This window comes from Buteo buteo, chromosome Z, assembly GCF_964188355.1.
Source record: "Buteo buteo chromosome Z, bButBut1.hap1.1, whole genome shotgun sequence".
Lineage (NCBI taxonomy): Eukaryota > Metazoa > Chordata > Aves > Accipitriformes > Accipitridae > Buteo > Buteo buteo.
Genome location: NC_134204.1, coordinates 88,092,174 through 88,324,365, shown reverse-complemented (window position 1 = coordinate 88,324,365; position 232,192 = coordinate 88,092,174). Strand labels below are relative to the sequence as shown.

Genomic DNA, 232,192 nt, shown 5'->3' with positions numbered 1-232,192 from the left:
GCTGAAAATCCAACTCCTGCTTTCACAACTCAGTTCAGGGTCATCTGAAATCGATGCATACTAGTAAGCATCAGCCCCAGAGCTTAAGAAATCCCTTTCAGAGAGGACAATCACAATCCTTTTCACAAAGTAAGCTGCTTCTCTAAGAAAATACCTCTATTTTGACATCAGTGTAAGCAGTACAAGGTAAGAATATTGTGGGCGGCCTCCAAGTAAAGTAACACTCCTGAACTACTAGAATACAGCAATTTGTCACGGTAGAAAGAGCTGTGCTGTGACCAAAATTCAGTTACTAGCTCAGAGAAGAAATACGGCATTGTTCCTGCTTTACTTTGTGTAAATTCAAGATCCAGGAGGTTCCAATTGAAGGGGAAAGTGGCATAGGCCTGCTGGATAAAGCTGAGCTGCCCTTCCCTCCTTCACTTCTCTGGGTCTTGACTACATGTTCATGTTTCACAGCTGACTTGCTATACATTTAGCAATCTGAAAAACACATCATTGCCTTGTCTTTTTCACTCTCCTTTGCTTTTCCTCAATACAAGATGACTTTAAAGGTGGAGGAGAGAGCAAGCGTAAGACAAGAGCCAGGAAAATACCAGATGACCTCTAGTTTAAGTGATGATTATTAAAAAATCACTACCAGAATTGACACAACTGCTCTTCCATTTATTTGAAATCAAACTGCTTATGAACTGGATTCCTTAAAGATTTCATTTTTCATACAGACAGATTCAGTAAGGTTGACAGCCATAGCGCGTGGCGGTTTAGAGGTAGCTGCATAACAAAGCAACTTGCTAGCACTTAACACTTCATACAAAATGGAGATAGACTTTTTTTTAAACAGTACAAGAAATATTCCACCACAAGTCATTGCTTGATGATGCTAGGGAGTATTCTGTGACCAGAATTCACCCGCAGGAACAACAGACATCTTCCCCATAATCACAACTAGGCTATCATTCTCAGGTCAGATACGCTTAAGTGAAACATTTTAGAACCATTTAGTATTGGGTGTCTGCCTCTGGCACAACGTTTACTTAACAAACAGAAGAAAGCAGCTACAGTCCATTTTATGTTTTCATATACTGAGCCTTCTTGAGTGTTCATATACTGTCCAACTTCTTCAGGATGAAAGGAGCTGAAAAGAAAATGAAGCAGCATGAATGTGACTGAAGACAACAAGAAGTCTGCAGTGAGTCTGTGATGAAACTGCAGCACATTTATATGGCATTTAAAACATTCAGACTCTGGGTGAGATACCACCCTCCGCCTCCCACACGGTCCCTTCTCTCCCTGCATGATTGCTTTAACAGGTGAGACAGCACGATTCAAGGGGGGAATCAGGTACGCCTGCTTGTGCTGCAGGTCAGAGGCTTGGGCGCGTTCTCGATACCACCGGGTGGTGGTGGGGAAGAATCACCCAAACGTCATTTTTTGTTGGCTAAACAGAAGGGCATCCTGAAAGGAAAGCTGCAAGCCTCTGATGCAACGCACTAAAGCACTGCCTGTGAGACAGACAGCATGGCCCTTTTTCTTTCCTGCGCTAGAAAAGTATAGAAGCACTGTTGTTGCAAATAATCTGGTAAAGAAATCAGGATTTAATCACATAGAAGAGTTAGGTTTGATTAAGAAGTAAGATAGCATAATGTATAGGATTGTTAAGTTTGAAATGTGGCCATAGAAACTTTAGGAACTGTGTTATGTGTAACTATAGGAACCTTAACATTGTTAAAGCTTGAAATAGCTAACCCTAGAAACCTCTCCAGGAAGTTACTGTTTTTTCTATGTTTTGTTTCAAGAAACTAAGGAAACCGTCATGGACACCAGTTTGCTGCTTGGAAACCCCCTTACCCTTCCCATCTTAATTTGAGTATCGAAGATTCCAGTCAGTAGAGCTAAGTGTAACTGACCAATGATTATTTTTTAAATAAGACTATTGATACGGTTATATAATCAAAGGACCAATCATTATAAAGGTTAAGTTTAAGAGCGAGCATAGTATGCATTTTAATGTAAAGAGCTTATGTAACAATGACCTGACAGAAAAAGTCTGTAAAAACTGATTGATTTTGATACTAAGTTGGACACGCTTTTGGAGGAGCGACCCCCGTGTCCCCAGCGCTGCAATAAAAGAACTGCCTGCTTCTTAACTTCTCACTGCTGTTAAGGAGTTTTATTCCGGATTTCGGTAACACTGTTGCTCGCCCAAACCCAGCACTTCAGCCGCCTCAGGCCCCCCCCGGCGCTCTGGAAGCCCCACTGGGATGCCGAACCTCACCCGCTCCCCCCGGGGCCGCGTTCAGCCACCTGGGAAAAGGAAGCCCAGCGGCGATCAGCGGAGACTCTCCCCCGCAGCCCCACGGACAGTCACCAGGCTGCCCGAAGCAAACACATCCCTACGAAACGCCAACGGGCGACCCCCGGCCGGGCCTCCCCGGTGAGCAGGCGCAGGCCCCGGGCCAGCACCGGAGGCCACTTCTCTACGCGCAGGCGGCCCGCTCCGCTCCGAACACTTACTGATCCGCAGCAGCGCGACGTAGATGAGGAAGTTGCGGACAGAGGTGAGGACGTCGCGGCGCATCTTCCGCTTCAGTTCCTCTGGGTCCATCTTGGGCCCCAGGCCCTCGATGCGGAACATGCCGCCGGCCGCCCGCGGAAAGGCCGCACCGGCGCTGCTACGGCTGCCGAGGAGGGACACACGTGGCGGCGGGAGGGGAGGCCGCGTCACGTGACGGGGGAAGGCGGGCGGGGTCTACGGTGGCCGCGCATGAGCAAGGAGGGGCGGCGGAACGGCGGCCTGCAGGGGGGAGGCGGGGTCCGCCTCGGTCCCGGTCTGGAATGAGTTGGGTGGGATGGAAATTGCTCCCGCTCCCGAGGGTCGGCTGGCCGAGGGGTCCTCGGGGAAGGGGAGTGCTCCATCGGCTTAGCAGGCGCAGGGAGGTTAGCTGCGGTGGGGCCTGCGGCGCCGGTGGGGCCTGCGGCGCCGGTGGGGCCTGCGGCGCCGGTGGGGCCTGCGGCGCCGGTGGGGCCTGCGGCGCCGGTGGGGCCTGCGGCGCCGGTGGGGCCTGCGGCGCCGGTGGGGCCTGCGGCGCCGGTGGGGCCTGCGGCGCCGGTGGGGCGAGGCAGCTTCTCAGAAACGTGGCCCGCGATTTGAACTGCGGCTTGCCCCGAGCCGCCTTCCCTCCTCCCGGAGGGGACGTGGCGGCGGCTTTACCCGCCAACAGCAGGGCCGGCCTGGCCTCAGAGAGGGCAGAGCTGTGGCAAGGGGGTCTGGGGTTTGCAGCTTGCCTTTTCCGAGGGTTGCTGGCCGTGGTTGCACCGGCTTGTGCCAGGCTGAAAGCACGGACGGGTCTGACCGGGGGGGTGGGGAGCTCAGACCAGGGTCCCCGCAGACAGACTTTCTCTGTGATACCGAAAAGCCGGTCGAAGAAACTCTTAAGACTTGTTTTGGAGTTTTAGAAAGCAGGCATTCTTTACTGCAGCACTGGGTGCGCATGGGATAATTCCACCTTGCGTGCATGCTACAGCTTTAGCACTAACAGGTTATATAGAATAACTAATTGCATATTAATCAGATCAGTATATATATACATAAAAATGATTGCAACTGATTATCATAGTGCTGCCTACATCCAATCATGCACAATAAAGGATCCATTTGAGTCGAAGGGCTGCTTTTGTGACCACCAACCCATGCTGGCTGTCCTTGAAGTCTTTATTCTTGTCCTTGTTCTTTGATCTTGAAGCTTAACGCGGTTTCAATCACACGTGGTCGGTTTCAACATTGTTCTCATCTAGCGTACAGGAACATCTAGTCATAAGCACAAGGAACTGCAAAACTTATGAATAATTACTAGTTAATCACTTGACTAGACTTTGTAATTATCTCCCTGGTTACCCTTTGTCTATTGTTTCAACCATAATGTTAATATATGATCATTGATCAAATCTCACTTTTACAGTCACCTAGCAGCAAACCAGTTTTCATAGAAGGTACAAAATATTAAAACCATAAAAGTTTGAAGAAATCACATGAAATGTATAGACATATGCTATCATCTGGTCTTGGCAACAGCAGTGTGTGCCTCTTTTGCTCCTGCTGGGTTGCAGACAGTAGTGTGCTGTTTCTCATGGCAAAGAGGGCAGAGATGGGTCTGTGATGGGGAGCTGTGCCACCTGAGTCGCCGCTCCTCCAGGGCTGGAAGGCAGCTCTCTTCACTCTGGGGTTAAGACTACAGCAGAGCAGCCTAGAAGCTGCCTGCTCCGGTTGCCCCGTGGGTCAGGGAGCCTTTGTGCAGGAGTGCATGGAACAGGAGTTCTCCTGCTTAAGCATAGCTGTCATATAGGGGAGTCATGCAGACTACCAGGAACCTCTCTCCTCAGCCCAGTGCCTTCCTTTAGAAGGTAGATAGTAGGGAGCAGATGTAGAACAGACCTGCATAGTAAGGCACAGAGAAACAGTACAATGCCTGTCAACTTTGTTGCAAGTAATAGTGCTTGGAAGGTGTTACTGACAAGGTCTGTGACTAATGATGGTCCTGAGGAGCTGGAGTTATGTCTGAGCAATGGCTACTAGATGCGCGTCTTGGGGATGGGAACGCATCATATGGCTTGGTCTAGGGGAGATGGACACAGATGAAGCAGAGCCTGCTTTTGCGGATTACGCCTCATGACACTTCAAAGCATGTAACAGCACAACAGCCTCAAACTCAGCAGCTCTGGCTGTGCCATCACATCCTCTGCTGCAAACCCTGCTGGCTTCCCAATCTGTGTGGTACTACTGTGTGAGGTGTGCATGAGAATGTAGTCCTGAAGAGCAAGCTAGTCTCAGTGTGCTTGATCACTGGGGAGAGAGGGTTATAGCTGCACCAGACAGGAGCAGAGGTTGCCTTGCTGGCCCCTCTGAACTCTTCCAAGTGCCTTCATTCTGGATAATCTATTCACAACGGGACTTAATAGAGGCCTGTTTTTCTCTAATTGCAGTAAAGAATTCATGTGACTGTGAATCAATGTGCATCTGGCTCTGCTAGCTTTCCTGAATCATGCACTGTCTCCTAAACTACACACCATTGCCTTTGGTACCACTGCTGATCTGCAGTTTGTTACTGATTTATCTGTGCTGCTTTGTTTACTACACAGGAGCCTTCACCCCAATGCAGAACCCATTGTGCGGGGCCTTGTACAAAGGCAACTTGTACTTGACTTGTTCCCAAACAAGTCCAGGGATACCGTCAGAGGCCAGTAATATTTAACAGGTACAAAGAGACTGAGACGGCCAGTGATCCTGGCTTTGGAGAGGCCCCTTGCCAACCACAAAGCCCCCTTTCAGGAGTTGGAGGTCATGGGCAGCTGAGCTGTGGATGAGTTTCACTCAGGGTAATGGATGACTATGAATGGTGACTTGAATTTTCCCCTTTTTTAGGGATAGGAGCTGGTTCAGGCCTGAGACCAGGCTTACCCAGAGAACTGTGTACACAGCCCTCAGTCCTCACCCTTGAGCTCCGTCTGCACCATACAGGCTTCAGCCAGCCAAGCCCTACGTTTCCTGCCCGTGGCCTGCAGCCAGCAGTGCTTTCAGATGCACTCCTGAAATGCCAGGAATACTGGCAGAGGTGGACACAGGCGCTAGTGATGCCTGGAGAGGACCAAGCAAGCAGCAGTGTCTTGTGGCTCTCCCCACCACCCCAAGACATCTGGGTTCTGCAGCCCACCCTGCTCTGCCTATGCTCCTTGGGATCAGGCAATGCACAGTAGGCAGATAATTTAAAAAAACGGATTTCTCTCAGCTAAGCTGTCTATGACCTGAGGCAAAGCCAATTACAGAGCAGCTGCTTTCATCATGCCAGTGATTAACGGGGCTAATTGCATCTCTCACTGGCTGGGGGAGCTTTTCTGCTTTTCTGTGCTACCTCAAAGGCCCTCCCTAACTTTAGAAAGGATGGCCAAGGAGGAGTGTTCCCAAACCACCCTGCTCCCAGCACATTTGCAGGACATTCGATCCCAATCCCCAGTGCAAATGAAGGGGCAACCTCTTCTGGTCACAGAAGTTGTAAGACTGCCTTCCTGACAGCAAGGGCCTGCAGAAAAATACAATAGAGCTGCCCAGATCTGCAGCTGATATAAACTAGCTTTGTTCTGCTGGCTTCCAGGAAATCTCATTGATTTAGTCGAGGTTTCATTCTGATTGGTGGGTTCCTCTGGTCGTTGGTAGCAGAAACAAATTGGCAGGTCTCAATCCCATCTTGGCAGAAAAGCAAGGAGTCCCATCCTACATTTCAAGCCTGTTGGTCCTTCCAGTCTTGGTTTGTATTTGAAAAGCAGAAGTGATGCAGTTTTCCCAAGCGTTGCTCTGGAGAAGATAAAGGAACGTGGGCAAAGCTGAATCAAACATGACACAATATTGAAAAGAGACTGGAGCAAGGAGAAGGAAAAAAAAAATGCTATTAAGGAGCAGCGTGAGGACTTTGGCAGGACATTGACTGGCAAGTTGTTGCCACAAGTTGTTTCACTGGAGCCACCCCATTCTCCTTGTCATTTTGTGAGAGGGGATAAGAAACATTTCCTTTGGGAGACATCCACATTGGATAGGCAGGAGACGTCAGTTGTGGAATGACTGGCAAGGAACAGAAGGCATTGGCTTTGGGTTTTGATGGCAGCATGAACAGCTTCCTGAGCTGTCCTTGAAATGTTTGTGGCAATTTTCCAAAATTCCCTCAAACCTCCAAATTTCGCAGTTTTTAGAGCTCATAACATGTTCTTGGTTTTACTCAGTCCTGTAATTACATGAGAATTTTACTTTTCATTTCCTGGAGCTACAGGCAGAGATTACTAGCCATTGACTGGGCACTGGCTTGAGGTTAAGGTCTCTGAACACAATGTGGACAACTGCACAACATGGTATGTGAAATGGCTGCATATGGCAGGTTATGGTGTGAAAAGCCGACAAAAGTTGCAGGTAATGCCACAAGGGACAGTTGGATCTCCCAAGTGGTTATGGAGCAGTCATATGAGGAAAGGCCAGACTTCAGAGATATCTGGAGAGAAGCACCGGGGTCCTTCTGGGGCAAGACCAGCAGTTCCTCAGTAACTGTGTCAGTAACAGCACATAATGCCAAGATTACCTAGGTAACAGCATCAGAAATACCAAACTGGACACAGATGTTAAAAAAACCCCCACAATACCAATGGGTAAAAAATAGTGAGCAGCCACTTGTTCCTTGGGAGGAGACTGGGACAGACAAAGGAAGTACAAGGATTGCAAAAAGGAAGGTCAAGAAACAGGAAAAGCGAGGTACCAAGGTGCACAAATTTTGTGACCAGTGCTGCATGGAGAGAGTAGGCAAGCAGCCCCTTGTGTGATCACCTTTACTAGTGCAGAATCTTAAACCAAACCTGTTGTTTTGCCCCATAGGATGCATATCATACCTACTGTCCTGGTCAGGAGGATGAAGGGGAGAGCACGTTGTTCATCCTAACAGACTTGAGAACACCCAGGTGAATGGATTGAACTTCCCGGTATTACCATGTAGATGCATCTTCTAGGTGTGTTGGCTTTGGCAGCTACCTATCGTTTCCCAATGTTGTTTAAAAACAGGTTCAGCTTTTTCTAGCCTTGCTGAGAAAAGATTGACAAGGTGACACAGAATATGAATTTGCCTTGGTTTACATACCAATCTGGCAAGGAAACCAGTTCTCTGGTTATAGTAGGGATAGCTATGGTCTGGCTGCCTCTTTACCCCAATGGCAAAATCACCAAGGAGCAGACCCAGGTCCAGGCATCCCCTGCATGCACAATAAATAAGCAACATTCCCTTGTGCCTGGGATTTGGATGACTTGTTTGTGCCTGAAAGAGGAGTTTTGGTTCTGGCTTCTTCCTGCCATTGCTGTGGGTGGGTGGGTGGAAGCTGTCAAGAAAACTGCAGGATCTGAGTGCACACAAGCTCTACAGGCCAAGGAATGGAGACTCCAGGTGAAAGTGACAGGGCTGCATGCTGGGTGGGAATGCAGAGAAGATGGGCTGGCTGGGCAGGACTGCCCAGGGACCTGAGCTAGGACACGCTAGTGAAAACTCAGACTTCTTGCCCCAGGGATTCTCCCTCTCCTCTGAAGTGCTGGCACTGGCACTGGGGTAGGACACAGCTATTGCAGAGGGCAGGCAAGAAATAGTGCTCAGAAATTGTCTGCCCTGACTGCCCTTTTTGAGACCTCAGGCAGGTTTGTGGGGGAAAGGAACTTACCAAGATGGCTTGATCCTCCTCAATGAACATGTTTTGTGAAGTAGCCCTCCATGCACTGTTATGGGGTGTTTCTCCATGGCTGCTAACACATCATGGAGATGGCTCATCCATCTGATGATGATCTGGCCAGCTGAAAGGACAGCATGCCTTTCCTTTAGGCAAGGCAGCATCAGCCTGCCCTGGCCCCTTGAGCATCTACCAGTAAGATTCAGAGAAGTGCCAGAAACCTTCTCTTCTGGAGCTGGATCAGGACATTTATCACTGATGCATATCAAGGGCATTTTAGAGCCCCAGGGGAAGCCTTGCAGAAGCACTAGGGGGAGGCAAAGTAGACAGTGCCGGAGCCTTTGTGCTACCTACCACGTTGACCCTTTCACCCCCTCAAAAGAATCAATATTGATATATACACTAATGGCAGCATTTGCCTTTGTGCAAAAAAAAGACTTTGTCTTTGTCTGGCCAGTAAATTTCAGCTTGCCATTCTGTAGTCTCTTTCTATGGGCTCCACACAATCGGTCAGACTGTACAAAGATACATTTTCTGGGCTTCATCAAACCAGCCTGAAAAGCAAATTAATGTGACTGCCAATTCAAGCTGAAAGGAGAGTTCCCACCCACCCCACTGATGCCTTCCAGCTTCTCAGGCATGGTGTAGAGGGTGATGCCATCTTTCCTAGTGCATGGGTGCACAAATAGTGTGCGTGGCCCTTGCTGCTGGAGTCTGATGCTCAGTGCATTGGTTCCCCAGTGCCTTGCAGCTGGAGCATTCATACTCACTGCTTTCAGTTCAGCTGGTCTAAAACCAGATGTGGCTAAAGACCGATGTATGTTGAGTCTAGGACTCACACATCTACTGCAGGCAGTGTTGTACAAGCACATGAGAAGATACAGGTATCTAACCCAGGCTTAACTGGGGCAAAGAGTGTCAGTTAGTCTGGCTTAGACTGGTTCATTTAATGAAAGGCAGGTCTCCGACATAAAGGAGAATGCTCTGGCAGACCCTCCCAAACAGGACTGCCCTGGCAGTATTGCTTGTGAAGCATGGTCTGCCATTTCAGTCCACAGGTTGTTTTCTTTTGGGACATTCACTAGTGAACAGCTTTCCTCATTATTTCCTGTGTTTTCCAGCCTGAATCTGCAGCCTCTGCTGTGAAGGTCAGAAAAGAAAACAAGGGCTGTTATTTAGGATTCTGCAGGTTTCCAGCAAGTTTGTCTACTCAAATGGTGCACAGCTAAATGCAGCTATTGTACATGGTGTCTGGGGCAGCTGTACAGCAAGATGAGTGCCTATTGCTCACTCATTAGTCATACTGTTCAGGGCTATGGTAACAGACACCCAGAGATGGCGTGGTCTTCTGTCCATTCATCCCCTCTCTTCAGTTCTGAGGCAGGTAATATCATCCCCATCTCATTGGAGAGAAAAAGTCTGCGAGATAAGCACCTGACTGTAGAGTTAGAGCTCTGCCTCTGACTTCAGACAGCAGGTCTGAAGTCTTTTCCTTTCAACTAATTCCAGCCAGAAGCTCTGGCATGGATTGCAGCTAATGGCAGCTACTTAGGCCAGGAAAGCCAGTAGTGCCAATCACACCTTTCCAGCAGGACTCTTGGCGACTGTACAAGGGGGAAGACTCTCTGGCACAGATAACTTCATTGAATGACAGACTCAAAAATGGAAACTGCATCTACTCCTTCTAACACTGCTGTAGCAGAGCTGTCGACTGGATGGCTAATCAAAAGGGGAAGCAAAGGAGCAAAACCACAGCAGAGCAGACACTCCAACCATGTAAAGACACATAGTGCTGCTAAAACACAGCAGAACAGCTCCAGGGCAGGAGGACTCATGCCCTTACATCACCTCTGCATTGCTGTGGGCAGAGTGAAAAGCCACAGCGAAAAGGCACAGCGGGGCCCAGAGAGATGGAGTGTGAAGAGTCGGTGCCAACCATACGAATGGCTGAGTTCTTAGAGCACCTTGGGCTCAAAGTCTCCCACTTCACAGCAGCATCGTGCTTTTACCCAGCTCCCTGATCCCCTTTGCTCTGGGTCATATCTCCCAGGAGCCTCACCAGCTACATCTTGCTTGGTGGGGACCTGGGGCAGGAGGATGGTCCCTGATGTGTAGCAGGAAGAGAAGGAGCAGCAGGACAGTGCTTACTCAGGTCTGGCCTCTGCCCTGGGACCCTGGCATGCTCGCCACATGTCTGGATGCCCAGGGCTCAGCCCCTCAGGGACCAGACTGTGACACAGAAAAGCAGCCTGTGGTTTTCTGTGACAGGATTTCCTCTACTGTCAGAGGTCACCATCCCACCATGCATCCCCAGACCAGCAGCCTGCCAGCCCTGTCCCGGTGATGGCAGCTCAGTGTACGACAATGTGGCTTTAGTCCACCCCTTTCCTCACTGCCTGCATTGGCAGACAGTTTAGCGCTCAGGCAGCAGAGCTCAGTTTGCTCCTCCCAGAGGTAGCACACCCATGACAAGGGGTTCTTCTGCTTCTTCTGTCACCTCCACATGCAATATTCAGGCTCCCTCTGGCTCTTCTGTGGAAGCCTGAAGCTGTACCTGCGGTGGTTGCTCCCCAGGACTGGAAGGAGACCGGCACAGCAGCCTCAAGCTGCAGCATGGAGGGGACTAGTGGCAATGCTCCAGCCTCCCCTGTCTGCTTCTGCCAGACTGCTGGAACTGGCTCACCAGGCTCCTGCACACACATACACACCCTTACAGTACACAGGTACACATATATACACAGCTGACCACATACATCAACACAGACGGACACCCTAAGCACTCACTCAAACGCAGACAGAACAAGCAGCCTCAACCTGCTCCCCTTTCTGGCCTGAGACCACCATGAAAACACATTCTTATGCTTTAACCCCAGCCAGCAGCTAAGCAGCCAGCAGCCGCTCGCTCACTCGACCCACCCGCCGCCCAGTGGGATGAGGGAGAGAATCAGGGGAAAAAAAGTAAAACGCGAGGGTTGAGATAAAGACAGTTTACTAGGACAGAAAGGGAAGGGAAAATAATGTTACTAATAAGAAGAGAATATACAAAACAAGTGATGCACAATACAATTGCTCACTACATGCTGACCGGCGCCAAGCCCATCCTCGAGCCATGGTGCCCCCAGGCCAACTCCCTTCAGTTTATATACTGGGCATGACGTATTGTGGTTTGGAATACCCCTTTGGCTTGTTTGGGTCAGCTGCCCTTGCTGTGTCCCCTCCCAGTTTCTTGTGCACTCCCAGCCTCTGCTGGCAGGGTAGTATGAAAAGCTGAAAAGTCCTTGACTCTAGGATAAACACTGCTTAGCAACAACTGAAAACATCGGGGTGTGTGTTATCAATATTATTCTCATTCTAAATCCAAACCACAGCACTATACCAGCTACTAAGAAGAAAATTAACTTTATTCCAGCCAAAACCAGGACATGCATGCACACTGTAGAGAGTACCTCAGGAAAACCACTAGAAGTGGAGTTGAGTAAGGTGGCAGGACAGACTGCGCTGACCCAGCAGGGCACAGCCAGACAAACATCCTGATCAGAAAACCATTTATATGCTGCCAGCCCTTTTTATCCCTCTGTTTTGCCACGTTTGTTCTCCCCAAACCATGTCAATGCCTGCATTTCCCCACATTTGGTTCCTCCCCTGGGCATCCTGTAATAAGCCACCCCAGAATGCCTAAGTGCAATCCCGGAATGCTCTTCCTCTGCACCCTGTAGTATCTCCTGTACCCCTGGGTCTGTGAGGAGCTCGGGAGAGGGTGGGTGTCCACCAGCCCATGGGGCTGAGCTCCACTGGCACTGGGAGGAACTGGGCAGGGGCTCATGGCTCTGAGGGTGTCACTGGGGATCTCCTGTGGCTCAGGGCTCTTCTTGTGTCTGCAGATGAGATTTTCGTCACCAAAGTTACCATTCCTGAGCTGTGATCTTTCTTCTCTGAGAGAGACAATACTGAAAGCAGTGTTATTTGACCAGTCATACTGGAATCTGCCTCCGTCAGCTCACGTGAGGCCAGATAGTTTAAAATCACTCACCAGTTCTCAATTCAGGCATCCCAGGGATGTCCCCAGCACTCCAGGTCTGTTTTATCACCTTTCAGCCAGTCCTGTTGTTCTGCTGTGGTCTGGGACTACAGCACAAAGGGCTCAGGGTACCCTGGCACTCCTGGCTCTCCAAGGGAAGATTTCTTTTCCTGCTGTTTCCCCTTAACCTTGGGAGGAGCAGAATGTGGTCCTGCCAACAAATGGCCCTGACACTCGTGGAGCTGCACAAGCTGCTGCCTGACCCCCTGTGCTGCTTTGCACCCTCAAGTGGTGAAACCAGGTCTAAAAGCGAATTCAGAAGCAAAAAAAAAAACCTAAAAAGCAACACCAGAGGCAAGTATTTCAGACTTGCCATCCACTTACTTGTGATCTGGGATAGGGAGAGACGGAGCTAACAGGAAAAGTCATTCCCCACAAAACTGTGACACACAACCACACTGTGTTCTGCCCATGCACCAGGTGGTTGAACATGGTTTCTGATGTCTTCAGAAGGTTTAATGCACTGACCTTTATGATGAAGAGAACCAGAAAGGAGACATCATTTGTATCATTTTTCTGTATCACTTTAAGAAGCAATTGCTACTCTAAGTAGAATTAGAGCATATAGCAGATTATTATGCTACCTGTCTGCACTATTTGAGTGAATTTGAACTGTCAGGAGAAACGTTTTCTGGTCACTTACATAATTAACAGAAGTATTTCTCTTGTCACACTCTCTCCTTTTTGCCTTCTAGCACAGACAAAAAAATTGTGGGTTCCTTTTTGAGCTCTTTGTTGTTGAAACACATTGTCAAAGATGTAAGAAGGAAAGACAGAAGTTTCAAGGGGTGTATAGTTTGGCTCTCATGTATATGGGCTTTTTTGCTTCATAGGTTCATTTGTCTATTCCTTGCTAAGGGATCTGAAAGTGTTTCCTTAGGAGCCGCTTGGTGAGTGGTGCCTGCGCATCAGGCTTTAGAGCTTCTCAGCACTGGCTCTTGGCCTGGGTTGCTGTCCACAGTTAAGAAGCCGGCTATTAGCAAGAGCATCAGGGTGAGTAGTAAACAGGCAGGACATGCCCTTCTTAAGCACACAGAGGCAGGCACTCTGCACGAGAGATTTAGAGAGATGCCCTGCCTCAACCTACAGCCTGTCCTGCCAGACAGGTCTTCCCACTGGGGAAAGAAAGTTGGTGCACACAGGAAGGCTTGGACAGACACATGCCTTCCTCACGCGTGCCATTTCTCTGGATAGACTCCAGTACAACCACCTCTGCAACACATCTTTCTCACCTCTTTTGTCTTCTGAGCTGCTCTGTCTTCCTCTGGTCACACAAGCCATGTTGTGTTTTAAGAGAGTATCCTGGGCGGCAGAAAAAGAAGCATGGCCAGCAGGTCGAGAGACGTGATTCTCCCTGTCTGCTCCACTCTGGTGAGATCCCATCTGGAGTGTCCAGCTCTGGGGTCCCCAGTACAGGAAAGGCATGGACCTGTTGGAGCAGGTCTGGAGGAGGGCCACCAAAATGATCAGAGGGATGGAACACCTCTCCTGTGAGGAAAGGCTGAGAGAGTTGTGGTTGTTCAGCCTGGAGAAGAGAAGGCTCTGGGGAGACCTTACTGAAGCATTTCAGAACTTAAAGGGGGCTGTCATGGTTTAAGCCTAGCCAGCAACAAAGCACCATGAAACTGCTCACTCATTCCTCCCACCCCAGCCCAAGTGGGATGATGAGGAGAAAATATAAGGAAATGCTCATGGATCATGACAAGGACAGGGAGGGATCACTCACCACTTATAGTCACGGGCAAAAGACAGACTCAACCTGGGGAAAAACAAAATCAATTTAATTTGCTGCCAATAAAATCAAACCAAGGGTAATAAGAAGTAAAACCAAACCTTAAAACACCTTCCCCCCGCTCCTCCCTCCTTCCCAGCTCAACCCCACTCCCGATGTCTCCACCTCCTCCCCCTCAGCAGCACAGGGGGACAGGGAATGGAGGTTGGGGTCAGTTCATCACACGTTGTCTCTGCCACTCCTTCCTCCTCAGAGGGAGGACTCCTCACTCTTCCCCTGCTCCAACGAGGGGTCCCTCCCGTGGGAGGCAGTTCTTCACAGACTTCTCCGGCATGGGTCCTTCCCACGGGCTGCAGTCCTTCAGGCACAGCCTGCTCCAGCGCGGGCTTTCCCATGGAGTCCCAGCCATCTTGGGGGGCATTCCCCTGCTCCGGCATGGGGTCCTCCATGGACTGCAGGTGGGCATCTGCTCACCCGCTCCCCTCCATGGGCTGGGGGGGACAGCCTGCCGCCTCAACACAGGCTGTGGGGGCATCCCCTCCTCCCCTCCTTCTTCACTGACCTTGGTGTCTGCAGAGGGGTTCCTCTCCCATCCCAATCTCCTCCTCCGCTGCAGGTTCCCCTTCTTAAATATGTTATCCCAGAAGCACTACCATTGTTGCTGATTGGGTTGCACTTGGCCAGAGGTGGGTCCAACTTGGAACCAGGGAAGCTTCTAGCAGCTTCTCACAGTAGCCACCCCTGCAACCCCCTCCCAAAACCCCAAACCAAAACCCCACCACACAAACCCAAATCAGGGTCTTATAAGAAAGATGGGGACAGACCTTTTAATAGGGCCTGTAGTGATAGGACAAGGGGTAATGGTTTTAAACTAAAGGAGAGTAGATTCAGACTAGAAATTTTTTACAATGAGGGTGGTGAGGCACTGGAGCAGGTTGCCCAGAGAGGTTGTGGATGCCCCATCCCTGGAAACATTCAAGGTCAGGTTGGACGGGGCTCTGAGCAAACTGGTCTAGTGGAAGGTGTCCCTGCTCATTGCAGGAGGGTTGGACTAGATGACCTTTAAAGGTCCCTTCCAACCCAAACCATTCTATAATTCTATGATTCTAAGGTAGTTTGGGTCACTCACATAATGCTCAATGACTTTTGATGGGTGAAACGTCATCAGACAACTGGGCTGGGTGGCAGCAGCATAATGGCATGGCCAACCACACAGAGAGGGCTGATGGATAAAGGTGTGCCTTGTCTGTAGCAGGCAGAATGTCAGGGAACTCGAGCTGTTACTGCACTGCTCATGGAACCCAAAACCTGCAGCACACAGGCACTCAATCATGGCTGGGAAGCCCTGCCACATCCAGACTAAGGAACTCTGAGAGCAGGGCTGACTAATCTGCTAAGTGCAATTTTTTCAGATATGTGAAATGGGAAGGTTTTTGCTCCTTCATGAAATCTTAGTCATTCTTCTTCAGCAGGCGCAGCTTTCTGGATTCTTAAGCCCAGCAATTCCAGAGCAATTATCTGGATCGTGGGACATGGAGATGGGTTCACAGGTTCAGCTTATGGCTAGGATGAGCTCCCAGAGGTTTGATATTCTTGCATTCTTCATAGAAACAGCTTGGCAGGCAAGCAGCAACTTGTCTCCAAATAGTTTTGAATGTTTCCCCAGACAAGAGGCTTTTATAGGTCAGCTGTGACATGATCAAAACATAAGCAGTGAAGAACGCTGTTTAGAAACAGAATGTCTTATAACTTTCCGTAGAAATGTTCCCCAGGCTTCTGAAGCTTAGAATAATTAGAGAGAAGAAAAACACATCTTCAGTTCCACCATACACAGGTACAAATCTAATACATTTGGTACCTTGGTATGAAGCTCTGATTTCTCGTGTTAGTGGATACCACTTTTCATCTCCAGAAAACAGAACTATGGCTTAATTTATTTTTTAATTAAGCTTCTGCTTCCTGTGTGGATAGCTTTGAAAAGACCATCCGGGGCACTGGTAGGAAGGGAAATGTGATGTAGATTGTCCGGGAAAGCTGCATGAATCAGCAGTTGATGCAAAAGCTTTTCCTGGGCACTGTTTAATGTTATATTAATTACAGATGTCAGGCCCCAACTTCATTTTTGGTTAAGTTCAGTGACCACAGAGTAGTACTGATCATGAAAGGTGCCAGACAAACTCAGCTTTTAGATCTGCAGAAAAGAAAAATAACGATGTTTTCTGTGGGTGATTTGATCTGGGAGAAGGGCAGTCCCTGAAAAAGGAGCAGAAAGAGCAGCAAAGGTAAAGGCAGAAGGACCCGCAGTGCAGAAATACTCTGGCTAATTGGGGAGTATGAAAGAGCAAAACCAGAAAGGCACAAAACAGAAAAAATCAATACCTTTCAGTAGGTGAGTCTTCATTTCCTGACCAGCCTTGTGCTAAATAAAGAGCTGCAGACAGTTGCAGCGGAGTTTAAACACAGAGCAGGGCATTTTTACAGCAAAAGCTGATGTCAGAGAAGGAAAGGAAGAGCTGACACAGTGGATGTGGGTTCCTGTGTCCCCATTTGCGCAGTGCCTAATGAAAGTCACACAGTGTCAGGCAATCTCCAAGCAGCCTTGCACCCACTTTCTTTGTCCTTAGCACCACCAAGACCTTTATGCCCAGACTACCTGGAGTGAGAGCATTGCACACTGTGTTTATGTGGTAAAAGCGGCTCTGCACACACACAGAGGAGCATAGAGAGGCAACAGCAGGGTGGGAAACTCAAATAATACCCTGCTCTGTCTACTCCCTGGCCCATACAGAAGTCATCAGCCCATCAGAAGCCATCAGCCCATCAGAAGCCCACCTCCACAAGCCCAGAGGAGCAAAGGGGCACAAAGGCAGTTGGGAAAACAAATTAGGGACTCAGAGGAAGGCAAATTCTGCCCGGGGCTCTCCCAGGGCTGTCCCAGGAAAGGCTCAGCCCCACAGTCCAGGCACAAAACCTATCAAAAAGAATCAATATCTGAGCACCCTTGGGACCAAGGGAGGTCCCTGCCATCAACATGGGACACTTTATGGGGTGCAGGACGAGCATTCCGGGATTGCACAAGGCTTATTACAGGATGCCCAGGGGAGGAACCAAACGTGGAGAAACCTAGATATTGACATGGTCTGGGGAGAACAAATGTGGGAAAACAGAGGGATAAGGGAATAAAAAGGGCTGGCAGCATATAAATGGTTTTCTGATCAGGATGCTTGTCTGGCTGTGCCCTGCTGGGTCAGCACAGTCTGTCCTGCCACCTTATTCAACTCCACATCTAGTATTTTTTCTGAGTGAGGCACTCTCTATCTGGTGTGCGTGTGTGTGTCAGAGCAGCCCATGTGTCAGTGGTGCAGCACCGGGAGCGGTGTGAGTGTGCAACCGAGTGTGCAAGTGCTGGTGACGTTCCAGCCAAACAAGCAGCGAGGAGGCGATGTGGCCAGGGAGTCGGGGGTGTGGGTGTCTAGGGGCAAGACCACCAGAGGGGCTGGCTATTGGGGGGACCAGGGCAATCCTTGGCAGCTCTGTATGTCTGTGTGTCCATGCTGGTGTGTGCAAGAGGGTTGGATCCAGCAGTTGGAGGGGGGCCATGGACTCGGAGATTTGTATGTGCTTGTTTGTGCCAGCACCTGGGGAGACTGGGGCCCAGGGGCAGCTACCAGGCTGACAGGATCTGTGCCTGGCTGCCGGAGGGACCCATATTGTACACACACACGTACACGTATGTATATACATATTTCCTACTAAGGGAACTTTATGCTGGTCAGCTAGAGAGGAGAACAATTTGAGGCTGCTGGTGCTGTTTCTGTTCATGTGGTCACTGTGTGCATGTCAGTGTTGCTCTGCGTGGACGACCATGTAGGTATGTGCTGTAGGTGTGTGTTTCTATACATGCCTTTGGGGAATACATTCTGAATCTTGCAGCTGGTTGGACCTGGGGGCAAGGAGGTGCAGCAACTCCACCTCTTACCAGGCTGCTGGATTTGGCCTCTCCGAAACATCACAGAGGCTGGGAAAACCTGGGACTTCCTTGGAAATGTGAAGTCAGGAAGAGCTGCTCAAAGCCAGTGCACGTGCAGCAGGTGGTGTCAGGTCGTCTGCGGGAAACCTGTGGGGCAAGAGGCGGGCAGGCCGGCATCGCTCGACTGCTCAATTTTCTGTTGAAACGGGACCACCTTAATTGTTGTTATTGGCAGGATTGTGGTGGGTCAAATGTGAGTTCTCTTTGGGGACATGCCGCTGGGATTGTGGTGGGTCCAAATGCAAGCTCTCTTTGGGGACATGCTGCTGGGATTGTGGTGGGTCCAAACTCTTTGGGGACATGCTGCCGGGACTGTGGTGGGCCCAAACTCTTTGGGGACATGCCGCCAGGATTGTGGTGGGTCCAAACGCGGGCTGTCTTTGGGGACATGCCGCTGGGATTGTGGTGGGTCCAAACTTTTTGGGGACAAGGTGCTGGGATTGTGGTGGGTCCACCTCTTTGGGGACATGCCGCTGGGATTGTGGTGGGTCCAAATGCAAGCTCTCTTTGGGGACATGCTGCTGGGATTGTGGTGGGTCCAAACTCTTTGGGGACATGCTGCCGGGACTGTGGTGGGCCCAAACTCTTTGGGGACATGCCGCCAGGATTGTGGTGGGTCCAAACTTTTTGGGGACAAGGTGCTGGGATTGTGGTGGGTCCACCTCTTTGGGGACATGCCGCTGGGATTGTGGTGGGTCCAAACGCGGGCTGTCTTTGGGGACATGCCGCTGGGATTGTGGTGGGTCCAAACTTTTTGGGGACAAGGTGCTGGGATTGTGGTGGGTCCACCTCTTTGGGGACATGCCGCTGGGATTGTGGTGGGTCCAAACTTTTTGGGGACAAGGTGCTGGGGTTGTGGTGGGTCCACCTCTTTGGGGACGTGTCGCTGGGATTGTGGTGGGTCCAAACTCTTTGGGGACATGCCACCGGGACTGTGGTGGGCCCAAACTCTTTGGGGACATGCCACCGGGACTGTGGTGGGCCCAAACTCTTTGGGGACATGCCGCCAGGATTGTGGTGGGTCCAAACGCGGGCTGTCTTTGGGGACATGCCGCTGGGATTGTGGTGGGTCCAAACTTTTTGGGGACAAGGTGCTGGGATTGTGGTGGGTCCACCTCTTTGGGGACATGCTGCTGGGATTGTGGTGGGTCCAAATGCAAGCTCTCTTTGGGGACATGCTGCTGGGATTGTGGTGGGCCCAAACTCTTTGGGGACATGCCACCGGGACTGTGGTGGGCCCAAACGCTTTGGGGACATGCTGCCGGGACTGTGGTGGGCCCAAACTCTTTGGGACAAGGTGCCGGGACTGTGGTGGGTCCACACTCTTTAGGGACAAGCCGCCCATAGCGACAGAGCCTCAAAACAGTGGCGCGGAGGAAGGCAGACGTGAAAGCGGGCCGAAGGGGTAGGGGTCGCCCGGCTGGCGGGCGTGGCGTGGCTGGGCGTGGCGGGGGCGTGGCCCGGGGGGAGGCGTGGCGCCACGCCCCACTGCCCCGGTCCCGCCTTCCCGGGCAGAGGCCGCACCTGCCGTAGCGCAGCCGGTTCGGCGCTCCGTTCCCGGCAGCAGGTAACGGGGGGCTCTTTCTCGGCAGCGGCGGCGGGGTGGGGTGGGGATCCCTTCCCGTCCCAGGAATATCGGAGCTGCGGGATCACCCCCCCCTCTCCCCGGTCCCGGGTGAAGGCGGCCGAGGCAGCCCACGAAGGGGCCACGGGATGGGTGGAGGCGGCCGTGGAGCTTGGCTGCGGGAACGGACGGGCTCGGTCCGGTCCGGTCCTCGGTCCGGTCCGGTCCTCGGTCCGCGGTGCTGCGATCCCTGAGCCTTGTCCGGTGTTGCCGCCGCCGTTCCCCTGCGGTCGTACCCCCGGGGAGGGGTCCGTGGACGGGGCCGGGCTGGGTCCCGCTGCCGGTGGTACCGGTGGAGATGCAGAGCAGGGCTTGTTAGGCGAGACGGTCAAAACTGGCGGTTTTGGCCGAAAAGAGGTGTTGCAGTAAGTAGTACTGCTGGATTCACTCGGCATCGACTGTTTCTCAAAAGCCGGGTGGAAAATTGCTTTGCCGCTGGAGTTTATAGCCAGCTCCAGGGATGTCTGCCCCAAACCGGGCTGTCGTCGAAGAAGTGTTGGTGGACCGGCTTGGCTGGTGGTGGCCAGGCTGATACAGTGAGAGAGATTGTGCCACACCAACCCAGGAGTCTTGTAGAAAGCTGGTGGCTCTGAGTTTTGGTCTAATGTCCTGCTGTTATCTTTTACCCAGAAATGCCTGCCTCGCTGGGTGGCAGCTGTTTCTGCTATGTCTGTGTGAATGTAATGTTCATGACCTTGAATTTTGTGTGCCTCTCTTTTCATTTAGGTGACTTGTTTAGTGGTTTCTGGCCTACTCTTGCATCAAACGCTGTAAGCTAATTTTCTTTTTCATGGGAGGAAGATATACATGTGGCCCCACCCCCCAAACAACAAAACAAGCAAACAAAAAAATGCTAACACCTCTCTGTTGTGGAATTCACAGTCAATGATTTTGGCTTTTTAACTACAGTGGAAAAATATTGAGAGAAATTTCACCTGAGCTTGAGGGGGCAGAAGTCAGAGTGGCTTTAACATGCAAGCATCAGGTGCAGCGTGCTGGAGAGCTGCTTCATCACCAAAGGCAGTGGTCTTGCTGGGCAGAGGCAGGATCTAGGATCTCTGCAGGGCAGCTGGAGCACAGAGATCAGAACTCTGTGAAGGACAGCAGATAAGGTCAGGGCAGCAGCGTGTGTTCATCTGGTAGGCGTTACAGATTTGTGTTGCTGGTCAAAGTGACCAGATTTTCTCCATTTGTATGTGCTCACGACGGCTATCTAACCACTGAAAACACACCTTCCAGCTTCCGCCTGGGTAACCTGTTCTGGATGTGCATGCTGATCTCCATTGTACGTTTTTGCTAACACTCTGCAACAGCTTGTCTGTGGCTCCCTTGCTGAAGAGATGTTTACTACAGTAGTGGGAAGCTATCTGAAGTTTCTACTTCCTGGCAGATTTGGCTGAGACTTAACCCACCAGTGAGATGTGGCTGAATGGTCTAAAGGGGTTATAAGACAAGAAATGTTAGAAAGCCCATTAGTCATGGGGGTCTTGTCCAGAGGAGCAGTCCTCCTGGCCTAGAAGAACTTGCAGAATTGGAGATGGAAATTATAGTCATGTTAGATAGAAAGCCCTCAGAGAACCATTTCCTCCGCTTTATGTCTTTCTGTGGTGCTGTTCCCACTCCCATATGGGGTTCTCTGAAGCAAGACAGAGAGAAATGTTCAGGGGGCTATCTATTGTGGTTTAACCCCAGCCAGCAACTAAGCACCATGCAGCTGCTCTCTCACTCCTCCCCGCTCCCTCCCCAGTGGGATGGGGAGGGGAAGCAGGAAAAAAAAAGTGAAACTTGTGCGTTGAGATAAGAACAGTTTAATAACTAAAATAAAATATAATAACAACAACAACAATAATAATAAACTATAACAATAATAATAATTGTAATGAAAAGGAATATAACAAAGAGAGAAATTAGACCCAAGAAAAGACAAGTGATGCACAATGCAGTTGCTCACCACCTGATCACTGATGCCCGAGCAGTGACCCACCCCTCTCGGCCAACTCCCCCCAGTTTATATACTGAGCGTGATGTTCTATGGTATGGAATATCCATCTGGCTAGTTCAGGTCATCTGTCCTGGGTATGCTCCCTCCCAGCTTCTTGTACACCTGCTCACTGGCAGGGCATGGGAAACTGAAAAATCTTTACCTTAGGATAAGCACGACTTAGCAACAGCTAAAACATCAGTGTGTTATCAACATTGTTTTCACACTAAATCCAAAACACACTGTACCATCTACTAGGAAGAAAACTAACTCTATCCCAGCTGAAGCCAGGACACTATCATACAACCTGATAAAAGTCCAAGCTGGAGAAGAAAAAAAAATTCTGGAAGTCTGCAAGGCAACATTTCATTCTCCCTGCATAAATTCCAGCTGATGTCAGCTAGAGAGGCATCTAACCCTTGCTCCATCCCCCCATTTGTGAATCAGCGTGTGCAGCTCTGGCAAGACTGATGAGTAAGCTCTGGGACCAAACTGGGTGGGAAGGCCAAAAGCGAGGGTGCACTGGAATGATTGCAAGGACACAGCACAACTCAAAGGAAGAGGCTGGCCCTCTGTCCAGCCCCATGATACTAAAGAGGTCATAGAGACAGTGATGTGGAGACAGGTCTCTCTCAGACAACAGTAGAGTGGTAGGAGGGCTCTGGACGGGCAGGGGGCTTGAAAGAAGCCAGTGAAGCCTTCCTGGAAATGGCAGGTGAAGTTCTTTCCCACCAAAGCGTCTTGGTCATGTCCTGTACCAACTGCAACTGTTGTAGGAAAGAGTGGCTCAGCAGCAGAAATGGCAGCGTTTGAGTGCAGCTGGGCTTGTGGCCAAGTGTGGAACCTGCTGTGGTGGAGACTCCTTTGCTTCTCTAATTTAGCTCTTGGTAGCAGGCATATGGCACACATTTCCCAGTGTAGCACTATCTAATTTATCCTGAGTTTCACTCCTCTATAAGTTTTAGTAAATTACCCTTTAAATTCTTGCTAAGCAAGCTGCTAGCAAATAGAGCAGTGAGTTTAATGCTATTTAGTTATCTGGGCTGTAATATTTGCAAAGAGCCTGGCATTTTTAAAGCTGAAGAGAAGCTCTTATGCTTTTGTGAAATGGCTCTGTATGCAGCATGAAATTCCCAAATTAGTCTTTTTCAAGTGCATATATTTTCCCTTTCTTTATTCTTCCTTTCTTGGCATTTGCCAAAAGGCTATGCAGAAGTTATTTCCCGGCATATAGTCTTAATGCTCAGTGAAATCTGAGGCACATGTAAAGATTGTCTTTATCAACAGGTATGGAGGAACCTGTTGCATTGTCTGCCCTAAACTTGTGTATGCTGTGGTGAGTTTTCTTCTGCATGAACAATTCCAGGAAGACATGGGAAATACTCCAGAGTGCTGAACTTTACAGGCATGTTTCTTTGTTCAAGGTCTGCACCAGGACATGGAGATCAGTGCCAATATGTGGAGTTCTGCGCAGAATCTTCTCCCCCCCCCTCCGCATTGTGCAAATTGCAGGTGGCATGAAAGTGTTGCTAATGGGGCGAGCTGCTTGATTTCATGGTATTTTGCATACAGGGGCTGGGGAAGAGGATCCAACTATACACTTAGAGGTAGTTCTTTTCATCACTGTGAAAAGAAGTTGCTCTTGGAAAGCTAAGTTAGGAAATTAGAGGGGAACATTTCTTCTGTGCTGGCAGTTCTTGTCCAGAGAGATATAGCTGAAGGGATGAAGATCTTCGCACACTTCCAACAAGTCTATTTTTGGAAGTGAAAGCTATTCAGGAGTGGAAGTATTGATTTTTCTCCTTTCCACCTTGAACATTCTGTTTATCATTTTGTTCAGTTTATGTGTAATGGACCATACACAAAGCTATTCTTACTTGTCCCCTTCTGCTCTAAATATATGAGCCAGGCAAGGATGTAGGGCCTTTGCTAAAATGATTTTTATTTGGCGCCTGAAGTCTTTGCATGCTATATCCAGAACCTCTTATTTTAAAACTAATTCAGATATGAAGCCTGTTATGTCTGCAGGAAGCCAGAGCACAGTGAGGGTGTAATGGTGCAGGCCAGACTTGCAAATGACTTCAGAAAGCAAGCTAGCAGCTGGCACTGCCTCGCAGATTGGCTGGGGAGAGCAGCAGTGAATGGCTAACTTGTGCTCATGGTCACTAATGGCTTCTGGCCACCAGTAGTATGTCTGGTCAAGCTAAAAGAGACAAAGGGACCATCTTCATGAGGATCTGGCAGCAGTAAGCATAATGCGGCAACACCAGTCACCCTGCTCCTCTGCTGTTTGTATCTGTTCTCAGGCAAACTACAGGAGGTGCTCTTGGCTCCCTGGGTCTGGCCAGGTGTTACTTGGCTTTTGCTTAAAAATGCCACATGACAGATTCCTCTGGGCTTCTTGGAAGATGGCTGTGCTAGGTGATTGCTGTGCAGATTGTAGCTCATTTGGGGCTTCAGGTTCATCCTTCAGCTGGTGAGCAGCCACGGGTCTCTTCGTCTGTTGTTCTGCTGCAACTGTTACCCCATCAGAAAGTAACACCCGAAATACACAAATTGTTTAGAGAGGAGACATTGCTTTATTCTGCTCAGGGTGCAAGGTGGAAGATTTCCACAAATTGAGCACGCCCGCTGAGGTTTTCAGTCCATACTTATACACTACAGTTAAAACACCATGCCTGTCTGATACACATGTTCCACCTAACTATTGCATATTCATTATATTCATTATGTTGAGCAAGCATGACATGTTGTTCTCTTGAGCAATCGTCCCAGAGTCTTCTATGCCTGCACGTCTCTGGTGGTCTTTGGTGGTCGTTTGGGGAAGAATAACCCTACTCCTTTTGTCCTTTTATGGTCACGTGTCATCTGAGGACACCAGGGTCTTTGTTTCTCTTGCCAACCCGAAGGAGGACGTATGTCCTTAATTAGCAGATCTGTGACTCTTTAAGCATCCTCTGTTGTGAGTAGAATCTTAAACTAGGTAAGCTTTACTTTGAGTACACATAATCTAAACAGTCCTTGAATAGCAAACATACCACACTTCTCATGTTTTAGTTTTTTTTTCCTTTAACCTGTCACTGCCTTCTTATTTGTTAATCGGTCTTTTGAAAGCTTGAGGCAACACAAGACCCTGGCACAGGGCTGGACGTGGAACCACCTTGCCAGCAGTGCTGAGTCTGTGCCCTCACCAGTAAACTGTGTGTCCGGAGGTGGCACGGGGTCTCATGGCATTCCTCTCCTCCGTGGGCACCTCAACCTCAGACCGTGCCAGTGCAGGGAAACATCTGCTGCATGGCAGGTTCCCCTGTGAAAAGCACCAGAAAACTGTGGCTGGGGCTCTGAGAAGCTTTGTCCCAAGTGACATGGACCTGTGAAGATACTGTGATCTTTCACAGCCAGAGTGCATCCATGTAAAACCTGACCAGTGCTGTGGGGAAGAGAAGGTTGGAGGACTCGGGTAGTTGGAATGTGCAAGTACAGGCTGTATCTCTGGGGGTGTCCCTGCTGTTCCTGGGAAGCATCATCTGTGTGCAGAAATTGCATCAGGCAGAGTTCAGCAGCACCACGGCCTGAAGCAGAACCTCTCCAGTCTTCCCTGGGTTGCCAAGTGCTCAAAATTCTCCTGCTGACTGTTTTTGACTTACAGCAGGTGGAAAGTTTCCTTTTTTTTTTTTTTTTGTTTGTTTGGTTTTTTTTGTTTTCTTTGTTTGTTTTGTTTCCTGGCAGCAACTGTTTGTTGGTGAAGACCTATTTCCAGTAACATTAACAAGCAAAAGTGGTTTTTTTTTATTTTTTCTGGGGGAAGCTGGTAGTGGTGGTAATTATTTTCCTGACATTACAAACAAGTGCGGAGTATCAAAGGTTTTTCCATTTTGGATGAGAAGGAAATAATGCTATGACCTGGCAGCACTTTGTGGGAACTGCTGCTTGGGCACATGATGTTTCTGACAGGGATTGCACCTCCTGAAACGCTTCATGGCTTTTTTACCACATGATGTGCTGTTTTCCTCCTTTAAGACTGGAGGATATAGTGCATCGTGGGAGGAGTCCAGTCAAGGACTGTGACTTCTTAAGTAGCTGCAGGGGACATCAGAAATGACAGTCCCTCAGACTGCTGCAGTCTGTCCCGTTACACAGCGTGGGTCCATTTTCCTGGGGTCAGAAGCTGCCCTGGCTCTGAGGGTGGGCTGATGAGTGGGCATAGTGGGGCTGTCACTTTGTTGTTCAAGCTGTGATGAGCCACTCAAGTGCAAAGTACTTTCATTCTGTAGAAACAAGAGCCTAAAACCCAAGATGCACTGATGGCTCGATGAAAAACTAATTAAGTCAGATTGGTGCGCTTGCCTAAGGTAGTTGGTGACAACATCTGACAAGCCAGAACTTGCTCGTCTGCTTGCTGAAATCATGGCAATCCGAAGTGGTGACTGCTTGCTTGGAGGGCTGGAGAAGGGTTGTGCACAGCAGTGCTGTAATCGGATGGTGCTGGACTTGCCTGGTCTTGCTTAGCACACGAGGTCGTATGTTTCTAGCACAGCACAGGTTCTCTTTCTGGCTGCCAATGGCAGTAGATGAATCAGAGAATGTACACAAGAGTCTTGGGTTGTGGTGGTTTGCTGACCAGCCTGGAGGATACGTGGCCCATACTTCTGCACAGCACTAGGTCATAAGCTTGCCGACCCACTGGCTTGTGCTGTAGGGTTCCTTCCCCTTTTAATCAAGCCAAAGCTGCTCATTTTCTGCGTCCTAGCTCAGCTTCCTCAACATGGAGAGGCCAAGCTGAAGAGCTCAGGACCTTCACCTGGTCAGAGGGACATCAGCTCAGCTGTGAAGTCCTTGTTAAGAAAGCAGGCCATCCTGTGGTACCAAAGCAGTTATAAGCAGAGGTGATCAGACAAGCAGCTGACATAAGAATATGGAGGATAACAGACCTCAATCCTATTAGTGACAGCTGGCAATACTGAGTGGTGTCATGGGGCTGTTTTCCTTGTGAGGAGAAGCAGTGCTGCTGTAATGGGTGAGGGGACTGGCATCATGACACACAAGGATGTTTGTAGCCATGGGGAGGATCCTGCTCTGGACCATCCTCCTTGGGCAGCAGGATGAGGCCTAGATGGGTCCATGACTCTCACATGGCAGAAACTTTTGTGTGGACAATTTGGGCTGGCCTTTGATCTGGGCAAGACCCATGGGAATGCAGCTTGTCTCCGCAAAAGCTAGGGAAACATCACAGATTTGCTTATATTGTGTTGACTTATGAGACAGGATGACATAGTGATTTTTTTCTTTTTGTGTTCCCCCCTCCCCCCCCTTTTTGCAAGGGTTATGTTATTTAATTGTGTGATTGTGGAAGCTGTAACAGAAGCAGCTCAATCACAGCCAAATAATGACAGCAGCATGGCCCACCCCAGCCCACGTATTCATGTTCCTTTTTCCTTAACTGTTCACCTGCCTTGCTGCAGGGGCTGGAGATGGGAGCCGTGACAGGGGCCTGTAACAATCCTCAATTTCTGTAAAAAAATCCTTGGCTGTTGGAAGAGAAAGGAGGCCCGCTCTGACAGCATCCGCTGTGTTTGCATGGAGATGAGCCTGGGCAGAGTCCTGAGGGATGCTGAAGCTGGGAGGTAATGGGTGAATGCTGGCTGCTGGGCTGTACTTGTGGATGTGGGCTCTGCCTCCATGACCACATGCCATCCAGCTGCTCCTGCTTCTGGGCAGAACTCAAATCATGAGTACTGGGCAGTCTCAGTAGCATTTCAGGGTTGGTGTCTTGGGTAAAATGTCTGCTAAGAAGAGGGGTGCCCTTGTGGGCCAGGTGCTACACAGGCAGAAACATTGGAGGGGTTTTTGGTATCGTCTTCCCAGTTGGGGTTTGCTTGCATTCTGGTGGGAGTCCAGGTTGCCATGGAAGCTTGAATTCTGTTCCTCTGGCGCAGCTGTTTCCCCTGACCATATCTCAGAGAACATCTTTAGAAGCTACTATGTGGAAAATCTGTAAATTACTGTTCTGTCCCAGTGTCTTGCCAGGGCTGGCTGACCTTCAAAAGCTTTCGTGCAGACATGCCCAGTCCTGCCAAAAGTGTCTTCTGATGCAGCCCAGGCTCACAATGAGCTATGTTCATCAAGAATGAGCTCAGTTTTCTGCTGCCTGCCTAGGAAGCAAAGAACGTGCTTACTCTGTAGTGGTACTTGGACAAGAGCAGCAGCTGAAGGAGCAGACATTGCCAGTTGTATCAATAGCTTCCTACCCCGCAGCTGACCCATTACATGACCCAGATCCCCTGGCTGGTCAGCAGAGATGCGCGTTTGGCTGTGTGAGAACCTGCCTGTTCTCCTGAACCTGCATCTGCCTGAATCAAGCAGCTTCACACCTGATTCTGCTGTTGAGGGTGAAGACTCCCTCCTTGGTTGAGGGACCACAGACTGTGTCTCTTGTCCCACAGGAGCCCAGGCTTTCTCCAGAGTCAGGGGTGTTTATTGGCTGGTGAGGACTTCAACAAGAACCTGGGATGAAGCTTTCTTTTGCTGTCCCTGTGATCTCTGGAAGCAGCTGGAAAAAAAAATAATGTGGCTTTCTGACAGCAGAGAGGCTGAGCATGAGCTGAAGGGCTTCTTTGTGCTGTTCTCCAAACCAAGGAGACAGGCCATGTGGCAAAATAGAACACCTTGCTGCTGCAGTTCCTGCTTTTCAGAGTTTGTGAGGGCAACATATGGTAGATAACTGGTCTCCAGGGAAGACCATGCCTGATGAGTTGTGGGTAGCCCAGCCAGGGACCAGTCCTGCTTTGTCTCTGAACTGCACAGGGTAAGGACGTATCACCAGCTACATGGGAGGTAAAAATCATAGAATCATAGAAGGCTTTGGGTTGGAAGCGACCTTAAAGATCATCTAGTTCCAACCCCCCTGCCATGGGCAGGGACACCTTCCACTAGATCAGGTTGCTCAAAGTCCCATCTAACCTGGCCTGAATCTTTCCAGGGATGGGGCATCCACAACCTCTCTGGGCAACCTGTTCCAGTGTTTCATGACCCTCATTGTAAAAAAAAGTGTTCCTTATATCTAGTCTGAATCTACTCTCTTCTAGTTTAAAACCATTACCCCTTCTCCTTTTGCTACAGACCCTACTAAAAAGTCTGTCCCCACCCTTTAAATTCTGAAAAGCTGCAATAAGGTCTCCCCAGAGCCTTCTCTTCTCCAGGCTGAACAACCGCAAGTCTCTCAGCTTTCCTTACAGGAGAGGTGTTCCATCCCTCTGATCATTTTGGTGGCCCTCCTCTGGACCCACTCCAACAGGTCCATGTCTTTCTTGTACTGAGGACTCCAGAGCTGGATGCAGTACTCCAGGTGGGGTCTCACCAGAGTGGAGTAGAGGGGCAGAATCACCTCCCTCCACCCGCTTGTCACACTTCTTTTGATGCAGCCCAGGATGCAATTGGCTTTCTTGGCTGCGAGCACACATTGCCATGTCATACTGAGGTTTTCATCCACTAATACCCCCAAGTCCTTCTCCTCAGGGCTGTTCTCAATCCACTCATGGCCCAGCCTGTATTTGTGCTTGGGATTGCCCTGACCCATGTGCAGAACCTTGCACTTGGCCTTGTTGAACTTCATGAGGTTTTCACAGGCCCACCTCTCAAGCCTGTCAGGGTCCCTCTGGATGGCATCCCATTCCTCAGGTATGTCAACCGCACCACTCAGCTTGGTATTGTCTGCAAACTTGCTGAGGATACACTCAATCCCACTGTCTATGTTATTGATGAAGATATTAAATGATGCTTGTCCCAGTATAGACCCTGAGGGACACCACTCATCACTGATCTCCATCTGGACACACAACCATCCAGCCAATTCCTTACCCATTGAGTAGTCCACCTGTCAAATCCATCTCTCTCCAGTTTAGAAAGAAGGATGTTGTGGTGGACTGTGTGAATGGCCTTACAGAAGTCCAGATAGATGACATCAGTAGCTCTTCCTTCATCCACTGATGTAGTTGCTCCATTGTAGAAGGCTGCTAGGTTGGTCAGGCAAGAATTGCCCTTGGTGAAGCCAGGCCAGCTGTCTTGAATCACCTCCCTGTCCTCCATGTGCCTTAACATAGCATCTAGGAGGATCTGTTCCGTGGTCTTCCCAGGCACAGAGGTGAGGTTGACAGGTTTGTTGTTCCCAGGGTCCTTCTTTCCAGCCTTTTTAAAAATGGGTGCAGTGTTTCCCTTTTTCCAGTCACTGGGGACTTCACCTGACTACCATCACTTCAAATATCACGAAGAGTGGCTTGGTAACTACATGAGCCAATTTCCTCAGGACTCTGGGATGCATCTCATCAGGTCCCATAGACTTACGTATGTTCAGGTTCCTCAGGTGGTCTTGAACCTGCTTACAGTGCTCCCCCAGTCCCTGCCTTGAGGTCCATCCTCTTCAGAGGTGTGGGAGGAGAGATTGCCAGTGAAAACTGAGGCAAAAAAATTTGAGTACCTCAGCCTTCTCCTCATCCATTGTTATCAGTTTGCCAGTCATGTTCATTGGGGTGGTACACTTTCTTTGACCTTCCTTTTCTGGCTGACATACCTATAGAAGCCCTTATTATTCTTTATGTCCCTTGCCAAGTTCAGCTCCAGCTGCACCTTGGCCTTCCCTACACAATCAGGCAACACCCCTGTGCTCTTTCCAGTATACCTGTCCCTGTTTCCACTGCCTGTGCATTTCCTTCTTGCCCTGTAGTTTGACCAGGAGGTGTAGATGCACCATTGTCCACGTTATCAGTTGACTGACCTTCCAAATCCAGACCCTCATACCTGTTGTATAAAGGCTCCTGGGAAGGCAAGGGAGTCAAGGAGGGGGGTCGCCTGCCACCCTGAGCATAGACTTGCCTCCATTCACTCCTTTCCTTTTACTGCCTTCTCCCTAGTGGTGGGAGGATACAGGATGGCTTTCATCTTGTGTTTTTTCTGGTGGATGTTTCTGTCTCAGGGACCAGAGCGTGGTTCCACCAGCACCTTCAGCCTTTTTGGCAAGAATAGCTACAGTCTGAATACTGGCAGGACTGTGGACTTGTTTATATTCCTCTACTCTGCTATGAAAAGGCAAAAGGAAAGGATGACAAAATGCACAGCCCGGTCATGTATTTTTCACAGCTTGTTCTGGAAGGTGGCTTTCACAGCTGTAGTGTGCAGCATCCTCATAGCACTACATGCATGGCACAGACACCTCTGCTTTTTCTCCCGGGGAACTGCTGAAGTTCAGCATCACTGTGATTGCTTTGAAGCCCAAGAGCTCTGGTCTGGAACTAACCATCTGTCAAAGGACAAGAGGAAAGATAAGACACTGAGGCTGCATTAACAGCAATGAATGATGTTAGGACCAGCAATCTTGCTGCTTTTGGGAGGCTCATCGGCCCCAGGGGGAGGCTCCTTCCAAAGGAGCAATTTGGACGAGGACAAGAGGCCATTTTTGGAGATGGGAGCCCCTCCTGAGGAACAGCAGACTGCTTTTTAAAGATCTAACAGAGTGCGCAGGTTTTGACCATGTGTCGAAAGAGAGATTTGATTTCGATGAAAAACAGAGGGGACTAGCACAAAGCACTGTATTTACACTTCGGGCCATGGCACTCACTGCCATTGAATCTTACTGCCTGTATTTTCAACACCATGGATTTTGACGGAGCCCTAAGGCTTTTGTAGTTAAGGGAAACAGATGTTTAGAACTTGTAGACACATCTGCAAAAGGAATGGTCTCCCCCACAGCTGCTGCGGAGCTTGCTGCTAGTGTTGAGAGCCCTGGCATGTTAGGGTGGCCAGGGGAAGGGTTTGTGATCAGACAACCTTGTTGCACGTGGTGAGGCTTCCTCTGAGGGCTGCGTAGGATTAGCTGGAGCTTAGAGGCTGGACCTGGCAGCTCTCCTGATTATTTCTGCTGTAAGCATTATTGCAGAGTGTCTGGAAGGCTTACTTGAAGATGGGAGGTGGAAGAAGCCTTAAAGGCCCTTTACTCCCTTAGTAACTTCACATGTGAGGCTGGAGTACTTCATTAATGTTTGTGTAGCTGCACAGGCTCCTGATATGTGATCCCTAAACCCCACAGAGAGCAAGTTACAGTAATTGGGTACCTGCTGCCAAGGCTGGCTTCATCTTCCACTGGCATCAGCAGCAGCGCTGGCAGCAACAGTGGTAAGGCAAATGTTGATCATTTGCTTTTCAGGTAGAAAACTGTATTTTGTAAAGAAGAAAATGTAATTGTTCTGCATCTGCTATAAATACATGTATTCTCACAGTAATATTTGTGTCATAGCTGCTGATTCCCACTATTTAGAACAAATCAGGCCCCAAACTTCAGGAAATTTAAAACAAACAAAAAAACTTGAATTACTCTCCATTTGCCTTGTGGGGATGTACCTGGGATCATGTACCAAGGGTGATCAAGGGTGTTTTTATTGTCAGATTCTTCACCCTCATGGTAAAAATCAAACTGAATCTGAAACTTCCAGCCGGCAGTAGAACTCTAGAGCAGGGGCTCTCGGAACGTCAGTATGAGGGTGGCTGGGCTGTAATGAGCTGTCAGTGCTGACGTGAAGATGGAGTGCTGCAGAAAGATCTTGTACGTGCACCCTCTGTGTTGCCAGCAGCTGGGTGTGCTGCGCTGCCCTGCTGAGTCCAGCGAGTCACTAATGTCGACAGGAAGTTTTGGGAGCTTTGCAGGGAGGTGCAGGTGCAAGGGAGCCCTTAAAAGCAGAAGAAAGGAATTTTCCTCGGCTGGCTTTACCACCTCTGACAATGCCTATGGGAGAGGGCAGAAGATGGGTCATCTTTTTCGCTGTGTCCCAGGTCTCAGAGCTCAGCACAGACAGCTGGAGTCAGACCTGCCCATGATCTCCTCCCATCTGCTTACCTGCAGGCTGCCTGTTGTTCTGGTTGCTCTTAGGTGGCCTGCCTGATGTCTCTAGCAGAATCAAAAAGCTGTATAAGAAAAGCCACCATGCTGAATATCCTGAAGAGAGCCAGAGGTCATTTAACCTAGGTTGTCCTTGTTCTCTCTGCTGGTTATTCTGAGGAAGTCTGGATTTTGGACTGGTGCTGTCTCAGCAATGTGTGCTGGTGCAAGGTGCTGATGGGGAAAGAATTGCAGCAGCAGAGCAAAGACTGTGTCCCCACAAACCATTACACTCTTCTTAGCCTTACAGGGCTGCTTGCCATGTACACAGGGGTCCGTGTGTTGAAGGGTTGCTGTGTGGGCAATGAACAAGTGAATCACAAGCAGCAGACCTCTGTTCACCTAGAGCAACACTGACGTGCCACAGTTCTTTGTTGGTACCCATTATTGTGCTGTGCATTGAGGGCTGGAGGGGGACAGGGCACATTGTACACTATTTGGATTTTATTATTGCCTTTCTTGAGATTGCACTCTTCTGACAGGCATCCATTACAAGAAGTACTTGGAAAGATGCTCCCAAATGAGTGAAGATATGGATGGACCATATCCAGAGCTGTTTTATGGCAGCTTATTGCAACTATTTCTCTTCATGCAGTCCTCTGCCATCAGTGAGTGGAGGAGACCTGCTGATTCTGACTGCTGCTCCTGCTGCTACATTTTGATGGTAGTGAACACTTTAAAACAAAGATGTAATTTCAAAAACACCAGTAAAAGTTTTGTCCATCAGAAAATTTCAGTTTGATGAACTAATACTTTCCATGTAATGACATGAGAAAAATTGAGGTATTCTCCTTGAAAGTTGTTTTGTTTTCTTTTTTTCTTGACAGTCAAATCTGGGCTAGCTGGCTGAATACTCCTCCATCTGGTGCTGCCTGCCTGATTGTGCATTCAGCACCCATTTCTTCACAGCTTCCTCTCCTTGTACGGCAGGCTGCCACCAACTTTCTGCTCCACTTTGAGCAGATGAGAACTGGGTGATGTGAGATCAGATCTATGTTGTCCTTGTTTGCAGCAGGGGTGGAATATATGAAGCTGCTGTGCCACTGCAGTGGCTGAAAGGGAGGGTATAGAAAAAAAAGGCTAGTGGGGAAGCAGTATTCTCGCTGCTGTGGCAGAGTTGGATGACATACAGTGAAGGCTGGCAGTTCTCCTTGTGTCCTCTGTTCCTCCATGCAGATGACAATGCACTTCCCGACACTGCTCTCTGCTGTACCGCCCTGTGGCTGCATGCTCTGAGATTTGCTAAGGCCCTGATGTTGTTCCCTGAAGACCCAGAATCACCCACCCAGGTTTCCTCTGAGACACCAGGCAATGGCTGTCTGGATGGGTCAGTTAGCCATGCAAATACCTGGCAAGTCTTAATTTCCTCTGACAGAGTTTAAGGATCTTTGTGTATTAGGATCCTAGCCCACTCAAGCTGCTTAGTGACGTGCTCAAGGGCTTGGCTCAAAAATAGTTGCAGAAGGGCAAGTGGAAGAAGGACTCAGGTCAGAGCTTTTGTAGGACATCTTTCAAGTAAGGAGGAGGTGCCAACTGCACACGCATGATGGGTCTGTGCAAAAGGCTGGGTAATCCTGTCCCACTCGGCACACCTGCAGGTGCCTGTGTACCCTGGGGACACCACGAGAAAGAAGGCTGCTACTTTGTGTTTTGCACTATTGTTCTCACCAACAAGGAGGGGCTGGTGGAGAATGTGAAGCTCAAGGGCAGCCTTGGCTGCAGTGACCATGAAATGGTGGAATTCAAGATCCTTACGGCAGCAAGGAGGATGCATGGCAAGCTCGCTACCCTGGACTTCAGGAGAACAGACTTTAGCCTCTTCAGGGATCTGGTTGATAGAGGACCATGGAATAAAGCCCTGGAGGAAAGAGAGGCACAAGAGAGCTGGTTAATATTCAAGGATCACCTCTTCCAAGCTCAGGAGTGATGCATCCCAACAAAGAATAAGTCAGGCAAAAACTCCAGGAGGCCTGCGTGGATGAACAAGAAGCTCCTGGACAAACTCAAACACAAAAACGAAGCCTACAGAAGGTGGAAGCAAGGACAAGTAGCCTGGGAGGAATACAAAGAAATTGTCTGAGCAGCCAGGGATCAGGTTAGGAAAGCTAAAGTGCTGATAGAATTAAATCTGGCTAGGGACGTCAAGGGCAACAGGTAAAAGCTTCTGTAGGTACATCGGTGATAAAAGGAAGACTAGGGAAAATGTGGGCCCTCTCTGGAAGGAAACAGGAGACCTCGTTACCTGGGACATAGAGAAGGCTGAGGTGCTCAATGACTTTTTTGCCTCAGTCTTCACCAGCAAGTGCTCCAGCCCTACCGCCCAAGTTGTAGAAAGCAAAGGCAGGGACTGGGAGAATGAAGAACCGCCCACAGTAGGAGAAGATCAGGTTCGAGACCGTCTAAGGAACCTGAAGGTGCACAAGTCCATGGGACCTGATGAGATGCATCCGCAGGTCCTGAGGGAACTGGCGGATGAAGTGGCTGAGCCACTATCCATCATATTTGAGAAGTCATGGAAGTCCACTGAAAGTTCCACTGACTGGAAAAGGAGAAATGTAAACCCTGTTTTTAAAAAGGGAAAAAAGGAAGACCTGGGGAACTACAGGCCAGTCAGTCTCACCTCTGTTCCTGGCAAGTTCATGGAGCATATCCTCCTGGAAACTATGCTAAGGCACATGGAAAACAAGGAGGTGATTAGTGACAGCCAACATGGCTTCACTAGGAGCAAATTGTGCTTGACAAATTTGGTGGCCTTCTACAATGGGGTTCCAGCGTTGGTGGATAAGGGAAGAACAATGGACGTCATCTACCTGGACTTGTGCAAAGCATTTGACACTGTCCACGTGACATCCTTGTCTCTAAATTGGAGAGACATGGATTTGACAGATGGACGACTCAGTGGATGAGGGATTGGCTGGATGGTTGCACTCAAAGAGTTGAGGTCAACAGCTCAATGTCTGAATATAGACCAGTGACAAGTGGCATTCCTCAGGGGTCACTGTTGGGACCGGTGCTGTTTAACATCTTTGTCGGTGACATGGACAGTGGGACTGAGTGTACCCTCAGCAAGTTTGCCAACGACACCAAGCCATGCGGTGCGGTCGACATACTGGAGGGAAGGGATGCCATCCAGAGGGACCCTGACAGGCTTGAGAGGTGGGCCTGTGCAAACCTCATGAAGTTCAACAAGGCCAAGTGCAAGGTTCTGCACCTGAGTCAGGGCAATCCCAAGCACAGATACAGGCTGGGCCATGAGTGGATTGAGAGCAGCCCTGAGGAGAAGGACTTCGGGGGTATTAGTGGATGAAAAACTGAGTATGACATGGCAATGTGTGCTTGCAGCCAAGAAAGCCAATTGCATCCTGGGCTGCATCAAAAGAAGTGTGACAAGCGGGTCTTTAGAGGTCCCTTCCAACCCAAACCCTTCTATGATGCTATGATTTTATGGAAATATCTGCCAGACCTGCCTCTTCTAAGACACCTATTGTTTGGCTCAAACACTCTGGTTTACTGAAAAGACAATGTGGGTTTTTTTTCTCTTTTAGTATTCCATATGGGTTTTTTTAAGCATTTATGTTTGTTTTTCAAGCTTCTCCTCCTTGTCCTGCAGGTTAAGAGACTTTCTCCAGAAATTCTGTTCTGTGAAGCACAGCAGAAGCACAGGAAGGAAAGGCTGTCCTTTCTGCAAAGTAAAAGATATGGGGCAGGGGTAGAGGGTGGAGCTGCACATGGAGGTAATGAGAAATCACCAGAGAACAATTGATCTCAGTGCAGCAGTAGCTGAAGCAGGTGACTTCTAGGCATCCAAACAGAGAGCCTCTTGGGAGGAAGGACCAGCTGCAAGCAGGACTTTCCCTGTGGTTCAGAGGGGAATGCTAGAACATTTGGAGGGATGTAGGAAAGCCAAAGCACTTTATGCTACTGAGAAGAGAGATAAGGTCAAAGTCAGAAGATGGATGCAGCCACACTGTTGCATGAGCGTTACAGTGTCTATGGAGCTGACTGTCAGAAGCAGTGAAATATTGAGGCTGAAAAGAAACATATTAAGCATAGACAATGACTGCTCAGGCTTTGGTTTGACATGTCCTATGTATGTCTTTCAGGCTGCAGAACTGCTATGCTTCTACTTGTTCTGTGGGTACTTCCCAGTCACCCTCTGGAAAGGTAGCAGGTTTCTCATCCTACAAGCTCTAGTTTCCTTCAGAAAACGCCACTTGGTTGCAAGGGTACTCATTTTCTGTTCAGAGATGCTGCTCAGAGGCAGACACAGAAGCAGTGTGGCTGAAGGAGCAGTTCTGAATTGTGTTGCATAAGAAAGAGCAGCCAAGAGGATGCTCAGTGAAAGAACTCCTGAAGGGTTGAATTTTATGGCCCTCTTGTTTGTCCATTGCTACACAGGCAGGTAGTGAAATAGGCCAGAATGGCTTCCTGGGAAGGAAAGACACATCAGCAAATGTTGGTCCTGTCCTCTCATCCTTGTTAGAAAAGATGAGTTTGGGGGAGTGTTGTGAGTTCAGAGGGTGCTGAGGGGAAGAGGTCCAGTTTGTGTTGAGACAAAATGCGTTGTGCCTTATTTCTGTCAGCTTCCAACCATCTCTTTTATATCTTGTTATTCTGAAGTTAACTCACTGATATTTCTGCTACAGCAGAGCTCCTACTATGGACCAGCAACCCGCTGTCCTGTGCACTGTCCCAGCATAACAGACAATGTCCCTGAGGTGCAGAACTTACTGTCGGAGCAGAGGACACAAGAGAGGAGCTCGGGACATACAAATCTTGCAAGCTGACCAGAAGACACAGTGTGAAAGGTGGATATAATAATTCTGTTTCCTTGCAGAAATACAACTGAAAAACAAAGAGTTGGTATTCCTCATGACTTCTTGTAGATGCAGACATATTTTCTGTTTCATTTGGTGTTTGGTTCACTTGCACCCCACCGTTCTTTCCAGTGTTTCAATGAGTAATGAAAATGGTATGTGGCTACAGGCTTTCTGTATGTTGGAAGGTACAATGTTAAAGTGGGAAATTATCTGGTTTGATAGAGGAATTGTGAACTAGCAGGTTCAGTTTGGGGTCTGGAAGCTGACCTAGACTTTGCATCTTCAAAAGAAGGAACATTTTTAGGTGCAATTAAAGTCACAATGAGTTAAGCAGGTCTGAGCCAAACCTTCTAATGCTGCAGTTCTTCAGTTCTGTAGGACTAAAACCATCCTATCAACAGCAGAGGGTAAACACAGAAGGAGCAAGTTGGGTGAGTGACCATTTCGTATTGTTGAACTAGAGCTTTTAAATGGAAGGTCCAGGATGAACCACTCACTTTACTGATTTCTGGAACCACATATGCTTGCAGAGCTCCAGGATTAGTAGACATCAGTACACTGGAACAATTTTATCAGAGACAAATTTGAGCTTATGACCTTGGTTTAGAGACTGCTTCTGCTAGTGCAAACAACAGCGTGCTGCAACTTGCACTGGCCACAAGTTTCTTCCCGCATTACTGCTCTCTTTAGAATTAATGTGGCTGCATTAATCCGAGAAGAAATCTGTCACAGGGAGGGAATACACCAGCTCTCTGCCTGAGGCTGAAGTTTGTGTACTTGTCCCTGAAATAATGGTCAATGGAAGAATCGTGTCTAGTTTGGATCAGTGTACAGGCGGGTGTTACCAAACTTACCATTCAGAGATCCCAGACTAAAATAGAGAAGGGCTTTGCTATGACTAGGCACGGCAACTTTCTTCTGTTGAGAAAAGAGATCACTGGATCCAGAAACCTTGAGAAAGGAATTCAGAGGTTACTGGTTTATTCTCTGTCATGAGAAGTTAATGCAGTATGACCACCAACATGGACTAACCAAAAGCACCAGGCAGAGGAGACTGGATGCGCAGGAAGAATTATAGTAAGCATTACAGATGTTAACATCCTCTGTTAAAGCACATAGTCTTCCCAAGGTGCCAATGAATCTCTTCATTACAAAAGAGTTGTGAATTGGTGTTGGTAACTCTGAACAGTGTCTAGGTTTCCTCAATCTTTTATCATTCTGTTTTCCTGTGATTTCTGTCACTTTCAGGTAGATGGAAGATTTGGAGACTAACTTAATCCAAACACGCAAAGCATGTAGAATAGAACAAATGGTAGCAAAATGGCTTCATCGCTCTCGGGATGGTGCATCCAGGTAAAGATGTTTTTTTGTGAAAGGAATATCTGTTCATCACCTTTGATTAAAGAGAGCACAAGCTTGTTTGCAACAAACAGAGGCAGTCACAGGTTGCAGATCTTACTCATTGTTTCAGTTGTTCTTAGGAAATTTCCATACAGTGGTCCCTAGAAAAAACTGTTTTTAAGCACCCCCCTTTGTTTCCAGGGACCAGTGTTCCTCCTTTCACCCATTCTGGTTTTGTGAGCCACATATGCAGAAATACAATACTGCTCAATGTGAAATGTGCTTTTCTTGAAGATGGGGTTGTACTTCTCTTTGTGTCTTGCTATTTGCCCATCTTTTTAGTGCAAGACTGGGTTGCATTTACAAGGGATCCTGGCCCACAGCTGTTTTACTTTCCTAAGGTCTGTGAATCAAAATTAAGCTGGACTGGATCCTGGCTGAAGCAGAGAGCTGTAAATTCTCTCATGGCCTTGCTTGATAAAGGTGTTGCTGAGACCTGTGGAGGTCAGGGCTTGCTGTGGGGCACACCTGGAGTTCTCTCCCCCTGTGACTGCTGGGCTGGGGTGGCTGAAAGAGTTGTGGTTACAACCAGCTGGTGCCACTGGTCTGATATCTTCAGCTTTCTGCGCAGCCTGGTGGATCCCTACTGCCTGCACAGTGCAGAGCCACCCATGGGTACACAGAGAAGTGCTGGCCTCTCTGTGTATTGGTGCAGCACACTGAATGTGGAAGTGTGTGTATGTGTGTGATTCTATGCCCCTTTGATAAAGTATCTTCCAGCTATATCTTAATCACCAGCTTCTTGTCTCACAGGGGCAGAGTGTCTGTGACAGACAGCACCAGTGATGGCAGTGGCCAGCCTCCCAGCCGTGTCAAACTTACTGTCACAGTATACAAAGATTTGGTCCTCCATCACTACGGCTTTGAGATTTGTCCAAACCTTCCTCTTACGATTGCATCTGTCACTGCAGGTAAGCACTGTTTCCTTCTCCCTACAATCACAGGTGTGAGAAGCCTGAACTGTCCCAGATGGCCTTAGTGATAAACTCCTGCCAGGTATTTATGAGTTCCTCACGTACCTCTGGTTGGCACATGATCCTTGAATACGGAGGGCAAAAGCCTGTGTGCCTGTGGCGTGCAGAGTGCTTGAACTTCCACCTGATTCTGATGGCATGGAAGAAATCTAAGCCAATGGCAGCTTCACCGCTAATCCTTTGCCTGCACTTGGACACAGCTGACCTTCAGGGATGCAAAGAGCTGCTTCAAAGCAAAGTTCTTTCTGGTGTTTTATCTGAAATGCAAAGGAAGAACTTCATCTAATCTTAGAGTTCTTATTCTGCAGTAGCCCTGGTGATCTGTTGTTGAAAATGCTCTCTGGGCTTACAGCCCTGTAATGCAGAGAGGATCACTGCTAGTAGTTACATGCAGCCCAGGTGAAATTCTGCTTCAGTCAAGCAGATCAACTCTTCCAGTTATAAAAGGGGGGTATAACTCTGTTTTTAAGGTGGCGTGGGGTTTTTGAATAAAAAACTGTGAATCTTTTTTTATTTACCTTTTATTTTTTTAATGGGTACACAAACATGCCTGCTTTTTACCTGTTGGTGTGAGTGTGACAGCCAGAGAAAGACTATGCCCAGGCAGGGCAAGTAGGTATTGTGGGGAGGGTGCCTGGAGGGCTGGCCTGGGCTCTGCCTCTGGCCACCTATATGGGCTTTGGCATCCCCCATCTGCCTGAGGGAACGGCCTGTCCAAGTGCTCTTGCTTGTGGGATGTTTGGCATAAAGGCACTGAAGTATGGTCTCTGTCCTTTTACAGTGCTTTTGAGTGAAATTTTCTCTATGCCCCTTCCCATGTGAAACGTGGCTAAATTAGCTGAGTCTTGGGGTCTAAGAAGTGGGGAAGGAGTTTTTCTGTTACCTAGCTTTTCTTTTTTTCCTAATCAGAGAGAATCAACATTTTATTAAAACTGAGGCACAAAGAAACCTGTCCCCTTAATTCCTGTCCTTTGCTGTGGGAGCCCGTGGCTAAAAGCCCCGTGTTTAATTTCAAATGATTGTCTTTGTTTTTGCCTTTCACGTATGCTACCTGACACCAGGGTCTCCCTTGAGGGACAGGCGGCAGGTGCTAGGTGGGTGCATGGGCAAACCTGTCTGGCAGAGAAATTCAGTAGTGTGCCTCGGCCAGCAGGCTGGCTGTGGTGGAGCTGGGGGCTGCATGCACGCTCCTCCTTCTCAGACCAGAGGTCCCCCTGCTTCTTAGCCCCTTGGATCCTGCGGCTGCTACTCTCCTGGGAAGCAAAGCTCAGAAACCATCTTCTTCCCTTGTTGTGGGTCCTCCCAGCAGACGGCGTGGTTAAGGAGACCTTCTCCGTGCTCTCCTGGGTTGCAGAGGGGGACTCACCATGCTGGGAATCCATCCCACGTCTCCCAGGGACAGCTGCAGCACCTTGGTCTGCATGCGGGGAGTGCCAAGCCCTGGCTTGCGCGCTGTATATTCTCAGCCGCTGGGATGTAACCCACTGGGTGCAGACCCCTCAGAGAGGGAATGCCGTGCCGTAGCAGCTAACCGGAGGCCTTTGCGGGGTTGCAGGCAGGTGAAGGGCAAGGCTAGCCCGCAGTCCTCCTGTGGTTTTGCGAGACCCTGCGAGCCCTTCTGCTGCACCCCAGGAAGGCGGTTGTCCAAGGACCGTGTGGTGGGCCGTGACGAGGGAGAAGACATGCACAGGAGTGATTTTTCCGTGGTGCGGGAGCAGCTTGTGGGGCTGGAGGATGGCCCGGGCGAGGTGGCATGGACACGGGCAGTGGTAGCCCAGCTGGCATCGGCACCCCACATCCTTCGGCCCCTTTTTATTTTGCCATCCAGACGCAGCTGCTGAGGCAAAAGGGGTGCTGGGTGGGAAGAGCAGCTCGCAGTGTGTGTCAGGTCTGCCGTCGCGGTGCTGTCGTGACTAACAACGTGCCGGTTGCCCGCAGGGAGCACCGCTGAAGGGAAGCTGCAGCCGGGCGACCAGCTCCTCCTGATAAACTCCACAGCGGTGGACGACATGTCTGTCAGACGAGCAGCTGATATCATCAGGTGTGGTCCCGCATGGCCTGTGGGGATGAGAGGTGGCAGAGGGCTGAGAGGAGAGGCACGGGGACTGGGGGTCTCAACAAGGGTTGCATGGCTGTGTGGGGCTGGCCCCCCCAAACAGAGGAGGACGACCTTGCTGCGCCCGGTGGGGGCCTGCCCCACGGGGACGAATCCGCCCCGCAGCTGAAGGGCGCAGCAGCCCAGGAGAGCGGGGTTTCCCTGGCTTGTGTCGGCGCTTGGTGGGCTGCGCCCTGCCTGGCTGAGACCCCTTCCCTCACAGGGGAGGTGGAGGGGCCGAAGGGCCGTTGCTGGTGCTGCCTGCTGCGACGCCGGGGAGGAAGGCGCAGGCGGCTGCTGACCCTGGCTGACTGCCTGTCTCTGTTACAGGGAGGCCGGCGACGAGCTCCTCCTAACCGTCCTGCGCTGCACGTCGGTAAATGGCCTTTCTTCAGCACTCTCGGCACTCCCAGCACCACTGCCCCAAGATGGCCGTGGCCGGCAGTGTGGCCCGCAAGGGAAGGTTGGGGCGGCTGGGCTGGCACGCAGGACGCGAGGGCCTGACTGAAGCGACGAGGGGAGCTGCCAGGGTCCTCTGCTTTCACGCGCGGCCTTTTGGGGAGATTTTTGGGGAGAATCGGTGGTAGCTCCTCACAGCTGCGCCGGGTGCAGGGTCGGGGCAGCTTGCAGAGCCTGCCACGCGGAGACGCTCGCTGGGTGGTTTCAGCCCATGGCCCCCGGAGCTGGAGGCTCTGTCAGGAGCTGTGAGGGTCCATCGGGCTCCACAGGGGCCAGGAGGCCACGATGACTGGAATGCAGGCAGGTCTCCTCAGCCCGCCAAGAAAAGCCTGGAGTGCTCCCCACGTGCTGGGGCTGTCTGGGCCATGGGGACCCCCCCGGACATGGTGCCAAGGCTGCAGGCCCAGCATCTGCCCTAGGTGCTCCTTGGAAACTCTTAAGGTTTTCTTTTCTGAGTGCTGGAAAAACATTTCCCTTTTTCTCCAGGCTCCATCTGGTTAAGGGCTGGGACCTGGGTGTGGGTCATACTTTGGGAACAGAAGCGAAGTTTTAGTATGAAACTTTGGTGCTGATTGCCCATTCCTGTAGCATAAAATTCCCCAGAAGGCATGTACTGCCAGCATGATGTGTTTATCCACTTGGATTTCAGTGTGTGTAAAAGCTGAGCTGCAAAGCAAGGACAAAATTGGGTTTGTGTGCTTTTTGGCTTCTTGTGATGTGTGAAAGTGGCCTGAGGGGGATTTCTCCACCACCCCCCACCCTGGAAAGCACTTTGGGAGTGTTTTTCATTTGTTGGGAGGTTTTTTTTTATTTTTATTTATTCTTAGAAACAAGAATGATGATTCCTTCAGAAGAGTTACTGGAGTTCTCAGGCTTAAGGTCATGAGGTTTCTTGGCCATTCAGTGAAGGTACATTAAAGAGAAAATCTCTTAAATATATTTTTCCTGCCCAAAGTTTCCCAGGTGTTGGCATTCAACATATGTGCACAAAGACAAAGTAACTAGAAAGACTTTAAGCAAAGCCACTGAACAGTAGCTTCCTTCTTGTTAATCTGATCTCCCTTGCCTAGTACATTGGCTGTCAATCTTGCCAGTGCTTGATTGGGCTCTGGAGATCAAGTCAAAAATGAGAGTTAGTTATGCAAGACTTGAATGCCTGCCAAAAGGGGAAAAATGCAATGGCTTTTCAGAGAGAAAAGGATTTGGAAAACCCTTCATGGGATTTGGAACATCCTTCACAGGCCTTCATGCATCGTTGAGAAGCAAATGGGGCACGAACCCATTTTTGTTTTTTCCTTTGCAGGTCACTTTAAGGACACCTCCAAATACAGCCAAGGCTGATCTTGGGTTTGGGGTTGGCTCTTGCCCCACTCTGAAGGCAGCTGTGCTTAGAGCTGAGAGGTAACGCCTCCCATCGACGGATACCAGACCCTCTGCCGGGGCTGCTCTGGCCACACTAAAAGGGATGTGGGAGGCCTTGGCCCTCCTCAGGACAGTTGCGGGGCGTGATGCTCCATACAGGCCGGCAGACTCTGGGAGGGCTTGCTGCCTGGGCACAGACTCCAGCCTGCTTCCCTTCCTCCATCCTTGCCAAATGTCCTTGTGGCAAGATGGGATGTGGCAGGTTGGGAGGCACCTGCGCCTCTGGCAAGAGTGTAGGACTTGCTCTACCTCGAAGTTGTGTAGGAGGATAGAGGGATACTGCTCTGTTCTTCTTAGGGAATATCATGCTCTACAAGAGCAGGACATTTGGGCATGAGAACTCAGTGCTTCCTAGGCTCATGTGGTGTCTTGTGAGCTTGGTAGGACCCTGTCACGGTGCAGGCATGGTTATGCAATGAAGTCAAGTTGGCAGTTTTGTTCAACTTTTGCAATATGAGAGTATGCTCTAGAAACCCCAGCTGAGCTGGGAAGTGCTGCATACACAGCTGTGTTCTTGTGATAGACTGACAGGGGGGTTTGTCCATCACTGCAAGGCACTCTGCATGTGTTGGCTTATGGTACTGTGTAGCCCCACTACAAGCCAGCTGGTGGTAGACTAACAGTTGTTCTGCAGGATCCTGGCTTCATTGCAGGAGTTGGGGAGATGCCTAAACAGAGTAACTGGTTAAAGTAACTGATAAAGTGAAATTAGGAGTGTGTACAGCATGTGTTGGACGTGTGTCCACTTGTTGGACAGCCAGGTTTGGGTTGAGAAGGCAGCAACACCCCAGGTAGGTCAAAAAGGCCTGTAGCAAACCTGGAGGCTGAGAGAGTCCCAACAGCACTTGTTCCTGTAAGTGCGGGCAGCGTGGTGTGAGCAGCTTCAGCATGGGCTGTGATTGCACCCCTGCCTGCACTGTGGGCCTCTGCCTCTTGTATGCAACTGCAACAGGCTAAGCTGCCAACCGAGTCCTGCTATCTTTTCAGGGTGGGCCTAAGTCATCGTTTCTTACTGCAGAGAAGAGGGCAAGGCTAAAAACAAATCCCGTGAAAGTACGGTTCGCAGAGGAAGTGCTGGTGAATGGACACACACAGGTCAGTGGGGCATGGCTGCAGATGGGCACCGTGGGCACTGCATGCTGGGAAGAAATGAGTCTCTCCTGCGGACAGATGCGGGGCTGGGTTAGCATGGCTAGGACCTACAGAGTGGCTGCATCCTCACTGTCCTAGTCTGCCCTGGATAGGCATCCAGGCCTCTGGTCCCAGCTTGTTTTCTACGCTCACTGGTGATCGGGGGGAAGCGCTGGCATCTCCAGAGGGTTTTATCTTTGATTTACTGACTTAGACTAATGGAAAATACCTGCATGTACTACTTTTGTCCTTTTACCATCAGGTAAACTTTAAACCAGCATTACACGGCTGTGGGATGTAGTAGGCATCTCCTGAGGTGCTGATCTCTCCATAGTAAACCTAGACTTAAGTTTGGGCACGACACTAACCTAGCCCTAAAGATGATGGGTGAATCCTACCGTCCATGCCAAGGTTATTTGCTGCCAAAGCAGCTTGGGTATCTCTTCCTGCCCTTCAGCAGTGTTCAGGTAGCATTGTGTTCAGAGAGTTTGGTACTGGTGACTTAGCTGTTAAATTTGATGTAAGTTCTCTAGCTGATAGGGTGACAGCTTGTTGTGTTTCATATCCTTGCAGAGGGTTTCCATAGAGCATTCACAGCTGCCTCCATAATAGACAGTCTGTAAGCTGAGCCAATCTGTTCTTATGTGAAACAAGATCACAGTTTAATGGAGGAATGCTGCGAATTTATCACAGGGTTTCTAGCACTGATGACAAATGAGCTGGGTAGATATGGGTCTGCCAGAAAATGACAAGCAGTGAGAACACTTGTAGCTTCCCTGAAGTGCGAACAGCTCTTAAATGTTTTCTTTTTCTTCCTGCGTAACTTACTAAGCTCAGTGTGGTTGGGATGGACTGGGGTCAGTTGGGAGTCTTTAACTCTGTCAAGTTTTCCTTTTTCCCTTTGGAATGAAAAATTATAGTGGTCAAAATCCCCCTGACCTGTCCCCTGCTCATTAGTGCTGTTCAGGTGTTGAGGTCTGACCAAATCTTGCTTCTTTGCACTTTGCAGTGGTGATAAACCAGCCACTAGGCCCTTTTCTTCTTCTCTTCTAGGCTGTCTCTTGTTTCCCATCTCTGGTGGTAGGGAGCTTTCCTGACCCAGCTCAGGCAGAGCCTTCCCTGTGGCAGGCATTTCCTCTTTCCTTCTGCACCAGGGCAGAGGTGCAGCCAGAGGTGCCATGGATGTCACCAGCCTATTAGACAAGGACAGTGCAAATGCTTTGGCACCTGTGCCTGACTCCAGGCTTATCGGCATTCCTTCTCCTTCTCTGGCCTGCTCTCCAGAGCAGGAGAGGGTCAGATGTGACTGCTGACATGTTTGCCAGTAAGTCTCTCTAGACTCAGGGATCCTTTCCTTCCTGCTGAGTTGTTGCCAGATGTGCGGGAGCTGCTAAAAGGCTCATCTCTGCTCTACCGAGGGCTGTGTTCACATCCCTCAGATCTTAATGACAGGTCTGCATGGGATCCTGCCTGAGAATTACGGCAGCTGGGCCACCCTTCCTGACACAGAAGCCAGGTACTGGACACCTCATGTGGTGGGGAGACGTGACACACAGGCCACAGAGCTCACAAGGCAGGGAATAGGGAAGAGGAGGATATGCTCTGGAAGTAGTCCCAGGCAGAGGTGACTGAGAGGCCTTGGGCAAGGCTGGTTGCGTGATACAGCCAGACTTGAAAATGCCAGCAGTCTCTGCTTTTTCTTATAGCTGGAGGTTCACACAAGTATCTGCTTGGGAGCTTCCATGGCACTGTTTCAGCCAGAGACTGGGCACTGGTGTTGCAGTGCATGAAGGTCTCAGATCTGTGCCATTCACTTACTGATTGCAAGGTAGGTTTTGAGAGGTCTGAAGGCGGACTCCTGGAGGGGATGCTGTACTCTGCACTTCGTACAAAGCCTCTATCAATATTCTGCCAAACTAGGTTAATCATACCTTTGCGAGTGCAGAGGAGGGACACAATTAATATATAGTTTGCCATTCATTTAATGAGAACATAAAGGTGAGAGAAATTCATTTGGGTATTGAGGTCCCACTGGTGTTAGCTTCCCTTATCACCAGTTGCATACGGACCCTGTTTTGAGCAGTAAAATATTAGCACAAAGGAAGAGCAAATAAATTTGTTGTATATTTATGACTTCTTTCTGGAAAAGCACTATTCACCATAGAGAGTAGCTGCTTTGCTTGAGTGTTTTAGAGCTGCTCTTCTTTCATCGGATTGATGTATTAAGACAGCCAAAATGGGCATTACTCCCTGGAAAACTGCAAAGCCTCCTGTTTCAGTAAATGTACTACTCTCGTCATCTTAATGGAGCATTGCTAAATGATCTTTGTGGCAACTGGAAGGAACCCAGAGGCTGCCTTCTGCAGCTGAAACCTGAAACTCCAGTTTGGGAACATAAATTGTTAATAAGCCTCAATGCTATCCAGCCTCCATTTTCTGTTGTGAACTTCTTATGGGTTTCCATATAACTGAATGATATGCGAGAGATAGGTCCCTCAGGATCCTCAGGTCGGCATCAGTCTGTGTATTATTAGACCGTGGGCCTAGCTGTAACATGGAGTAAATCAACCTTGCACCAGACAAAACAGGAGGGGTGCAACTACTTAAGCCACAGCAGAAGCTTTCAGAATTAATTCATAGTGGTCTGTTAGAGCCTGCATAAAAGGAGAGAAATCTCATATGGGTGTTCTGGCCAGCTCATTGGATCTGACTAGGAGAGTGGTGATACTTAACTTGTATATGACTTTCTATATATAGATTTCAAGTTCTGCTGTGTGCAGGCTGTGCAAGGCCCCATTCATGTGATAACCTGCGCCTGCAGGAGCTACCAGAGAAAAAGTGCAGTTGGTGTAAACCAACATTGCTTTTCTGAAATTGATGGAGGACGCAAAGCCCGTCAAAGATGTGATGTGTTTGTGCTACTTAGCACAAAGGAGTTAGAGCTTGGGCTCAGGAATAGTGGCAGTGTTCACTCTTTTTTCTCAGTGATGACTGTAGGCAGCTTGAACCCCACAAAACAGGGAGTGGAGGAACAAGGAACAAGATTCAGAAGTGTTTGTTCTGGTAGTACTTCCAGGGTATATGGGCTCTCTATTAAGAGGGACCAAGGTTCTGAGATTTATAAGGTGTTGCACAGCAAATGAAACAGGGGAGATCATCTTAGAAATGCCATTCTCAACCTTAAGACTGTCATGACAAGTAGATAAAGTCTAAGATTGGAGGAACACGCTGACCCAAGAACATAAGAAAAAAAATGCTGAATGGGAAGTTGAAGGGTGAAGGAGTAAACCTCAGCACTGAACAAGAAGAATAAGGCTGAAAAGAAGGAAGGTGCAAATGAGCTCTACTAAAGGAGTAAGGTAGAAGGCTGAAAGGTGCAGCTCGAGACAGCCCCAGAGGACAGAGGCCAAGTTCCCAAACCCTTCTCAGAGCACCCAATGGAGGTGCTTTTGCTATGAGAGTCATTGCCTTATCTAATGCATTTGAGACATATCTCATCAAACTCTGGTGGCATCATCTCCTGTTTGGGAAGCCCCAGAGTCACAAATTTTAGGGGAATGCTCAATAAAAGTACCACTGCATGTTTAGCTGAATCCTACAGCCTTCCCATGGTGTGCAAGATCTATTCATGGTAGTATGGAAGATTTGGGTAGCTCTTGAAGTCATGGCTGCTGCCAGTGGGGAAGTGTCAGTGTGGGGGTTAGTGCTGCCTGGTGCTCGGTAATGGGAAGATGTCTTTTCCAGCAGACATCACTGCTTTTCTGGTAATGAGCAAGGAGGATGACTCTCAGCTTTCAGTACCTGCCAGATCTTCCGGTGCCATGTGGGAACTGAACAGTGGGCATAACTGGGCCACATGCCACTCTTCCACTGGCTGGAGTTTATGGTAAAGGCATTTGTTATGCTCTCTTTCCCTTCTGTGCCAGAAGCATAATCAGGGAATAAAGCTTGGTGCCGCAGAAGAGGATTGCAGAAGCAGAGAAAAATTTTGATTTATACGAGGATGTGCTGTGTCAGGCAGAGCAGCCTAGTGCCCAGAGGCTTAATGTCCAACGATTAGTGCTGTTGCTTTTGTTCTGCAGGGGAATTCTCTTCTTTGTATGCCCAACGTTCTCAAGGTGTACTTGGAAAATGGACAGACGAAGGCTTTCAGGTTTGAGATGAGCACTACTGTGAAGGTAACGATGCTTGTTTGTCTGTCTTCGTTCCCACCACCTGAATTCAATCCAGTAGCAAACGTGCATGCAGTGGAACTTGCAACTTCTTGGTTGTTTTGGCCAGCTAGTGGGAACTGGATTGCTGACTGATGTTGAGCATGTGGATTTTCCATGCCCTTCCTGCAGAGGAGGCGTTGCTTTGATTCATCTCTGTTTTCTTCTCAGCAGCTGGTTTTCACAGAACTTGTGGAAACTTGATGATGAGGCCACTACAGCTTCGTGAAGTGTGATTGAAGTAGGGCAAGAGGGCAGGTTGGTGGGGGACTAGCAGATCAGCAGCTGTCTGCACAAACGTTGCTTTCCTTGGAAACCACGTGGCAGAATACAGAGGAGGTTGTTTAATGTAGCAGTGACAATGTGCATCCCTGAGAGGGAGAACAAGACTTCCTGGCTTGGGACCTGGACAGCAGAGTCCAGGTTTGGATATCATGTGAACTCAGCAAGTGCAATTGTGCCAGTTGTTACTTAAAGTGCCTGTCCATGTTCCAGCCTCACTTCTGCACTGGTGAAAATGTTTCCCTGTGGAGACATGAAAACTGATTAACCCCTTGAGATGGAAAAGCAGTAGCACCTCCCTAGGATCACTTGTGTTTGGAGGCATTATAGACAAGTTACTATCATTCTCATCATACAAGGTGCCGCTCTCCAGAGCCATTAATCTAGCACTTCCTGTAATTGCTGTGTTTAGACGTAGGCTTACAAACTTTTAAGTTTTTCTAGCCTGATCTTTAGAGCTGCTCAGTATTTATGTGGGAGTTAATAAGACTTGCCTGTGCACAGTGATTGGAGGCCATAATTTCTTTAAAGGATATATGAAGACCTGCAGCAGTGCAGTTACTGTGGAAAAGATGCATGACAGACAGACATTCTGGAGTTATCAGGCTGAAAAAATATTAAGGGGAAAAGCAAGGAGATTTTATTTATAATGCACTGAAAGTGTTCCTCAAAAAGGAGTTTATTGTCTAGTTCATCCAAACTTCACAAAACTGTTGTGGTCTCTCATGCAAGTAAGTCTCTGCAAGTCTTGTGACTTGCAGATCAGAGAAAAAGAAAATTATGAAATAAATCAAGGAGGTAGTAAGGAAAGGGGAGTTAAGTTGTAAAGAGAGATATGAATGCCCACCTGCAAGGAATTAACTTCTAAAAGATGGATTAGCTAGCTCTTCATGTTTGACTTGAGTTGCTCACCTCTGACCTGGAACAAATTTTTCCCTGCTGGAGTTGAGTGCAACCCTTAACCAGCATCTTCACAGAAACACTCAGATGGGTAAAAAGCCTCCTAACTTAGCTGTTTTCAAAAGTTCCTGTTGTTTGAGAGATCTTTGCTTAAAACTGAGATCAGTCAAACATTTATGCTTACTTCAAGAGGATTGAGTGAGTCAAAGGAGTTGTCTTTCCATTTGTACTGTCAAGGCTTTTTTTTTCTGTTTGCCAAAAATAAACCTAGCTATTTCCATGACACTTAGCATTCCAACAGAATTCTCCATACAACTGAAACATTAGTTTCAGTCAAATTTGGTAAGATTTTCACAGTTATGCTTTCAAATTCTTGTTTATTGGTGGGGAGAAGTGTTTTTCACCAGTTCTTTCTAGTTTCTTCAAAAAGTGTCATAGAGTTCTAGAAAGCTAGAATGGGTAACAGCAAACATTTGGATCAAGGGTGACAGAAAGTGTTCCAACACCACCAAACTAAAAACTGTAAGGCCAAAACTTTCAGCATGAAGCAGCCCAGGACATGCAACTCTAGGAAAAGGATTTGATGCCTATTAAACCTTGAAGTTTGCATCTTACTGCACTCTTACCACAGCGAGCTGCAGTTTCCCTACCTTGTCCTCCTGATCTACTGAAATGTGTTGTCCTCCCTTTATCTGTGCTTCCCCTGCAGTTCTCTTGGCTCCCTTCCGTACCAGCTGGCTGGCATCAGTGGACACGGGTGGCTCTGACCACTGTCCTGCTGTCTGCCTGGCTGGCATATTCTTTTATTGCTCAGATCCAGCTGGGACAGCACAGCAGCTAACTGCCAAGCTTGTGCTTGGTGTCCCAAAGAGGTTGCCATCTAATGTACCTCCACTTCTGATGAACTTGCAGGTTTTCTCTAACCTTGAGACCTCTGTGGTCTGTCTAGGTCAATGTGTTCAGAAGCTGTCACTGAAGAGGGAAAGGCAGTACATCGTATAGGCACTGGTTTCCTCTGAAACAGCACTAAAAAGTTCATTCTGTGTTGCAGCACCAAGTGTGTTCTTGGCTGCAGAGAATTTTGTGTCTGGCCACTGCCTTTTCAGTGCTGTCCCACACGGCTGCCAGCAGCAGGCTAGAATCATCCACATTCATGCGGTGTGCTAGCAGTGCTCAGCAACTGTGTCTAAATTCTGCTTGACCATCTATGTGCCTTCCCTTCCCAGGACATTGTTCTCACCTTGAAGGAGAAGCTCTCCATCCGGAGCATCGCATACTTTGCCCTCGCTCTAGAGGAGCAGTACAACGTGGCAAAGATCCACTTGCTGCATGAGGAGGAGCTCATTGAGCAGGTGGGAAGAGCCCCTCACATGCCCCTGCAGATGTGCTGGAGTGGGGCACCAGCACCAATGAATTGTGGCCAGGGAGGTGCAGGGAGAGCTTAGTTCTGCAGGTGTCACAACAGGGAGTGAGCTGGGCCCCATCTTCAGAGATGCTGTCCTCTTCTCTCTGCCTGTCGTATGTGTTACCACTGCATTAATCAGAGCCCCTGGAGAAGTGGTGCTTTCAGAAGTGTCTTGTTCCATTTAGAGAGCCCACAGAGCAATACCCATGGGCTGTTATTGCTTGAACCGTGTAGAGCAATCGCACATGAGCATGCTTTTTGCCAGCTGATATCTACAGATGACTATTTGAGACCTTCTTAAAATAGCTGCATACCCAGCTATTTACAGTTCGCTAGGTAGAGAGTTAACCCAGCCAGGTGCCACTTTGATTAAATTCTAAATCAAAAGTTGTGTCCTGCAAACATGAGGTTAGCTCTGTTAGTAATTCTGTTGCTCTGCTAGTAATTCTCGATTAATCTAATTTGTGAGAATGTGCCTACTTGGGAGTCTTATCTCCATGCTGTTGACTTGTTGGTGATCCACTGTGATGCAGAGAGGTTCGGTAGCTAACACCGTCCAACCACTGACCACATGTGCCTGAGAATTTCTGCTTTGTTTCGCTCGGTGAGCTTGTATGGCATTCACCCAGAATAAAATATGCTAATGTACAACCCAGGGATCTTAACATTGTACTGACATTATGATGATGATCCAGGTGACTGTTTAGGGCTGCTGTATCTTATGACTGAACTTAAAAGCAGAGAAGCTTGCCCCTTCCTCTGCCTTGAAGCCTCTGTCCTGGTAATACTGCAAGTATATGAGATCAACAGATATTTATCAAAGTTTTGCTGTCAAAGGACTTCCAAGCTACCACAGGGAGAAGGAAAAACCAGAAGAAGAATCAAAGATAAAATTACAAACACTAGCAATGTCTCCTTGTATTTGCTAAGGACAATGGTTAATCTGCAGCCATCCCACTTGGCAGTAGCTTTAGAAGATTTATGTGAGTTTGTACAAGCCAGAGGCCTACTATGCATTCATGAAGGGGGAGACTACAGCAGTAGTTGTGCCATGATGCTGTTTGTCTGTTGCAGGTGGTCCAAAAAAGAGAATCTCACGACTACCGGTGCCTCTTCAGAGTTTGCTTTGTCCCAAAGGATCCCTTAGACCTCCTGCAGGAAGACCCAATAGCCTTCGAATATCTCTACCTGCAGGTGAAATTGAGGCATTCCATGCTTCAGGATCTCTTCTCACCCAATTCTCATTTCTGCTTTAAACCAAAGCATACTTCAGACCAGCTCTGCGAAATGCAGAGCACTTAAGAACAGAGCATTTGGATTCATTTTGCCTTAAATTCTTAAATCAACTTATATGCTTGGCTTTTTACCAGAATGAGATTGAAATGAGCTGGGTGACTCCCTTTATTTGACACACAGTAGTCATATCAGAGGTCTTATCCTGATGACTTCTTGACCTCCCATCATCATGCTAACTCAGCTCTGTTTGTTCCAGAGCTGCAGTGATGTGCTTCAGGAAAGATTTGCTGTGGAAATGAAATGCAGTGTGGCATTACGCCTGGCTGCTCTGCACATACAGGAGAGGATCTATGCTTGTGCTCAGCCACAGAAAGTATCCTTGAAATATATTGAGTAAGTTCACAGATTTCTGTGTTATGTTGTGACTAAGCCTGGCAAAATAAGGAGCCAACTAAAAGTGGCATCAGCTCTATGTTTGCCCAGTCTTTAGGTCTGGATAGAAGACTGTCTCTGACCCAAAGAGAGTCTCCTAGTTGTGCCAGTCATTGTAGGGCAAGGTGGCTTCACAAGCCTCCCTGTCTTTAACTTGCTGAGCTGCCTGAATGATGTGGACAGTATAACATCTGGGCACATCCCTAAGCAGAGGGAGGTTCTGATCTGTAGCTAGAGCAGGGACATGAAATTCCAAATCTCTCACATAGTTATGGTTACCCAGGCTGCTCTTGCCAGTATACTAAGATTTGCATGCACTAGTTGAGAGTACTTTGCACAGCCAGCACTTTACATCTCTTAATCCACCACAACTATATCAGAAATATCTAATTTCAGTATAAGTGATAGGTCCTGTGAAGTAATGGGATATGCAAAAAAAATCCTGAAAAATGCTTTTGGAAGAAGCAGGTGTGTTGTGCTGTATGTCAGTGCACCTCCCGTAAAGAACAACCCTGCTTTAAGAACTTGTGATGAGCCAATCATTAAATAACAGATATTTGTGTGGTAACTGCACCACTCAGGCTCTGCCAGCCCATGCAAACACCACTGGTTCCTTGTGTACAGCCAGACATACCCAACCATGTGCAGTTAGTGGAGAGTGAGAAGCAACTACAGGCAACTGCAGCATTCTTAATTCCTGGATATTTAATGCTTGGGCTGAATAAACTCTTCAGCAGAACAGATGGCCCACATTTTTGGGCCTAGGTAACTGGAGATCTTAAAAAGTAGTAATCCTGTAACCAAAGTAAAGTGAATATAAAGACAGAATCTTCATCCTCTGGGTGGCAAGGACAGATTGGGACCATTATGCTGACTAAGCTTGTAGATTGTCTCCTGTATAACCATGTAAAAATATGTACTCTGCATGGAAGTGTGTGTTCGTCCAAACCTATCTCCTGACCCAGTAGCAGATGCAAACAGAAGTGAATTTGAGTGAGGCAGTCATGTTGCATGAGCCATCTGGACATGTTACAGCACCCTGTAACACCAGCACCTGGACTGGCACGGTGCCTTTGCCCTTCTCTGCCTCTGGCCAGCTGCCCTTCTGTGCATTCCTGTGTTGCTGGCGGACAGCACAGCTGGGACTCCCTTTGATCCCTTCCCATCTTTCTGGCAGGAAGGACTGGGGAATTGAAAACTTCATCTCACCAACTTTGCTTCGAAACATGAGAGGGAAGGATATCAAGAAAGCTATCAGCTACCACATGAAGCGGAACCAGGTGCTACTGGACCCTCGGCAGAAGGTAGTATGCGTCCCCTGGGTTCAAGGTGCCTCCCAGGATGGCAGCAGTATCTCTCAGGGCCAAAGAGGCAATGTCTTTCCTCCATGGGTCTCCTCTCTATGGGACCACTTGGGGCTTTTCTCCTATCTTTTCCTCTTGTAACTTCCTGTGCTGTGCATGCACTCCAATTTCCCTGCATAGTGTGTTCTGTTGCAGTTTGCTTGTGGGGTTGCCAGATGGCAAATGTGGAAGTGTGGGATGGTCCTGTACAAATCTATTGCCTATCCAGAGCAAGCTAGATGTGTTGGTCAAATACTAAGTCATGTGTGAAAAGAACATCTTCTGGCCTACAGGCTACCTGGCAAACCTTATTCATGTCATGTTTCTAAACAGTATTTCTTCTCTTGCAAAATGAAGCATATGCTCGCAGCAGTCCAAGTGCGCCTGAGCTACTTGCAAATACTGGGAGACCTGAAGATGTACAATGGGAAGATCTTTAATGCCACCCTGATGGTATGAGTGCTGTTTACTTATGTAATTTGGTTTTGACATACTGTCTTATTGCCTTGCTTTGTGCATCTCTTATGGCAGTGTACGTGGACAATAACTGCAAAGATAGGGCACAAGAAGCTTTTTTAACCCCTTTTCTTTACCAGTGGGTAGATAATGTCTTAACCAAAGCAAACCTTATCTAAAGCAGAAATGTTTAAATATTTTTCTGAACTGACTGTTGATGTGAGACTAGCAACCTCTTACTGAGTCTCCTTCCCTGTCTTTGCTTTGATGCTCATAGAAAATGTAGCATTAGGTCTGGTGATGCCGTTTCAGCCAGCTCTGGTCACACCACTTTTCCCTGTTCTGGGACATCATGATAAATATGGGTAAGGCACTCTGCTGGGGTAACTCAGCATAGTTCCATTGAAGTGAATAACATACCAGCCTACACAATAATTATGCATATTTTTTCCAATTGAAAGCTGTGGCTCTTACTCTTCAGATGAGCTCTGTCTACATTTTGTATGTCATAAAGTACTTAAGAGATCTGGGGAGGTTTCAAAAACTCTTGAAAAGATACTGGCCACGCTTAAACCTTACTGTAAAAGAGAACACTGCTCTTTTCACAAGAGGTTTCTTGGGCTTTTTTTTTTCTCTGTTCCCACTTGGATCTGTACTGAACTGTGGACCACAAGCTGTTTTGTGCAGAGAGCTGAGCAGAGTGCAAGTAAGTCTGTACCAGAGGAGGACCTTACTGATGGGTTGCAGTAATGCCTAGGTTTATACTTGTGTGCAAATTGAAGTGTTTCTGCCAAATTATGTGGGCATTAATTAATTTTTTTAAGTGTCTGATCCTAACAAAGTGTTGATATTTCTTCCAAAACCAAAAATGCCTTCCTGAAGTTTCTAGCCAGCTCCAGTAGGTCTCACTAGGTCCATCTGGTGCAGCGTGCTAGGTGACACTTCTGATAGCAACCTGCTGCTGACCACCTCTTTGGATCTGCTAGATGGCTGGTGCATCTCTGGGGCCACCTGCCTTGAGGGCACAGGGGAACTGGCAGTCCCCAAGCCAGAGAAGAGAATGGCCAGGAGCAGGTGACTTGACAACCTGTAAGTAACGAGGGGCTCCCTTTGCAGCTGGTTGCAGCCCAGCTGTAAAGAGAGTCCAGTGTTAAAAGATACCACACAAGATTGGGTGGCTGAAGAGTCCCTGCCCAGCACAGGTAAATGGGTTCCTGCTCAGATTTTGGCTACAGATTTAACCTTTCCCCCTACAGCTACAGGACAGAGAATCGTACGTTGCCTTGCTGGTGGGTGCCAAGTATGGGGTGAGCCAGATTATCAATAATAAGCTCAACATCATAACAAGTCTGGCAGAGTTTGCAAACATCAGCAGGGTGGAGCTTACGGAGGAGTCTGAAAAAGTGAGCATGGTGAAAATCTACCTGCAGGATCTGAAGGTAAGCGAATGCTTTCTTGATGGCCAACGTGTGGCTGTGTCAGGGCCAGAGAACAAGGCAGGGAGTCATTCACACCATCTCTTCTTCTCAAAATCTGACATTTAGCTGGTGGTGTCATCAGTGCAAAAGGCTTAGAACAGAGTGAGAAGGGAAAGCTTGTAGGAAGAATACAAAATGACTGAAGAAAAGTGATTCTTCCTGCAGTCCTCCATCAGTGAGACACATCAAAGAAACAAAAAGCGAGAAAAACAATTTCTCTTCTTTCTCTGTGCCTCATGCAAAAACAGAGTGCTCTGCAATGATGGCAGTATGGGAGAGAGGGAGTGTCTTTTCTGTGTGCAGCATGTTCCTGCAGATTGTGGTACAAGCAATATTTGTTTATTCTAACATTTTTTACTGTTTTCTCCCCCCTGCTCCCTGCCCCCCCCCCCAAAAAAAAAAAGCTGCTGACTCTACTGCTGGAATCAAACAGTGCAAAAGATCTTGTCTGCCTCATCATTGGCTATTACAGACTGTTCGTGGATGCAAATGTCTCCATATTTACCTGGGGAGAGAAAAAACAGCAACTGCACCGTGTCTCAGCTGAAGAAGGTTTAAAAAAACCCAGCCATTTTTTTGCCAAGGGGTGGGGAGAAAGTGGGTGGATCCTCCAGCATTAGAGGTGTTATTCCCTCTTGGGAATAGCATCACGCTAGAACAGTAGCCCAGGGGTGTGCAGTGGCCAATTATTAAAACTGTTGGCCATGGTGCAGGCAGTGCCAGGTTTCCATCAAGCCCAGGCATGTCGGGCAGGGGAAGAGCAGCAGTAATTGTCAGCTTTTCCCAAGAAGTGAAGGCTGAGGGCCTGTCGGTGAAATGGCAAACCTGTCACTGAGCGCTTGTGCTCTTTTACCAACTTCCTGAACAACTTCCCCTCTGCTGGCATCCGTCAGTGAGGAGGGAGAGGATCTGTTTGCCATGCTGTCCTCCCCCTTGTCAAGGTAACTCCAGCCTCATAGGGGTTGCAGGCTGAGGCTTTCGGCAACGAGTTAGCGGGCTGCTGTTCTGCAGCTCCCTTGGGTACTGCCCTGCAGTAAAACTAGGCAAAGCAGGCAGGAGGGACCAAACCTCCGCTGACAGGTTATGGCCCTGCAGGTCAGATTGCATCTTCACCTTGTTTGCTGATGAGCAAGTGAGGGCAGAGCTCTCTGGGATTTTTGAGTCCCTGCTGTGCAGACAAGTTCATAACTCTTGTCTGGCTGTTCTTCCTTGCCACTCCAAAGGACAGGCTGATGGATGTGTTTAAATCCCAGGGTATGAATCTCGAACCTGCAGTGACTCTGAAGACTCCTGGGAGCTGGATTCCTCCTCAGAGCATTGCTTGGACACTCCTATAGCATACAGCAGTGCCCATCCTGTGTGCAACAAGGAGGAGCTCGGAGAGCTCCACAGCCTGGAGAAGGACAGAACAAAGCCCCAAGCTGGAGGGAGTGACCAATGCGATGGGGGTGGCAATGCAACAGACAGCACATCTGAGGCTTCAGATTCAGCCAACACTGAGAGTCGAGGATTTAAGACAAGTGGCTCCAGTGACTCTATGGATGCACTAGAGGAAGATGAGTTGGAAGCTTGCTCTTCCTCCAGGCCAGAGTTCTTCCACTTCTACACACCAACAGTGCAGGAGATGAGCAACTCAGACAAGAGCTTCTTCCCCATTAGTGCTGAAGGAGGCTCCAGCAGGGCAGAAAACAGAGACTACTTCTGTTTCTTGCAGGTACCACATGTAGAGGAGCCTGGGTGTGAAGACAGCCCCTCTGAGCAGAGAGGGGAGGATGTTGGTGCGCCCATGCTGGAGACCAAGCTGTCTGAGAGAAACACCATGGGCTATTACAGCCTGTGCTACAGCACATCCCCCGGCGGCAGCGTGGAGAGGAGCAACATCAGTCACAGCCCTCCAAGAAGTCCTTGGAAAGATGGGTCTGCCCAGGAAAAGGCACCATGTGGAACAGAGCAGATGGCAGAGGGGAGCGACCTCATTTTGGAGCCGCCCCCGGGCTTTGGTGACACCAGCTCTGAGGAGGAGTTCTATGATGCTGCAGACAGGCTCAGCCCTCCGGATGCCCTGGCAGGTAAAGCCTCACCCACTCACCGCAGGTCACCTTCCCTCCACCCTCTGGGCTGGGGTGTTGCTTGTTTCCTGTGTCAGTCTTCCTGGAGGGATCATCTTTCACCTCTTCATAGTTTTCCTAAGATTTTTGAAGGACCTTTGAACACCCATTCTTCATAAGCCACTCTTCAGCAGAATTACAGTGGATGTGCACACGTGGGTCAGAGCTGCAACTTTGCAGGGAGATTTGTCATGACATCCAAGCATTGGATCCCAGAAAAAGTCAGTCTTCAAATGAGTTTGGCATTCTGGAAAGTTCCCAGGTTTCTGCGGGAATTCCAGAATACTATTGTATGGCTCTGCCTGATCCTGAAGCCAACATGCTGCATGAGGAAGTTCTGTGCATTCTTCTGTGTAGGCTGAATCTTCAGTGATGAAAAAAGTGATGAGTCCCAGAAACAGAATACAGGAAAGATGTATGTCCTTGCACTGACAGGGAGCTTTACGGCAAATATTCCCACTCTCGGGCAGTACCTTCACTCTGCTATCTTCCCTCAAGCTGAGGAAAGCTCAAAGCTGTAAAACATTATTGTTCCATGCACCCTAAGATGAAAATTTTTGGGTCAGGGAAATGTCACATAACTGAGTCAAGGAGTCCTGTGGCTGAGCAGCTCCCTGGTATTTGTGTTTTCTCAGAAAGGAGAGGATTCTTGTTTCTGAAATGAACAGCTCTTTCAACATTAACTGAACTTCTTAAGAATTTGTTTTGTGTAGTTAGAACAATTTTGGCTTTTGCATTCATGCACGGTAACAACACCATGTTCAGGCACAAAATTGTAATCTGAAATTTTTATCATCTAAATATCCAGGCTGGGAATCTCTGATAATATTTGTATTCAACATTAATAAATTTACAGCTGCAGGCAGTGCTCTCTGTAGCTGCTGCTAATTCCACCAAATTTAACTTGAGAATTATAGCTGCTGTGCCTGCAGTCAGATCAACTGACTCCAGTAAACAAGGTGAGAGACTATCCAGTGCCCTTCATCACTAATCGTGGACTTCAGTCTTTGTAGCCACAGGCCCAGACTCTATATTTTTCTTGACATAGCTGATTCCAAGTAGGTGCTTGATCATAACATAAGAGACAATTTCCTTTGGTACTTGGGAGCCAGGCTTTGCTGCCAAACATTTATGTCTGCAGTTGTAGGACCTGTGTTAAGAGCTTTTTGGCCCACTGTGTAGATGTGTGGATATTCTGCTGTCTGGCGCTATTATTTCTTGACTTGCATGTTTTTTTCTTGCCAGCAGGCTACAGTATGACGTCCTGGGAGGGTACAGACAACTCCTCCTGCATCCTAAAGAAACCAAGGTGTTACAGCTTGGGGGAAAACCTGATGATAAGGCAGACAGCAAGGGAGAAACACAGAAAGGAGAAGGAGCTGACATACGCCAAGAGCCTGAGGAAGAGGAGATCTTTCCTGAAAACCGATTACACCTCGCAGGTCACTTTCCCCTTGGCTCTGCCAGGCTCTTTGCAGAGTTGCTGCTCTTGGCCACCACCAGCCCCACTCCTTGCTCAGCCCCCCACTCCACCCTCTTCAGAGGACATCAAGAAGGATGCAGAGCTGGGATTTCCTACCGCCCAGGCCCAAAAAGACACTGCTAGCACAAACCCACCCTCAGACCTGATGGAAATGGAGCCTGACACCATGGAAACAAAATCAGTGACTGACTCAGTGGTTTCTTCCATTTCAGCTGTTCGTCTGCAGGGTGACCAGCATAGGGAGGAAAGTGCAGGCATTGACATATATGTGGACGGTGGCCTCCAACCTGCACGTGCTGTACATCCACCTTTCCTATTCCTGGAGGAAGCAGTGCCCCTTCCTGGGGGACAAAGCAGAGCTGCCCAGGAAAGTTCCTCCATGAAGACAAATAGTGGGTGGCTGAGTGAGGAGAGCTGTGTGGCCACTGAAGGCTGGCTGGCCCGAGTGGCACTGGAGGAGGTGGGTGAGGTGATGGCAGCCCAGCAAAAGGCTGGTGATGTATCCCCATTCCTGGGCCAAGAGGTGACCTGCCCTGCTAACGAACACACACTGCCGCCATCAGAACATGGCCCCTGTATGGCCTCTCCCCATGAGGTGGCCCAGGACCAGGAACTCCCCATGGCTGGGAGGCAAGCACTGCGTGAGGAACCTCTGCCAGCTCCCTGTGAAGAAAGAAAAGCTAATCGTGACAACTGTGCTGAAAACAGCAGTGACAATGCCTTGTCACAAGCAAAAAGCAGACCAGTGATAAACAAGGAGGCCTTAAGGAAAGTGCACAATAAAAATCACATGGGTTTTCCAGATGCAACTCAGCTCTTAACAGACTGCAGCAGCACTTCAGGGGTTGTAACTCGCCTCTCCTGGCTCTCATTTGGAGTGAGGACAGACCTCACATCACCCAGCCCATCTCAGGAAAGGGCAGATATCCCACTAGAGCTTTTGGCCTCTCAGAATACCAGTGGGTGCCTGGGGGCTGACGCTCTCAGAAGGGAGATGCAAACATCCCCAGCTGGACCACCCTTTGAGAAAGAGTTGGTAAGCAGCCAGTGGCTGGATGAAGGAAAGGCCAGAAAAGATACAGGAAATGTGGCTCTCAAACAGCCACGGCCTGTTCAGACTCCTCTTCCCAGAGAGCAGGCTGCTGACGTGGGGAAAGACTCTCCTCTGACTCTAGGGCTTTCTGTCTCCTCATGCCCAGTTCCCTTGGGCTCGTTGGGGAAAACTGCAGGAGACCATGGGGCTTCAAAACACTCCTTCCTCTGCTTTAACCACAAGAAGGATGGGCAGACCCCTTCTGACCCCATCATGACCAGGTCCTTGGGTTTTTCCACAATGAAGAAGACATCTCCGCCACAGCTTAGGACGGACAAGTGCAGCTGTCAGCTGTCCTATATCAGCTGCTTCCACAGGCCTGATGACAAGGGGGAACGTGAAACCACCATCCCCATTTGCAACACATTTCTGGGGCCCCTCACCACCCCACCATCCAGCAGCTGCAGTCTTCCTGGGACCCCTGTGAGCAGTTACCCAGTCTCCATTGCTAGGGATGTGGCATGGTGGGACCCTCATGTCCAAGCCCTCAGCCAGCTGAAGGACCAAGCATGGATGAGCCCTGCAGATTTTTCCCGCTTCCTAGCCTACACCACAGAGCTTCAGGAGGTTGTGGGGAAGCTCTCTGGGAACGAAGCAACCCACCTGCAAGATCAATGTGCAGAGCAGGGTGCTGAGAGCAAGGGTGCCCTTGGCTTAGCCTCCCGGGACCTGCTCTCCAGTTGCCAGGAGCTCCTGAGAACAGAACAGCCCCTCAAAGAGCTGCAGGCTGCGCTGAGGGTGACATTTGACCACCTCGTTCAGCTGGCAGTGGCCTGCTTCCAGGTGACACACTGCCAGCTCTGCAGGCAGAGGCAGCAGGAGCTCGGGGCTGCGCTCATGGACGTGGTGGGCACCTACCACCAGCTTGTGCAGGCTGTACACCAGCAGCTTCGCAGGCAAGGCTGCCCAGATCTGGGTGCCAAGCTCCTCGCCCGCCAACACACAGCCCTTACAGCTGCCATGTTTTGTCTCCTGCAGCAGGTCAGGGTACCCCCGTTGGTGTGACGGGGCTGTTTGATGGCACAGGAGTGCACTGGGTGGGGAAGAGCCCAGCTATGTTCCCTGTGTCCACTACCAGGCTCTCCCCCACAGGATGTTTAGCCCCACAGCTCTAGAATGGTCATGGAAGGATGTGGCCATGTCTGTTGGCTTAGTTTCACCAAGAGCTGCCCTGTCCGGGGAATGGTCATGAGGCAGGGCATACCGCCCTCCAAGCCTAGCTTTGTCTAATTCTGCATACACAATCTGTATGTAATATGCAAACTCGTAGAGTACTTAAATGGCTTATGTATCTTGCCTAGGGCTTGTCCCTCACTCCCAAAGGCCCTGCAGGTGGCCAGTCCCAAGGTGTTGTCTTAGCCTTCTTCTGTGGAGAAAGACGGGAGCCTTTTGGCCTTCATTTCCTCTCACTCCTTACTCTACAGGCAGACTCTGAAGTAGTCACGTCAAATCCCACCCTGGCCCGACACGAAGGAACCCAGGCTGCTTTGTCTACCTTCTGTGGCTGAGGATACTTCTGGAGTTGTAATGGAAACCTCTCTGGGAACAAAGCTATGCTGTATTTAACTGCTTTTCCTTGCAAGGACAGAAGAGAAGGTTGTCCCAGGCAAGGGAGGCAACACCATATGCTGCTCTTCTGATATGGTCTCTTTGTGTCAGCTAGCTCTTCTGTTTGCTGATGCTTAAGTCCCTGATTAACCCCTCCCTGCTACTTATGAATCCACAGCTTCCAGAAGGAACAAGTAAGCCCAGAGACTGAAATGTCACCTTCACAGCTGTGGAGATGACCAATTATGCTGGCCTCCCTAGGAGAGGGCAAGCCCCTTCTCCCAGTCTCATCGGTAGCTCGTCTTCCATTGTGTGCAGTATATCCCTAGCTAGGCATGAGCTGTTTGTCATTAAAGGTCATCTAGCTGTGCATCCCTGGTGAGTTGGCACTCCAGTGCTGGAGGCATGACCTTGGCACCCTCTGATGAAGAGGGCAGAGGCAGGTCCCTGATTGCTGGTGTCTAAATTAGGGGCTTGTTTGGGAGCAGCTGGCTTTCTCTGAGTGGTGTCTGCAGCAGGCGTGCTGCCTGACAACCTCTCTCTGCCTCTGAGCGTACTCAGGATGGAGGGGTCTGCACAAGGCAGCAGAGGAGCACGTGCAGGCCACAAGAGGTGGCCAGCTCTGCCCACACACACCACGTCTTCAAGCACCAGGGCAGCGTGGGGACAGGATTGTCCTGTGGCTCTGTAACAGGGAGGCCACTTCCACTTTTGCTCATTCTTTAATGCTTCTGGAGGGAGTAAAGGGCAAGTCCTTGCAGCTGAACTCTGATGTGGAAGAAGATGGCAGCTGGGGCAGAACGAGTGCTGCAGCACTGCTAGGAGACCTCCCTAACCAGGCAGCCTCCAACAGCCAGGCACACAAACAGCCACAGAAATTCAGCAACCTTTAGCAGCCCTATGCCAAATCCCCTACAGCCGCTACTCTCACAGTGTGCCTGCAGGCAGCAAGCAACCAAGGGCAGTCTGCTTTCCTGGCAGCACAGGGACAGAGTGGCCAAAGTACCTTCAGCCACTGGGGAGGGTACCACTGCCAGGTGGTTTGGGTTAGTGTACGCTACTGCCTAGCAAACTCAGGGCTCAGTTAGAAAGTTAAAAGTCTCTTACGCAAAAGCCCAAGTGCAGACCTCTAACAACACACCAACGGCTGGTGAGCAGGGGGACACGAAAAGTAGGAACTGGAAGAGTGCACGGGCACAGCAAAGCAAGAGGCACTGGCAAACACAAATTCAGCCTATGTGGGGAGCAACACCCTGTATCCACCAACAGCTGCTCTGGCAGGCCCTACCAACGCTGTCTCATGGGCACAGAATTCCAGGTGTTGGAAAAGGCTCTTGATGTGAAGGAGAAATGAAAACACGCAAGCAAATGAGTAATTTACCTCAGAAGACTAACCTGGTGGTTAGACATAGTCATTGTCGGTGAGGTTTTGTTGTGGGGGGTTTTTTTAGCAACAGTGGCTGAGGTAACATACTGACTTAGATGCATCAAAAATGCATTCTCCTGTGGCTGTAAAATATGTCACTGCTCTATGTGCAGGGCACAGTCAAATCCCAGATACCTTTCCAGGACAAACATCAGGGCTAGTGAACTTTACACATCAGCGTGTGACAACATACTGTGCATCAGTAACTGTAAGGATGCAATGGGAGTTTAAGAGTAAACATTTTATTTTAGATTAGATGCACAGGATTAGCTACAGGCTTCAACAAGTCTTCCAACTGGTTTAAAGTTGTTAGGACATGGTGCACCTGGGAACTGTTTCTCCACGGGGGAATCACTTCCCATCTTGTGTTCTCCAACTGGAACAGCACTGTCCTTTTCTGTGGGAAGGAATTTTCCTCGCCAGTGAGCTTTGCAATTCTAACTTCACCTTAATTGTCGTTTCATCAAGATGAAAGAAATACCTTAAAGCTCTCCTCCCTGTTCCAGAACAAGTGTAGATGCAAGAGTCAGGAACACTCTAGCAAGCACCCACAGAGAAGCAAAACTGAATTCCTGTCCATTTTTTACTTGATCCCAGGACTCCATCAGCTTTTGTTTTCTGTTCCAAGGGAAAAAGCCATTTCCAGCATTGTACAGCTGAGGTAGAATGTGTCACGCTCAACAAGGTCCTTAAACAAGATTTACGCAGAACTGTTTTCTCCATGCACATGCTGGTGCCTCTGCTTGAAATTTGGAGTCTGCCTCTCTTGTCTGCACGGCTCCATAACATCACAAAATAAAGAGTTTTCTTGTGCATTGTCATGCTGAGTTATTTCCACTTATTTCACTGCATCTGGTAGTGCATAGCCTTTTCCAGAAGAAACTCCAGCTTTCAAGGCTGCTGGCCAACTTCGGGTTTCATAGTAAGTTGATAAGACATCAAAGACTGTCAGGAATAGAGACATACCATGCTATGATACCAGTATCACTAGGAAGCTCTGTAATACACACCCAACGGCTGCAAAACGTCAGGAAATTGTAACAACTGATGCCAGGGGTTAGCATGGGATTTGCATTCCCTCTCATTTAAAATCTGATGGGCAAGTGTTTGAGGCAGCTCATCCAGGAGCAGACAACTATTTTCAAGATGACTTTGGGGAGCTCTGGCTAGGAAAAGCAGAGCCTGTGTCAGCTGAAGCAAGGTGCTGCTGGTCACCATTTTGACTAACCTAACCTGTACTGCCCGTCTGTGCTGCTGACAGTACACCCATGGTGGGTCATACCTACTGTGCTTCCACCATCGCTTCTCAGGTGCTGTGTCTCCAGATCAAGGCTCCCATGGGACACACAGTGGTCTCTAGCAGCTATGCTTCGTGGTCTGCAGAGCCCTCCAACACCTCCTCTGCCTCGTGCAGACTGAGATGGCAACAACATCCTCATGCCAGAGGTAGGAACTTACTAGAGCCAGCCTAGGACATGAACGCCTCTGTAGTCCTTAGAGGTGTTCACATTACAAAGCCACAGACTGCCAGCAGAGGTGGAAGAGCATGAGCACATCCACTGATATGACGAGGTGGCCTAGATCATGGTCATGATATGGAGCCATCACAGTGGTATAGCACATGAACACCCCACCCTGGTATTGTAAGCCTTGCCTTGACTGAGCCTGACACAGGCCTGTCAACTTCTGTCCTCCCTTGCCTGGGACTTTGTGTGACTTGTAGCAACAGCATCCTCCTCACATCTCCCCACACTGTTTGTTGCTTTGTGCAAAGCAGGGATGATGCAAGTCCTGCTCCCCTGAGAACGGGCTGATGCAGAGAAGCACACAAGACCTTCAACATGGGGGCAGCACAGATAAAACGTAGTAAGAGAAACCTCTGCTCCCTGTTTTCCCCCATTACTCAGCACTGGGCCTCCATTTTGAAAACACGGCTGCTTCAGCACTTGATAGCCTCTCTCCTCCTCCAGCCCAGGCCAGTGACAGGACATGGCTCAGCCTCTCACCTTGATTAACTGCCAGTGTCTCCGAGTGGTAGTTCTTGGTGTTAGTGGTTTTCACCATGTACTCACGAATGGGGAGGCGGGCTGTTTGTAAGGACTGCTCTCGTGCCCTTTGCAGAGTCAGCTTCTGCAAGGGAAACAAGAACAAGATGCACAAACCTGCACATGCATAGCATGCACATCATTTTGGGCACAAGCAGCTACAAAGCTGAAAACTGTCGTGTTTCACCCAGACTGCTGCAGTCTCTCTCAGTCTGGTGCTGGATCCAGGCAGAACCTTGAGGAAAAACAGGTGGTGGCACAACAGTGATGTCTCAAATCAAGGCAGCAGCAGCGCTGGGTGCTACCAATGGGATGTCTCTGCTCTCATGAGAGAATGGGGCAGACAACACCTTCTGGTTCTGACAGGCTACTACCCACCTTGTGAATACTTTCATCCACCAGGCCTCCGAGGACGTACACTTTATTTGGATCAATATCTTCAAGGACTAGAAACAAGATAAGCACTTGCTCACTACCATACAACAGTAAAATCCTGCACTACACCATTTTCCAAGCAAGACCCCACTTCCATGAGAAAGCTGTGGCCAAAGTCACCCTTTATCCTGGAGCCTCAGGCCGTGCAGGAGGCTGAAGCTTCAGAGACAGAAGCATCTGCCTGAACCCACATGCACATTGAAAGGGTTAGATCAGATGCAGGCTGAAAGCACAGAGTGCCAGAGACACCATACGTTTCTGCTCCCTTTAACTGTTGTCTGTTCCGAGATCTGGCTGATCTGGTCAGTCTGATCCCAATCTGCTCCGCAGACACCTCCCCACTGTCAAGGTCACCTACTAAAACGTTCCCCCACCCTTATCAGGTTCTTTATCAGAGTAAGGCACTTGCATAAAACAAGAAAGGGATCTAAGTCCCCAGAAACATGTGGCTGCTTAGAAATAGAGGAAGAGGAGAAAAATATATGCAGCAGCAAATTAAGCAATGTAGCTGCTGCATTATTTCAGAGAAAGATGTAATTTAGACTGTATCCAAAACTGCCACAGCATGTCTACTTCGCTGCTTCATAGTATTACGAACTGCAGGGGGTCTAGACCCAGGTTTTAAGTGAAGTCTGCTGCAGATCACACACAGCACTGAGTCAAAACCTTACCCCCCGTCAAAACAGATTGAGATAGGAACAGATTTAGCATCAGAACTAAGTACACAGTACATCTCATCCAATTTGAGACAGTGAATGCTTGGCATTTCATCACATTAAGTATGAAATAGTCTCAAAAAGAAAAGCTTAAAAAAAAAATCAACGTTTTGCCCTAGTTCCCCTGTGCCTAAAGCATGTACAATATTTACCATTCTCAGAGTCAGGAGTGAGATAAACAATTGCATCTAAAGGAAACAGGTCCAGGTAACTTTCTTCAGTTGTATCCATCTGAAAAATGCAAGACGGGGAGAAGCAGCCCATTAGCCCAAAGTCCATCTGCCAGAGCAAAACCCACTCCCAGACACAGAAATAAACTGGAAATGACACTAGTGCCTCAGGTGTTTAAAATCCTACAGATAGAGTGCTTTTTTTTTTTAATTGGAAAATGTTTCTGTATGAGCACTGAACAATACATATCTCAAAATCCATTAAATTCTCTTCTCATCAAAATCCATAGACATGGTTTGAGGAAGGGAGATCAGCAATAATTACCTAATCTTAAATGCTATTCTAATTCTTTAGAGATTCAGGAATCTCTACTTCAGGTGGTTTTCTCTCCTCACCGCTACCAGATGCTGCCCCACATGTGCGGTAGAACACATGGCTAAATGTCACTGCCATAACCCGTATGTGTAGGTCTCATGCTTGAGTCAGATCGAACTCGGTCCAAAAACTCAGGACAGGAATACGTGACCTGCCCAGAGCCTGACCAAGCTTATATGTGTGGCTGTCCCCAGTATTACAGGTCTCTCTGCAGAAGTAGCATCCGGAGAAGGAATTCTCCTCCTGCAGGTAGGAAGGACACAAGCTCTAACCTGAACGCCTTGCACATCACCCCATTATATGTTAGTTCTTGTCTCCTGCCAAAGGGCAAGAAGATCTGACCTTAAGCACTGTCACTGAACAGCATTCCCACACCACTCACAGCACTCATCCCAGCACACCTCAGCCTGTCCTTGGGTCAACACTGAGGGCCAGCATTGTGGCTGCAGGGTGCTACGAGCCTTGAAAGCACTGTGGTCAGAGACCCTTACCAAATAATTGGAGAAGCCGTCGTTCATGCGAAAACACTCTTTGTAGATCAACGAGCCCACCACAAACTCCGTCAGACAGAGCCAAAACGGCTTCTTGGCCCGCCTGTTTGCCCCGTAGAGTCTCCTGATCTGGGAGGCGAGGCGGCTTGTTTCCTTCCAACAAATAACAAGCACAGTGACCCACAAGTCCAGGGGCAGGGGGTAACACGGCTCCATTCAGGGCCTGCAGACTTCCACGACGCCCGTGTCACCGGCTGGTTGCTGAGGCTTTGGAAAGGCTGTTCCTGGGGAGCACAGCTCAACTGCGTCTGGCTCTCAAGGAAACCCAGAGAGCTGGGTGTGCAGCCAGCCAGTGCTGGAGACCAGGCAGCCATGGGCAAGCCTGGGGGGTGAAGGGACAGGCAGAGACAGGAGGGGCCAGCACGACCCCAGAGGCTGAGCCCAGGAGAGCTGCTGCGTGCAGCCTCACACATCCCAGCTCTAGCTGAGCTGGAGGGTTTCTTAGTTTCCCAGCACAGCTACAACAAACCAGTGACCTGCCCCAGCCACCTCTCCCTCTGATGCTTTCCAGAGCAGAAGCAGAGAGGGACAGACAGGTTAAGTAGAGCAGCTATCAGGCCGTGTCGAGCCTATGTCAGGGCACATCCCCAGGATCTCCAAGAAGTTTCCAGACCCTACAGAAGGACTGTGCCGGCAGGCAGTGATAGCATATTTCCATACATTCTATATGGTATGTCTAAATATTTTGATGGTTTTAATATTTTGTACCTTCTATGGAAACTGGTTTGCTGCTAGGTGACTGTAAAAGTGAGATTTGGTAAATAATTATTAGAAATCTTATACTAACACTATGATTGAAACAATAGACAAAAGTATAGCCAAGCAATTAACTAGTAGAGGTAGTTACTCATAAGTTTTGCAGTTCTTTGTGCTTATGACGAGATGTTCCTGTACGCCAGATGAGAACAATGTTGAAACTGGCCACGTGTGATTGAAACTGCGTTAAGCTTCAAGATCAAAGAACAAGGACAGGAATAAAGACTTCAAGGACAGCCAGCAAGAACTTCAAACGGGTCGGTGGTCGCAAAAGCAGCCCTTCGACTCAGACGGATCCTTCATTGCGCATGATCCGATGTAGGCAGTACTAAGATAATCAGTTGCAATCGTTTTTTATGTATATGTATACTAATCTGGTTAATACGCAATTAGTTATTCTATGTAACCTGTTAGTGCTAAAGCAGTAGCATGCGCGCGAGGTGGAATTATCCCCCGCGCACCCAGCGGTGCAGTAAAGAACGCCTGCTTCCTAAAGCTCCAAAACGAGCCTTCGAGAGTTTCTTCGACCGGCTTTTTCGCTATCAGCAGCCCCGGCGCAGGAGGGCAGAAGCAAGCCGGGGACCCCCGCCGCCCCCGTACCTTCTCCGTCATGCAGTCGGCCACGCCGAGGTCCACGCAGAGCCGGGGCCCCGAAGCCTTGGCCTCCAGCAGACGTTCCTGCATGAGGGCGGCCGAGACCCTCCCGCCATCCCGGCTGGCAGCCCCTGGGAGGCGAAGCAGAGGAGATGGCGGACCGAGCCCCCGGCTGGGCCCCCTCCCCACCCCCGCACCCCCTTCCACCGGTGGCTCCGCGTCCCTCACCCGGTCCCTCGGCCCGCCGGGCCCTGCTCTTCTCCCGTTCCTGCCGCCGCTTCCACCTCTTCGCCGCCAACACCCGCTCCCAGCGCCTCCGCTTCCGCAGCACGTTCCTCTGTGGGAGCACCGGGGTGGGGGGCTTCAGGGCCGCCGACCCTCCGCCCGGCCGAGCACCGCGTGAGGAACCGGAGCGGAGCCGAGGGGAGCTCGGCCCGTCCCCGTCCCGTCGCAAACCTACCGAGCACTGCGCCGCTCCTCCCTCCCGCTCCGCACCGGCGCCGACGGCCGAAGGTTCGATCCGCAGCAGCCGCAGGGCCTCGCAGGCTACCGCCGCCTCCTCCTCCTCCGACGAACAACCGCCCTCAGCGGCCCCGCCGCCCGCCATCGCCGCCCGATCGATCCCTTCCAGGGCGGAGCGGGGCGGGGGCGGAGACGTGAGGCCGGTTTCCCCCGGCAGCTACAGCGCGGCCGTGGAGGAGGAGGAGGAGGAGGAGGAAGGCGGGACGGATCCTACCCACCCCCCCCGGCCTGTACCGGCCACACCGACCCTGCTCCGGAGGCCGGCGGAGGGGACGACGAGCCATGATGAGCGGGTCCCTGCTGCGCGGCCTGCGGCTGCTGCCCGCCCGCCCGACCGTGAGTAAGGGGGGGACGGGGACCTCGGCCCGGGGTCGGGGCAGGGAACCGGGAGGGACGGCAAGCGGCCCAGCGGGACCGGGGGACGGACAGCGGGTCCGATCCGGCGCGGTGAGGGTGGCTCCGGGCCGAACGCGGCGGGTGGAGGTCGGTGATGGCCCACCCGGAGGCCCCCGGGAACTGTCGGCTGACCGCCCCGTTCCCCCCGCCCCGGACCGGGGTGTGTGTGTGTGTTTTTGGGGGTTGTTGGTCTCGGTACCGGCTGATGGAGGAGCGAGGTCCGGCCGGGACCCTCCGCAGGAGGAGCGGGGTAAGGGAAAAAAGGTCACTGGCCACCCTGGCTCATGGCCTCCACGGGTGACATGGAGGCCAGCGGCTCCCACCCCTGTGACGGTTTCTCCTTTTCACTCGGGGCCTGTCACACACTTGCACAACGTCCCTCCGTGAAGCTGCTGAACCCGCTGCATCAGCCAGTCCCTGACGCTTTTTCTTCTAGCGATAGGGAGGAAGACCCGCTGGACCGTTGCACAGATGTGTACGGGTTCGCTCTGGTTTTGAACTGGCTGACCTTTATGGGATGGGAATCCTTCCTTTCAATGGCCTTAAAAGCTACCTGTTGCACGCCGGTGTATTTTTGCACTTTTCCTCAGAAGTTTAATTTCTGAGATGGCCTTCCTGTTTGTAATTGCTTTAGTGTTTTTCTCATCGTTTTCCTAGGTGGTGCCTGGATACGTTCTGGTACAGCATGTACAGCTGTTCCACCGTCTCCCTTCCTCATAGCAGTGAGCCGAGGTGTCTCTGCCCCAGTTATCGTTGTTACTCGTTTACGCTGCAGTAGCCTGTTGGCGTTCGGGGCCAGAACTCAAGTATATGCCAAGCAAAACCACTTGAAGAATGTGTGATCCAACAGGTTTAGTTTTCACCCCAAAGTTGTGGGGGACACCATGCGGTGGTAGGATCACTGGGGATTGTGCAGTGTTCTTGGGAACATTCAGAACTGCTGTGGTGCACGTTGGAGAGCTGGGAAGACGCTCAAGGAGCCCTCTGAGCAGGGTGCTGGGACACCCCGGGCTCTGCTCGCACACCTGCACCGATGCTCAACACTGAGTCACTCCGCTCTCCGGCCCAGCCCGCCCGTCTGTAAGATGCAACTGCTTTTGTAAAGCCCTTTACTACACAGCTGAAGAGCTAACAAGGCCTGTAGCCTTGACACTGCAAGACCACCACTTCTTCCAGTAATGGAGCATTACGAAGGGTGATACAGTCTTGTCAGTACCAAACCCTTTCCAGTGGTTCTGGTGTAACGATGCTGTTTACTTCAGGCCTCCAGAAGGCCCGGTTCTGGTGCCACTGATTGTTCTGCAGGAGGGAAGGTGGCTTTGCCTGGAGGGAAGCTGATGGGCAGAAAAAAAAGGCCTTGAATTGATTCTTCATGCTCCTTTGTTGAAGGAGATCTGTTAGGGTCGCTGCCAGACGTCCGTGTGACATTGCTGTGTGGAGATTGGTGGGAAACACCTTTTAAGCTTGGAAGATGCCGCAGGTTCAGCATTGGTGCAGACGGGCTGATCCGTGGCGGGCGAGGACTGCAAGGAGCAGCAGCTGTGCCCTGCAGCTGAGATGGTGCATAGGAGGGGGGCAAGGGGAGGTGATCCTTGTCGGATGCCCACACAGCAGTGTAGGGCTACAGCCAGGAGTGGGGCTTGGGTTTCCCTTCCCAGACCACTGACTGCCCTGCTAGTGGAGCAGCGAGTGGCTCACAGTGACAGAGGTGCCCCTAAGTCGTGTCAGAAGAGCAGGAGTAGCTGCGGAAAAGCTCTCCCTCCCAGGCTGCCGAGATGATACGTGTCCTTCTGAATAACAAACTTTCCTCCTTCCTCTCTCCCCAGCTTCTGCCTCTCCTAGACTCAGGGGGACTCCGGAGGCGGCCCCAGGTGGGATACAGCACGCCTGTTGGGCGGTACCCGGTACCCAATAAGAAGGACATGCCGTACGACATCGTGGAGCTCATGGAGGAAGTAGAAATGAAGGTAAAGGAGTTCTGCTGCAAGACTCTGTCAATGGAAAGGGTCCGAAGTCAGAGTATGTCATACACCCTAAGAGAGCAGTTCTGGTCCAGTTAGGTCTAACACAAACCCGATAGGAGACTGAGGTGAGCAGCACTTCTTGCAAAGTTCCTTCCCGTCTACAGGATGGGGATTTTACTGGAAATCCTGCAGTGTGTTGACATTGTTTGTAAGTCTGCCTGGTTCTGTGAGACTAGTGCGTTGTTTTGTTACCAAAAAAGCTGGTTAAAGAAACTCTAAGACTCAATTTTGGAGTTTTAAAAAGCAGGCAATCTTTATTGCAGTGGTGGGTGCGCAGGGGATCGCTTCACCTATCGTGCACACCATTACCTACAACAAGCAGAAATTTATATTATTCCAGTCATACATATTCATATTACCATTTACATAGTGTCCCCCCTTTGGTCACACGTGGTGTGGGTCATCTTTTTCTCCTAGTTAACTGGCCTTGGCAAGTTTTAATTACAAAAACTCAGCAGAACTCAAAGTTTATCATCAGGGCCCAAGACACATCAAGCCTGAGGCCTCCTGTCTGTTGGTGCCTTTAGTGCATACCATTGACAAAGCTGAAGGTTTTTCTTATCTAATTAGTTCATACCAAAATTTTGAATTTTTCAAGAAAGCAAAAGTTCATTAGTACAGCGATACAGTAAAATTTTCCTCCTTCTGCCTTTGTTCAAGGCATCAGCTTCAGATGGCGTCTCATGCATGGGGTTAGCTGGAACACTGACATGTATCTGTTTTTCTGGGAGAGCATCTGTGTTTATTTGAGACACTTTTAGGAGTATATTTAACACTTCCAATGGAGGAAAAACAAAGGAGGAGCTGTTTTGATGACAGTATTAAAAGGCTTAGGGGGTATTTCTGCTTTTGCGCTTTGATGTTTTTCCTCCAAAGCCAAATGGGCTGTGCAGCGGCAGAACAGTAAGCCTAATGCATAACTGTGTATAAGGGGAAAAAAAGAGGGAACTGGACAAGAGTGTCTTTCCCTACTGTTGCGAAGAAGGCATGCCACACAGTCCTTCCTGATGGCTAAAATACTTCACCAGCCACAGCTCCGTGGAGACTTCTCTCTTCCAAGAGCTTCCTCTCAGGGGAGTGCCCATCCCTCCCTCCCTATCCTTCCTGCCAGCCTGTTGAATCTGTGCTCTGCTGCCATTGCAGTGGCCCCGGTGAATTTTTCCTAATAATGAAAGGAGACATCAGACCTGAGGCTAAATACTATGTTCAGAGGAAGAGTCAGCTCAAATTTCACATGCTGTGATGCAGACCCCTGTTTGTCAGTGCACTGAAAGAGTCAGCAAATACCTAGGTATAGGATCCAACCAACGTAGCAGACTTGGATATCCAAACAGTGCTGCCAACCTCTGTTGCCAGAGGTTCCTAGGTAAACTAATGGGTTGTGGATGAAAAGGGAAGAGCCTTCCCTTGGTTAACTAACAGTAAACGACGGGTGAGACAGGAGGGTGGCACAGGCAATTGTGTGGCAGTGGAGGGAGGTTGCCAGAGGGGTCTGTGACACCTGGGCTACTCTCCTTTTCCATAAACTCCCTGAAGAACAGCAGCTGGTAAGCTGATGGAGCCCACGGGCAGTTACCACAATCACAGCGAACCTAGCCTATTTAGAACTGCAGTGGGCAGCCAGGCACTGAGGCTGAACCCCTGCTGATAAATGCTGACTGCTGGGACCCGGGCATGGGTGGGTGCTGCATCGGCTGATCCTGCACGTCAGAGGCAGCAAGTGATTCTCTGGGAAAGGCAGCCTTGCACACCGTCACAGAGGTGGACTGGGCACTGGCAGTTATCAGGAGCAGAACAGGGAGAGAAGGACGAGCAGCACTGTTGTGCCAGCATATGCATCCACGGTGTGCCAACACCTCAGACGGCATGCTGTTTGGATTGCGCCAGCCCTATCTTGCATCCTGTAAGCTCGGAGGGAAGAGGAGAGTTACAGAAGGTTTAGGATGGTCAAATGGGTGTAGCAGCATCTGTGCAGGGAGACCAAGTGGAGACAGCCTCTCTGGAAGAGAGCTCGCCGATGTGCCTGTGGTCATTACTGCTGTGGCTGAAGTGAGCAGGGCAATCAGACCTGCTATCAAACTGCAGCAACACCTAATTAAGAACCACCTCATTACATGTTCGGTCATACATATAAATAGGCTGAAAGGGCAAGAGAATGGGTCTGCAGAGATTGCCCAGTACTCCTGTGCTAACAAATTGTTCTCTAAGCCTACTGCATTAATGTTGCCCTCTGTGCTCTGTGTTAAGTTACAGTTCTTGTTTTTCTTTTTCCTTGAACAGACTGGATTTCTGCCCAATGTGTTCAAAGCCATGTCTCACCGACCTGCTGAATTCAGAGCTTTTTTTGCTTATTACAATGCCATTATGAACAAAGACACAGGTAAACCATCCAACCACCTCAAAACTTCCCTTCCCGGTACAGATGCGAAAAGCTGCTAGAAGCGACATTTCTGACATCCTCAGATGTATTGCCTCACCGTGCCTTCTCCCAGCCCATAATAACAGCTGGCAGAGGCTGGCACTGTGCAGCTGCTTCTGGCTTCGCTCATATTGCATACAGCTTCATACTCTTTAGCTTGTGGCTGAAAAGCAGCTCTCAAGCCAAACTCTGCTGCCTTGCCGCGCCACGCTCTGTGTCACGACAAAGAAAGGATGGGCTGCTGCCTAAGGGAAGATGAGCTGGGAGCCGAGTGTGCTGGAAGGGCACAGGCAGAGGCAGTGGTTTCACGGGCAAGGCTGCAGCCCCACGCTACCAGAGCAAGACGAGCAGGGCAGGTCTGGCAGTGGTAACCAGGGCCAGCCAGGAGTCCAGATTTCTGAGACAAGTCCATGGGGACGAGGCGGACCCAAGATCGATCCAGAAAGGCGTCCTGGGAGTCAGTCGGGTTCCAGACCAGCAGGGTTATGCAGCCAGGCACCACAGCTGCAGTATGGCTCAGATGTGGTCACAGCCAAGGGCCCAGCATAAAATAGTTCCCAAGGGAAGGGCTGCTCCTTGTTGAGCCTGCCTGCAGCAATTCCTTCACAACAGTTCTTGGCTATGAGCTGCCTGTTAGCAGTGCCCAAAATTTGTGTGAGGGAGGCTGTGCCCTCTGGCACCTGATGTGCTGCACTGGAGACTTTAAACCCGGAGGTGTCCATACCCTGCAGCAGCAGGGAGAGGAATGAGGTGCTTGCCGTGTGCTGGAATGCCTGTGCCACAGGCGGCTTTTGCATGCCGTGGCATGGAGATGAGGGAGGGCTGGCTGCAGCAGTGCTGCTGGGCAGGGCTGTGGTGAATTCTGCACGGCCGTCCACCCTTTGAGGAAATGCAGTTTGAGGACTGCCTGTTCCTCCCTCATACTTGCCATGGTACAGAGCACCAAGGGGCCTGTTCTCATTGCTTTTGCTCTGAAGGTACATTAGTAAACCCCAGAGATTTTGTAAAATAAGCTGGTGTGTGTAGACTGCTCCTCCTGTTTATGGGAGATCAGGGCTCAGGAGGAGCGTCTCGCCAAGTTCTGGGAGCAGTGAGGAGTGCAGCCTTATGCCTCTCCCACATGGTACCTGCAGCCTCTGTGTTAAGTTTTCTGCTCTGCTTGTGCTGCTGGAGTGAAGCCATGCCCCTAGCTATACAAGGGTCTGTTTTTCCCTTTCATTCCCATGCTTCCTTTCTGTTTGGCTTGAAGAGTAGGACTACTTTGGATCCCACCCTTCGTCAGCATCTCTCCTGTAGTATCACAGTGTTGCCACCTCCTGGCACTGAATCAGAGCAAGAAGGTCTTTTCTGACTCCTCTCTACCCAGGAGGTTTTAGCAGTGTCTTTCATGCTCTTAGAAGACACTGGTTTTATGGAATTATTTTCAAAGTCCAGTAAAGCAGTAGCTTTTGTGGGGAGGAGGAGGGACCTTGACCTTCCCTGTGAAGTGTAGTTTTGAAAAAACCCTGCTGCTAATTAATTATCTTTAAAAAGGCAAAGAGCATGAGTGCTGATACGCAGCCGGGTTAGTTCCTCAGATCCTGTGCACAGTTGTGTGGTGAAGCTCTTTGTGAAAATGATTAGGATTGGTTCTGAGTATAACAAAGCACAGCCTTCTTTTCCACAGCCTCTTTAGAGCAGTCTCAGGGCTAGACGCTCTGTAGAAGTTGTGGTTTGTCTGTCTGGTGGTCATTACATGTCCTCAAAGCACCAGTCCTAGGGTACCTCATTGTTCCTTTTGTTTTTTACTTTCTGCCTTCAAAAGCTGCCAGTAATGTTTACTTGCTGCAACCTGCTTAGTGGTTTTTAGAACACTGTACTTTTCTGTAAAAGCAGCAATAAAGCATCAGATGGAGAACAGACAACACCCTCCCTAGCCATTTGCCTCTGAGACATACACTGAGAAGTACCAACTGAGCTTCCTACTTGGTGAGCAAGTAGTTGTGCTCCTCCAGGTTTTCCTCTTACATAGGATTGTTGTTTCTCTGTTGACCAAATCTCATGTCCCTCATCCTAATTGGGTGCCTCACGAGCAACCATCCAGGTAAATTGGTCGCATGGATGATCATAGAATCACAGAATGGTTTGGGTTGGAAGGGATCTTCAAAGATCATCTAGTCCAACACCTGCCCTGCCATGGGCAGGGACATCTTTCACTTAGATCAGGGTGCTCAAAGCCCCGTCCAACCTGACCTTGCACACTTCAGGGCTGGGACACCCACAACTTCTCTGGACAACCTGTGCCGGTGTCTCACCACCCTCACTGTAAAACATTTTCTCCTTATGTCCAATGAAAACCTACCATCTTTCAGTTTAAAACCCTTGCTCCTTGTCCTGTTGTCTAGGAGCTTTGGTTGCAGCGTCTCCCTGCATGCTCTCTGGAGCTCTGTCTCCCGGGCTGTACTGCAGGCAGCTTGTACCCGGAGCCCTCCCCTCCCTGTTTCCCCAGTGATAGTTGCTGTGGTGGACATTTTTAGTAGCAAAGCGTGCCAAATCTTTTGCTGTCCCTGTAGGGCGACTCAGCAAGGCAGACAAAGAACTCATAATTGTGGCTACGAGTGCTGTGAATAGATGTCCCTACTGTGTGGTTGCACATGGAGCACTTCATCGGATATATTCCAAGCAGCCGGCGCTGGCTGACCAGGTCAGTGGGATTACAACAGCGTACACCCCACCTCCTTCGCATGGTCTTTTGGGAGGTGGGAATGGCCCTCTTGTGTCTGCCTTTTCGCCTGAAGTTTTGATCCTTGAGTCTATGTGGTTCCCAGCAATCTTGACACATCTTGACACATCTTAGACACATCTGCCTAACTCAGTACCAGGCTTAGTAGGTTTATTGGTGAGCAGTCACACCAGTCGCCAGTGGGAGTGGGGCCTCGAGGTGGGGGTCTGTGTATCCTCATCTACCTTCCAAGCAAGATGCAGGGAGGGATGGTTCACCTGCAGAGCATTAGTTCTGCTGCCCCCCTTCTTTGCTGGGGGGAAGCTGCAGCATCGTGGCGGCGTTGTGTCCCGTTTCAAGAACTCCATCCATAGCCTGCTCAGCAAAACTGCCACAGTCCCCGAGATGAGAAGGGCAGTTAAACAAATGGGTCTTTTGTCTGATGGTAGCCAGGACGTCTGGCTCAGGTGCTGAGTAAGAGCCTGTGTACTGCCATCTCTTTGGTTCACGGAGCGAAGAAGTTGGTCAGCCAGTTGAGACTCTTTGCTGGGTTCACCCACACGACCTCTGGTTTCTGCTTTCTCACAGGTCATTGTGAACTGGAAACTGGCTGACCTGAGCGACCGGGACCTGGCAATGCTGGAGTTTGCTCTTGCAGTCTGTCGAGCTGACAACATCACTGAAGAGCATTTCCAGAAACTGGAGAGGCATGGTTTTGACCGTGAAGACGCCTGGGACATAGGCATGATTTCTGCTTTTTTCGCCATGTCTAATCGCATAGCTCATTATATTAACCTGCGCCCAAACAAGGAATTCTACACGATGGGCAGGACGCCGGGTGGAGAGAAGGAGGAGGAAGCTTGAGCGTGCCCGACACAGCTCTCTGACGCCTAGGCGTCCGAAAAATTCATCAAGCTCTTAACTCTCAAGCTAGCGTGGCTTATTTCTGAGCGTGTCAAAGGGTTTAAAAGTTAGCGCCGGGTCGTAGCCGAGAGTGACGGTGGGCTTCCCTTTTCGGAAGTCCGGTGGGACACGCTTGACTCCGGTGGCCCAGCGGGGAGATCGGACCTTTGGTCTCGGCACCGTCCTTGCAGGCCAACAAGCGCACTGGGTCGCGATGGGACTTCTAAACCGTTCCGCCACGTTTGTTTTTTTATTTTACCGGCTCCGCTGCTCTGAGATCTTAATACACGTCGTTACGGCCAGGTGTCCCGTACGGACCCTTCAACGGTTGGCGATTTACCGGGGGCTTTGCCGTTCCTCTGGGACACCGGAGAGGGCGAAGGGAACGGCTCTACCCGGCCTCCCTACGCCCCCATACACGCACACGACGCCCTTGCCTCTCGGTACCGGGGGCCGCGGCGGCGAGACCGAGGAGCGGCGGAGGCGGGGGGCGGCGGTGGCGGGGGGCGGCGGTCACGTGGCCCGGCGGTCACGTGGCCCGGCCCGCCGTGACGCGCGCGCGGGCGGTGACCGCGCAGGCGCGGTGCCGCCGGCGGCGGAGGATATACGGAGGGGCGGCCCGGCGATGGCAACGCTACTCGGGCGATGAGCGGGGAGGTTTCTCGGTCGGAGGGGATAGGCTCCGGCGGCCCGGGGATAGGTTTAGCCGCCGGTATGGAGCCGGAGTTGGAGCTGCTGTCCGCGTCTCCGCGGTCGGTACCGGGGGGAGGCCTGTTCGGGTGGTTGCGCGGGCGCAGCCTGGGCCGCAGCGCCGCCGTGGACCCGGCGCGGGATACCTTCCGCGCCATGACCGGGCTGTACGGTTCCATCCAGCCCGCCGACTCCGTGTACCTCAGTACCCGCACGCACGGCGCCGTCTTCAACCTCGAGTACTCGCCCGACGGGTAGGGCCTCGACCGCGGATCCCCGGTGACCCCCACACTCCCCTCCCCAAACCCCGCTCTCCCTGCGGGCTCTCGGCTACCGGCCGCGCCCGGCGATGCCGCCTCACCGCACCGGCGGGGGGAGAGGGGAGCCCGCTGTGCCTGCGCCGGGAGGGACCCCAACCCCCTTACTCCCCCCCCCCCGGTCCCCGGTTGCTGCCCTGCTGCCCGCCTGGCTCGGCCGCGCTGGGGCGAGGGTCTGCAGGAGCCCCGGCAGGCGCTCCCGGGGGGCTGGGGTGAGGCTGGTAAGCACCCCCCAGCTCTTTGCCTGGGGCTGGGGGGCACGACACGACGCTTTTCTAATGACCTGGTGTGCCCGGGGGGGGCACCCCGGTGAAGCCTGGGGCAGCTCAGGTGGAGGAGGGTCGGGACTCAACCTGGGGGGAGACAGGGCTGGGATGGTCCTCAGCCAGACTGCACCGTTCCCTCCGAGGTTCCCGCCTGCTACTGGCTGTATCGCGCCGTGAAACCGTCTGCTTGGGGTTTCGTTCCAGGCTAGCAGCCGCGTTGCAGGCGGGAGGCAGGGAGGAGCACGGGTGGAGAGGGAGAGCGGTGACAGAGGGGGCTTCCCTGGATGGGGTGCGCTTCCCGCTGCCTGGAGGTGCTCCCAGCTCCTTTTGCAGCCCTTCCTGCAGGAGAAGGGGAGGCGATGAAGTGAGACGCAAGATTGAGAACAGGGTGGTGGAGCTGTTTCTTTAACTAGCACAAGCATCCGTGTCAGAGTCCTCAGAGAGCTAAGTTTCTGTTTTAAATGCTATACTTTTACTTATTCATTTAGGGTTCCATGAATTTTGTGGGTCTGCACTGACAAATGAGTTTAGAGGTGTCCTGCGGTATACTTGTATAACAGTGTAGACAAAAGCAAGTGGCAGTTGGACTCGTTTAGCATAAAAGAAGTCCTGGCACACCAGCTTAAAGCGGAGTGAGTTTATTTCAGAGATATCTGCGTATTTGTGTACTACAGTATGCTTGTAGATGAGGTTTTCTTGGCAGAAGGACCTTGTGACCTAGGTTTTCAGTTTGCAACAGTGTTTTCAGTTTGGATAGCCAGGATTGAAATCTTTGTTACCCTTGATAGCTAGTTAACTTTTCTGTTTTCAGTGAGTTTTCATCAGAACAGAGCTCTGGTTTCCATGAACACCTGAACTCACGATGATTTTGCTATGGTTGTGCTGTAGAGCTAAGTTTCAGCTCCTTATTTGTTCCTCCCATTTTTTGAAGAGGACAAAGTTAAGTGCCACAAACTATCAAAACCATTCTCAGGTGACTGTTGTGGGAAAGTAATTTCTTTTGTAGGTCACCAGCCAGGTGTGTTTAAGGTTCCTGAGGCACAGGGTCCTCTTTGCTGTTCTGGTTTTGGCAAGTGAAATAGGTGATACAGTAAGATACTAAATCTTGCTCCAGACTTTTCTGTGTTGTCAGAGTGTTACCGAAAAACCTGGTCAAAGAAACTCTCTAAGACTTGATTTTGGAGCTTTAGAAAGCAGGCATTCTTCATTGCAGCGCTGGGTGCATGGAGGATTGCTCCACTTATTGTGCACACCGTTACCTACAACAAGCAGAAATTTATGTTATTCCAGTCATACGTATTCATATTACCATTTACATAGTGTCCCCCCTTTGGTCACGCGCAGGGTGGGTCATCTCTTTCTCCTAGTTAACTGGCCTTGGCAAGTTTTAATTACAAAAACTCAGCAGAACTCAAAGCTTATCATCCGGGCCCAAGGTACATCAGGCCCAAGGCCTCCTGTCTGTTGGTGCCTTTAGTGCATACCATTGACAAAGCTGAAGGTTTTTCTTATCTAACTAGTACATACCAAAATTTTGAAGTTTTCAAGCAAGCAAAAGTTCATTAGTACAGTGATACAGTAAAATTTTCCTCCTTCTGCCTTTGTTCAAGGCATCAAGAGTAGTAATGGTAGCCTGGTTTAGTGTCTGTTATGAAATTAATCTCAAAAAACATGGATAACAATTAGCCATGTTACCAGCCTGAGTCTCTGCTAATGCCCAATTTAGCCTGGTGCCAGTGCCTTGCTGTTGCTGCCTTTGACCATCACTTCCATAACAACACTACTGCATTTAGAAAACAACACCTTTTGTCAGAGAACTCTTTTTCTTTGTAGTTAATAGCATGTGATGTCCAATACCAATCCCCTGACTCCTTGCTATTTTAAAAAGTAAAACTTTTAAATTGAAACTTTATATAGTAAGGCTGTAGTGAAAAAATGACTCAGTTGCAGAAAGGCTGCATATTTTAAATAAACCTTTGAATCAGTCTTATTTCTGCCTTTAGCATTTACTGGCTTCACACTATTCTGATGTGGAAAAATGCAGGCAGTCAGCAGAGCTGCTCGAGTAGTTGGGTTATTGGGGAAGGGTGCTATCCTTTAGAATTTGGTTTAAAAATTCTGCTAGTGAATACGCTGTCTGAATGTGATCTTTATGCTGCTTTTGAGTTGGTGCCAAACTAAATAGCCATTGAAGTCGGTGTTATGGAAGGATATAAGGAAACAGTATGTCTTTACTCTGAAGAAGTTGGTGGTTGCACTTCAGCGCTGGTTGCTTGTTATGAAGTGGTGGTGTAGCTGGGGTAATATCTGTAAAGATCTTAAGGGAATGTTGTCGCTGATGAGGAAGGGAGATTGGAGCAGGTTGTCACCATATGTTGTCCTCTTTAATGAGTGTTAATGCAGTGACAGAGTGTAGGTTATCCAAAGGTAGCTTGTGGCTGGTTCATTCACACATGTGAGCAGGCTGCCAGCACGCAGTGCAGGCTGCGATTCCTTTCTCAGTACAGCCTCTGTCAGACCCTTGCATTTTACAGAGCTCTTCAGCTGGTATCTCACACCCTGAAAAACAAGCTACAGTGTCTCAGAACCCCTCAAAAAGTGTTGCCAGTGAATGGACAGAGGGATATCATGACATGGGCACAGTCATATGGAAAATCTGCAGTACAATTTCAGAGTAGATGCCTTTGCACTTACTCTTGGGTACTGTTGTCTTTTCTTCCACTCTCTCCTGCAATGTTAAGCAAATAATCCTGACATGAAGAAAGCAGCGGGTTTCATGCCAGAGCTTGATTCTTCTTTTTTTCCAGCTAGGAACCACTGAGTTCATGCACTGCACTGCAGTGATGGGATAAATCACCCTCAAGTAACTTCTAAAAAACCCACTGATGTAAATACACTTAACTGGGTGACTTAAATAATGCCATCATTGAATCTATGAGGTGCATAGCTGTTATAAAACAACCACCTTGCGTGTTTAAAAAAAAGTGAATTAAAAGATCATGTGGTTTGTCCAGCAAATGCACCAGCTGTGCATTAATTATGCCAGTAGCCAAGCAGGAGAAGAGTCACGGTCTCTCAAAAAGAAGTTAGAGAAGTTAACTTCTCCAGAATAAAACAACATGCTATTTTCTTCAACGTGTTTTGTGTATTAGTGCTTGAGAATAGGCATCTGCTAGAAGGCAATAAAAAAATATAAACACTGCTGCAGATTCTATGCAGTGTGAACAGAAAGCCAAGCTAAGTAATGGTGAAGCTGTGTTTCTTGTGAGGATAGGGAATGGAGGTTAGCTGGATATGCACAGGTATTTCTTTTACCGAATACAAATGTTTCTGCTTTGCTCTACTCCCCTGCAGGTCAGTGTTGACTGTTGCTTGTGAACAGACTGAAGTACTGCTTTTTGACCCAATATCTTCAAAGCACATCAAAACTCTCTCTGAAGCCCATGAAGACTGTGTAAATAATATCAGGTAGGTCAGAAGGAATATTTTGTCTTACCATAGCTGCTTTTCATATGACAGCATGATAAGATTGTGTTATGCACTTTCTTGGAGAGAGTGGGTTTTGTGAAGCCATTTAGGCTGCTCTTTGCTTTGTGCCATTTAGGCTGCTCTTTGCTTTGTGCCATTTAGGCTGCTCTTTGCTTTGTGCCATTTTCCTTCTCTTTGGTACTGGGTGGTGGGGAAAGGCAGGAAAGGGGAAGAGGAGGAATCTGAAAGTGGTGGTATATAATGCTGGCAGGTGGTTTTGTTGATGGAGGAGCTGCAGTTTATGGGAGGGGAAGAGTGTTAAGGTATTGTCACCTGTTTTAACTGGCCTTTGGAATGCCCTGAATAAATGTGATAAATCAGAGCGTAACAAGTAGTGTGTGATTTATGTTTGAAGTGCAAGTCTGAGACTGTAGCAAGCTCAAATGTTTGTATGGATATGGCTGGTATTTTGAATTGTAAGAGTAATTGCCATAGTTGCTGTGGTGAGTTGACCCTGGCTGGATGCCAGGTGCACACCAAAGCTGCTCTATCACTCCCTTCCTCAGCTGAATGGGGGAGAGAAAATATAGCAAAGGGCTTGTATGTTGAGATAAGGACAGGCAGGGATTGTTCAGCCAATTACCGTCACTGACAAAACAGACTCGACTTAGGGAAAATTAACTTCATTTATTGCCAGTCAACCAGAGTAGGGTAATGAGAAATAAAAGCAAATCTCAAAACACCTTCCCTCCACCCTTCCCTTCTTCCCAGGCACAGCTTCACTCCCAGATTCTCTACCTAACCCCCACAGGGGGATGGGGAATGGGGCTTACGATCAGTTCATCATATGTTGTCTCTGCTGCTTCATCCTCCTCAGGGGCAGGACTCATCACACTCTTCCCCTGCTCCAGCGTGGGGTCCCTCTGATGGGAGACAGTCCTCCACGAACTTCTCCGGTGTGGGTCCTTCCCATGGGCTGCAGTTCTTCATGACCTGCTCCAGCGTGGGTCCCTTCCATGGCGTGCAGTCCTTCAGGAACAGACTGCTCCAGCGTGGGTCCCCCACGGGGTCACAAGTCCTGCTAGAAAACCTGCTCCAGCTTGGGCTCCTCTCTCCACAGATCTGCAGGTCCTGCCAGGAGCCTGCTCCCGTGCAGGCTTCCCATGGGGTCACAGCGTCCTTCGGCCATCCCCCTGCTCCGGCGTGGGGTCCTCCCTGGGCTGCAGGTGGAGATCTGCTCCACCGTGGACCTCCCTGGGCTGCAGGGGGACAGCCTGCCTCACCATGGTCTTCCCCACGGGCTGCAGGGGAATCTCTGCTCCGGCTCCTGGCGCACCTCCTCCCCTCCTTCTTCACTGACCTTGGGGTCTGCAGGGTTGTTTCTCTTGCATGTTCTCACTCCTCTGTCCGGCTGCAGTTTCTGTGCCCCAGCAACTTTTTATTTTCCTTCTTAACTATGTTATCAGAGAGGCGCTACCCCCATCGCTGATGGGCTTGGCCTTGGCCAGCAGTGAGTCTGTCTTAGAGCTGGTTGCCTTGGCTCTGTTGGACATAGAGGAAGCTTCTAGCAGCTTCTCGCAGAAGCCACCCCTGTAACTCAAGCTGGGGCTAACTGACACAAATAGAAGAGGAGATGTTGAGATATTTCCTTTTCTGTAAGGAAATACAGCTTTTCATATCTTGCATGCTAGTGGTTGTCCTTTAAACATGCTTAGTTTTTAGATAAAGCTAGGTGAGAAATAAAGCCGTATTATTAAGATCTCATAGGGCAAAAGCAAACTGGATTTATTTTGATTCTTTACACATCCCTAATTCAGTATCTGATCCTTAAATTCAAGCTGCTCTTGCTAGGGTTTCAGGTGAGTTAGTGTGGCTCACATTTTACAAAGAGCGTTCTGTTGCAGGCTCATTGACTGGTTGGCTGTCTCTGTTGCGGTCAGCTGTGCTGGTCTTGAAAATTTATCTCATTCCTTGTTTGAGAACAGCATTGAAACTTCCTGCCACTCTCTTCTTTTAATCAAAGGATCTCCTTTCTTTAGACTTTGGCTGTCTGTTTGGCTTTGTAAGTCTGTTCTTGGTCCTTAAATGTCTTTTCTCTGTGTAGTTTGATTTACATAAAAATACCAGTACTATCTCCAAGCAGGTAACTCTCCGGTCTGCTGTTAATCATCAGACTAAGGTCCTTCCTAGCAACGTGTAGTAAATTTTCTGCTTTCCTTCAAAATGCTTCTTAAAGCTTTATTTTGTCTTTGTAGGATATTGGCATCTTCTACTGTGTTTTCCTGCATGTCCCTGTTTGTTTGTTGTTACAGACTTAGTTACAAGGAACTTAAGTATGTTCTGTAACACATGGTTGGTACAGCACTACCTGATGTATTGTTTCTGCTTAATGAGCAGGACTCCAGGCACCATAGGACTACAGAAATTCCTTGTGATAAGCACCAAAACCAAATACCATTACTGCTGTGCCCTATAGCAGGTGCTTCAAAGGTGTGTATGAACAGGGAAGCATGTAGAGGTCCTCTTCCAGTAGTCTCCCAGTTGCTGGGGATTTGTGTGTAATCATCTGAAGCAGACATTTTTTTCCACCTGAATTTGGTCAGGTTTTGAGCTTACTTAAAACTCTCCCATGGCAGAGCTCCATGGCACAAATGTGTTTCAAGGAGTATTTAATAGTGTTTTTAAAAATTGCTAGCTTAGTTTGAGGCCCTCTAGTTTTTTTGTTTTCTTAAGTAAGAAGACAAGGAACAATTAATTTCTATTTACTTTCTCCATGTCAGTCAGTTTTATATGACTGAGTCATATGCACCTTCAGTTAGTGTTTTTTCAAGTGAATCCTAGTCTACTTGGTTGTTCCCTATATGAAAGCTGTTCAATACCAATTGTAGCTCACTGTCTATTTCTTCTGAAACCTGTTTGTAGTGCGCGAAGCAGGGTCACCTGTAGCATCCAAGATAAAGGCAGATGATGGATTTATACAGGCAAGAGGTACACTGTGTTTTACTTTTGCCCTGAAAATCTGAAATGTTGGATTCCTCCCATGGTAATTGGTTATTTTTCATTGGACTTGTTGCTATTTTTACATGATATAGCCTGGTTCTAAGTTTATAAGATAAAATGCTGTTTGTAGGGGTAACTTACCATACATCTCTGTGTAGATTGTTCTTGCCTTAGTATTCACGTGCAACTACTTCTGTTTTTTTGGGGTAGATTTTATTTTTCCTTTTATGTCAGGTAGGGCTTTTTTTTCCAAATACCTTCATCAGGCATGAATTCCAAAGATAAAACAGTATGCTTTGCCCTTCTAAAAGTAAGGGCATGCATAAATTGCAGACTCAATTTATTCAATTTATTACCTAGCTATGCCTTTTTAGTGCTGATTCCAGCCCTTCTATCCCCTTCTGTCTGATGGAGTGTTTTTACATCAGATATTCTTTCCTTCTGTAATCACTTGAAGGTGGTCAAGCTGCCTCCTACTACCTCAGGCAGGAGTGATACAGACATTGAATTTTGGCTGAAGACCAGAGATTATCATGGTAAAGAATTACTACCTGAACAGGCTAAGTACTTAACCTGATCAGTGTAGTAATCCAACTAGTATGACCCCTATTCTTTTCCACTTTCTCATCTTCTCCCAATATGACATCAGTGACAAGCCTGTCATCTGTTAAGAAAGCAAGAACTCAAGACCTGCTAAGTGCAGAACATATGCAGTGCGTATGGAGCACTGTGCATGTGATATAAATTCACTGCTGCGTAAAAGTGTACTGTAGAACTGCAAGTCTGTAAATACCTTGTGAAATACAGAGCAGTAGGCTTGCTCTTCTTGCAGTAGTTTGAGTTAAACAATTTCATGTTGTGTTGTGATTCAGACTCAAACAACGCAAATCTCAAATGCACATCTGTATTGAAGGAGTCCATAAATTTGGGTAGCCTGCGCCACTTCTGCAGCTGCTACTTCCAAAGATGATCTGAAATTCTCATCCTGAATGGTGCTCTGCACTTGTACTTTGATAGGTATATCTGCTTTTGTGCATTTGAAAAGCCCAACTTCATGTGCCTGCTTCAGACACCTGAACTGTACTGTGGGGAAAGGAGAGGCAGAAACGTGGGAGCAAAAGCTCCCTGCTTTTTGATGGAGTCTGTGGAGATTGTCCAGGTGGTACAAAACCTTCCTGGATGCAGGACGTCTGCATAGCTCCTCCTGGCTCTGCAGCTGCAGTCAGCAGTGCTCCTGGGCCATTGTGGAGCTAGACAGGTTCTGAAGCAAAAGATAAGCAAAGGTAGAAAGAAATTAAGGGTCTAGGGAAATGTGCAAACAGTGGCGGTGTTCAGATTTAAATCTAGTATGTGTTTCCAAGATAGCAATACTGTCTGTAGGATAAGCCATGTGGTTAGTAAAGCAAGCCATACATCAGACAGTTAATCCACTAGGTTAAATCTCTCAGAAAAGCACTGTTGTATGTCCCATGTAAAACCATGGGGCCAGCTTTTCAGTGTGCTCAGGGCGGATGTGGTGTGCATCAGGCATCATGCAGAACTGTGGCCATATCACGGCGTGGCAGGAGGTCTGGTTGTGGAAAGGCCCTCAGGACATCCATAATCTGTAACAGCCTTCTGGTAAGAGCAGGGCTTCAGCTTGCCTCACCAGCACCCTGATGAACCTGGCACTGGGTTTCCAGCAGGGGTGGTTCTACTGCTGTCCTAGGCAGGACATTTCTAAAAGCAGGTCCCCGTTGATGGACTCCTGTTGCAGGTTTTGCAACGAGCGCTGTGTTCTGCCTGTGCCAGTGGGGTCAAGATCTGGTGAGAGCTTTCGGTCTACATTGGATGCTGAGCAACTGCCTGCATGTGGTACAGAGCAGCGGCAGGCCTTGGAATGGAGGAGGTGTTCAGGTGTTAGATAAAGGAGGCTTGGACTCTGTGTGTTTCGGCTAAGCTAGCAGGATATGCGCTGTACAGAGCAGCAAGGTTTAAAAGCAGTAGGGGCCTTCCAATAGGAATAACAAAAGGTGACCTTATTTTAAAAACCTCCTTTGAACGCAAGGAGCTTATGTCTGTGGTGGGGAAGAAAGGAAGATTTACAGAATAGAAGAGGGAAGAACGAGGGTGGATATGTGGGTAGAAATGAAGAAAGAAAAGAAGAGCATGGGTTTAATTAATTACAAGGTGATAGGATCTTGTGTAGTCTGAAATGAATACAGAATTGCTGTGTCTTCTGGTGCTGCCTGTCTGTAGTACTGAAAGGATCTGGCAAAATGGGGAAGATGAAAGGCATGAATTACAAACAGTCTAGGCTAGCAGACTTCTGTTGCAGGGTCTGCCAAACCAGTCAATGGGAATGTCTTGCCAGGGGTCTAGAAGCTGACCAGTCCTGAGATGTTTGTGTCTTATAAAGACTTGGTAAGTTTAAAGCTGCCTATTGTCCAGATGGGTAACTGATTTAGTTACCACAGGGATTCTGTGTGAGCATTTGTTCCACTGGTGGTTTGGTGGTTGTGTGACCATCACATGATTAATTTAAAAAAAAAAAACAAAACAAAACAAAGAAAAAACCCCACCCACAGAAAAACTTCTGCTATGGTTCTGCAGGTTTGCTAGTTTGCTACTACAGATGTAGTACTCGTTCATGTCCCAACGGTACTGTTTTTAATGGAACTGTTTTATTGGCAAATATTCTGCTGTATGTTATTTTTTTTGTGTGGCCACTCTGTTTATTTCTGTGTTAGATTAAATTCCTGTTTAAGAATATTTAAATTAAAGAAGGCACTAAGGAGCCACAGTATTTCTCTCCCATTTTCAGGTTCCTAGATAATCGACTGTTCGCGACTTGTTCTGATGACACTACAATAGCACTTTGGGATTTGAGAAAGCTGAACACGAAAGTGTGCACTTTACATGGTCACACCAGCTGGGTTAAGAACATCGAGTATGATACCAATACAAGATTACTAGTAACATCAGGGTTTGATGGAAATGTGATCATCTGGGACACAAACAGGTATGTGGCTGTGTTCGTGCTGTTGTTTCTAGAACACACAAAGATAGGGTTCTTCTGTAAAGGAAAACCTGCTTCCTTGTATGGTGCTATAATGCATTCTTAAATACTGTGATAAGTTTGTAGCCCCTATCAAGAACTTGCATCACCTTTATATGGTAATAGTCCAGTAGCTAAAAGGAGAACTTTTCTTGCTGACATGCCAAAATGTAGTTCTTACCTTTTCAAAAAGTTCTGTCTTTGTTGTTGTGGTAGGATGAAAATGTGACTTCTGCCATTTCATTAAAATCTAATTTAAGTAGAATAAAGACAGTGCTCAAAGAAAAGTTTCAGGATGAACAAGGATCCTTAGCCCATCTTGGACCTTTCTGGACATTATTAGGGGCTTGAGTTGAAGCTAAGTGCAGCCATTTCTTCTGCTTTTTTCGCTGTTCAGGTGCACAGAAGAGGGATGTCCTCACAAGAAGTTTTTTCATACCCGTTTTCTTATGCGAATGAGGCTGACACCAGACTGTTCCAAAATGTTGATCTCGACCTCCTCTGGATATCTTCTGATTTTGCATGACCTTGACCTAAACAAATCTTTAGAGGTTGGCAGCTACCCAATTTTAAGAGCTAGGAGGACTACATCAAGTTCAGGTGAATGCTTGTGGAAAAGTTTGTGGCAGCTTCTGTGTTAGAGGTGTTTCATGGGATACTCTTAGCTAGCAAAAGAAGGCAGAGGTGGAGTAGGAAGGATTCTGCAGAGGAACTCCTCAGCACAGTAGCTGCTCTGTTGTTCAGGGATCCCACACATCTGTACTGTTGAGTGGTATGTTCTGGCTCAGGTAAAGTGTCTAGGGTGATTTTTGGCATCAAGACTTTAGTACTACAGGATGTAGATAGAGCCTGTGGAATTTTGGCACCTTGAGCTGGCAGTCTCTAGCTTTATTTATCTACTGTCCTTGGTCCTGTGATAAAAGAAACTTAACCCCTGTTGAGTGGGCCAACTGTGTGTGAGCTCCAGCAACTACTAATGACTGATGTGTAGTGGTGTGGTCGCTCTCAACAGCAGACCTGGAAGAATTGCATGCTCTGAAATTTCACTGCTTGCTTCCTCCTGCTTTGTGGCAGTAACAGACCAAAATACTGACAAATTCTGCCATTTGGGGTGTCAGCATACAAAGGGAGTGGCCTGGGGAAAAATTCATACCCCAACTTCTTGTAGTGACAGGTGCATAAGAAGGAAGAAATGCAGCTCACCTCTTTCCCAGTCGAGTTTGTTGTGCTGGCAGTTTACTTGTATGAGGCACAAAGAGAATGGTACTTCTAGACTGTAAACTGAGCTTTGAAAAGTGTTTTCTCAACAAGATGCCTTACCCTTTACTTAACATTTCTAAGGAGGGTTGTGAGGGACATGCGTATTAAGTGGGCTGTGCTTAGCTGTTACATTCACATGGCTGATGCCGTTTGCAGACATAACGTCATCAGGTTCGTCTGGTCCTCGAGCTGTCGGTTCACCGTGTCACCAGAATGATTCAGGCCCACTGTCTGAGAAACATATGTCACGGTCCTCCCAGCGAGAAGGTAGGAAAAGATTTTAAAAAATAAAAAATCATGGACTTTGACTCATTGTATCCAGAAGAAGCTAGAGTAGAATAGTGAACAACTGTGGTTTTGTCTTTGTGACTCTTAAAAGAATAGTGTTGCTATGACTTCCATTAAACCAATAAAATATCATTGCACGCAGCAAAGTCTGGGGATCTAATCAGTTTTTCTCCAAGAAATCTGATAACAGCAACAAGATCTTTATATTAGTACATCATTGTTGTTATGTAGAGGTGCCACCTTTTTATCTTCTGCTTTTTCCTTGAATGAAGGTGGTGTGAATGACCTTTAGGGGAAAAAAGAAAAAGCCAGAGCAGAACATAGCTACGTTTTGCTTTTGTTTTTCTTAATGATGGGTATATTATCTGCAGTTTCTCCATGAACAGTCAATAGCATGGAAAAAGAGTATGCCAACAGGTCTTAAATGTGGACAGAGTGTTTTGTGAAGTTCTGATTACAAACCAAGTCCTGCCTAACTGCAGAGCTGTGAAAACTGATGATGCTGTGATTAGCAGGCTTCCTCTGAATCTAGGATACACTTTCAGAGAGTCACCGTGATTTTGGCAAATTGGTAAATACTTTGTGAATCATATGCAATTATGTTAAGTTTTAACTACTCATGGTTGTGAGAATCTCAAACATCCTTATGAAAGGAGGAGGCTTATCTGGATTCCAGGGCATGATTTACCAGTGAAAAGCTTTCTAGGGGTGAGGGGGAGAAGGGAGGCAAGCTGCATACAGCTGAGCAGACTTTGGAAAGAATTTGGAAAGCACATCACACAAGTTTGAGAACCAGTAGTCCTTACAAAAAAACCCCTCACTCTTTAGATTTTGTTTTAATGATAATGAAGAGTGTATGTGTGGAAAGTTAACTCTAACTTAGCTCACAATATGAGGTGATTTAATAGAGGTGTTGGAAGGCAAATTTCAAAAAAGAAGCTATTTGAAATCAGGACCGAGCTCATTGGTATTAGCTTCAATTGTTCGTGTAACCTCTCTTTTGATTTATCCTATCATAAAGGTGTGGTCTTTTCTAGCAGTCAGATGGAAGTGTCACATGTTTGACCTAGTTTCAGCAGTAGACTGATGAGAGAGGTGAAGATCAATGTGCAGACTTCGAGACTTACAGTTGACTTCCCCTTCTAGGTGGTTCACCTAGAAATAGTTTGGAGGTCTTAACACCAGAGGTTCCTGGAGAAAGAGATCGAGGCAATTGCATTACATCACTACAGCTACATCCAAAAGGGTGGGCTACACTTCTTCGGTGCTCAAGTAATACAGATGACCAGGAGGTAAAACAAATACATCTTTTAAAGAATATGTTGAGTAAGATATATCGATCATACAACTATATTGAAATTTCCTTGGTTTGGGGTAAATTTGCATTTGAATATATTACTCAGTTATTTCTGCTTACAAATGCATTGATTTTACACCAAGATAATGAAATTCTTTTTTCTTTTTTGTTTTCTAATGACCTCATATGACTTTGTGTCCCTCATTCATTACTCCTGTTGCTTGGCTCTTTCACAGAATATGTTTTACAGTTCACGGCTCTTTTAAAAGTTTTCAAACAGTAGTTGTGCTGCCAAATACAAGACTTAAAAATATGTACCTGCAAGAATATAGGAGGTGTGAACTCAGAAAGACAGAGGATTAGAGTTGTGTACTGGTGAACGTGGTTTAAGTTGAGCAGAGAAGCTCCTCTGAATTTCTCAAATGCCTTCGGAATGTTTGCTACCTCCGTTGGTGCTCCAAGGATGAAGTGTTGCCACTGTGCTGATGAATGCTTTCCAGAGGCTGCTCCTACACTGCTGTGAAAAAACCTCATGGCATATTTTTGCATCTACTTAAAACTGCTACACCATAGGTCTGAATATGATGAACTCCAGTGATGTTTAAGTAACGTTCAAGTGCCTTGGTCTCAACTCTCATCCTAAAACTCTGCAACTTAAATATAAACGGGGTATCAGTGATCTTCCTGGCAGAATCCATTTCAAGCCTTTACTTAAAGTACAAAGTCATAAGAACAGCTATGGCTCATCTGCAACTTGCAGATTTCACTCCCCTAAATACTGCTTTAAATAAGTAATGGCAGGCTTTAAGGTCAGTGTTGCATTGGTTACCCAGATTCTGTTTGTGAAGTGTCACAAAAGAGCTGCTATATTGCACTGGGACCCTGTTTTAAGACAAACAAGCAGTCTGTAATGCACTCAGAAAAAATGAAAAAACTTCTTCATGGACTGTATAGAAAAAGCAAGAGCCTGCAGGCTGTGTTGGGGAGCACCTGCTTTTGAAGTAACTTCCAGGTTAATTCAAGTTCATCTGTAACTTAAAGCCCAGCCAGAGCCTCCAGATCCAGAGCCTTCTGGATTCCACCAGATCATCCTCTTGCAAACACAATTTTTTCCTAAGATTATTTCAAAATTAGTGCTGTGACAGTTGTGCAGACCACTCAGTTTTGAAGACGCAGATGTTTTTTATTTGTTTTCCAAACCCACAAAGAATTCTTTGAATACTTGACCAGTTTAGTTTGATAGCTGATGTAAATTGGTGTTGGTTTGGTTTTGGGGTTTTTTGGTGTTTGTGGCTTTTTGGTTTTTATTTAATTGTTTGTTTTTTTTAAGAAAGCTACTCTTTGTAATGGTAGCCTCTTACAGATGTGTAGAGGACTGAATGGAAGCTTAGCAGATCTGTTATAAATTTTAATGCTGGTTCTGTAAACTTACAATGAAACCACTATACAACACAGAATTTTTTGAAAATGCAAGTATTATATTGGGTTAGTTGATACTGACATTGACCTAGTTATAATTTCCCATAGTCCTAGTGTCTGCCTTACTCTCTTCTATTAATATTCATTAGTATTGTTCCCTTTGTGTTTATTTCAGTAGAATACATGGAACAGAACTAAGAACACTTCTTTTGCCTTGTGGCTGAAATTGAATCTTTCAACATGATACAAACTTTTTCATAGAGCTGTTTTTGCATTTGGTTTGAGATTAGATAATTAGATTACATATAAAATCCTTGGCTGTCTCACAAGAAACAAGCTGGCTATAGAGCTGTTCATAACATTCCTTCAAAAATCCATTTCCCTCTTGTTTGAAGATTTCTTTCCTTTTGAAGTTAAGGGCACAAAATGCCAATTGTCAATTGTAAATTATAGTGGGCTGAGTTCTGCTTTATTGTAGATTTCATTAAAATGGTTACTAAATTAGAGCAGATGTCTGGCCAAAGGATTAGCCTTTGCTCTTTCCAGATAAAAACTAGATTTAAAAGATTATATCTAGCATTCATTTAATTAAAAAAGAGGCTTTGATAATAGACAGCTGTTCTGCTTAGATAGTTCAAAGCGGAGGAGATGCCAAGGAACTGGCCTGTTTTCAGTGTTTTGTAGTACGTGCTTATCAAAGAGTAGATAAGCAATAGCATTTGTCTTTGCGGTGCTTTAATTTTCTTTCAATGTTCCTTTCTCTGCCTCTCCCTTTAGTGGACTTGTGTCTATGAATTCCAGGAAGGAGCCCCTGTGCGCCCTGTCTCGCCTCGTTGTTCCCTGAGATTGACTCACTGCATTGAAGAAGCTAATGTGGGCCGGGGTTACATCAAAGAACTTTGTTTCAGTCCTGATGGCCGGATGATTTCATCCCCGCATGGCTTTGGGATCCGTTTGTTGGGGTTTGATGCACACTGCAGCGAACTTGTTGACTGTTTGCCCAAAGAAGCCAGTCCCCTGAAAGAAATCCGTTCCCTCTACTCTCACAATGATGTGGTACTGACAACCAAATTTTCTCCAACGCACTGTCAGATTGCCTCGGGGTGCCTTAGTGGACGTGTTTCTCTGTATCAGCCAAAGTTCTAGGCACATATTGCATCAACAGGACCTTCAGATGTTTGTGGTTTTTACTTCAGTTTAGTTGAAGTGTGTTCTTTCTGAAATATCTAAATCCAGATAAGATCATAGTTACTATGATCTCTGAACACAACAGTGGAACAAGTTCCCAGCCCAGCACTGTATGCATTCTCATACTGCATCCACAAGTCCGCTTCCATGTGCTGTGTTTTCAGACCTCTGCTCCTGCTGATCCTGTGCCATTAAGTCATTGTTCTGGTTTGTTTGTACCATGCTACTTGTTGATAATTTCCTTCAATGCAACTTGAAGTGGGCTCTTTGAAACAAATATAGAGGGGGCAAGGGTAGCAGTCCAGCCAAAACTCGCCCAGGCTCTCCAGGTATGACACCTTGTTCCAAAGGAGCTAGACTTCCTCATGTATGCTTCTTTGGCAGTTTCTGTTGCTGAAACTACTATATGGTGATTATTAGGTGATGAGCTGCTTTTCTGTGTAACTAACAGAATTAGTTACTGTCACAAAAAGAAAAAGTTTTGGTTTTGTTTATATATTAATTCGGTTGCTTGTGATTGGCTAGAAAAATGAGTTGATGTTCTGTAATGTTTTGCTGCAGTTAAAACATCTTCTTTTCTGTGATTGCATATATTGTGTTTATTGCCAGAAGGAAGAGGTTCTGGATGGACATGTAGCTGCATTTTTTCCTCAGAGAATTTACTAGGAAAAGACTGGGGCAGGGAAGCAGGAGTTGAACAGCTAAAGACTCTGCCCTGTAACCACTGCAGACGAACAGTTTGGATGTTTTGTACAATGGGGATGTGTCAGCCTTTCTTGGGCAACTTTGACTCCTCAGCCGCCAGGGTTTCTGTTGTAGGGAGCTTTCTGCATCAGTAACACAAACCTTCATCCCACGTTTGAAACAACACGGCAGAATTTTCTGCTGATGTTAAGGCTATTTCCCACCTGACTGTTTTTCCACACCTCGCCTGCACCATTGCCGTGAGAGGAATTCATCTAGGATGTGTCCGTAGTATCACCAGATAAGCCTTTCTTCACATGTACTGTCAGTTTGGGAATGGATTAAAAGCATGCCTGTGTACAGTAGGATCTATTTGGATTTAACTGGGCTGATTGTAAGATGTAAAAAAAGTTAATGTTCACCATTAAATCACATATTAAGCATGAATGCTAAGTTTTGCACCTCAAGTTAATATAGCTAACCTCATAAATGCACAATTATTTCAGTCTCATATGTCCATATCAGTTTATAATATTCTCATCAATTATGTGTTCCAAGATTTTTTTTTGGTATTTCATTAAGGTTTTGCTGACCAATCACACTCAATTCAGCAGGAAGTTTTACCTAAAAAGGAGTGTCATATCTTGGTGTTCAGATTCACTATCTCCAGCTCAACAGAGCATGCTTTTTAAAAGCTGACTCCTATAAAGCCTTTTGCAAAGTGTGTGGGGAAAAAGAAGACATGTGTGAAGATAAGATAGCTAGAAGTACTAAGCCTGATGATCCTTTTGTAGTTTTGAATTTGTGTGGGTAGCATACTCTGGGAGTTGAAGTCATTGAAACTTAAGGCTCTTCTGCATTATGAGGAAAAAAAAACTTAAATTTCCTCTTTTGGAGAATTTCTGTAGTAATACAAAGCCTTCAATATTGGGTTATTTGGTACTCTGAGGACTAGTTAATTACTCCTGCATTGGGTTTTCATCATCTCTAGCAACTGACTGCTAAAGGACTACATTCAAGTAGTTTTAAGTATGCGCAGCTGACAGGCTTCCTACTGTTTGGTAAAAGTCCTAAACTTTGTGTTCTCATGGGTTTTTTTGATGGAATTATTTGGTGATACTGTCTCAGTAGAATATTGTCCCAGCTAGAGGAAGAATAACAATTTAAGTAAATATACTCAGTTAAATTAAAAAGCAAATAAACACCCATAGTCTTCTCAAATAGCAACTCGTAGGTTGAAATGTTCCATAGCATATCTTGTGAGCAATTCCATTGTTGCTGAAACTATTGTCTTGAACTCAAAGGTAGACTGATGTAATCATAAATGAAGAGAGATGTCCTGTTTTCTAAAACACTGACTCTTAAGTTCAAACACTTGTACCTTTTGAATGCTTTTGGAACTATGTGCAAGGAACACGATTCATAAAGATGTATTTTTCCACTTTAATTGGCCAAGCCATGAAAAATGGGGCCTAGTGACTGAAGGAATAAAACATGAAATATATCTGAGACTAGTTGGAAATACATCACTTGCCTTGGCACCCAGCTCCTTTTGTGTCCATATAACAGCCTGTAAACCTGAACCTACGTCTGGGGCAGCTTGGATCCGTTGGTTTGCTAGAAACAGTTCGGGGGACTTCCCTCAGCTCTAACTTAAAGCAATAGAAATGACTTATGCAGAAAGCTTGAGGACAGTTGTGGAATACAAGGTTTTTATGGAAAAGAAGAGCTGAGCTTCAAGTTTTTAATTGGCCAAGCTGTTTGGGGGGTTGTGGTGGGAAATGAACAAAAAAACCCCAGTAGCAGCATGTGGCAAAACTTCTGGATACTGTGTTCTTGACATTAGTCTAATGGAAGTGCTAAGTTTTCTGTTCCTCAAGTATTTTGAAATAGAATGCAGTGTGACTGTATGAATACTTGCATTTCTCTGCACTCCGCTCCATAAAAATTGTGGCCTTTTAGTAATAAAGAAACAGGTTCTCCCCTGTCCCTGCACTGGATCATAATGGCTTTTTCCCTAAGCTCTCACTCTCCCTGCTTCTAGGCTGCTGTTTTCTCATCTTAATGTTTTGCTAAATGTCATTAAAGGGACTACAGGTAACATCTTGAAGAAATCTTACTGTTCTTATAGGCTTGAACTGTGTTGGTTTTGGAGGCGAAGAAGCACCCATGAAATCAAAGCAGTTCCGTTTGTTTTCATGGCTGGTTTTGTTTTTTCCCATCAGAAATTCCTTGAACTGGTAGATTGCTTATGACTTTAATTCTATGCCTGTTAATGTGCACTGAGTGTTACTTTTTTAATTCTACCTCATGATATGCTGTTTTTTACAAGAGTATTGTTCTGAAGCATTGGACACTAACTTTCCTGTATAAAAAACTGTTACTCCAAAGTGACATATGTCATCCCATCTAGATACTACCTGCAATGCACAGCATGGAGAGTGGTGGGTTGACCAGCCCTGCCCAGCCCTGGAAACCAGGGCCACTGAGCAAGAGTGTAGGACTGATGCTAAAAGTTGACCTGGTTAAGCGGTTTGATGACAACATTGATGTTTTTGTAGCAAGTCTGGCAGATGCATATTAAGATGGATTCTGTCCATATATGCTGTAGAAATGTTACTTAGTTCTTCTGATTACATTTGTAATAATTTTGAATTAGAATAAGTAGGTAATCCTAGATTTTGATCATTTGATTACTCCTTTTCAGCAATACTTGGAAATTTTCAATGAAAGTTAATAGATTTTACCTATGAAGTTCACGTAACGCTGACTGAAACACTATTCAATAGTTAGTAACTGATACGCCTTGCAGTTGCATCTTGGTGGAAGGAGTGATTTTTGGTTGTCTTTCTGAATGGTATTACCTTGCCTTATTGAACTATGAAGTAATTTGTGGGTGAGCTTTGGATTATTTCTAGATAGTAAAAAAAAAGTTTATCTTACTGTTACGTTTCAAAAGATTAATTCTTAACCTTCCAGAGCTATATAAAACTGTCTGAACAAATACAAGACAATGTTTCAAATGGTAGACGAAAGACTGCACTAACAGCAAAGTATGGTAGTGGCTTATACCAGAGGTTTCTTTAAATTGGTTTACTTTTGACTACTCAAGTGTTACATCACTTGGTAAATTTTACAGTATTTCTACTGAAAATAGAGCTCTCCATTTGATTGTAAAGCATGCAATATGTTTTTTAAATGCATGGTTTCATATCCATTAACTTCTGTAGTAAAAGAATTCCTCCATTCACAGCATGGCTGACCAGCAGAAGCAGATAAACTACATAATTAAGATCTCTATAGGAATGTCAATGTATAGCAGTGTCTACAGGAACCAAACTAGTGTTTGAAGCTAGTAATCCTTTTGTAATAGTCCAGTGGCTGTATATTGTGGGAGTAAATGCATTTTCTGAGTATTCCATTAGAGGTCAGTCTTTAAATCACTGCAGCACCGTTAGACATTTGTGGGGAGGGGGAGAGAATCTATTAATGGAATTATACAATGACATTCATGTGTATGTACTTTCTCTGTATGAGGAGTGTGTGTGTGTATTTCAGTATATATACAGCCATGGGGCATCAGTCCACTTGTCAAACATGGGTAGTTCAGGGAAAAATGTAATGTCCAAACAGAACTATTGGGGATAGGAAGAAAAGCACAGTGATACAGACAGACACACGTTTGTTTGCACTCTTGGAGTCTTGGTAAGGACAGTTTGCCTACTACCAGAATTAGAATGTAAACATCAGGTTTTTCTGGGGTTGGGAGGGTGGGTGGGGGGTGGGTTGGTTGATTTTGGCGGGGGGGGGGGAGGGGGTGTTTGTTTGTTGTTGTTGGTTTGTTTTGTTTTTTTTAATTTGAGTAACACTGATGTGGAAGAGGTCCCGATACTGTAAACCATGGGTCTGTTGCTCTACGAAATGTGAACTCATAAAAAAGAAATATACTTGCCAAATGAAAGCTTTTAAAAAATCTAGTTTACAAGATTCTAAAAAGTTGGAGTAAAAAGTCAACAGCCCATAATATTTTTGTCCTGCAGGAAAAAGAAACTTCTCATTCCTGATCTTAGTCAAAGGTGCATTTTCTTAAGCACTAAGTATCTTCAGTTAAGTATAAGGTTTTTAATACAAGAACAAATTCTGCATGTAGAGTATTTTGAAATACCTGAGATTTCATAGTAAAAATTGTAGCCTTTTAATACAGTATCGAAAGTATCGGAACTGCTCTGAAAATATTGTACTTACAGCCGTACAGTAACTTACTATTTGTGGACAGTTTCTCTTGCTTGCATAATAAATTAAACATTTAATAATTCAGTGAATTAAAATCTATTTTAATGTATTTATCTTACACTGAGCTCTGTTCTGTAATGCTCACTGGTTCTTACCTACTCCCTACAACTAAGAGGGAAAAAACCCCAGTGCTTAGAGGTAAACAACCTCTGTATGCAAGTCTCCTTCCCTTCATAGGTTTCTTTGGTACTGTCCTTACCATCAAGCATGCTTATGAGAAGCAGCAGCTCACTCATGAAGCCTAGAAAGCAGGACAGATGTTGGATGTAGTATCATAATTACAAACACAGTAGAATTAACCATTCCATTGCCTGAGACAGTTACCTCTGCAGTAGAGGGCTCCTTTTGGTCACACAGCAAACCCTTGAAGGCAGGATTGCTGTTCCTGTAAAATTTTGCTGAAGGAGTCTTGCAGTGGTGAGCAGGCAACTATCTGCCCCCAGGGAACAGCCTGAAACTGAAAACTATCCTGCCTGCTCTGCCATGGATAGCTGTGTCTGTGGTAGAGGGTTGTGGGTTGCCTGTACCAAGAGTGACATTCTGCCCTGTTACACTTCCACTTGCAAACATCTGGGCTGTAGTGAAGCCAGTTACTATTAGGCACACTGAAAACAGCACCTGCGCAAAGCCAAATTCTGTTTCAGCATTACCTGAGGTGCAGATGAATGTCACGGTTAATGGGGCACTGCATGCTTGGGGCATGTTGTGCATGTCACTTGGTTATCTGCTGTTGTGTTTCCTGTAAATGAGGCCTCAACGCATGCAGGAGCAGCATGACATCTGGGTTTAAATCAGAAGGTGGATTTGAGTTGGGGTAAAGGAATACAAACTAAGCAGCTGAGGAAATGAGCACACTTTATTGCCCTGGCTTTGCTGTCAAGGGGGTAACACTCAGCTGCTGCAGTTCTCAAGCTTGTGCATCAGACTCAGCTTTTCCATCAAATTTTTCCAGAAAATGAGCTAAGATTCAAAATTTGACTCTGAACCTCTTATCCATACAACAGCCCTGTTTGATGCAGACGACCTGAGCAGTCAGTGGTAAACAGTCTGTACCCTGTATAAAATAATATGCTATATACAGTTTACCTATCTTGATGCTGCAAAAATGCTATTTAGGCTTGTCAGCACTTGTGGCTTTCTCTCACCCCCTCACTACACAGTGCATAATAAACGAGGGGAAAGCTGTCTCTCTAGTTGTTAGAAATTTGATGGCATTAGTTTCTATGAGGAAAAAAACCACCTAACTGGACTATCACAGCCTGACTGACATGTGATGTTTATTTCTCAGAGCTGTTACTGGAGCCTCCTGCCTTTTCCAGCTGTCAGTTCAGAACTACCAAAAACTGTTGCCTTCTTATTAGTTTACTTTCCTATGCAAAAACCTGTGTTCTTCCCCACCTCCCACTGCAAACAGCTAAGAACTGGCCAAACTTAATTACCTGAGGTACTACAAGGTCTCTGGAATAGAAATATGCCTCAAAAAACACAAAGCAGTATTTTGCAATATTGCTATCCTTTGCTCAAAGTAACTACCCAAAGTCTAGCTCTGTTAGTCTTTCAGCAGTATTCCCGTTAATGTTGTTGGTGACATTCCCATTCCCTTTAGCTGGAAATGATTGTTGTAGTCCACCAAGAAAATCAACTGAGACACCAGCAATCATTTTTAAAATTCTGCTTTAGAGGTTGGTCAAACCTAAGAGTCCCAGCTGCATGTTTTCAGAGAAGGCAACAACTGAAGCCTGGCAGTGTCCTGGTTTAGTAGCAACACAGTGTTGAGACAAGGCAACAAAAGGCTGAGGATCCAATGGAAAAGGGTGCTAACCAGCCAGGGAAGATAAGCCAAGGTCAGTTCTCTCTCATAGACTTTCTCCTTCGTGCTACCCATAGTAACCCTGCCCTGCAAACAAGACAACACATAGAAACACTGCTACCTAGCGCTTGGTTTGAAGATCTACTTTCCTGATCCTTGCCCAGTATCATTTGTGTTCTTAAATTGCAACTGTGTTAAGTATGGGGTTGAGGCAGTCTGCTTATAGTCAAATTCGTTAAGCCTGGAAACAATCTTGAAACTTGCCTGAACAGAGCTGTTTTCATGTTAGTTGAAGCATCACAACTCCTTCTGTGCCCTCTTGTTCCCAGACTGGCAACACATCCTGTTTAGCAAACTACCTATTCCATCTCACAGTAACTTGTGTGCCAAAACACACTTCTCTTCACTGGTTATGTATATCTGTCCTCTTACACATAAAACATCTGTAATTTGTTAAGCATACAATTCTTTAGATTGTGTTGTAAAACCATCAGTGGTTATAAAGCAAAGCAAAGATTATACTTGAGCATAGTTCTGTCATGACAGACCTGCAGTGCACTCCATCTAACCATGCCACATCAGCAGAGACAGCAACAGATCAGGACTCTACTTTCCCCTTTTTGCCACAGTAATGCCAATCACCAGTTAGTGGCAGGCTTATGTTAAACTCTTGCCCTCAATGCTTCAGATTTCCCAACATTAGAGAAATATATAATATCTTCCACAGAGAAAGAGGATGCAAATTTTTTTTATTCCATCAAGGAGTGATTACAAAAAACAGTACACTGGTGAAAATCAGATTCTGCCAGTAACAGACAGTCAGTAAACATTTTATTTAAATGCAGATAATCACAACATTCAGATACAAGAACACTCACTTGTGCCTGGCCATTTTTGACTGTGAAGCTAGGGTCTATATTATGTTTATAACACACTGATTGGGACCAATATTTGAGGACAGTTTAGCTAGTGAAAAACTCAAATGCAAAGTAATAGCTACTCCAAAACTTAGGAAAAGACCAATTCAGACAGTTTCTGAAAGCTTTCCTGCCCCCCATCATCCAAAATATTTTGGTTTTTATATATAGTTTCATAAAATAAAAAGTCCCCCAGAAGAATCAAATGCTTTTTGTTAAGACCCTCACCTGGTTTATGGTCATGCTTGCTCTTCTGTCCCTTTCTCTAAGGCCTGAAGTCTTGTATCTCTCAACTCCCAGGTCTGTAAGACACATAATACTTCGTATTTCTGCAAGTCTTTTTCAATACTCACCTACATAATTCCTTAAATATGTCTCCAAATGCTGTATCTTTCCTACCTAACTGCTTCTAAGATCATCTTTGGTTGTCATCTCTGCCACACTTACAGACCTCCACCAGAGTGGGTAATACCCAGAAACCTCCTCTTGTTGGTGTTGCTGTACAATTCTGCCACACAGCACTACTAAGAGTACACATCAAGTAGGCAGAAGTCCAAGTTTCAGGTAAAAATATCTCATCGTGATCCATTATTCCACAGCCCAAATGAAAGAGAAGTAATTTGTAAAAGACAAGATACCTCAGTAGAAGAGAGCTGTGTTTGTGAACTACTTTCACAGCTGCAGGAAGCTGAACTATTTCATGAGCATTACAGAAAGAGCCATCTTCTTTCTGGCCCCATAGCTGTAAGAAACAGAAAAAGCAGCAATGCAAAAAAGAAAAAAAAAAAAGAAAAAAAAGGCAGAACAAATTCCCATGTTTGCAAGTAAGTGTTTTTTTTAACAAGGAAGGACACTTTAAAGCTTTAGTAAATTTGCTCTTTCATTCCTTCCACTTTTCCCTTTTCACATGAAGGCACATATGTACATATACACAGAGATCCCACTTTGAACTGGAGTCAGCTTTGACTGAAGTTAAACATTCAGTAACCACTCTTACACTGCTGAATGAAATGTTCATCTTAAAGCCAAGCATCAAAATGGCTGGCAGAATAGTCTGCGTAGACTTAGTTTAAGCTTGAAGTTCTGAACTTCAGTCATCCCCATCTGGATGTGTCCTTTTAGCTTTAAACAATAAGGAGTACTTAGGACTCTAAAACATTTGAAAATGCAGTTCTTAAATACAGATTTTGAAGTTTATCAGGCAAGGGAATCAATTTTCATCAGCCCCTCCTTGATTTTCATGTTCTACAATGTGGACAGTGGAGCACATTCCATCGCGGAGCGTTAAGAAATTTTGGGAGTGATACAGAATAAGCCTCTGGACTAATGCAAGTGTTGGGTTTGGTGTTTTTTTGGTTTTTTTTTTTTTTTTTAAAACCTTTTGTTTGTCTAGTAGCTCCATCATGGGTAAACTCACTTCCCAGCAAAAAGACTTCAAAAAGGTCATCTTAATTGCACAAAGGTTTAGATGCATCACCATTCACCCCATAAATATTGAAGGCCAAGACTAATTACCTTTCACATTACGCAGGCACTGTTCCCTGGGATTAAGTGACATCATAAATGCCAATACTCAAATGAACAGACAAGCCGAAGGAAGATAGTGGTTTTCATAACAGCTTTAGCAAGAATTCGTAGGTTGCATTGATGATGCCCCAGGACAGGACAGAACGATGGTAATTCAGATGGGCTCCTCTGAAAAGGTGGATCAGTTTTCTATCACGTTCCAGCCAGATCTTCACAAAAACTTTTGAGAAGGATTGAAATTCACCACCAATTTGAGCTTGCATGCGCGTTTTTACAACATTCACTGGGAAAAACAAGAATCCTAGCATGGCACCCAAGAGCCCTCCACAGATGAAGTCATTGACCAAATGAGCACTGTAAGAAGTTGCTTCAGGCAGACACTGTTTGATAGGTCCCCGTAGGCCAAAGAAGAGTGCATTGCTGGGTCCATTTCGGAGCAGAATAGGCACCAATCCCCGGTAATATTCTCTCATCCCATAGACTTTGAGTACCTTGAAAGCCTGGTAAGTGTTTGTAAATTTATCGTGGTGTTTGTAGTCCTGAAGCAAAGTCTGAACTCGCTCAAAAGGTGTAAGAATAGCTTCTGTGGTCCCTGCAAGCACTGCTGCCATGCTGCGAGTGAGGAGTTCAGGAGCACTTGTGTGGCTAAGGAGCAGGGAGGAGAAATCTTCATACAAGCCAAACATTAGTGCCAACGTTGTCGTTTTCTGCATTAATGGGGGAAGAATGCCACGATAGAGATTTCGAATTCCGTCCTTCTGCAGCTGATGTACTGCATCTTTTGTTTTCAAACCATACAACTGCTGTCGAAAGAGGACCTTCTGGATGGGAAAAGTGACTGCTATATTTGTGAAGGCCGCACAGTAGCCACAAAGATAATGTTTACCAGAGGTAGCCGTTATATCATTGCTCAGATATTCCTTTGAATTCGTTGGGGCAGAACCTTCTGAATCCATCATACTGTTTTTCTTACTGCAGTATATCTCAGTTCTCCTTCCCTACATCAAAAAAGGAAAGAACGAACATGAGCAGAGCTGCAAGTGACCCTGCAGCTTTTTTTCACACTAGCAGATCATTCAAACAGCACCTGGTATCTTACACCTGAGAAATGCTCATATAATTCGAAGGAGAAAAGCAACAAATGCCAGATCTGATGGATGTTGCACTCTTTTCTACTCAAGTCTCAGAGACCTGAAAAAGTGGCAGTTTCTTCTTTCTGTAGTTTTAAATTAAAATAGAAATAAATTGGGAAGGAAATTGAGATATGAACTCCTCAAGCGCTACATTACAGCTGACAAGAAGAAGTTTACACATTAGATTTCCCCATTTACTGTGCCACGGAATTCAAACAGTGACAGCTCTACTCTCACACTAGTAAAATACACATCACCAGGACAGTGGTGGTGGGGACAGAAAAGAGTCTAAGAAAAAGAGAAATAAAAAATTAAATAAAATACATGCAGTAGCATTAGAAATTCTGATCATTCCACTCTGTCCTTCCCTGTGGCAGAACACAGCAGATAATTTAAATAATTTGTCATGGTTTAACCCATCCAGCAACTAAGCACCACACGGCCACTCTCTCGCTCTCCCCCTTGTGCCGGTGGGGTGGCAGGGAGAATTGGAAGGGTAAAAGTGAGAAAGAAACTTGTGGGTTGAGATAAAAAACAGTTTAATAATTAAAAAGAAACTTTAAAAAAAATTTTGTTAAGGGGAAAAACACAACAGAGAGAGAGGGAAATAAAACCCAAGAAAAACAAGCAATGTAAATGAAAACAATTGCTCACCACCAACCGACTGATGCCCAGGCAGTCCCTGAACAGCCGCCCCTCTGCCAACCTCCACCCGCCGCCACCGCCAGTTTTATTGCTAAGTATGACGTCATATGGTCTGGAAAACCCGTGGGTCAGTTTGGGTCAGCTGTCCCAGCTCTGTCCCCTCCCAACTCTTTATGCACCCCCAGCCAGTTCACTGGCTGAGCACGGTGAGGAGCAGAACAGCCCGTGGCACTGTGCAAGCACTGCGTAGGAGTAGCTAAGACATCCCTGTGTTACCAACACTGTTTTCATCACAAATCCAAAACACAGACCCGTACAAGCGACTATGAAGAAAATTAACTCTATCCCAACCGAAACTAGTATGCAATTGTAATCACAGGCTTAAATTAATCTACAAGAATGCTTCTAACAGTTAATTAACCTGCAGCCTCATCTGCAGAGAAAGAAGGCATCTTGAACCCACACTTGATTTTCATGTTCTATCAAGAAGTTCAGACCTTGAGCTAGGCTAGATCCGAGGTCCTTAAGGACACATAAACAGAGACAGTTCCACCAAACAAAGCAGGGAAGTACTGAAGTAATCATTACCAGGCAACACCTGTTCATCATTTAAAATGGGGTTGCTTATCCAAAATTGTAAAAAGCTGGTTTTGCAGGTGGTCTGAATCCTAACTTCCATTACAGCACAGCTTGAGTTAAGTCAGTACCAACCAAGCGAGGCTCGTGGTGGTTTGTGAACTTCAGATACTCCCTGCCAGCAACATGCATGAGATACACATGATTTCAAAATGTTATTTGGGGCTAATGCCCCTGCTTGGCATGAGGAGTATGTTTCTCAAGGTGCAGCCACTACAGGCTGTTATGTGAAGGACACGTGGCAGAGGCTGTACAGAAAACAAGCTGGATTGCTCAAAGCAACCTGACAGATTATTTTGACCAAGTATACAATTTATTTTTAAAACAAAACATGTATATACCTGTATTGGCTTTCCCCCTATTTAATCCTTTAAGGTCTGGCAAGTGAAAATGTCATCTAAATAATTTACAAAGATGAAGTGTTTCTGTCAATATGAGAATTAAGAGCAGAGACAGGGATTCATATTAGATGGCTTATACACCACTTCATATATGCAGCAGTTTGGTGTATTAATTCAGATTATTGTAGTTCTACTTGCATATACTAAAAAAGCCACATCTGTAGATATGCCACTCTTAGACAGGGCACAGTGGGTCATGCTAATTCAACTAACACAGTGTGGAAGAGTCTTACCAGAGACAACACTGTTAAGGAGATGATTCATATATATGTTGTCATTCATATGGGTGACAGCTGCCTGTGGCCAAACCATATTTTTCCCTCAAAAGAAACTCATAAAGAAATACAATAAAATCAATTAAAAAAAAAAAGAGACCTTTAGTTCAGTTTCAGAAGCTACATGCTCCTTTTGCCCTAACTGTTGTATCTGTCCAGTCAGGAAGTGTTGAAGGCTACAGCGATCCTCGTGTAAGGAAGACATCATGCTTCTGAGTTGGGAACTTGCGAGAGCCAGGCACAGCAAGTCCTCCCAGAAGCGTTTACGACAGAACCCTTGCTTTCAGACACAATCTGTAAGGCCTGTGCCACCTACAAGTACTAAAGCACAGCAGCCACTTCATTTGAATTTAACATAAAAGAAGCAGTTCTCAAAAAAGAGTAGAAGTGTTGGATCAAAGGCATTGCCTATACATACCAGCCCCTGAAGCTGCTGCAACATCACATTTATACACAGAAGTTCCCTTCAACCCAGGAGCCGATTTCGGAGCACTCTGGGCAAGGGAGCACATGTGATCCTTTTTGACATCGCGTTCCCCGATCCAAGTGTCTGCCTGATACCAAATCAGGTGCCTGCCACCGCCACCATCTTGTGGTATGTGCATCTAGTGCTTCTAAAGAAGGATTTCAACCCGTTTACCTGTCTAAATGACCATGACCTTCAAAATGCTGGCATGTGACCCAGTAGGTCTGAGAAATGCAAGGGAAAGAATAAAGAAAGGACATTTGCTATCTGATATTGCATTATATTTCTGTATTTGTAATACTGGTAAGAGACAGCAGTGCTTCCCATCATCCTGATGGCTGTGGAATGAGCGTGCTAACTACGAAGTCCTCCTGGCCCAATCACAGTTTAAGATTACTTTGGGAACTGAACGCTCATTCAATCAGTAAATCAGAGTAACACTACAAACTCACGCTCTTTCACCATCAACTACGTGAAATATTCACCCTAAACGATCAGCCAGACCCTTAAGACATGCAGCTGTGTCAGGTAATACGGAAGGTTTACGGATTCGTTCATTCGTCTCCCCAGCTGATCACCTACCGCTGTAACAAACACCAGATTCCCAACTCGGGGCTCACCAGCCCGTGGCTCCTCACCACCGCCAACCCACTGGAAGCACCGGAGCACTTCCCGAAGGACACGCAGCACATTCGAGACTCGTGCAGCCACCCGGGCAAACCCACCGGCCTAGAGACGCCGAGGAAGACCTCAGTGTTCCCCGTGAAGCTGGCAGGGCCGCCCGGCCGCGGTGCCGGACTGCCGGAGACCCTCGGGAGCGATCGCAGCCCCTCCGGGGAACGGCACCAGGCGACCTAAAACCAAACAACCAAACACAAGTCAGCGAAGCGCCATCGGGGAGGCCGTGGCCGGGAACCGGCTGGGGAAAACATCCGCCTCCGCCGCGGCGGGGCGGCCGGCAGGCCGGTGTCCTCCCGGGCCTGCACCGGGAGCGCTGCTCCGCTCCCCGGCCCCAGCGGGCCAGGCCGGGCCCGCACACCCAAAATCAGGCCGGTGAGGCGATGGTTGCGGCCCGTTCCCGGTGGAACCGCGCTCGCTGGACCGCCGGGCCGGGCCCCGCCGACACCAACCGGAGCGGAGCCTGGGACGCGGGCGGCGCGTCCCACCTCAGGACGCACCTGCCACCGTCTCCATGGCGGCGGCGGGATGAAATAGGAACCTCCGCCGGTGGCGCGGCCGGGCCCGGCCTGGCCCGGTCCGGCCCGGTGCGGTGCGGCCCGGCCTCAGCGACCTGACCGCCGTCCGCGCGCCGGCGCCTGACGCAGCCACGCCGCCTGACGCACGACGCTGACGCTTAAGTGGCGGAGGAGGAAAGCGAAGAGAAGCGTTGGCCCTACCCCTTCACGTGACCCGGGGGGGGGGTGGTGCCGGCCCCGCCCCGCCCCGCCCCAACCCAACGATCAGGCAGCGGCGCGGGGCACAGGCGCGAGCGGCGAGGGGGCGGGGCAGCCGCCCTGAGCCACGCCCCCCCCTCCCCCGGCGTATGGCGCGGGTCCCGCCGGCGCGGCGGAGCAGAGCGGAGCGGAGCGGGGGTGAGCGGCGGACTCGGCCGGGCGGCTGGACCGGCGGAGAAAATCTTAACCACCAACCGCCCCGTGGGTCTACGGCCTCTGCCGCGGGGCTGGAGCGCCTCCTCCTGCCCGGTGCTGTCCGATACCTCGGCGGCAGCGGTTGGATCAGCGACCCGAGCGGCGGCGGAGTACCGGGAGGGGGCCGAGCCGTAGCTCGGTGCCGGTACCCACGCGAGTCGTGAGCGTCGCCAGGTCCGGCAAGGGCAGGGGGCGGTGGGACCGTGCTCTGCCCGGCGGGAGCGGCTCTGCTGCCCCGGGTAGGGCTACCCCCCCCCCGAGCCTCCCGCCGCTGCGGGAACCGCGGAGCTCCCGGTGAACGAGGCAGGGAAAAGCCGCCGGTCGCGGCGGAGGGAGGCTCGGCAGAACTTGTAGCCCGGTTTCTTCTTTCTCCAGCTTCCCCGCTGCCAGCGCTGCCCCGGGTTTGTGCCAACCCCCCGCCGCGAACCTCTTTGTAGGGAGGCGAGAAGCTGCTTTTAGGATCAGGTGCTGCGTCCCGGTGGGGTGGCCCTGAGCGGAGGACCGCGGGTGTTTTTCCACGGAGGAGCGTCGTCTGGAAAGAACAACCTGTCTGACCCCAGGCCACCTGCGGGCTCTGCGCTGGGGCGGCTCGGAGGGGCTCGGGGACTTGGGTGCTGGGTCCCCGATGGCCGTGAGGCTGGCGTGAAGCAGTCGTCGAGGCCTCCTCGGTGTCCTTTGAGAAAGGCAGCATCCTCGGTTCTTGGCTGGGCTCGACATCGGTATCGCCTCTCGCCAGGGAGGTGCTGGAGGATACGAAGCACCGACAGAGCCTGTGGTTTTATTGTTTCTTTGTTGTGGGCTTTGATCAGTTTTAGTTGTCTGGTAGTAAATAAGAGTGGCTCACTTTTATTTTAGTGTTTGTACTGCTACCACAGAGTTTAACGGTGAGGCTTGTTGCAGATTAACCCGTAATGATAAGCCTGCAGAAGGGAGAGGAACAGCAAAGAGAAAGTGCTGAGCTGTTTGCCTGCTTGAAAGGATGTGAGACTAAGTCGTGCCCCCTGCAAGTTCTGCTCAAAACTCTCGCTCTTCCAGTGTCGGTGTCTGGTTTCCGTGGCACCGCAAAGCCCAAGCTGGGATGTCGTGCCAGGGGAGAGGCTCAGCAGAGCTACCGAGCCCGCAGACCCCACAGACCGTAGCCGTGAGGGACACGGCACCGCTGAGACCTTCCTTCCCAGCAGACTGCGCGGAGTGCTGCTGGGGGAGTGTGGCAGCAAAGCTACATTCTTCTCGTAAAGTTAAAGTGGGGGATTCCCCACTGGGTACCCAGGTATTGTGTAGGACCCTAGCACTAACTTGAAATTTAGGTTCAATGCAAGTCTGTGCTTTCTTGAGCACCTTGTGATAGTTGCAGGATAGCTGGAAGTCAAGCGCTCTGTGAGGAGGAGTAAAATTTGGTCAGTATCGTTCAAAGCACTAAGCGCTTGCCTGCCTTGCCAGTGTGCATCCCTGAGAGAAGAAAGAAGCCTGGTTCCTGATTGCATTTAACAGCATCATATGAGAGGTGAACTCTGGCATTAGAGGGTAACCACAGTCCTTGCTGGAGTGTGTTTCCTGGCAAGTGGGCATGAGCTGGCAGTGGTGGGGTGGGCAGGGACAAAGCCAGAACCGCCTGGTGTGGGGTCAGAGCTGCTCCTGCCAGCAACGGCTCTCCCAGCTGCTCAGCTGACCTGAAGCCAGCCCATGGACGTGCATGCTTTTTTGTGTTGTCTGTAGGGCTCCGACCACACCGGGGCACTGATCTCTGGCTGCTGCGCGCTGGACAACGTGGACAAAGCGGGCTGCTTCAGGGAGAGTGCTGATGGATGGTGCAGCTCCCCATTTTGCATTACTGTTTTTTCTGCTCACTGATAATAACACCCCTACTCTAAAATACCAAGTGGCAAATTTTGTGAGGTTGTCTCCCTATTCAGTTAAGCTGCTTGTCTAGTGCTTTGTGGAGAGTGGTCGGAGGTGGCCGAGCACATGGGGCATCAGGAGGCTGGTCCGTCACTGCATGTGCTGGGTGGGGGGCCAGCGTGGGAAGTGGGGGCTGAGGTCCTGTCATCAGGAGGGGCATCATGCCACTGGCAGCCGCTGTTTTGCAGGGCAGGACATGGCAGCGAACGATGCTAGGCAGCTGGTGGCACGAGCTGGAGCAGAGGGACGTGGTCTTGCACGCCATCGGCAGCAGCAGCCTCATGCCGGGGTGGGACCGGGTGTCTGGGGTCCGTTACGAGCCGTGACTGCTTTGCTGGTGGTGCATTGCCAGCCGTCACGAATGCTTTCTTCTTCTCCATCACTCTTCTGCTCAGAGGGTCCCACTGGTGTCCCCGGGTGCTGGGCCGCAGGATGAACTCGGCCTCTGGAGAAAGCTCCACACCTTTCCTAATGAGCCCTGCATCCCAGAAAGGACCATCAGGCCGGTGCTGGGGACTCGCAACCCTCTCTGGCTTGCAGCACGACCCAAGCCGAACTCGTGGCAGCCCTGTGTCGTGCAGCGCACGCTTCCAGCCGTGCCTTTCACTCCCCAGAGGGGCTTCTGACCTTGCGCCCACCCCGCCTCGGCGGCTTCTCGCTCCGTGCCGCTGGGCGAGAGCTGGCAGATGGCTCTCCCAGGGACCCTCTGCCAGCCCCCCCCCCTCAAAAAAAGGCCCGTGTGCTGCTGAGCGGTTCCCCTCGGCTCTGCCAAAAGTCATGGCTCTCCCAGGAAGATTTGGCCTCAGCTTTGCCCTTCTCGGCTGCCGGCCGTGACTTATCCGGAGCGGTGTTGCAGCCGGTGGCCCGGGCAGCACGGTTTCCATCGCTGCGCTCAGCCTGCGCAGCCGTCTGCTCCTTCTGCCTCTCTGAGTGCCGGGGAGTCCTGCTGGGGCTAGAAGGGGGGTTTCCCCCCCTCCCCAAACCGCTGCCTTGCCTGGCAGTCCGGTCGTGGCTGCTGAGGTCTGACGGAGCGTGGCAGGGAAAAAGCCGGGCAGGGGACGCAGCAATGCCGCGGCCTGCTTGGGGCAGATTGGATGTGCTTGTTGCTGCGCAGCCTTTGAGCCCCAGGGTTAAGGAACAAGGTTTTTTAACGGCCCCGAAAGAACAGAGACCGTAGAACGGCTTGTTCGGGGATTGCCGGCCCGTGAGCGGGGCTAGCAGGAGATGGAGGGAGGGAGGCCGGCGGGGTGACGGTGGAGGGAGCGTGCCATAGGGTCTGCTCGGTCAGATCCCGTGGTCTCCGCCTGAGGTGTGCCGGCCTGCTGCTCTGTACGGCTCCGTCCCCGGAGAGAGATATGTCCGGCGGGGACTCGCGTGTCCCCATCGATGCAGTGTCCCTGCCCTGGCCGTCCCCTCCGTGCCCCAGGATCCCTTCAGGCGTGCTGCTGACTCCTGCGCCCTGTCCTTCGCAGGTGCCGATGGAGGTCAGCGGCCTGCCGGCGGAGCTGTGGCGGCTCATCTTATCCTACCTGCGCCTCCCGGACCTGGGCCGCTGCAGCTTGGTCTGCAGGACCTGGTACGAGCTCGTCCTCAGCCTGGACAAAACGCGCTGGCGGCAGCTCTGCCTGGGCTGCCTGGAGCACAGACACCCCAACTGGCCTAACCAGCCCGGCGTGGAGCCGCCGTCCTGGAGAGAGGCTTTCAAACAGCACTACCTGTCCTCCAAAACCTGGACCAAAAACACGCAGGACCCGGAGACCTCCAACTGCCTCTCCCTTTTCCGGAGGAGGAAGGGCCGGCGCCGGCTCTGCGTCGGGGCTGGGGGTGGATTTAGCAGCCTGAGGGCTGCCCTGGCTGCCGCCGGCCCGTACGACCGCCTCGTGCTGCTGCCCGGCGTGCACGAGGAGCAGAGCGAGGTGCTGCTGAAGGTGCCCGTGGAAATCGTGGGGCAAGGCAAGCTGGGGGACGTGGTACTGCTGGTGAGCATCGACCAGCACTGCCCCACCGCCCGCCTCTGCAACGTGGTCTTCATGCCGGCCCGCTTCACCTCGGTGGTCTACAAGGTGAGGCTTGGCGGAGCTGGGAGGGGGGGCGGTGGGGATGGCGAGGCCGGCGAGCTGTCGCAACCGAGGGGCTTCCCCCGGTCTGCAGGTATCCACGGAGTGTGGCCGGGGGGGTTCATGGGACTCCCTAATGCGTGGGGGGCTCGGGGGCTTTGTCCTCTGACTGTCTCTACTTCATTAGAGATCGCCAGAAATGCCACACAAATCACTGCTAGCAAGAATGCCTTTGGTTAGTAAAGCAAATATATATGTATCAGGCTATTACAAAGTACTATCAGCAATCAATAACACAGTATCAATCAATAGTATGGCAGCAATCAGCAACAGAAACAATCAATCGTATAGCAACAACCCATAACAGCAGCAAACAAGTAGGTAAATAGTGTAACAGCTTACTGCAAACTTACCACCAATACAACAGCAGATATGCTTATGGTAGATTACTTGTATGGTTGTATAATACAGGTATCAAGAGAATTAGACAGATTTCAGAAGGTGCCAAGTGATCTGTCGCAGGTGAATTATTAAGAGAGGTCATCGTGGTGGGGTAAACTAGAAGGGTTTTATGAATGGTTAAATGATGATCAAATGAAGATTAATTGATGATTGAATAATAATGAAATGGTAATCAAATGGTGATTTAGCAATAATTGAATGGTAGTGAGACACTGATTTGACAATGATTTAAATGATGATTTAAACGATAATTTAGATGGCGGTCAAACAGGACTACTTACCACACTTCCAATAATTAAGATGTAGCTGGATATATAAACGTCACTAGCATACAATACACTTTTAGGCCTAATGTAAAATGTCACTTGCCTTGCTGTAGGTATCAGATGCTGGGTGAGGGGTCTCTCAGCCTCAAGGAGTAACCTTGTGTCCCTGCTCAAGGCAGATCCCCACCACGCAGCCCACTGCCATACAGGAGAGCTAAATGGGCTCGAGGGCTGGCGGCAGATATTTATAGTGTAAAGTGATGAACTCTTGTGCAGGTGCACAGCTGTAATTTTGTCTAGTTTTGTTTAGTCCCAGCTCAGGGTGGTACTGTTATCTCCTGATAAGACATGCCCTAGACTCCTTCGTCCCTGAGAACATCTGGCATGGCACTGTTCTCACAGTTTGCACAGCAGGGCTGGATTCAGTCAGGGCTACTTGTCGGTGATGCCTCCACAAAAGCACTGTTCACTCGGTGAGAGTGGGAGCATCTCTTACACCATCCCAGAGATGGGAGGGCAAACCGAATCGACCCCAAAAGCAGGGCCAAAGGGGACCAGCGAAGTAACAGAGTCTCACATCAAAGATGCTCTCTGTCACAGTCGGGCGTCCCCAGCCAGGGTCCGAGATCTTCTAGCAGGTTCATGTGGAGAGTTCAGCCAGTTTAGGAAGGGAGAAGTACATGCAGGATGGGATGTTCTCAGAGAGAGAGGCTCCATTTTGGATAAAAATTAAGTCTGTTTTAAAAGGGTGTAGCACACCACCACTTTGAGCAACCAGTAGATGCTGTTAATTTCTGTTTTTCACCTGGAGCAGCCAATAGATGATGATGTTTTTGTTCTTTCAGAGCAATTTCATTTTTCTAGACTGTTTCCACTTTTCTAGATGATAACCTGCCATTACAGTCCCTCGTTTTCTCAGTGGTGGTATCTCAGGATGTCTCTGGTTTCTTAGTACCCACCTCAGAGGTGCAGCTGCACCCCTCATGGATGTTTCTGGCTCCCAGGCTGGCAGGCATTTTCCTTTGTTCACTGATTTTCCCCTTCTCACCAGCCGCCTTTCCGACTGCCCAGGTGGCGAGGCGTGAGTGACTTGAGAGGCTGGGCATGCAAGAGGCACCCCCGGGAGCCGGCACGCCCCGCGGTGCGCTCCACACCAGCCCCACTGCCCCTAAAACCGGTTGCTGCTGATGTGCACTCTGCCCTCAGCCTGGGCTGGGACCCCTCAACCAGGATGCCTAGGGTCTTCTCCAGACCTGTGCTAGGACAAGGGATCACAGGTCCAGCCCTGCTGCCGTGGTCCACCCCGACGGTACTTTGGTCCCTACGGACAGTTGCTGACTGGTCCAGAGTGGGACGTGCCCAGTGTGTGTGCTGCACCTGTGGAGCTCCTGTGGAGCTGTACCTCTGAAAATGAGACTTTCCTCATGATGACTCAGACCATCATTAGTTATAATTTACAGTTTCATTTCCTTTTCACCATTTCATTATGTGACACATTTAACTGAAACAGTCTGAAAGTCCCCAGGAGAAAGATAATGCACCAGCGTGCGGTGGGAGAGCTGAGTCACAAATCCATTGAGAAAGTCTCTGTTTGTCCATGTGCTGTGTTGCTGAAGCGGACATGTGGTGTCTTGCTCAGAGATGTCTCCTCCATTTGGCTGGTCAGTGTGGCTGCATTTCTCCTTTCTGGCTGTCGCACTGGTCTCTGCATGGGTGATGGTACAGCCCTTCAGCTGCTGTCAGTGGAATGAGAGCATTTCCTCCCAAATCTGTCAATGAAAAACAAATTAAAAAAGCAAACTTAGACCAAGCCTACTGGCAGTCATTAAAACCCTGCGAGCTGCAGTTTCAGAAAGGCTTTCACAAGCAGCCTCTCAGAAGCTGATTTGATTGTGTCCCTTTTAATTAGCTTTTTTTAATTAAAAAAAGGGAAGGTACAATTCAGTCTGGAGCAGGCTGAAGGGATTTCTGTGTGGTTGTCTTTGGGTACAAAGAAATGCCTTTCAAAACCTGTTCAGGGTACGACCGCTTCTGAGAGTACTCAAGACTGAAAACAAATGTTAGGACAGTGTGTTGGCTGCAAACTCTGGAAATCTCTGTAAAATTACCCTAGCTCACCTGTCACAAGCTATTGATCTGTCTGCTTTTAATGTGATGCACTAGGCAATTGAGGGATAGCTTGGGAAGAGAAAATAACAACTTAGGAGATTCCTAGTCAAATTAGGAGCACAGAAATTCCAAGCATACTGCTCAGTTTTTCTGACCTGGCTCCTCAGTACCCCGTTACATTTCTGTTGGCCTTTTCTGTAGATAAGCAGATACTTGCCCTGCCTGTGCAGGAGAGAGATATTTGGCCATGCACAATCATCCTGGTGGTTTGCCATGCACCCATAAATTGCTGTGTGCATTGCCTAGCAAAGCAGGAAGGCCATGGTAGGGATGGCGCACAGTTCTGTGAGTACCAGCAAGTCAGATGGGAAACTGCAGCCAGGGAACAAGGAACTGATGGTGTCTCTCCTACTGCAGAGTCAGAACATAATGCTTGTGCAGCAATATGGCACAGATTTTTTACCTGTTTTGCTTTGCACTTGAAGCATCGTGGGTGCAGCGTCCTTCCACCCAGGTGATATCGTCTTACCTGCTGCTTCACCCAGGAAACCCCTGAGTCCCTTAATCACGCCAGCTGGCAAATACATGTCTCTGAAGGTTACAGACTTTTCTGTGTAGGGAACGTTGCTAAGGTTTAGTGATCTTGGTACATCTCGGCCCTGTCTGCTCCCGTGTGTGACTGCTGGCCCTTGCTGAGATGCAAAGCTGTGTCTTGGCAGGGAAGTTAAGGGAGTGTTGCCAGCAGGGAAGAAAGTCAGTAGGCGTCACTTGTTGCAAGATTCTTTCTAACTCAGATTGCAGCACTGCATCTGTGCCTGTGTGAGCTTCTTGTATTTGTGACACCTGAATGCATATTGTGTTTGTGAGCGTGAGCTTGTTTGCTGTGGAAGGACTTCACGATACGTCCAGGGCTGCTTTTTCTTGCTTTGTGCAATGATGTCTCCTTGCGCTTACTCTCCAGACAACATCAGGCTATGTCCAGTTCGACAGTTGCAATTTTGAAAGTGGGCAGCTGCAGATCCATGCACCAGGGACGTGCCAGGTGAAGTTCTGCACCTTCAGCCAGTCCAGCATCTACCTCCGCAGTGTGGCCCTCTGCATCCTGGAGAACTGTGAGTTCACCGGCAGCGAGAACGCCTCTGTAACTGTGGAGGGCTGCCCGAGCTCGGACCGTAACTGGGCCTGCAAGCACCTGGCCGCGCTGGCCAAGTCCTGCGCAGCGTCTGTGCGGGAGCCCGACCCAGCCGTCTGCCCCGTGGCCAAGCGGGATGGCTCGGGGGAATTGCTGCTGGGGCCAGTGAGAACATGTGAGATTGTCGTAGGGGAAGAACGAAGCAGCTTACTCTCTGCTGCGGGTGCTCAAGACCTGCTTGGCTCAGCCCAGGAGGACTCTGAATTCGGAGAGAACCTGCAGGCAGCAAAGGAGGAGGAGGAGTACCCGGTCCTCGACTCAGACTCCAGTGACAGTGACTTACACAGCGACGATGAAGAGGATGCTCAGGCTATGTACAAACTGCCCTATCAAGGCCACAGCCTGAGTCACACGCTTGCTGACATTATGGACAGCAGACTCCAAAGCAACAGACTGCACGCCCTTCAGAAGGACCTTGAGCTCAAGTCTCTGCAGCAGGAGCTGCAGCAGGACAAGGAGGCCCAGTCTTTGGCCAACTCTCTGCAAGGCTGCATCATCCGACAGTGCCTTTTCAGGGATGGGAAGGGAGGAATATTCATTTATTCACGAGGGCAAGCAAAACTGGAAGAAAGCATCTTCAGGGATCTGACCTACGCAGTGCGCTGCATACAAAACAGTAAGGTGCTGTGAAGACTGCTGTGAGCCCTCTTCCCTCTCCCTCCTGCTCCACCAGCTCCTTTCCCGTGCATGGCTTGGGTTAACGAGCTCAAATGAAAGGCGGGTCACTTGCAGCCACCTGCTTTCTGCATGCAGTAACGTTGTAATTGCAATTGGAGGCATTAACTCGGTGGCATGCTGGGGTCACGTAGTCAGGCCTGCGCTACCTGTAAATTAAACTCTCACCCTGTAAAAGTGCTGCTGGTTGTCATCACCTTTGCTGGTCCCAGCACAGCCCATACCACAAATGCAGGGACTTGGGGACTGCGGTGTCAATCCCTCGTCTTGCCCCTCTCCATGGCCAGTCCTGGGTGCTTCAGGAGAGGCTGCAGGGGTGGGTGCCTGCCGCAGGCAGAGATGGGGTATAAGGAGGGATTTTGGCCAGGGACATGTGCTGGAGGCTGAACCGAGGTTTTCCCTCAGTACAGCATCACCTAACCGTGTGCTGGCCTGGAGCTCTCCACCTCTGTGCCTGTGTTCCTCTTCAGACAGGGTGGTGGTGGCGGCGAGGACTGGAGGGAGAATCGCACTGCCAAAATCCCCAGTGGTGGCAGCATCGGGGGAGCTTGGGAGGCTCCTCTCCAGCCACCTGCCCAGAGCAAGAGCATCCCCACTGCTCGGTTGGGGGAGCCTAGGATTTGGGCCTGTTTTTCAGTGTATCGCTTTAAAAGACTGCAAATGAAAGTTTTGTGCAGGGGGAGGAAGGGGCATGTTTTTCCGCCCAGTTCTGGGAAAGGGCTTTGCTGTGATGATGCTAGTTCCCCATCTGTAGTCCCCACAGGACTGCAGAGCACTGTTACCTGTGCAGGAACGCTTTGCTTCTTGGCAGTGGAGAACGGCAGCTTTCTTTCCAAGGGATACCCGTAGCAGAGGTGCCCTCCAAAAGGCCGACCCATAGACGCAGAATGGTGGCAGGAGGGAGCAGAGGCACCTCACGCAGCTCCACCGTGCTGCTCAGATGCTCAGAGCTGCTCGGGGGCTTTTTTTGTGGGAGTTAGGCTGGCGGGCAAATGCAGGTCCAGCACTTTGGACCACATTCTGGTTTTATTCCCTTTGGTTTGCTTCCCGTTCGCTCAGCAGCCTGGTTTTAACTGGTAGCAAACGGGAGGGAGATGAGGCCAGCCCATCTGCAGCTCGCAGTGAGATTTTGCTCGGCTAGGAATTAGGGCAGAGGGTCTTGTCGAGAGGTGGGTGTCAGAGCATCAGGCAGTGGGAGACAGTGAAATGCTCGCCTGCGAGATGAGGGCAAGGTGCAACACAAAGTGGGAGCACAGCAGAGCTGGTAAGGGCTCAGTGTCCTTGCTCAGCCAGGACCCTCCGGCACAGGGCAAGCCTGGACCAGGGTCTGGTGTGTGGGACCCAGCCGGAGCGGGTGCCTGTGTTTCTCACCTCCTGTAGCTCCCTCCCTGGGCAGCCAAGCATGATTGATGAAGACAGGCGGCTGTCAAGCCCTGCTGAGCTCCACGTTTAGTCGAGAGATTGAATGAAGCACCTTTCTGCAATGAGCAAATAAAAGGAAGTATAATTTAATTACCTTCTGATCTGTGTTGCTCATTGAAGTGGGATGTGCAAAGGCAATTTGTAGATTATTTCTTAGCACTCGTAAGACATGGATTTAAGACATGAATTTGTTTGGCTGGAAAATATTAAAAGATTGCTGCTGCCTAAATATTTAACTACTTATTTGCTTAGAGGAAACGAGGTTGTTAAGAGTGGTGTCAGTGACTTCAGTTTGCTGGCTGGGCCATTTCTGCCCCCGCATGGCAGGATCTTTGTTCTGAAGGCGCCAGGTGATGGGCAGGTCGTGTGCTGAGCGTGTGTGCTGTAGTGCACTGGCCCGGTCAGCTTCATGGGAGACTTGTGGGAGTCTCTGCATTATTTGACATGTCACCTCCGAGCAGCTCTGCGCAGCAGAGTCAGGAGGGAGCCTGTTGCCGACTGCGTACGGAGAGGATGCCGATGCAAATGGGGACTGCCTGAGCAGGGATGGGGCAGGTCTCTTGTACCACGAATGGTGTGGAGATGGGACGGGCAACGGTCGCTCACTGTTGCTGATGGTGTGCAATCGCAATGCAGTGAACGAAGCCGTTGGGCACACCTGAACGTCGGCTTTTCTCAAGCGGAGGGATGTGTAATGCCAAGAGGATATCTTTGCTCTAGCTGTGCAGCACCAAGCGCTGGGGGTCCCCATCCCCAAGCAGACCCATGCCAGTGCGTAATGCCCAACAGGCTTAACTGTAGCACTTGTCCACACGCACTGATCTTCTTTTCATCTGGCCTGTGTGCCTGGCACACCCCAGGTTGTGGGAGAGGCAGAGAGGTCATAGATGCACAGAGGTTGCAGAAGGGAGAACTATACCCTTTTTTCATGTCCTCGACCTTCTAACTACAACTGCAGGTGCTTCTCCTCTTCTCTGCAGGTTATCATGCTGAGGAATGACATCCACCATTGCAAAGCATCAGGGATATTCCTGCGCCTGTCAGCAGGAGGCCTGATTGCAGACAACAACATCCATTCAAACTCAGAGGCTGGAGTGGACATTCGTAAGGGAGCCAACCCCCTTGTTCTGGTACGTACCCCTCCAAACTGTGCTGGAGGGCAGCATGCTCTTTCTCTCACATGCTGTTTCTCTCCAAGGGGCAGCAGGGATCCATCTCCCAGTATAGAAACCACTGACCTTTCCGTTAGCTTTGCCCTTCAAACTGTTTCTTAGGGTTTTGTTGATGAATTAGACTACAGCTAACCCCAAGGTACAGCAAAGTGCTGTTTGATGGTACATGCATGGTCTCCTGCTCTGTTTGATGGTATGTGTCTTAAAATTGCTGTGCACAGAGGGCAGGGTAGGGGAATGTTCCCCTATCAAATAAATACCCCTGTGTAATGAGTAAACTCGTGCAAGCAATGCAGTAAATCAGGAGGTGGTAAATCGGCACTGTACCGTAAATTGTTTCTCGCGTACTGGGAATCATGTTGTCTACCCTAGGAGTTGGTGGAGGGTCTCAGCGCTCTGCCTAGCCTTGGCCAGGAGGGGAGCAGCAGCCTGCTTTCCAGTGGCATGGCTTTTCCTCCAAATGAGTAGTGTCTCCAGCTGTGCAGTGGGTGACCTTGTCCCTGTTTATTGAACACTATATCTGTAGTCATCCTTGAAGGAACCGGGGCCTCACTGTGCAGGGAGAGGCAGAGAGGGAGACACTACCATCCAAGTGACCCTCTGGCTGCATCAAACTCTCCATGTGAGCTCTGCACAGGAGATGATGGGGCAGGCAGAGCTGTGGGCCCGTGGAGGAGGAGGAGGTGGCAGCTCACCCACGGAGCCGCAGGGCATGTCTGGCCTCAGTTGCAGCTTTGAGCTGCTGCTTGTTGCTTTGCCTGGTTTGGCAATTCCTACCCCACCACTCCAGGAGATGCCGGACTGGGACTGCTGTCCTGCGCAGAGGGTCCCCGTGTACCTCTGTCCTCACGGGAGATGTTGGCCCCTGTGGAGAGAAGCAGCCCTGTGGCTGTTGACAGTGGTCATTCAGGCTGTGCAAAGCGGCGTCTAACACCTTGAGAAAAGGCACCATGCTCTAACGCCAAGCCCCCTGCTTGGACTCCTCTGCCTCCAGCTCCTGTGAGGTGCCACCGAGGGTCTTTTCCTCTTGGTGGCCATGGGGAGGTGTTGGACTTGCAGCTCCACCAGCCCTGGCCAGTGTCAGATGGGCTGCGGAGAGCAAAACATCACCAGGTCCGGGGCAGCCCTTGGAGATGTCAGCAGGAGCTGCTGGAGGAAGAAGAGGCTGCAGGCATGATGGGAAGGGCAGTTAGGCATTGTGTACTAGAACCCCAAAGAAAGGTAAAACTTAAGTGTGCCTTGACCAGTTGAGAGTGATTTCTTGGCAGCTGGATTAAATACCCTTCTGCCCTTTTCCCCAGCAGGGTTGGGAGCTGTTGCTTTTCTCTGTGGTTGCTGTCTCCTCTTGCTCACTTTTGTGACCTTCCTTCCTTTTGCTTTTATTCTCTCTACATGTGCAAAAATAAAACCATAGTGCAATAAGATACACAGTGGCCTTCGCTCGGGCATTGTCGTCGTTGGCAACGGAAAAGGCATCATCCGTAGCAATCAGATCTATGGGAATAAAGAAGCTGGCATTTATATTCTGTATAATGGAAACCCTGCTGTGAGGTATGTTAGCTAGCACTGACCTCTCTCTCTCCTCCTTCATCTGTTAAGAATTATTCCTCCCACTGTGCACACTTTTCTTCTCTTTTTTTTGTACCCCCACCATAGAGCAGGAATAGGCCCATGGTGCACTAGTGCCTTTCTGTGACTTCCCTGTATCTGCTTGCTGCACCCAGGTCTTTGCCAAGTGCCAGTGCTGGGTTTTCCCCCTGGATCTGAGAAGGACACAGGTTGTGTTCAAGATGAACAACTCACACGTGTCATGGTGCTTTTTGCAGGGAAGGGGGAAATGGACCTCAGAACTCCAATCATTGTTACTCCAATTCAGCTTTCTGCTTTAAACACCTGGAGCTACTGAGTCGTGTTTGTTTAATACCATTTGGTTTAGATGTTAGTGTTGGTGTCCGGCAGGCTTTCTTCAGGTTGACGCCATCAGCTTTACCTGGTGGTATCAACTGGTAGCAATGAACCCAGAAATGAGATGGCAGCTGGAGCACGGTATTTGTTACAGATGTGAGGAGCATCTCATCTGTACTGCCACCCCTTCCTGCCTCTCACTGTGCCTGTGGGTGATAAGAAACAGGCGTGTGACAACTCACCAAGGTGCTATAGAGTGGAGTGTGTCACTGTCGTGGTTTAACCCCAGCCAGCAACTAAGCACCATGCAGCCACTCATTCACTTCCCCCCCCACCCAGTGGGATGGGGGAGAAAATCGGGAAAAGAAGTAAAACTTGTGGGTTGAGATAAGAACAGTTTAATAGAACAGAAAAGAAGAATCTAATAATGATAACGATAACACTAATAAAAAGACAACAGTAATAATAAAAGGATTGGAATATACAAATGATGCAGAGTGCAATTGCTCACCACCCACCGATCGCCACCCAGTTGGTCCCTGACCGGTGATCCCTCCACCCCCACTCCCCCCAGTTTATATACTGGGCGTGATGCCACATGGTCTGGAATACCCCTTTGGCCAGTTTGGCTCAGCTGTCCTGCCTGTGTCCCCTCCAAACTTCTTGTGCCCCTCCAGCCTTCTTGCTGGCTGGGCATCAGAAGCTGAAAAATCCCTGACTTTAAACTAAACATTACTTAGCAACAAGTGGAGAGATCAGTGTGTTATCAACATTCTTCTCATACCTAGCTCAAAAACACAGCACTGTACCAGCGACTAGGAAGACAATTAACTCTACCCCAGCTGAAACCAGGACAGTCACAAAGGGAAGAAAATGGTTGCCCTGGATCACCCCCTAGCTAGGATGTGAGTATTCATGCTGGAAGTGTTGATAGTCAGTGCTTCACCCTCAAGTCCTGCAGATCTAATGAAAGCGACTTCTTGCAGGTTCATGATCTGTGTGCAGAGCTGGTGAGTTTTAGACAGACTGCCTGTACAGACACTTAAGAACAGGTTACTGAGGCACTTAGTCTAGGTTGGGAGCTGGAGAGGAGAAGTCTGCACCAGATGTACCAGCCCTGAAAACACAGGGGTCAGGGCCAGGCTTTCCAACAAGGGATTATGAAAGTGCTCTCTGAGAGATGTATTGATTTCTGTGAAAAGTGGTAGTGTAACGGCAGGGCCCAGCAGTGCAGAGGAGACACACTGCAGGATGGAGAGATTCACAACATCTCCTTCCCTCCGTACTTTCTCGCAACTTCTTTGGCAACCCCAGCCTGCACGTGACTGATGTATGACCGTCCGTGCTTGTTGGCACGTAGGAGATGATGGAGAGGAGGCAGGGAGGAAGCTCGGTGGGAAGACACTTTTTTTCTCCTGACCAGCCGCCCACTTTGGAGGAGCCCCCGTGCTCTGTTTGTGCGTGCTGCTCTGTGCTGCCTTTCGTCTGTGTTGTCTTGAGGCAGGCTCTGGCACTGGTTTAGGCTGGGTGCACTGGTGTTATCCTGGGTGCACTGGTGTTATCCTGGTGGTGCCATGTACAGCTGTGTTGAACATGGAGCTCAGCGGGAGCTGTTGGCATGGCTGGGACTCACGGATGGGATGGCGTGTACAGCTGCAGGCAGGCAGGGCTGGCAGAAGGGAGGTGTTTATGGTAGGAGTAATGTCCTTTGCTGGGTGCCTTTTCCACAGCTGGAAACAGAATAATGTTTTGCCCGTTCCTGAGAGCTGCAAGCCCAGCTCTGTCCTGTGTTGCTGCCTGGCTGGGGGACAGGTTTCGGTGGGGTGTTTTGAGGGGCTCTGTGCAAAAAGCAGGGAGGTGTCCTTCTGAGAAATCTGCCAGCAATGTGGGTGCTGGGTACCATTTTTTAAGCATGATACAGGCCCTTGGGCCTGTATGTCTTCCAGTCAGAGGTAGCCCTCAGCAGCTAAAAAGTTGTTTGGGTCAGACCACGTCCCCTGCTGTGCCGACACCAAGGCTGGGAGGTACGGGGTGTGATGGTGCCCGGTGGTGCAGGGCTACTGTCCGCTCCCCTAAGCTGGTGAGAGCAGCACTGGAGGGCACTGCTCTGCAGCGGTGGGACTTGGGCAGCTGATACCCCCCCACACACACCCCTTGTGTTCCTGGGGGATTGCCTCTGGGATAGTTTCACGGCTTCTCTTCCTCCTTACCCTCGCAGCTGCTGGTGCAAGCACGGATTTCAAGTACAGGCACCTTGTGCACTCTTCTCACCAGGTCCTTCTTTCTAGAGGCAGGTGGACATCTCACTGCAGCCCACAAGCAGCTTTCTATTCTCTGGGCACAAAGCAATAGCCTGCTTTGCTCTGGCAGGGCAGTGGGGGCTTCCCTCAGCTGCCAGACCAAGGGGTCCTGCCTGAGCAGGCAGCTGTGAGCGGAGGGGCAGCCGTGCCGGGGCAGCTGAGGACAGGAGAGGCATTAGCTGGCCGGCGAAGTGGAGCGGACCCCGGTCTGCCTGCAGTTGTCCCCAGGGAGCAGGATGGCAGCGTGAAGTGCTGCGACCACCCTTCCACCCACAGCCAGTGCTGGTGATGGCATGTCACAGGCGCAGCTTTCCCACCCCGGCTCGCTGCTGTAGAAGCTCCTCTGCTCTGGGGAGCGGAGACGCATCCAGTCAGCGCTCCTGGGTGGATGCTGGGACAGAGTCTGTGCCAGGCGCTGCGCTCAGTAGGTCGCCGCGAGCTCGAGATCACCCTAATTGCTCTCCCGCTCTGAACCTCATCAGCAAGCCGGAGACTCGGGGTCACGTGGAGGAGGAACTGGTGGTGGGCTTGGGGTTCCTGGGCTTTGTTCCTCCTGACAGGCGGTAGGTGGGTGCCCAGGGGACAGCGGGTGACTCCTCTACTGGGGCACAACAGAGCCCACACTTGCTCTCCAGACCGTTGCTCGCAGCGTGGGAGTTGCTCCTGCCACCGCGTATAATGTTTCCTGCCATCAACTGCAATCACTGTCTGCCTGCTGGCTTCAGGGCTCCTCTCAGAGCAGCAGTCCCATGGCTGATAAAGTCTCTCACCTCCTTCCTGGGATGGGGAGGATGGGAGAAATGGGCTAAAGCCCTGACAGACTTCTCTGCAGCATCCACCTAAGTGGGCTCTGGCCACTACATGGTGTGCCTCCCATGCTTTTCTTTGAGGGCACAGGGGTCTGCAGCTTGGACCCCCTGCTCCATGCTGCCCACAGGGGTACAGAGGCTGCAGCAGCCGGCTGTGCCTTTCTCCGTCCCTCTTTTGTACTTTTCTCTCCTTGGAAGTGGTTTGGCTGTCAGTAGCTCCACTCTGCTTTGCATGTACCTTCCCCACTGCGCTTCCCTCTCACTGCATTTCGCTGTGTGGCTGCCCCATGCCCAGTTTTCACTGCTGGACACAGGCAGCAGGCTGTGACAAGGAGGCAGCCGGGAAGACTGGTGCCTCTGCAGGGACCTGCTGCGCTTGCATTGGTGCAAACCGTGAGCAGGCAACACTGCTGCTGGTAACTTTCTTTTCTTCTCCTACCTCAGTGGGAACCATATTTTCCAGGGACTGGCTGCTGGAATAGCAGTGAATGAGAACGGGAGAGGCCAAATCACAGGTATGGGAATGAAAATGGCATTCTTATGCCCAGTTTGTTTCTGCCTTTAAGCCTCTGTCTGTTTGTTTGATTGCAAAACTTATCTTGTTTTGGTTCTTGGGTGACTTTAGGTGCAATAATCCCCTGGTTTGCATTTTGTAGTTGGCATTTCTGCCACTGACAGAGGGAGCATGTCTTTCCGCAGTGTGTCCTCCAAATTATTGTTCCCTTTGTCTCTGGCCCAGCTGGCATGTGGAACTGTGCTCCAGAGCAATCTGCCGTATGGACTGCTTTCTTTCCTCCTCCCGTGCCATCCAGTTTATAAGCTAAAGCTGTCAATGACGTTTTCCTACTGTCGTGGAACCTTCGAGTGGATTTCCACTCTGCCCTACACCTCAGAAGACAGGGATGTAGCAGTTACTAGAACTGCTAATGACCAGTGTCCTGTGCGGGAGAGCATTGCCAGGGGAATGGGGGAACGGGGACGCTCCTGGGGCTTGGGCTCTGCCGCAGGTGATGGGAACTTCTTGGTGGGGCCAGGTCTCAACTTGCCAGGTCTCCTTGCTCTTCCGTGGGCTGGAGGCCTGTGTGTGGTCACCTCATCTTCCTTGCTTGGCCCTAGGGAACGTCATCTGCGAGAACCAGTGGGGCGGTGCGGACATCCGCCATGGGGGCGACCCCGTCCTCAGGAACAACCTCATCTCCTGCGGCTACTCGGACGGCGTGGTGGTGGGCGAGCGTGGGAAGGGCCTCATCGAAGGAAACGCCATTTACGGTAAGGAAGCAAGCTCAGGGGAGAACGATTCTTGTCTTCTCCCCTGTCCTCTTGGGCTTGCCGTGCTGCCTTCTACCTCCGGTGCACTCTGGAGCTGCGGTGGGTGCCCAAGAAGGGGCTGGTGGGGCATGCCCGGGGGTGTTGTCTCAAAAGCAGGGTTCGGTACCTGGTGTGCAATAAGCCAATCTTACATATAGAGCTGGGATATTTATTTAATTCATGTCTGTGCAGAGATGAGTGCTAGGTGATAGTTCCACAAAGCTAGCGCACCACACCAGAGAACTACAACGTATTTATCCTGTTACGTGATTAGTAAAAACCCACCTAAATTTACATTCAGTCATTAGTAGTCACCATCTCATCTACTGTTGGTTAGCTGTATTTAAATTAGCCTTGCTTGCTATGTAAAGTAGCAAGCAGGCTCCTTGCAGGTGTGGGCAGGCAAGTCTTTTTGGTCTTGAATTGAGTCGGTCGTTGCGATCTCCCCCTGCTGCCTTTACTTTTCCTCCAGTTCATGCTTCTTCGGCAGTCATCCGGCTTTTGGCACCTTCTGGATCAGGATGTTTCTTTCTTACCAGTCTTCAGTTCCTCTTCAAGGGTGTAGTCCTTAGCAAAGCATGGCCTACACAATGAAGCTACTGATTAATGGTCATCCTAAATCAAGCAGGGTCACTACGACCTAGGCATTAACCAACATATGGCTTTACTTAGTCTACATTTTAGCTAAAATCAGATTGCAAAATTGTATTTTACAACTATGCAGACAACTGTTCAGTAGCATTTCCACATAAAATACTTTTAATGCTAAACTATATAAATTACCCAGCCTACAGGAGGGACCTGTGGTGTGTGCCCAGGATGCTTGGCTGGGAACAGCACCAGGCCCAGCCCAGCACAAGCACTCCAGAGCTTGTGCCACCAGTGCTGCTGGGCTGCAGCTCATGAGGGGCCCCTCTCCCCGCTGAGAAGACCTCCACTTTGTCTCCAGTGGAGGGCAGGAGCTTTGCTTTTGAGCCCCGAGACGGAAAATGGCTTTGCACCATCGCCCTGGTGCAGGACAGGGTTGCAGAAGAGGATGCACGGTCCCCACGGGGCAAGGGGAGCTGCGTCTGCTCCTGTCCTGCACCCAGCTAACCCAGGGCAGGAGGAGTCTGGCAGGGTCTGTCATCTAACAACTGGGCTAATGTCTAACAGAGCGTAAATTCCCCATGTGATTTTCTCAGGAAACTGGAAATAGCTTTTTTAAAGGGGTTTTACAGCGGCTGCGGAGAGACAAGTGCTGCAGAGAGCCCACCGCTGCCAGGGCAGGGGTCTGAGTCCTGGAGGGGCTGTGCCCTTCTCTGGTCCCATTTAGGATGGAGATTGGATGCAGCCAGTCATGTAGCATGGCTTTGTGTGCATCTGTCTGTCCCATCTGTCCCGCTAGTAATGCTGGAGGCAGTGGTGGCCAGTAGTGCTGGTGGCCGGCATCAGCCCCTCACAGCGAGGGTAAGGTACACAGACAGGGAGTTCCCAGAGGTTTTTGGAACAGCAGTGGACCGGGCACGAGGAGGGTGGTCGTAGGGCTCAGCCACCCTGGGGGTGGTGAAGCCGCAGCTCAGCCGGCATATTAAGACACTGGAGAACACACCTGAGCTCCCGAGGCCAAGCCTTGGGGAAACCCAGCTCAGTGCTCCTGGACCTGCTTGCTTCCTGGCTCCGGAGGCTCCCAGTCCTGGAGGAGGAGAGACCAGGGCACATGGGCTTCCAGCACTGCGGCTGCCCATCTGCGGCAAAGCCACTTGTGCGTGGAGCCAGTGGACGGGGCTGTGCCCAACCATCATAGAATCATAGAATCATTTAGCTTGGAAAAGACCTTCAAGATCATCAAGTCCAACCATCAACCATGCCCACTAAACCATGTCCTGAAGTACCCCATCTACTCGCTTTTTGAATATCTCCAGAGATGGTGACTCAACCACTTCCCTGGGCATCCTGCAGAGCCCCAGGGCAGTGGGGGTTTGCCTCCTGGTTGTGTAAGTTAAATGAGGGGACTTGAGCTGGGTTCAGAGCATGGACAGTGCCAGGAGGGGGTGGAGGTGGGGAAATGAAGGCACTGAGCTCGTGGACTTGAGTTGGCCCAGTGGGACCAAGTCAGGGCCAAAGGATCTCTGTAAGCCCCTGACATATAGGGTTAGCCCTTCATGTGTGCTCGAAGAAGAGAATCACCTCCATCCCACCTGCACCGCACATAGATTACCAGCTGCTTTGGGGCAGGGCTGAGGGTCTCCAAGCTAAGTTGGTGCGCTATGCTGCCCCACACTACAGGCAACAAGGGCTGTGGCGTGTGGATGACGTCCTCCAGCCTCCCGCACCTCATCAACAACCAGATCAGCCACAACAGCATCTACGGAGTGGCGGTGTTCTGCTGCAAGGACGACGCTGGTGACTACCCCCCCAGTCAGGGGGGCAGCGAGAACTTCCAGGAGGAGAGGGAAGGTCCTGGCGGGGAGAACGACCCCAACAGTGAGGAGGAGCACCCGGCTGCCCGGCGTCCCATCAGTGTGGCGCTGGTGGAGTTGAACAGCATCAACCACAACGGAGGTGAGCTCGAGGGTCCGGGGGTCTTCGTGGGCTCCAGGAGAAGGGGTGGTGTGCTGAACGGTGTGTTGTCTTGGCCCACCAGCGCTGGCATCTGCCTCAGCTGCCACGAGGCCAGGAGCACCCTGGAGAAGTGGTAGGCTGAGACCTGAGCGTGAGTGGGTTTTGCTCCTTAAGCTCTGTGTCAGAAAGAAAGTCGTATCGTGGCAGAAGAAACCGGGTAGCTGTTCGAAATAGACGTTTGTGGCCGTCACAACCGAGGCTCCAAGCTCTTAACTGGTAGCTCTTCTTTTTTGGTTGGCAGCTGCTGGGTTGCACATCAAGAGCAGTGAGGCGCTCAACGTCATCGCCAACGTGATTCACGCCAACCGCGACGGCGGGGTGGCGGTCCTGCAGAGCAGCCAGCTGACGCGCATCGCGAACAACAGCATCTCCTGCAACAGCCGGGGAGGCGTGCTTGTCGAGGCCGAGTGCCAGGTGGAGCTGCGTGGCAACGGCATCTATGAGAACAGCAGCCACGGTATCGTCTCCAAGGGGGAGGGCATCATCATGGAGAACGACATCATCGGCAACCACCGGTGTGGCCTTCAGCTGCTCCAAGCAGCGGACATGAAGGTGCGTCCTGCAGAGAGCTGAAGGGGGGGCACCGGCTTGTGCCTCCCTACGGCCGGGGGCAGAGGCGAGACAGAGACTGCTGCTGCTGCCCTCCCACCTTGGGTGAGGGGGAAGACAGTTAGCAAGCCCCCAGTTAGCCAGCAGGACAGGAGGGACCACCCTGGCATTGCCAGCGGGAGGAGCAGACAATCAGGATTGCATCCTCGACCCTGTGATTAGAGGGGGTTGTGATTTCCAGGCTACGTTAGAATTGTGTCCAACTGATCGAGGAAAGTTGTCCCCCGTCTCCTTTGGCATTGGGAGGTGCACCTGAAATGTCGTGTCCAGTTTGGGACCTCGAGGTCAGGAGGGAGGTGGAGTAAAGGGAGAGGGTCCATGGTAGAGCTACCAGGGTGGGCAAGTGCTGGGACACAACTGATGGGATGAGGCAGAGGGAGCTGGGCTTGATTCGTCTGGCAAAGAGGAGGCCAGGGGGGACCTAAGAGCAGCCCACAGCTACCTGAAGGGCCATCAGAGCCAAGCCCTTCTCAGCAGTGCCAGACAGTACAACAAGGGTCAACAGCACAACTTGTAGTGGTCCTTGGGCACTGGGAGGTCCGGGTGGGAGACTGGGGGACCCTTCTTGCCTTGGAGGGTGGTGCAGCCCTGCAAGAGGTCACAGAGCGGTGTGGGGTCACCATCCTTGGGGGTTTCCAAGCCTTGGCAGAAAAAAGCTAGGGCTGCTCTGATCTAGTGCTGTGGACAGTCCTACTCCAGAGCTCCCTTCCACCAGCACTCCTTAACTCCAGGTTTTTTTTGTGGGCAGTCACTGGGAAAGGGCTGGAGGAAAGTCAGCAGAAATTGTTTGAGGGGAGACATAGGTGGGAGTTATGTAAGCATTTGGTTTTAATAGGGCCAGCAGTGCAAAAGTGGAATGCATTGCTCAGAAGAAAGTGATGTTTCCATCCCTAGTGGGTTTGAAGTGTGTCACATCCTAACATCTGTCAAGAGAGGTTTAGAAGTGCTCTGTAGGGCCCAGAGGGAGGAGGTGAGATCTCCCTAACCTCAGCATTGTTTGGCCCATGCTTATTATTGCTCACATGCAGCAGGAAAGCACACATGTACCAGCAGAGCTGGCCACGCTGCCCCAGAGCACTCAGTGACAGCAGTGTGAAAGGAGGTCTATTAGCAGCAGCTGCTTTTCAGATGGACAAGCACATGGGGGAAGGACTTCTGCAAGCTCACACCATTGCTCAGTGGCAAAGAGTAAATTTTGGAAGTCCTATCTCAAGGCTGTATCCTGTTTGACAGTGATCCACAGGTGGCTTGTCACATCTGTCTGATGTTTAAACCTTGGTAAAGGACAGCTCAGTCATCATTTCCCACAGGCGGATTCACAGATAGCTTGTAGATGAGACCTCTCTTCCCTCAGAGCAGCAAAGGGAATCCTGTGCATTTTGGTGCAATGACGTTTGACAAAGTCCATCTTCTCCCAGGCTTGTCCCCTGTATCTAACTGAGTGGCACAGTCAAGTGGGTGATCCTGTAGGCCTCTGTTGGAGATTTGCAGGCTGTGTGAGCTGTGCTGAAGAACTGGATTTATTGGAACTAGATTTTTTTGGAAGTTAGATGCAGTGTTCCAGCATCTCGCCAGTTCCCAAGGTTAATACCTGGCTCAAGGTTGCCTCCGTTCTGTTCTTTGTTGAGGTGAAGCCATTGGGCATCAAAATGATAGATAAATGCAATTTAACTCATTGTCAAGGACCCCTAAAATGAGTATACAGAAAGCCCCGCCAAGACAAATGCTCTGCATGAGTCCTGCAGGGGCTGCAGACTCCTTTTGAAAACCATGCCTGTAGAAAAACATTGTCCTCTGGACCAGAAGGTAAAGACCACGGAATTTTCTGTGGTGCCAGCTGTCCAGTCTCCTGGAGCACACAGGCAGGACACATATTGCAGCGTTCATTTGGGGAGTGGAGCAGGGGCCATAGGTCCTTGTTGAAGTACTGGCGATGTCGTGGTGCTGTTGTTTCTTGTCTGCCCACTGGCAGAGCCCGAAAAATGCCTGAGAGCAGGTGAGATGATGTGCGGTACTGGGTGGGAAGAAGCGCTGGGCAAGGAGCTTTGCAGCATCTGTTGCTGTGGATCCAAGGAGGAGAAACGACCAAACTGATCTTCCAGATGGTGGCAAAGCAAGAGCTTGTCTTTCTTGTGAAGAAGAGACTCCTAAGTGCTCTTTTTTCATATACAAAGAAGTGACAGCCTGTAAGTCCAGCCATTTGAAACCTGAAGGGCAAGGAGCAGCAGCAGGTTCGTGTTTAGCAGCTTCTGTGCTTGTGTTTCACCACGGGGTTGAGTACCAGCTTCAGGGAAGCCTGTAGCATCTAGCACTGACAGCAGCTGAGCCGCCAGCTGGGGCCACCAGTAACGTGTGGAAGGTCTTGGGAAAGCTTGTGTGCGCATGGCTATGGCACATCCAGTCTGAACCCTTGGTATGCTCCAAGACTGCCAGGGAGTGCTAGTGAGCCTGCAGAAGGGCTTTGGTGTTTGGTTTTGTGTTGACTAAAGAGCTCTTTGAACGGTGTCCTGCTTGGGCCATCCCGTCTAAAGCTTATTTTGCAGGTAACGAAGAACAGGATCCAGTCCTTTCAGGACTATGGGATTGCTCTCTTTGATGAAGCCAAAGGCCTGGTGCAGGAAAACCTCATTTTCCAAGGGAGATCCAAGAAATCCATTTTGCGGCTGATGTCAAATGCAGAGGATTGCGTCATCCAAAACAACATGCTTCTCACCTTCAAGAAAAGGTGAGGCCACTGGCACCATGGGGTGCAGTTGTGAGCTTGGAGCCACTGCTGTGCTCCTGCAGTGCTTTTGTAGCTTCCCACACCCGCTGACCCGTGGCACCAGCCCTGCTTGCGTGGTGAACCACACTGCAGGTGAGGACTGCAGATCAAGCAGAGCCAAGATGTCTCTCACTGGATACCTCTAAAACCAGCTGAGGGGCTTGGATTATTCCTTGACAAGCCAGTGTGGGTCTTCACGATGTCTCTGAGCATAGGGACATCTGCCCGAGCTCATTTTCCTGCCCAGTGCTGCCTTTGAAGCCTGGCTGCTGAGTTTGTGCACTGCACTGCTGTCCCTGCAGTACGGACAGCCCTTGGGGTGTTGGTGGTCTGGGCCATGAGAGTCAGAGGTAGGAAGAAAAGCCAGAGCCACCCCCCTGCCTGCACTGTGCTTTTATGCTGGCGGGGAGGAGGTTGGCTTCAGGCACCAGATTCCACCTCCAGGCTTTTGCTACCAGAGCAATGTGAATAATGAATGGGAAAATGGATCTTGACGTGCTTGTTTTTCCCTGACGTGATTTAGCTACCCTGGTATTTGTGCCAGTAGAGAGAGAATGTGTCTTCTGGTGGTCTTCAGAGGTGCCGCTGTAGCTGCAGACCTTTAATAGCTATTGCAAAGCTTTTCTTAGCTGCTGGCTGTCACCCAGACCTCGGTGACTCTCATTGTTATAGGCCTTATTCAAAACAGGTCGCTCTAGACCAGGACTCTGCAGCAGATGCCTGAGGAGGGAAAGCCAGACCCCTGTCACCCATACAAGGGGTGGGTAATGAGGGGATTGTTCTTTTTAGCTAGAAATTTGGCCTTGACTTTTCTCTCTGGGTCACAAATCTTGGTCCAGGGTGTGGGAGAGGACACAGTGAAATTGGGAGACTTGCATTACTGGAGGGAGGTTAGGACATGTGGTCCCCCAGGTTGATGATGCTCTCACCCGGTCCTCTAGACTCCCATAGCATGAAAGTCAAGTGCACGAGAGAGGACTCTCAGCACCTCCTCCAGTGCCCTTAGCACTATGATTCCTCCATTAGGTTTTCAAACCTGGCCCCCTTTAGGCAATTCTTGGGAGGTCCCAGCATTGACTCTCCTTCTGCAGGCTCTTGCCCCATCTCGCAGAACTTGCAGTCACTTAGAGGTGTTGGCTGTGAAATCACAGAAAGTAGTTTTTGCAGTAGAGCAAGATGTTCTGTCTCAATTCTCCAACCATTTCTGTCCCACTTGTGTTTTGGAACAGACGTCGCGTGGTGAGCATTGTGCACCTGCCAGCACTGCTCTGCCCCTTTCCCCCTTGAAGGGTGAACCTCAAGGGAGTGTTTCTAAGGCTGCTCTGGAAGCACCGTTTCACCCCACTCATGGGGTGTCTCTCTTTTTCCCAGGTTTGATATGGAGTGCATGCTGATCAACCCCCCAGCACGGCCTCACATCGAAGGAGGTGCCCTGGGGTCCTGCGCGGCGGCTGGTGGTCAGAGGGTTTCCAGCATAACCACCAGGGTGGATGGGGGCTGCCACAACCACGGGAGCATCTTCTGCACCGTTCTTTGACCGGGGAGGGAGGTTTCTTCACCAGTCTCTCCGCCTGTCTTTTCTCTAGAGCTGCCGCTGGGAAGCTCTCACAGCTCAGGAACAGGGACCCCCAGTGGACTGTACTCCTTTTCCATGAAGGATTTTGCAACTTCAGTGGCACCTCACTAAATAAAAAAAATAGCTGGGAAAACAGCCATTAATGTCTTCCTCTTTGCCCACCGAGATTGCTGATGGGTTAATTTATAAGTGAGCAGTTCCTTAGATGAATTTGCTGGGCCTCCCCAGCCTGAGGTCCAGACAAACCTCTCTTCCTGTGGGGCCCTGCAGCATTATTTATTTGGGAATCACTTGCTTTGAAGCTTCTTTGTCAGTGACCGTCTGCATTTGTGCTGGAAGACTGAGAGACTGACAACGTGCCCTGTGTGGTCTCGCTCAGTTTCTGTTTGTGCTGATTGTGACCAAGAAGGGGCGCACAGATCAATGCAGACAGACGGACGCACAGACATACATACATGCGGTGTGGGTCCCTCCAGCAACCGGGGTCAGATACTGTCCGCCCAGTCCCTGCCCCTGTGTCCCAGTCTCCCCAGTTTCTGGCTCCAGGACATACAAGCCTCCAGAGGCTGCAGGCTCGCCCCAACAGACAGACAGACAGACACGCAGAGAGACAGGCAGACAGAGTGCCTGGGCTCCCAAACCACTTCACCTCCTCATTGGTAGCAGCCCCACACAGATGCAGATCCCACCACACCACCGATGCTGGCACCCACACCGTAGGGAGACCCCCTCTCACCCCAGGAAAAATTAGAAACGACGCTTGATGGGCGAACAGGACAGACTGCACTCGTCAGGCGCAGGCACGGCCAGACCAGCATCCGTCCTTGGCCACCAGCCACCCGTTTACACACAACGGGCCACTTTTTATCCCCTTATCCCTCTGTTTTCCCATCTCTGTTCTTCCGAAACCATGTCGATGCCTGTGTTTCCCCACATTTGGTTTCTCCCCTGGGCATCCTGTAATAAGCTATGTGCAATCCCGGAACGTTCTTTCCCTGTAACGTGTCCTCCACCCCTGGCAGTGACTCCTGGCTCTGTGAGGTGCTCAGGAGACGGTGGGTGTCCCCCAGCCCATGGGGCTGAGCTCCCCTGGGCACTGGGAGGAACTGGGCAGGGGCTCATGGCTCTGTGGGTGTCACTGGGGATCCCCCACTGGCCCCTGGGGCTTGGGGGTCTTGCTGCAGGGAGAGGGAGGCTTGCGTGCCGTAACCTCGCATGACCAGCTAGCAGTTTCTGCCTTGTCATCCCCCTGCCTGAAACCGGCTGTCGGTTCCCAGCTGGATTTTCTTTGTCTCGTTCACATAACAAGCTGTCCACGCAGGTTTCTCCTCTGATACAAGCTGGCATAACTCTGTTGCACAGACTGATGTCATCTGCTGCCTCTCTGCAGGCTGATGCTGTAAGAAGATCTGGTCCTTTTTTTTTTGTTTTTAAAGGACAACTACTATTTTCTATAATTTCAGGAAAACTGCCTGCCACAAATAAAATGCTATGTTTTAGAAGTTGTCTACATTTTAGTAACTGAGTTGCTTTCCAAACTGAGTGAAGTTTTCCAGAGTGGCTTTTGGGGTGACCCTTCCAGAAGCGGCTTGTCGCACTGCAAGGCCGTGGGATGCAGCCCTGCCCACGAGACGGACACTTGGCAAGCACGCAGCCTGTGTTGAAGCCTGGAGGGTTTCATATGCACAGGAGCAGGTTTAAAACCAGAGGTGAGTGACAGCATTATAAGTTGGTAAATCTCTGCCTCTAGCTATATATACATTACTTCTGGGTGTACAGTCCAGAGTCATCTTGAACCCCTACCAAAGGAAACCTTTTACCATTAGAAGACTGCCTGTTGTTTTTTTTTTTATTTTGGTACTGTATGGTCACTGAGGTGGTCAAAGGCCTGGTTTGCCTCAGGATAAAGGCAAAGCTGACCTAGCACAAGCCTTCAGAGACCAGCACATCCGAAGCACAAACTGCCGGTCGCTGTTCCCCGGGCAGAGTGGGAGGAGATGGACACAGTGCAAGGAGAGCCGAGGATGGGTGTCTCGTGAGATGACCGTGGCGGAGCTGAAGTAGATTGAGGGAAATAGGATTAGACGCACTGGGGCATTGCAGGGCAGTCCTTGCTGTGGTGCTGCCACTTGGGAGGAGACAAACTTCAGGGAAGGAAGGCTTGTAGCTCCTAGCTGAGACCCACCCGCCAGCTGATAACAGGGTTGGTTTGCTTGATGGATGGTCCTGGAGCAGGATCCAGCAGTAGAAGTAGCTGGCAGTAGTAGTGGGAGAGATGCCAATACACGACATACATGTATGTTACTGGCTAAATGGCAAGAGAGGAATGAACGCACAGGTTGGTAGCAGGAATGGGTGTGTGGGAAGGATGCGACAACCCAAATTCGGGCTGCAGGGCCTCCTGGAATCCCAGAGTCCATGTAGCGCTCTCTGCAGTACTGCCTGTCTTTTGTACAAAGGCACGGATCTGATACCGAAAAGCCGGTCGAAGAAACTCTCTAAGACTCGTTTTGGAGTTTTAGAAAGCATTCTTTACTGCAGCACTGGATGCATGGGGGATAATTCCACTTTGCGTGCATGCCACAGCTTTAGCACAAACAGGTTATATAGAATAACTAATTGCATATTAATCAGATTAGTATACATATACATAAAAATGATTGCAACTGATTGTCATAGTACTGCCTACATCTGATCATGCGCAATGAAGGATCCATCTGAGTCAAAGGGCTGCTTTTGTTCTTGCTGGCTGTCCTTGAAGTCTTTATTCCTGTCCTTGTTCTTTGATCTTGAAGCTTAACGCAGTTTCAATCACACGTGGCCAGTTTCAACATTGTTCTCATGTAGCGTACAGGAACATCTCGTCATAAGCACAAAGAACTGCAAAACTTATGAGTAACTACCTCTGCTAGTTAATTGCTTGGCTATACTTTTGTCTATTGTTTCAATCATAGTGTTAGTATAAGATTTCTAATAATTATTTACCAAATCTCACTTTTACAGTCACCTAGCAGCAAACCAGTTTCCATGGCTGGTACAAAATATTAAAACCATCAAAATATTTAGACATACCATACAGAATGTATGGAAATATGCTATCAGATCCACAGTCATGACGTGCAGGGGGAGCATGACCTTGGGGAACCTTTAGAGATGGGAGAACTGGGAGAGGAAGGGTGGGCTGTACATGAGTCAGGACAGAGCCAGGCTGCTGGTCAGGGTGGTGTGTTTAAATTGGAAGTTGCCAGAAGGTTGGCATGCCTGCAGGAGCACCTAGAAATGTTCAGTGCCACTCTGAAAATGCCTGTAGGAAAATAAATGGCACAATCACAATAGGTGTGGAGGCTCAGAATGTTCACATCGGAGGTTACTGCCACACAGAAGCTGTAGCAGCTGAACTTGCACATACTTCTAAGCCAATGTGGAGAACCTCAAAAGATGGGGAACCTGCAATCCCTGGAGCTGCCTGCAGTGGCCTGAACCCTGGGGTTCAGGAGACCATCTTTCTGTTCAGGCACTTCCCAGAGGCTTCTGAATCCCATCAGCCAGGCCCAAAAAACCCCAAACAAACAAACAAAACCCAGTGAGATTTGGGATCTTTACAATAGCTTTCATATACTCTTAATTCTGTGCTTTTTGCACTTTGGAGCAGCAAAATGCCCCATGGAGGATCCACATGCTGTCAAGCAGGCATACAGAAAATTGTTCCCAAAATACATGTAGTTTAACTTACTTCACGTTGCAGAATATGAGCAAGCAGTTAATTTCAATATATGGAGTAAGACCTGGTCACGTGATCAAGTATCTTCAAACTTTTGACAGGCTGAGCTGGAGGTACAGAGTTCAAATATTGTCTTCAAATATTAATATTTATACTATCAATCACTACGGAGAAATCCAAATTTTCATACTGACTTCATCGTCACAAAAAAAGCAAAAATAAAATTTGCTTTCCCAATTAATCTTTCAATTTTTATGTTACATATACTTAAGACCCTAACTTCTCTGGACAGTTAGGACTTTCAGACACAAAGTCAGAAAATAGTATTCTCTTCTTGTGTGGAGAGAATTCAGTGGGTGCTCATTAATCAGTTTTCACTGGCGTTAATTTATTATGAAATGTTTCATGTTCTTGTGTTACAGTGGATAGTTTATGGAGCATAATGGAAGCAGCATGGGGTGCTGCTGTACTTGTGCAAACCCCTAGTTCAAGTGCTCGTTGTGACACAGTGGGTAGCAGCCCCCCTGAGCTGGCAGGTTGCTGAAGGCACAATCTGGAGCTCTGCTGGCTTTCTCACCACCCGAACACTGCAAAGCGAGCGCACACACATGACCCGCACGGCCACTTCTTGGCACAGCACAGACCTTGCATTTTGCTTTGGTCAAAGAGCTCATTTGTCTGCTTGTGAGTTAATTAGAGCTCATTTCCAGAAAGGCAGCATGGGCGAAAGCTGAGTGCCTCCCTGCTGCTGTGCCTGTTCTGCTGTCTGTGCAGGTACCACTTGTGAGAGAATATGCCAACATTGCTGAGAGAAGCTGACTCCCACCCAACACTGTCCTACAGAGCCCCGTGCCTTTAGGTGTGAGAGAGCCTGCGCTCAGCCCAGTTCACAGAACCTTTTATCTGGTGACCAGACACCTTATCAAGAGGACTACAACGTTGTCTGTATGCTAGCGAAGTACTGGAGTGATCTCGTGGCAGAGGAGCAGCAGTGAGAGCTCATCACCTTCAAACCAGGCAGCCGTAGGAGCTTCCCTGCTCCTACGGGAACACGCTCCCACCCAGACAAGGATGACAATGCAACTCGTCATCGGTCCTGGATCATCTCCTCCTGTGCTGGCTCAGGCGTGCCCATGCTGCCCGGCTATGGTGTGCGTTTGCGAAGGTGTCAGCTGCGGGCAGGTGTGGTGTTTTTGCAGCCTGGGCTCAGAGACATTTAGTGGCAGTCCAAGGAAAGCTGCAGCCATGGCCCCCCCGCTCCTGGCCAGCCTGTCCGTGCGGCACCGTGCTCTGCCGAGGGTTAGCGTTCTCTAACCTGCCATGCCTGCCAGTCTCCCACAGGGCAACCTGCATGTGTGCCTCTGGAGAAAAGTGCACAGCCCCTCTCCCAGCCTGTCTTGCACTCTCAGTGGCCAGGATGTGCTCTCAAGCAAGGTGACCCCAGAAAGTTGAGCGTTAGTAAACCTCTCCTCATTTTGAGCAAAGCATCTTTCCCCACTGCTGCTGGTTTTCTCTTTTCAGCCTTTCCTGTTGTCTCCCAGGGACCCACACACCTACTCGCACACCCCTCTCCATGATGCAGATAAGGATGGGAGCACTTGACTGGGGGCTCCGAGTCCTTCTAGACGACCTACATCTTGCTTTGGTTCATACCCGGTGAGAGTCCCCTGCCCGGGACCTGCCTCCAGCCCTCTCCTGCCTGCTTCAGTGGGGGCTGCCCAGTGCTGGGGGGCATCTTTCTGGCCTCAGGACAGGATTTCTGGTCCCCTTCCCCCACTGCTATATCCCTGCCTTGGCACTTCTTTCTGTATAGTGAAGAACTCCACCTGTGTTATCGGGAAGGCAAACAGCTGCTCTCCAAAGTGCAGCGGCTAATACTGAGACACATTGCAGATGATTCATTCTCCTATTTGGACTAAATTTGCACTCATTTTCCCCGAATCAGGGGTGCTGCTCTCAGATACAGTCAGAACAGGCTCTGCTGCACACAGCAGTGATGTCAAAAGGCCATTAACATCCTCATCTCTGCTGCAATTGGCTACAAATAATGCAAAACAGCATCACTTCTTGCTCAGTTGGTTGGGCAACCACCTCTGCTTTCTACTTCTCTGCTCACCTTGGCACACAGAAACAGCTTTGCAACAGCTGTTAAATTTTTCATCTAAAAAACCCATGGCATCGTCAGGGTGACCCACATCTCACCTCCTCACGCCCCATATCAACCACCTGAAACACAGCAGCAGTGAGCTAAAATTAGATAAAGAGGATAAACTAATTATTATGGATCTCAGAGTAGTGCTTCATAGCAGTTTAAGTCACAGCTGCTGGCTCTGATATGCAGAAAACCAGATCCTAATGAGAATTAAAAAAAAAAAAACAAAACACAAAAAGTGGTTTCAGCCAGATCACCTCCCTGAGCAAATTCACTCTACTTGAAGACTTGAGAACAAGGCCTGGGTAAGTCAGAGGCTTCCAAAGTTCAACATGTGGAAGTGCAGAGTCCTGCACCTGGGGAGGAGAAACCCCAGGCACCAGGACATGCTGGGGGCTGCCCAGCCAGAAAACAGCTTGGCAGAAACGGACCTGGAGGTCCTGGTAGACACCGAGTTGAACATGAGCCAGAAACGTGCCCTTGCAGCAGAGGCTGACTGTGTCCTGGGTGGCATTTAGGAGGAGCATCTCCAGCAGGTCAAGGGAGGTGATCTTTTCCCTCTGCTCAGCACTGGTGAGGCCACACCTGGGGTGCTGTGTCCTGTTCTGCGCTCCCCAGTACAACAGAGACATGGACATACTGGAGACAGTTCAATGAAGGGCAACTAAGACGCTGAAGGGACTGAAGCATCACTCCCATGAGGAATGGCTGAGAGAGCAGGGACTGTTCAGAGCCTGGAGCAGAGAAGGCTCAGGGGATCTCATCCATGTCTATAAATACCTGAAGGGAAGATGTCAAGAGGATGGAGCCAGGCTCTTTCAGTGGTGCCCAGTGCCAGGACCAGAAGACACAGGCACTCACTGAAACACAGGAGGCTCCCTCTGAATATTAGGAAACACTTTTTTTACTGTGAGGGTGGCCACGCACTGGCACAGGTTGCCCAGGGAGGTTGTAGAACTTTCGTCAGTGGAGATACTCAAAAGTCAGCTGGACATGGTCCTGGGCGCTGGGCTGTGGGTGGCCCTGCTTGAGCAGGGGGACTGGACAAGGTAAACTCCAGAGGTCCCTTCCAACCTCAACCATTCTGTGATAAAAACATTCCTACTGATTATCTGCAGCCTGCAATTCCCATGGCGTTAATTATCCTCTACCCAAAAACTTGGATGTTTATGTCACTTCTAATGAGAGCTGAGAATAGTGGGTCATTAACGTGTGTAAGGAGTTATCCTTAAATCCCAAAATGAGGTACTAAACACAAATTACTATTTGAAGCAGACACCTCAAAGAGAAGACTGCTCTTGACAGCCCATGCTCCTATTTCACATAAGCTTTTTCTCTTGGAGGCGATCCTTAGCTTTTCAGAAGCCCCGGACTCCTACAACCTTGCATAATGAACACCTGCAATGAGGCTTACAGCCCAGAAGCCCAGGACTAGAGTGAAAATGCAGAGGAACTAGCCCAAAAGTCTCTCTCCCCAGGACTGGGAATCCACAGCTGTGGATTCAAACTAATCACCCTTTCCGAATATGAACCAGCTCTGACTCAGCAGAATTCTCCCTCCTCCAGGCAAGAAGCCAGGATAGGAAAAGTGGCAGAAATATTTTGTGTTGCATCTTTATACTTTTTGAACACAGAATTACACTGGAACTCTAGAGAAACAAACACACCCGGAGCCAAGAAGTTGTGTGTAAGTAATGGTTTGCTTAGTCTCTTTCCTTCTATGCTTTCTAGCCGGCATATGTGAAAAAGGGGTAAAATGGGCCACAAGCCAACAGGTCATTGCCAGAACCGACCAGACAGTAGTCAGTGGAGGACCTGCAGTTTCCAACCATGTTCTCTTGCTCCAGCACAACCTACATCTTTCTCCCCTCATACAGACAGGAAAAAAGAAAAAGGTTTTATCATAGCTTTTTCTACATAAATAGAAAAAAGAAGCAGTTTAATGAGCTGAACATCTGTTCCAACCCAGCCTTGAGACAGGGTTTCAGCAAGGTCATGTGCTGATGCTGGACAACCAAATCCAACAGACAAAAGCATCCCCATGATGCTCTGTGTGCAGAACGGCAGTTGAGAAAGGAACTGTTTTGCCCCTGCTCAGACCTCCCAGACATTTCAGTTCATTTTCTTGCGCTTCCGTTGGCTCCCTGATGACTTCTGCACAGGCAAGGGGAGAGAGAGAGTGCCCAGCTTGTGGTTCTGCTCATTCTCAAGTCCCAGCACCCCCTTTGCCTTGGAGACCTTCAACCGCATGGCCCTTGCAATGTCCATCATCCTGGAAAATAGAGAAACACTGTCTCAGTGGGGCACAAAAGTCTTCTGTACCATGACGCTGCACAAAATATCAACAGCCTTTTGCCTCAGGGGAGAAGCCAGGAGGCACCAGCGAGCAGGATGTGTTCTCTGCATCTCAAGGATACCATGGAGACAGAAGCTGGAAGGTATTCAAAGACTACAAGGTACAGCCTTCCTGAGGAGGCTAGAATGCTACTAAGCTGTGCACCACCACCTTGGACAGCAGTCCAAACCCATGTTGCCTTATTCAATGGCCAGCTGACTTGAGAAAAAAATAATGCTGCTCTCCACTTCCCTATGAAGAGAACAGGCATTATTTGTATCTAGCTGCTGCTTCCCAGTGTACTCATCTCCCATGCGTGGTATGATGAATGGAACCTAGTCCAGCAAGAACATGTCCTCTTAGCCACTAGAACTCAGCGTCAGCTCTAAGAAGAGGGGCTTGGCTGAGATATGTAGTGTGAAGAGCTTGAGCAACAAGATGCAACCCAGAACACACCTGGAAGCTTGTCAAACAGAGAGAACAAAGTGCATCTGAAGGGAAGCTAGCGGGGAAGGGGGTGTTCTGGCCTCAGCTGGTGTCCTGTGAACACACAAGTCCCAGAATCCTCCCAGATGACTTTATTATCTTTGAAATACAAACAGATTCAGTTGGGACGCGTTCTTCAGTGGCTCAGGGCTATGTGTCTCTCCAATTTTCCCAACAGGTCCCAGCCTCCTCCACCCTTTTCTCAACAGCATCCTATGCTCTGTGTTGCCAGCTCCAGTATAGCAGCTAAGAACAAAAACCGGGAGTCAACTGTGAAAACCAACATGGATTCCTTAAAAAGCTTAAAAAGAAAAAATGGATGGAAACCAACAGCAAACACTGCTGTTAAACCCACTACTATCCATCAAAGAATAAAGAGCATAATTGGAGGCAAAATCAGAAGTAATTGCATCAAGGCTGACTAGGGAGCTTGCAAAACCAAGAGGTGACTAAAGGCTGTGATAACTTCCTGTTATCACCAGACCTTAACATTACATCCCTCAGCCAGAAACCCTAGGATAGTCCACAACATTTTTCAGTTGCAGTGAAGGGTTTGTGTGCCTCCATAGTTCCTACCCAGCCACACGACCACTAAGCAATCCTGTTAAGAAAGACCAACGTGACTGAGTTAGGAAGCACATGTCCTTGGCACCACTATCGCCCACAAAACAGGACAGGGTGGGAGAGAGATACTAATGAGCACGGCTGAACAGTCACTAATGGGCCACATGTCCCCTTCCCAGACAGTGTTAACAAGCTGCCTGCTGAGCTGCTGTCTGCTTGCTGAGAAGTCTCCCAGCAAGCACAGTGGACTGGTTGAGCAGTTCCAATCAATTCCTGATTTATTCTGCAGAGGCCGGAGACATAGTACACCACAAACTGCAGTGGAAGAACTCCCAGAGCCAGAGGAGCTGGCAGCAGGCTCCGTCTGACACCTGCTGGGAAAAGCAGGTCTTGCAGCTAACAGCAGATGCAAGACATGTCTTCTTCCATAGAAAATTAGTCTAGGGAGCAAGTGCCCCCAAAAGCTAACACAGCAGGGTTGTTTGCCCTGAAGCTTATTCTGCAAGCTGTTTTCTACCCATTCACCTTATTTCAAATACTATGACCAGCAGTTCTGCCTACAACCTCTCCCCATTGTGCTTTGCTGAAAAGTCCACAAGTTCGTCAGTATTTCAGAAACAAGGGGCAGAGAGGACAGGAAGGTGAAGATGTGATTTGTCAGGCAAGAAACAGAGCTGGGTGGCTGTGGATAGGTCTTGTCCTGGAATCTGCACCGGCTGGCCATTTCAGTGCTGCCTGCCTCTGTTTCATTCCCTGCAGAACAGCTGAAGAGCCTCTTGATGCATCTGATGCAACTGTTTGCAGCAAGTGCCCTTTCAAAGCCTGAGATGTATAACCACCCTCCTTTATGAGCAACAGGGCTTCAAAATAAAGGCTGAACACACTCATGAAAGACAGAGCCCAATTACAACAAAAGGGACTCGCTAGCAGGTATTACGGTACTACCCAGGTGCCAGAGAGGCTCCAGAGCTCTTTCCTCAGGGGGTCTTCGTAGGAGGATCACAGCATCTCTCAGCAAGTGTGAACAAGCACAGTGACTCACCTGCTTTCTTGGAGCTTCATGTCATTCTGCAGGATGGTGAGGTCTGTTTGGAAGTTGTTAATGTGCAGAGCCAATGCAATGACATATGCTATGATTTTAGCCTTCATTGATGCAGAGATTAAATTCTGGACACTAGCAAGAGGAGAACATGAGATGTGGAGAGTCAGTGAATCCCAAACACAATCCCCATGAGGTGCAGACAGAACTGGAGCCCCTGTTAGATGTGACTGACTTTTCCTAGACACCAAAGAAGAGCTCAAAGCAACACAGACCTCTGATCACAGGGGCCTAACAGGCTTCTTTGCCCTCCTCACATGCCCCCTTTCTGTTCAGAAGTGCAGGCCCCTGAGGCTGTTTATCATTATGCAGCCTTGACAAAACCACTAGCTAATGACACTTCAGTCTCTTTGGCACACTAGTCCTTTGCCAGAGGAAAGCAAAGGGAAGCTGTTTTGAGGGCATTCAGTGTAACTACTAATGGCACCTCAAAAACACAATCCCCACAAAGCAGATCCCTGGCTGGCAATCCTCTGGGAGCATCTGACTACTTGTCACTGGTTTGAGCCTTCAGACAAAAGCTGGCCCATTTGGACTCAAATTCTCTGCTCCTGTCAGATTAACAGCAGCAGTGCAGCTGTGCAATAGCTGAGCATTAGCATTCTGTCCCTTCTAGGCAGAGAGGCTGTTAGCTCCCCGAGTGTGGGGAAGGCACTGTGGCAAAAAGTGAGGATACTATTAACTTTTGCCTGTATTTTGGTGCTTCCACTCAACAGGATTACTGAAAATGTTTATCCAGATTTATAACTGCTTAGTTGTAAGTGGCATCCGTCTGAAGGCTGGAGCCAAGGGCCACCTGGTCAAAGGCAGCCTCCAACAGCTGCCGAAGGCCCTCCCTGCAGTGCGACCGCACTCAGCACCACACAAGTGGCTCTGACACTGCTGGAAAGGAGGACCTTGCAGGAGCTTCCCAGCCTCTCCTCCCATCATGGGGTGCTGGCTTCTCCTGGCTGACCTCCGTGACAGGACCAGACCCTACCTTACTATACCAAACTTTGTCACTGCTGGCAGGGTAACGCCTGGGCAAAGCTTAGGGAGAACTCTTTAGCTTGTATCCATATGGGTGGAATGGTGTGGGTCTCAGCCCAGGGCAAGTTAACCGGTGCAAATCTTTACACAGTTTTATCTGTGCAGGTTTCAGTGGAGAATCCAAAGAAGTCAAGTAATGCTTAGGTTCATGTACAAGCACCCCTGTTATGCTAATTAAACTATGTGAGTGTAAAAAAGCACCCTTATTTAGCCACGGCATTACCTGTCCTGACCAACCCTGGGATGGTGGAAGAGCTGATGCATCCATCTGTCAGCTGCCTTGGTTCACAGTGAAAATGTACGTGTGGATAGCTGCCTGTTTAGCTGCACAGTTGAGAATCAGCTGCAAAGCAAGCACCCATTCTGCCATCCCGTACCCAGAAATGGTCAGGCAGATGGTTGGGCACCCCATTTGGGCATGCTAGCTAAATCCACAGGTGCAGGCTTGCTTTTGCACACATGACCCTTCTTTTCCCAGTCACATTTCAGACCTGCACTGCCTAAAATGGACTATCACCAGCCATGACCCAATGTTCTACAGGGCTGGGGCGTGAAGCAAGAGAAGCTACTGCTATCTTCCATTCTGGTAGGAAGTTTCCTGATCATGTGCCCATGGCCCTTCAAGCTGAACTCTGCTGTACCTCTGCCTCGAGAACATCAAAACAAACATAGTTCCTTACCTGCCATTGTTGTACGTCAGTGAAGTGAAATTCTTCATGAGTTTCCTGGAAATAATGTGTGGGCATTCAGGACCCATTGGATCTAGGATATAAAGGGGTTTTGCAGTGGAATAAGAAACACATACTCTTTCTCGTACTGCCCACCTCCAGCCATCATAATAGCACATTTATTACCATGACTTATCATCTCTTCCCAGGAACATAAGAGAACCTAAAAGGAACCTAGGCATTTGATTTCTAGGTCTCATCATTTTTCAGGTCTAAGAGAGGCTCCTAACACCTTTTATTTTCTTTACAAATGGGATCTCCCACTTCAATACTGCACCATCCAAAATGTGTGCATGTGTGCCTACACATATATTTCTTTTAATAGATTCCTGCCTTTTAATAGATGGTCCTGTCACAAAATATTAAAACTGAAACCATCACCCCACTGCCATTGAAAATGCTAACAATGACATTTTCACCACTGACAAGGAGACTCAGATACACAAGGTCTATGGAAGATGGCAAGTCTTGAAAACCTCAGCCACAATATTTTGCGCAGTGCTTTTGAGAACAGCAGTTCCTGTCAGTTTAAAAGCAAGATCCTGAATACAATGGAAGTATGATCACTGTGATTCACACATTGAGCTAATAAGTAAAGGATGATGAAGACATTCTCAAAAGCACAAAAAGAGATATAAAGGATGTATTGTGTACTGTATGCCTCTTGCACCTGGAATATGGAGGGATGAGGGAGAGCCGATTGTTCCAGCTTCTTGGCTTAGGACTAAGGTGTGAAAATGTAAAACATGTTTATAAGTACAGAACTATCGATAAACTAGAAAGAATCTCAAAATTTCCAATCCAAGCTACCCTGTCTCCTACCAAGAGGATCTCATGGTATCATCCTGATGCACTGCAGTTACAAAGAGACCAAAAATTATTAGACATACATCTCCCAGCTGACACAGATCTAACGACCCTCAACAACATGGAGATCCTCAACCTCACCATGAAACAGGCTGAAAGCAACTGCTGCAGCTAGCTGTTTGATCACATAGCTCATTCTGGGCAGCTGTACTGTTTTCTACTGCAGTAATTACAAACCAAGACCCAGCAGATAGCTTAAAAGTGGAGGAGCTGAAAACTCTTACGCTTCTTCTTGATCACTTTCAGTTGGCTGAACTTAATAAGGATGTCCAGGAACCAGAGGCATCGGGCTTTGTGATCCCTCCTCTTCTCATCAGCAGGCAGGAACTTCAGCTCCTCTAAAACAAAGGAGCAATGGCTGAAGGAGAGAGAGGGGGAGGATGAGCCTCAAAGAACCAGGAATCAGTTTACATCATCAGAAGGACAGGACACACCTGTAACTGCAATGCTCAGCTATTTGAGAAGAGCTCCCTGGACACCTATAAAGCATAGCCCAGGAGGCTGCTTTGTGAGCACACTTTCCTGTCAATGCCCACCATGTTCAGCCAGCCCCCTTCAGTGTGCAGCGAGTAAGAAGGTCCCCGCACTGCAGAAACTGCAGGCTCTCAATGTGGCACACAGACGCACTTCTACTTTGGCAAAGGCAGACAGGAAGCACAGGGAGTGAGGTGCAGTTTGTGCTTTTCCAGCTCACTTCAGCCCCTCAGCACAATGGCTTAACAGCTCTAAGCGTATGTCCACGTCAGCTTGCCAAGCCACAGCAACCTCTACAGCAAGTCAGTACTTGGCTGGGACAGTGCCCAGCCATGGCCATATCATGCTCAGCACAGTTCTGTGGTCCATCTTCTAGGCACTTGCCTTCAGACCCCACTTTGGATTTCTCCACTCTTTTCCTCTGCAATCAGTTCCCCAAAGGGCAGCCATGCTGCTGTGCACGTGACTCCCTCACCTGTATATAACTATACCCCACATTCCCTAAGGTAGGTGTTGCTCAGCCATACTTGTTTCAAATGTCCTCCCTCTGCACCAAAAAGATCAGCCTAGGTACAGTGGAGCTGGCAGCAGTAGTCACCCTGCCCCGCAGAAAAACTACAGTTTCACAGGGCCCCACCACAACTATTACAAGGGCATTTGCAGCAGCATTACCTTTTATCTTCCATTTTCTTGGTGATTTCTTCTGGAGTGATGTTAACAAAGACTGCTGCTGGAACCTGCAATGCTTCATACTCTGCTGGGGACAGAACTAGAAGGATTTTAAAGAAAAGAACAAGCGTGCCTTTGCTCTCCCTTCTGGTCTGAACAGCCTGCAGCGTGCTAAGTTCTACCCACTCTTGCTTTAGGAGGTGTGGGGCAGGGAAGGAGGGAAGGAAATTATAAATGGGCAGGACATAATGACAAGACTTGGAAGATGGCCAATAACAAAGGTGTCTAAAAGGACTGTGACTTGTGACAAGTCACTTCTCCTGCATGGCTGACCTAATTACCATTCCGAGTCAAACTGCTGCCAACAGGGAGGCACAGCATCCTGCTCTCTGTAAGAAAGAGGCAGAATATGGGACTTGCAGGTCCAAAAATCTCAACACTGCATGTCCCTGCTCTCAGCTTTTGGCTCATGAGGGGTGAAGGCTAGGCTCATTCACACGCCTGGCAGCACTCACTCTCACATGCCAGACCACTGACATCGAGGCTTACAGGTGTGGGAAACCACTCTGCCACAGAAAAAGATACTGTCCTCAAACTTGTAAACATCTTCTGGTTTGTCAGCATCTTCATTGCATGGTGGGAGGAAGATGGAGATGTTCTGTACATCATCTTGGGCCACATCCTGGGTCAAAGCTTCAGAGGGAAGCAAGAAAGAAGAGAGTATTTGGACCATGCAAACAAAAACACAGAGAACATGACCACAACCCAAATCCTTCCTTTAGACACAAGTCTACTCAATGGTGCTTCTTGGGTAAACACCAGTTTAATCACAGCTGGAGTTTTAAAGATTTAACTCCAGTTCAGTTTATCTCACTTGGGACAGTAGTAGGAAAAGGCTCCAGCTCTTCCCTATTTTGTTTTGTTACTGCCACATGTAGGTGCTGACTGTACAGAAAGCGTTCCAGTAGGCACAGAAAGACCAAGAGCTTTTGATATGCCTGCTATGTATTTAGCATGCTGGGTTTTAGAATGGTGTCATCACTTCTGCCAAGACCTTTCTGCTTCCTAAAATTTAGAAAAGCCGCTCCAGACTAGAGAAAAATCCAGGAAAGAAGTGCACCAAGACAAAGTGGTTGCTGCTGCTGCACCTCTTGCCTGCAGGGTGGGCAGAATATGGGTTTGGCACCCTGGGTTCCACTGGACATGCACTTGGCCCAAAGCAGCTCTGAGAGCACAGTCAACATCTAACCTGGCACAGAAGGGATGAAAGCTGACAGGTTCTATAATCAACACACATCTCTCCCATTCATAGCCAATGAAACTCAGAATCCCAAAAGTGCTGGTGGAAAGGAGCTCTGGAGGTCTCCTGTCCAACATCCTGCTTGGAATAGGACTGTCTACAGCACTGGATCAGAGCAGCCCTGAATTTGTTGTGCCAAAGCTTGGAAACACCCAAGGACAGTGACCCCACAACGCTCTGTGACCTGTCCCAGGCCTGCACCACCCTCCAAGGCAAGAAGGGTCCCCCAGTCTCCCACCTGGACCTCCCAGTGCCCAGGGACCACCACAAGTTGTGCTGTTGACTCTTGCTGGCACTGCTGAGAAGGCTTGGCTCTGACGGCCCTTCAGGTAGCTGTGGGCTACTGTTAGATCCTCCTTGGCTTTGTCTTTGCCAGACTAAACAAGCCCAGCTCCATCTTCCTGTCCTCGTCAGTTGTGTGCTCCAGGCCCCTGCCCGTTCTTGTTGCCCTGCCATGACTCTCATTTCTCCACCTCCTTCCTGATCAGGACAGGGGCACAGAGGGGTGGCACAGGCTGGACAACATAATACAGATGCAGCCTCACTAGCACTCAGTAGCGGGGTTATCAACTCTCCTTGAAACATCATCTCAGTGTGATGCTTTGGAGAGTGAACATTCCCTGCAGTAGTGACAGCAACTAAGGCCACAGCAGACTCCTCTTTGCTGCAGGCCCCTCCATAGCAGAAGCCTAAGGCCATCAGCCTGGCTCACAACAGCTCTGGGGATGGCACTTGATGGGGCTGTGACCTGGTTTAGGGCACAGACCATTTTCCATAGACATGACACTGCAAAGCCAGGGTACAGTTCACCTCAACAAACGTTCAGCTTCTCAGTTCAGACCAGGTGAATGTACTGCCTTTATCCCAGTAAACTGATATCCAGGGACTCCCAGAAGAGTTCCCAGTAATGGGCAGGGACAGACACTGATGCCACAGGGACATACCCTCATTCAGGCAACTCCCACACTAAGTCTAGCAGGATAAGAAGGAAGCAGTTCCTTTTCCACCAGAAAGATCTGCGAGTTCCTCCACATGTGCCCTTCTCAGCTGTTAGACCAGCTGCTTTCTTGGTCACTCAAAGAAAACCCCTTCTTCTTCCTACCGTACTTGGCAAGGAACTGACAGAAAAAGGCACTTCTGATTGCCTTCATTAAACCCTGAGACAGTATTCTTACCTGTTACTCCCTTTGCATTTATAATGTTTGTTGCTGCTTTTGTAACAGCTGTATTCAGAATATCATTGCCCACTGCATTCATTCGCCGAGAGTTCAGAGCTCGCTTCTGCTTGCTGGTACCAAAGGCCTCAATGCACAAATCCATCTGTGCAAGAGAGATGCAAATGAAAACACACTGCTGAAGTGAAGACACTTTGCACCTAAGAGGAAAACTCAGCTAACCACCACTTGTTCCACATTCACATTCTCTAAGAAAACTTCAAACATTTCACTGGGCACAACCCAACCATGCAACAAGCACTGATCTGCAAGGGGGCAGGAAGTAACTGGGATTGTAATCAAGCCTAACATAATTATGAAAATACTGCCAAGTTAGGCACTAATAATGCACTGTCTCATAGACCTCCAAGGCACAGAGAGAGTGCTGAACCTGCAGAGGTTTACCCTGCAGTAAACCAAACATCAGTCTCAGACAAGTATCATCTGCCAGTGTTAGCTGGATAATCCCAGTAGAATATGATATGGGGTTTCAACTTTACCTTCTCCCTGTAGGATTTATTCTGATAATCCTTCGTGTCATCAGGTATTAAGTTATCTATAAAAGAATGAAAGTTAGTGTGCTTGGCTTGCAGCAGCTGGGACAGGTCAGGTATTCAGTACCCCTTTAGCTCTAATCCATTACTGAAAGACTTGGCACATCACCTCAAGATCTCCTCCATAGGACTTTGTCAATTAAAGAACACACTGAATACAAGAGTATGTACCTCTAACAAAAAATGAAAGGCAGGCTTATTTTTGCTATAAAGCCTACAAGCGTAACACATGGATTGCAGCAATACCCAGGCCCTACTGCGCAGGGAAAAAATAAGCTCTCAAAAGACTGAATTGTTTGCATTATCCTCCCGGGTTCATTAACAAAAAGCAGTTCTGCTGAAGAAAAGCTGTTTTGTTTTTTAGTGATCTAGCCCCTTGACCTGACAATTTCTAGGCTTCCCTCAGCAGAGCAAACCTAGACGAGGCTGCGCTTATTCTGAACAGTGACAACTTTCTTACTGACTCCAGCACTTCCACTCTCCCACTCGCTACACTCTCTGCTTAACTTCAACCCTAAATTTCACCTTGCTTCCTTCTCCCTCCGTTTTTCACATCACACAGTGCCTTAAAAGGAGAGTGTAATGTATCCTCCTTCCTCCATGTTGAGGGAGTAAGGCAGAAATGAGGATAAAAGAGCAGCCAGGGAGACAACAGAGAGCACTGCTGTCAGCAACCAGGCAGTCAATAGCTGAATGCATACACAGGTCTAGCATGCTGTGACTCTGGTGCTGGGGTTAAAGACAGTATCCTCCTACCTGACAGCAAGGGCTGCATGTTGAATATTTCAGCATTATAGACTTCCATTTGCCCAGAGTCCTTGTCTAACACACCAACAAAATACCTGGGGAGAACAGGGGCAAGTGATTAGTGAGAGACAGTCCAGTGGAAGCAATGTTTTAAAATACATGGTGCAGAGCCATGTGTAGTCCCCATCCCCTGCCAATTCTTCTGCCTTGCAAATGCAAGTTTTCCAAGCACATTCAGAATGTCACAATAAAACAAAGTTACCTCCAAGGCATGCACATATATATATACACACACATACACACACACGTGTGTGTGTATGTGTGTGTATATATATAAAAATATATATATATAAAAATACAAAGACTTGTTGCTCCAAGTAAATGTCGAAGTCTTAAGACAACTGAATTAGCTCCAAAATGCACAGGTGAAGTCTAGGTGCTGGAGTCCTAGCTGCTATTCTCTTTTGTCTTTTTTGATGTGTCAGGGCCCTTGGTTTCTCAGTGCTTCTATGCAGTTTCCTGTGTTTTTAAAACATGGGTACCCTGTGGCCAGTTCTCTGCTTAGTACAAGTCACTTTAAATTCTCACAGCTTCTCAAAAACGTGACTTTGCTGTCTCTAAAATAGGATAATTTCTCTCAGGTAAATTCCTTTTCATCCCACATTTCAGAGGGGGGAGCCCAAATGGTTTGTGCTGCTCCTCACCGTCTCAGGATCCACCAGCAACAGGCAGTATGTCACCCTTGGCTGAAGTTGATCAGGGTATCAACTGCACCAGTTTCTTATGCACCCAAAAGAGCTCATTCCATGTGATCCTTTCCGACTGGTGCCTGAACTTGGCTCTGCTCCAAAAACACATCTTCCTAAAACTCAGGACACACCTTCTGAAGACAAAACCCACTTGCACAACAGGCTGCCTGTTGCAGTGGGAGCAATACTATGCAGCTGCTCTCAGAGGAGCTGCCCGAGTACAGTGGGAATCACAGCACCTCGCTGGCCAGAAAGGATCTCTGGGCAGTTCCTGCTGTCCCAGGAAGCCCAGAGGTTTGGCAGACTCATTGACTTTCCACTCAGAATAAACCGGGCTGTTTGCTCAGAGGTGTTTTCCGCTCCCTGTTATACCCACATTAGCAGTTGTGAGTGCAGTTCTAGGCTGACAGCTGCCAAGAGCTATGGGAATGTATCCACTGGAGGAAATCCTCATGCACGCAGCTGAAGCAGATGTAGGAGGAAAGGGACAGAAGGATGGGGTGGGAAAGCTTGAAAGAAAAGCAAGAAATGACTTAATTGATTCTTGCCTGCATCTCTGGAGATCCCGAGCCATGTGTACACCTAACGCAAAACTAATACTTGAAGCTGAACATGTATCAGCAGTTATCTTGTCTTGTTAGTTTCCATAGCTCAGGATCTCCAGAGGTGCAGGCAAGAACCACTTAACCCACTAAAACCAGCTCTTAATCAGTGTTCAGAGACAAGAGTGCTAAATCTGCCTAGAAATAATACTGCATTGATACCTGTATCATACATATTCATTAAACTAATTTTACCTCTCCAAACTCAAGAAGAAAAAGCCCTTAGTGCCTTTTTTCAGCTACAGCATCTTAAACTGAAGACTGTCATATATGAAGGTCCAGCTCTCTCCTGGTTTCACTTCTCAGAGAGAAGAACAAAGATTAGTATTAGCATGTTTTGGTGGACTATACGCAGAGGTGAAACCAGTTCCTTTTACAGAATTGCAGAGCTGAGCGTTTCAGTTTGAAGGGACCTACAGCAATCATCTAGTCCAACTGCCTGACCAATTCAGGGCTGACCCAAAGTTAAAGCATATTATTAAGGGCATTGTCCAAATGCCTCTTAAACACTGACAAGCATGGGGCAACAACCACCTCTCTAGGAAGCCCGTTCCAGTGTTTGACCACCTTCTCCATAAAGAAAAGCTTCCTAATGTCAAGTCTTTTTCAGATCATAGGACCACCAGGGCACTAACATCTGAAGGCACCTCCTCTTCCTAACAGTTTTACACAACTCTGCTTTTCACTTCCTTACCCTACCTGTACTTTAACTAGTCAGACACCATCAGGTCAGTGCAGTCCAACTAGAGAAGGGATGAGCTATGTGAGCAAACTGCTTGGGGCAACTGGAGTGGATCTACGGAGCAGAGCACTTGGTACCGAGAGCCTGACATGCACATTACACGCATTTCAGTGTTGCGTAGGCTAGTAGGGGCAGCAATACACACCAAAGGAGAAAAGAAACACCTCTGGGTACAACAAGGCAAGATCATTTCACATTGGCTCTCCACCCATTTGGCGGTTCTTCTATCAGAGAACGAGAAAGATCTCACATACAGAATACTTCTTAGGAGGCCAGTGGGATCTGCCCCAATGTCACAAATGTCACATTCTTAACCAGGACATGTAAAGGCTGGTGATTTCACCAACACTTCCTTCTACAGTGTGTGGCATAGACAGCTTATTAGTTCACACAGCAGCATCATGCACTGTGGCCCTGAACTTAAATTGTGATTAATGACCGAGGGGCTTCTGGGGCAGCAGCAGATGACCTTAGTGATTTTGTAGTCTTTATTTCTTAGTTTCTTAATAACAAAGCTGTTATTCCTAGGTTTCAGCTACATGAAATCATCTCCTCGTGCTTTCCTTCACAAGACCTTTTCAAATAAACTCTATTTGTATGTAATGTCACAACTTCCAAAGGGACATAATGTGCACAAACAATGCAGCTGCTGGTGCTAGAGTCTCCTGTCAAAATCCTCTTGATTCAAATCATGGCCTCCATGGGAACTTCTGAGCCAGCTTTAAGAAAGGCTACCAGGAACTTTGTGTCTGAGCAAGTCCTCTGCTTCCACCTCTATGTCCCTGCCCCCATTTTGCCAGCAAGCCATACCTGCATAGGGAGTTACATTTCATAACTCCGCTGCTGAAGTTATTCCCCACATACGAAAGCCTGTCAGTTTCCGAGACCTGAAAAACAAAGAAAAATTACTTGAATACAGGGCTGTGAATAACCTTCTCTGCATCCACTTTATTTTCCCTAGTGCCACAAAGCTCTACATTCCCAGGCATCGGACACTAGTCACGTGTAGGCAAACTTCCCTTTGCCCATTTTGGGTACACTTTGCATAAGGTCAAAATTTTTAAAAGACAGACAACATTTCTTGAACCTGAAACTACCCATGATATGTAATTCTACCTCAGCCTTCACTGGGCCAGAAGGTGAGGAACCATTTTAAAGAAATCATGGGACTCATAATTTAAATTTAGAGTTTATCAATGTAGCAAACTTGGGTGTCACCACAGTTACAATGCCTCACTAAGTTGACCACTGTACTTTAATCCAGAAGCAACAGTTTGTGAAAGAAACTGGGTTTACTCACGAAGCCACTAGTGAAGAGAGACCAGGCCTCTGCCAGCCAATTTAGGATACTATTTCCAATGCTTTCAGGTCCTTAACACAGTTGCTCAAAGCTTCTCTAAGCTTCCAGCCAGGACAAACCTTACAGATTTCAGCCTGGGCCAAAGGCACATGTTGGGCAGAGCCACCACTGCAACTAAGGGGAACTCAGTTTAAAATGTAATTTTTAATGGTCATTTTAAATGATCATCTCCAGTACTGCCAAATGACTGCAATTCACTGACTGAAAAAAAGAGCTAGCACTATCAAGAATGGCTGTACTGGGTTTACATGGCAAGGTTTTGGTAGCGGGGGGGGGGGGGGGGGGAGTGCTACAGGGAGAGAAGCTGCTAGAAGCTTCCCCCATGTCCAACAGAGCCAATGCCAGCCAGCTCCAAGATAGACCTGTTGCTGGCCAAGGCCAAGCCCATCAGCAATGAGGGAAGCGCCCCTCTGATAACATATTTAAAAAGGGAAAAAATGCTGCTGCAGAACAGAAACTGCAGCCAGAGAGAGGAGTGAGAACATGTAAGAGAAACAACCCTGCAGACCCCCAGGTCAGTGAAGAAGGAGGGGGAGGAGATGCTCCAGGCACCAGAGCAGAGATTCCCCTGCAGCCTGTGGTGAAGACCCTGGTGAGGCAGGCTGTCCCCCTGCAGCCCAGGGAGGTCCATGGTGGAGCAGATCTCCACCTGCAGTCTGGGGAGGACCCCACGCCGGAGCAGGGGGATATACCCAAAGGAGGCGGTGACCCTGTGGGAAGTCCGTGCTGGAGCAGGCTCCTGGCAGGACCTGTGGATCTGTGGAGAGAGGAGCCCAGACTGGAGCAGGTTTTCTGGCAGGACTTGTGACCCCGCAGGGGACCCACGCTAGAGCAGTCTGTGCCTGAAGGACTGCATGCCATGGTAGGGACCCATGCTGGAGCAGGTCGTGAAGAACTGCAGCCTGTGGGAAGGATGCACACTGGAGAATTTTGTGGAGGACTGTCTCCCGTGGGAGGGACCCCATGCTGAAGCAGGGGAAGAGTGAGGAGACCTCCCCCTGAAGAGGAAGGAGCAGCAGAGACAAGTGTGATGAACTGACCACAACCCCCATTCCCCATGCCCCTGTACTGCTGAGGGGGTAGGAGGTAGAAAATTCAGGAGTAAAGCTGTGCCCAGGACGAAGGAAGGGGTGGGGGGGAAAATATTTTAAGATTTGATTTTACTTCTCATTATTCTACTCTGGTTTGATTGGCAATAAATTAATTTTCCCCAAGTTAAGTCTCTTTTGCCTGTGATGGTAATTACTGAGTGACTTCTCCCTGTCCTTATCTTGACCCACAAGCCTTTCATTATATTTTCTCTCCCCTGTCCAGCTGAGGAGGAGGAGTGATAGACCAGCTTTGCTGGGCACCTGGCAGCCAGCCAGGGTCAACTCACCACAATGGCTCAACCACCTAAATGTATTTTGAAATGTTTGTGTTTCTGCTACACTGCAGTATATTTCCCCTGAGGATTTTGAATGAAAAGTCATTTATTCCTTGAGTGAATCATGCATGTAAGCAGCTATAAAACTTAACAATAGCAGCAGAAAGCACCTTCAGACTTTAATCTTGGTTCTCTCTTCACTGAAAGAAACAGAGATCTCCTTATAATGTAATTTAATGACAACAACAAAAACAACTTTGGTAAAGAATTCACTGTGTTCACTGCCTAAACATAACACAACAGATTTTGTGATCAAATGGACCTGACTAGTTGTTAAGTAACAGCTTTTATCTTTGAAACATTATTTCCCTTTAGGTTATTAAAATAAATCACGAACACACATGCACACACAGACACACACACACACAGCTTCAGTAAATCAACCTCTGCCTGAGAATACACAATCATGTATCAATCACAATTTTTCAAATAAGCACGTATTCAGTTCTGATGAAAAAGTTACTCTCACACGTCACTCTCAATATCATTATCAAAATGTCACATATTGCATTACTCTGGTTCCTTTCTGTTCCAAGAGTCAAGCCGCAATGCCAAGCCTGACAGAGCACGGTCTGATTCTGACATGCTCCACAGAAACCACCATGCCCAGACAGCTGGTGGGGCTGCAGGACCTGCACCCACTTCTCCCGGCTCCCAGGACACGGCGTGGGTCCCCACAGAAGTGTTGGAAGCCTCGGTGGGGAGCCCAGCTTGCCAGCAACAGAGGCTTTACAGGGTAAAGGCACAGCTCTCCTCTGCCCACCCCTGCGCACAGCTTCCCTGAAGAATATAAGGGGTTCCCTGAACGATAAGGGCTTCCCCATTCTCCCAAGCCCCATCACACTCACCTCCATTGTGGCAGCAGCCCACCTAAGAACCAGACCTTCCTCTGAAATCCCAAAGATTTTGTGAAATTTGGAAAACGGTTCCTCTCTCTCACACAGACTATTGCTAAACTCTGATTACTTTTTAAAACATTTGCTACAAAGCAAAGCTCCATGGAGATTTTCTGAGCCTTGCTCACTACACAGTAACTAGAGCAGCTGGAGCTGGGCAGTAGGCTGGAATTCGGAGGGCAACAGTGGTCTCCCTGAAACGGGACCAGACGGGCTGTGTGTCTGACCAAAGTTTCTAGTTCCTACTTGCAGGAACTGCCATGACTGCAGCCTTAAGAGCAAAAAACGGTGAAAGGGTCACCTTTGCTACCCGCTGAGGTGCGAATTACCCGTGTGTCCTCGGCAGAGCCTGGCCGCAGCTCTCGCCCCCATCACCGACGGGCCACGGGGCCCCGTTCTGGGCAGCTGCCCAGGCTGCAGCTCAGCGATCCCCGTTAAGCGGCGATCCACGGGGCAGACAACGGTGGGTGGACGGTGTCAGCGCCTCACCCACCGCCACGGCCCCTTTCCAAGTGGGCGAAGCTCCAGACTCCCATGGCCCCTTTCCGCACCGGAGCCACCGAGGCTCCCAAACCCACGAGGTCGGACTGCAGGCGACCACGGGAGAGCGATCCACGGGCGAACCCTTACCAGGATCCTCCGGTGCTTCTTCCGGGGATGGGCCGTATCCTTGCTTCGGTAGACGGTGAACCGCATGGAGTCGGACCGCCGCAGCCTACCGTTGGAGAACTGCACTGCAAGGCGGCGGAGAAAAGGCCGTGAGACCGAGCCGTGAGACCGGGCCGCGACCTCGCTCCCGGCCCCCACGCCCCAGCCCAGCCCAGCCCGTCCCGTCCCCGTCCCCCATCTCACCCAGCACCGCCGGCTGCTCGGCCTCGGGGTTCCCGCGGTAGCACCAAGCGGCGGCGGCCATGGCGCAGGACAGCGAGGGACGGGGACGGTGGGACGTCCCTCCCGGGGCGGGGCGGGCCGGGAAACCCTGCACCCTCCGCCCGCCTCACCGGCGGGTTCTAAACGAGGCCCCGGCTCTCGGGCGGCGGCGGCGGCAACACTCGGGGCGGGAGAGCGGTTCACTGCCGCCACCAGGCCCGCTCCGCTGCAGCCGCCATACCCGGACGCGCGGCCTGGCCTGGCCGGCGGAGGGCGCCCCTCCATCCCCCCCCGGCGGAAAGCGGCACCCGCCCAATCACGGCTGTGCTTATTGCCGAGTGGTGGGGTTGGGAGGGTGGGGGGAGAGAGAGGATAGGGCCGTGCCGCTGTAGCTCAGTAACGTAGGCCGCCGATTGGTTGGCGGGCGCAGTGGGCGGGCCCACTTCTGGCTAGTGGGTCACTGCGCCATGGCATCACTTCCGGCGCCTGCCGCCGCCGCCGCAGCGCAGGGCCCGTAGGGGCGGAGCGGGGGACGGGGCCGCAGGGCCGAGGACGACGGCCGCGACCGGCCATTCCCTTCCCTTCCCTTCCCTTCCTTTCCCTTCCCGCCGCGGCCCTTCCCGCACGGAGAGCGGTGGTGGGCGGCGTACCGTAGGTGAGCGGCGGCGGCGGGCGGCGGCCGGCGGCGGCCGGGGGTAGGGGCGGGGGGAAGGGGGTAACGGGAACCGGGAGCGCGCCGGCGGGGGCGCGCGGGGCGGCGGTGGGTGACGTGTGCGGGCGACGTGTGCGGGCGGGGCTGAGAGCTCCGGGTCGTCCGCCCCTTCCCCGGTGTCCGCCGCAAGTGACCCCTCCGGGTTATTTGGAAGCCCCACGGGAAAACGGAGGAGCGGGGCGTGGAAGGTGGTGAGGGGCGGGTGGGGAACCGGTCACGGTGCCTGCGGGGAGAGTGCGGTCGTCGGAGTTTTGCCGGTGGGGAGGGGATGGAGATCGGTACCGGCGGCGTGGAGGACTGCGGCTGGCCGGGGAACGCGGTTCTATTCTCCTTGAGAAGAAGCCGTAGGGCGGAACACGGTCCCCGTCCTCGGTGGGGGTTTCCATCCACTGGGGAAGCTCGACGTTTCCGTGGGCCTGCGGGGACGCGGAGCCCCCTGCGGCGGTTCTTCCTGTCGGGGTCCGGTGGAACGAAGCTGGCACTTGGCCTCTGCCCCGGGACTGCTGGAAAAGCATTTGGTTCTGACCTGGGCAAGACGGACGAAGCTGTGTTGCCGAGTGTGAGAGGCTGCTTGTGACCTGGAGAGCCTTTTCGTTGGGCGTGTGGCGATGTCTCCGTAAGACGCAAAACTAAAACACGTGGATGCATTTTTAACTGCTGATGATGGAAGGACGAGGCGTAGATGCTATCTTGAGTCTTGAGGGGGACATAAAACTTGGATATTCCAGGCAATGTAAAAAAGAAAAAAAGGCATGACTCCATTCTTCAGGACAGTACCTTTCAGTGCATTCAGGAATGAGCACGGGAACAACAGCCTTTCCTATTTGTCAGTTACTTTAACATTCTGGAATTTTCAGAGAAACATACCTTCAGGTGACAAGTTATAAATTAGGTTTTACTTTGTCGTACTTGGTGTAACTATTGAGTCGTAGTTCATCTTGTGGAGGACAGCATAAAGGTGAAGAGGTGTTACATGTACTGTTGGTGTACAAAAGCTGCATGCACACCAGCTGCTTCTGTGGAATGTATGTGGTACGTCTGTGGTATTGACCTCACTAGCTGCTGTTTTTTCTTATGGTTGTGCTAACAAAGGCAAACTCTGCTGTAAACCCATGTTATAAAGAAAAGGTAGACCTGGAGCGGTGTCTGTGTGAAAACAGAGAAGGAAGTTACCATCTTTGAACTGAAAAAAGCTGATTAATTTCTTCCTCCACCTTTCAAAAATTACTCAGAAGGACTTCAGTTAATTCAGCATAATACATTCAAATAATGTAGATTGTTACCTTCTAGTGTGACTTTTAAACAGTAATTAAGGCAATGTGTTCTTTTTAATTCTTCATTAGTACATGCTTCTATTGGGTTTCGTGGCAAGGCTTTGGTAGCGGGGGGCTGCAGGGGTGGCTTCTGTGAGAAGATATGAGAAGCTGCCCCATATCAGATGGAGCCTGTTTCAGCCAGCTCCAAGATGGACCCAGCGTTGGCCAAGGCCGAGCCAGTCAGCAATGGTGATAGCACCTCTCTGATAACGTATTTAAGAAAGGGTAGAAAATGCTGTGCAACAGCAGCTGGGAGAGAGGAGTGAGAAAATGTGAGAGAAACAGCTCTGCAGACCCCCAGGTTAGTGAAGAAGGAGGGTGGGGGGGTGCTGCAGGCACCAGAGCAGAGATTCCCCTGCAGCCCATGGGGAAGACCACGGCGAGGCAGGCTGTCCCCTTGCAGCCCAGGGAGGTCTACGCTGGAGCAGGTGGATGTGCCCTGGAGGAAGCTGCAGCCTGTGGAGAGCCCATGGAGCAGGCTGCTGGCAGGACCTGCAGCCCCTTGGAGAGAGGAGCCCACACTGGAGCAGGTTTTCTGGCAGGACTTGTGACCCCATGGGGAACCCACGCTGGAGCATTGTGCTCCTGAAGGACTGCACGCTGTGGAAAGGACCCACGCTGGAGCAGTTTGTGAAGAACTGCAGCCCATGGGAAGGACCCATGTTGGAGAGGTTCGTGAAGGAGTGTCTCCTGTGGGAGGGACCCCATGCTGGAGCAGGGGAAGGGTGTGAGGAAGTAGGAGCAGCAGAGAGGAAGTGTTATGAACTGACCGCAACCTCCGTTATCTATCCCCCTGTGCTGCTTGGGGACAGGAGGTAGAAGAGTTGGGAGTGAAGTTGAGCCTGGGGAGAAGGAAGAGGGGTGGGGGGAAGGTGTTTTTAGTTTTATTGTTCTTTCTTTCTATCCTATTCTGTTATTTATTGGCAGTAAATTAAATTAATCTGCCCCAAGTCGAGTGTTTCAGATGGTGGTTGGTGAATGATCTCCCTGTCCTTACTTCAGCCCACAAGCTTTTCATCTTACTTTCTCCCCCATCTTGCTAAGGAGGGGGGGTGAGAGAGCAGCTGGGTGGGTGTCTGATCAACCCACCACAATGCCAAAACAGACAGAACCGTGCAATACATCCATGTAGATTTTTTTCCCTTCTGAGGGTAAAATAATGTTAGAAGATGAGTTTTTGAAATGAGTTTTGGAAGATCAGAAGCAGACAATTCAGCAGTTTTCATTTGAAATACAGTAGTAATCTGCTGAATCAGTTATGTGGACATAGTTATTTGCTTAGGCTGAAGATGTGTAATACTAATAATCCATTGTGGTGGTGGTGGTGTTGCTTCAATCTAAACCACTTCCTGGCAAAAGTAGATTTATTCATTATGCAGTTAACCCTAGTTTCACTGCGGTTAAAAGCTTAGGCAAAGGAATCACCAAGGAAGGTGGTTGGATGGCATTGTTTAAAATTCTTAAATCTCTGGTAAACAGTGAAGTTGAGCTAGATTTAGAAATGATTGCCATATTGAGCAAGAAGACATCATGCTGGCACCAAGCTGTCTGTGCCTGCCCTTTCCTATGGGATCCTTGCCTGTAGACCTTTGGTTCTGGGTGGTGTTTGTGGTTTGATTCATGACCTGGGGGTGATGGTAGGCAGGAGAAGCTGGCAACTGAGTTTCCTTTGCAGCATTGGGCATTCTTCTTGAAGGACGATGGCAGTGACAGAGACTGCCATGGTACCATGAACCTCAGGAGAGGTTTTCTGAACTGGTAACGTAACTGTGAGTTCAGATCAATCCTCACTGATGGCAGTTTGTCTTCCCATGCCCTTAAATGGCTTTACTGCCAGTTCTGTATAGCAGCATTCTCTGCTTTTCCCTTTGTAAATAAATCAAATAGTGATACTGCCCAAACAGCTTTCCTCACGTGTTTCACTGTGCAATGCCTAAAAAACTGTTGTGCTCATGGGAACAGCTGTTTTCTCCTATCTAGATACAGTTTTATAGCTTCCTAAGATCAAGAATAGAATCCATGATCTTCTTTTCCTGTTTTCTATTGATACAAAAGCCTAGTGTTTTATTGGTAAGTTGACCAGAAAAGCATAGTCAACCCTTCTGAGAGAGACTGACGCCTGTGAAAGCTATGGTACTGACCTTCAAGCCCAAACAATGAAGGGGTTAGCCAGGAATTACAAGGCAACAGTGTTCAGTCTGTTCAGAATATGCAGCAGTACAGGTGTGTTAAACAGTAGAATCACAACAAAGAACCCCCCTGGTGACAAGCTGAGATGGCACATCAAAATGCAGGAGTGTCACATTTCAGTCTCCTCCTGCGTGTCTTCCTCTGAAGTATCACACTGTGCTGCAGGATCCAACTGAGAGACCGAGAGATGAATCACAGGGCTGGGAGGAGGTGAGGTGGAAACGTCAGGAAGCAGGAGGATGGCCATGTCACAGGTAGTATCTGTTTCTTCAGATAACTAAGAGTGTCTAAGAAAAAACTAGCCTTTTTTTTTAGGAAGCTTTTTGTTGCTCCTTTCAAAGATGCTCTTTGCAGTTGGCAGGCTGTGCTGTTACTGTTTGTTAATGAGTTGGTGTTGCCATGGGTTGGACTGTCTATTATGCGGTACCTTTCAGATGATCAGAAAATACTAAGCCATATCCTAATCTCTTACTCTTCTCTGGAAGGCTGATGCAACCAGCAGCAGTGTTTGCAGTGCAGTTTATCCTTTCTGATTCTTAGGCAAGTTGTAATTCATCTTCGCTGACAACAGGAAGATAAACTGTGTGAGTTGAACTGTATACAAAACCTGGCTAAGGAAACACCTCAAATCAGATGTTGTAAGCTCAACTATCAGTCATGAAAGTCACACACACACACACATACACACACACACACACAATGCCTTTCATGGCTGGCACTCATTGTATTGTTGCATACACGAAAGTGATATAACATTGGAGTCTACTTCAGTTGTATGGGGCAAATCCAGAATCATTTCAACTACTGTTAACTAAAATTCCACTATATGCTAAGTTTGAAAACACTCTCAGAGCAGAGAACACACACCCTCCATGTTTCAAAGTGTCAAAACTTGCTGAAGATGTCAAAGAAAGTGAAGACTTCCATTTCGTCCTGCCTCTACCCTCCCACCGTCCTGCTGACTTGCTAAAAAACCAACAAAACTGGTAGTACAAAGTGTTTTCTAAAATAACACTTGTATCACTGACTCCTATCTAGATTTATGTTTGTATTTCAGGCTTCAGGGGAGCTTTTTATGAGATGTATTATTTCAAGCACAATGGTTAAGCACAGTACAAGTGTATTACAATCTTTTGTAAAATGTAATTTAAGCTAAAAGGCAAACAGTTATTAATCTTATATTGGCACACTTTCAAGTTTTGGCTATGTGCCAGGGATTCCTGCAGGCTTAGTACCTAGAATATAAAATGCATTTAAATACAGATTGTTGGGAGTGGGGTTTGAGGTGCAGGTAATAAATTGTCCTTCATTTATCTGATAAGGAAAAAAGCAAGTACCTACTCTAAAGTTTTCAGTAGTGTATTGGTATGTGAGATTTATTCTGATACTGTTCTGCTGAATGATGTAGTTGAGGCAGCTTTTGTTGTTGGTTTTAGTAACAAAATCAATTGCTTTGCAAAATTTTTAAAAGCTTCTTTAGGGGGAACTTGAGGTTGCTTTTTTTTTTTGACTATGTATGTTTGCTTGACAGTGGCTCAGGATTGCAGTGTAATCTAAACTGTGTCCTTTATTATTGGACATAGTAATAAAATTTTACATAGATCATTATTCAGGTTCCTTATTTTTCACACTATTTTATAGTGAGTTAACTTTAACTTTTTTTCAGAGAAGCAAGGGAAAATTTTTTGATTCTGCAGTAGTTTCAGTGCCAGTGTACTTGCTTTGTCCCATCTTGCTGCCGCTTAAGTATTAGAGCAGAGGAATTTGATGGAAAAAGGGGCTGTAAGTCTACATAGTATTACCAATGGTAACCATTCAAGAAATAGAAAGAAACTGTATGAAGAAATTATTACCGTTACGAGTAGTAGAAATATGTGCTAATAAAACCTGAATTCCTATGGAAAAATCCATAGTGTCCCTTCTCCTGCTACGTGATTGTTACCAGCTGTCCCTTGTGTTTCCTACCTGCCTGGCTGCGTAGATGGCTGCATGAATGCCTCATTCGTAGCTGTGTGTGCAGACTGGCCAGCTGGCTTGTTTTGGTTTTGGGTGTTTTGTGTTGTTTAAGAGAATAAGGGAATTAATTATGACTCTGTGAGAAGTAGTCCTTATAAATTTGGCTTCTTCTGTAACCAGACATGAACTTCAACAAAAAATGTAGGAATTCAGTATCTCATCTCCTTTTTGTTAAATTTGGTTGGAGTTGACGGAGACTCTGAGGTTAATAGCCAATGGGAAATTAATAAACTGGCTGTGTCATTGTAAATTGCAGGTCTTTTTTCCTAGAATTCCAAAACACTTGCACATCAACCTTCTGATTAGGTATTTTTAATCCTGATGCTTTCTTAATATGAAAGGCTTAGTTTAAGAAATTAAAGCCTTATCTTCATCCACATGTATGAGGAATATTTTACTATGTGCCGCTGTGAATGTTCAGTTATGTGATCAAGCTCCTCTGCACAGCCCCAAGGGAGCCTGGAGAGGCTATGGCAGGAGGGGGAGCCCAAACAGTACCCTGCGAAGCTGCTCCCAATCCTTTCCCTGGAGCTGGCCCATCTCCGCAGCCCCAGAGGAGCACAGGGGCACAGGTGGGAACCCAAACCAAGGACCCCGAGAAAGGAGCACCCTCTCCAGGGCAGTCCCCCCAGAGCCTCTGCCCAGTGTCTCGTCATACTAAGGGTATTGCTGCCCACAGTGTGGGCTGCAGGGGAAAACCAGTTTGGGATCCCACAGGACTTCCTATGCGATGTTTAGGGGAGGAACCAAAAGTGGGGCAAGGGAGGAGTTTAGGGGATTTGGGGAGGAACAAGTGTTGAAATATAGAGGGGTAAGGGATGAAAAGGGCTGGCTGCATGTAGGCAGTTGGCTGGTCACTGCGCTTGCCTGGCCATGCCCCACACCTGATCAGCGCTGTGTGTCCTGCTCCTTATTAAATTCCATTTTGGCTCTGTCCTGGGTGAGAGCTCTCTGGTTGTTGTGAGTGCAGCCACAGGACACATTGGAGCAAGCGCAGGTGAGCGAAGATCAACTGCATGAGCTGGTGAAGTGACCTGGGAGCAAGGGGGTCTGTGGGTCCTTAAGGGCAGCTCTGGTGTGAGAGTGCTTGTGTCTATAGGGGCAAGAACATGGCAGGGTCAGATGTGGGACCAGGGGAGTCCCAGTTGGCTCCGTGTACCTGTGACAGTCTGTACTAGCAACTGGAGCCAGGCTGTGGCCTCAGGGACTTGTATGTCTGCAGACTGAGGATGGGGAGACTGGGACCCAGGGGACAGCTACTGGGAGAGCCAGCTGCTGGAGGGGTCCGCCTTGTACGCCTGTATGCCTGTTCTTGCTGGTGGACTTCCATCTTGCCCATCCAGAGAGGGGAGGAGGATGAGGCCTCTGGTGCTACCTGTGTTTGTGTGAGTGCTGAGTGTCGTTGCATATATGTGTGCTCTGTGCGCTGGTGCCTGCTGCGAATACATCTCCCACTCTCCTGCTGGGATGTGGGGATGTTTAGCAGGAGCAGCCTTGCCTCTCTTGGGCTGTTGGATCTGCACTGGTATGTTTTCCTCTAGCAGTGAAGAGGCAGGTTAAGTATTTAAATATCTACTGAGCACACTTTCTATTCAAAGGTTAATTATCTTTTTAAGCGTGTAATCAAAATGCTAGGAAGAAAATGCTTCCTTATTAATTTCTACTAAATCAATCTTACATTAAAAAAATCCATAGTTCTCCTAAAAGTCTTCTGAAAATACCAAAGAAAGCTGTAAAATTGAAAGTCAGAGAGGTAAGTGCATGTAAAGGTACACCTCCAGTGACCTGTGGTTTAATGCCTTCCCCAGATAGAGGTGGCATCTGAATATTTAATAGCTCTCAATTGTTCTGGTTTTTTTGATGAATCTATGTAATGGCTGTTGAATTCCTGTGTACTTGCCCATGGCAGGGAGTTCTATAGCTTTACTGCGTTATGTGAAGGAGTGTTTCTTTGATTCTGACCCTGCTGGTTTCATTTCATAGGCCTTGGTCCAGGGACATGTAGAACAGTTGTTTTCCAGTCAGGATTTCGTAGATGGTTTTTCTTTGCTTGCCCTTAGAATTTTCCTGGCTCTGACTATTTGTATTTATAGTAAAACTACTTGTAGCTAAACAATTTGGTATAGTTTCTTTTCACTTGTGGTCATTTGTTTGATTATAAAGCTAAGCTGTTATCTTTCCTGCTGCTCTCCAAAAGGCTGTTGGACTCAGTGTCTGCTGTTTGTACCACTGATGTCCCCCCTGAGTCCCACTGACTGGTTCTGATTCAGCGGAAGATTTCATCTAACATTCCCTGGGTCCCCAGGATGTGAACTGGAGCTGGCTGTGAGCCTCCTGAAGGCTGCAGAGACTGGCTACTGAAACCACTTGCTATTCAGTTGGGAGCATCACTGTCCATCATCCGAATAGGCATTCACACAGCATGTGATGGGATGCCACCCATCAGATGCTGGAGATGTTGGGTCATTTGATAGGGGAATGATGGGGATGTGCAGCCCACGGGTGGTTCAGGGGAGTCCTTACGGCCAGCTGTTGCTGAAAGGCGAGGTATCACTGAAGCAGGAGGGGAAGACAGACTGAATGTGCGTATCTAGAAATACACCACTCATATATTTTGGTATCGACTTAGATGCATTGCATGTATTTAGTAACCTGAAGTAGCTGATATGTCAACGAATGTGGTATGTGGGTAGTATGCAGTATATACAACTGAAATCGAGTTTTATAATTTTCAGTTGATCTTGTATGAGATCTCAGCTTCACTGTGGGGCCTGTGTTTTTCATTCTGGTTCAAGGACTTTAGCCCTTACGGTGTAGTAAAAGTTAAATACCAAGCCAAATTAATATTACTTGAAGCAAAACTGGGGTTTGTCTTGTTCGAGGTACATGAAGGATGCAATCACTTTTGGTGACTGTAAGCAAGGACTCTCTCTGAATTCTGAAATCCCAAATCATTGCTCAAAACAATGACTCTTGCCTGTTTTCTGTGGTTCAAATACATATTGCTGCCTGGGCAGAAATACCTTGGACCATAGCTGTAACCCATCTTCCTTTCTGGAGTCCAGCTCAATCTTTTTACTGATGTGAGACCCTGTCCTCATGTTGTTTGGTGTTTTCCACCTCCAGTCTTCTCTGGGCATTGGCTCGAATGTGTTATTACATACCCTGCTGAAGCATACCACCTGCTGGGATTGGCTTGATAAAGGCAATGCATGAGCTCTCAAGTATTTTTTATCTTCTACAGTGTGTTTCCTAAAATGACCTAAAGCAGTGCACAGACTGGGAACTGTTGGGGTGCTTGTGAACAGCTTGCTTCTGACAACCCTTGAAGCTGGAGCAGTCTCTGTGCTTTCTGCAAAAAAGGTACAAGTGGAACGATTTCGTTCTTGGTTGCAGGTGGGGCACAACAAAGTGCTCCCATCTTAGCTGTCGGTGGTGGTACTAACGGTTCAGCACTGCTGCATTTTGGAAAGTCACTGTAGTTAATACCAAGGTGTCGTCTAGTTCTGGTCCTCAGGGAAAGGAGATCCCTTGCCTCTCCTGGTGTGGTAGGTGCCTGGCATTTTCCAGTGGGCTGTAGTGTTTTACACTGTGCAGTTTAGCCCTGCATATAGCTGTAGAACTGTGAAATGGTTCCTTGGAGCTGTCACTCTTGACTGGGGAGTAAAGTGAAAAGAAAGTCGACAAACATCTAGGCCCCCCAAGAGCACACTGATGCTATAGTGATGCTACTCTAAATGGAGCGAGAGTTTCTTTGTTGCTCTGGCAACTGTTGCCCCCCTGTCCCCATCTCCTCCCCTAGATCCTGTGTTTTAGTCCCGTGAAGCTAAGGATAGAGCATTAACTCTGGCGTAACACTTGGCCCATCTCAGAGGCGAGCAAAAGAAGATAAATGAAGAATTATTTGGCAATCCCCTCTCAACTTCCCAGAGATGCCTAGCTGGAGAGGAACATTCCTTACAGAGGAGATTGTCCCTGGGGTATGTGGGGACAAAGCAGGGCATGAGTTTAACCAGGTGTGCCTGAGCAGAAAAGGCAAGACAGCGATGTAGCAGCACTGCTCACAAAGCAGCCTTGGCCTTTGCCACATTCCAGACACTTCTTGCTGGGACTTGTGGCTCTTGTCACAGCCTCCCCGTCTTCCTTTTGTCCTGCTACCTGAGGTCAGTGAGTTTCAGGGTCTGCTCCTTTGTTCCTCCCTCCTCCTACTACCACCAGGAAGCATCTCTTCACTCCTCCTTGTGTTGTACTTCTCTTGGAGAAAATGTGTAGAAATAAAAACTGTGCAATTCCAAAGTTTGTCTTAACTTTTTTTTTGTTTGAAAATGTCATCTTATTTTTACTGTCAAATACACATTCTTAGTGAAAGATAAATAAAATCACCTATCATCTGTATTCCTATTTCTTATTTTAAAAAGGGGCAAAATCAAATTCTTCTGTTTTATTACATAACTTCATTTATAGAGATAAGGAGGACTGTGACACAGTACTCAATTAAATCTCATTACGATGCTTATTTCAGGCATTCAGGAATCGTAGCCTTAGTGCTGCCAAATTAGGGGATTTTTGAATGCTGCCAATAAGCCTGGACACTCACCATTGCTGGAAGGCATGAACTATAATTTATTTATTTCTTCTTTTTAAAATACACAGGAACCAATTATGGTTGGAGGCAACAGATTTTTGCCAGCAGAATTTTTTGCTTTTCAGCATTTAGGTAAAACTGTGGTTCTTTGCCAGCCTGTATCCTTTGGAGAGGGGCAAGGTTCTTTGTCCGCGAACTAGGTGGTAAAATCTTTCTGCAGCAAAGACCTGCAAAGTGTGTGTCATGTGCCTTAGAGAAGGAGGAGGTGGGTGAATGCCAGCTGCCTCTTGGCTGGAGAACAGCAGCTGCTCTTAGATTAGCTCCAGCCTGGCAGCTGAGGCAGGCAGGGGCTGTTTACTGAGATTTTTTGTGACCTAATGGTTTTAGTCTTTGTGCTTTTATGTTAGTTTGCCACCTCTTCTGGCACGAATTCAGATCTCTTTTCCTACTGTACTACCAATTCCTTTTCTTTTATGTCGCCCGATGTTAGTCCAAGTGCAGCAAAAGCCGCACATTTGAGGAGGTCCATTTGTCCAGGTTGTCCCCTAAGGGATTTCATAAACCTGGGAATCAGAAAACGGTAGCTGTTCATCACACAGTAGTGTCTGTAGTAGCCTCAAAACATGCTAAAAACTGAGAGCATCTGCATCTAGGGCCTCCCTACCCTGAAGCTGTCTGTAGTCTCCCTGACAATGCAGAACTTTGTTATTTAATGACAAGAATAATTGTGTTATAGAACACAATTATTCTGCCCATCCCTTCCGTAACTATTGGAGACACTGGCAAGTTTGACTGATGAGACTACTAGATGACTACTATTTTAAGTCCAACATGGTTTATAGCTGTGGGCCTAATAGAAAAGGCAGGCGTAGGTTTGTACCCTCGCTGGATGGAGAACCCACCATGTGTTCAGCTCGTGCTTGTTCTGCTCTGCCAGTGGATGGTACGACTGGGAAACCTCGCTCAGCCCCAGGCCCAGCCTGAGCTTCCTCTGGGATCTGGGGGGATTTGGTCTGATGGGGTGTGGAGTGGGAGCAAGCAGGGTTATTGCGCAGGGAGCGAGGGCACACAGAGTATGTGTCAACTTCATTTCCTAATGAGAAACCTAATCTCATGCTGCTTGCAGAATGGCTCCTGAACTAACTCAAAAGAAGTGTATTCTTTATAAAAGAGAATCAAGAACCCTTCCGCTTTCCCTTGACATGTTAATGGTGATAATCCAAGGCTGGGGAACATTGCAGATGTACTTTCCTAGTTTAAGCTGAGCTGCTGCCGGAAGCCCACAGATCTTTATAATTCTACAGCTGCCTGCTTATGTATGTGTAAGTGTGTAAATCTATCGGTGATCTTCTGTGTATTGTTTGGCTTTTTGGCCTTTACCAGCATGGTTTTACAGCAGTGTGTGTCTTGAAGATGGTAGTCCCCAGTCTGCCCTGCCTCCCTTACTGCCTTCTGCCTTGCAGCAAAGGAGAGCACAGAGCTTTGAGCTGCTGCAGGCTGAGGGAGCTTTTGTGGCCACGTGCCACTGCTCCTCCATGCCTGCGATCTCAGGAGTTGCTCTTTGCATATGTGAGGTTTTGCTTTTTCTGCTGATCCTTCCAAGTAAATAGTTAATCTCTGTCCATCCAGGTGAAAAAAATTCCAAAGCAATTAACAATCTACATCAACAACTGTACCCATTTTCCTCTGAATGAATGGGTGTTCTTGGCAGCTGCTCTGTCTGGCCTGAGCATACCTTCTGAGCAAAGGCATTGCATAAAGTGAGACACCTGCGAAGAGTTTGAAATACAAGCGTTATTTCTGAGCAAACTTTACTGGTCAAGCGTGACTATGGGAAGCTTTGTATGCAACTTACTCATATAGCTTGTGACTATACACATATGCAAATGCAGCATATGGTTTGCTCACAACGTTTGTGCATTTGAGGACAGAATTTCTAAATCGGCAGACTCATATTTGATCCCTCTTCAAAAGTATAATTCTTTCTGTGCGACCTTTTATTTTAGCTGCTTTACAGTCTTCATGCCTCACACGATACTGTGGTACTGCTATTCAAAAATAAACGTGAACACAAAAATGTCTGTGTATGTCCTATACATGCAACCTTTCTGTTCCCCAAATCTTATACTTTTTGATTTGTCATGAGAAAAAATAAACATATCACCAAAAGTCGCCTATTTAGTCTTTAGGTGAGTCTACTAAGATTTTACTTAGATTATGTTAATGGAAATTTAAGAAGAAAACACCCCTGAGTTTGTCTAGTTGTCTTGTTGAGTAGTGCCCCATATTGTCAAAAGCTTCCTATAACTTCCTTATGGACCAAGAAGGTTTATAAGGAATAGCAAGTAGAGAGATGGCTCTTACAGTTGGCAAACTTTTCTATCTTACTACCATTTTATTTATTTTGTGCGAAAAACAGAAGACTTTCAGTACATCCCAGCTGATAAACTATAGTGAATAAGAAAACTGTATTGCAATTCTGATAGCTAAAGGTGGCAGCTTGAAATAAGAGCTGACCACTTGTTCCAGTGCAGAAGTGTCTCCCTTCTTTTCCATTAACTCTTTTCTGTGTTTCTGTGTTGAAAGCAGATACTCGAGTGACAGTTCTGCACAGTAGCTGAAAAACTGTGCAGAAAGTCATTTGCAGAAGGTGAAGCTGGATTAAATGAGATGAGAATTAAAGTTCAGACTTTTCAGTGGGAGGTTATCTAGTAACGTGAGCAATTTATCAAAGGTTGCAGTAGATTATTCACAGTTAGATTTTTTTAAAAACCAGGATTAAATGTTCTACTAAAGAGTGTGTTTGAGTTTGGACAGGAGCTAACAGAGGTGAAATGACCTGCGTTATTCAGTTTGCAGCAGAGCTGCCTGTGACACGTCTGATGCTGAGGTGACTGTTACACTAGGTCAGCTCCATGGCAGAACCTGTATTTTCTTCCACATCCTGCTCTGCAAGATTGCCAGCTTTGATACATTACCAATGTGGCAGTGGCAGATTAAGATCAGTTATTGTTCATCTGTCATCTTTCATTTTTAAACCTGGTTTCACTTTGGTCTGACCAGGACTTGAGCCATTTTTAATATTATAGTTTCTTCTGTTTTGTTTTGTAGGATCATGGATTTTCCAGGACACTTTGAGCAAATCTTTCAGCAGCTCAACTACCAGAGGCTTCATGGCCAGCTTTGTGACTGTGTCATTGTGGTGGGAAACAGGCATTTCAAAGCCCATCGCTCTGTTTTGGCAGCATGTAGCACACATTTCCGAGCTCTATTTACTGTAGCGGAAGGAGATCAGACTATGAATATGATTCAGCTGGACAGTGAAGTGGTGACAGCAGAAGCTTTTGCTGCTCTGATAGACATGATGTATACTTCCACACTAATGCTTGGGGAGAGCAATGTTATGGATGTCTTGCTGGCTGCTTCTCACTTGCATTTGAACTCTGTTGTTAAAGCCTGCAAACACTACCTTACTACCAGGACACTGCCGATGTCTCCACCGAGTGATAGAGTTCAAGAGCAAAATGCACGCATGCAGAGGTCTTTCATGCTCCAGCAGCTTGGACTGAGCATCGTGAGCTCTGCCTTAAATTCCACTCAGAACACAGAGGAACAACCAAATACTATGAGCTCCTCGATGAGAAGTAACATTGAGCAGCGCACTACTTTTCCTATCCGTCGTCTCCACAAACGTAAACAGTCTTCTGAAGATCGGGCCAGACAGCGCATCAGGCCTACCATGGATGAGTCTGTTTCTGATGTGGCTGCAGAGAGTGGGCAGTCAGTAGTTCATTCACGGGAAGATTTCTTCTCGCCAGATTCACTGAAGATTGTGGACAACTCTAAGGCCGATGCTGTTGCTGATAACCAGGAGGATAATACTATTATGTTTGATCAGTCTTTCAGTGCTCAGGAAGATGCTCAAGTGCCCAGCCAGTCTGACAACAGCGGAGGAAACATTTCACAAATGTCCATGGCATCACAGGCAACGCAGGTGGAAACCAGCTTTGACCAGGATGCTGCTTCTGAGAAGAACAACTTCCCATGTGAAAATCCAGAGGTCAGTCTGAATGAAAAAGAGCACATGAGGGTGGTGGTGAAGTCTGAACCCTTGAGTTCTCCAGAGCCTCAAGACGAGGTGAGCGATGTCACTTCCCAAGCAGAGGGCAGCGAGTCTGTTGAAGTGGAAGGGGGAGTAGTGAGCGCAGAGAAGATAGAACTGAGTCCCGAGAGCAGTGATCGTAGCTTTTCTGACCCACAGTCCAGCACTGATAGGGTGGGAGACATCCATATTATGGAGGTGTCAAATAACCTGGAACACAAATCTACTTTCAGTATCTCAAATTTTCTAAATAAAAGCAGAGGTGGTGGTTTTGGTGCTAGTCAAAACAGTGATGACAACATTCCAAATACCACCAGTGACTGCAGGATGGACAGTGATGCTTCTTATCTCATGAGTCCAGAGTCGGGGCCTGCTGGTGGCCATTCATCTGCCACCGTCTCTCATGTTGAGAATCCATTTAGTGAGCCTGCAGATTCTCATTTTGTTAGACCAATGCAGGACGTGATGGGTCTCCCCTGTGTACAGACTTCTGGGTATCGGGCAGCGGAACAGTTCGGCATGGATTTTCCACGGTCGGGCTTGGGCTTGCACTCCCTGTCAAGGGCAATGATGAGCTCAGTAAGAGGTGGAGCTAGCAGCTTTCCTGGCTACCGCCGCATAGCCCCCAAAATGCCTGTGGTGACCTCTGTCAGGAGCTCCCAGCTGCAAGATAACTCATCCAGTTCCCAGCTGATCATGAACGGGACCACTTCTTTTGAAAACGGGCATCCATCGCAACCTGGTCCGCCACAGCTGACAAGGGCATCTGCAGACGTCCTTTCAAAATGCAAGAAGGCCTTATCTGAGCACAACGTCTTGGTTGTAGAAGGCGCACGCAAGTATGCCTGCAAGATCTGCTGCAAGACGTTTTTGACCTTGACAGACTGCAAGAAACACATCCGTGTCCATACGGGAGAAAAGCCTTACGCCTGCCTGAAGTGTGGCAAGCGGTTCAGCCAGTCCAGCCACCTGTATAAACACTCCAAGACAACCTGCCTGAGGTGGCAGAGCAGCAATCTGCCTAGCACTTTGCTTTAACCTTCTCCAGCCGGGGCCTGAAGGAGAATGCCAGTGCAGATGTCTAGCTCCCTGAAGCACCACAGGAACATGAACGCTATTTTTTTCAAGGCTGCAGGCTCAGAGGCTGCTCTTGTTGGTCAGTGAACACTTACGTGTGATGGTGCCACACACACAAAAGTCTTGGTTCTGTCAATTGGGGATATTACTGTACCTACCTCACAGGGGTGTTGTGAGGCTTAAACAGCTGTAAGCGAAGTTGGAGATCCTCAGAAGTCGCACTGCAGCTGTGTGAAGTGTTACTATGATGTACGTTCAGGCCTTGGGCTGATGGGGATACAATCCCTAAAACTAAGCAGTTCCTTTGCAGGGCAGAGGGTTGAGAGCGTAGTTATCTCATGAAGTAGCACGTTTCAAAAATGAGAAACTGAAGTGCAAATTTCCTCTTTTTTTTTTTTTTTCTAAAGTATTTTGTAAAAGTGAAAGCATTTAAATAAATGACCTGTAAAACAAGTTGCTGCATTATGTATGGACAGTAATGCAAGAGCTGTTTACTGTAACTAACGCAGACTGCGTATCTTTAAAAGAGAAAAACAACTTTGGGTGCACCTGTCTGACATAATCGTTTAAAACATGCTAATTATAAAAATAGTTTTAGGGTTATGAACGTATGTTTGGCTGTTTTGTAGTAAAGGACACTGTGTGATGAAGGTGCTTAAATTAAATCCAAGACAAGTAACTTTTGGACTGCCAGATGTATATATACTTTGAATACAGCAAGATCTGGATGTTTGACTGATTTTTTTCTGTAGAAACTTGTATTAAGTGATAAGTGAAGTACTGTTTCTTGTTCGTGCTATTCTTAGCAGTATTTTAACCAATTTGTATCTCCTACGTTGAAATTCTATATACACAGAAGTCTGAAAAGAGCTTGTCTTTGTCTGCTTTGGTTTTTTGAAAGAGAGAGAGAATTTGTGATGGCTTTTTTTACTGCGTAAGGTAGTCTCTTGCTGTTTCCAGATGCTGATAGTCAATCTGATCCCCATTGTTGCATAAGCATATTGTCCTTTTCTGACACTCTTATCTTCAGGCTTTAATTTCCTCCTCTGTACACTTACTTAATTTCCTTCACAACTATGGATTGTTCCTCAGATCAAACCAGCCAGGAATGATCCTCATTTGCCATATTTATTTATGTCTCTCTATAAAATATAGTTGTCAAATCCAGTCCTTCCACTTAAAGTAGTGTCATAAATGTACTTTTCCACATAAATTTAAAAAAATCTAGCATAAATTTAATTTTTAAAAATAGCACTGTACACTTTGTATAGCAGAAATTCAGTGATCGTTATTCTTCAAGTGAATCATGTAAATCTTGTTTTAATTTCCTTTTCTTTGATACCATTGTAACTAACACTGTCTGCAGTCTCTTTTTCTTTGTTAAAGATGCACATGAACTAACTACTGGTGTTCAGCATATTAGGTTTCTAAATAAAATTTTGGAGTACTTCTAATAAATGTTGCTCTGCCATGTAGGAGCTTGGTCAGAGCTACAGCATGTCCATTCTGCTCGAGAGAGACAGAGGATTTGCATTTCCTGCTATCTGAGTCACAGAGCAACAGTTTTCCGTTAATATTAAAAAAATTTGCAAACCTTCCCCTCTTATTTTATTCTGTATAGTAAATGTATCCTGTGTGATGAAATTCAGAAGTTTTAACGGAGTTTGTGCTACCAAATAGTTAGCCTTCTTAAACATCTTGGACTTACATTCTGATAAACTGAAAATTAAAATACTAATCCACAGACCTGTAGGTCATTTAGCAGGATGAACTATCAAAACTGTTGAAGCACAGAAACCAAACAGTCATTGTCAGACCAAAGGAAACATGGAAATCTTTCTGTACTTGGCTTTATGTGAAACAGTAGTCCGCTAATGAAGAAACATGTCTTCATCTCTAATTACACTGCTTCACATTGGGGAAAAAAAAAAAAAAAGCCAAATGTCTGTCAACGTGTCATTTGCACCTTGAGTATCCAAGGTAAACAGGAACGTGGAAACATAGTGAATGATTGGATTAATTCCTTTAAAATGTTAAGATTTTGTTATAGGATTTATTTAATGATCATATTTCCGGCTCTTGATTTTATAAGCATCAAGGAAATATGCTGCATTTTTTAAAGCAGTAGGATATGCCATTTTTGTTTGATAATAATTTTGATATCAGGGGACTAACAGCATTGAGCTATATACTAAACAATCTCACTGAAACATCAATAAAATGCAGTATTTTGTACTTTAATATTTTCTTGTGTTGCCTTATTAGTAATGTCCTGGTTGTTTCATCTTCCTTGCATTTCTAGTGTTTTTAAAATAGGGGTTTTTTTACATTTTCCATCTGTTTCCTATAGCACATCTGAATTCCTTGAATTGTTGTGACGTATAGGAATAAAGCATCTATGTGAGTAAGGAGATCAGAGTAATTAAGAACTAATATGAGCAGATAAACATATTTAACTGTACTTTTGATCTGTTTTTATAAAAATTTTAATTTCATTGTGACATATCAATCCTTGTGTAGGAGGACTTCTGTCTTCTTTCTTTAAGAAAAAAATCAACTTGGAGCATTTTTGGAAGTAGTAAATTTAAATTTAATTATCATTGGCATCTGGTGCACCTGGAGGAGCACACTGCAAACACAGGAGCCTGTGGTCAGCTTGCTGCTTTCCTAGTCTTCCAGTATGAAGCAATATCTCAGAATTGTATATCTGCTTAGCTATCCCCTACTGTAAAATGAGAGTATCTCATCTCAAAGCCTGGTAACATTGTCAAAAAACTTGTCACCCTGACTTTTGTTCAAAATTTAACTTCACAAATGCTACAGTGAGATCTTATGTGAAGATGTCAGTGTGTTAGTATTATGAAACATCTGAAAATAAACCCTACATTTTTGTGCTGCTGTGTCTGACTTGATTTACTTGTTTATGTTATCCTGGTGTCTTTGCCAAGAGCATATAATGGATTGACTAAACAAGTAATGCTTGTGTGTTACCCGGCTGGGCTCTTTGTGTTACTACATCGTTTGGCAGTGCAAAATAATCCTATTGAAATGTAGGCACACACATTTTTGTCAAATGAGGCCAAGCATGTAGTGCTGCCCATGGCCGGCCTCCTGCTTCATGCAGAGGCTTTCCCAATTTTGAGAAGACATGTAGCATCTAATCAAAAAGAAGTGGGTCCGTGTTTTAGCCGGTATAAAGTCTTGAAGGACTGCGTTGTCCCATCAACTTTTCGTGAGCTAGTTTGAACCAGCAGAGTCCAGCTGGACTTCACCGTAGTGACTTTGATCAGGATCAGGGTGGTTTAGTGTCTCGGGGAGCTACTGCCTCAGTGTGGTGGGCTGTCTTCTGGCTGCTCTCTGCTCTGGAGGTGACATTGAAGAAGTTTTGTGCAGATCATTTGAGATGCCCTGTGGGTGGCTGACCTCCTTGCAGGGATTCTTGCTCCTGCTGCAGCCTTGATGGGAAGGGGCGCGTTGCCTGCATCTCCCTCAGACGAATGCTTGGGATTCTGGGAGCATCCCCACTTGTGCATGGAAATTATCGACATTCTTTTCAGCTGTACCAGTTCCCCGATGAGTTCACTTTGTGACTGCGCAGGTGCTTGTGCTGGCAAGGGAGCAAGGATAAGTGGCTGGGTAATGGCGCGATTATTTTTCTTAACATCATCTGAATGCCCATCAGTGTCCTTCCAGGTCTGCAGCACAAGGCAGCTAACAAAGGCTGGTTTGGTGACGCTTAATAAAATGTATTAGTGCTGACAAGACTAAATTGCATGACATGATAGCATAAGTCATGTCTTGAACAGACATCAGAGTCATTAAATAGATTTTGAAAAGGCATAAAAGCAGCAGTCTGTAATATTATATTGCACTCTCTTAATTTTTCTTAATAATATATGAAAATCAGTTCACTCTGGAGCTTCCTGTCAAAAGGATTGACTCTGAACTAATGCAAGATGTCAGTTGGTAGAAGCCATACATCAATACTACATCTGTGAAACTGTATGGTTGTAGGAGCACATGCTTAGCTGAAGCCTTATGTTCACTTACGCTATGGAACCACTTTTGAAGGCTTGCTGTTCTGTCGGAGAAAATAGTCTTGGAAAGCCTGTGGCAAAGTTTCCTGTTGGAAAACTTGCACAGAGGCTGGGCTGTGTGCTCTGTCCTCTGCCCGTTGTCTCTACAGACACGTCGTCTCTGTCCCTGGCAATGGTTCTTTAAACATCAGTAGGTTCTTTGGAGTGCTGAACTGCTGCAGCGACTACTCTCACTTCTGTAGCAGTTACACCAGCTTTACTGCTTACGTGTTTACGTGATGGGGGCTGACCCTTGCAAGCAGCTGAAAAGAACAAGCGTGACACTTGGTTCCACAGCCACCAGCCGCCGGTCCAGAGGGACTGCGCTCCTGCACCTCTTACCGGCTGTGCTCTGGGCTCTTCTTCCTGATGAGAACGCGCGGTGAATGAAGAAATTGCTCTGCTGGTGTGAAATGCTGCTTCCCCCACAGCAGGGCAAGGGTGAGTGTCCTTGTTTGCATCAGCACCATCAGCCAGATATAACCAAAACAGGCCACTTGAAAGGCACCTGTAAAGTGATTATTACTCTCTATGCCAGCCTGTAAAGAAATACTTGTTCTTAGCAAAAACTAAATTGTAAAAGCCTGTACTTGACTCAGTAACAATTTTGTTCCTGGTAGAATATACTCTTTGTAAGAACTTATTATTATCGTTATTACTGGAATAATGTTAATATCTACACAACGTCTGTAAAACCCATAATCTATTGTCATTGTTGCTCTCTGAATTCCTTGTGGGAAGATGTTGACACAACGATCTGGAGGCCCAGCACAGCTACTCTGCCCTGGGAGCTGCTGTAGCTCACCACACTCACTGGCTAGCTGTTTAGCTGTTGGTGGCACAAAGTTTTGACTAGTGATTGTTGGTATGGAGTGTGTCCAGAAATTACTGAGCAAGAAATCCTGTTAAGAGGTGTCTGCCCTTGGACGGAGGGCCAGCAAGGCTTACCTGTGCTTTGGTGTCAGTAGGTTCAGCTCTGACCAGCCACACTCAGACTTGCCTAAAAAAACTACAGGTTCCATTAAGCAGGGGCAGAGAGAGAAGGTTAATATTTTATCATTTAAGGGGTTTTACATATTTTTAGAAAGCAAAATCTTTTCAGTAAGGGCATACTGATGATTTCTGTGGCTGGCAGAGCAAAATGATTGACAGCTGCAGAAGATACTCTTCTCAAAGAAATTCCAAGATGCGGCACCTGAAATGTGCTTCGGTCACTCTGGCAGCCTTATTTACAAGCTCATGTCTATTTCTTAATATACTCGGGGATTCTAATACCAGCGCTCAGATACCAGTTCGTTTACACTTAACTATTTCTCACATCATTAGGGGTCACAATAACCTCTCACACATTTAATTAACATAATAATCTCTCACATATTTAATGTCCTTCAGCATTACAGAACTTCACCTATACCAGAATCTTCAGTGTCAAAACTCAAAAATCATACAGACCAGCAAACTAACGTGATGGACTTGCACCCATGCAATACAGCCAAGGTTTTCACATCAGAGTAAATCCTTCTGATTTCTGTTATGTCAATTGGAAACTTTCCAGCCAGTTGAGATACTCAAGAGTTTGCTCCCTTCCTCTCTACCACCACAGCTACAAACCTTTCCTTGGTCAGCAGAGGTCTCATTAGAAGCTTCCCAAACACTTTCTGCTTCTGATGGGCAGGCATACAGTAATCAGCAAGGCTTATGAATCAAAACGTATTGATAAACATGTCAGATACTCTCTGAGGCATGAAGCAAAGGTCTTCCTTTAACTAGCCAGCATCAATAACTAATTAGTGAACATCTTCCAATAGCTATTATTGCTATCAGAGTATGGTTCATTTAACATCAAAAGAAATTCAAGCAGAGAATTCAGCATGAAGAACGCTTGCCATGGGACAGAAAGAGAAGTACAGAGCGTACTGGATGAACTTTAATTCCCAAGCACAGGCTTTTCTCTGTGTGTTTCAGCTCCCTCCCTGCACCAGGCTTACAATGACGCCAACTGCTGCAGTCCCCTCTCATCTCTTAAGAAATGTGTTGGATTATTATGCAGCAACCTGCTCAGCTTTTATACAGGGTGAGAGTTGGAGAAAACAGTACACTGCTGCTCTCGGAAGTGCGGACTCGTACACTTTCTTTTACCCTTGCCAGAAACCTTCCTGTGCTGTACAATAACGAACGGTGAATTGAGCAGTTCAGGCACGTTATGGCTGGTTGCTGTCCTGGGCTTTCCTCCAGAGGCTGTTCTCTGTCCGTCCGTCCGTCCGGCTGCAGCACAGCGTTCACCGCCTCCAGGCTCGGCCACCTCTCGCAATGCGGCTGCCTGATGCGCGCTGCTCCGCTTGTGCCCAGCTCTCTGGGAGGAGAGCGGTGAAGCTGTGCTGGGCACTGGTTGCCTTCCAAGATGGGTCTGGCCGGGCTGTGGCCTCCCTGCAGGAGGAAATATGGAGAAAGCTCCTCCTGGCCCATGGACGCTGAGACCCCCTACATGGAGTTTGGCGGAGGGAGGCTGTTGGGAGCACAGCCAGCAAGCTCCTGAGCTGGGAATGAGACACTTTCCTCTTGCCTGTTGCAGCCCGCTCTCCTGCTCCGCTTACATTGTCGTTTCAGAAGGGCACTAGTTTCGCATCCATCCAGCAGCCGACGCTTTGTGTTATTTCTCCTCTCTTTTTCAGCGTCATTTCTATGGGCATGAGCGGCTGTCACCGGGACCTGACGTGTGGTGGAAGCCTTTTGGGCCACACGAGGAAGGCTTTTTCCTCCCTGGGTGCAGGGATGCTGGATGGGCAGGCGGTGTAGCCAGGCAGAGCCACAGCAGGGAGGTGCCGGATGATGCAGGAGCAGAGTTTGTACCGGCTGAAGGTCCCCATAGCATCTGGCACCATCTTCATCTGCTTTAAGAAGCAGGCAGCTGGCCAACGGGGAGGAGAGGGCTGCCTCTGGTGCTCAGACCTTGTCCCTGGTCAGTCCCTCTTGGCTGGATGCGGAGAGGTGTCTGGGTTTCTGAGGCCAACGCTGCACCGTTAGGGCCATCTACTCCAGGACAGACACCGTGGGGACGGCTCAGGGTGAGGCAGGGCCAGGGTCCGCCGGCTGAGCTGCTGGGCAGGGGGAGCTTCGCCCCATCTTGCTGCCAAAGGCGTTTGCCGAGACTGAGTAAACCTCAGCCCCGAGGTGGAAGCAGGTCCATCGTGCATTTAGCCCAGGGGCATTTGCCCAGCTGCAGCATCACATTGGTGCTGTGGACGCGGGCATGCTAAGCCCACCCTTGCACAGACCCAGCCACCCCTGCTGCCAGGGCCAAGGCAAACGCCAACAGCGCGGAGGGAGCTGAGCTGATCTCGATGCAAAGGGACAGGGGCCCTTGTTGTACAAACTCGCCTCTCAGCTGGGTGGATCAGCCGCTTGTCCCGCTGTTCACCCTGGACATCACCGAAGGAGCTCAGGTGTCCTCCTGCGTGAGCCTGGCCACCACAGGGAGGTTCACGTGGCTCAGCCCAACGTAGAGTGCAAGCACCGAATGACAGCAAAAAAAAGGGCATTGAAGAGAGCAACAGGCTTGAGCTGGCTCCAGCCCACGTGCTCCCTCTTGGTGGCTGAGGACACCCAGCACGGTGACAATGGAGCATCTGGAGACTGGTGATGGGCATCACGTTTCTATTGCAATCCCACCATATATCGCAACTGCAGTACTGTGCTCGTACTGCAATTTCAGTTCATTGCTGTATCGCTCTGCTAAATCGAAATCCAATGTAACATCAAATGCCTACAGAGAAGTAAATTTGGTATTAAGCACCAAATCCTGTTTGTGCAGAGTATCTAAAAGAACACACTCAGAGGGTACCAGGCTCTGGCAGGTGCTGAGTTGAGGGAGGTGGATGAGTGAGGGCACTGGTTGGGAGCTCAAGCCGGCATGCCTGGAAGCAGGGTGCCCATGCCCACCCACCCCATGCACGCAGCAGAAATCCCAGTGATTCACCCTGGGATGCGGACAGTTTTTCAACCTTGCTTCAAGCTGCAAGGCACCATCTCTAATTATGCTTTATCCCCAGCTCCTCCAAAGCCAGAAGCTCCTGGTTTATTTTTATGTGTTGTGCTGTGGAGGATATGGTGGGTTCCTGTGCCTGTGAGGCCAACAGAGCTGCTCCAGTCTCGGCTTTGGAGGAAACATGGGATGGAGATGACTCGGTAGCAGCCAAGTGGCTGGTGCAGGTGCTGCGCTGCTGGCAGACCTTGTCACTGCTCAGCAACTGGCCGAATGCACCAGGCGTGTGGTGTTCTGTGTCTCTGGGATGGATTCCCCTGGGGTCAAGTGAACCGAAATGTTCACTACTTCCCCCTCTCCACACCTCCCACAGCCTTGGAAACAAGGCAGAACCTTGTTTTGTACGTTGCTCTGAATGACAAAACCTGGGGAAAATAGTGATGAGGCTGGGAGAGGATGGCCGCTCAAGAGCCACAGCTCACAAGGAACCTAAGTCCAGGTCTGCTTTTCACGACGTTCCCCAGCACGAGGACTGGGAGCACATGGAGCTTGGAGAAGGCTGGTTTAAAACTGGCGAGAGCGCTTTCCACACGGCGCAGCGGGGGGCATCTGCGGGGCTGGATGGGGCAGGTGGCACTGCGTGGCCAGGACTGGCAGGTCTGTGAACAGATCCTGCAGGCAGCGGACAGGGCTGTCCCATCTGCCTCATGGTCTAGGTGCCATGGAGGGCACGAGGACATGGGACTATGGCAAGGCTGACGTGTTCCCCCAAGCAGTCTTGCCATTGCTGGGCAGGGGTGGACCAGCCGGACCCCTGTCTTGTCCCCCCACCAGCCCTAGCAGGCTGCACTTGCCAACGCTTCCCCGCCACCCCGCAGAGGTAGAACATGAAAAGAAGTTAAATTGAACTGGCTTCATCATCATAAGTGTGTTCACACACGGGGAACACAAATTTGCAATTCACAGATGTGTCCAGCTGTGGCAGTGCTGTCGCTACAAGACTGGGCACAGGACAAGTCTCTGGTAGAACTCCAGCGAAGTAACATGAGTGTACTTGTTTAACACACGTTGCTGTCGATTTCAAAATGCAGCAATCCTATACATCAATCCTTGCCTTTTATTCTGAAAATCCCAGTTGGGTGTTTTCTTTTGCTGCGTAGTGACCTTTTCAGAACTGCTCCCCAAGTGCCGACTGCACAGAAGGATGGGAAAACTGCTGGTCTAGACGGTGAAGCTGCGACCGTAGCTCCCAACCAGAGAAGACTCCCCAGGGCTGCCAAAGGGCTCGGTTCCCATCTGAGGAAGAGCAGACCCCTGACCTGGGCTTCCTTGCAGCAGAGTGGAAAGGACTGCCGCAGCTGCAGGGGACTCCAAGGAAAGCTGTCTCTTTCAAGCAAGCTCCCAGAGGAAGCAGGGTAACGCTGGGAAAGGGGCTTACTCACTCCTTATTCTTGGGAAGAAAACTTTGCAAACCCACAGCTAAGCCCCCTGCTGAATAAAGTGAGGAACAAGCTGCTCCCAGACAGCTTATGGGCATGCTCCCTACAGAACAGGGAAACATCCTTCTTGACCCTTTCCACCCCTGCAGCAGGAAGGTTCTTGGGGATCACGCTCAACACACACGCATTAAAAGCAGGATTTCTGACAAGCTTAATTAAAAGCGTTAAATTCCTCCTGCTGCTACAATGCAATGTCACAGCCACCTTTCTCTTTTCCTCAAGGAAATAACGTCATTGGGGCACGTTGCCCTCAAACAGGACATGGCAAGCAGCACGCAGGAGCAATCCAAGGCGCACACCTCACTGATGTTTTCACCAGCTGGAGCAGAAGCTTGCTGGGGGGGACTGGCAGGGAGAGATGGGCTCCAACACCCATTTATAGAAGTGGGACAGTCGCTGCAGGAGACGGAACCCCCAAAGTCCCTGAAATGTGCTCATCCAGGCCTCTCCTGGCAGCTAGAGGCTTGGCACCCACTCAAGTTTTCCTTTGCGCCAACCAACACGTCGTTGCATGTCTGGGAAAAAAATGAACCGGGGTGGGGAGTTGAGGTTGGAACCGGTGGAGGTGGGGGGGTGGGTTGCAGAACCTCCCGGTGTGAATTCCAGTTTGCAATCCACTTCAGAACCATGCACAGAATTAGTTACAGCTACAAAAGGCAGAGCTGGAGACACCAGGGGAGCCATGCAAGCCTTTTTTTTTGCTTTTCTTCAGACACCTGAAGAACAGAAACATCACGCCTTGGCGCAGATTCAACAAGACCTTTTTAACGCGCGCTTGGCAGGGGGCTGTCAGCAGCTCCCTTGGCAGCAGTGGGCCTATGCTGATTGAGCAATTACGTCTCCTCCCTTCCTGGCTACGAGCTGGAAGCTCAACTATGGAATTGCCAGGCTCTCGCTGTGACCCCAGGAGCCAGGTTTTGAGGACGGGCGCTGCGGCAGCAGCTCCCTTACAGTACGACACACGCTGGCTAGCGAAATACACAACAGTTCTGACACCGTGTTTCCCGAATCGGGGCCAAACACCATCCGTCGGCTGCTGTGCGCTGCGGCGACGTGACGGCGGGACCCGTTAGCCCCCCGACCGCAGCACTGCGCGCTCCGCCACGTGCCTGGGGGCACCCCGTCCTCAAACAAAACGAGCACGACACGTTCACTGCTTCTCTTTAATGGCTACGGCGCAGTTCCCTCGCCACGGGCACCGCTGGCGCGCTGCTGCAGAGGCGAGGAGGCACAGGGCTTCTGCAGGGGACGGTAATGCCGAGTCCTGCCGTCCCGCAGGAGCGGTGGGCTCTGGTGGTCACAGCAGCAGCTCGTGGGGCATGGGCTCGCCTCGCAGCCCGGCGAGCAGGTTCTTGGCTGCCAGCACCGCCATGGTGCTCCTGGTGGCGTACGTGGCACTCCCGACGTGGGGCAGAATCACTGCAGGGGACAAGGGAGGGAGGTTGCTTGCTTGTTTCTTACCTTTGCTGACCTCTTAACAGCCTCTTTCAGGGGTCTTCCCGTGGTGGGGGCAACCTGGGTCCTGCACCAGCCGCTACTCCACCAGGAGCTGTCTTCAGACACGGAGCATGAAACCAAATCATCAGCCACTGAGGACTGGAAAAGACATCTGATAAATGGCTAACTGAGCTACTTTTTAAGAAGTCCTCCAGCCAAAGACAGTCAGCCAAGAGTGGGTCCTCCTTTCTGCACTCAGGTTTGGTACTCACCTTCCTGCACGGACACGGAGCCAGTGGTAGATGTAAAATACTATCCCTGCGGCAGACGAACATGTAGTGAAATTTGCACGCTGTTGCCTGATGGCCACACAGCTTTAGGAGGTTCTGCTCACCGACAGGCGTGAACCAACACATACCAGGGCAAGAGCCTGAAGACTGCTGTGAAAGAACGTGGTTTACAGACCCCTGGGTGCACTGGAATGGTACATGTGGAGGGAAAGGGCCCCTGCTGAACAGAGCTGGCACACTGTAGCACAGTCAGGGCAGGCATTTTTATCCACCTATGTGAAAAGGCTCCTTTTATGAAATGCAAAGGAAGGAGCCAAAGATGCTTTAGTGGTAAATTATTATAACATTAGTAGTGGAGAGGACTTGCTCAAGGTATGGATAAAAGCCTGCACTGCAGTCTCTGTTCTGTTACAGACAGCATCTACAGGCAATGCAGAAGCCTGAACATCCGACATGCTGCTGCTCCAGGAGGAGAAGGCTCTCCCAGGAAGGACTGTGGGGCCACGTAGGTCCTTTCTTTCTCCCCCAGTCAAGAACCAGCCTGGGTTCCTTGTTCGCTGTCAAAGTAATGTCAGCACTTTTTCCTCCTCTACTTATGCCGTGTTCCTCCAGCTGCTGAAACTATTTGGCAGTTTTGGGTGAAATCTCTGAACAGTTTCAGAATCATCAAAGCCTCATTTCTGTGAAAATAAATACATATGTATTTATTTTTGTCTTGCTTGGTGTTGTTCCAGAGTTCTAAGATCTCTGAAGTCCTGCAAATATTTCCAGAAAGTCTCCGCTTTTATCATTTCTCACTGCCTACTAGGGGAACTGAAGCAAATAAAAAAATAGTTTTTAGCAAAAAGATAATCAAAGCAACAGCTATAAACTCGTATTTCAGAAACAGACACTCAGTCATGGGCAGTTCCAAATTTTCATGGATGTCTTTATGGTTTCTTTTTGGAGCAGACTTTTCCGACTCCGAAAATCTCCTTCCTGGAGAGAGGACACACTGCTGCTGCCTGCACAGCCACTCCGGTACTTTGCCCACGCAAGTGAAGATGCACACACCAGATCTCATGCTTGGGGTGCAGCTTGAGCAGCCAAGGCACTTGACCGTGCAAGAGAAAGCTGTTCTAGCCTGGCTTGTGCCATCAGCTCTCAGCAGAGCCGGCCACTCCGGCAAATCCAAGCATTCCGGTAGGAACAGGCACCCCACCATTGCACCGGTGATGGGGTTGCAGACAATCGCAGAGGTTTACTTTCTAACGAGAAAGCAGTGCTTTCTCCGTGTTGCATTTCTGTCTCTTTTCTGCCTCGAGGGATACAAGCGAGCCTCTCTGGCTTGTGTCCGAGTCAGTCCCGCTCAGTTCCTGGTCTGACCCACACGATCCGTGTGTAGAAGAGGAGAGGAAAGCTCCTGGCCCTGCTTTACGGGCCAACCTACCCACTGAAGGCCACACGACCAAAGGCACTGAACACACCAGGAGCTGTCCCTAACCCATCCCAAGCCGTTGGCCAGCCTGCGGTGCCTGTGTGGATGGAGCTGCGCCGGTGAGTGGCAAGGCCATGGGAAACAGCCCCTCGCACAGCCCCTTCAGTCTGCAACAAGGATCCCAGGAAAACACCGAGGGCTGCTAACGTCCTGCGCTAAAACATCACCCAGCCCGACGTGGCAGCTCTCGGCAAGCTTTCAGGAAAGCAACGGTGAAACTGACAGTGACCAGCTATTGCCCCTGGTTGCAGGCGCTCCTGCCTCCGCTCCAGCAGCCTGGCGATGCTGAAGCACAAGAGCAGCTGAAGCACAAGAGCAGCCGAGCACACCCCTTCCTCACCGACCTTCCTCATCTGACCTAACCTCCTCCTCCGAAGACATGCACTAGTCCTGGGACCAGCACCTTCCCACCTGCCTGATACCCACTACTATCCGGAAAACAGGCTGCCTGAGCTCGCCAAGCTCCACTTTCCCAGCGAAAGTTGCCTTGGGCTGTCCAGGGGATGCAGCTAGACCATCTGCAAAGAAACCTCTGCTCATCCCAAAGCGCGAGCACTTGGTGGCCTCTTCAGCTCGAGGCTGTCTAATTTGCTGACATCTGCTGGGGAACGTGGATGTCATGACACGGCCAGCACTTAAACAAACTGTGCTTCGGAGCACACGTGCTGAACCTGTGCCTGGCAGCCCAGGCTCACAGTGGATGGGCTAGCTGGCGAGTCCTGCTGTGGCTGCAGTGCTCTCGAGGCTGAGATCCCTCTAGGCAGGCTCAGCACCCAGCTTTTTAGCCACATGGGAAGCTTTTCTAGCAGAATATATGCCCAGGAGCTTAGACAGTACCAGAGCTTGGCAAGGCATGAGCAGGGATTTGGTTTCTCATTCAGGCACCTGCTGGTATCAGACTCCCCCATGAATTTCACCCCATGCCTCAGCCCATCGAATGGAGTTCCATTAGGAAGGTGTTAAAAAATGAGCTGATCTCAACTGCTTTCTGTAGAACTAAAATACCTCCCACACTTGCATTACATCATGTTGATGAGGTCTTCCCCTCTAGCAGCTGTCTGCATTGTACGGCGGCTACCTACAGTCTGCTTAAATACGCTTGACCTTCCTGTCCTTCCACGTTTCAGTGCTCGTTCGCACTGGCAGGCTAACGGGCATGGGGAATCCTCGTTACGCCAGCTAGCAGGTCCCCAGCCACGGGCACACAAGGCACCCAAAGTGGGGGCTTGACCACCCAGCCGGCCACTTACCACAATTCTTGAGGGAGAGCAGGGGGTGGTCAGTGGGCAGCGGCTCCGGCGTCGTGACATCCAGCCCCGCTGCTGCGATCTGGCCGTGAGCCAGAGCATCGTACAGGTCCTCCTGGTTCACCACGGCCCCCCTGGCAAACAGAGAGAGAGAAAGCCTCGCGCTGCTGCTGAGGGGTCCCGTGGGCTCCCGGAGGCACGCAGCCAGGACACGGGCCGCGTGGGACAGCCTGCGTGGTGGCACCCAGGTCCCCAGGGCTGCCTGAGCGGAGGTCAGACCCTCTCTGGATGTACCCGAACCTCCCAGCGCAACGATGTGCTCCTGCTCCGGGCTACCCACCAGCAGGGAGAAAAGCCAAGCACCTGAGCACAGGACGACCCTGGGGCAGCTGCGGAGGGAGGTGCAGGTAGCCCGAGGCATCCTGAGCGGCTGCGTGGATGCTGCCACACGGGTTCTGCCCTGCCACAGTGCTCCGCAAGAAGGCAGTGGGAACGGGAGGCTACCACGGGACTTGGCCCGGGAGCCCCGTTGCGGCCGCCTCTGTCCCAAAAGCAAGGCTTCTGGCAGTCGCAGCCCTCTCCCGAGCAATCCCCCAGCCTCACCCTCCCGTCACCCAACAGTCACCCGTTCGTCCATCCCAGCTGGGTGAGATGTGGGGCCCTGGGGAGGAGACAGAGACTGTAGCCCCCTGAACAACTTATCCAGCCTTTGACTTGATCTCAAGAGACCTTGGGCTGGAGGGAGCGGGCCACGCACTGGGCGAACATGAAGGCTGTACATGCTGTCTGGAAGCACATCTCACAGCCTACCAGATCCCCCCCTGCAACCACAGCTGTCGGCAAGGTGACAGTCGACCCCCCTGTGCAGGAGACTGGGTTGCAATTACCTGCTCGTGTTGACGAACACAGAGGTCTTCTTCATTCTGCCAAAGAAGTCCCTGTTGCACATTCCCTGGGTGGCCGGAGTCAAAGCACACGTCACCACAACGAAGTCCGACTCTTCAGCCAGCCTCATGAGTGGGACTGAGCGGAGAAACTCAGGTCACAGCTCTGCTCAGAGACCCCACCAACACACCTGAGCAACCCTCTTATCCAGAAGGTTTGCCAGCAAGTGAGTGCTGCTCTGGAGAGATCTGGCCGGCCCTTCTCCACAGGTGGGGAGACAGGAGGACCGGCAAACACCCAACAGAAACCGTGCACATTCCTACAGATACCACTGCAGTGTTTTGTTTCACTTTTGAATTAAAATCAAGCCAAAGGGGAATCTAGCGATGCTTTGGCCATCTGGCCCAAAGGAGGCTCTGGTATGTATTGCATATTTAGACAGCAAAATACAGCAGCAGCAGTTTATACCAGCATTAAACCTCTCTACAGGATACCTACAGATAACGACTTGTGCCACTTTCATTGCTGGAGGTGAAAGGAAAATGCAAGGAGCTGACAAGTTCTGCCCATGACTTTATGCAAAAAAAGGTACCAGCTGGAAATGTGCTGGCTTCAGAGTGAAAAATTAGCACCTGATGCAAGTCTTGGGACTCTCAGGGCCACAGAAAAGTCCTGTTCAGCAGCTAAGAGACATTCCCAGGCTTGGCTGGACCGTGACATTCATTTTAAAGCAGGAGGTTAAAGCTGATGTTTGCTTCCAGCAACCAACACCAACTCTCAGTGAAGATCTGCAGTCAGCCTCAGCCCATCCCCTCCTCCCTGCAGGATGTCTCCGTACCCATCCATGGGCGATGGTCCACAAGACCCAGGAGAAACAGCCGCAGTCCACAATGACGGTGGGCGGTCAGTTAAAGCCCAGGTGTGTCCAGCCTTCTGGCTGGAATTGCCCAGCTCAAAGGAGGCAGGTTTCCCTCCCCGCCATCCGCCACTGCTGCACGGGAAATTCACCATTCCCTCCTTTTCTACCCCCACAGTGGTTCACAGCAGCTACACCGAGGAGACACCAGCCACGCTGCTCCCTGCTGCCCTGCACCGGACGACCGACCGCTGCCCCTGCTCCTGGTGTTTTTCTTACCAAACTCAGCTTCAAACTCTGCAGCAGTCTCTGGCTTCGGGCAACTGCCAGTGTACAAAAACTTCTTGACCCCAAACGGTTTTAGGCGGCGGGCAACCGCCTGTCCTAGGAGCGAGAGAGAAGACTGTCCAGCCGCTGTGCCAGCGCCCGCACGAGGCGTTTCACACAGAGACGAACACCGGGCCGTGGGGGTCCGTCAGGCCTCTTCAGGGGGTCCGTCCTTCGGCAAGTTGGCGCTTGGTGCGGCTTGACAGCGCCGCAGCCAGCAGAGCACATCGCTCGCTGAAGGGTCGCTGTGGTGGGATCGCTCCTGCCGGGCTGCTTCCAAGCCTGCAGCACGGGGGGGCGTGGGGTGTGGGGGGTTGGATGTCTTCTGCTTCTCCTCACATAAGCAGGAACGAACGCCCTGCCAGAGTGAAACTGCAGAAAAGGAGCTGCGGGACGTTAAACCTGAAGGTACCCTAGGGAGCAAACTGGAAAGTGAGAAAAGAAACAGCCGTCTGCTGACAAAGTCCACAACTGAACGGATAACAAGCACATCATCTTGGACTTTGTCAGGGCATTTGTTTAACTGAAAATCAACAGGACAACGTCCAGTTTGCTGTGGCATTCAGATGTAGCAGATGCGTTTGAATGCTTTAAACTTCTAAGGTTTACGCCTGATGGGTCGAGACCGCTGTTCACAGAGGCTCTACACAGCTCCCCTTTTTGTTCTCATAGATTTTAAAGAGGTGAGCGCTGGGGATACCACCTTGGCTGAACCTCGAAAACTACCCTGCCATCACCGGAGACACACAAATCTTGTGCCTGACCTGCACTTACCTATTCTCCCCAGTCCTATGATGCCCACCGTGCTGTCAGACAGACCGTAGCCACACATCCATAAGGGCTTCCATGTTGTCCAGCCACCGCTAGCAGAGAGACCGAGATAGAAACAGATGTCAGACAGCAGCAGGGGAGAGCCTGCTCATAGCCCAGAACAGCATTTTGGCAAGGACACCCGAGAGTACAACGCTGAGGGCAGCCAGCCCCTCTGGCACAATCTTACAGGAGCCTCTCTGAGGTTTCTGCTTCAAGTGATCTTGGCGGTCTCCCGCAGGAATATGCTTGGACCTCGGGTGCGCAGCAGCAGCAGCCTTGGGACTGATTTAATTTAGCCGCTGCTAGCCACAGCCCCGGAGTGGCTGCCAGTCAGTGAGCTTCGGACAGACCTTCCACGTGTGCTGCCCTCGAGGGGTCTGCGGTGGCCTTGGATGCTCTCTCCTGCAGGTCCTCTACCTAGCGTACGGAGGGGACTTCTGCCCCTCTCGCAGACCCTAAGCAGCATGTCTCCAAACACTCATGCAACCGCAGGGGGACTCCGTCTTGGCCTGCAAGATGTTCGGTGCAAGCTGGGTGAAACTCTGGCTTCAGCCCTGTTTTACCTGTCCAGCGTGGCACACTTTCTCCTCCAGCTCTCGACCCAGGGGATGCTGGGCTCAGCAGCCAGCCCTTGCTCCAGCTGGCAGCTGCGGATACTCACTTCTTTACCTGCTCCGCTGCCTCCGGCAGCCGGCGGCACGCAGCCAGAAGTAAAGCTACGGAGAGCTCTGCGGTGGCGTCGGTCAGGACATCGGGGGTGTACCCCACGCGGATCCCTCTGCAAGGCAAGCACGGGTCTCTGGGGCAACGCTGCCAGCCTTGGGGGGGCTACCTCAAAACTTCTGGGCAGGGTGATGGTGCTACACCTCTTCTAGGTATCTGCAGTACCACGTGCAAGAGGACATCCCTTTCGGTTCCTCAGCCCTTCTTCCAGCCGGGGTGGGGTTATCCTAGCCTTACCCTAGCATCCAAAGGGTCCTCCAGCCCCAGGTGGGTTGGGGGGTGACCCTACCCATACCCTCACAAGAGGGAGGTGCAGGTCGCAAACCCCGTCCAGCCCCACACTCCACGGAAGCCCACCAGCGCCAAAGCGACACGCAGCTCTGCTGCCCCAAGAGCAGGACGAGCTCTGAGTTTCGCCCTCCTTCCCCACTGCCTCCCCCACACCCCCCGGCTGGGCTCCATCCCTCACAGGGTTTAGGGCAAGGGGCAGAGCGGGCGATGGTTACCGCTTCTTGATTTCCTCCAGGGCGAGGTGGTCAAACCCCACGGACATGGTGCTGATGACTTTCAGGCCCGGCCCTGCAAAACACCATCAGCACATGGCTGCCCAGCGTTGCTCCCCCCCTCCGGGGGGGGTGTCTGGGCTGGTCCAGGAGGAGATGGGGACCGGAGGAGAAGGGGTCCGGGGCCACAGCCTGCACCCACCGGCAGCGTCCAGCACCTCGCGGTCGATGCGGTCGGAGAGGAGGCAGAGCAACCCACGCTTCCCCGCCACGCCTGCCAGCAGCTCGGCCCGCGGCACCGGCTCCTCCGAGTCCCACTGCTGGACACGGCACCTGCGGCCAGGGGGGGGTACGATAGCATGTTTCCATACATTCTGTATGGTATGTCTAAATATTTTGATGGTTTTAATATTTTGTACCTTCTATGGAAACTGGTTTGCTGCTAGGTGACTGTAAAAGTGAGATTTGGTAAATAATTATTAGAAATCTTATACTAACATTATGATTGAAACAATAGACAAAAGTATAGCCAAGCAATTAACTAGCAGAGGTAATTACTCATAAGTTTTGCAGTCCTTTGCTCTTATGACGAGATGTTCCTGTACGCTAGATGAGAACAATGCTGAAACTGGCCACGTGTGATTGAAACTGCGTTAAGCTTCAAGATCAAAGAACGAGGACAGGAATAAAGACTTCAAGGACAGCCAGCAAGAACTTCAAACGGGTCGGTGGTCGCAAAAGCAGCCCTTCGACTCAGATGGATCCTTCATTGCGCATGATCGGATGTAGGCAGTACTAAGATAATCAGTTGCAATCGTTTTTATGTGTATGTATACTAATATGCAATTAGTTATTCTATATAACCCGTTTGTGCTAAAGCTGTGGCATGCACGCTAGGTGGAATTATCCCCAGCGCTGCAGTAAAGAACGCCTGCTTCCTAAAGCTCCAAAACGAGCCTTAGAGGGATTATTCGACCGGCTTTTTCGGTATCGGGGGGGTCCGTCACCCCACGGTCCGTCACCCCACCGCCACCGGGACGGGAGCCGGACCGACCCTGCCCCTACCCCGGTCCCGGCCCCAATCCCGGTCCACGATCCCGCACTCACCCGCCGGCCTGCGACAGGACCCGCAGTCCCTCGGCCGGGATCCGCCGCGTCACGAACACCGCCATGACCGAACCGACCACCGGACCCGCCGCCGCCGCCGCAGCAGCGACCCCGGGCGGCCGCTCCGCTCCGCTGCGGTCCGGTCCGCTGCGGTCCGCCCCTTCCCGGTGCCGGGCAGCCCCCGAAAAGCGCGGGGTGGAAGGGAGAGCACGGCGAGAAAGGGTGGTCGGGACGCTTTTGGAACCCACCCGTGTGAGTGCACCCGTGGAGCACCCAGAACGCTTTTGGAACCCACCCGTGTGAGTGCACGCCACCCAGAACGCTTTTGGAACCCACCCATGTGAGTGCACGATACCCAGAACGCTTTTGGAACCCACCCGTGTGAGTGCACGCCACCCAGAACGCTTTTGGAACCCACCCGTGTGAGTGCACAGCGTAAAGCACCCAGCACGCTTTTGGAACCCACCCGTGTGAGTGCACGCCACCCAGAACGCTTTTGGAACCCACCCGCGTGAGTGCACAGCGTAAAGCACCCAGAACGCTTTTGGAACCCACCCGTGTGAGTGCACGCCACCCAGAATGCTTTTGGAACCCACCCGCGTGAGTGCACAGCGTAAAGCACCCAGAACGCTTTTGGAACCCACCCGTGTGAGTGCACGCCACCCAGAACACTTTTGGAACCCACCCGTGTGAGTGCACGCCACCCAGAATGCTTTTGGAACCCACCCGTGTGAGTGCACAGCGTAAAGCACCCAGAACGCTTTTGGAACCCACCCGTGTGAGTGCACCCGTGGAGCACCCAGAACGCTTTTGGAACCCACCCATGTGAGTGCACGATACCCAGAACGCTTTTGGAACCCACCCGTGTGAGTGCACAGCGTAAAGCACCCAGCACGCTTTTGGAACCCACCCGTGTGAGTGCACGCCACCCAGAACACTTTTGGAACCCACCCGTGTGAGTGCACGCCACCCAGAATGCTTTTGGAACCCACCCGTGTGAGTGCACAGCGTAAAGCACCCAGAACGCTTTTGGAACCCACCAGTGTGAGTGCACCCGTGGAGCACCCAGAACGCTTTTGGAACCCACCCATGTGAGTGCACGATACCCAGAACGCTTTTGGAACCCACCCGTGTGAGTGCACAGCGTAAAGCACCCAGCACGCTTTTGGAACCCACCCGTGTGAGTGCACGCCACCCAGAACGCTTTTGGAACCCACCCGCGTGAGTGCACAGCGTAAAGCACCCAGAACGCTTTTGGAACCCACCCGTGTGAGTGCACGCCACCCAGAACACTTTTGGAACCCACCCGTGTGAGTGCACCCGTGGAGCACCCAGAACGCTTTTGGAACCCACCCATGTGAGTGCACGATACCCAGAACGCTTTTGGAACCCACCCGTGTGAGTGCACAGCGTAAAGCACCCAGCACGCTTTTGGAACCCACCCGTGTGAGTGCACGCCACCCAGAACACTTTTGGAACCCACCCGTGTGAGTGCACGCCACCCAGAATGCTTTTGGAACCCACCCGTGTGAGTGCACAGCGTAAAGCACCCAGAACGCTTTTGGAACCCACCCGTGTGAGTGCACCCGTGGAGCACCCAGAACGCTTTTGGAACCCACCCATGTGAGTGCACGATACCCAGAACGCTTTTGGAACCCACCCGTGTGAGTGCACAGCGTAAAGCACCCAGCACGCTTTTGGAACCCACCCGTGTGAGTGCACGCCACCCAGAACGCTTTTGGAACCCACCCGCGTGAGTGCACAGCGTAAAGCACCCAGAACGCTTTTGGAACCCACCCGTGTGAGTGCACGCCACCCAGAATGCTTTTGGAACCCACCCGCGTGAGTGCACAGCGTAAAGCACCCAGAACGCTTTTGGAACCCACCCGTGTGAGTGCACGCCACCCAGAACACTTTTGGAACCCACCCGTGTGAGTGCACGCCACCCAGAATGCTTTTGGAACCCACCCGTGTGAGTGCACAGCGTAAAGCACCCAGAACGCTTTTGGAACCCACCCGTGTGAGTGCACCCGTGGAGCACCCAGAACGCTTTTGGAACCCACCCATGTGAGTGCACGATACCCAGAACGCTTTTGGAACCCACCTGTGTGAGTGCACGCCACCCAGAACACTTTTGGAACCCACCCGTGTGAGTGCACAGCGTAAAGCACCCAGAATGCTTTTGGAACCCACCCGTGTGAGTGCACCCGTGGAGCACCCAGCACGCTTTTGGAACCCACCCGTGTGAGTGCACGCCACCCAGAACGCTTTTGGAACCCACCCGCGTGAGTGCACAGCGTAAAGCACCCAGAACGCTTTTGGAACCCACCCGTGTGAGTGCATGCCACCCAGAACGCTTTTGGAACCCACCCGCGTGAGTGCACAGTGTAAAGCACCCAGCACGCTTTTGGAACCCACCCGTGTGAGTGCACGCCACCCAGAACACTTTTGGAACCCACCCGTGTGAATGCACAGCATAAAGCACCCAGAACGCTTTTGGAACCCACCCGTGTGAGTGCACGCCACCCAGAACGCTTTTGGAACCCACCCGTGTGAGTGCACCCGTGGAGCGCCCACATGGGGGGGGGCAGCAGCCGTGCAGGGTGTGCGTGGGGAAAGGGTGCAAGGTCTGGCTTCTAAACCACCCCCCCCTCCGTGGAGAGCTTACGAACATCGAACTTTACAAACATGTCCCACGAACGTCACCTTCTCTTTGGATTTGAGGTGGGCGTTCAGGGCGCGGGTGGACCCAGCAGCCCGTCGTGAGAGCGCGGTAAACGGTCGTAACTTTTCAGGTGTGGGTTTCCCCCTTGCAGAGAGCTTTGCCGTGCCCGCTGAGAAGAACAGCAGCCCGTCTTTCCCTCGGGAACCAGCTGGTTGGAGGCCTGGGTGGAAGCTGGCACTCCGTACCATGCCACAGCCTCAGAGGAACCCTCCACGCCGTGTAGCCGCTCCTGGCAGCACCCGTTGTGCTGCGGTCGGTGCTTGGGTGGGTGGCAGGACCCCAGAGCCAGGACCCAGCAACATCTCTGCCCCATGCCGAGTCCTGCAGGGTCTGCTGGAGGGTCTCCCTCGAAGCCTTTCCACATGCAGCCTCCCACCCCCTGACTTGCACAGGACAGATGTTCCCAAGCCCTACCACTGGCCGCAGGAGGGACAGGCTCCCGGCCTTTTGAGACGCTGGATCGGTGCCCTGAAGCAAGGTTCTGTGGGTACCCTGGAGGTGGGCATCCTGCAGGGCAGGAGCAGCAGCCTGGCTGGGACGCTGACGGGGAAACATTTAAGGATGGGAGAGGGGGAAGGCTGGACTGCATCATGGAGCAGGAGATGGGACCTTTCCATAGGCCTTTTGGAGGTCAGTAACTCCACTGGACTTGGTGTGGAGACTGCAAATCCCAAGAAATGGAGTACTGGTGGAGAGCAGAGGAGACCTACCCATTTTGTTACAGCTTGGCGACGTCTGCATTCAGAGCACACCTGCTGCCGATCTGCCTGCCTGCTCTGTTCCTGCGAACTGGCAGGGGACTGAAATTTACAAGAGTCCTGCAGGGCTTTTAAAAGATTTTTTAAACCTAAGATGATGTTTTAATAAAATCTGGCTGGATTCTTACAGATGTCAACGTGCTGGTGGCTCAGGAAAGCAGAGCAGGCAAATGGAAGGACAGACAGAACAAACTGTTGGTGTGCATCCCTCTGTCAGTCATTCACATGTGTGCATGTGTGTGTGCATACAGGCACGCATGCAATGTGGAGGGCCAAGCAGCCCTTGGTTCCAGGGGCCACGCTGGTGTGGATGACGTATACAGTTATCCACACACATACGTGTATATGTGTATATATATTTGCATATATTTATTTGGGTTCCTTTAGACTTTTTTTCAAATTCCTTGCAACATCAGGGCATTTATTATCTGTGAACCCTTGCATCTTCTCCAGAACTGGCAGAGGGGCTACTACCAAATATTGGAAACTAGGACACCGAACTCTGTCCATCACCATGGTGATAATTTCATACCTTTGTACAAGAAGTACCACTGTAATACTATAATGTGTAATGCTATGTAATACCGTCACCAATCCGCCAAAGGCCTGGTAATCTAAGTAGGCAAGGTGGGGCAAGAACTACATCAACCAGCTTTTAGACATGGCTTTGTGCCAGCGTCATTACAGTTGGGTTGGTGATAACCTATACCACTTTTGTGGGGAGATAATGGGTTTCTGGACCAGCACACAAGGTAACAGGTCCTCCCAGATTCTGTCTTCCTGTGGTCACCCAATCTGGTCTCTGACTAGAACTGTTTTCTGAGCTCTGATCTCTTTCACTTCTATCTCCTGAGGCATCATTTAAGCACTTCTCTCTCTGCTGGCCAAGGAGGCACAGAGGAGCCATGATGATACACCCTGCTGGGACCCCTCCTTTATCTCTAAGCAGCGTGAACCTCCTCCAAAGCAAGAGTGAGAACAACTGACGCTACAGTTGTGGGTGAGCCGGCAGTTGATGCTACAGGTATTGGGTAGTGTTTTAGGATTAGAGTTTCCACCTCAGAGCTGCCAGTGACTGCTTTGGGAGGTTTCCAAAGGCCAGAGGTAGAGAGTAAAGCCTCTCCCAGTGCTAAACAGACTTTGCTTGTTAATAGCCAGATTTAAATTTGCTGGAGACTTGATCTGAACCTGCTTTATCATCACAAAGTGAACACAGCTAAGTATAGGAGTGGGTGGGTGAGGAACCAAAAGAAAACATAAGCTTGTATAGGAAGGTGGAGTAAAACAGGTGTGTTACCTCTGGGAATGAGCACAGAATCATACCAGTAAAGAAAACACATCTGTGGACAGAGGGAAAATGGAGTTTAACATCCCAGAACATCTATCCAGCATTCCTTCTGCTGCTCCACTGCAGGCGCTCCACAGGCTTCTGCCATGCGAGAGATGTGGATGGCTTGCAGCGCCCCTGCCCAGGTTTTGATTTTGGAAAGAGGATGATCTGCAGGCAGAGGCTCAGGCCCCGTGAATCCCTCCCATCCGGCAGCTGTGATACGACCATGGGGCAGAGTGAACCAGGGTTCACTGCGCCAGCCCTGTTGGGAAAACAAAGGGTCTATCCGCTAGGAGGTTTCTTCCTCGTCATTGCCCTGGGAGGTAAGAGCCTTCGTTATCTGATGGCAGCTTTAACAAGAGAGCTGAAGTGCACAACCGTCTGATCTTAATGAGAGTTTTATAGTAAACTCAGAGGCCAGGGACTTACAGTGCTTTTCTCTGGCATGGATCATCAGTGCTGTATGAGTTATCAGCTTATCTAATGAAACTCTACTCTACTGGTGGGATTTTCCTTTATCGTGATGCATGTCTGCTCCCACCGTCAGTATGTTGTCAGATTATGCCAGCAGAATCCATTTTATTTTTTAATAATTGCTCAAAACTTTATTTTATTTTATTTTATTGAGCTGGGTTATCATTAGAGCTGACATCCTATCTCCCTCCCTGATCATGTAAGGATTTGTGTCAGGAGTATATGCTCTCCAGCATGACATCTCCATGCTAATCTTGTGGTGCAGTGGCTGCAAGGGCTTTCCTTTTCCCTTTCCTCCTGCCCTCTCCTGCTCATCCAGGTGAACATGGTGGGGGCGCTCATTCGGGAGAATGTGCCACAGCTGCCGGTGCTCCGTGTTGCTGGACACGGAAACATGCACAGTGGCAACTTTTGAATGCCTGGCCAGTTCCTCCAGTGGCACCAGTATGAGCAAAATGGAGACCCCCAGAGAGGATTTGTTTACAAAACAAAACACACAATGCTGGCAAAAGTGTGGTTTTATCGATACGCTTAAATGCACAGAGCACCTGTAAACTGTCTCCTTAGCTGTGTGGCTTCAGATTCAAAGTCTTTACTATAAATGTGCAGAAACCCTTTCCTGCAGTACCTGGGCTTGTCATCACCTTCCTGTGCCACTGGTTCCAGCCACAGGCACGCAGAGGTCTCAGGACCTGCTCAGCAAACACACCCTGTGTATGGTCTAAGATGTCTCAGAAAATCACTGCTCGGTGGTAAAAGCTTGTGACAACATGATTAGGGCAAGGACAAGGGGACATGTGCTCCCCTGCATGCAGCTGGCCGTCAGCTCCAGCGGAACGAAGCCAGCCTCTCATGACAGACCTGAGGATATTTTGCTCTCAGACTCAGCCCCACTCCTTTGGATCACGTCACCCGCACCGTTTGGTGACAAAATCCTTTTGCACCATACGAGCCGGTGGCAGCCCAGCTCTACGTGCCTGTTCGCTTCGCAGGTCACAGCCCACCAGGGTGAGAAACTTGCTGCCTCTTGGAAAGGTGATAGCTCCTCAGTCCCTCTGGAGGCAAGGTTGCTGTCAGTGCTGTGCTCGTGCACTGCATCTTACAGGGGTCCTCTGTAAGCCACAAGGTCCCTGAGGCTGGAGGCACCTCCAGAGGTCACCTTGTCCAACCCTTGCTCAAAGCAGGGTCACCTAGAGCCGGTTGCCTCGGGCCATGTCCAGCTCAGGTTGGGATATCTCCACAGACGGAGGCTCTACAACCTCTTCGGGCAACTGGTTCCAGTGTTCAGCCACCCTCAGAACAAAAAAGCATTCTTCTTCTGTTTCAGTGGAATTTTCCGTGTCAAAGGAGATGCACATCTTACCAAAGTGTTCCCTGGGGATGAGGACAGAGGGGGTGAAGGCACTGACCGGGTGTCTCGTAAGACTTGAGTGTGTGACACAGCCCTCCCCTCCACAGGGTGCCGGCAAGGTCCTGTCCCTCTACATGTCCACCTTTCACCCTGATGGCTCTAGAAATGTGGCTCACACCTCCAGACACAGAGTGCAAATCCAAGTGGTCCAACTTTTCCAAGCCCTCGCATTTTTTTGAGCCGGCAAGTTGGAGGAGGAGAGAGAGCACCCGATGCCATTTCTTTACGTGTGTATGTGGGTGCAGTCTTGGTACCTCGCCTTCCAGTGCAGGGGTGTCTGCTGACACACATCCCTCGCCTCCCTGCAGGGATGAGGGTTGTAAAGTCTGCCCGCCTCTGTAGGCTCTTCCCAAATGTGCATGAAACCTTCATCCACTTTCATCCCAGCCTGGCAGCAGTCCCGCTTGCTCAAGCTGGGCAGAAGGAGGGAGACCAGGGCCAGGCTCCCTGTGAGGGACAGGGGGATGGATGCCTGCCTGCAGCCGCTGCCGGTCCTGCAGATGCAGTGCTGCCAGTCTGCCCATTGAAGAAATGCCCAGCCACCTGGAGCACCAGCCAGCTCCCGCTCAGCCAGCGCTTGTGGATGTAGGAGGAAACTGGGAGAACTGGAGGGGCTGGGGCAGGACTGTGAAGCAGGGTCTGGGAGAAAGGGATGGGGGTTGCATGGGGGCAGCTGTTGGGAGGTGGGAAAGTCTATAGGAGATCAGGCAGGAGACCGTACGGCACATCCAGAGGGGTGTCCAGCTGCCCTGCCACTGCAGGGACTGAAGCAGTTTGAAGCCACCGCCGAGTGGGCAGACCTGCTTGTCCCTTCAGGGCAGAGAGCAGCAGCTTGGTGGCTGCACCGTCTCTCCCCACCGTGGGTGCTCCCATCCCACCGCCTGCTCCCAAGGCTGGCCTGTCCTGGCTGCTTTTGACCTTTCAGAGCAGGGGTATCAGTAAGGCACTCCAAGAAATAACCCCTATTAATTAGCAATTCACCTGCACGCAGAAATTGTGCCCTTTGCAAAACACAGGCAGTGACTATTTCTAAGCCTGAACAGTCTCTATGTGCAAAGGGGTGTTCAGTCTGCTTGTGACCCCTTTGTTGCCTGGCTTGAGGGCAATGCCACAGCCATACGCAGAGAAGGAGCTTGGTTTTATGCTGGATGCCATTCAACCTAACATTGTCTTCTTCTTGTCCCACGGGACAAACTGGATAGCAATTCCCAGCCTCCCATTATGGTGTTTTATAGATACTACATACAGGTATGTGTGTATAAAGAACCACAGGCACACATAAATGCGTGATTTATATTCAGTATTTTCTGTATTTCCTCTAATTCCCTTCTTTTGGTGAAATGCCAGCCTGTGCTACCTGTCCGCATCACCCCCTGGCCAGCCCTCCACTCATTTGTGCACGCCATGAAGGTGAATACGTCAGGCTTAGCCGTGGCATCTTTAGCCATCACAGTATTCTCATCTCACCTTTTCCTTTGGAATCGTTTTCCTGCTGTGTTTGAGCCGTTGCCTCCTCGGTCACGGCAGACCAGTAACATGAGTGGTTTTGGGAAGGCCAGCAGAGCCGTCCTGCTGCCTCTGCCTGCTCCTCACGGCTTTTCACCTGCCTCTCTCCTCCACCACCACCTCTTCCACCAGCCAGCCTTTGCTGGCTCCTTCTGAAATGCTGCACAGTGTCCATCAGTCTGCTTGACCTGGGGATGCCTTGTACCATTTCCTTGCTCTACCACGCTTTGCTTCACCCCAGAGTTTCAGATCGTTAAACTAATTAATCGGTCTCTCATCTGTGACCAGGCATCTTTCCTGTTATCTGGACACCCTGGTGAAAACTGAGCTGTAAATTCTGTTTTTACCATCTGGTTTGTTTCAGACAGACCTGCAGACCATTTTACCCCTGGGAAGCTCTGCAGAGCTCTGCAAAACCTTTCTGAAAGCTGAAATGAGAGAGATGAATGGATGCCACATCTTTCTCTGCTTGCTGGCAGGTGGCTGGGCTGCTGCTGGAGGAGCAAGGATGCTAGGTATGTCCCAGCCAGGTCTAGAGCCAGCTTTTCTTTTCTCCTGTGCAAACTTGCAGGGGTTTGCCTTTGCAGCTAGCACATCGATGCTGTCACATCTGGAAAAGTCTTGCCACGTGAATAGCCTCTCCGAACACTGTTTTCACATTTCCCCTGCGCGAGGCTGTTCGATTCCCAGCGCTTTGCTTTTATTTTTTTTCCTGCCAGTGGGCTTGGTGCAAAGAGAGCCAGCTGGCTGACTGAGTCAGGAGGCAGACATAGGAGATGTGTTCAAGCTTCGCCCAGCCTCTGTGAGCCGTGGGCCACTGCCAGCAGGGCCATGGAGCTGCCGTGGGCTGCCTCTGCCAGTGACTCTGGGGTGCGTGATCCACCAGAGGAAGTGGAAATATCACCCTCTTGGGTACAGCAGGAGTTCAATGCGATTTTAGGAGTGTGTGTCAGCGCAGGATGAAAAAAGCCGCTGGCTTTCACTATATGAAGGTGATGTCCTTTGAAATACAAGTGACCCCTGGCAAAGCTTGCAGCTCCCAGAGGATGCAGGAGTGTGGAGGTGTGGCAGCTGCTTGCAAAAAGCCAGCAGAATGGCTGGGTCTCCATCTGTCTGTCCATCCCATACCATCCTGGCCATGCATCCTGGGTTTTGAGGAGGACCTGTGGCTCTCCAGGGAGCACCGGGGGTGAGAATCGATTTCCCACAGGTTTACATCAGCCTGGACTAGAAAAGCACTTGCCAGAGGAGGGGTGGCGGGACCAAATCCAGCCAAACCTATGCCCACCAAATTCATTGGTCACTTCTCAGTGCAAAGCCTGTTTGTTGGGATCCAGCTGGTTAATTAATAACTCTGCTGCGGGACGTGGCTGTGTTCCCATTTCGGGACGTGCTGTTATGTCCCCAGGGACAAAGTCAGGCACCAGCAGTGGTGCTGGCTCCTGGAGGAGTAGGGCACCTGTACGCCTGAGCGACACGACCTGTGGGTCTGCGCCGGTGGCTCTGCATGCCCCTTTCCCGCAGGGAGCAGGGCTGGGACGGCTTTCCCGCCTGGACCCCCTTAGCAGTCCCTGCCCCATGCCATGGGGAAAGGGGCTGGATGTGCTGCTGCTCGCCCGTGCACTGCTCACCTCCTCTTCGCCTCCCCGGGGTAAACGTGGTCATGTCCCACCGCGGTGGTGCTGACTGCTCTCAGGCTGCTTTCCTGCCACTGCACGAGAGCCAGTGTTGTCACTGGCTTGACAGTGGTTTGCAGCCCCTGACTGGGTCTATTCCTGACAAAACTGGTAATCTTCTGCTGGAAGGGGCTGCCCTGAGCCAGAACTGGCCAGCCCAGCAGCACCACGGTGTGTCCCCAGCAGAGCAGGACCTCGTCAGTCACCCTCGTCGCTGCACACATAGTCACTGACTCTCCTGGGGCAAGGCACTGTCCTTGCCAAACAGTGTCCTCACGAGGCTGGAAGCCCACCCACTGCTGCGGGATGAGCTCGCTGCTGTGCGGTCCTCGGTCCTCCATCAGCAGGGCTGGTGGCTTCCCATCACCCCTGCCAGTCCCACTGCTCCCTCCGGGGCTGCATCTCCTCCAGCGGCAGATGCACAGCCCGGTGATCCTGGGGACTTTTGCTGGGAATTCTGAGCAGGACCAGGGTCACCAGAGTCCCATTGCTTCATGTGGCAGCTGTGGAGGTGGGACTGTGGAAAGGATCAGATACTCACAAGCCTATGTGTTAATTTGCTGAGCAAGTGCCTTTGGCCCCTTTATCCCATAAATGCTGGATTGCTGCGTAGGGTGATGGCTGGACAAAGCTGCCTGAAGGTCTTATGGCCCTTGTAAGGGCAGTGAAGAGGTGTCACAGAGGCAAGGACCCACAGGGGTGTGCTGGGACAATGGGCTTTTTGCTCCATCAGTCTTTTTTTCTTGTCATTGCCAGTATCTCTGGTGACGGGAAGAGTTTGGTCTATGGAAGACCCTCACGTTGTGGTCCCACAGGCTCTCCTGAGGCACCAACGCTCATCTTTCCTTCCTCCCTCCCAACCCTGTGTCTCCAAGCTCTGCTCTGTACTGCCTCTTGGCACCTACACGTGTGGAGGTGGGACTGCCCTGTCCCATGGAGAGCCAGAGCCCTACGGGGTCGCTCCTCCAAATACACTCATTTCCCACTCTCCTCCTTATGGCCCCTGGATCTCCAAGATTCCCTCCTCGGACAGAGGGACCTGGAGCTGCAGATGGGACTATACTGCCTGCCCAGCTGGGGCCTTGGGCCAGCAGGAGCCCAGCTTTTCCCATCCCATCCCATCCCATCCCATCCCATCCCATCCCATCCCATCCCATCCCATCCCATCCCATCCCATCCCAGTCTAAGCTTCCTCCTGTTGCTGCTCCGGCTCGTCTAGCCGTGTGCCCGTGTCCCGATTTGCCTCCCTGTGCTTGCAGCAGAGGCAACTCCTCTCCTCCGTCCAGTTTGCACAGCCGGGGATTTTACATGTGGGACACAACACGCAGGGCACTGCCGTTTCAGGCTTTGTGATGTTTGGAAGTCTATTAGCCAGATGAAAGTCTGCCTTTACTGGAGGGCAAACGTATACTTACGCTGTTAGGCTATTACCACAAGATTATTTTTAAAGCATTTTCAGAGGTTTCCCGGAGGAAGGAAAAACATTTTGTCTCCATTAGGGATTTCAACCACACCAGTTTCTTTAATCTTTCTTAAGGGATAGCTAGGATTTTATATTTAGGAGCAACCAAAACCTTTGGACGATGCTATTCTAAGGAGCAATATTTTAATTTTCCTTTCTTAAAAGAGACAACTGCCATCTTTAAAAGAAGGCTTAAAGCTCTACCTGGAGAGAACTCATGGCAGACAGATCAAACTCAGCACCAGTTGCCTTTCTGCAGTGACCTGGCCGGACCCGGGCTGCCGTGCTGCATCTTTGCCGGCCAGGGGCTGGCGGAGCAACTGGGCAGCTCCTGGGGGCTTCCCTGTGCTGAATCCTGCCCTTCTTTCCCATTTCCAGGTGGCTCGATGGACAAACCCAAACCACCACTGGCTGCTTCCCTGCTGGGCTGTCCAGGAGAGGTGGTAGAGGTGGAGCTTCTGGATTTTCACAGCAGGCAGCCGTTTTTGGGGAGACTCCTCCATGGGGCAGGGATGTGACCGACCAGTACTCCCAGTGGTGCCCAGATGGTTGGCCGGAGCGAGTTCCAGTTCTGGTCATGAGGCTGCCTGAGCAGCCGTCCCCAGACACACGTGGGGAGCATCGTCTTCCAAACCGGCTGGGCCAGCGCTGAGGGCAGGGGATGGTGACCCCCCCACCGGCGCGGTGAGAGGGAGAGGTGTCCTGGATGGCACCCTGGGATGCGGGGAGGGCATCCAGCCACCCGGACACGCGTCCTGCAGCCCCGATCCCGTGGCTCACCCCTCCCCGCAGCTTTTCTCCGCTCACCCTGTCCCTGTTCCCCGGCCAAAAGCTGCTGGATGGGGCCAAGTTGGTGAGTCTGGGGCTACAGGTCCCAAGGTGAGGGAAGGTTTGTTAATCCCCAGACTCCTCCTGCGCAGGCTGCAGCGGTGCCGGCAGCACTGGGACCGTTTTTTGGCAGATCTCGTCCTGTCACAAGGTGACCCGTTGTCTCAGCAGATGAGCTTCCATCCTGGGCTGGATTTGCATTGCTGACGTCATTTTCCAGAGGTCTAACGGCTGCTGGAAGAAACTTGCCTGGAGGACCCTTGGCGCCTGCAATCTTACCATCGCCGTTATAGGCTGACCCAGAAGTTGGTCTTTGCATTACGTGGATACCGCACGTGGAGAAACGGGCAGCCTGCTCTGCTTCATCCCTCCGTCAGAGGCAGAGCTGCCCGGACCCGCAGCTCAAGGGCTTTCCCGGACCTTATGCCGCGCTGCGGGAAGAGCCGAGGGCAAGCGCAGCCCCGTCCCGTGCTCTCCATCCTGCTGGAGATACTGGGAGGATGCCTCCGGCACGTGGTCCTCTGCGAACCGCCCCGTCGGGGAGCTTGGAAAGGCAACGACACGCAGACGGGAGCGAATCCTCCAAACGGGAACAAAACGACGGCTCGTGTCTGCATCGTGATGAGGTGCTGTTTGCCATGCATCAGTGCCAATTACCAAAACAAGCCTTCCTCCTTTTAATGCTATTTCAATAAAAATATAACAGCGTGCTCAGGGTAACTACCTGCAGCAGGGTGAGGGGGAGAGGGACTAAACACAGCAAAAGAAAGCAGGCTACGGTTAACAATGGAGCATTTAGAGAAAATAGAAAAAAGGCAGGCAGATGGCGTGAATATTAGTGCATGAAAATGACTAACACTCTGAGAATTTCCCAGTGTACTTCTGACTGGTTTGGGCTTGCTTTTATAATTAATTTATGGAAAGCACCTAAATTGGGAATAAACACAATCTCGCAAATCCCTTCTAATCTCTGCCTGTATTTTTGAAATGATACCCTAAAGGTATAGTTTCTTACAATGATTAAACTGTTTTCCTTTTAAGAATTAAAAGGGACTTTTTTCATGAAATTGTGCAGAGCATTAGTGGTCAGGAACTGTTTTAGATGGAATCTATTGTTGGAAATGCCCGGATGGGGGCATTTCCCCACCGGACCGCTGGATGCTAAATCTGCCAATATTTTCATTTTGGATTCATGTATTTTAATGCAAAATGACCGGGTGTGTTGTCAGCCACCTAATGACTCAGAAGCATTCTGACATTAGCATAAATTTGGAAACTTCCTTTAAAAGAAAAAAAAAAAAAATGTATTTTTCATTAAGTTGCTGCTTCTCTCTGACAATAAAAGCAAAACTCCCTCCCTTGGGCAGGATGCGCGGAAAGCGCTTGGGGAGGTCGCGCAGCACCGACAATGGGGGGGACCTGGAGCGCGCTGGCAGTTCTTGGTCTCTGGGTGCACGCAGGAGCAAGCTGTTCAGCGCAGCTCTGCGCGTGAGGAGAAGCCTGTAGAGGTACAGGTTTTCCTCCGCAGTCGCCGCTACCTGTACTTCGGCTCCTGGTGGTCCTCGCAAGGGGTTTCTGCCTGCTGCTGGTGGGGCCACGTGTCCCCCTTACAGAGGGGAGAAGCAGCAAGGGGCAGACGAGCGCAGCAGTGCCCTGGGATGCTTTCTGCTGGCCAGGGTGGGATAAGGGTCCCCAGGGACAGCTATGTACAGATTGTCACCCGGCCCCTGGGGAGGTACATGGCAGAAGACCCCACAGGACCACCGTGGGTGGGAGGGCACGTGCGGGAGGGCTGGGGTGAGCCCCTCCACCTCTCTGTGCCCATGCACCGGCAGGTGATGGGAGGAGAACCCACGTGTACGGGGGGAGACCCCCGGCAGAAGAGAGGGTGCGTCGAGGATTTGCTGCACCTCTGCAGCTCGCCACGAGCGCAAGCGGGATGCAAATGGTTCTGGCATGAGCCAGGAGACCCCCAGCTCGTTGAGATCTGCTGCGGTGGGCACAGAGACAGGGCACCATGGAGGGTGCGCCATGTGAAATTTCGGTGGTGTTCATATGGGCTCCGGGAGGGGTCTGGTAGTGAGGACATGAGGGTGTGGGAAGGAAATGAGGTTTTTATTACATGGCTTATCATGTTTCAACACGGAAATCAAGGTAAGAATTACCCAGGGCACAATCTGTCCCTTTGATTTGGCCTTTGCAGCTCAGTCATGCATAGGAGAAGCCTTTTCCTTGTTCCCTCCAGCAGCATCTCCTTGTAATGGCTAATGGGAAAATATCGCGGCAGTGAAAAACTCTCTCACCCTCATAAACACAATGACAAGGCTAAGTGATCCGTCTGCAGCACGAGCAGGGCATTTGGGCTGCATGTCTCAGATGAATGCTTCCCATTTTGCAGGCTGTTTGCATTTGCTTTATGAGCTCCAGCAGTAATTCAGGCAACTGCCAGACAAATGACAAGAGAGGAGAGACTGGCAGAGGATGCCGTGACGCTGGCTGCGGCCGAGGGTGCGTGGCTGGGACCTCTCATTCCCTGGGGGCAACCAGCAGCCTGGCTGGGAGGGCAAGCTTTGGCAGCAGCCCCCAAAACCGCCTGCACCCCAGCACCGCTGAGTCCTCGTGGTGATGCTGCCCGCAGCGCATCCCACGGGGGATGCAGCTTCGCCTTGCCGGGTTGGTTTTTGCGAAGTCCACACCGGGCTGTTTACTTTTCTCCTGTTGCAGCGGTTTGTTCGATCGCAGCCTTCTTAGGGATCCGCATACTCTGTTTTGCTTAACGTTTGTCTCCTACATGTAGGAGTGCTGGGTTTTAACATAGTTTTTCTATTCTTTGGGGGAAAAGGAGAGAGAGAGAGAGAAAGATTGAATATGATCTTTGTTTTCAGAATATTACTGCAGTAATTAAAATGCTTTGGATGGTGTTCTGTTCCCAGAAGTAATAAATAGTTTTGGCTGTTTTGCCCCATTAATTGCATATTAGTTAAATACGTATTTTTTATAACATGCGTATTCACTCACCTGCTTACTCTGACAGTTAAATGCATATTTAAATATGCATTATACCCTTTAATGCATAGTAATTATTTGGTACAGAGCAAAGACTCTTTCTGAGCAGTCCCTTTCAAGGGAGTACATGTTTCCATGCGTAGTCTCATGTCAACTCCGGGAGGGAAACCGCGTCAGGTCTGCTGAGGTCAAGCGGCACAGCCGGGCTGCGCGCACTGCCGTGGCTCGTGGCTCTCTGCCACAGCTCCGGGGTGTCCATGGCACGCTGCAGGCACGGACACGGAGCTTGGGGCTTGTCCCTGCTGCCGGCAGTTTTCCCCCTGCAAACCTCCTGCACCGGCCGCCTTGCCTTTCCCGCGCCTGGGGCAGGCACTCACAGAGCAAGCACCGGACTTTTACGAAGGGTCAGGCTTTGAGGAAGAGAGGAAGAGGAAGGACTGGTGATGGTGCACCAGGCTGGTCTAGCGTGCCCCAGGGTGGGTGACAGACACGTTGCCGGCACAGCAGCATCCGATGGCGGGGCGTCAGCTCCTCTCCTGGAGGACCGTATGCACTTTGTGTGACAGCACGTGCTGGATGGGAAGGGTCTGGAGAGCTCGCTCGGATTCCTTTTTGTCCTCCAGATCTCAGCAAAAGAGGCCCCAGCTTCAGATGCCCAAGGTCAGCATAGGTTCTGGACTCAGTGACCAGCTTGCCAAAGGGGCACCTCCTGCTAACTGCACGCTCCGCGGTGTCAGATTTTGTAGGAAACTTCGGTCGCACTCAACGGCCACAGTCAGCTGGCATGCTGAGTCGGGAACTGCCTTGGCGATGCTGATCGGTGTTCAATAAAAACCGAAGCCTGCCTGGGTGAGGGGAGCAGGACCACCAGGGTTTGAGACAGGACTGGCCATTCCCGTGATTGCTGTCAGCTCCCAGGATTAACTGGTTTTGCTTTCGGACTGTAGTATATGACAGCAACGGCTCAGCAGAGTCACCATCTGTTAGGGAGGGTAAAAACACCTTTTGTTAGGTCACTTGATAACTGAGGGGCTCCCTGTGTGTCTGAAAGCTCACCCACCTTTCTCAAATACACCCAGATGTTGTTTCCTGTGACAGGACCCCGATCTCCTACCCCTGCCTGGGGACAAAACAGCCAGCAGCTCCTGGTGGCTGAACCTGCGCTCTATTAAAGACAAAATAGTGACCTGCAGCAAGCTACACCCCTGCCGGAGAGGTGGGTGAGCAGTTTGCACGACCTCCCCCAGCCACCCTTGGCGCAGGCGTCGTGCTGGGCAGATCTCTTCCGTCCTGCCCAGATTTCTCCTACTGCCATTTCCAGCCACTAGCTGCCTGGGGAAGATCCCTTCCAGGGATTACCTGCCCTTGACAGCAGCACCGAGCTCCCCACGCAGCCACCTGCGGCCAGACCACGGCAGACAGCACCGGTGCGGCAGACCGGGGCCAAAGCCGGCAGTAAAGCCAAGATGCTCCCTGTGCTGACCGTGCCTTGCTCCCATTTCGGGGGCCACTGTGGCTGCAGCGAGTCATCTCCATGGCATGGATGGGGCAGACAGCATGCGTACACCAGCCTCTGCGGATGCTGGGAGCTAAATGAGCCCCAGGGGCAGGGCAGGAGGGCATTTACCTTTTCCCAGCCAGAGCTGGGTAGCGTGGGATGTTTTCAGTGGCACCACATATTCACCAATGGAGCTCTGCAGGGCGACGTATGCTCCTCCCGGTGAATCCGGGACCTCGGATCGCTGCCGCCGCGATCACCTCCTCCTCGGCAGTGCCTCCCTCCCTCCAGGCAGCTGCCAGCCGTTGCACAAGCCGAGCATGTCCTGCTGGTCCTGCTTTCCACCCCTCGCGCCCTCCCTGCAGTATTTTGCTTTTGAGACAGCAAGACTGCGAGGAAGGTCCGCATCCTTCACCTGGCATGGTCTTGGGACAGCTTTCGTGGCTCCGAAAGGGAGGGGATCCAGCCCTGCACATGGGGACCTTCCAGCGGGACATTGGCTTGTGCTGGCCGCATCCTTGCTGCCGCTGTTGGTCCTGGGTGAGCAGAAGTCGAGGGTGCAGTGTGGCACCAGACCTGTTCCCGACCGGATCCCCCCGGCAGTGCCCCGGCTGTGCCCCCCTCCCCAGGAGCTGCAGCCGGCCCTGGCGGCATCGCCGCTCCAACGTGGCCGTGTTTCCAGCAATGGGTCCGGCTGCGGTCTTCTTAGGAACAATGCGCTCCTACTGTATGGTACCAGATTGTACATCAAAACTATTATTTCCAACATCTCTGGCTTAATTGTAAAACTATAATACAAATGACATTGGGGGTTTGCTGGAGTTAAATTTTAATAGCAAGCCAGCGCCCTTTTAATGACATTTTATACATTTAAATTGGGCATGATCCCTTTGGGAACAGTAATTTTATTCATGGAGATTATGTCTAATTTGAATATAAAAACACCACTAAAAAGATATTGGATTTGCTATTTTTCACTTGCAGGAGCTCCGGAGTCCAGTCTTCCCAACTGCCTGGGCTTTGGTGGATTAACAAAAAAACAACAAAACCCCTTAACTTCCACCCGGCAAAGCGCGGTATAGAAATCTTAGTGTGCACAACTGGTCCCAGCTGGTCCACCTTGGCTCCCTGGCCGGCTCCGAGGTGCAGCAACGAGCACCGCAGCCAGTCCTCGGCTGTGGCTGCGGCTGCTGCCTGTCCCTCGCCAGCTGTGACGCTGGGAATGGAGGGACAAGGGGGAAAAAGCCACCTGGGATGGACCACGGCCATGGCCAGAGGGTTACGATTCTGGAGGTAGCTCTGCCGAGCCGGCTGGTCCCAGACCCGGCACAGATCCCGCTCGCCTGGTGCAGCTGTATTGGGCTTCTGCTGGAGGTGCTGGGGATGGCGACTACCTCCAGCACTGCTGTGGTCCTTCCCCCTTCGTGTGCTGGAGCTGGCCAGAGCCTCCAAATTTCAGCCCCAAATTCCCATGACTTCTGTTAAACTGGCGGATAGTTTTGCCAGGGTTGGTCCTTGCCCCACCACGGGCAGGATGGGGCACAGCCGACTCTGGTGGCAGCAGACCCTCTTCTCTTATCTCATGACGGCCAAGTTAAAGACGGACAGCCTACAGGCAAAGACCCCCGGGGGGATGTCACCAACCCACCTCACCACCCGCTGCGCCTGAGGGACCCTCGGTGGCTCGTGGACGCTTGCACGCATCCAGCACCAAGGTTCACAGGGGCACCTGGACGGCTCCTGCTTCGGGCTCCTGCAGAGTCCTTAGCGGGGAGGACGCGGAGCAGAAACGTGCCAACTTCGTAAGCGGCACGCTTGAGCCCTTTCCCATCGGGGTGGCTGGCTGGGGAAATTGGGGCTGTTTCAGTTCGCACCTCTGTTCTGGCTGTACCTTGCTGCGCAGAGCAGATGCCCGCTCCACGCGGCGCTGCAGGAGGAGGACAGCTGGTGGGCAAGTGAGATCTGCACACGAAAAAATAGCTCTGCTCCCTGGAGGGTGCACCGGTGGCCGGGGTGGGCTGCTTTAAGAGAGCTGAGTTAGTCAGCACATGGGACTGCGTGCAACCCTGCCTGGCCACGAGCCGTACCCTTCAGCGCAGCGAAGCCGATAACGGCGCTGACACTGATGTGCGCCTGCACAAAGCTGCAGCCTCATCTCCGAGACAGGATAAACTGTTTGGCCTTTGGACAAGATTATTTCTGTTCAGAACAGGATTGTTATCACTTAATTGAAAATAATTATCCAATGCAAATTGGCTTCAAGTTGGCAGGCTGAGTTGAGAAAACGGTGAATTTCCAAGCTGTCCTGAGGAGAGCTGAGCGCAGTAGCAGGGTGAGACGCTGGGACTGTCCGCAGGGTTGGGGGAGGATTCTGGGGGGGGGGGCAGATGGTCCTCTGCAACACCCACACCCCAAAAGGAAAATGAGGGGGGGACCGTCCTGCCTGCCTGGTGCTTTCATGCACTGGGACCCTCCAGTTTGCCTTTCCAAAGCTCGGACAAGCTTTAAATCTTCCCCAAGAGCAGGAAGCCTCAATCCATCAGCAGGCAGCCCCAGCCAGCGGTGTCCTGCTGGCATGGCTGGCATCGGCTGCAGCCAGCAGACAACACGGGTGAAAACGAGATGAGATGCAACTTTGACCTGGGACTGGCTGAGGGTCAGCCCTCTGGGCACTGTAGGAATCTGACATGTCCTTTGGTGAAGGAGTGCTGGAGAAGGCCATGGTACCTACACAGCCCCCGTGAAGGCGGTGGGAGCGTTGGCACTGGAACCAGCTGCTCGAGAGACCTCCGCTCAAGGAGAATGGGGAAGGTTGAGCCCATACCCCATCCTGGGGGGTGTGTGTCTGCATCTGGTATTTGTTCACACAGAGGGTGCAGCTCTCCTGCTGCTGTCGATTACGATAGCTGCAGTTGTGCCCAAGGGATGGAGATGGCTGGTGCCATAGAGGGTCTGGGCCACTACCAGGTTGTGGAAACCTTCGGAACGCCAGGCAGAAACAGACCCTCTGGTGCTCCAACCCAAGGGGGCACCTAAGCCTTGGCTGGGCTTGTGCCTCTTCTACAGACCCCGTTCTTGCTCTGCACAAGCAGCCCATCATTCAAAACATCACCTGCGTCAGCATGTCCTCCCTGGTCAACTTCTTCTCAGGAGAACCAGAGATACCTATGTATCTTTGTGAGATTTCCTCCATCCCAACCCCCTCAAAACGTGCTGAACCTTCTACTTTTGGGGTCCCTGTGGACACCCTTGTCTGCAGGCTCCATGGGCCACGGTCATCCTGAGGAGGGTGTTCTGCCAGGGAAGACCCTGCCGAGAGGAGATCACCCGGGGACATGTCCTGCCCTGAGTGAAGGTGGATGCCTGGCCGGTGAGGAGCCTTTTTTACAACACAGTGGTGCTCTCTCTGTCTGTCTACCATGGGGAAAGCCAGCGGGGCCAGCCGGAGCCCATGGAAAGGTGCAGGGACTCCGGTTGTCCGAGGCCACCTGCACCAGCAGGGACAAGCCCTCCGTGGTGAGCAGACCCTCGGGCAGAGCCTGGTTCTTCGGCTTCCCCTTCAAAGCGAAATGCAGAATCACCCACCTCGTTAGCTTCCCGCTCCCGTTCCCTGTCCTGCTTCTCACGTACAGGCGTACGAGCTGGTCCTCCCATCTGTGCCGGGAGGGCTGGCAGAGGGAAGCAGCGGCAGATGCCGGCTCAGACGAGGCATCAGCTGAATCCTGCCAGCGAGGACCCGCACCCACGGTCCAGAGGCTCTCTGTGGCCATTCTGCCCTTGGTGTTTTCTCCTCTCCCTTTCCTTTTTTTCTGCCTGAATGGGTTTGGATTAGACAAGACCTTCCCGAGTGTACACAACGCCTCTGCCAGTGCACAAATACACGAGAGAATACTGAGTTTCCACAACTGTTTTTATATGATTTGACCAGACTGGTACAAGGTTAATTAAAACCCCCAGTGTTTAAATGCAGTTTCATCAGAAGAAGTATAAAATGCTTCTGCAAGAATCTCTGTCAGGACTTTTCAAAGATAGTGTACTTTACCTGGCAAAGCACAATTAGACACAGTCAAATATTGTCCTGGTTAAAGACTATTAATTTTCCTTACATTTGTCATGAATTAATTTTTTCTGGCTATATCAACAGTGTTTCCTTTATAAATACAACTGGCTCCTTTACATTGAAAAATTAAATTTGCTTTGATAATGAACTGAGGTGCTAATAATCGTTTTGCAATGCAAAAAAGTGCAATTACTGGCTGCCGTGCCACGCAGTGCCACAGTCAGCTGTAACGGTCTGAAAGTCTGCAGCGGTACCGGTGGACGCGGTGAAGACAGCCGAGGGTTGCTCAGGGTTGCAGAGACAAAACCTACACCAGCTGGAGAGCAGAGCAGCGCCGTGGGGCTGTGAGGGCTCCGTTGGTCCCTTCTGCCTCCGCAGCCAGGCAGGGGCTGGCAGGGCTGTGCCGGGGGTCCCGTGAGCAGGACCCCGCTTTGCCACCGTCACCAACCCAGGCCGGGAAGCCGTTTGTGCTGCTGGGCACCGTCAGCAGGGATGTGAATCCCTGCACCCCAAAAGGCTTGGGAAAAACTGTGCCAGGGTGATGAGGATTTCTTTCCCTCTCCAGGATGTCCTCAACCATGCCAGTGGCAAGGAGCAGAAGGGACACGCAGCCGCCAGCTTATGTCTCCTTGCCTCAAACTTCTGCCCAGACCTCGGATAGAAGCAGGACTGGAAGAAATAGCTCTTCAGGCTCCCGCGCTCCTCTGACATACTTCTACCTGTCAGGGCACGCACAGGTTGGGCATTAGTCTAAACTCCTTTGGCTTTCTCTCACATGTGTTGACGACAGAAAAGCAGAGGACTTGAGGTACCAAATCAGTGTGCTAAAGATGAGGAGGAGGAGTACGACCTACGCACAACATCCACTTTAGGTAGTGCTTCCTACATTCAACTGAGGTAGTTTTGCTCATGTATTTTAAAAGTTTAAAAAAAGCTCAGAATGTGTGAGTGTGCATATTTAAAAAAATACATTATTTTATAGCTTGGTGTTGACATTGTTCTTTTGTTGAAAGTAAATCATTAAAGGAAAAATTATAAGACAAAATGAAAAACCATGGTGCATAGAAAATCCAGCAGGATTTCAATAGAAACCTCTTAATGCACAAGCTAAGAGGAGGAGGAGGATAAAGCTTTGCTTGGCCTGCTTCAGTGTGTGGTGAATATCCCATACAGTGGGGTTCTTAGAGCTTATGTTCTGCCTAAGCCCTAAAGAACAGGATAAAAATGAATTTTTGCAGGACCTAGTGATTAGGAAGCCACAAGGCTGGAGACAGGCTTTCATGCTGATGTTAGTTCTCCTGCTCTAGCATTGTTTTAGAAAGTGCATCCACTGACATTTCAGCACCAGCAATCCACCGAGCACCTCACCCATGTGGGCAGCTTCCCTCCCTCATGCTTGGTTAGCCTGATGTATTTTTTGACCTGTTTAATAACTCTTGCAGAGCAAGAGATTCCCTCCTGGAGAACACCTGAGAAGGCTTGTGCCACGACACTGAGAAATGGGACAGGGTTTAATCCAAACTTAGCATTTCCATTCACTGCTCAAGTCATCTTCCAGACCGATGCACACACTGCCAGCTGAATTCAGCCCCATTCCCACAAAGAGAAGTCTTTTTGCAGATGCTGGATCATGCCCTTGGCACTCCTGCCAGTGAGTGTGTGGTGGGGGTATTTGTGAGAGCACCTGTGAGCAGTGGGCGAGGAAGAAGAAATCCCTTCACACAAAAAACCAAGCCCAGTTCTGCGAAGGGGTCCGTCTCCAGCGGGGTTGGTGACTCGCTGGCAGAAGAATGTAGTCCTGTCTAAAAGGTGCTTGTGGAACAGGGCAGCGTGAGAGTGCCCTTCCTCGCTGACCCTGCCTGTGAAAGCCCTGATGCATCGAGGTGTCCCCATCCACCGATTCAGGCGAACTGAACCTCAGGCTGGTTTTTGCACTGGTTCGCTCACAGGGGAAAAACTCGGCGCTCTTGGAAGAGCTGTTGGGTGACGTGTGGGTGGAACAAGATCTGCCGGTAAGAGTGAGACCATCCCGAGGCTCAAGGGTCTGCAAGGTCACCACAGACAGGACCTGACTTGTCAGGGCTGGGTCTGGTCTGGAGCTGCTGGGGAAGCAAAATGACAGGACATACAGTTAATTTCGTCCCGCTCCCTGCGGGCACCACAGCTGCAATTACACTTGCTGCTTGCTGGGATCACCTCAACAGCTTGTTTGGGGGATCCTGACCCCAGCTCTGCTGCCTGTGTTTGGAGGAGCAGAGATCCATGCCCTTGTGGGACAAACCCACCGCAGCGAACCCGATTCTTGCCCCCTCGTGAGAAAAACGGTTCCAAAAAACAGGGTGGCTCTCACCCCTTCTGCTGTGCTCAGGGAGAGGTGGGGGGGAAAGTAACCACAGCTGCCTCCCTGCACGAACTTGGCCTCCAGCTGATCCTTTAGCATGGAGCAGCATCCTGCACGCTCCGGCCAGCTCCCAGGCACCGTGGCCAGGCATTGTGCCTTCCTACAGAAAAATCACCAGAAAAACCGGCCTCAGGATTTCCAGAGCGGGGAGGTAATGGTGTCCTCTGGGCTGCAGTTAAGGAAGGAGCTCCGCCGTGAATCAAAACCCCAGCCGTGCTCTGCAAACAACTCGCAGCAAGAGACTAGTTGGCCAAGATCAAGGGCTGAAAGCTCCGCGTGCTCTGCTAAGCCAGCGGTGTAGCTGCAGCTCCTTGCCTGAGGGGGAAGAAGGGTGGTTTTAGGGGTGATTTAGGACCTGCGTTCAGCTCCTGGCTACGCAGCAGGTCTTAGGCATACGTGCCCAGGCTTTAGCTCCACACCGACAAAACGGGGTGATAATTGCTCCCTCCTGTATGTCCTCAGCACCAGGACAGCCCAATTCCACCTGCTCCCGCTGTAGGAAGGACTGGGACACAGCTCCATACTGTGGTCCCCTGATGCCCCGGGGAGCTTAGGAACCAATGTTTTGCTTCAGGGACCCCGTGGGGCAAACTTCTTCACCGGCTTGCTGACAAACTGGGTATCCCAAAAAGACTACCTAGCGCTGCTGCTGGAAAAACAGTGCCAGCCCAGAGGAGGTAGCACACCCCAGTTAGACCAGCACAGGACCCTGCACCTTTGTAGCAGCGTTGTCTGATGGGGAAAGCCCCGAATTTTGGTCCTGCCATCAGCAGGATGCTGCTGATGCCTGGTGCTTCCCTGATGATCCGGCTGGAGACCTGCACGGCGTGGACAAAATGGGAGCAGATCGCCTTTCTGTCGTGGTTTTCGGACCTCTCCTTTGTGGCTGCGTGCGAGGGTTCCAGGCTGGGATGCAGCCGCAGTGCCCCAGGCATCACCGGCTGCATGGGGGTGCGCAAGGCAGGTCTTGGCATCCGAAACACTGGTCACTGCTCCCAGTGGTGCGGTACAGTGTAGCCATGTAGCTCAGACACGCTTGGTTAAATGGCTTTCCCAGCAGATTATACAATAGCTCGTATCTTGAGAGAAATATATATATATAGATATTTTTAGGCAGACTTCAGAAGAAAGAAACCTTCAAGGAGGAGCCAGCCCTCTGTTCCACTATGTTATAAAGACATGTTTGACTCCTTTCCAGTACACACTGGTATGCTGCGGAGATGTACACCTCAAATCACAGTATTCCTTCCTTCCTCAACCTTGCTATGTAGTGGCTGCAACAAATGATAGACCAAATACTCTCTTCTCCCCTCTTCACTCCTGGGACAACTGCCCCCATTATCAAACAAGACTCTGACCTTTTGATCCATCCATCTTGTCTCCTCCACAGAGTCTGGGCTGAGCTACGGCCCTTTATTTATTCACACAATGTAGTTTTCCTCATGCTGCTTCACCAGTGCACATCAACTGTGACCTCGAGACACTATCCTCTCCTGGGATAAGCATGTTTTTCAGTCCTGGGCACCTCTGGAGTAAAGACTGACAGTTCTTTAAAGGAGGGGGAAAAAAGCAGGTGGGAGGAATGACAGGCTGAAGTACATTTTGGTTTAATAGGATAAAATGGAGCTTGATGAAAGTAACTCAGCTGCAAGTGATCTAGTCCAGAACAGGCTTTTAATGCAGTGCTTTCCTTTAATTGGTACCTAATGTGGTGATATTTTTGCTGGTGGAAAATGCATCACCCCCCCTTTTGCCATTTTCCTTATCCTGTCCTTCTCCTCTAATGCAAAAACATTTTCAACCGCATTATTTTTGCACTAAGCTCTGTAAAATTCGTATGCTGCTAGACAGAAGCCTTACTGGTAGCGCTGGGAGGCACTGATTACGAGTGGCAGCCTGCTGGTGCTGGACACAACCCGTTTTGTTTCAGGTGGCCCAAGAAAGAGACCCAGTGGTGGAGCCCATGGCATGGGCACATGGACCAGACCCTTGCTTGTGCTTTGCCAGCCGGTAAGCAGAGATGATTTCCTGACTGGTCCATGTGGAGTTTAATGATCTGGGGGGAGAAGGTTCACTGAATGGGTGCACACGATGGGACTGCGCCTCCAGGGCTGGACGTATGTCTGCAAATGAGGGTCCTGCTACAGCCTCGCTGGCTGGCAAGAGACAAGTCCTTGTTGTCTCACCATACCTTGTCACTCCCATGTGCAAGAAGGCTCCAGCACCCGGCCTGAGGGAAGGTTTTGGAGTTGGAGTGGGGTGGGCTGGTTTGTGAGATGCGGGGCACTGAGTTTCAGGCATCAAGAGCTCTACCTTGGGCTGGGGAGCAATTGCTGCAGAGAATGCAGTCCCGTGCAGCCAGTGGGACGTTAAGTCTTGGTTCTGCTCTCCATTCCAGCAGTGCACGGCTATGGGCATGCTTGACCCCACTCAGGGCACTGCTGCTTATGTGGAAGGGGAGGCGGGCACAGGATGCTGAGAGACCGCTGAAGAAAGGGACATCAGCAATCCACCCACTCCTCAGTTTGCTCAACCCCCTCGTCATCTCCAGCAGATGTTTGTTCGACTCTTCCCTGGAACCCGCCAGCAAGACTGCACGCCCTCCTCAGACAACCTGCTGCAGTCCCGTCATCTTTACCATTTTAAGGTCATTTTTCTTCGTTTCTCACCTACACCTTTCTTTCTGTTCTTTAAGTGTGTGCTTTGTTGTTCTGCTCACCCTCCATATTAAGAACAGCCATTTTCCTTTGCACCTTATTTACCCAGCTGCTTTTCTCTAGGAAAAAAACAGCCTTTACTTGCTAGCTGCATTATCTGGACCCTCTGATTCTCCTCCAAATTCTCTGGTGAGCCCTGTACAGCGGATTCGCTTTGTCTTGCTGTGCAAAGCCTCACATAAATCATATTTGAGCTGGTGTCTGTCCTGGTTTCAGCAGGGATAGAGTTAATTTTCTTTCTGGTATAGTGCTGTGTTTTGGATTTAGGATGAGAAGAATGTTGATAACACACTGATGTTTTCAGTTGTTGCTAAGTAGTGTTTATACTAAGTGAAGGATTTTTCAGCTTCTCATGCCCAGCCAGCAAGAAGGCTGGAGGGGCGACAGCTGACCCAAACTGGCCAAAGGGATATTCTATACCATGTGATGTCCTGCCCAGTATATAAACTGGGGGGAGTTGGCCTGGGGTGCAGATTGCTGCTCAGGAACTGACTGGGCATTGGTTGGCGAGTGGTGAGCCACTGCATTGTGCATCACTTGTTTTGTCTATTTGAATCCTTTTATTAGTATTGTCATTTTATTATTTTTATTATCATTATTAGTTTCTTCCTTTCTGTCCTATTAAACAGTTCTTATCTCAACCCACAAGTTTTACCTTTTTCCTTCTTACCGGGGTGGGGGGGAAGTGAATGAGCGGCTGCTCCGTGCTTAGTTGCTGGCTGGGCTTAAACCACGACAGTGTCTTAACCTGCCATGACCTAAGTGGACTTGTGGTTAATGCTCCAGTTTGGGTACGTTACTGCAGTATCTTGGTTTTTTTTAACCACAGCTTTGCTGCCTCATGTTCAGCTTGGGAGCTGCACTTCCAACACTGCTGCCTGGTCAGTCAGATCCTGGTCTTCGCCTGCAAGGTTGCCAGAGGAATCTCCCTCCTCCAGCTTCCATCTGCTTCCAAGTGTTGCCGTTTTATCTTTTTCTCTTCCCGTGGTCCCAAATACCCCGCTCTCTCTATGCTTTTACTCACTGTCTTGCAACCACAAGCAACAGACATCTATCAGAACAAAAGCCATGTTAGGTATCTGGAGGATTGGGCGGCTGCAGTACTCAGAGGGAAAGCCAGAGACTTTTCCACCAAAAACCTATCATCTGGTGCTTGCAACAGAAACTGCTGGTGGCAGGCAGAAGCCACAATCTACAGCCAGCCTTCTGTGGGTTTAACCCAAGCACTTGTGTAAGTTACCTTGGGTAACTAAACTTACCACCATTAGCTTCCCAAGACAAGGCAGGCTTTTGCTCACTAGCACATAACTGGTTTTGAAAAATCCCACAGAAGAGTCGAAGGTGAAATATTGTTGGCTGAAGCCACTGAAGCATCAGAGAGACAAGTCGGGACTCCTGGATGGCTTAACTCCTGCCACGGTGGCCAGCCACCTTATCTTTAGATCTAAAGTAGTGAGGAAAAACTCTGATTCCCTCCACATCTGACCATCATTTGACATCGTACATGAGCAACGTAAAGGCACCTGCACCCCTTATGCACAGGGGCTACGCTGCTGCCCCTGAGCTGGTCTATCAGTCTTCCTAGAGCAGCCTCACTAGCACGGCAGTACTAACACTGTTAGACATTCTTGTGTGGAGCGATTTCAGCATGTGTCATTTTTCCACTACCAATGTGGCCTCTCACATCGGCTAGGCTGCTAAATAATGTATCATCACATGAAGCCTTTGCATAATGCCTGGAGGAGGATTAAATTGCACTTTCTATCTTCTTGCGGGTTCCTTTGAAAATGAGGAAGAGAACGGTGGAACAAGAGGTCTCCGTGTGGAACCACTCCAGAGCATGCTACCCCAGTGGCCATCAGAATAATGTTCTTCTGGCCTTCACATCTAAGAGGAACTGTCTTATTTCTTTTATGGCACACCATACTGCGCCCATAAAACACCTCACAAACAGACTGATGGCTCAGAGTGATCTCTCATTAGATGCTATTGCAGTTCAGTGTTCTCCCTGGCCTCTTGCACATTGTTGAAAACACAGCTGCTTCAGTTTTGGAGAAGTGAAGCACAAAACTACCTGCCCTTGATGTTCTTCAGTAAATGAGAGGCACAGAAGATCTGAAAACTCTCCAGAGTGGGGACGAGACCCTACCACACTATTGTACAGGGAAGGGAATGGTGAAGCCACAATCTCACCAAGTCATTTTTACCTTAAAAAAAACCCCTAAAACTTACTGAATATTAACTTGAAAAACAGTGGAGAGAACAGGGAGGCAAGATTCCCTAAAATCTGCCTAACCAAAGATTAGGGGTGTTGTCCATTCCCTATTTTTGTACTTATGTGATTTCTAGTTATCCCTGGAGGTAGAGCAGCCACTAGGATGCAATCCTCTGGGAGCAGTCACACAGTCACCCTTTATGAGGGCAGAGATTTTCCACCCCCATGTGCTGTCTGTGTACAATAGGTACGGGCTTATTACCTACCCCCGGACAGTGGTAACTCCTGACGTCTGAGCCATCCATCTCTTTCAGATGGAGAATCTGGTCCCTTTGGGAATCCCCTTCATCGTAACCCTTCTGTCCAAGGAAGTTTTAGAGCAAGAACACAGTCTCCTGAGCTCTTTAAAGAAGGGTCCAGCTCCTGGAGAAGAGATTTACTCACCTCGTGACAACTTAGCTGGCCAGATGACCAAACCAATGCATCAGAAAAGTTGGAGTTGGTGTCAATAATTTGAATGTAAACCAACCCTCCTTCCCTATTCTACCAGTCTTCATGCTGGTTCAGCTAAAGGCTGCTGGAGACTTTTATTCAAATAGAAACAGGTACTGATAAACAAAAAGGGATGTAAAACACAGCACATGGGAAAAGACAAGTTTCAATTTTCGGGGCAAGGCTTTTCAGGAACGGAATTAATTAAAAATTGATTTTTTATTAGGGTTATAAGTGACTTACTTTCTCAGTATCATCAGGAACTTCTCAATCAAGTCATCAATGAAGTTAAGCAAAAATAAATTTCCGTTGCCAACAAGGACACACTTAAGCAAAACTGGGCATTAGGTTCCCAAGTATTACGTAGGCGCAGCTCTATTCCAAAGACCTCTGAGATTAGGTGATACAGTCACTAAAATACCAGTGTTATCACTGATGACGTTGCCAAACAAAAAGCTGATGAATTTAGGGAGTACTAGCATGGAATACTACTGACAGAAAGACAGTCCTGAATTTTTACTAGTGTACCCATTTCCCCTTCTCAGAAACCTTTGCATTAGCACAGGTTACAACTACTTTCTCATTTTAAAATACAACCGTAGCCAAAGGCCTGTTTCTTAGTAAGAATTAAGAGAGTGCATGCACCTTTTTGAAATTGTGCTGTTAATTACTATCAATTGCTTAGCAAAAGGAGTGGTATAGTATAGGGTAGGTCATGAATCAGTAGAGTATAGATAATTTCCTTTTCAAGACCAGAAAATGTCTTGCTAGAGGTGATGTAGTTTCAGCTCAGAAAAGCAAAAGTGATACTGTTCTTAATTATGCTTGGTAAAGCAAGAAAATGTAGAACAAATGTGCATTTTTTTATATCCCTCATGTAAAGTTTTATTTGGGTTGTTCCTTTGATGAAGCATTTATTCTTACCAAGTTTTTAACAACACACCTGTTTAATTCCAGTGTACAAAAATAACTGTCTTTAAAAAAATTATTAAATTTTAGCACAGTATGTCTGGAATCAAATACATTTTTCATACTCTGCTATCTTTTCTCCAGAAACAACTTCCACATCAAGGGGAACAAGGACATATTTAATTTGAGACGTAAACTGTTCCCTTCTCACCTGCTTTCTCCTGTCCTGCTGACTAGCTGGCAAAGACAAGGAACAGGCTTGCGCAGATGGCACCAAAAGCCGTGGCGCTGAGGGTGATGGATCCACAGCACCACACAGGAGCCTGAGGTGGAAGACTGTCATATCCCAAAGTGCAAGGCAACGACTTCGCAGCACCTTCAAGGAGGGACAGGAGTGGAAAAAAGTGCCCAGCTGCACTCTAGAGAAGATTAAGTGGCTGTGAGGAATGTGCTTTACATCCATGTCCCTGGTCTCTATCCTGACTCCTCCTAACATAAGAGTCTCTCCAGTGTCAGCTCCAAAGGCATGGTGCTCCCTAGCAGCAGATCCTGCTCCGACAAGCAACACCTCACCGGTGAAGAAACAAAACCTAACAAACCCAGCATGGCCCCTTTCCCCCCCACACTCCCCCAAGTAAAGAAAGTAAATTTACAGCCTATTCTGGGACTGCTGAAAAGTACAGCCATTCCAGGCACGAGCACTAGGTCCCGCCTGCCAAGTGGACAGTTCACGACAGACGGAGCACTCCCTTTTGGGAACAGAGATGGACGTTCGGTGTGTGACTGGTGCCTGGGCATGCCCGCCCGGGTTCAGGGACGGACTCAAATTCAGTGTGCTAAAGAGAGGGACAGAAATAAACAGAGAAAGCAGAGCTGGAGCCAGTAAATGCTGGTGCTACCTATCTACTTCCTCACCACCAGGATTTCTGTTTGGACTTCGTCCTCCTCTGTTTTATGAGGAATAAATTCTCATTGATATCAGGACTAGCGTCTTCCTGCTTTTTCCATTTCTTCTTCCTTTTAGCACCTTCCAGAGGCTCCTGCACATAGGCAGTCTTGCTGCCTGAGAAAGCCTGGAAAATGGACTTGTGACGAATTTTGCTGCCCTTAAATGCCTGCCTTTTACACCCTCTAGGGAAGTCCTCCTCCAAATGGTGGCTGATTTCAATATCACTTCTGTGCTTGCCTTCTCTGGGTTTCTCTGCCTGGGACATCTTCACCCTTTTGTGACACTTGCCACCTTTATGCTTCCCATGTTCTTTGCAAGGCTTGCTCTTTTCCTTATAGCTGTGCTCTCCATGTTCTTCTGCCTGCCATGGTGTCTCTGACTGTTCTGGCAGAAGGCCGGCGTCCTGTAGTTCTGTAAAACAGAGCAGTTTACTTCAATACCCATGCAGAAAACCTCAAACCTAGTGCCCAAACCATCACAGCTTTCCTTATGTAGTTATGAAGTTAGTTAGAAAAAAATCTATCTCTGATAGATTTTTTCAAGGTGGGTTTTTTTTTCTGTCAACAGACTAGAATCTTAACAAATTACAGTTTAATCCTCTTCCTGCTAGTTTACAGCATTTTTGATGTTAGTGGATTTTTCAGAATTAAAGCATCTGACAACACCCACCTAGTAGCTTTGATACAATAAATTTCCATGATAGACACGGATGAATAAAGTCACAAATCTTCTACTACTATTAGACTACCTGTTCAAATCCCTATAGCTTTTCTCAACACATGAAAATAATCCCACAATATTTCTAAAAGCAGCAAGCACAGAAGAAAGTATTTCAACTAACTGAAAGGCAGAAGGGATCTCCCAAAATAAACCGTACCTGCAATCTTTCTTTTTAATCTGTTCTCTCTTCTCTTGATCTTGTATTCATCATCATAGTAGTAGATGAATGGAGAAGTAGGGAACATGCTCCCATGCATCCGCTTTTCTGAGCACTCCTGCAAAACACATTTCAAGTCACTAGATGTGGCTGAGTTGCAATTTTCCTGGAAGGGAAATGGGTCAGATTCTGCAGGTGCTGGTCTGTACCTGTGGAGGATGTGGCCAGCAATTTTTTAAACACTGATAATTTTATTACCATCCAATAATCCTTCCTGTGCACACAGAAAAACAAGCATTACATGAGCCAAGCTGCAGTCCTCTCGCAGCAAATGGAAGGAATCCCATGTCTTCCCACAATTACTTCACACCTATAGCACTGACAGAAGCAGAGGACTAGAAGCAGGTGAGCGCTAGCTAAATACGAGGAAAACTGCAAACAGAGCTGTTGGATCTGTGGAACAGGGCTGTTCTGCCTACGGCCAGGCAGGTCCCCCCGCCACCTGCTTTTGCTGCTTCTCGCTGGCCCCTTCCATCTCCCAGCACAACCACATGCCTGGTCTCCTCAAAAGACAAATAATTCTAACTGCAGGGGAGCTCTTTTAATCCAGGGATCTCTCCTGGATCATTTGGGGGGAAAGCATGTGCAGAAATGGGGCAGACTGAAAGGGTGGGGTGGGCTGAGGGAAGGAGCGAGCAGCGATGAGAGGGCAGGGGCAGCATCCTCCCACACAGCCCACCTGCAGCCAGAATGGTGTGTCTGACTGTATGCAGTTTTCTCACAGATAAAAACCAAAAGCAAATCCTGCAGGAGTATGCTGTGCAAGCACATCAGATTGCAGGGAAGAGGAAGAGAGCCCTGAACAGTTGGCTGAGGTGAGGAAGGGGCTAGCTTTTGCATCACTTGCATGGCAGCCTATTTCCCAAACACTTGATTCAGGAATATGAATTTTTTGCCCGCTGTACACAAAATTTTAGCAATGTCTTGTGAGCCGGGCTAACTGGGATGCTTCTTATGGTTCCGTCTTTCTTTCAGGGTACCATGTGATATTAACTGATGCTTTCTTCTCCTTGTAAATTGCTTGTTACTTGTTGTGGTTTGCAATACCATCCTTCTACTTCTTGGATTCTACCCACACCTAGTGAACTCTAGGCCTTGCCGTTCTCGAGAAAGTGTCAGGAGCTTTCACTCACCCTGATGTCTCCACCACAAGCTAAGCAGCTTGCTTTCCTGCATTTGCTACTTCTACCACTCAGTGCCACCTCTAGCACGCCCTTTCCCTGTGTGTCCTCCTGCCTCCTCCCCTCTTTTTCAGAGGCAGAGTACATCAAAGATGCATTTCAGGTGTATTTCATATTTCTCAGCTTGTATTTGGCCTTTGCTTGGCTGAAATTAAATGAAGAATCAGGTTACTCTCTGTGGTGTCCTCTAAAAGGGTATTGTTAGGTTGTGTGACAACTGGCTTGTCTCCACATGCACGGAGGAGTGCAGATGAGCAATGGCAGCTTGTGGCTGGAGCCTACTCAAGTCTGAGGGCTCATCCTTACCCCACTGCGAAATCAGGCTGAAAGGGACCTAGGAGGGGGCATGTGAGTCCATCTGTCGCTTGAGGCCGTTCTCAGTAGCTATTCATCTGAGATGTGCATATCCTGGAAGATGACTAGATTTCACACTGAATGCCTTGAACAGCCAGCTATCGCCCCACAAAGAAACCTCCTCTCTCACCTTTCCCAGGTCCTCCATCTACCTCCCTCAGATTTAAGATGAGATAAAAGCGTAACAGAGAAATGACACTTCAAATACCTGTGTTTCACATGACTGAAACCTAAGAGTGGCCTTTAGGTAGGGCACAAAGCTGCCTGCCTATCTGGAATAAATGAAAGAAAATATTATCCCTAAACATTGCCAAAGAGGTTACTGAAAACAACATAGATTGGCTTTACAGAGGAGTATGCAAAGATACATTCATCCTCCTGTGATACCTGTGAAATGTACTGCTTGAGATCCTGCATCAAATCTAGGGCTTGCTCTGCAGGCACGTGGTCCGTTCATTATTTTTGTTTTGTTAATGCACTGACAGAGAAGCCTTAGTGAATGAAATGCACGTGCCACCCAAATCGGGGCTCCTCTTTTCCTCTCTATCTCCACTGCATTGATAAATCAGCTCAGCAATGTCCAACATGCACTTGGCTATATCCTTCCCTCTCAAGTAAGCTGCCACTGCTGCCATACACTGTGTACTGTTAAATACTCTTGGGATAGTCTTCAGTGCTGGAGGTATCGTACAGAGAACAGAAAGCAGAGCCTGCTACCAACCTCCAGAAGGAACTTTCTGTGTGATTGGCATACTGGGATGTGAATGCAAGGCACATCTGCAGATACCGTACAGTGCCTTATCCCTGCTGCCTTGAGAACTTGCTGCAGCCTGAATAACGCAGTGGGCTGTCCCTCATTAACTTACCCTCCCTGTTAACTTTCCTATGGGGATGCCCCTTAAAATGGCCACATCTTTGTTATGGACCATACGACACAATGTTTTGGATGTACAGACTGCTATGAAACGAACTACGATGTGAAGTCTACTGAAGAAAGTAAGATTTCTTGTCCTTAGTAAATCCTTGGTTTACATAAAAACATGACTGCCTTAATAAACAATACAGCAAATTCAGGAAACAACCGCCAGGTGTTAGATCCTCTGACAATCTATGTCTTAATTATTTCCATTTCTACAAACAACAAGAAGTGATCCACAATGACCTTCTTACTGGAACTGCACAGTTAACTCTGGGATGTAGCAAGTTTTTTGCTCTTGCGTCTGTTTTTGGGAAAGGTCTCCCTAGACTTCTAGCAAAGGAAAGGAATTTGAGGTGTTCCTAAACTACATTAAATGCTAACATGAAAGGACTGCAGTGAGAAGCACTGACTATGGTATGTCTATACAAAACTAACCCCACGCTCTTCTTCTTGGTCAGTTTGTTATTCCTCTGCTTTAACTGCTAAAAAAAGCAACAGAGCAGGGTTCTCAAGGCACAGAAATGTGAAAAATGTTAAGAGATGCTTGTCATCACAAGTAATTTTTACCTGCTTAAAAATATTTACGTTAAAAAAAAAACCCCAAACAAAAAAACTTTTTCCCCCGCTTAAATTATAGGCAGATCTTTCAAGGTCTGATAGCTGCTCACTGCATGAACTCAGGCACTGATTAACGACGTCAGTTTTCTTAGCCAGTGAGAGCTACAAATCTCAGATGCACTGCCTGTCCAGCTGGGTTGCTGTAAAGATGCACATGCAGGCTCCAGTCCAATTTCCTCAGCCATTCTTGGACAGAAGGTTTAGTCATTTGAGGGCAAATACTCAGTTATCATTACATAATCCAATGTGTGTCCTGGATGTTTTTCTGTGTGCATATAGAAAGATCTGGTATCTCTGCCCTTCTGTGTTGTTACTGACTTCTCCATTTCCATTCAGTCATTCCTCAGGCTATTTCTGCTCCTCATACGCTAGTGAAAATACTACCTTATCTTCTTTAACTTCGACAGCCATAAATGTTGTCCTTGAGTTGCTTTACTCCCGTACTGATTTTATACAGTTTCTACCTTTTCTATCCAAGTAATTACTATCAGCTCCTCCCACATATTTACTCATTATTTTTACAGCAGCCTTATTTGTATCCATGTATGGCTGCCTTCCTTGAATGCCATTTTTTGACAGTTTAGTAAAATGTTCCTTACCCATTGCTAGCAATCAGTCTCACTTCTTCTTCAATCCTCTCCCTCCAGTTTTTATCGTATATGCTCATTTTAGTGTCTGTACTACTGGCAGGGGCTTTATTCTGGTTTTGTTTAGCAGGATCAGTTTCAGTGCTGCTTTGGTAGGTTTTAGCAGCCCTAGTCCCAAACAGCAGGCAGACCAAGTTAGTTCGCTTGACTGTATCGCTGAGGTCTCACACTGCTGCTGCATGGGTAGCTGTGCTTTGAGCAGATGTCTCGCAGGTGAAGCCAAGGATTCTGACTCTTGTACCACAGCCAAGGCAGTGCCTGCACTCCTGCTGTGCCAGGGGTGACACTGGGCTGCTGGCACATGCTTGTCTCTTACCAAGCTTGGATGGCAACAGCTGCCTATTCCTGTCCCTTCCAACCCGGCTGTGCAGGCAGCAGCGTGTCCTGGATGTACGCGATGGCCTCAACGCACCACTCGAAGAGGAAAATCTTCACTTGTCTCCAAACACAGCTCAGCACTAAAAATCTTCCATTTATCTTTCAGCTCCGCCATGAGAAGATCCCAGCACACCTGCCCTACCTGCCCGACTGTTCCCCACAGGGATTAACTATTTAACTGAAAACTGCAGCAAGCTTTTAACGATAACATCTTCAGCAGTTGTAGTAGTTGACACATAGAGCACAAAGGAGAGAAAGAAGGAATTTGCTGTCTCTAAGCTGTAGGAAACTATAAACTTAACCCATCTAATGCACAAGTAACATTCATTTTCCAGAATGCTTGTGGCTCCTGGACTTACTCCATAAAAGAAAAGAACTAACATTTGTTTGGTGTTGCTATCTGCAGGTAGAGAGCTGCACTTGTCATGACAGGGGGCTGAAAAAGGTGATAAACATCAGCAAGCAATCCTAGAAGATGCGGCACACCTCCAGTTTTTACTGAAGCCACATAAGGCTCACGTTGTCTTCCTTAGCCAGGCTGTGTACCTTACAGAAGGATGATGTCAAACTTAATTCAGATGTTGAATGACACTAAGAAATTACAAATAAGGATCATCAAAAGCAGGCAGAAATGGAAAATTCCTAAAACAGGCATCTAAATTGTTGGGCTGGTTGTGGTGAAAAAACTTACATGATGTTGAACATAGCAGTAAGGCACTAATATTTCTTCCCATGAGCCAGGGGAAAAAAAAAGAAAGAAAAAAAAATAAAACAAGCTCTTTTCAGCAACTGTCTATTTTCCAATGAATATTCTCTCTCCCAGGCAGCCTCATTTTGATTTAGGGTTTAAAAAACAAATCAATAAACCTGCCAAGGAGAGATAGTAACTTTTCTTTTCCTCCATATCTTTAAATTAGATGGGTGAGATCACTTCATACATTGGTCTCCACTGACTGCAGCAATGTGGCAAAGTTACAAACATTTCATTAGAGTGGCCCTTCGTACAGCATTAGCTTGATTCTTCCACATCTTTTCTCCAACCACGCACCGTGGCAGAGATGAATTTCTACCCCAAGGATACACTCAACACTGAGGCAGAGACTGCTGAGACTTACATATCCAAAATGTCCTTTCCGGGAACAGTTGCAGCAGTACACTAGAGCAGAGCGCGCAGGGTGAGAACCGGCAGCCTTGATTGGTCCTGGCTTTGTCTAAAAGATGGAAATAGGCAAGAATTAGGTCTGGCAGTATTCTGAGTGCTGAATTAAAAATAAATTAAAACTACATAAATATAATTTTATTATGCTTAAATCAATACATTCCTGCTTGCTGTTGGAATATTAAGTTTGAAAAAGAAGCAACTCACTCATATTACTGTAATTTTGCAGAGCAAGGTTCAGCCTGAGCATCACAAATGAGGTGGGAAGAGGCATTCCCAGTATCTATTCCACCTGGCCATGTTATTTCAGCTCTGAATACAAGAAAATAGGCTGCTGATTTATCTCTCTCCCTCCTCCTTGTCTCCCAGCCCCCTCCCCCTCTCACAGATGCCCCACCATCCCCTGGGACGGACAGGGCCATCAGATATTGCATCCACCAGCTGGATAGGCACATTTGTGTATTGCTGAACTAGTTTCGCTTAAAGCAATACGGCAAAGATCTGATGGAGATACGGGGCCTTCACCCATTGCATTCCCAACCCTACACTTGCTTCCACCAGCAGTGCCCAGAAGCAGGCGTGCTCCAGGAGAACCTGCCAGTCCTTCCAAGAGAATAGGGGACCAGTTCTGCTCCCAGCAGAGGAGACGTGATGCTACGGTCCATAGCTGCTCTTTGGGCTTACATAGGACAATGGAAGATACAGCACGCTCCATCAAATTCGGGGGAACAGGCAGCTCTTTTTCTTTTCCCCATTTAGTACCATGAAGTGGAATATGTGAACGTATTTCCTATTCCTTTACTTTTCACACACGCAAGGACATTCATCTCCTGGAGAAGTAACTGCCACGGAGCCCATGCCTAGCAAGAGCAGGCACAGGTATGGACAAGGATTGCATGAATTCTGGCTAAAAAGCAGTGAGGCAAAAAAGCGACCTTATTACTTTCGGCATTGCATGCATTTCCTTGTCTCTGGTGCTAAAGGAATACAAAAGAGTGGCCTAGATTTCAAAGAAATTAGTAGTAGTTGGTAAAGCTCATTACAGGAATTGCTTTTTTC

The 232,192-nt window shown here is 49.3% G+C and overlaps 11 protein-coding genes across 25 annotated transcripts in view; 5 read left to right on the top strand and 6 right to left on the bottom strand.

The window, feature by feature from the left end:
* Positions 1 to 645: 645 nt before the first annotated feature.
* Positions 646 to 2,733, bottom strand: TOMM5 (translocase of outer mitochondrial membrane 5). Its single transcript, XM_075019593.1, has 2 exons — positions 2,518 to 2,733; positions 646 to 1,138 (listed from the first exon to the last, which is right to left on the bottom strand). The coding sequence occupies exons 1-2, from the start codon at positions 2,636 to 2,638 to the stop codon at positions 1,104 to 1,106; spliced, it is 156 nt and encodes a 51-aa protein (XP_074875694.1). The 5' UTR covers positions 2,639 to 2,733; the 3' UTR covers positions 646 to 1,103.
* A 16,851-nt stretch (positions 2,734 to 19,584) lies between these two features.
* Positions 19,585 to 64,385, top strand: FRMPD1 (FERM and PDZ domain containing 1). 6 transcript variants are annotated; one of them, XM_075019946.1, is made up of 17 exons: positions 19,585 to 19,651; positions 37,263 to 37,421; positions 38,682 to 38,786; positions 39,588 to 39,745; positions 41,747 to 41,849; positions 42,234 to 42,279; positions 44,772 to 44,879; positions 48,998 to 49,093; positions 51,535 to 51,660; positions 52,788 to 52,907; positions 53,206 to 53,342; positions 54,559 to 54,685; positions 55,058 to 55,177; positions 56,437 to 56,619; positions 57,063 to 57,210; positions 57,912 to 58,727; positions 60,012 to 64,385. In XM_075019946.1, exons 3-17 carry the CDS (start codon positions 38,686 to 38,688, stop codon positions 62,345 to 62,347), a joined length of 4,725 nt encoding a protein of 1,574 aa, XP_074876047.1. In that variant the 5' UTR covers positions 19,585 to 19,651; positions 37,263 to 37,421; positions 38,682 to 38,685; the 3' UTR covers positions 62,348 to 64,385. The 6 variants fall into 6 exon arrangements, with proteins under 6 accessions (XP_074876047.1, XP_074876051.1, XP_074876049.1 ...); XM_075019950.1 differs by having other exon boundaries at positions 19,588 to 19,651; positions 37,260 to 37,421; positions 55,082 to 55,177; positions 60,015 to 64,385; XM_075019948.1 differs by having other exon boundaries at positions 19,588 to 19,651; positions 37,260 to 37,421; positions 55,082 to 55,177.
* A 666-nt stretch (positions 64,386 to 65,051) lies between these two features.
* Positions 65,052 to 70,568, bottom strand: TRMT10B (tRNA methyltransferase 10B). The gene is made up of 8 exons (XM_075019953.1): positions 70,420 to 70,568; positions 70,188 to 70,296; positions 69,966 to 70,090; positions 68,550 to 68,702; positions 67,665 to 67,743; positions 66,740 to 66,807; positions 66,323 to 66,446; positions 65,052 to 65,261 (listed from the first exon to the last, which is right to left on the bottom strand). The coding sequence occupies exons 1-8, from the start codon at positions 70,564 to 70,566 to the stop codon at positions 65,155 to 65,157; spliced, it is 912 nt and encodes a 303-aa protein (XP_074876054.1). The 5' UTR covers positions 70,567 to 70,568; the 3' UTR covers positions 65,052 to 65,154.
* Positions 70,569 to 70,683: 115 nt separating this feature from the next.
* On the top strand, positions 70,684 to 78,945 carry LOC142026690 (uncharacterized). The gene is made up of 5 exons (XM_075019954.1): positions 70,684 to 70,817; positions 72,704 to 72,844; positions 75,182 to 75,281; positions 77,873 to 78,003; positions 78,610 to 78,945. The coding sequence occupies exons 1-5, from the start codon at positions 70,764 to 70,766 to the stop codon at positions 78,883 to 78,885; spliced, it is 702 nt and encodes a 233-aa protein (XP_074876055.1). The 5' UTR covers positions 70,684 to 70,763; the 3' UTR covers positions 78,886 to 78,945.
* A 570-nt stretch (positions 78,946 to 79,515) lies between these two features.
* Positions 79,516 to 99,594, top strand: DCAF10 (DDB1 and CUL4 associated factor 10). Its single transcript, XM_075019951.1, has 7 exons — positions 79,516 to 79,868; positions 83,552 to 83,665; positions 89,469 to 89,666; positions 90,100 to 90,302; positions 91,119 to 91,229; positions 92,397 to 92,542; positions 94,744 to 99,594. Exons 1-7 carry the CDS (start codon positions 79,570 to 79,572, stop codon positions 95,110 to 95,112), a joined length of 1,440 nt encoding a protein of 479 aa, XP_074876052.1. The 5' UTR covers positions 79,516 to 79,569; the 3' UTR covers positions 95,113 to 99,594.
* Positions 99,595 to 102,673: 3,079 nt separating this feature from the next.
* On the bottom strand, positions 102,674 to 109,267 carry SLC25A51 (solute carrier family 25 member 51). 7 transcript variants are annotated; one of them, XR_012648918.1, is made up of 4 exons: positions 109,120 to 109,267; positions 108,562 to 108,795; positions 104,374 to 105,383; positions 102,674 to 103,600 (listed from the first exon to the last, which is right to left on the bottom strand). XR_012648918.1 is itself a non-coding variant. In XM_075020190.1 (3 exons), the coding sequence occupies exon 3, from the start codon at positions 105,342 to 105,344 to the stop codon at positions 104,469 to 104,471; it is 876 nt and encodes a 291-aa protein (XP_074876291.1). In that variant the 5' UTR covers positions 105,345 to 105,383; positions 108,524 to 108,795; positions 109,120 to 109,267; the 3' UTR covers positions 102,674 to 104,468. The 7 variants fall into 7 exon arrangements, 6 of the variants coding, with proteins under 6 accessions (XP_074876291.1, XP_074876289.1, XP_074876292.1 ...); XM_075020190.1 differs by having other exon boundaries at positions 102,674 to 105,383; positions 108,524 to 108,795; XM_075020188.1 differs by having other exon boundaries at positions 102,674 to 105,383.
* Positions 109,268 to 109,558: 291 nt separating this feature from the next.
* Positions 109,559 to 134,843, top strand: FBXO10 (F-box protein 10). The gene is made up of 11 exons (XM_075019654.1): positions 109,559 to 109,764; positions 112,962 to 113,552; positions 117,345 to 118,196; positions 120,653 to 120,802; positions 122,259 to 122,395; positions 126,303 to 126,373; positions 126,975 to 127,127; positions 129,435 to 129,710; positions 130,012 to 130,322; positions 132,923 to 133,104; positions 134,515 to 134,843. Exons 2-11 carry the CDS (start codon positions 112,968 to 112,970, stop codon positions 134,678 to 134,680), a joined length of 2,883 nt encoding a protein of 960 aa, XP_074875755.1. The 5' UTR covers positions 109,559 to 109,764; positions 112,962 to 112,967; the 3' UTR covers positions 134,681 to 134,843.
* Positions 134,844 to 142,273: 7,430 nt separating this feature from the next.
* Positions 142,274 to 159,491, bottom strand: POLR1E (RNA polymerase I subunit E). The gene is made up of 12 exons (XM_075021721.1): positions 159,286 to 159,491; positions 159,064 to 159,167; positions 155,562 to 155,638; positions 152,668 to 152,753; positions 151,858 to 151,913; positions 151,319 to 151,463; positions 149,429 to 149,536; positions 148,847 to 148,943; positions 147,925 to 148,058; positions 146,786 to 146,867; positions 145,020 to 145,151; positions 142,274 to 142,864 (listed from the first exon to the last, which is right to left on the bottom strand). Exons 1-12 carry the CDS (start codon positions 159,344 to 159,346, stop codon positions 142,705 to 142,707), a joined length of 1,242 nt encoding a protein of 413 aa, XP_074877822.1. The 5' UTR covers positions 159,347 to 159,491; the 3' UTR covers positions 142,274 to 142,704.
* A 313-nt stretch (positions 159,492 to 159,804) lies between these two features.
* On the top strand, positions 159,805 to 178,325 carry ZBTB5 (zinc finger and BTB domain containing 5). Of its 4 annotated transcripts, XM_075021835.1 has the most exons (3): positions 160,021 to 162,002; positions 163,687 to 163,775; positions 173,234 to 178,325. In XM_075021835.1, the coding sequence occupies exons 1-3, from the start codon at positions 161,979 to 161,981 to the stop codon at positions 175,260 to 175,262; spliced, it is 2,142 nt and encodes a 713-aa protein (XP_074877936.1). In that variant the 5' UTR covers positions 160,021 to 161,978; the 3' UTR covers positions 175,263 to 178,325. The 4 variants fall into 4 exon arrangements, with proteins under 4 accessions (XP_074877937.1, XP_074877936.1, XP_074877935.1 ...); XM_075021836.1 differs by lacking the exons at positions 160,021 to 162,002; positions 163,687 to 163,775 and adding an exon at positions 159,805 to 159,958 and having other exon boundaries at positions 173,234 to 178,324; XM_075021834.1 differs by lacking the exon at positions 163,687 to 163,775.
* A 7,662-nt stretch (positions 178,326 to 185,987) lies between these two features.
* GRHPR (glyoxylate and hydroxypyruvate reductase) lies at positions 185,988 to 194,615 on the bottom strand. Its single transcript, XM_075020501.1, has 9 exons — positions 194,524 to 194,615; positions 193,619 to 193,749; positions 193,420 to 193,492; positions 192,852 to 192,968; positions 192,152 to 192,240; positions 191,330 to 191,434; positions 190,197 to 190,332; positions 189,313 to 189,443; positions 185,988 to 186,277 (listed from the first exon to the last, which is right to left on the bottom strand). Exons 1-9 carry the CDS (start codon positions 194,586 to 194,588, stop codon positions 186,156 to 186,158), a joined length of 969 nt encoding a protein of 322 aa, XP_074876602.1. The 5' UTR covers positions 194,589 to 194,615; the 3' UTR covers positions 185,988 to 186,155.
* Positions 194,616 to 223,286: 28,671 nt separating this feature from the next.
* Positions 223,287 to 232,192, bottom strand: part of ZCCHC7 (zinc finger CCHC-type containing 7) — a 123,029-nt gene continuing 114,123 nt past the window's right edge. The window contains exons 9-11 of the mRNA XM_075020500.1: positions 231,090 to 231,185; positions 225,818 to 225,935; positions 223,287 to 225,351 (exon numbers count right to left, since the gene is read on the bottom strand). Of these exons, the coding sequence (XP_074876601.1) occupies positions 224,903 to 225,351; positions 225,818 to 225,935; positions 231,090 to 231,185 (663 nt within the window). The 3' untranslated portion in view covers positions 223,287 to 224,902. The remainder of the gene's footprint in view (positions 225,352 to 225,817; positions 225,936 to 231,089; positions 231,186 to 232,192) is intronic.

What these genes read in the sequence shown, in the direction of transcription:
- TOMM5 (XM_075019593.1), bottom strand. Translation starts at nt 2,638, where the DNA reads ATGTTCCGCATCGAGGGCCTGGGGCCCAAGATGGACCCAGAGGAACTG. An exon ending in CGTCGCGCTGCTGCGGATCA is followed by an intron (nt 1,139 to 2,517) that starts GTAAGTGTTCGG and finishes TTTTCTTTTCAG; the next exon opens with CTCCTTTCATCCTGAAGAAG.
- FRMPD1 (XM_075019946.1), top strand. Translation starts at nt 38,686, where the DNA reads ATGGAAGATTTGGAGACTAACTTAATCCAAACACGCAAAGCATGTAGA. An exon ending in TCGAATATCTCTACCTGCAG is followed by an intron (nt 52,908 to 53,205) that starts GTGAAATTGAGG and finishes TGTTTGTTCCAG; the next exon opens with AGCTGCAGTGATGTGCTTCA. An exon ending in GTATCCTTGAAATATATTGA is followed by an intron (nt 53,343 to 54,558) that starts GTAAGTTCACAG and finishes TCTTTCTGGCAG; the next exon opens with GAAGGACTGGGGAATTGAAA.
- TRMT10B (XM_075019953.1), bottom strand. Translation starts at nt 70,566, where the DNA reads ATGGCGGGCGGCGGGGCCGCTGAGGGCGGTTGTTCGTCGGAGGAGGAG. An exon ending in GAGGAGCGGCGCAGTGCTCG is followed by an intron (nt 70,297 to 70,419) that starts GTAGGTTTGCGA and finishes GTGCTCCCACAG; the next exon opens with AGGAACGTGCTGCGGAAGCG. An exon ending in CACTCCTGACTCTGAGAATG is followed by an intron (nt 66,808 to 67,664) that starts GTAAATATTGTA and finishes TCTTGTTTCTAG; the next exon opens with TCCTTGAAGATATTGATCCA.
- LOC142026690 (XM_075019954.1), top strand. Translation starts at nt 70,764, where the DNA reads ATGATGAGCGGGTCCCTGCTGCGCGGCCTGCGGCTGCTGCCCGCCCGC. An exon ending in TGGAGGAAGTAGAAATGAAG is followed by an intron (nt 72,845 to 75,181) that starts GTAAAGGAGTTC and finishes TTCCTTGAACAG; the next exon opens with ACTGGATTTCTGCCCAATGT. An exon ending in AGCCGGCGCTGGCTGACCAG is followed by an intron (nt 78,004 to 78,609) that starts GTCAGTGGGATT and finishes GCTTTCTCACAG; the next exon opens with GTCATTGTGAACTGGAAACT.
- DCAF10 (XM_075019951.1), top strand. Translation starts at nt 79,570, where the DNA reads ATGAGCGGGGAGGTTTCTCGGTCGGAGGGGATAGGCTCCGGCGGCCCG. An exon ending in CTCGAGTACTCGCCCGACGG is followed by an intron (nt 79,869 to 83,551) that starts GTAGGGCCTCGA and finishes ACTCCCCTGCAG; the next exon opens with GTCAGTGTTGACTGTTGCTT. An exon ending in ATCATCTGGGACACAAACAG is followed by an intron (nt 89,667 to 90,099) that starts GTATGTGGCTGT and finishes TTCGCTGTTCAG; the next exon opens with GTGCACAGAAGAGGGATGTC.
- SLC25A51 (XM_075020188.1), bottom strand. Translation starts at nt 108,633, where the DNA reads ATGTGCTGCGTGTCCTTCGGGAAGTGCTCCGGTGCTTCCAGTGGGTTG. An exon ending in TGGTGAGGAGCCACGGGCTG is followed by an intron (nt 105,384 to 108,561) that starts GTGAGCCCCGAG and finishes TTTTTGATGTAG; the next exon opens with GGAAGGAGAACTGAGATATA.
- FBXO10 (XM_075019654.1), top strand. Translation starts at nt 112,968, where the DNA reads ATGGAGGTCAGCGGCCTGCCGGCGGAGCTGTGGCGGCTCATCTTATCC. An exon ending in TCACCTCGGTGGTCTACAAG is followed by an intron (nt 113,553 to 117,344) that starts GTGAGGCTTGGC and finishes CTTACTCTCCAG; the next exon opens with ACAACATCAGGCTATGTCCA. An exon ending in GCTGCATACAAAACAGTAAG is followed by an intron (nt 118,197 to 120,652) that starts GTGCTGTGAAGA and finishes TCTTCTCTGCAG; the next exon opens with GTTATCATGCTGAGGAATGA.
- POLR1E (XM_075021721.1), bottom strand. Translation starts at nt 159,346, where the DNA reads ATGGCCGCCGCCGCTTGGTGCTACCGCGGGAACCCCGAGGCCGAGCAG. An exon ending in AAATGTAACTCCCTATGCAG is followed by an intron (nt 152,754 to 155,561) that starts GTATGGCTTGCT and finishes TGTTCTCCCCAG; the next exon opens with GTATTTTGTTGGTGTGTTAG. An exon ending in AAGAAAATGGAAGATAAAAG is followed by an intron (nt 148,059 to 148,846) that starts GTAATGCTGCTG and finishes TCTCTCCTTCAG; the next exon opens with CCATTGCTCCTTTGTTTTAG.
- ZBTB5 (XM_075021834.1), top strand. Translation starts at nt 161,764, where the DNA reads ATGTGCCCTGGAGGAAGCTGCAGCCTGTGGAGAGCCCATGGAGCAGGC. An exon ending in GAAGGACCCATGTTGGAGAG is followed by an intron (nt 162,003 to 173,233) that starts GTTCGTGAAGGA and finishes TTTGTTTTGTAG; the next exon opens with GATCATGGATTTTCCAGGAC.
- GRHPR (XM_075020501.1), bottom strand. Translation starts at nt 194,588, where the DNA reads ATGGCGGTGTTCGTGACGCGGCGGATCCCGGCCGAGGGACTGCGGGTC. An exon ending in GCAGCGGAGCAGGTAAAGAA is followed by an intron (nt 192,241 to 192,851) that starts GTGAGTATCCGC and finishes TCTCTCTGCTAG; the next exon opens with CGGTGGCTGGACAACATGGA. An exon ending in GTGTTCGTCAACACGAGCAG is followed by an intron (nt 189,444 to 190,196) that starts GTAATTGCAACC and finishes TCTGTTTGCCAG; the next exon opens with GGGGGCCGTGGTGAACCAGG.